This window comes from Neovison vison, chromosome 6 (assembly GCF_020171115.1).
Source record: "Neovison vison isolate M4711 chromosome 6, ASM_NN_V1, whole genome shotgun sequence".
Lineage (NCBI taxonomy): Eukaryota > Metazoa > Chordata > Mammalia > Carnivora > Mustelidae > Neogale > Neogale vison.
In genome coordinates, this window is record NC_058096.1 from 69,113,868 (window position 1) to 69,327,269 (window position 213,402).

The following is a 213,402-nucleotide window of genomic DNA, read 5'->3' on the forward strand; positions in this document are numbered from 1 at the left end:
ATCATTTTAAAGCCACAAAATAAGGCTGTGAGTTATGTAGACATACATACATAATAAAAACGTGGTTGGGAAGGATATATATCAACTCCAAGAGAGTTGTATCCCTCCCTCCACCCCGGGGAAAGAGAGAAGGGAATGAAATGATGAGGTTTCAACATATCTGTGAGGGTTTTCTTCTAATAGGATCTGAATTAATCATGACAAATGTAACATTTGTTACATCTGGGTGAATGTTACATGACTGTATCTGTATGGATATGATATCCCAACATGTTTAAAAGAATAGACTTTTTAAAGATTTATTTTATTTATTTTAGAGAGGGGGAGAGAGAAGCCCAAGCAGACTCCGAGTGGAGTCCATGCTGGGCTTGATCTGAGGACCCTGAGATCATGATCTGAGCAAAATCCAAGAGTCCCACACCCAATTGACTACGCCACCCCTAAATATACTTTTTAAAAGCTTGGATTAGATTACATATATGAAAGTGTTTATGCACTAAATAACAAATGTTAAGTATTATTTTTAGATTATATGAAGAAAGATTATAAAAATTACAATGTTATATGGAAGGCAATAACGGAATAGCATTAGAATTCTGAAAGGCAGTATAGTTAGAAACATTGGAAACAATAGAGCTTTGGGAATCCAATTTAATTCAAAAAGTTATTTTTGTGCAAGATATTTTGTTAGGTACATCTATGGCACAAATATGAGGATGATAAAGTGTCTCAGGTAACTGCAAACGGTAGATGTAGAAGGACATTGTCAGAATTCAGAAAATGAAAAGCAAAGCACAATCCAATGAATGCTATGAGAGATATAAAAAACATGCACTGGAAAAATAGTATAGGAAGAGATCAAGTATACTCTGTGGAGAGGAGGTGGAGCAGGAAGGGGCTCAGGGAGAACATAGCACCACATCTGTGATGGGATGTGAAGGAAGAGCAAGATCAAAGATTGGAGAAGGGGAATATTTTCTAATTAGAGGCAGCAGTAAGAGCAAAAGCATATGGAGGGAGAGACTGGTGGCCCCCTTCAGCTAATGTTAGGGAACATTTAGAGTAGTCCAATTGAGTTACTTGTACAAACCTCGGTAAAAAATAAGGAGGCCCTGGAAGATTTTGTATGAAGGGACAGAGCTACACTCATCTGGCAGGAGGGTGCAGAACAAAAGGAGGATAGCAGATTATTTCAAGAAATCAAACTTAAGCAGCAAATGAATAAGTGAGCAATTGTCATTCCAAGCAGACATCATCCCTCGAGGTACCCATATACTTCTCTCCCCCATCAAACTTTTTCAGTTTTTCATAAAGGCTGATTGTACTTCCTCACCTCCCACTCAAGTTTTAGACCTACATAAGCTATTCTCTCTGCCCTACCTGCCCCCTTTTATTTATTTTTTAAATTTTTAAAAGATTTTATTTATTTATTCATTTATTTATCTATCAGAGAGAGACAGCACAAGCAGGCAGAGGCAGAGAAAGAAGCAGGCTCCCTGCCAAGCAAGGGACCATTACCCCTCTTCTTAGTTGGATTATTTTTTTTAAGATTTTATTTATTTATTTGACAGAGAGAAAGATCACAAGTAGACAAAGAGGCAGGCAGAGAGAGGGGGAAGCAGGCTCCTCGCTGAGAAGAGAGCCCGATGTGGGGCTCGATCCCAGGGCCCTGAGATCATGACCTGAACCTAAGTCAGAGGCTTAACCCACTGAGCCACCCAGGCGCCCCAGTTGGATTAATTTTTTTTAGAATATTTTTATTTATTTGACAGAGGGAGAAAACACAAGCAGGGGGAGAAGTAGGAAGAGGGAAAAGGAGAAGCAAGCTCTCTGCGGAGCTGAAGGAGCTCCATGTGGGACTCAGTCCCAGGAACCTGGATGGTGACCTAAGCCGAAGGCAGTGGCTTAACCAACTGAGCCACCGAGGCCTACCCTAATTGGATTATTTTAAAGAAAATCTCCAACATCAAGTCAATTTATCTATAAATATTTCAGTTTCTATCTCTTAAAGATAAGGATTCAATTCTGCCTTGAAGTGATCAAACCAATCTACTTCCTTCCAAATCCTATTACCACTATGCTAGTTTCAGACCATCACATTTATTCCTATAGCATTCTAGTTTACCTCTTCCTTTAGGCTTTTCCTTCCAATCTGTCTATTCTCTACACTGGACCCTCCCAACTTTTTAAAACTGTTCAACAGCATCATTGAAATTTTTAAAACATATGCATCCTAATGTGTACATATTTATTAACCACATATATTTAGCACTATGTTGTAGTGCTACATAAAATTCCTGATAATGTAAATTTGGACAAAATACAACTGTTGATTGGGATCTGTATTCTTCTCACTGCCTTTTTATCATTAGGGGGAGTGGAATGTGGGGGGAGAGAGTGAGGCAGGAAGCAGAGAGGCTGAGGTAGGTGGGTCCTAGTGTCCTTGAGACCTTGGTATTTCCTAAGCCCAATGTCTCATTCAAATTGATAAGGGGGCACCAGCCTATGCCTTGTAGGATTCAGCATGCTGGTGTATAGAATTGTCCTCATTGATGATTAAATTAGGGGACAAAATGACCACCAGGTGGCACCACAACCCAAATAAGAGGAAACTGGCTTCTCCATTCTCAGATGCCGAAATTCTGGTGGCCCAGCTGGGCAAGTTCCATGATAATGCACAGATTTTATGTTTTTAACTCCACTTATGTATTTTGTCAGGATTTTATTGCATAAGTCACATCATTAAATATACACTAAAATAGTAATTTTTTTTTTTAAAGAAACATTGTCTATTTATTTGTCAGAGAGAGAAAGCGCACACAAGCAGGGGGAGCAACAGGCAGAGGGTGAAGCAGTCTCCCTGCTGAGAAAGGAGCCTGATGTGGGACTTAATCCCAGGGTTCTGGGATCATGACCTGAGCCAAAAGTAAATGCCTAACCAACTGAGACATCCAGGTATCCCTAAAATAGAAGACTTAAGGAAATGCGATAAAAATATAAATAATTTCAATTTCCTTTTTACACTGGAATGGACTTCAATATATACCTCCTTAGTACATGGTGCTCGAAAATTTGCATTTTAAATAATTTTTAATAACTTTTGTTTCGCCTAGTTTCATTGAGAAATAAATGAAATGTTCCTGTGTAAGGTTAAGGCATAGAGCATGATGGTTTCATTTACATATATTATAAAATGATTACCATAACAGGGTCAGCTAACATCCATCTTATATAGAGACAATAAAAAGAAAAGAAAGAAGAATAAAAGAAAAAAATTTCTCCTTGTAATGAGAACTCTTAGGGTTTACTCTCTTAACTTTCTTATACACCATACAGCAGTATTAGCTGTAGCCATCATGTTGTACATTTTATCTCTAGTACTTATTTATTTTGTAACTAGTAGTTTGTACTTCTTGGCCACATTGCTCCACTTCCCTCCTACTACCTCATACCTCTGATGACCACAAATCTCACCTCTTTTTCTATAAATTTGGTGGGATTTTTTGTTTGTTTTAAATTCCACATATAAGTGAGATCATATGATAGTTATCTTTCTCTGTCCTGGTTATTTCACTTAAGGTAATACCTTCAAGATCTATCCATATTGTCAGAAATGGTAGGATTCACATATATATCACAATTTCTTTATTCATTCATCCACCAGTGGATACTTATGTTACCTGTTTCCATATCTTGTCTATTGTAAATAATGCTGCTATGAACATAGGACTGCAGATATCTTTTCAAGTTGGTGTTTTTATTACCTTAGAATGTATTCCTAGAAGTGGAATTGCTGGATCATATGTGGCTCTATTTTTAACTTTTTAAGGATCCTCTATAGTCTTTTCCATAGTATCTATACTATGAATACTATACATATACTATACGTATATGTATATGTATAGTATATACATATACCATATAGTATATACTATACTATATATACTATACTATGGATACTATACTATAGATACTTTACATAGTATCTATATAGATACTATGGAATTTACAACCTCACCAACAGTGCACAGAGCTTCCCTTTTCTCCATATCCATGCCAGTATTTGTTATCTGTCATCTGTGTGATAGTAGCCATTCTAACAGGAGTGAAGTAGTGTCTCACTGTGTTTTTAATTTGCATTTCCTTAATGATTAGTGATGATGAGCATTTTTTCAGGTACCATTTGGCCTTTCATATATCTTCTTTGGAGAAATGTTTATTCAAGTCCTTTACCCAATTTTTACTTGGGTTGTTTGTTTTCTTGTTATTGAGTTGTATGAACTCTTTCTGTATTGCAGATATCAACCTCTTATCAGATATATGACTTGCAAGTACGTTCCCCAATTTGTTGACTGTCTTTTCACTTTATTGATGTTTTTTTTTTTTGCTGTGTAAAAGCTTTTTAGTTTGATTTAGTCCCACTTGTTTATTTTTTATTTTTTGCTTATGCTTTAGATGGCATATCCAAAAATCATTACTATGATCCTTTCTTCTAGGAGTTTTATGGTTTCAGGTTTTACATTTAAGTCTTTATTACATTTCAAGTAAATTTCTTAAAAAATTATTTATTTATTTGACACACAGAGAGAGAGAGAGAGCACAGATAGGCAGAGCGGCAGAGGGAGAGGGAAAAGTAGGCTCCCTGCCCAGGAGGGAGCCTGGTGCAAGGCTCTATCCCTGGGATCGTGACCTGAGCCCAAGGCAGATGTTTAGCTGACTGAGCCAATCAGGTGTCCCTCAAGTTAATTTTTATAAGTGGTATAAGATATGGGTCCAGTTTCATTCTTTTACATGTGAATATCCAATTATCCCAGCATCAGTTATTGAAGAGACTGTCTTTTCTCCATTGAGTATTCTTGGCTCCCTTTCGAATATTAGCTTTTTTTTTTTTTTTTTTTTAAGATTTTACTTATTTATTTGAGAGAGAGACAGTGAGAGAGAGCATGAGCGAGGAGAAGGTCAGAGGGAGAAGCAGACTCCCCGTGCAGCTGGGAGCCCCATGCGGGGCTCAATTCCAGGACTTCGGGATCATGACCTGAGCTGAAGGCAGTCGTCCAACCAACTGAGCCACCCAGGCGTCCCCAAATATTAGCTTTTAATCAGGAAGTGATACTGCCTGATTTGCTCTTTCTCATTTCTCATGATTTTTTTTTTTTTGGTTATTCAGGGTCTTTGGTGGTTCCATATAAGTTTTAGGAGTGTTTGTTTGTTTGTATACTTCTGTAAAAAATGCCATTAGATCTTAATAGGGATTGCATTGAATATACAGATGGCTTTTGGTAGTACTGACATTTAACAATATTAATTCTTCCAATCCATGAACACAGAATACCTTTCCATTTCTTTATGTCTTCTCAGTCTCTTTAATCAATGTTGTAATTTTCAGTATAGAGATCATTTCCTCATTAGTTAAATTTATTCCTAAATATTTTACCAGTTTTGATGCTATTGTAAATGGGATCTATTTCTTTGTTTCTTTCTCAGACATTTTATTTTTAGTGTATAGAAATGTTACTGATTTTTGAATGTTAATTTGCTATCCAGCAACTTTACTGAAATCACTGATTGGTTTTTTGGTTGAATCGGATTTTCTACATATAATATCATATCATCTGCAAATAGAGACAATTTGACTTCTTCCTTTCCAATTCTGTTACCTGTTTTTTTTTTCCCTTGCCTCAATTGCTTTACCTTAGACTTCCAGTACTATGTTGAATAGGAGTGGTGAGAGTAGGCACTTGTTCCTACTCTTGTTCCCACTCTGAGAGGAAAAGCTTTCATCCTCTCACCATTGAGTATGTTAGCTGTGGTCTTGTCATATATTAAGCTTTACTACATTGAGATATGTTTCTTCTATGCCTACTTTGTTAAGAGTTGTTATCATGAATGGATATTGAATTTTGTCAAATGCTTTTTCTGCATGAATTAATGTGATCATATGATTCTTTTATTTCAGTCTTTATTAATATGATGTAGTTCATTGATTGATATGTGTATATTGAACCATCCTTGCATCCCAAGCATAAATCCCACATGATCATTGTGAATGATTTATTTAATGTGGTGCTGAATTTGGTTTAGCAGTATTTTATTGAGAAGTTTTGCATCTATATTTATCAGGGTATTAGCTTGTAGTTTTCTTTTCTAGTAGTGTTTTTCTTGGTTTTGGTACCAGGATAATTTCAGCTTCATAAAATGAATATGACAGTGTTTCCTCCTCTTCAATTTTTCGGAAGAATGTGAGAAGTATTGATGTCAATTTTCCTTTAGATGTTTGGTGAAATTCAAGATTGAATCCATCTGGTCCTGGGCTTTTCTTTGTTGGGAGATTTTTTTAAAAATTACTGGTTTAATCTTCTAATTAGTAATTGGCCTATTCAGATTTTCCTTTTTTTTTTTTTCCTGATTCAGTCTTGGTGAGTTGTGTGTTTATAAGAATATTTCCATTTCTTCTAGGTTGTCCAGCCTGTTGGTGTTTAGTGGCCTCTTATGATTCTTTGAATTTCTGTGGTATCAATTATAATGTTATTTTCCACTTATAATTTAGTTGATTTGGGTCCTTTCTTTTTTTCCTTGGTTAATCTAGTTAAGGGTTTATCAATTTTATCGTTTCAAAGAATCAGCTCTTGTTAATCTTTTCTGTTGTTTTTCTGTTCCTAATTTTATTTATTTCTCCTCTTATCTTTATTATTTCCTTTATCCTAACAACTTTGGGCTCAGTTTGTTCTTTTTCTAGTTTGCTAAAGCATAGAGTTAGTTTGTTTATTTGGGATCTTTCTTGCTTCTGAATATAGTGTATATTGTTAACTGTTCTTACTGCATCCCAGCAGTTCTGGTATGCTGTGTTTCCATTTCTGTTAGTCTCAAGGAACTGTTTTATTTTCTCTTTAATTTCTTCTTTCATCCATTGGTTGTTCAAGAGAGTATTATTTAATTTCCACGTGTTTGTGAATTTTCCAGTTTTCTTCTTATTGATTTCTGTTTTTACGTCATTGTGGTCAGAGAAGATATTTGGTTTGACTTCAGTCTTCTTGAATTTGCAAAGATTTATTTTGTGGCCTAACATATGGTCATTCCTAGAAAATGTTCCATGTGTGCTTAGGAAGAATATGTATTCTGGTATTGTTGGATAGGATGTTTTGTTTTAAAGATTTTATTTATTTGACAGAGAAAGTGAGAGAGGGCACGAGCTGGGGTAGTGGGGAAAAGAGAAGCAGGCTCCCCGCTGAGCAGGAAGCCTGATGCAAGACTCCATCCCAGGATCCTGGGATCATGACTTGAGCTGAAGGCAGAGGCTTAACTGACTGAGCCACCCAGGCACCCTCGATAGAATGTTTTGTATGTGTGTTTGTTAGGTCTGTTTGGTCAATAGTGTTGTTCAAAGATATAGATTCCTTATTGATCCTCTGTCTGGATGATCTGTCCATTGTAGAGAGTGGGATATTAAAGTCCTCAAATATCATTGTATTACTATTTATTTGTCTCTTTAACTCTGTTAGTTTTTGTTTTATATATTTAGGTGCTCTGATATTGGGCATATAAATATTTATAATTGTTATATCTTCTTGAGATTCTAACCTCTATTATTAAATAATGACCTTCTTTTTTTCTTTTTACCATTTGTAGTGTAAAGTGGATTGTTTCTAGATATAAGCATAGCTACCCCTACTTTTTTTTGTAATGTTGTCATTAAATGGCTTTTTTTCTGTACCTTCACTCTTAGACAATGTGTGTCTTTAAGGCTAAAGTGAGTCTCTTGTAGGCATCATTTGTCAGATCTTTCTTTTTAAATCCATTCAGCCATTCTATGTCTTTCGAGAGTGGGGAATTTAATCTATTTGCTTAAATTAATTATTGATAGGTAAGGACTTACTATTGCCATTTAGTTGTTTTCTGGTTGTTTTGTAGACCCATTGGTCCTTGTTTCTTTTCATGCTTTCTTTTTCTGTGTTTTGAAGTCTTTTGGTATCAGTATGCTCTGACTTTTTCATTGTTTTCTTCTGTGTATACTACAAGATTTTCTCTTGAGGTATTGCGAGGTTTACATAAAATACATTAAACTTATAACACCTGTTTTAAAATTGGTAACAGCTTAATTTTAATAGAATTTATATACATCACACTTTTATTTCTTGTCCTCCTCACATTTTATGTTATTGCTATTACTATTTACATTTTTTAATATTGTGTAATTAAGAATAGATTATTGTATTCATGGTTATTTTTTCTAAGCCCATTTTTTTAACTTTTAGAGTTGTGAGTTATGTACCACCATTACCATGTTGTAGAATCTAACAACACTTGTATATTTACAATTACCAGTGAAATTTATGCTACTTTTTTGTGTTTTTATGATATTAATTAGCCTCCTTTTACTTCTACTCAAAGAACTTTCTTTAGCATTTCTTGGAAGGCAGGTCTGGTGGTAAATTTTTTCAGCTTTTATTTGTTTGGAGCGTCTTTATCCCTACTTCATTTCCAAAGGACAGCATTGTTAGTTAGATAATTCTTGGTTAATAGTTATTTTTTTCAACATCTTGAATATGTCATCCCATTCTCTTCCTGGCCTAAAAAGTTTCTACTAAGAAACCCACCATGATTTTATGGTGGGTTCCTTATATGTAACTCTTGCTGCTTTTTTTTTTTAAAGATTTTATTTATTTATTTGACAGAGAGAGATCACAAGCAGGCAGAGAGGCAGGCAGAGAGGCAGGCAGAGAGAGAGAGAAGGAAACAGGCTCCCGGCCGAGCAGAGAGCCCGATGCAGGGCTTGATCCCAGGACCCTGGGACCCCTTCTCTTGCTGCTTTTAAAATTCTTTCTTTGAGGTGCCTGGGTGGCTCAGTGGGTTAAGCCACTGCCTCCAGCTCAGGTCATGATCTCAGGGTCCTGGGATCAAGCCCCACATGGGGCTCTCTGCTCGGCAGGGAGCCTGCTTCCATCTCTCTCTCTCTGCCTGCCTCTCCATCTATTTGTGATCTCTCTCTATCAAATAAATAAATAAAATCTTTAAAAAAAATTCTTTCTTTGTCTTTGACTTTTGACAGTTTAATTATCATGTGTCTCATTGTTACCCTATTTAGGTTCAACATATTTGGAGTTATTTGGGCATCATGGATCTAGATGTCCCTTTCTCTTCTCAGGTTCAGGAGGTTTTCTGCCACTATTGCTTTAAATATGCTTTTTGTCCCTTTCTCTTTCTCTTCTTCTAGAAATCCCATAATGTGAATATTGTTTATTTTCATTGTACCCTAATAATTGCCATAGGCTTTCTTTACTCTTTTTCTTTTCTTCTTCTTTTTTTTTTTTTAAAGATTTTGTTTATTTATTTGACAGACAGAGGTCACAAGTAGGCAGAGAGGCAGGCAGAGAGAGAGAGGGGGGAAGCAGGCTCCCTGCTGAGCAGAAAGCCTGATGTGGGGCTCAATCCCAGCACCCTGGGATTATGACCTGAGCTGAAGGCAGAGGCTTAACCCACTGAGCCACCCAGGTCCCCTACTCTTTTTCTTTCTTTCTTCTCTTTTTCTTTTTTTTTTTTTTCCCTTTTCACTCCTCTGATGGAGGGATTTCCAATGTCCTATCCTCCAGGTCACTGATTCTTTCTTCTGGATGTTCAAGTCTATTTTTGAAACCACTGATTTTTTTCAATTAATTTATTATATTTTCCAATTCCAGGGTTTCTGTGTCTTTATTTGTTTGTTTGTTTAATTGTTCCTATTTTTTGTCAAATTTCCTGTTTTGTTCATGCTTTGTTTAGTTGTCTGTGTTTTCTTGTAGTTCATGAAACATCCTTAGGAAAATTATTCTGAATTCTTTGTCTCACAGTTCGTAAATGTCCATTTTTTAAGAGTCAGTTATTGGACCTTCATTGATTTCCTTTGGTGGTATTGTACATACCTGATTTTTTTGTGATCTTTGATTATTTATATTGGTATCTGTAAGTGTGAGAAATGGGGCTTCCCTTCCAGACTCCACAGGTGTGCTTTGGCAGAGATGGTTCTTTACCAGCTCAATTTGGATTTCTGGGTGTGTCTGCTTGTAATGTCTTTGGGCAGGTGGGCCTGCTATTATGGTTTAATTTGGGAGGAGGCAAATGTTTGAGCTCTGATGATGAGGATGGGGGAGCATGTCACCGGCTGACAGCAGCTGGGTAGGATTGCAGGCTTGGCTCCCTACCCAAGGAAGATTGAAGGATGGACTCTGCTGGTGCCTGAATTCTCTAGTCAGTCTTACTAGATGGTTGGGTATATTCACTAGTAAGTGGGGCTATGAATTTGCTTCCCTGCCCTGGCAGGGTAGCAGGCCAGAGCCCAGGGCCTCTGCACTTCATTGTTTGTGGGCCCTAATCAGACCTGACTATGCACTGATTTCAAGTGAGGAGGCCATTGGTTTTGCTCTGCAGAGGGGTATGTCACAGGTTGTGTTCTCTATTCAAATGCCACTGTATGTAGGGCTGTTAAATGGGCTATGCACCCTCCTCTGTGCTCTGGTTAAGCTTCTTGATCAGACAGATGGAAAGCTATAATCAGCAATGAGCAGGACTATGAATTAGATTTCCTGCCAGGTGCAGCTGAAGAAGCTCTGAAACTGGTAAATCTCTTTTTTGTCCAAGCTCAAGCCAACCTGTACCCCAAATTTTCTGGTTTAATAGATCCACTGGCTTTGCTCTGCAAACTGTCAGCTCTGTCTGCTTTTTCTCTGTTGAGTGCCACTGGGCCACACAGCTTTCAGCCGTTTTCACCAGCACTTCTGGTCAGATGGGGCTGGAAGTCACTCTCCAAAGTGGGTGAGGCTGTGGCTCATTTCCTTTCTTGGGCATAGACAAAGTGGGCTCTAGAGGCAGCAAAACTCCTCATCTGAGGATCCAAATCAGGCACATCTGTTGTTCACTGAGTTCCCTGGTCAGTGTGTGTCTCTGACCTGGTTCTGCAGATGAACAAAACCCCTGGTAAGGATTACTACTTGGCACAAAGCAGGTATGAACTCTGTCTGCCAAGATCCATATGCTGGTTGTTGCAAGCCCTTCCTCCTCCATCACAGTCAGATTCCCATTAGCTGGGCCCCCCAGACTCCCCTGTAATTCCTGTGGTGTAAGATTGGAGTAGGGCCTCCTCAAAAGTGATCCACAATATGGGGGAAGGCTGGTTATCCCTCCTGGGTTCTTTCTTCCCACTAGAGGAACTGAAAGCTCAGGAGAGCCCTGTCTTACTGAACTTTCCTGAGGGAGGGGCAATGCATTCAACATGTAGGGAGGGGCAATGCATTCAACATGTAGCTGCATCTCTTTTCTAATGTAGTGTGTCTTGGTCTCTGGGTGCATGGGGGTACTTCAACCTAACCCCTGTGTTCTAGGATTCTCTCAGTGGTTTCTTGTTCTTGAATAAGTGTTGTTTGTTCTTCTTGTGAGGGGAGAGCAATGTCAGGAACAACTTGTGATGTCACTCCCAAAATTTTCATTTTAAGTAATTTTTAAATTACTTATTTAATAATTCAAAATTTATTTTTATTTTTAATAATTTAAAAAATGCTCCGAAGTGATGCTGATGTTATTTGGAATTGTTCTACATGGTAGACAGAGCATCATTTTATTTATTTTTTATTAACATATAATGTATTTTTTAAAGATTTTATTTATTTATATGACAGACAGATTACAAATAGGCAGAGAGGCAGGCAGAGAGAAAGAGAGGAGGAAGCAGGCTTCCTGCTGAGCAGACAGCCCGATGAGGGGCTCGATCCCAGGACCCTGAGACCAGGACCTGAGCTGAAGGCAGAGGCTTTAACCCACTGAGCACCCAGGTGCCCCTATTAACATATAATGTATTATTAGTCCCAGGGGTAAAGGTCTGTGAATCTCCAGGTTTACACACTTCACAGCACTCACCATAGCACATACTTTCCCCAATGTCCATAACCCAACCACCTTCTCCATACCCCCTTCCCCTTCTACCCGAAGTTTGTTTTGTGAGATTAAGAGTCTCTTATCTATCTTATCTCCCAATCCTATCTTATTTCATTTTTTTCCTTCCCTACCCCCTAAACCCCACACATTGTCTCTCAAATTCCTCATATCAGGGAGATCATATGATAATTGTCTTTCTCCGATTGACTTATTTAGCTCAGCATAATACCCTCTAGTTCAATCCATGTCATTGCAAATGGCAAGGTTTCATTTCTTTTGATGGCTGCATAGTATTCCATTGTGTATATATATATATATATATATCACATTTTCTTTATCCATTCGTCTGTGATGGACATCTAGGTTCTTTCCATAGTGTGGTTATTGTGGACACTGCTTCTATAAACATTCTGGTGCATGTGCCCCTTCGGATCACTACATTTGTTTCTTTAGGGTAAATATCCAGTAGTGTGATTGCTGGGTCATAGGATAGCGCTATTTTCAACTTTTTGAGGAACTTCCATACTCTTCCTCAGAGTGGCTGCACCAGCTTACATTCCCACCAACAGTGTAGGAGGGTTCCCCTTTCTCTGCATCCTCACCAACATCTGTCATTTCCTGACTTGGCAATTTGAGCCATTCTGACAAGTATGAAGTGGTATCTCAGTGTGGTTTTGATTTGTATTTCCCTGATGCCGAGTGATGTGGAGCACTTTTTCATGTGTCTGTTGGCCATCTGGATGTCTTCTTTGCAGAAATGTCTGTTCATGCCCTCTGCCCATTTCTTGATTGAATTATTTGTTCTTTGGGTGTTGAGTTTGATATGTTCTTTATAGATTTTGACACTAGCCCTTTATCTGATATGTTGTTTACAAATATCTTCTCCCATTCTGTCAGTTGTCTTTTGGTTTTGTTGACTGTTTCCTTTGCTGTGCAAAAGCTTTTAATCTTGTTGAAGTCTCAATAGTTCGTTTTTGCCCTTGCTTCCCTTGCCTTCAGCGATTTTCTAGGAGGAAGTTGCTGTGGTTGAGATTCAAGAGGTTGCTGCCTCTGTTCTCCTCAAGGATTTTGATGGATTGCTGTCTTACACTGAAGTCTTTCATCCATTTGGAATCTATTTTTGTGTGTGGTGTAAGGAAATGGTCCAATTTCATTTTTCTACATGTGGCTGTCCAATTTTCCCAACACCATTTGTTGAAGAGACTGTCTTTTTTCCATTAGACATTCTTTCCTGCTTTGTCGAAGATTAGTTGACCATAGAGTTGAGGGTCTATTTCTGGGCTCTCTGTTCTGTTCCATTGATCTGTGTGTCTGTTTTTGTGCCAGTACCATACTGTCTTGATGATGACAGCTTTGTAATAGAGCTTTAAGTCTGGAATTGTGACGCCACCAGCTTTGGTTTTTTTTTCAACATTCCTTTGGATATTTGGGTTTTTTCCTGGTTCCATGCAAATTTTAGGATTATTTGTTGTTGATGGTATTTTGATAAGGATTGCATTGAATGTATAGATTGCTCTAGACAGCATAGACATTTTAACATATTTGTTCTTACAGTCCATGAGCTTGGAACATTTTTCCATTTCTTTGTGTCTTTCCTCCATTTCTTTCATGAGTGTTCTATAGTTTTCTGTGTACAGATCCTTTGCCTCTTTGGTTAGATTTATTCCTAGGTATCTTGTGATTTTAGGTGCAATTGTAAATGGGATCGACTCCTTAATTTCTCTTTCTTCTATCTCATTGTTGGTATATAGAAATCCAACTGATTTCTGGGCATTAACTTTATTTTTTTGAAAATAAATGGAATTTATTTATTTATTGGATTTATAAATAAATTCCATTTATTTTATTGAATTCCTGTATGAGATTTAGCAGTTTTGGGGTGGAGTCTCTTGTGTTTTCCACAGAGTATCATGTCATCTGCAAAGAGTGAGAGTTTGACTTCTTTGCTGATTCAGATGTCTTTTATTTCTTGTATGTTCTTTATTTCTTCAAGATTTTTGTTGACTGATTGCTGAGGCTAAGACTTCTAGTACTATGCTAAATAGCAGTGGTGATAGAGGACGTTGCTGCCGTGTTCCTGACCTTAGGGGAAAAGCTGCCAGTTTTTCCCCATTGAGAATGATATTTGCTGTGGGTTTTCACAGATGACTTCTATGATATTGAGGTATGTACCCTCTATCCCTATACTGTGAAGGTTTTTAATCAAGAAAGGACACTGTACTTTGTCAAATGGTTTTCTGCATCTATTGAGAGGATCATATGGTTCTTGTCCTTTCTTTTATTTATGTAGTGGATCACATTGATTGATTTGTGGATGTTGAACCAACCATGCAGCCTAGCAATAAATCCCACTTGGTCGTGGTGACCAAGTGGTCACCAGTACCAGTACTGTTGGGTTGTACTAGCTATTAGTTTGGTGAGAATTTTTGCATCCATGTTCATCAGGAATATTGGTCTGTAATTCTCCTTTTTGGTAGGGTCTTTGTCTGGTTTTGGGATCAAGATACTGCTGGCCTTATAAAAAGAGTTTTCCTTCCACTTCAATTTTTCAAAACAGCCTCAGAAGAATAGGTATTAATCCTTCTTTAAATGTTTGGTAAAATTCCCTTGGGAAGCCATCTGGCCCTGTGCTCTTTTTTTGGGAAATTTTTGATTACTTCTTCAATTTCCTTGCTGGTTATGGATCTGTTCAGGTTTTCCATTTCCTCCTGTTTCAGTGTTGATAGTTTATATCTCTAGGAATGCATCAATTTCTTCCAGATTGTCTAATTTTTGGGCATGTAGTTGCTCATACTATGTTCTTATAATTGTATTTCTTTAGTGTTGGTTGTGATTTCTCCTCTTTAATTCTTCAGTGTTAAAGTCCTCTTTAATTCTTCAGTGTTTAATTTCTTCAGTGTTGGTTGTGATTTCTCCTCTTTAATTTAATTCTCCTCTTTAATTCCTCTTTAATTTATTTGGGTCCTTTATCTTTTCTTTTTGATAAGTCTGGCCAGGGGTTTATCAATCTTATTAATTCTTTCAAAGAACCAGCTCCTAGTTTTGTTGATCTGTTCTACTATTCTTTTGGCTTCTATTTCATTGATTTCTGCTCTAATCTTTATTATTTCTCTTCTCATGTGGGGCTTAGGCTTTATTTGCTGTTCTTTCTTCATGTCCTTTAGGTGTAGGGTTAGGTTGTGTATTTGAGAGTTTTCTTATTTCTTGAGAAAGGCTTGTATTGCTATATACTTCTCTCATAGGACTACCTTTGCTGCATCCCAAAGGTTTTGAATAGTTGTGTTTTCATTTTTACTTCTTTACATGAATTTTTAAAAAAATTCTTGAATTTCCTGGTTGACCCATTTATTCTTTAGTAGGATACTCTTTAGCCTCCATGCATTTGAGTTCTTTCCAACTTTGCTCTTGTGATTCAGTTCCAGTTTCAAAGCATTATGGTTTGACAATATGCAGGGGATGATCCCAAACTTTTGGGACCTGAAACGTGACCCAGGTTGTGATCTATTCTGGAGAATGTTCCATGTGTGGTGGAGAAGAATGTGTATTCTGTTGCTTTGGGATAGAATGTTCTGAATAAATCTGTGGTGTCCATCTGGTCCAGTGTGTCATTCACAGCCCTTATTTCCTTGTTGATCTGCTTCGATGATCTGTCCATTGCAGTGAGTGGGGTGTTCCAGTCCCCTACTATTATTGTATTATTATCAAAGTGTTTCTTTGATTTTGTTATTAATTGGCTTATTGAAATTCTGCTCTTTATGATCTCCTTTTCAATATCAATAACCCTGGAAAATAAATTAATAATACAGAAGCTTCTTGGAAAATGTGAAATTAGCAAAGATTGTCTTTAAATAAAATGCACTTTTCAATTTAGTTTTTATTTGATTTTCATTTAGTTGTGTTATTTTGAGAAAAATAATTAGTATTTTGTGCTCAGTTTTCTCACCTATAAAATGAGGATTGCTTATTAAGGTTATGGATAGTCAATGAGAAAACAATGTAAAATACTTAAATAATGGCTGGTACAAATTAGGAGCAGAATAACTCTTAGCTATGTTGTTATTAATATTAATATATTACTAATATTTTATATAAACTGTAGAAGACCCAGAAAATTATCCTTATTTCAATTTATGTTGGTGATTTTATTAGTTGAAGCACATGATTAGACATAAATTCATGTGATAAATAAATATTAAAAATCAGGAGTATTATGGAAAAACTGGAATATAAGGTATTATAACTAAGATGTATGTTTTTGCTGACCAGAATACTTGTGCCCACCAAATATAGCATCTTCTTTTTGTGAATTCTTCCTACCTGATGCCATTACTTCTGTTGCTTTCAAACTATTGATCTTTTAATTATCAGTGGAACTCTTTAATAATAAAATCTCAGAGAATAATCCAATGTGGAAGTAGTGTGCTCTTGGCACTGGGGTCCTTGACCCAGAGTCCTGCTTATTTATCATCTCCATGACACCCCAGGCTCCTGGAAACATACTTTGGAAACTTTATTTCTTATTGTTAGAGATAAAATCAGTTCATCAGATAATGGTTTTCTTTATAATTATTATGCCCTGGTTGTGTATTTCTTTTTTTTTTTTTTAAGATCTTCTTGATTTTATTTTTATTTCAGAGAGAGAGAGAGCGTGAGCTGGAGGGGAATAGGAGAGGCCAATGTGACGCTTGATCTCATGGCCCTGAGATGACACCCTGAACTGAAACCAAGTGTCTGATGTTTAACCAGCTGCACCAGCCAGGTACCCTTGTACCTTTATAATGATGTGCTTTATTTTCTCTTTTCTAATTGGAGTTACTTTTGGGAAATACTTTAATCAGCAATAGCTTTACAAATGACATCTTGAGGTTGTTTATTTTTAGAGATGAGTTGTTTCAGACATTTTATGTTGATTATTTTTTTGCTTTTCTACAGAGGATGATTTCTTTCTTTTTATCTTTTTCTTTTTTTCCTTTTTCTCTTTCTTTTTTTTTTTTTTTTTTTGCCTTCCTTTCAAATCAGATTACACCATATCTAGGGTCTATGCTTCCTCATGAATTTATCTTGATCAATATTCCCACTAAGTAAAGAGCTCATAGGAATATTTAATTAATTTTTTTCTTATTTTTATTAGGAAATAATTTATGTAAAATGAATTCCATAAGTTTAAAGTATGTAGTTTAATTGTGATAGCTGTATGTCCCTGTGAAATCTCTACTACAATCAAGATAAGATTCCCATCATTTCCAAAAGATTTTTACTGCCCCTTTGCAGCTCATCCCTCCCTCCACCCCTGACTCCAGGTGATTTTTCAATTGCTTTTTGTCACTATAGGTTAGTTTGGACTTCTTATATAAATGGAATCATACATTTGTCTCTGGGCTCTTCCACTCAGCATAATAATGATTTTAGATTTATCTATGTTGAAGCCTATATGAATAATTCTTTCCTTTTGTTACTGAGTATTATTCCACTCCATAGATGTACCACATTTTGTTTATTCAGTCATCTGTTGATGAACATTTGGGTTTCTTTTGGTTTGGGGCCTATTGTGGGAAAAAAAAAAAGCTTCTATGAACATTGGTGTTAGTCTTTGTGTAAATGTATGTTTTAATTTCTCTGGGGTAATACCTATGGATGGAATGGCTAGGTTATACAGCAGAGGTGTATTTGATTTTTTAAGAAATACTTTGTGAGAATTTATGTAGTCCTTATCTGGGGTTAGATAAGGATACTAAATTCACTGATTTCTCTAGTTAGAAAGCAGGTAGAAATCCTTATTGACTTATTTACTTCTATATTTAGTTGCTTATCATTTCCTTTGGGTTCCTAAAATAATTTCAACATCCTTCTTCTTCATCTCTCTGGTCCCCCTGATACCCGGTATTGCCCTAGACACTAAGGGGGCACACAGGGTTTTGAGTTAATGAGGCAGCAAAATAGGAACTCTCCTGTTGCCTGGAGAGAGTTGAAGGGACCACAGCTGTAGATTATGCTACAGAAAAAGTATGCCCAAACTCTTTAGGATGCATTCCATTTACCTGACGCACATGCTAGAGGAAATGTCCCACCTTTGTTTGAGCGTGAGCTGTATGTATGTATTTTTAAAACAGGTGTGGACATTAAACGAAGAGGAAATGTTATGTGAAATCCTAGAAGGGGGGGTGGTGAAAGAACGTTCCTGTTTTAATATCAAATATCTTTTTTCTAGACCAGGGGTTGGCAATGTGTGGTCCCAGAACTAGTAGCATGTTTCCCCTAAGAAAGTGTTAGAAATGTAAATCCTCGGGACTCACTGTGGACAAACTGAATCTGAAAAAATTGTTGCGGGATCTGTGTTTTAACAAGCCCTCCAGCTCATTCTGATCCAGGCTCAAGTTTTAGGACCACTCAGCTAAGCTCATTCCAATTATGTAGATGGTTAGCTTTAGGTTTGGTGGAGTACGTACTGAGTAACTGAGGGTAATAGGGATAACGCTGCCGCAGCGCCCAACCACCTCTCCCAGCATCTGCAACTTGTCTTCCACTCTAGGGCGGAACTCAGGCTCCGGGGCTTGGGTCCTCTCCCCTAGGAGCCGCAGCTAAAACCTGGCAAATGGATTTAGAGTTTGCTGGCCTGGATGCCGGCCGGGCATGCGTAGTGGCGCGAGCGCAGCAGCTCGGCGGCCGCGGAGAGGTATCCGCAGAGTGGAGCTGGGAGTGCTCGGGACCCGAACGGGAGCTGCGGGCTCGACGGCTGCGGCAGGTACGCGTCGCGGCGGTGGGGTTTGAGAGGAAGGCTGGAACGGTAGTAGAAAACAAAGGTTTACTTCTTCGCTGGCGCACAGCGGCTCGAGGGGAGTCTCTCCGATTTCCCTCTTTCGAGAGGCGGCTCCCCGCGCCCGGCTGTGCAGTGCGGCGTCCTCAGCCCTCTGGGTGCGCACCTGCCTAGTCCCAGCAGCATGGAGTGCGGGCAGGTGTTAAATCATGCATTTATGCTGCTTACACAGTAAGCCTGTGAACTGAATTATGATTCCGTGCTTGAAGTTAGGCATTTTGTTAACTTTTCTATATCCCCCTGTCGCTTTTAAACTTTGGGTGGCTGCTGCCGAGGCTTTCTGATCCAGCCTGTTCCACTCGAATTCTGCTGAGTGATTTTATTTGCTTTTGGTCTTTTGGTGCATAGGATCAATAGGGCTGAAGTGAAATCGCTTTCGTGGTTTCTGGTTTTGCTGCCTTCCAGGAGGCCTCTGGATGCGGCGTAAAAAATTTCAACTTTCAGCGAATTTCAGTGCCAAACACTTTACGCGTTTCAGCAGCATTTTAAAGTAGAAACTTTTATAAAATGTAAGATTCCCCACCCCTGCCCCTTACTTTTCTACATTACGGTTATTTCAGGTTTAATTTGGTGCTATTAAAAGAAAGCGATATTTTAGATGAGCAACAAGAGTTCTCACTTTTCTGTCCTTTATTTACCCTGTCACATTTTACGGCTCATACCCAGATATTTTACCCTGGGGCTGCGGTATTGGATACACTTGTGGGAGGCTACAACTGCGTTGCACAAATTTCTTGGATAACTTGTGAGTCATAAAATTTTAGATCGGGGGCACACACTGAACTTTATTTAGGTAAAGTTAAACTTATGATGTGGGAGACATATATAGAGAATTAATGAGTTTAGGAAAAAAGAAATTTTTAGTTCAGGAAAAGAAACCTATATGAAAAAGGAACACAGAAATCTGCATTTCCCTCCAGCCTCTCCCCTTCCCATGATGAATGTTTTAATGGCAGAAATAATATACAGTTGGTTTAGTTTTGGACTGTTAGAGACCTTCGAGGTCAGCCAGTTCAGCTGCTTCAGTTTACAAATGAGAAAACCGAGACCAATGAGGTTAAATGACTTGCTGTGGCTGCTGGAGCCCCTCCTTGGCAAAGCTGGGCCTAGGGCCCAGGTTTTCTGATTTTAGGGCTCTTTTTACCATCCCCCTGATAATACTCTCTTTACAGTTTGGGTAGATTTTTAAACATTACTTTTTTCTTCTACCTTCTTTTACTCTGGTTTAATCTGAAAATTAGTCATTCCTATTACTAAGCTTGATCGAACCCCAAAAAAACCTTTCAAAAAGTGCCCTCTCACTCAAGCCCCACCTACAAATTTGCTGATTTTGAAACCTCCCTCCTTTCTAGCCTCAGTCACATTGGCCTTTGGCTTAGAATGCCTTTTTGCCTCCTTTCCTGAAGTTCTGCCCACACTGCGAGGTGTAACTCAGGTGTGATCTCTTCTTGGAGACTTCCTTAATTACTGCAGCCAGAAAGTAGCTCTCCCTCTTCCAAACCCTATAGCATGTATTACTGTTGTCTGTGCTGCTGGTGTCTGCGTCATCTTTAGTATCCCTGATTATTATATTTTAGCACGTGTCAACTTCCTGATCAGTTTGTAAGCTCTTAGAACTTAAAACCTATGACTTAGACATTCTATCCAGCACCAGGCACTAAGTATGTTCTCAGCCACTGTTCGTGGGAGGTGAAGTATGGCTCGTTTTGTAAAGGGATTTTTTAAAAAGATTTTTTTTACTTATTTTGAGATAGAGAGTGGGGTGAGGGAGACGATCTGAAGCCGACTCCACACTGAGTGCAGAGCATGATGCAGGGGTGGATCTCATGACCCCGAGATCATGACCCGAGCTAAAACCAAGAGTCGGACGCTTAACCAACTGAGCCACCCAGGCACCCCTTGTATAGGGATTTAAGGTGGATATTGTGTAATACGGGGGAGGCCACCTTAGAGGAATAGCAAGACAGTGGCCAAGTCAAACCAGCCTAATGGGGTGATTCTCATATTTTGATGAGAGCTCATGGATCTGTTTGGGGAATGCTGGTGAAGGGGTAAAATCGTAACAGAGCGGAGAGTTGCCCAAGCCTGCATTTAAGCATGTGACCCTTAAGAGCTTAGTGGAAAGCACAGATTTAAGAAATGATGTAAAGGAAAAGTAAAAAGCTTTTGGTAAAAGACTAGATGCAGAGAAGAAAAGACATATTGAAAATCAGTTTCAGACTTGGTGTGTTGATAACGGGCTTATAATGTTTTTACCTTATAAGTACTTCTGATTGTGACTTTATCTTTTAACGTTTCTTAAAGTTGATATATTCTAGATGACAAGCTTTTGGGGGGATGATCTTTAATCCCTCACAATGCTAGGCATGCAGTTCAGCAGTATTAGATTAGATACTCAATAGTTGTTGCATGAATAAATAAGTGGTTTTTTTTTTGGCATGGGGAAGGTGGGCATTTAGGATCTTAGAGCTATCAGGTAGTGCCTTATCCAGACCATCCCTTCATTATAAGAAGAGAAAGTGAGTTATGCTTAACTAAGCTAGTTAGTGTGAACAGAGGCTCTGGCTACACCATCTCTTCACTACTAGCTCATTTCATTATCTCTAACTTTTTGAGGTTATTTGCCTCAAGATTAATTTGAATTGGCAACAGGGCGCTCTAGTTAGAGCTGTACTGTGGATCGAAAACCCTCAGAGGCCAATCTAAATGGGGGAACTTGGTGGCCAATGGGAGGATGTCTGTGTTATTGGAAGCGATGAGACCCAAGGGATGACTTGTCATTTCCAGGTTGAGTATAGAGTGAGGAGGGTGAGGCTGCAGTCCTGGGCGTCTGCACGATGGAGTTGAGGAGGAGTCTGGAAAGGACGTGGTAGCCTACCTTCTCTGGAACAGAAGACATAAACATAGGGGCCCAAAGTCCTTGGACTGCGTGTGTATTTGGGAGATATATTTTACACTACCAGTAGGTGAAGAGCAATGGCTGTGGGGGTAAGGTTGAGAGAGAATTGTGATCAGACTCTCTACTTGGAAAAATAAGACAGAAGACAGTGTTTCTGAACCCAAAATAAGGTCAAGAGGTGGTTTGAGATATTTGTTTACTTGGAACAGATGTTGCAGATACCATTTTGCAAATCAAAACACAACCTTTTCATTGGGCTGTGCACAGCATTGATGGAGCTGTTGATAGTACATTTTTACACTAACATTCACAGTGTAGTTGACCACCAGCTTCAACTGGTAAGTGATGCTTATTCTTGTAAAGGAGTCAGGGAGAGAGAGTGGTCGAGAGGAGAGACAGAGCTTGAGAGATGGTTTGCCAGAGGGAGGGGAAGGGTTGGCCAGGTATAGAGGGATTACCTTTTTTTTTTTTTTTAATCGTAGTATAGTCAAAATTGGTTGGACAACCAAATGCAAAGTCAGGTAGTATGTTGAAGATAATGTCTCATACACTTAAAAAAATGCCCCAAAGATTGCATTCTAGAATAATATACCCTAGCACTATTATAAAATGACTGTATTCTGGATCTTTCTCAAAATAATAATGGTAATATTAGTAACTAGGATTATAGAATATGTTCCATGCACCAGACACTGTTCTAAACACTTTATAAGTGATATGTCATTAAATCTTTACTCCTACTTTACAGATGGAAAAACTGAGACTTAGATAAAGTTACATTTCTCAGGTCATACAATTGACAAATGTTGAGGTAAGTTTTGATCCCAGGCCTGCCTGTCTTCAGGCACGGAGAGCTCAAATAACTTAATTAAATAGCTTAACAAAATGCAAAGCTTTATCTGTGGTAACTCTAATAGATGCTGAGAATGATGACAGATTTTAGCTGTGGTGAAACTCCATATTCTGAGTCAGACTTTAATCTGAAAGCAAAACAGCAGTGGTGAATCTTCCCAGCTTTTGTTTTTATTTTATTTTAATTTTTTTTATTTTTAAAGATTTTATTTATTTATTTGACACAGAGAGAGAGATCACAAGTAGGCAGAGCAGCAGGCAGAGACAGAGGGGAAGCAGGCTCCCTGCTGAGCAGAGAGCCCCATGCGGGGCTCGATCCCAGGACCCTGAGATCATGACCTGAGCCTAAGGCAGAGGCTTCAACCCACTGAGCCACCCAGGTGCCCCTTGTTTTTATTTTAAAAATTATTCCACCTAGTCTTTATTTCCTTTTTTACCCTCAAGGCATTATAAGGTGATCAGCAACTCTTTCTCTGGATGCACCGTAAAGCTATTTCTGTTCTGCTTCTGTCCTCTTTCAGGGGGTAGAGCAGTGGTAATGAAGGTGAATTGGAGTAGAGATCCAGGAGATGCTTCTGAGTTGGGGGTGTGTGAAATTCACTTTGTGTATGAGTTTAAGGACTCTCGGGTGATCATGTTTGTAATGATTTTTTTCCCCTGGGGTGGCAGGATTTACTGCTGGCAGCTCTTGGAATAACTGTGGGTCTTGACCCTTATCCTGATTTCAGGTCTTTGAACCCTGGTCAAAAACCCCAGGGAGAATCCAGACCTGAACTCATTCTTCTGGGATCCTCAAGATCAGTAAGTTCTGAGGTCAGTGTGGACTTGTGGCAATTGGAGATGGGTGTAGAGACCTCAGGGAAGGCCCCAGGTCAGAGACAAATAATTTAGAGTCAGGACTGGCAGTCCCCAGATTTGACCAGTGAGTTGCCCTTGAGAAAGTGCCTCCCCTCAACCTTCTTGATGAACCTAATTACTCCCTCATGCGTGTCTGGAAATGGAATCCCGCTGATTCTTCTCCTCCCTGTGCTAAGTCCTGTTTCCATCGCTTGCTTCTGCTTCACCTTTTCCTGGTTCTGTGCTTTCCCAGGGCATGTGCACTAGATAGGAAAGGAAAGGCCACCGGCTTCTGGCCTCCGCCCATTTCAATTCTTCTCAACATCCAAGAACTCATTATTACCACCCAGCTCTTTCCCTGAACAAAGATCCAAATCCACGTTTTCTTCTGATGATGATGAAAATCAGGGACCAAGAGAAAGAGGCCTTTGTACTGTAGGCAGGTTTATAGGTTATAAAATGGCTGTACAAGTTTGCTGGAAATTTTGCTGACCTAAAAGATCATGAGATGTGAGGCTGTGTCAACTTTGATCGTCTTCTTTTCCGTGTTCCTGTGTCTCAAAGTACTTACTGGCTGTTTTTGGTGAGAAGTATGTAACATGTCTTCTGTAAAAGCAAGTTGCCTTTTAGTAACACTGTGGGCACAGAAAGGGTGTGTGTTAGAGTGATGACTATAGAGTTTCTTGTTTCAAACACTTGTTTTATCAGAAAGTTGTTTTTTTTTTTTTTTTTTAAGATTTTACTTATTAGAAGGAGTGTGAGCGCCTATACACAAGTTGTAGGGGGAGGGAGAGGGGCAAGCAGACTCTGTGAGCATCGAGTCCAACGTAGGTCTCCATCTCCGGACTCGGAGATCATGACCTGAGCTGAAACTGAGAGTCAGACGCTTAACTGACTGAGCCACTCAGGTGCTCCTTATCAGAGAGTATTTTATTTTTTTAGGAGAGTTTCAGGTTATTTGCTCACAAAGTCCAGTGTGAGGGGACTTAGACTTTATAAGAAATTTTTAAGAAATTCAGAACTATAAAGCTACGGGAATATTTGGGTGATAACTCACTTCACATAGACATGCCTCCTTCAAAAAATCCAAGCCAACCACAGAGGAAATATGAGAAACTGTCTTTTCCAATAGTAAGGTAGATGGATGTCTTTGTAAGGTGAAAGGTTTATGGGGGAACTTCTTCGTGATAAAAAGCAAAAGGTTTTTAGGGGAATGGTTGGCATTTACCCTATTTATTTTATTATTGAAAAACTCAAATTGTTTAAAGATCTAGGAAATGAAGCATTTTTTTAAACTCAAGAAATGATGAAATCTCCTTCAATTTGTTGGAGAACCAAGAAACAAGATTGTAATCATGCTGTCAAAATAGAATTTGGATTGAATTTGGAATCGAAACATTGGTAAATGTGTGGAAGAGGATCAGTCATGGTAATTAAGCCTTGGACCAAGGTCGTCTTGCCTAAACCTTCTTCCCTACAATGAATGCTCATGTAGGGCCCTCTGCACTCTATGAATTAAAGAGTAAACCTATCCCACAGATCACAATTGTAAAATCCAAAGTGATGCATGACAATCTGTGACCTAAAACTGATGTTTATCAAACAGTTTGAATACATTAGATAGAAAGTGCTGGCTGAATTCACACATTGTTTCCATAGCTGGTGCTCAGAACCTAGATTAAATTGTTAAAAGAAAAGCAGGTTCAGAAGAACTAACTCACTTACAGTGAATGATCAAAGGCACAAGGAAACTTTTTGTTTCATTTCACTTTGTCATCTTAAATGCCATTCTTTGTAGCTATATTTGCTTTCCTTTTTTTGTCCTTGATGATATATACTTGAAGTGTACTTACTGTTTATAGATAAAAATCAATGCAAAGTAGAATTTTGAGGTTTGATAAGTGGGTCTCTGCTTAGGTTTTAATTGCTATTTATCAATAATTTGGTGGGAATACAGTACCAAGTTAGTACATAATTGAACTTTTAGCTTAATATCAAGTTAGTATTTATAACCTCTGGGAATAAACCCAAATTTCTCAGACTCCTGAATTCTTTAATCCAAAGGCTTTCACAGCATTTTGTCCTGATGAAGTCTGCTTTTTCCTTCCTCTCTCCTCAGCTTTAGGTTCACTGGGACACTCTTTTGGTTCAGATGGTGTTTTCAAGAGTGGCCTAGTTCTGGCAGAGTTTAAGTGTTATTAGGTCAGTGTTAACAGCTGGCACTATGTTCATGGTACCAGCTGTGAAACACAGCTCACATAAATTCAATGATGCTTTTTAGCAAAGTTGTCATGCAAGTGAATTAATTTTGGAAAAACAACAATAATAGCTATTTGCTTTATCCCTTTTATTTTTTTAAGATTTTATTTATTTATTTGGCAGAGAGAGAGAGAGAGAGATCACAAGTAAGCAGAGAGGCAGGCAGAGAGAGAGAGAGAGAGAGAGAGAGAGAGAGAGGAAGAAGCAGTCTCCCTCAGAGCAGAGAGCCCGATGCGGGACTCAATCCCAGGACCCTGAGATCATGACTTGAGCCGAAGGCAGAGGCTTAACCCCCTGAGCCACCCAGGCACCCCTGCTTTATCCCTTTTCTTATCCTCATACAGCCCAAGTTAAACTCAAGATCAATGGAAAAAGGTAACTTGAGAATCTCTGACTGAGTAGTGATCAATCAACATGAGCTGGGTAATTTAAAATTTAGATATCTGAAATCCATTGGCCTATGATCAGGGGCATGGATGGGAGGTCAAAGTCTGACCCCATGAGAAGGGAGTTCTTTTCTGCAGCTGCATGTTTAATGATCACACAAGACAGAGAATGTGAAAGCAATTTGGAAACTATAAGGTAAGGAGTAAGGTATTTATTGATAGTTATAATAATTTTCTGACCTTGCTGCCTTTCACTGATAAGTAGCCAAGACTTTGAGAATGACTTGCCTGCTTGAGGTTACCTAGTTGGAAAGACAGGGATGGAACACACATCTGTGTCTTCACAGTATTTGACAAACTGTCAGGGCTCAGCATTAACAGTTTGTCATATTGTCATATTGTCATAGCCAAGACAGATACAGGATCCCTGTCCTCTTGGATCTTCAGTCTAGCTCCAAATCTGTGCTTATTTCAATCCATATTCTTTGGTCAGAGGGAATAATTTCAAATTTATATTTGGTTTGTAGCTAAGTCTTGACTATGGAGCTCTTTAAGGGATTTCTCTGTTGCCAGAGGTGCCTTCAACAACTGCCCCCTAAACTTCAGATCCCTCTTTAAAAAAAAAAAATTTAAAGATTTTATTTATTTATTTAACAGAGATCACAAGTAGGTAGAAAGGCAGTCAGAAAGAGGGGGAGGCAGGCTTCCTGCTGAGCAGAGAGCCCCATGCAGGGCTCGATCCCAGGACCCTGGGATCATGACCTGAGCTGAAGGCAGAGGCTTTAACCCACTGAGCCACCCAGCCACCCAGATCCCTCTTGATAAGATATTTATTAATCTCCATTAGGGCGAGAGGGTTTGGATGCCTCTCAACAGTCTTTTCATTGTCAGAGGCTTGCTGCAGAAGAATAATTTTCTTTACTCTGAAAAAATCCAAGGGCTGCAGCTGAATAAAAGGAGGTGAATTGGGGGCTAGGCTGTGAGTGAGACATGTCCCTACATTCATGCGTTCTCAGTCAGATGGAGCAGGCAGACACATGGACACCCTTGGACAAGAGTGATCACTGGGTGAAAGGGCAGAATGAAGCTTTGGGGGAGCCCAGGTCGAGAGCGGTTAATTTTGATCAGTGGGTTGAGGAAGGTGTCAAGATTTTTGACCCCAGCCTTGAAAACACAAGTTCAATCTACAGAGAATAGATGGAGGAAAAAGCATTCCTTAGAGAAGGTTCAGTAGGGGAGAAAACATGGAGACTAGAAAGAGCTGGCCTATTCAGGAAGCTGCAGGTACTTGAATGTGTTCTGAAACATGAGCATGCCTAAGAATCACCTCGAGAGCTTAGTGAAGAACAGATTTCTAGGTCCCAACTCCAGAGTTTCTCCTTCTTTAAGTCTGGTATGGGGCTGGAGAGTTTCATTTTGGCAAGTTCCAGGTGAGGCCAAGGCTGCTGATCTGGTAATGACACATTGAGAAACAGTGGACTAGAATGAAGGGAATGTGTGATAGATGAGCTAGAAAGAAATGGTTTTCTTTTGAAACTGTACTATCTTCACAAAATTGATGTTTCAGGTTTTGTTGTTGTTGTTTAAGCTTATTTTCTAAGTAATCTCTACACCCAACGTAGGGCTTGAACTAATGACCTCATGATCAAGATTTACATGCTCTACCAACTAAGCCAGCCAGGCACCCCATTGTTTTGTTTTTTAATTAGTCTTCTTTAAGTGGTTGCTGTTCCCTGGAAGTTCCTTATCAGTTCCATACCCCCCCCCCTTGTTCTCCAAGAAATCAGTCCTTTGCTTTTATTACATACTTTTAAATAAATAACTGCTGTTTAGCCACTATGGCCATTCCACCCATGGAAAGCTGAACAGCCAGCATCAGCTAGAGGAAGTTAGGAGTTGACCCCAAACCAAGTATGAATGACTAGTATATTCACAGAGTATATGCTTGGATTTTTATTTTTGGTAATCTGGATGTAATGTTAAACTGTGTTCAACAAATATTTTTGGAATAGTTTGTAAGCTCTGAGCTGAAAGGTAGGATGTACACAATGGCGGAAAGTTCCTTCTCTGCCCTCTGAAGTTTTATAGGAGGGTTAAGAGGAATGAGTTCCTAGCTCCAGCACAGGGCAGTTGGTGCCACATGTTGTAGGAATGATAGAAACCAAGAGAGATGGGCCTGAGGTAGAGGAAGGCTCACTTTCCATTGTAGCAATTAGGGCAAGCAAGGACAGAGATAAGGGATTGATGATTAATACTGTCTTCTGATGTTTTATGCATTTTGTAAGCCATCTGAAATAAGGGAGCATTTGTCATATAAAGCAAATAATGGGGGGAGGGGAATTTGAAGGAGGGAAGCACTGAAGGATGGCAGGTGCTCACCAGTCACTAGGGAGAGGAAGAGGAGGACGTGTTCCAGACACAGGGGGCAACTGAACCCCAGAATGGAGGTGTGGCAGGGCAGTGCAAGTGCAGCTAAGGGTGAATATTCTAGTTCATTTTGGGGGAAGTGCAGGGAGATGAGACTGGAAAGGCATTTAGGGAAGGTTGTGGAGCATTTTGAGTATGAGGTTGTGGGATTTGGGCTTTATTCTGTAGTCCATGTTGAATCATAGTCTTATCTTGGCTTACTCTGTCAGTTCCTTCCTAACCCCAAAACACAAACAGAAAAGGAGGAACCCTATTTCTTACAGTGCATTTATCTATAGTTCATACTCTTGGATAAACACGTAAAAATGCTTTTCCCTGGCTCTGATTTTAGTATGTGTATTTCAGTCAACTTTTGGATTTGTAAAAATCAATCTATCATTAAAGGCTTCTGTGTCTTTCAGAAATATGTAAAATGTAAAGAACAACTAATTTCAGTTTCTCAGAGACAAATGATAAAAATGAGACAAAAATACATTACTGGGTCGAGCAATTATACTGCTTGTTCTGGATTGTTCTGGGAAGACAAGGGAATTGAAAAGTTAAGGCTAAGGATTTAAATATGGTGTCTTAAGCAGATCTTTCAGGCTGACTCCCAAGTGCTGAAAGATTCCAAAGGTAAAGGTGAATGACAATGTGGTGTCTCCTCAGAATTGCTTCAGCTATAAATGGGGCAATGTCTACTGGTTTAGTGCTGAGGATTAAAGGGCACTAAGGCCAAGTGGTCCCTTTTGTTCAGCTCTTTGGCAGATGGCTACAAATGAGAAAGACATTTCTGTCTCATTGGGGATTTTAAGAATCTTCTGTGTATATGCCCTACAAAGTATCCTGTGCTGAGGACTAATATGGGGAGAAAAGCAAAAAACAGTGGACTTGTAAGTGGAAATTGCCACCCTGGTGCTACCATTTGCTAGCTGACTGATAAAAGAGGCAATGTACTGAGTGAGTGGGACAGAGCTGACTGACTCCCCTTTGCCCACAATCCACAGCTAAGAGGTTCAAGAGGTGGGAAAGGCATGCAGCCTATCTGAACCTAGTGGTGGTGGTTTGTATTTTGTTGTGGATTAAGTAAAATAAAATAGTTAAATTAAAAGGTACCATACACATTTTAGATTAAAATCTTCCAACAGGGGTGCCTGGCTGGCTCAGTCTAAAAAGCATGGGACACTTGATCTCTGAATCTTGAGTTTGAGCCCCATGTTGTGGTATAGAAAGTAAAGGAATAAATAAATAAGAACTTTTTTAAAAGGTAACTTAAAAAAAATTAATAACACTAAGATTTATTTGAAATTCTTGGGGCTAAGATGTGGATGGCCATGTAGAGTATGAGCTGCTGCTGCTTCTCCCCTGCTCCATACCTCCTCCTTGACATTATCCCCTGGTAAGAGCTTCTTGAGGGCAAGATTGTATCTTTCTAACTTTGTATCCCCATTGTCTGTTGCATAGTTGGAAATTGATAAGTTGTTGAATGAATATATAAAAAGGAGTTAACGAATGGATGCATCTATACCCACCCCCAACTGTCATATACCTAATATTTTCTACCTTCTACTTAACTTATAGAGACTTAAGAGCCGTGGTGCCTTATTTTACTTACGTACTTACGAGTTATGCACCCAGTGCGGGGCTCAAACTCACGAATCTAAAGTCACATGCTCTACTGACTGAGCAGGCCATGCGCCCCCTGGTGCCTTGTTTTTTTTAGACTGCTAAGCCCCCGTCTGTTTTACTGGCTGTAAATTGTTAAGAGCTAACCCAGGCTTATCCATGAGACAAAACAGCACAGCTTGAGTTCAAAGTCCAAGGATCTTTGTAGATGCACATGCGTTCTAAACTAATTCTAGAAATGACTTAAATAATATTTAATAATGTTTTACATGTGGATAATGTTGTGTGTAAAACTGATTGCACCTCTGAAGTAAACTGACACATATAAATTGAGGTTATGTGTTGTAATAAGCATTGGATATTATATAAGACAGATGAATTACAGACCTGTACCTCTGAAACAAATAATACATTATATGTTACTTAATTGAATTTAAATTAAAAAAATTGAGGTTATATTCCTCTCGAAGTGTTTTATGTTGTCTTAGGAAGAATCTGATTAGGAGTAGGAAAGTGGCTTATAGAGATGCTCAGAGAAATGAATATTAATACACTGATCGGTTAGAGGCTTAGATACCTTTTTCCCTGCAGTTAAATAAAGCAAGAACCAAAAGTAATTTTATTCTACCTTAGGTTTCATGGTTTGTCTAACGTTAGCAGTACAGTTGTGCTGTATTGAACATTGTGGAGGTTAGGGTTGCTTACCTCCTCCCCCCGTTCACCCCTGCAGTGAAAAATCCACATATAACTTCTGAATCCCCAAAAACTTTACTACTGATAGCCTAGTGTTGACCAAAAACCTTGCCAATGACATAAAAGCCTTACTGATAACACGAATAGTCAATGAACACATATTGTGGAGGTTATACGTATTATAACACTGTACTCTTACAGGAAAATAAGCTAGAGAAAGGAAAATGTTATTAAGAAAATTATAAAGAAGAGAAAATACATTGACAGTACTGTATTGAAAAAAATCTGCATATAGCGACCCACGCAGTTCAAATCTGTTGTTGAACCCTGATTCAGTTCTTGCTTCATGAAATTAGGCTGGATTAATATGGGCAAAAATTCATCTTTTTCAACTTGAATGAAATAGTTTCATTTTTTAAATATTGTATTTCTTAATATACATCTGGAATGTGTAGAATAAAAAAATTCACCTTGCTAAATTTTTACTGAGTTATATTCTACCTACGTGATATGTATTGTGCTGTGGGAGACTAAGCACTAATTGAAGTTTTCTGCAGGGTTAGTATTAAATTTCTCATAGGATTAGGACAATAAATAATGGGAGAACTGAAAGCACTGTTATTTTCTAGTAATTCAGAGGAAATGACTACATTTTGAGGAAGTGTACTAAAAACAGTACACTGTGATGCTCATTTTTGTAAGTTAATTTATTATATATCATAGGAATATTCTTTGCATCCTATTTCATATCTCAGGCACACTTTAGGAAGCCTTATATATGTTGCTTACTTAATCTAAAAAGGCTCACTCATGTGTGTGCATGTTCTTTCCATTGTGTTATGCTCTTAGGCATTATAATAAGGATATTACAAAATCAAGCACAAGACATAGGGAAATTAATGGTTTCATGGTTTCATATTAACAAGACATTGTCAAAATCTTTGTCTTGAATAGGATTAAAAAGTGTTCTGTCAGCAATCTTGGTGCACATGATGAGTTTTTTTTTTTTAATAACAGCTTTATTGAGGTATAATTCACATACCATTCAAATCACTCATGTGTGAATCCATTATTTATTTATTTATATATTTACAGATTTTATTTATTTATTTGACAGAGATCACTAGTAGGCAGAGAGGCAGAGAGAGACGGGGAAGCAGGCTCCCTGCTGAGCAGAGAGCCCAATGCGGGCCTCGATCCCAGGACCCTGGGATCATGACCTGAGCTGAAGGCAGTGGCTTTAACCCACTGAGCCACCCAGGCGTCCCTGTAAGTCCATTTTAGAATATTTTTATCATCCTGTATCCATTAACATTCCTCATTTCCTACCCACCCCCTGTGTAGGCAATGACAATTCTACTTTGTGTTACATGTTCTTGAAATTTCGTATAAATGGAATCATACAATACGTGGCTTTTTGTGTCTGGTTTATTTCACTTAGCATAATGTTTTTGAGGTTCACCCATGTTCGAGTATTAAAATTTCATCCTTTATGGCTGAATAATAGTTCACTGTTTGGATCCTGCCACATCTTATTTGTTGCTCATTTGATGAGTATTTGAGTCGTTACCACTTTTTGGCTATTAAGAATTTTGCTGCTGTTGTGAACAAGTTTTTTGGGGGACATGTGTTTTCATTTCTCAGGCATATACCTAGAGGTGGAATTGCTGGGTCACATGGTAACTTGTTTAACATTTTGAGAAATGGCCAGACTATTTTCCAATATGATTGCACTACTTTTTTATTATTTGGTGACTGCAGCATTTTTGCATTCCCACTAGCAATGTATGAAGGTTCTAGTTCCTCCACATCTTCACCAGGGGTTGCCATTTATCTTTTTGGTCATATTGGCCATTTTTGTGTGAAAGTGGCATCTCATTGTGGTTAACATTTTTTTATTAATAAGCTCTATTTTTTAGTATGGTTTTAGATTTGCAGAGAAATTAAATAGGTAGTATGGAGAGTTCCCATGTGCCCCTACACTGACACACACTAATAGTTTACCTATTAACATCTTACCTTAGTGTGGTACATTTGCTATAATTCATAAGCCAATATTGTTACACTATGATTAGCTGTAGTTTATTCATATTTCCTTAGTTTTTACGGGAAGTCCTGTTTTTGCTGCAGGATCCCATCAAGATGTCACACATTACATTTAGCTGACATTTCTCAGGCTTCTCCTGGCTCTGATAGTTTTCCTGCCTTTCCTTGTTTTTTGATAACCTTCAGAGTTGTGAGTAGTAGTCAGGTACACTGTAGGATGCCCCTCTGTTGGAATTTGTCTGATTTTTCTTTTTTTGTGATTAGGCTGCATTGACATTGGTTTTTAGTATAAAAAATATTACATGAGTGCAGTTTACTTGGAGTATAGAAATACACATTCAGAACTGGAAGTCAGCAAAAATACGGTTAATAGGAAATTCCTAGGGATTAAAAAAAATTCAGTTTCTTCTGGAGAATGAACAGACCTGTAACTCAAGATGTATTTTTTCTAGCAAGGACTTGATCACAATGGAAGACGATCAGATAAAGTAGGAGAATTTATTATTGTGACTGTCATTAAGGAGCATCTAGTCTAAGGGTAAAACCCAGACACATTTTTCACTGCTTTAAATGTACCCAAGAATGATGTTTTGCTTGTAATAAAACATAAAGTTAATAGAAATGTAGATTGACTTTAAGAATCCCATGGTTCTAGGATGCCTGGGTGGCGCAGTTAACTCTCTGCCTTCAGCTCAAGTCATGATCCCTGGGGTCCGGGGATCGAGTCCGACATTAGACTCCCTGCTCAGGGAGTGGGGAGCCTGTTTCTCTGTGTACCTGCTGCTCCCCCTGCTTGTGCTTGCTCTCTCTTTCTCTCTCTGACAAATAAATAAATGAAATTAAAAAAAAAAAAAAAGAATCCTATGGTTCTGAGGCACCAAGTTTCAACATGTAGTCAGTATTTTGACCACCATCAATTCCTGTAAGCCTGACAGATACCTTGTGAAGGGGGCAGGGAACTGGGTATTGGGGATGCTGTGCTGTGTCCTGTGGCCTGACTCAGGCAGCTGTCAGTAGTTGAGCTGAGATTTGCATCCGGGGCTGTGGAAATTTATACCTTACTGTTGTCCAGGCCAGGCTCCAGAGTTTCAAAGGTTTTAAATCAGTAATGTTTTGAAGGGCATAGGCTTGAGTCCTTATCATACTGGATATTTTTACTGCCAGCTGGTGGAGATAGCATCTGTCTCTGTTCAAGGCCCCACTGAAATCAGCCTGTCGAATTAATAGCATACTTGTGGACTGCTAACGAAGGAGAGCCAGCTTTGCCCACGTGACTATGACATCTTGTCTGGCCTGCTAACTCCACTGCCACATGTGTCTCCTGAAATGAAGCCTGAGGGTCCTAAAACAGGAAAGCAGCCATGTAGGAGAACAACATATTCAGCTAAGGTCTGTCAGTGGTTACGTTGCTTTGTGTGCATTGCTCATGGTATGTCTCGGTAAGATCTTGAATTTGTTAATAAGTGAGCAGCATGGAGGATTTGGTCTTAAGTACTTACCTTTGAAAAAGAGTGGTAATAACCTGTGAATGCATGTGAAATGAAATAATAAAGTAACACAGAAGGTCTGAGGAAGGTTTGGAAACTTCCCTGCTTGATTCAGCTAATCCTTGTAAATGGCCCAAAGTGGGTTGATCACAGACTGACACAAAGTTTCCTTCTGGTCATACTTTCTGTGTGAGTTAGGGTAGGCTATCATGCAGTAACAAATAGCCCTGAAATCTCTACCAATTTCTTGGTTTTTGTGATTTTGCTGTTTTAACCCGGGACTTCCAAATTGTCTTAGCAGGTGAAGAGGAGCTAAAGGATCACATACTAGCTCTGAATTGCTTTGGCTTAGTGTGACTCACAGCCCATTGATTAGAACTAATCATGTGATGCTGCTGGAAGGAAGGGGAAGTACGTGGCTGTTCATTGAACAGTAAATGTCTTTGCCTCACCTTCCTTACAGCAAGAGAAGTGGTTGGTTTGCCAAAACAACAACAACAACACACCCTTAACCTAAACCCAAACCCTTCCATCCCAAAAACTCCACTAGAGAGAAAAATATACTGAAATATTTAGTGATAATTACTTGATACTAAATACCAAATGAGCTTCGCCATAAACTAATAAATTTATAATAATTTAGGTATGGCTGATTCAGCAACTTGATATCCAGTCTTGGATATCAAGACTGCATCTTCTAAGGGAATAAAGACAAACTTCTAAGAAAAGGTTACCTTTTTGCATAATAACTTCTCAGGTGATGATGATGATGATCAAAGCTTAGATTTATTGAGATATTCCTTTATTTTGTAAAGATTTATTTACTTATTTTAGAGAGAGAAAGAGAACACAGCAGGGAGTGACAGAGAGAGAGGGAGAGATTCTTAAACAGACTCTGATCTGAGCGTGGAGCCCAATCCCATGACCCTGAGATCATGACCTGAGCGCAAACCAAGAGTTGGATGCTCAACCAACAGAGCCACCCAGGTGCCCCTAAAGTAGTTAAACTTCTTTTTCCTTAAAATTGTTACAGTGTAAGAAAATAGAAGTGGTGACTAAAATTTAAAAATGATTTTTCCTAAGAAGCAAGTATGTAATTGAAAAAGGAAACATTTAGGAAGTAAGTATTCTAATAGTTTTCACTGATGTAATTTTAGCTTGTTTCTGTCTGTGAGCAAAGATAATCAGCTCAGACTCCAATTTGACATAAACAGTGTGCTGAGATCTTCCTCTTTTCCCAGCTAACTGAATCATCACTGAGAATCTAGATAAGGCCAGATTTACAATAGAGTGTTTTATCATGTCCAGCTCAAAATCACAATATAGATATTTTATATTTGTATATCAAGTTTTCAAAATACTGTCCTCCCTGTGAAACATTATGTGGAAGTACTCTGTAATTCTATCCCCAAGGAATCTCATTAGTCATCACAGTGGGCCGGCCATTCCACAAATTAGCCTTAGCCATCCCTGTATTGTTCCTTCCTCTGAATCAGTGGAAAGGTTAGATCCCAAAGTCAACACAACCTGTGTAAGATTCTTGGGCTATTGAAAATTTCTGATTCACTTTGGGATCTGTTTTATGTTGAATCGGGAGGAAAAGGACTATAGAATCCAGTCTTGTTTTGAGAAATCTTTTTTTTTTTTTTTTTAAGATTTTATTTATTTATTTGACAGAGAGAGATCACAAGTAGGCAGAGAGGCAGGCAGAGAGAGAGGGAAGCAGGCCCCCTGCCACCCAGGCACCTCTTGTTCTGGGAAGTCTTAAGGAGAGAAATTGTAACACATTTTATTTTCCCACTTAAGTGCTGTCCTTGGAAGGAGAGAAGTGAGAAAGAGAAGGAAGGATTTTAAAAATCAGATATTCATGGAGCAACTGGGTGGCTCAGTGGGTTAAAGCCTCTGCCTTCAGCTCAGGTCATGATCCCAGGGTCTTGGGATCCAGCCCCACATCGGGCTCTCTGCTCTGCAGGGAGCCTGCTTTCTCCTCTCTCTCTGCCTGCCTCTCTGCTTACTCGTGATCTCTGTCAAATAAATAAATAAAATATATATTTTTTAAAAAAATCAAATATTCCCCTCGACACCAATTTACTAATCTAATCTTGTGGGCAAAGACCAGGAATTTAAAAATACCTAAACTTGTGCCACTCTGGGGCAAGTGTCTGTGACACAGCAGTCATTTGTTGGTGGCTTAGCAGGAGTTTCAACCAGTTCATTTTACATGCAGATAACAGATGATTCAAGACAAGAAGAGATCTTTGTACACTTATTGCACTATGATCATTTCCTAAGTAGGTAAATATTCTCCTTTCTCGTTGGTGTAGCTTCTTTCTTTCTTTTCTCTCTCTCTTTCTTTTTTTTTTTTTTTTAAGATTTTTATTTATTTATAGACAGAGATCACAGGTAGGCAGAGAGGCAAGGAGAGAACAGGGAGGCAGGCTCCACACTGAGAGCCCGATGCAGAGGGTCAATCCCAGGACCCTGGGATCATGACCTGAGCTAAAGGCAGAGGCTTTAACCCACTGAGCCACCCAGGTGCCCCTCCTTTTCTCTTTTTTTGGTGTAGCTTATTTCTATATGAAAAGGCCTGCCAGGTGATGGTCTTTCCAAAAACAACAAACTTTGATTTGCCTTATATATAATCTAAAATTAGATGTTCCATAAATTTCTATATTTGGTCGCTTCTGATTATGGAATTTCTGTCCTATAACAGCAAGGATTAGGCTACCTTTTCTTTCTTGAGTCCTGATCTTTTAGGGAACTAGAGACATTGGAAAGGGGATTGCCTTTTTATTTTGAGTCCCTTTACTGTCTTTCTCCTCACCCTCCATGAGTCTGGGCCACTTTGGGATAAGCACTTGTCCATTTACTTACGATTCCTACAATTATTGCTTCAGGACTGAGCATGGAAACAAGTACCAGCTGAAGAGGAAACAAAATACGTGTGTTTCTGTCTCAGCAGCACAGCACTAATAATTTGAGTTCAGGAGTAGCTCAGGAAATTAACAATAGCAGGTAGTAGAGTTCATGCTTTACTACTGTTCATTTACATATGCTCTGTGGTAAATGAGAGTAACCAGGGATTATAGGATTGTGGCAAACTGTTTATACCTATGGAAAGGGCACAGCTGTCTATGGCTTAGCCCAGTGCTACTGTGTAGAAAAAAAGGGTCTGTATTGATAGACCTCCTGATTTTATTTTATTTCATTTTTTTAAAGTCCTAAATAAAATCCAAATTGTATTTATGTTGATTATCTGAATATTGTATATAACATGGGTTGAGAAATTTTCAATATAGATAATAGGTGATTAATGGATTTTTTTCAACTGCCTTTGTCTCTAATATTGTGTTGCTGGTATTTTTCTGATAAAATATTGTGTTCAAAATGTATGACATGTAATTTTTTTCATAAAATGTTTTAGTATTTTCTTAAAGTTGCATTCTATATTTAATGCATTTGAAATTGTTAATTCCTTCCATTTACTTATCTGAAAACAAATTATGCTAAATGGAAGATATTCTCAATCCTAAAAAAAAAAAAAAAGAAGGAAAGTTTTTATATATTTCTTTGACAGAGATCGGGAGAGAGAGCAAGAGAAAGCACAAGCAGGGGGAGGAGCAGCAGAGAGAGAGGGAGGAGCAGGCTCTCCGCCCAGCAGGGAGCCTGACATAGGGCTCAGTCGTGAGCTGAAGGCAGGTGCTTAACTGACTGAGCCACCCAAGTGCTCCTAGAACTCCTAATTTTATTTTTCAAAAATATTTATTTATTTATTTATTTGACAAAGCGAGAGAGCACAAGCAGACAGAGCAGCAGAGGGAGAGGGAGAAGCAGGCTCCCCACCGAGCAGAGAGCCCAATGTGGGACTCGATCCCAGGACCCTGGGATCATGACCTGAGCTGAAGGCAGTCACTTAACCAACTGAGCCACCCAGGGGCCCCGACCTCCTGTTTTTAAAAGAGAAAATAGAAATCTGAATTTTATGTTAATCCTCTAATTTCATATGTTCACTCCAAAATTTAAAAGATACTTAACGAGCCACAGAAGACATGTGTCCAGGCAGGATGTGGCCCCTGGGTGCTATTTTGTCTGTTGGTGGCCAGGCAGGCCTCTTAGGGTGGTGAAGAAGAAGTTACAAAAGCCCGGAGATGGGTGCCCCAGGAGTGGGGAGGTTATGACCTTCAAGACCTGGCACGAGTTTCACTGTTCTTCTCTCTTTTTCTGTTTGCCGTGTGATTGCATTTTAATTTTCTGCTCTTCTTAAGGAAAGCCATTTGCTATTCCAAAGAAAGAGTGCCTGGGGATGTTGAATCCTGTTACGGACTCTGGAGTTCAGCGAGGCAGAGCAGAGATGGAGCAAAATTGGTTACACACTGGGGTTTGAAACCAGGGTGTCATTTGAGAGCTAAGACTAAGAAGTATTTGTAGGATGGGTAGGACATAGCATAGAAGCAGAGCTGCCAGACCCAAGGATGGAAAATCGGCAGAAGGGGTGGTCAAGAAGTATCCTAGCGGGCTTTGCTTAGCTGCGGGTGGGGAGGGAGCTGTTGAGCCAGCCAACCTGGTCTGGACTGTTGTTTGTGATCTACCCAAAGAAATAATCTAGGCTAAATTTCATGAAGGTTCTATATCTTCTCTCCATTTACAGCCCTTGGTGATACCTGCATAGTCTTCAAGAGCAATAACATTATTCAGTATGCACACTTGATGTCATTTGGCTTCAGCATTATGACTTAGACAAGGCAAGTCACTCTGCTTCCAAAATGAAGTTACAGCCTTTGAAATTCCTTCTCATTCCCATGGTCATATGCTGGATGCTCTTGGATCTAGGGCTGGTAATTTATTTCTCTTTGTTCTCTGAACTGATTGAGAAATAGAGGCTTCTCAGTTTAAAATACCAACTTTATTGCCAGTGAAACTGGACCATGATTACAGCCTATGACCAAATGGTCTTCCTCATGCATTTTCTCCTCAAGTTTTAAATTGTGTTCATCCCATTCCAGGCAGACTGGCTGGACACAGTTGCCTTTGGGTTGAAAGGGAGAGTTTGTGTCCTTGGACAAGCGACTGCTAAAGAGGAAAAGGGTAAGCCATGTGAGGATAATGACATCGAACACTTTAGCCCCCTTCAGTACAGCAGTGTGTTCTCAGAGCGTGGTCCTTATCATTAGCATTACCTCAAAACTTGTTAGAAATGTAGATTGGTGGTCTCTAACCCAGATGAACTGAAGCAGAGACTCTGGGGTGTGGGGCTTGAAAGTCTTATGATTCTATTGCAGTTAAAGTTTGAGAATCATTGCAGTAGAGGAATAAGTGTCAATGAACTCAAGACACTTACCTTCTCACCAATAAGATAAATCAGTGCCCCTCCCTTGGGAAGGATAAGAAAAGAATGTAGAGAAGAGGCCAAGAGTGCTGCCTTCACAACAGGCTCTCATGGAAACATAAGATAGGAGAATGGGTTTCCCCTAGCTGATAATCTTGCCCTCTTTAGAGGACTGTAGTCGGAGAAGGACCAGCAGGTAAGGCAAGAATATTTTCTTTAACTGCCTCTTTTCTCATCTGTTAACATTGCCTACCTTTTTTCTAAAGAATAAAGGAGAGACAAAAGAATGAATACAAGCAGGAAGAGGGAGAACACTAAAATATCATAGAGAGAAAAATAATGGAATAGGTATTGTATTCCTTCCAGTATTATTCTTCATAGTTTACTCTTAATGTATTTATATTAAGCTTTTAGTCTCTCATTAATTTCTCTAGTTGTGACCCCAAATGCAGGCTATTTGACTGTGACAGTATCATTTCTCATTAGCATGGACTCAGTGACGCTGGGCTCTTTTCTTCTTGTTTGTGTCTATTCTGTTTCATGTTACTGAATTGTGTATATTGCTCAGTGACATGATTATGTATGTTCTTCATATTCACCTGGACATTGAAACTATTTATCTTGCTTTGTGACCTTGAGCAGGTTGTTCAGATTTATTTTCAGAGTCTTCAAACCAGAGCAGAGGTCTCACTAGCCATTAAAATACTCAGTGATAACAAGGACTGATTTCAAACAATCTACATAACTGGCGTTTTATATTCTAAGATGAATAAAGAGATAAATTTCCAAACTGTTTATACGTGGAGAGATTTTTTTTTCTTGTACCAACCTTTTTAGAGGTTTGAAATCAAATTATACCTTGTTGGGCATATATAGCCTCAAAGAGATACAGATATTATGGTTTCTTTTATTTATTTCCCCTTACAATACAGCCTCTTTTTTTTTTTTTTTAAAGATTTTATTTATTTATTTGAGACAGAGAGAGTGTGAGAGAGAGCATGAGCGAGGAGAAGGTCAGAGAGCGAAGCAGACTCCCCATGGAGCTGGGAGCCTGATGTGGGACTCGATCCCGGGACTCCAGGATCACGCCCCGAGCCAAAGGCAGTCGTCCAACCAACTGCGCCACCCAGGCGTCCCAATACAGCCTCTTATAAACATACTCAATTCCATGCAGTCTACTGTGGAAGCTTCTTCCGTTAAATACTTAATCTTTCCAGTTACAGTTACAGGAATGAAGAATGCTAAAGAATTCAAACTACCTCTGCTTATAAGTATTTTGTTTAGACTTCATCTAAAAATGGAATTAATGGTGCTGTTAATAGACACAGCAACTGAGTAGTTACTGTGTTTCAAGAATTGTGTTAAATTTGGGTAACAGTTATATGGGTAGGTAGGACATTCATTCCCTTTATACAGATGAGGGAACAGGTTCAGGGACCTTAAGTGACTTGCCCAGAACATTCTGTCAATAAGAGCAAGAGCAGAATCAAGTCTTAGTCTGTTTATACCAAGATGTACGTCTCTTAACCACCTAGTTTGCTAGATGGGCTAGCTCCTGGGGTAACTCCTGAACTGCGCTGGGTGTAGGTCAGAAGAGGAGAGGTCCTAGGTGGTTGGTGAGAGAATGGTTGGTGGGAATACTTCAGCAGTATGAATCATTTGTTAGAGGACAAAATTTAGAAATTCTGAATTTTGATCTTTTCTACATTTCTGGTTTCTCCCCTAAAAATTCTGAGTGATAACCTTTGGGGCTGAGACCCAGGAATCTGCATTTAGCATAAGCTCCAATGGTTGAATTTATGACTGCTAATGAGAACCACTTCACCTAATTGCTGGGTGGCATTTACTATCTATTGCAATAATCTCTGGGCTCCAGTCTATTAGGTGGGGTTAAGAGTAAGGCATCCTATTCATCATTCTTGGCAGGATCTTGAATCTTTTCATTTTTGTGGTGTTTTTCTTTTTTAGCTGCTAACCTGAATATTTGACTAACTTCCAATATATGTGTATATCCAATGGAAGAGAAAATTTATTTAAGGAAAGTCAAAGCCAAACCCTTCCTTACAGACACATTATTCTTTTCCCTCTGCTTCTCTTAAATGATAGCTGTTCTCTCTTGTGGGCCATTCATGGCCAAGGTGGTAAGAACATCCTGTTCTGAATAAAACTGTGTGAGCCTGTATAATTTTCTGTTGCTTCCCTAACAAAATTTTGTGATTTGTACAACACACTGATTACCTTACAGTTCTGTAGGTCAGAAGTCTGACATGGGTCTTATCATCGGGCTAAAGGTGTTGACAGGGTTGTTCCTCTATGAAGGTCCTGGGGGGTGAATCTTGTCCATGGCTCATTCGGGTTGTTGGTAGAATCCACTTTCTTGAGATGGTAGTCTGGATATCTTCATTTTCTTACTGGATATAAACTGAAGGCCATTCCAAGCATCTAGATGTCATCTATGATGACATTGGTTCATGGCCCTTTCCTCCATCTTCAAAGCCAGCATCAGAGGGTCCAGACCTTTTCACACTCTGAATCTTTCCTCCTCCTCCATCTTTCTTACTCTGCAGGGGAAGGTTCTCTGCGCTTAAGGAATTCATGGGATTAGATTGGGTCTCTCTAGAATATCCAGGATATTTTGCCCCATCCCATGGCCCATACCCTTAGTCACATCTGCAAAGTCCCTTTTAGCCGTGTAAGGGTGACATATTCCCAGGTTCTAGGGTTTAGGGCATGGCCATATTGGGGGGGAATTATTCTGCCTGCCACTGACTCAAACATTGTCTGCCTTTGTTGACAGAAAACATAGCAGTGGTTATCACTGCCAGTGGGGTTGCAGGCATTAATGTTGATGTGTGTGAGAAAATGTGATTTAACTGGATATTTTTCTGAATTGAAATAATCTCAGGGCCAGAGTCCAAAATAAGTAGTTTTGGAAAGGATATCTCAGGAATTCTGTATAGTCAAGTAGAGCTACGGCGACACTTATGTCTGTGTGTCACAAGAGGAAGTAATTCACATTTTGCCTGCTTCTCTGGTAATTTAGATTCAGAAGAAAAGTATGACATGAAGTAGGGCCACTCATTCAAACAGGATATTTGCTTTTAGTTTCTCATTGCATGCCCATATGCTCTCAAGCTTCCACTCCTTTGTTCATGCTCTCTCACCTGCCTGGTCTGCCCTTCTGTCTTTCTTTCCATTTATCTATAATAGTACACATGAGTGACAAGTTTCGACACTCACCAGTTCAAGGAGACATTTTCCAAGGCGCTGAAAGTTATGGCATCAACTCATTTTTTCCAGTAGGTGACTTAAAAGGATAAAAGAATCTCTGTCATCTGCCAGTGTTTCATAGTACATTTCAAATTCTCTCTGATGTCTTCCTCCATAAATCTGCACAGCATTAAAGATACCCCTGCAGCATCCTGGATGTGGTAGGGACTCAGAACTACTTATTGAATTGATTTGAAATACTAAATTTAAATGATTGTGATTATATTATCGATACACCAAAATTCTGAAGGATATGTGTATTTATTATTTTATGTTGTTAACAAAAAGATGTTGCCGAGAATGTCTAATTTAAGGAATAGAACTGGGATTGTTAGAAGATTTCCAGTTCATCCTTTTTTTTTTTTTAAAGTTTTTATTTATTTATTTGACAGACAGAGCTCACAAGTAGGCAGAGAAGCAGGCAGAAAGAGAGCGGGAAGCAGTTACCCTGCTAAGCAGCGAGCCTGATGTGGGCCTCAGTCCCAGGACCCTGAGACCATGACCTGAGCCGAAGGCAGAGGCTTAACCCACTGAGCCACCAAGGCACCCCATCCAGTTCATCTTTTACTAAATATATAAATTCATATTCTGTCAGATTACCTAGCAGAGTATGATGGGAAAAAGGGAGTAGACTTTTTGGTTTTTGTCCATTTCTGAATCTTTAATTGACATACAGTACTCATTCAGACAACTGTACAAATTGAGTGTGTAATTTGATGAATTTTAACAAAATGACATTCCCATGAAGGTGGCACCTATATCAAGAAACCAGATTTATTACCAGCACCCCCAAAACCTTCCTGCTTCCTTCCAGTTGTCACTACTCTCAAGGGTAATTGCTGCCCTGAAATTTGCAAAGCTTGAGAAATGAGCTATTTTTAAGATACAAGAAAAAATTCTTATGTGGGTTTACAGAGACGTTTTAAAAATGTGGCTCCTGCCCAGAAGGTGCATTTAAATACAAAACAATAAATTCTAAATGTTCTTGCTTTATCAAATAGTTTCAGTTACAAATGCAACTTTGAGTCAGAGTATTATTTTTTAATATTTATCGATACTATATTGGTTCAAACAATACTTTTTAAAATACTTTATGTATTTAAGACAAAGCGAGAGAGAACATGAGCAGGGGGAGGGGTGGAGAAAGAAAAAGAATCAGACTCTCTGCTGAGCAGGGAGTCCAATGCAGGACTCAGTTTCAGGACCCTAGGATTATGACCTGAGCCAAAGGCAGAGACTTAACCGACTGGGCTACCCAGTTGCCTGGTTCAAACAATACTTTTACCTCCAATATTCACTATTTGTTAAAATTGCACCGTGCACTTGACCCTGAACGGTGCCTTGGCACTGCATCACTTTCTGCATAGTTTTTATTGAGATCAAATAAGCATATTTTCTCATGAATTTTGATTGAGGTTCATAGTAGGTACTCAAAAAAAGCTCTTGTCAGCAAAAGCAGCCACCATACTGCACATTTAATTGTCTACTACAGCACTTCCCAGAAGAGTGGAAAGTGAAATTGCTTGTAATAATATGGAGTGGATAAAATATTAGAGAAGTTGAATTCAGGGCTGTTCATTGTCCATTCATTTTCTGTGTTCAAGGGTACAGGAGCATTGTTTCTAAAACCTAAAACATTGGAGACCACCTTAGTTACCAAGACGAATGCTTAAAGAAATCATGGTATAGTCATAATGTGGACTGTTAATGAAGCATTGAATGCATGTTTTTAAAAAATTGCTTAATGATAGGGGACATTTCTTGCTAATATTAATTGAAACGATATATTGAAAGATCTTTGTGAAACAAATATATTCATGTACATGTGTGTAGAAGAGAGACTAGAAATTCATAACATACTGGGCGCCTGGGTGGCTCAGTGGGTTAAGCCACTGCCTTCGGCTCAGGTCATGATCTCAGGGTCCTGGGATCGAGTCCCGCGTCAGGCTCTCTGCTCAGCAGGGAGCCTGCTTCCTCCTCTCTCTCTCTGCCTGCCTCTCTGCCTACTTGTGATCTGTCTCTGTCAAATAAATAAATAAAATCTTTAAAAAAAAAAAGAAATTCATAACATACTGGTCCCCTCATTGTTTCTGAATGGTGTGCTCAAGAGCTCTTATTTTCTAAATACTTTCCACTTTACATATTACTTTTCCAAAATCAGAAAATAACCATACAGTATCCATTCTTTAAAAAGGATGCATTGGGCAATCCCTATCAAAACAATGCCAGCATTTTTCACAGAACTAGAACAAACAAATCTTAAATTTGAATGGACCCTGAAAAGACCTCAAATAGAGAAAGTAATATTGAAAAAGCAGAGCAAAGTGGGAGGCATCAGAATTCCAGATTTCAAGCTCTATTACAAAGCTGTCATCATAAAGACAGTATGGTACTGGCATAAAAACAGACACATATATCAATGGAACAGAACAGAGAGCCCAGAAATGGACCCTCAACTCTATGGTCAACTAATCTTCGACAAAGCAGAAAAGGAGGAAAAAGACAGTCTCTTCAACAAATGGTGTTGGGAAAATTGAACAGCTGCATGCAAAAGAATGAAACGGGACCACTTTCTCAGAGTGGATGAAAGAAAGACCTAAATGTAAGACAGGAATCCCTCAAATCCTAGAGGAGAACACAGGCAGCAACCTCTTTGGCCTCTGCTACGGCAACTTCTTGCTAGACACATCTCAAGGGAAACAAAAGCAAAAATGAACTATTAGGAATTCATCAAGGTAAAAAGCTTCTGCACAGCAAAGGAAACAATCAACAAAACCAAAACTGACAGAATGGGAGAAGATATTTGCAAATGACATATTGGATAAAGGGCTAGTATCCAAAATCTATGAAGAACTTATCAAACTCAACACCCAAAAAACAAATAATCTAGTTAAGAAATGAGCAGAAGACATGAATAGACACTTTTCCAAAGAAGACATCCAGATGGCCAACAGACACATGAAAAGATGCTCAGCATTATTGATCATCAGGGAAATGGAGATCAAAACCAAGATACCATCAGAATGTCAGAATGGCTAAAATTAAGGAAACAGCATTTGTTGGCAAGGATGTAGAGAAAAGGGAACACTTGTGCACTGTTGGTGGGAATAGAGACTGGTGCAGCCACTCTGGAAAACAGTATGGAAGTTCCTTAAAAGGTTAAAAATAGAACTACCCTACGACCCAGCAACTGCACTACTAGATATTTATCCAAAGGATAAAAAATGCTGATTTAGGGGCGCCTGGGTGGCTCAGTGGGTTAAGCCGCTGCCTTCGGCTCAGGTCATGATCTCGGGGTCCTGGGATCGAGTCCCGCATCGGGCTCTCTGCTCAGCAGGGAGCCTGCTTCATCCTCTCTCTCTGCCTGCCTCTCTGCCTACTTGTGATCTCTCTCTGTCAAATAAATAAATAAAATCTTTAAAAAAAAATGCTGATTTGAAGGGGCACATGGACCCTGATGTTTATAGCAGCACCATCAGCATTAGCCACATTATGGAGAGAGTCCAAATGTCCATTGAGCAACGAATGGAGAAAGATGTGGGGTACATATATATATCCATATATACATGTGTATACACACACACACACACACACACACACACTGGAATATTATTTGGTGATCAAAAAGAATGAAATCTTGCCATTTGCAACAGTGTGGATGGAACTAGAAGATATTATCCCAAGTAAAAAAAGTCAGAGAAAGATAAATAGCATGATTTCACTCATATGTGGAATTTAAGAAATAAAACAGATGAACATAGGGGAAGGGAAGGAAAGATAAAATAAGATAAAAACAGAAAGGGAGGCAAACCATAAGACTCTTAACTGTAGAGAGCAAACAGGGTTGCTGGAGGGAAGGTAGGTGGGGGATGGACTAAATGGGTGATGGGTAGAAAGGAGGGCATTTATTGGGATGAACACAGGGTGGTGTATGTGGGTGATGAGTCACTGGATTCTGCTCCTGAAACCAGTGCTGCACTGTATGTTAGCTAATTTGAAATTAATTTTTTTAAGAAGTGGGAAAGGAATTTTTGATGATTAAAAACCAGCAACAAGGCAGAAAATGAAAAGGAAAAGACACCAAACTTTAAAATTCAGAAAGCAAATAGACCTGGAAATTACTTAGCCAACCTGAAGTCTCATTAAAAACCTGTAGAAAAAGTTGAAAACCGATTTTATTGGTATCATAAAATATTTCGTACATATTCCCTCCCCTCGCACACAAAGGATGCATTGGGCAGATAACTGACTTTCCTGTGAAGTCCCTGGGGGAAATCAGACACTGCAAATCCCAGTTTTAGTCAAGAAGTTAGCAGGAGTCCACCGTCAGCAGCAGGGTCACAAACATCCATAAATGAAATAACGTACTGAAATAATGTAAATCTTGATGCAAGAATCGTTAGTGGTCATTTCATGCAACTTTCTATGTAGAAATCCCTAAAGACAACGCCGTACGCCCCAAATGTACTTTCAGCCTGAATTGGATGCCCAGTGGAGAGAATTTTAGTATTCCCAAGGGAGCCCAGGTTGGCTCTGGACCACTGGGATAGTACCTATTTCTTTATATTGTTGCAGAAATTTTCTGATATTTTGGCCTAATCCTAGTTTTGCCATCCTTTGGCCATGTAGAGCAAGAATAAGCCGCCTTCAATACAGGTGCCTTTTAAGAGTCTCATGCTCTACCGACTGAGCTAGCCGGGCAATACAGGTGCCTTTTAAATATATGTCCATGTATTTTAACAATCATTGTGGTGGAATAGTAGAGCAGATAGTTTGGTATGTTTTGATCAGATGTATGCACTACAGAATCATCGCCACAATCAAGATGTGGAATATTTTCATTTCTCCCCAGAGTTTCTTCACATCCCCTTTCAGTCTTTTGCTCCTTCTGCCCCTCTTCTAGGCAACCATTCATCGGATTTCTGTCTCCATAGATTAGTTTTCATTTTCTGGATTTGATATAGAGGGAATTATACAATATGTACTCTTTTTTTTTTAAGGCTGGTACCATACCAAGCTTTCATTTTTTTTTTCCATTTTGTGAAGCAGTTTTATAACAGTTGTTCTCTACTTTAATGGAGGCATCATAAAATGTGTTTCACACTTCCTCTTCAGAGAATTAGTCATTCAGTGAAAACAGATTATGGATTTTATAAGCGAACCTTTTCCTACCACACTTAAAAAGTAGAATTGGACAATAACCTTTGAGGCACTTCTAGCTTTAACAGTATATAATTCTATATAATGTTTCCAGTTACTATTCAAAGGTGATTTTGTACATTTCCTTAAAATTAGTTCAGTGACTCTAAAATAAATATTCAGTAGGATGTAGGGTTTGTTTTATTTTTTTGTTGTTGTTGTTGTTTTTTTATAAATTTTTTTTTTTTAAAGATTTTATTTATTTATTTATTTATTTGTCAGAGAGAGCGCGAGCGAGAGCAAGCACAGGCAGACAGAGTGGAAGGCAGAGTCAGAGGGAGAAGCAGGCTCCCCGCGGAGCAAGGAGCCCGATATGGGACTCGATCCCAAGCCGGAATCATGACCTGAGCCGAAGGCAGCTGCTTAACCAACTGAGCCACCCAGGCGTCCCTGTTTTATTTTGTTTTTAAGTTTAACACAATTTCCTAGTTATTTCCAGGAATCTCAATGTATACTTAATTGTTTAATGATTGTTCACATGGTGAAAACAAAGTTGCCATTTCAAAATTTGAAGTGGCAAATGAATATGGATAAAAATAACGTAAGATCTCATAGGACAGTTGTATTCCGAGGAAGAAAACCTGCCTGAGTGGAATCTAAAGACTAAAATGAAATTCAGGTATAGAGACACGTGGGTGGTTCAGTTGGTTGAGTGTCAGGTCATGATCCCAGGGAGTCCCACACCGGGCTCCTTGATCAATGGGAAACCTGCTTCCCTCTCTGCTTCTCTTTCCCTATGCTTGTGTTCTCTCTCTGACAAATAAATAAATATAATCTAAAAGAAAGAAAGAAAATAAATCCAGGTATAATTTAAGCCACAGTCATAAACAAGCAAATGGTGATATCATCTACATTTTTGTCTCCTGATTTTTTTATAGTTCCAAACCACGCCCATGTTGCAAATTGGCCTTTCTACCTGAGACCAAGTTCTTTTGAGATTAAAATCTTAGTAGTAGGCAGAATATTTCAGTTGGCCTTGCTTACTTGCTATTTTAAATCTTCTGAGTTGTTTCTTTGGACCTCCAAATCTCAGGTGATAAGACCAACAGAAGCAGGTATGCAATCTTTTCCCTATGTTAATAGCAATAATCAGGTCTCAGATTCTGGAACTGCCTTTTTTATGTTTGTTAAAATGAGATTAACCCCCCTCATGCTTTGTTCTGTTTTAGTGCATTCTTGCTTTGGGATTCTAGGTGGCTTTGCATAATCAAAGCAAATAGTAATCATGGTGTGAGAGTCATACTGTTCTTAGTTCTCTTTTAATTACTTTTTTTCTTAAATTTTTAAAGATTTTATTTATTTGTTAGTGAGAGAGGGGGAGAACACAAGAAGGGTGCAGAGAAAGAGGGGGACGCAAAGTCCCTGCTGAGGAAGGAGCCCAATGTGGGGCTTGATCCCAAGACCCTGGGATCATGACACGAGCCCAAGGCAGATGCTTATCTAACTGAGCCACCCGGGTGCCTCAATTTTTCAGTTTTGAAAACTATTTCTACCTTAAGTAATACTTGTTAGATAAGTAAGGGCTGTTTTTGTTTACTCAGAGTTGGATTAAAAAATTCAATTCATGGGACGCCTGGGTGGCTCAGTTGGTTGGACGACTGCCTTCGGCTCAGGGCGTGATCCTGGAGTCCCGGGATAGAGTCCCACATCAGGCTCCCAGCTCCATGGGGAGTCTGCTTCGCTCTCTGACCTTCTCCTCGCTCATGCTCTCTCTCACTGTCTCTCTCTCTCAAATAAATAAATAAAAAATCTTTAAAAAAAATTCAATTCATAATTTTTGATTTGACTAATTTTCCTTTAGAAATGTATATAAATTCTTAGAAACATGCTAATGGGCCAAGACACAGTCTGTGCTCTTCAGAATGTATATGTATAATTGCTTTGAAGCTTGATTCTTTTACTCTAATGAAACAGCTCTTCCAATCTATGGTTTTATCATGGATAAGCAAGACTTTTCTTTCTTCTAAAGGAATTTCACAGATACCTAACACAAATGGTAATAGAAGATGTTGCCAGTATTGGGACATGTTAAGAAAATACCCAACCGGGCACCTGGGTGGCTCAGTGGGTTAAAGCCTCTGCCTTCAACTCGGGTCATGATCTCGGGGTCCTGGGATCCAGTCCCGAATCAGGCTCTCTGCTCAGTGGGGAGCCTACTTCCCCCTCTCTCTGCCTGCCTCTCTATTTGTGATCTCTCTCTCTCACTGTCAAATAAATAAGTAAAATCTTAAAAAAAAAGAAAAGAAAAGAAGATACCCAACCATCTTGAGTCTGAAGAAAATACCTTAGTTGAAATTAATTCTTTATCATTATTTTTGCTCTTCTACATTTTTAAGTACCAGAAAGTACTTGGAGGTAGTGCTCTTGTTTAAAAACTCCCCTTCCCCCTAATGTTTCAGTGAATTTGGGAAGAAGCCGAGGGCTTTCAGAAAATTTCCTTATATAGAGTAAAGATAAACATGTTGCCTTTCACTGTGAACATTCTTAAAGGTTTCTGAAATTGACTGGAGAGCCATAGATCTTTCACCTACAAAGTCCTGGAAGCTGTGGCAGCCTCCTTTGAGCTCTTTTCTTAGTAAAACAGAAAATGAGCAGTTCTCAGCTCATGTAAAGCTGAGAAGGTCTTGAATGATGCATGTCGAGGAAAGTTGGATACTGATACTGCTGGCAGTTTGCACAGCTCTTACTGCCAAAGAATTAAAGACTCTGGGGTTTTCTTAAAAGGGGCCAGCTTCTGAAAACTTAAGTATTTTTCCTTTGTGCAGTGACCTGAGCTCTCAGACCTCCCTAGTAAGTTAAGACTTACCTGCTCAGCTTTGTGAAGCAGTCGACCATTTCGGGTTATTTGTATGGATCATGGAGTAGAGTACTCTGTGGCTCTTCTGAGAGAAAGAAACACATCATGACCAGTGAACTCTGGAAAGTGAGTACCATGGACAAATTTCACCTAGTTCTTAAGACACCTTTTATGGCTTTCCAAAGAGCCAGAATTCCCTTTCCTGTATTTGCCTGGAGCCCAACAAAGGCGGTGCCCCTGTGCTAGTCCTTTCATAGTGAAGCAGCCAAATGCTCAATTGTGTTCTTGCAGAGGAGGGGGATAACATTCCTTTATGATCCTTAGTTTAGATCAGCTTACCACCCAAAGCATGATATTTGATTACCCTTATTATGTTACTTTGCATAGCTACAAATGTTACTAATGGTGTGGCCTTATCTAGCCATTAAAAAAGTCCAAGTTCACACTGACTTAGCTTCAGTGCTATGAAAGGCCCTATTGCTAAGGATCATAGGAATAGGAGCCTGTGGAGAATGGAGTGGCATTTGGGGTTAGGTATGTCCTGCAGGGATGCATCCTGAACTCCTGAATATAGTCCACTGAGTGCTTGGCTGCCTGTTTTTTTCTGTTTTCTGATTTTAATCTCTAATGCTTGCTATGTCTGGGCCTGAATTGCTTTAAGAATTATTATAAACATTTATTGGCTTTTCCTGACTATACTCTTGTATTAGAACTGAGGCTTTTAGGATTCCTTCTGTTTCTTTCCTTCCAAATGTTTCCATCCTAGTTCTCAGTCTCACAGGATAGAAAAGATGCTGTCATTAACCAGAAGTAGCATATGGTGGGAAGAATTCTCCCTTTACCTATTCCAGTAGAGGCTGGACATTGAGCTCTTTGTCCTTGGAACAGTGGCCTCCAGGGTTTTTCATTGTTCTGCTCCCATCAATAAAAACATTTTGTGTATACACCAGTTCCAAGGAATATATTTGTAATAACTGATATGGTACAATATACACTCAGGGTACTGTTTGTTGCCACAGACAGTGTGAAACTATTTTATGTAGTCTTGATGATTTTGGATCATTTGTCCGATTTGTGGTCACATTCACCTCTCTTTTATTCTCTAATGTAGCTGGTGAAGACTCATTAGGAGTGAAGGTGTCTGCTCCTCCATTTTTTGTAGGTTTGTATTATTAGTGTGTTTTCAGTACCCAGTTTCTCTGTGAGCATCATTTAAAGCTACTTGCCCATTTAGTGACGATAGTCTTGCTATCAGCTAAGTTATGTCATTTGTCAGTTCATTCACTGAGGCATACATAAATTTCAGGATGTTGGAAACACTGAAGTGGTCAAAGGAGCGATGGCCCACTGTCTAGCTCCTGCTTTGTGAAATATTCACTCTTCTCTTGGGGGTCTCTTAAACTATTGTGACATGGGATCCTCCATCATAAGGACCAAGTTAGGATGCTAGAGAAAATAAGTATGTTAAATATTTGTAAATCTAATTTAATTCCTTGATACTGCTTCCTAATGTTCACTTCTTGCCCTCTGGGGGAAACCTTTATTCTTGGTATCTTTTGAGGAGCTAAGAGTATGGCCTCAGTCTTACCTATAGAGGGGTTTAGACTGGATGACTTTCTTCTTTTTTTAAAAGATTTTATTTATTTTTAGAGAGTGAGCATGAGCAGGGGGAGGAACAGAGGGCAAGGGGCAAGCTGACTCTCTGCTGAGCAGGGAGCCTGATGCGGTGCCTGATACTAGAACCCTGAGATCATGACCTGAGCCAAAGGTAGGCGCTTACCCAACTGAGTCAGTGCCTCACTGACTGAGCCACCCAGGTGCCCCAGGACTGGATGATTTCTAAGGTTTTTTTTTAAATCTGGGATTTTTATCCCATTTATTTATTTGTCTGCTTATTTTTTTGTAGATACCTATTAACTCATTCTCATAAATAACTCTCATTGCTTGGAAGTTGTTCTATAAGCAATAATTTTCAGAAATATGAATGACATATTAGGATATGCGTTTTAAGTCAAGATTTTAGAAATATATGTGATACCCAAACACAACTTTCAAAGTCTCCTTACTCTTCAAGGCCCACTCAGCTTAAACATTATCCTCTCAAGAAAATCTTTGTTAGGCCCCTGTTTTGCTTCCTCCTTATTCTTCCCATATAGCTCTGTCTGTACATGTTTATCAGTAGACGTGGGTTATGGTTGTATGTGTGCACATTTGCCTTTCATGAGGCACAGTAATTTATTGCTCAGTTTTATACCAGCAAGCCTTGCCGAATCACTTCTTTTTCACTGAAAATGTTGAAGTAAGTTGTTGAGCACATATTCTCTAAGAAATTATTCTTAAAATGTTTTCTTCCCAAGAGAACTTTTTGGGAGCATCTGGATTTGGAGTTCTTAACCTGGAGCCTGTAGACCTCTCAAAGGTCTGTGAATGGGCTTAAGGGTAGGTGGTACATCTACAGACTCTCTGAAGTCATGTGCAAAATTCAGAGCTGTGTGCATTTTTCTGGGTGCAGTGGCCATAGCTTTTGCTCAAAAAGGCTAAAAATCAAAAGACCATCTAATATAAACTATTAATATAAATTTATGTTTCCTTTCTAACCAGATTTTCATCACTTTTGCATGTTTTCAGTTCTCTGTAGCATTTTGTGACCTTACTATTATGCAAATCATATTTTTAGCAATGCTTAATATAACCATAAGCTTGAAAATGCCATGCTATATTTCCTACTAATTATGTACTCATGACATTATTTTACTTATGAGTGATAATTCTTATTGAATTTAATATGTAAGTATTTTACTTATTAGAAAAAAGGGAGAATTGGGAGTTAAGTTAGGATTAAAAAAGTAAAAAGAACCATATATAGAACTGTCCTGTAAACCTCTACATTGAGTCTTCTGATTTCAATGTCTATATAAAAGAGGCTCAGATCTCTTCCTTGAATATCATGTGGAAAGTTGATTCCTTGGTTTCCCTGACATCCTACTTCATGTCTTCATTGCTCTTAGACATTCAAGAGTCAGTGTGGTTTATTGAACTGGGACTCAAGCACACTGAAAGCAGTACCAGCTTTGACACCCAGCAGCAGATGACCTAGTCCATGTAGGTTGATTTCTTGGAGTCTGTTTACTTATTTGTAAAATGGGAGTAAAATAATATAGGGAAACAGATCATATTATTACATAGCAAATTATTATCTTTGGTTCTAATTAATGGATTAATGGGGGTCAAAAGTGATAACATATGTGAAAGTGCTTTATAAATTAGAAAGCAGGGGTATGTGGGTGGTGCAGTCAGTTAAGTATATGAATCTAGGTTTCCGCTCAGGTCATGATCTCAGAGTCGTAAGATGGAGCCCTGGGTCAGGCTCCCTACTAAGCGGGAAGTCTGCTTGAGATTCTCTCTCTCCCTCTCTCTCTGCTCCCACACTCCACATACACTCTCTCCCTCAGCAAAAAAATCTAAAAAAGAAATTAAATTAGCACTTAAATGTGAGACACTTTTTTTCCCGATAATGGCACCTACTTCTTCAATGTCATGATAGTCTTCCTTAGTCTTTGGTTTTGGCCCACCATGAAGAATCAGTTTCAAATCTATGTTTTTACAAAATTTAGGTCATGGAGCACCTGGGTGGCTCAGTGGGTTAAAGCCTCTGCCTTCGGCTTGGGTCGTGATCTCAGGGTCCTGGGATGGAGCCCTGCATCGGGCTTTTTGCTCAGTGGGGAGCCTGCTTTCTCCTCTCTCTCTGCCTGCCTCTCTGTCTACTTGTGATCTCTCTCTGTCAAATAAATAAATAAAATCTTTTAAAAAAAATTAGGTCATTATTATTAGCTAAGATGGAAATGTCTAGTGTGTTTGCACTGAGACACTTATATTAACTGAGTAAACAGACTCACATGAAAACATACAAGTAGAACAATGTTATTTTAAGGTACTGAAATTAACTAAGGTAATATTTCCAAAGATTGCAAATGTTGGGTGTTGGTCTGGCTCTGTAAGGAGATTGGTTAAATTCCCTTGTCATAGATCCCAATACTTTCCTGGGCCCAGCCTTATATGAAGTAGTGGAAACATGGACCTTGACACTGCTGTTTGGATTATATGACTCTAGTGCTTATTAGCTGAGTGGTGTTGGGTAAGTTACTTAACTTTATTGAGCTTGAGTGTCTATCAGTAAAAATAGATATAAACTTCTACTTTTGGGGGTTGTTTTAGGGATTAGAAATAATTTGGGGTACCTGGCTGCCTCAGTCAGTGGAGCATGTGACTTGATCTCAGGGCTGTGACTTTGGGTGTAGAGAATATTTTTTAAAAAAAATTAGAGATAATTTATATAAAGGACCTGGCACATAGTAGATTCTCTTCATATGGTCGATATTATGAACTTTAAAAATTATGCTATTGTAGATTTGTGTGTAACTGTGTCTGGGCTGATCTGTTTTAGACCCTATTCATCATTCAGCCTTTCATTCTAGGTGCTCTTTATTTAAGTCATAGATCAACGCCTCACACACTTCAGCTTTTGCTCTGTATTTACAAACTGAAATTTTAACTTAGGAGAGTTGCTACCTAATTTTCTTTAAAAACAGATTAGATTTTCTGCTGTATATTCTTAAAACCAGATGAAGAGGATGATTAAGTAAAATGCATGATGGAAAGTACTGCTGTATACAGTTGTAGTATAATATTATTCTGTGTAAGTTTTCTTTCATATTTTTAGTTATAAAATAGTGAAACATCCAAAAGAATACTGAGAATAATACAATATACACACATTTTCTCTACCCGGATTTAAGAAATGTCAGCAATTTTCTATTTATTTTATGTGTCAGCTCTTTGTTTTCTCTAAGGAGTAAAACATTAGACAGATGACTGAAGGCTCTTCCCCATTTTAATCCTGTACCTCACTGACAGTCCTGAAGTTGGCATTGTAATTATTTTCCCCAACCATCTGTATTTTTCCATTAGTGTTTTCCATTAATAATATACTGTTTTAAATGCTTTAAAAATTTTTTTACAAATGATAGCTGCTGTATACTTTTCCTAACTTAACATATATTTCTCATGTTAAAACCAGTATCCACTTCATTTTAACTGTTATGTAGTATTTCACTAAGTGAATATTCTGTAATTATCCAGTCACCTGATGCAGGAATTCAAGTGGTTTCCAATTTTTTGATATTATTTTTTAAAATATTTTATTTATTTATTTGTCAGAGAGAGAGAGATAACAAGAGAGAGGGAGAAGCAAGCTCCCCACTGAGCAGGGAGCCCGATGTGGGGCTTGATCTCAGGACTCTGGGATCATGACCTGAGGTAAAGGCAGACACTTAACTGGCTGAACTACCCAGATGCCCCCAATTTTTTTTTTCTTTATTTATCTGACAGAGATCACAAGTAGGCAGAGAGGCAGGCAGAGAGAGAGGAGGAAGCAGGCTCCCTGCAGAGCGGAGAGCCCAATGCGGGGCTCGATCCCAGGACCCTGGGATCATGACCTGAGCTGAAGGCAGAGGCTCAACGCACTGAGCCACCCAAGCGCCCCGATGCCCCAAATTTTTAAATACTATTAACAGTGGTGTGCTTTTACCTTTATTTTGGTATATTTGTACAAGAGTTTCTCTGGGATAAATTTCTAGAAGTGGAGTTGTATGTTAGAGAGTATGCGTATCTTCACCTCTTTCAGATATACACCACTCTGGAGAGGAGACTGTTTAAGATGTTGGGTCATTGTTTTCATTTGCCTTTCCCAATATAGTAGCTATTTAAATAGTGTTTAAAATCTATGGCATAATCCCATTTTAAAAAATCATATATATATACATATACATATATATACACACACACATACACATATATATATTTATATACCTATATATATAGTATATATATAAATATATATATATAATTTGTAAATTAAAATAGTCCAGAAGGATACCTCCCAAGTACAGCAGTTGTTATAGATTTTTATACTGAGCATGAAATATATGAGCAAAGCAAGAAAATGTGACCCATAATGATAGGGGAAAGTCTGTCAACCAAAAAATGACCCAGAACTGACACAGATATTAGAATTACCAGATAATGGCACCAAAACAGTCATTACAACTATATTCCAAATGCTTTGAAGAGTTAAGTGGAGACATTGAAAATACTTTAAAAGACTTGTACTGAACTTCTAGAGATAAAGATAGAGAAAAACGTAACATGCCAAATGAACAATACACTGGATGGTCTTAAGGACATATCAGACATTGTAGAAGAAAAGAATAGTGATTTTGAAGATATAACAATAGAAACTATCCAAAATGAAACAGAATAAAGAATTATAAAAAATTAAAAGTATCATCAGTGATCTGTGGGACTTAAGTGACCTAATATCCATGTATATAGAGTCCCTAAGGAGGGGGAACAGAAAAAAATATTTGAAGAATCATGGTTAAAATTTTTCCAAATTTGGGGCATGTGGGTGGCTCAGTAGGTTGGGCAACTGCCTTCAGCTTGGGTCATGATTTCAGAGTCCTGGGATCCAGCCCTGAATCAGGCTCCTTGCTCAGCACGGAGCCTGCTTCTCCCTCTCTGTCTGCTGCTCCCCCTGCCTGTGCTCTCCCTCTCTCTCAAATGAATAAATAAAAATCTTAAAAATTTTTTTTCTAAATTTGCTGAGAAGTATGAGCCTCTAGACCCAACAAGGTCAATTCATGTATGTATAAAGCAAAACATACATGAAGAAAACTGCATCAAAGCACATTGTAATTAAATTGCTTAAAGCCAGGATAAAGGATCTTATCTTTAGGGATAAAATCTTAAACCAGAGAGAAAAGATCACTTATATAATTACATACAGAGGAAGATGGATAAAGATAATATATATTTCTTGTTGTAAATGTGCATAATAGTGTGGAGAAACATCATCAAAATACTGAAAGGAAAACTGTCAGCCTAGAATTCTACACCCAACAAAAATATCTTTTAAAAATAAAGATGAAATAAAGACATTTCAGACATGTAAAGTGGAAAAATTTATCCTCAGCAGATCCCCACTGTAGGAAAAGTTATAGGGGGGATGCCTGGGTGGCTCAGTGGGTGAAAGCCTCTGCCTTCAGCTCAGGTCATGATCTCGGGGTCCCAGGATCGAGCCCTGCATCAGGCTGGCTCTCTGCTCAGTGGGGAGCCTGCTTCCTCCTTTCTCTCTGCCTGCTTGTGATCTCTGTCTGTCAAATAAATAATAAAATAAATTTTTAAAAATGTTATATGAAGATCTTCAGGCAGAAAGAAAATAATACCATATGGAAATACAGATCTATACAAAGGAAGAAATGGTACTGTATATTTAAGTCAACTCTAAGATCTTTTCTTATTATTTAAGTATATTTAAAAGATAATTACTTAAATGGAAAAATACAATGTAGTATGGGGTTTATAACATATGTAAAATGGATAACAAAAATAACAAAGTATTGGCGGGGATAAATGGAAGTATGCCACTGTAACATCCTTATACTCTACATGGAGTGGTGTTATATCACTTGACGAGAAGCTTCAATGAGTACAAAACACTAAAGCAACCACTAAAATAACAGAGTTGAGCAAGAAAGGAGAAAAATGGAATTATAAGAAATATTTGAGTAATACAAAAGCAGATAGAAAAAGAGGAAGAAAGGAAACAAAGAACAGGTGGAGCAAAGAGCAAAATGAGAGACTCAAACCCAACTATATTAATGATCACATTAAAAGGTTCATGGTAATAAATAAATAAATAAATAAATAGTTAATGGTCTAAACTCCCTAGTTAAAAAGCAGAAATAGTTCATATTGGGTGAAAACACAAGACCCAGCTAAATGTTGCCTTGAAGAAACTGCACTTTAAATATAAAGGCATAGGTAGGTTAAAAGTAACAGGATTGGAAAGATCACCTGGGATGGAGTCCTGCATCCAGCTCCTTGCTCCGCAGGGAGCCTGCTTCTCTCTTTTCCCTGGCCCTGCTTTCTCTCTCTCTCTCCCTCAAATAAATAAAATCTTAAAAGCTCTGGAAAATACAAACTAAACTGTAGTGACATTATTCACATTATTGGTTGCCCAGCAACAGGGAGAGATGGGAGTAAGGTATTACAGAGAGTGTGAGGAAACTTGTGGGAGTGTTATATTCACTGTCTTGACTATAGTGATGTGTGTAGTATGTCAAAACTTCAAATTTTGTACTTTAAATAGGTATACTTTAGTGTTTGTTAATTATAGCTTTTTTTTAAAAAAAAAAAAGATTTTATTTATTTGTCAGAGAGGGCACAAGCAGGGGGAGCAGCAGAAGGAGAGGGAGAAGCAGGTACCCCTGCTAAGCAAGGAGCCTGTTGTGGAGCTAGATAGATCCCAGGACTCTGGGATCATGACCTGAGCCGAAGGCAGTTGCTTAACCACTGAGCCACAGCAATTAACAGGTTCCCCTGTTAATTATATCTTAATAAAGCTGTTAAATAGAAATAAATATAATATAAATAAAGCTGTTAGTAAAGCTGTTAAAAATAAATATTTAGTTTTAAAAAGATGTTCATAAAAAGTTGTGAGATCATGGGAGAAGATGTAAAATGTGATATTTAAAAGTGGGTAAGTAGTTTTATGTTTAAGTTATGCTCCTTTACTGGCATAATATTTTCAAGGATCCTCCGAGTTGTGACTTATGTTGTACTGCATTCCTTCTTATTGCTGAATGATGTTCCATTCTATGGATAACATCCCATTTTGTTTCTTCTCTCATCAGTTGTTGGACACTTTGGTTGTCTTGTCTATTATGAATAGTGCTATATGAAAAGCTTATGAAGGCATAGCCCCCAAAATTAACTGTAGTTTTAAAGTATGTGTGTGTTTTCAGTATATGAATTAAAGAAAAGAACAAAGCAGCAAGTTAAAGGTTATCCAAAAATCCCATCACTGTGCCATTACTTTTTATCATACGTGAATATCCTTCTAGACATCTCTACATAAAATAAGGAACTGCTTTAAATGCAAACTTTATCTACCTCCATTCTTTTTCCTCTTCTCACTCTCCTGCTGTCACAGCTCCTGAAGAGGCTGGCCAGCTTCATTAGGTGTGATCAAGTACAATTAGTGTACGGGTGTGAGTGTGGGGGCCAGGAGACCTCTCTCCCACAATGTTCCTCGCTGTTGACTCACTTTGCCTGAGATTCTGAAAATTTTAAAAAAGATTTTATTTATTTATTTGACAGGGAGAAACATAGCTAGAGAGAGGGAACACAAGCAGGGGGAGTGAGAGAGGGAGAAGCAGGCATCACCCCTAGTGGGGAGCCTGATTCGGGGCTAGATCCCAGGACCCTGGGATCATGACTTGCGCCGAAGGCAGACGCCTAATGACTTAGCCACTCAAGTGCCCCTGAGATTCTGAAATTTTAAAAAAACGGAATACAGCTCTTTATTCTATAATAGTAGTTTAAAACATATAGTTTCCTGGAAGAGGCAATCAGGTGTGGCCTTTCATGTATGCTCTTCCATTTGATCCTGACAAGCTTATGAGGTGTAGGTATTATCACTTACAATATCACAAGTGAGATTCAGAGAGTTCAGCTACACAAGATTGCATAGCTGGTGAGATGGAAACCTAGCACTGCATCTTGGATTTTGTCAGGTTTCATAGCAGAGTAGAAGAGGGCACAGGGTGCTGAGAAGGAAGTCTGGGACTGCTGCCCTGTTAAGGCAGAAATGCTGGCTTGAAGGATTGGCATCTTTAACAACCCATGGCCCACTTAACTGGTCTGTGAGTATGGTCTTCAGAACATAGGGAAAATAATGATATTTCAGGGCTGGCAGAACGATACCTGCTTTAAAAAGGCTGCCTCAGGGTGCGCCTGAGTGGCTCAGTGGGTTAAAGCCTCTGCCTTTGGCTCAGGTCATGATCCCAGGGTCCTGGGATTGAGCCCTGCATTGGGCTCTCTGCTCAGCAGGAAGTCTGCTTTCTGCCCTGTCTCTGCCTGCCTTTCTGCCTACTTGGGATCTCTGTCTGTCAAATAAATAAATAAATAAATAAATAAAATCTTAAAAAAAAAAAAAAAAGACTGCCTCCGGGTGGAGTTAGTAAAAGGCGAAAGATTTATGCGCTCTGAAGAGAAACCAGAGTATTGGTGTGGAGTTAGTATTCCTGTGTTAAAATGCAGCCCTACTATCTGTGTCTTTGAGGCTCATTTTGGAATGTAATGATGTGCTACCTTATTTTAGATTTTTAAAAATTTATAAAATTTAAAGAAGTTTTTATTTTAATTCTAGGTAACATTAAGTATTGTATTCATTTCAGGTGATCAGTATAGTGATTCAACAATTCGTAAATAACCCAGTGTTCATCAAAAGTGGACACCTTAATCTGTCACCAATTTCACCTACTCTCTAATCGACCTTCCCGCAGGCAGCCATCACTTTATTCTGTATAGTTAAGTGTCTGCTTTTTAGTTCATCTCTCTTTTTTCTCATATGTTTTGTTTCTTAAATTCCACATATGGGTGAAATTATACTGTATTTATCTTTCTCTGACTTATTTTGCTTATCATTATACTCTCTAGCTCCCTCCATCTTGTTGCAAATGACAATAGCTCATTCTTTTTTAGGGGTAAATAATATTCCATTATACACAGATATGTATACACACACACCACATTCCCTTATTCATCTATCAGTGGGTACTTGGGTTACTTCCATATCTAGGCTATTGTAAATAAACCTGTAATAAATACAGAGATGCATGTATCCCTTTGAATTAGTGTTTTTGTATTTTGGGGGTAAATACCTAGTAGTGTGATTACTGGATTGCAGGGTACTTCTATTTTAACTTTTTGAGGAACCTCCGTACTGTTTTTCACAGTTGACATTCCTACAAATAGTGTGCAAGTGTTCTTTTTTCTCCACATCCTTGCTAAAGCTTGCTTTTTGTGTGTGTGTTGTGGTTTTGACTTTAGCCATTCTGACAGGTGTAATGTAGTTTTGATTTGCATTTCCTTGATGATGAGGGATGTTGAGCATCTTCTCACGTGTCTGTTGGCCATCTAATGATCTTTGGAAAAATGTCTATTCATGTCTTCTGCCCATTTTTAATTGCATTATTTGTTTTTTGGGTGGTAAGTTCTGTAAGTTCTTTATATATTTTGGATACTCACCTTCTATTAGATATGTTATTTGCAAATATCTTCTCTCATTTGGTAGGTTGCTTCTTAGTTTTGTTGACTGTTTTCCTTCTCTGTGCAGAAGCTTTTTATTTTGATGTAGTCCCAATAGTTTATTTTTGCTTTTATTTCCTTTGCCTTAAAGGACCTGTCTAGAAAATGTTGCTCTGGCCAATGTCAAAGAAGTTACTGTTGCCTGTGCTCTCTTCTAGGATTTTTATGTTTTTAGGCCTCCTGTTTAGGTCTTTAATCCATTTTGAGTTTATATTATGGTGTAAAAAAGTGGCCCATGTCCTTTGCCATGTTGCTGTCCAGTTTTCCCAACACCCTTTGTTGAAGAGACTTTTTTCCCCATGGGATATTCTTTCCTGCTTTGTCAAATAGGTTTGATTTTTATGCAAGGATCAACTCTCAGGCCTCAAAAACTGAAGTGAGTATAAAATATCTTTATTTTTCCTACATCAGCATAGTTTCTATTATTAGTAGCCATATAGTGGAAGACTGTTCTAGTCATACAGGGTAAAACAGTCATTTAAGGCTGAACTCAGTTGTCTTCTTCCCTGGGTGGTATTTAAGTTTTCAGAAATTTCATCTTATCATGGCATGGATTTGAGGGTAGGGAGTTTAGTTTAAGACTGTTATTTCTCTGATACTGCCTTCTTGTGAGACTTAGGTTCCTGTGTAGTCCTGGGTGTGGATGTCCCTCCCTGCTGATATCTGTGGAAGAGTGAATTCCCTGTTAGTCTGTAGCCCATGTGGTGTCCCTTCATTAGTATCCTCAATTCCAAAGGTTCCTTGATGTATCAGTTAGTAGAGGATGCAATCCTTGATCTTAGGATATGAGTTCAAGCTCCACCTTGGGTGTAGATGTTACTTAAAAATAAAATCTTTAAAAAAAAAAAAAGTCCCAAATCCCCTTCAAATCCAGTGGAATCCAGCAGTGGAATGGTGGAGGGTATGTGGCAGGGGGATTGTAAAACAGTGTTATTATTGAGCAGTTTTACCCTGTTTTACATGAGATCACATGTCTCTCCCCAGTTCCTGCTCCTCCATGAAACACTTTCTGGATCACTTGGGTGATACAGAAGCCTCTCTCTCCTCTGTTAATTCTTTGTGTCCAGACCACACCATCTACCCTGTAACACCTCTTATAACATCTTAAAAATGATCTTAACATCATTTTATCATCGTTTAACATTTTTTTCTGAACTTTATTGATTACACATATAATACTGACATTGCTATTTAACTTTCTATTTGTGTTTCTCACACAATCCCCCCCGCCGCCCACCACCACAACTAGTTTGTAAGCTCTTGGAATGCCTAGACCAAATATTAAATTTCTTGATGCTCTTCTCAAGTGCTTTGCATTGGGCTAAAAGCATAGGTGCTCCTCAGTATCTGTTGGCTGAATGAATTAATGAATTTAAATTTTTTGAGTACAGAAAATCTATTATCTTGTATATCTCAACATAGTGTTGAACCCTAAGTCATCATTAACTATTTACTTCATTTGATTGAATTGAAAGTCAATTTAGGTTGTTCTTTCTACATGTATTTCTGGTGTCCAAGGAAGCCTAGGGCAACCATGTCTCTTACATGCAAATGACTTAAGGTTTTGATTATAGCCAGCTGGGAGGGGGGCCTGGCTGGCTCTGTTGGTAGAGCATGGGACCCTTGATCTTGGGGTCATGAGTTTGAGCCCCAAATTGGGCATAGAGATTACTTAAAAATAAATAATAAAAAAAACAAAGCTTTAAAAAATTAAAATCAGCTGGGAGAATTTTATAGAATGGGGAAGATAAATGAGTATAATTACATGCATGGCACATCGGGGACAGTATATAAGAAAAATCAAAGACCTGGAAAGTAGTATTTGTGATGGCAATTTTACAAGAAGATGTTAGCCAACAGTAGGTAGATGACTCTAATTCACTTCTCTGAGGCTAAGGGAGAAAAACTATACTGAGCAGATGATTCCTCTAAGCTTATACTTAGAGGATTTTAATGATTTTCTGCACTTGCATTCAAATAACAAATTTTCGTTGAGTACCACCTATGGGTAAGCAATGTATTGGACACTCAATATTCAGAGATAATCTGAGAAAATGTGTTTCTTACATCCCCAAATGCATAGTCCTTGATGGAGGTAGGATGGACAAAAGACACAGTGTGCACACTGGCGTTCACCAGAGTGTTGACTGACTTTTGTTGTCATTGCTGAGGGACATAGCTGTTTGGTCTGAGGGAGTTGAGAAAGACTCCAGAGGGGAATGGTTTTTACCTGGATTTGGAATGATTACCAGGAATTTACAGGGAAAGGAAAGGCTAAAGAAATTCCAGGAAGAGGGCATGTGCAGAGGGCTGGTATTAAAGAAGAGCTAGGGTTCCAGGGTTGCTGGGGTGTTCAGTATGATTAGAACATGTGGTGTGGGCTGGGGTGGTATCTCATGATATAGGGGCATTCCATTAGATACCAGCATGGATTTGTTCTAGTAGTACATCAAAGTGTATCTCCTCCAGTTTTCAAAATTATTATTATAATTATTATTTAAAGATTTATTTATTTGAGAGAGAGCAAGCGTGAGTGGGGCCAGGGACAGAGGGAGAGAATATCCAGGCAGACTCCTGCTGAGCTTGGAGCCTGACACAGGACTTGATCCTAGGAGCCATGGGATCAGGACCTGAGCCGAAATCAAGAGTTGGATGCTGAACCGACTGAGCCACACAGGCACCCCTTCAAAATTGTTTTTAACTGTCATGTAGGAATGGTTAAATTTGAATCTTCACTTTTTTTCCTTCCTTCATTTCTTGTCTGTTATAAAAGATATATGTGATCATTGTGGAAAATAAGTATATAGAAAAAAAATTTAGATATATATAATCTCACTTCCTCACCCCCTAAACAGCTCCTGTAATAAGTTTTATGTATAGTATCTCCTGTTCATTTAAAAAATACTAATAAATGTATTTAAATATTGTGTCTTTTTTTTCCTTTATGTGAATTCCTTATTTCTGAATATTTCAGCCCTACTTATTTTAAAGTTTCTGTCATGATTTCCAGTTTAGAAGTCTTTTACTGTCTTCTATCATGATGGTTCTTAAATGATTTGTAATGTTTGTGAGCCTATCTCCAGAATCTTTTCTTTTCTTTTTTTAAAGATTTTATTTATTTATTTGACAGACAGAGATCCCAAGTAGGCAGAGAGGCAGGCAGAGAGAGAGGAGGAAGCAGGCTCCCTGCTGAGCAGAGAGCCCGATGGGGGCTTGATCGAATATTTTCTTTTCCTTAGTGGAGTTCAGTGTATGCTCTAGGTGGTGGAGTTGGGACTATGGGCGGTTTTGCTTCTACCTGCAAGATCCATATGGTTTCATAGGTTCCTGCAGTAAGGTGATGTGAAATTCAGACCTCACACCCACACGCAGGGCAGATTTGGGGTTCTGATTTCTCCTGTGTGACTTTTTTCTATATAGATTCTATGTTGAGCATCTCTCTTTACAGAGAGGATGGCCCTCCTGTTTTCCAGCTTTATGTTCCACTTCCAGGTTTCTGCTGTGTTCATAGGTTTCAACTCCTGTCCCTTGAGATGTGAATGTGGACCTGCTCTTGCTTGATTTCCCACTTCATTTCTGGTACCAGGAGATTTCTTTTGCTTGCTTGGGCTTGGATATGTATTGAAAAAATTTAAAGATATTTATTTTATCCAACTTTTTTTTTTTTTTTTTTTGAGGGAGAGAGTTGGGGAGAAGCAGAGGGAGAGGGAGAGAGGGAATCTTAAGTAGGCTCCATCCCCAGTGCAGAGCCCAGTGCAGGCCTCAGTTTCATAACCTTGACATTGTGACCTGAGCTGAACTCGAGTCAGATACTTGACCAACTGAGCCAACCAGGTTCCCCTTATCCAGCATTTCTATATGTTTGAAACAGGTGGAGGAGCTTACTTGTTGCCTCTATCATCTTGACTATCCACTCCTTACACAGATATATACTTTAAACAGAGTTGGGAATATATTACAGGTATTGATAATCCTCTTTATTTTAACCTGATAATATATTGTAAGTTTTTCCTCATATTCTTTAAGAATATTACTTTTAATGACTGCCTGACTTTTATAAGAGTATACTATATTTTATTAAGCAAATCCTCTATTTTAGAAATTTAGGTTGTTTTAGGTTTTCCATTATTATAAGTAATGATGAAATGAACATATTTATACCAATATCTCTCCGCTGATTTCAGCTTGTTTCTGTAGAATAATTACTGCAAGTGGGATTCCTTCATTAACATTTTTGAGACTTTGGTCCTGTTATTACTAAATTATCCTGCAAAAAATTTGTTTCAATTTGCATCCAGTACAGTGGGTTTGTATATTTCCCGGAACTATTGCTCCAACTGGTTCTTATTCTTTAAAAGGATGGATGCTAATTTTCTGGGCAAAAAAAATTACCATTTTTCATTATTATTTTAATTTCCATTTAGTTTCGTGGCTGTTTTATTTGTACTTTTTTTTTTTTTTTTTTTTTTTTTAGGATTTATTTACCAACTTTAGAGAGAGAGCATGAGCGGGAAGGGCAGGGGGAGAGGGAGATAGACTCTTAAGGAGATTCTGTGCTGAGCACGGAGCCCGATGCAGGCTCCATCTCTCAAGACCCTAAACTCAGGACGGAGCCAAAACCAAGAGGCAGAGGTTTAACCGGCTGCGCTACGCAAGCGCCCCTAGTGACCATTTTATTTTATTTTATTTATTTATTTTATTTTAGATTTTATTTATTTATTTGACAGAGAGAAATCACAAGTAGACGGAGAGGCAGGCAGAGAGAGAGAGAGGGAAGCAGGCTCCCCGCTGAGCAGAGAGCCCAATGCAGGACTCGATCCCAGAACCCTGAGATCATGACCTGAGCTGAAGGCAGCGGCTCAACCCACTGAGCCACCCAGGCACCCCAAGATTTTATTTATTTATTTGACAGAGAAAAATCACAAGCAGGCAGAGAGGCAGGCAGAGAGAGAGGAAGGGAAGCAGACCCCCTGCTGAGCAGAGAGCCCGATGTGGGGATGTGGGACTCGATCCCACGACCCTGAGATCATGACCTGAGCCGAAGGCAGCAGCTTAACCCACTGAGCCACCCAGGCGCCCCCCCAGTGACCATTTTAAAAGGATGTTTTCAGTAGGTCACCGATTTTTCAGTTTAGAAAATTTTCTTAGTCATAGGGGCTAGAGTGGCTACTAACTTGTCCTTTTTGTTACTTGCTATTCCCCTACTGCCTACTGGACCCTTTGGTGGAAGGTGTGTTTGGTGACAGGGTGGTGGGTGAAAGAATGCAAACTACAGAAGTTGAGCCAAGAGTTGAATTGCTCAACATAAGAAAAGTGGTTGGAGTGGAGGTTAAGGAAAGAAATACCCTGGAAAGTGGGAGGCTGAAACCTAAAGCGGGTGGTCCAGGAGTTGTGACAGGCAAGGAGGCGCTATCCCAGAGAGGAGTTTGGGAGAAAGATTGGGTGGGTTAATTAAAGGAAAATGTGCAGAATTTTGTCCAGCTGTGGGCAACGTGAACTTTCTTCTCCACGTTTCCACAAATTCTTAAGTAAAATAATTCTCATTAAATGCATTGTTAGGTTGGCTCTGTTTAAGGGTATATATGTTGAAACGGATGGACACAGAGTAAGAGCCAAGTACTGGATGGGGAGAGTCAGGGAGAGCAGAACCTGCTAAAGTAGCCCTCACAAGACACCAGAGTGCTGGACTAAGGTAGTGAGAAGTAAAGATGAGGAAGAAGGGGTATTCCAGAATTTGGAGGTAGGATTTGGTGGTAAGTTACGGTTTTTTGCAGGGAGAGGATAATGGAGTCAAGATGATTTTGAGGCTTACAGTTTGGGAGACTGCATACACAGGAGATGTCTCAGATGACTGGGACTAACCTTTGGAAGGAAGGGTCACCGTTTCTAGGCTTATAATTGGGGGTGTGTATGCTAGCGATTTTGAATGGTTGACATGGGCCCAGAAGGTGGTGGTGTCAGAAAGTGTCTTCCCCATTTTTCCTGTTCTCTTGTAAGCTCTGGAGTCCTGGTATAGCTCAGAGAATGGAGAGGGATTTATTTAACAACTAGTGTTGGTCTTCTCAAGTGATCATATTGAGTAGGTCTTTGAGGTAATTTTGATTTAATTCAGGAAAATAAGGATTATAATTTGAGAGTTACAGAAAATTTTATAGCTTTACAATTTATTATACAGATTTTCTGTATCATTGTTTGCTTTTGACTCATTAAACTATTGGCAATTAACCTCTCGCAGTCATTGTACTCTTGTTAATTTCTTTCTTTATTTCTAAAGCTATATAACCTGTGACATAGAAACATTAATGCCAGTGTGTTCTAGTTTTGGTTGTTATTTGTCTTCAGTGGTGTTTACTCTGAGTCCTTTCTTGATGTAAATACTCTTACCCAGCATTGTCAAAGGTTTGTTCTAGAACTCTGAGTACAGCATTTTATTCCTGTCTAGATGCCCGTTCTGTCATCAGTGGAGAAGTGTGGACTGGATTTTATAAATGTGATAAATCATTAAACTTCAGTCTCAGTTTCTTTGTTGGGAGACCTGTGTCTAATAAGAGGTTAAAGAGGTAAAATGGATGCTTGGAGAGTATAAAATACTCAATAAATATAGAGTGCTGTTTACTTTTTCTAATGCCAAGATTCTGATATGAGAAAATTTCCAGAGCTGGTAGTGGGCTCTGCCTCCCATTCTCCACAGCAAAAGGTTCAGATACCTCACAGTGCTTGGGCAGATATCCACTTGCACTGTGGAGGTGTCCATCTCCTGTGGGTAGGAATGGCTCTGACCTGTTATGTTCAGCTAGCAGAATCCTTCCATGGTAGCATGCTGGCTATTGAAAGAATGATAAAACCATAGTTTTGTGAATTATTATATTCCTTAAGAAATCTGTGGTGACAATGTTGATTCTTTGTAATATGGCATCCTTTGCATTTGTTGGAAAATATCATTTTTTGGCACTAATAATTTTTATCCATAATTGATAGAAATTTAGGATTTCTAAACACACACATATATGGTAATTCCTTCTTCCTTTGTCAGTTAATAAAGAGGGTCAGAGTTGGTTTCTATAGGTTGTAAAACAAAGTGCCTCAGGGTTTCAACTCCTGAAAAGTTTTAATTTATGTACAAAGTGAAACATTTCAAATTTAAACCAATGTGTGCTTTGGAGGTTAAATTTCAAACCCCAACCTGGAAACACCCTGGATAGGAATCACCAGCTTACTTGGACACAAGCTGGACAAGAATGTCTGTGTTGTGAATCATTTACATGGAAATTCTTGGGTGGAGATGGGGGGAAAGGATTATAAACTAGGAAGTAATGCCCGGATTATTCCAGAGCCCTTGGAAGTGACTCAGCTTCCTGTTCTTTGATAGCTCTTTGGCATTTGTGTTGAGGCATTTATTCTGAATGAAATATTTGGCAATATAGGCAGTTACAGTCTGGGAGTCTCCCTCATGTATAATTTCCAGTGACTAAATAATACATAGAAAGTAAGAGTAAGATACTTTTGTAGAGACAGAAAAAAAGGTAATGTAAAAGAATTCATATAATTCTCACAAAGCTCATTTAAATCCTTCCATGCATTCCCTGGATTTCTAGTAAAACAGATTGCACATAAATAAATTAAAACGGTGTTTTCAGAAGTTGAAACTCTGAGACACTTTATTTTACAACCTGCAAAAACCAACTCTGACTCTCTTTATTAACTAATCTGTCTCAGACCCTCTTTAAAACTGTCTACATTTCACGCTAACTGTATGCCGGAAAGCCAGGTTCTAGGCAGGTTCTAATAGGAAGTCGTCACTGGGTGTATAACATGAGATGTAGGGGTAGAGGGGAATGTATGGAGACCACCACTATGGAGTATAATTAGGGTCTGGACTTGGAAAACTTCTTGGTATGGATCCCAGCTCTGCCACTTATTGCGAAGCCTTGGACCTCAATTGCTTTACTGTGAAATAGGAGTTGTAATATTACCAACCTCAGGGAGTTTCTGTGTAGATTGAGACAGTCTGTGTACTACTTGGAACAGTGCTTGGCCTATGGTGAGTACCCAAGAATGTTTATTACTGTCAGAGAGATAAGGGAAGTCTCCCTTGCCTTTTTGGACTGCTGTGAGTGTTGTGTTTTGTGATTTCTTTGGATAGAGAGTTTGGCGGAGATTTATTGAGTCCTGTTTATATGACACCCAGGTGTTCTTTTTTTTTTTGAAGATTCCATTTATTTATTTGACAGAGATCACAAGTAGGCAGAGAGGTAGGCAAAGAGAGAGGAGGAAGCAGACTCCCCGCCGAGCAGAGAGCCCGATGGGGGGCTCGATTCCAGGACCCTGGGATCATGACCCCAGCCGAAGGCAGAGACTTTAACCCACTGAGCCACCCAGACGCCCCAACACCCAGGTGTTCTTAATTGGGTGGGATGAGTTCAGTTCAGGAGAAAACTATTAGAATGGCATGCTTGCATTTGCTTGGGAGACAGATTTAAACCTTGGTTTTTGCCTCTTGGAAATACAGAGATTGTGTAGAAGGCAAATGAACCCAGGCCAAAGAGATTCTTTATAGCTCTAGGTCTTCTTGGTATCCCCTGACTACAGGGTTGGGCATGTGGCCTGAGTTCTGCCCATCAGACTGATGTCCTGGGGATTAGACTGTCATCTGCAACTGGTGGTGGTTGAGGCACCTGGAGACAGCTCTAAAAGCTCTGAAAGTTTCCACTGTGGAGCTCCTTAGAACTGCCTGGCTTCTGGCCTTCCAGAGCCTGCTTGTTTAGCCCTCCCTGACTTTTTGAACCAGCATTTCCAGGGTGTTCCATTTTGGCACATTTTGCCAGAATCAGTTTTTGTGGTTTACAGTGAAAATACCTTAACTGGCACAAATACCAAGTAGGCAGATTAAATGTGTCCATTGTCAGTAGGTAAGAGGATACAGATGAAGCTATGAGTCTTGGAAATAATAGAAAATTCCTTTTTAGTGAGTATGGCTTACAGTGAGAAGATCGCTTGTTTTCTGAGGTGCATAAGGAGTGAACTGTTGACCTAGTTGAATGGAAAAAGGAAGAGTCTGTAGGCTGGCCAGCACTGGCCTGCTCCCAATAGGAGGTGTAGCATGCAGACACCTTTGGAGATGGCAGGGGTTACTTTTCATGTCAGAAGTTGAAATTCCCAGTAGGCAAAAAGATAAACTCATTTTATTTAAAGAAGATACTTTTCATTGTGCTTTATGGTTTAGTGCTAATAGCTGAGAATTTGTATTATAAGTTCAACATTAGGGCTGATTTAAAAAAAAGAAAGATATATATAAAAAGGAAAGCTATATTTGCAATAAACTGAAGAACTGTAATGCTCTTTTGTGGAAGGACTTAGAAACAGTTACTAAAGATATTAAACAGTTATTTTTTAGAAAGGCTTTCAGAGAAGTGACATCTTTTGAATAAGATTACTCACCATTATTGTCACCAAGAGGTTAAAAGTGATTTTTGAGTATTTATGTTGTATTGCATCATCTTATCACTGTAATATTTTTTTAAAGATTCTGTTTATTTGAAAGAGAATGAGAGAGAGAGAGAGAGAGAGTGATAGAGAGTATGAGATGGAGGAGCAGAGGGAGAAATACTCCCCGTTGAACAGGGAGCCCGATGTGGGACTCAATCCTGGGACTCCAGGATCATGACCTGAGCCACCCAGGCACCCTCACTGTAATATTTTTAATTACAGAAGAAATAGAAGATATTCCATTGCTCTCAAAAAACTTAAAAATTAGATAAGGTACTGTTATTCAATATTGACACTTAGACAACTCCATTCTGTCAGAGTGAGTGTTCTCTGGGGAGACCACTAAGAATTTTCTCCCTTAACTGGGATTTGCATCTTTCTCTGACTATTCATTTTTCAAGGCCCAGCTCAAACAGTACCTCCTCTGAAAGTCTTTTTGGAAGACCGGGAGCAGTTGGAAGATTCTTCCTTTCCTATTGATTTCATTCTAGCTTGCATAATAATTCTGAAGGTGACATCCTAGTTCATTTGGAGGGCTGACTCTGTAGTAGGGGCTGTATCAGGCCATGTTGGAAAACGGTTCCAGAGGCAACTCAAGGCCTTTTTGGAAAGAACTGGGATTAATAAGTGGCATTTATAATGGGTAAAGGAGTCTCATGTGTTTGCCATTACTGTCCTCTGTGGTTTATTGATTCCCTTACTAGATTATAAATTCTTTGAGAGCTGATGCTGTGTGTTAGTCATCATTAGATTGCCTCCAACACTTGGAACAACACCTAGTGCCTTAGATGTTCTCAGTAAACATGTGCTGAGACAAAATGTGGCCAATGGGGAAATTCATGGTGAAATTCGAGCTCCGTTTGGAGGGCATGTGAAGAATTAGATGTAGGAGAATAGAGTTTCTCAGGACAGGAAATGACATGAAGGAGAGTTAAGGGACAATCAGGACAACCTTGGAAGAAAGAGAACATCTTTCAAAGGGTAAAATGGGAAAGAAGAATTGTTAACAGGGAAGGATTAGAGTCTAGACAGATAGGTTTATAGCTAAAATATATTGAGGCTAAAATCTGATGAAGGAGATTAAAGTCTAGTTTAAAGGAAGAACAACAATGACAACAACAACAAAAGAAAATTTAATTATGGGGTACATTATCTTTTAGAATGTTTTCTTCCTCTTGAATTTAAAAATAGAAAATAATTAAGCAGCTTGTATAATTTTGGATAGCAATATGGTGACATCTCTTGGAAATAGTGTGAATTGGAAAGCCAAAACAATAATAGCAGCAAATAGATTTGATAAATTTGTTGTTCCTAATATTCCTACTTAAAGTCTATTTCAGGTCAATTTCTTTGAGAAGAAATTGATATCTAATCATGTATAAATCATACATGGATATCTAATCATGTATAAAAATGCTATTAAAGACTAGATCACGGGTGCCTGGCTGGTGCAGTCGGAAAAGCACGAGACTCTTGATCTCATGTGTTTGAGCCCATACTGCATGTAAAGATTACTTAAAAATAACTAACTAAATAAATATTTTTTAAAAAGACTAGATAGGGAGTTTTTGTTTGTTTGTTTGTTTGTTTGTTTTTAAGCCTCATTCATTCCTGAATTCCTGTCTGCCATACATCTTTCTTATTCCCTTTGTAATTGGAAGCACAGTATTGTTCCACGCAGCAGTAGGTCCCGTGGTAGGTCAAGCACCCCTTCGAAAATTGAACTAACTTATAGGAACTTTGATACTTGGGGAGCCCTGTTTTGTGAGCTACTGGGTGAAGCTACAAACATCTTAGGTGTCTGTTATTTTTACTGTCATGTATTAGGTACATTTCTTTCTTTCTTTTTTTTTCCTATGTGCAATGCATTAGTAATTTCCTGATTGTAACGATTTGTTGCCTTTGAGTATTTATTATTGCAGCTAGATTGCCTGCCCTCCCTCATAACAGAAAGACCTGCCATTCCTCATAATATATTACTACTCAGTTTGTCATCTTTAACAAGAAACGAGTTAGGAGAAATGGGAAGGATCTTTCTGGATATAGAGAAGGGAAAAAAGGAACAAAGAAGCCGTAAGTCCAAAGGCCTTTAGGCTAGGAATATAGTCTTCAGTGCTGTGTGAGCAACCATAAATGGACTTCTATACTTCACTGATGCACTGAATTTCTGGGATTAGGTGTGGTGGTGGTAAAATACAAATTAGGACAAAAATCAATCATATTGTTAAGCACTGTATGGTGACAGATGGTAGCTACACTTATGGTGAGCACGGCATAACATATAGAGATGTTGAGTCATGATGTAGTACATCGAAACAAATGTAACATTGTGTGTCAACCATACTCAGATTAAAAAACAAAAAACAAAAAACCTAGGGGCGCCTGGGTGGCTCAGTGGGTTAAGCCTCTGCCTTCGGCTCAGGTCATGATCTCAGGGTCCTGGGATCAAGCTCCGCATAGGGCTCTTTGCTCAGCGGGGAGCCTGCTTCCCCCTCTCTCTCCTCCTGCCTCTCTGCCTACTTGGGATCTCTCTCTCTCTCTGTCAAATAAATAAATAAAATCTTTAAAAAAAAAAAACCCAAACTAAAAATGGGGCCTGGGTGGTTCAGTAGGTTAAGCATCCAACTCTAGATTTCAGCTCATGTCATGATCTCAGAATCGTGAGATTGAGCCCTGCGTTGAATTCCGTGCTGGGTATGGAGCCTGCTTAAGATTTTCTCTTTCTCTCTGCCCCCCAAAAAACCTAAAAAAATGATGACAAAATAATACTTATTTAGATGTAAACTTAGAAAATATGATTAAATTTTTTTCCCGAATCAGAAAGTTCAAATATTTTCTATCATTTGAGGAATTGACCCCCCTTTTTATTTTCTTTTTGTAAACTATGTCTATATATCAGTTCGGACTCTGTTGCAAGCAACAGAAATCCAGTTTAACTGGCTTTAAAAAAATGTGTTTCAAGTAACTAAAATCATCAGGGTTTTTAGCACAGCGGGATTTTGCATTCAGCCCTGCCGGGTTACGTTTTCTTTTCATTCACTGGCTCTGCTTTCTGCTGTGTTGGTTTTGGCTTCATTCTTAGTCCCTAGGTCCTCCCCTCCTGGAGGCAAGATGCGCGCAGCTGCTCTGGTCTCTACTTCTTCATGAAAAACTGATCCAGGGGAGTTTGTGGACTCTCATTTCAGAAAGTGCCACAAAATCTTTCTTATGTCTAACTGGCTCCAGCTGGCTTATATGCCTGTTGCTAAACCAAATCCCTTTGGCTAGAGAGTATGATGTGCTGATTGGCTTGGAACTAGAGGTTCGCTCAAATGCTATGAATGGATTATATGGAATGAGTGGAACCCCAAAACTAAAATTGGTGCTGTTATCAGAAGAAGGGAAATAATTACTGGAAAAGAAAACAGAACATGTTCAGGAAATGATACTTGAAGTATTGATAATGTTATAAAACTATAGGATAGCAATTCGGTATATAACATAGAGAGATGTTGTGTGTGTTGATGGTGTGTTGGTTGTTGAATTTTCTGAGAGAGCCAGAGAGGTCCTAAAGTGGGGGGTGGGAGAGTGGGAGAGTAGATGGGATATAAATAATAAGTGAGAAGGAAAAGATCCTGGGATAATGGGCAGATCCAGTTACCTTAGCTAGGAATCTGTGATTAATGGTCTCCTGACCTGCTGGCTCCTCTTCTCTCAGAGGAGCCGTCACTTGGAAATATCCCTCACTGGCATCAGGGATGTGGTGAGTGGTGCTAACTCTGGTTGGGTTTTGACATGTTAAGAGACAAAATGTTTTCTTTTTTACAAGATTTTATTTATTTATTTGACAGAGAGACAGTGAGAGAGGGAACACAGGCAAAGGGAGTGGAGAAGCAGGCTCCCTGCTAAGCAGGGACCCTGATGCGGGGCTCCATCCCACGACCCTGGGATCACAATCTGAGCTGAAGGCAGATGCTCAACTGACTGTACTACCCAGGTACCCCCCCTTCTTTTTTAAAAAATATTTTATTTATTTATTTGAAACGAAACAGTGAGAGAGGGAGACAAAATGTTTTCTTTTGGCTCTTAGAATGAGCTAATTTGATGGGAGTATTTCTAGAGAAACACAGAATGTTTCCAGGTTCCCTTGAAAGGCACGGTGGATACACTAGTCACCCATCTGGGTGGAGCTGAGCAGAGTGCGAGGCAAACTTTACACACGGTCCTCCTCTGCCTAGGCCATCCCTCATCACTTTTGCACTTACCACAGCTTTGTGTGCTGGGGTTTCCGAACAGAGTTGGCACTGTTTGGGTTAGTCAGGATCAATGCAGAGAAGTCTGGAGTAAGGCCTTGTGAGAAAAGACCAGGTTTTTTCCCTACATGCTGATTAAGCATTCAGTGAGCTAACTCTAACCCTTCACATCCATTCATTCAGTTGCAAAAATCAAGTAACATTTGAACCTCTGTGCTTGGGTGACCAAATCCCATACACTGAGTAGTGAGGGTCAGTTGTGGTGCTCACAGCTTCCATTTCAATAAGTGTCTTTCCTTGAAAAAGTTATTCTTTTTAAATCCTTCTATATAATCTTTTTTTTTTTTTTTTTTTTGGTCTGAACCCATTTCTGAATTCAGAGTACTTGTTGACTCACCACATGCCTTTACATTGGTATTCTGGTGGGGATCATACTACCCTCTGACTTTACTTTGCAGAAGGTTGCTCAGGAGGAATCTGAGTTTTATCGTACCTGTGTTTAATAGCTTGCTTTGTCCGAAGAGGGGTCAGTCTGGCATGTAGAGTAGGAGTCTAATATTTAACAAAGTCAGTTGTCTCCTGGTTCATATATATTAGAGAGTCTGTAGGCATTCCAGTTAACTAGATAAAATTTGATAAAGTAACAGGTTGATATGGAATATGCAGTCAAATGCTCTTCCCCTGAACTATACCCCCTGATATGGAATATGAATGTGTTTGCTTTTTGGAAAATGAATGATGCTCCCCCTGTTTGGAAATGTGGTTGAAGAAAGAGATTGCTGAAAATACAGAAAAATGAAAGTATTCTCTAGGATTCCTTTAAACTAAAAAGAAAACCCTTTAATTAATTCCTATTTCTTAGCTATTTTTTTTTCTCCATAGTGATTTATTCCAGTTTCCTTGTGCTCAGTTTCCTTGTGATCTTTAAACTTGTAATGGGGAGCTGAGAGTAACACATAATAGGAAAAGAGGAGGCTGTGGAAGATGAGCGAACAGTTGAAGAAGGGGAGGAGGATACAGGATACCATAGAGTTACATACTCCCAGAGATACTGCAGTGCTCTGACCTTTGATCCAAGGCAGTTCTTTTTTTTTTTTTTTTTAAGTTTTTATTTATTTGTTTGACAGCACAGGTAGGCAGAGAGGCAGGCAGAGAGAGAGAGAGAGAGAGAGAGAGAGAGAGAGGAAGGGAAGCAGGCTCCCCGCTGAGCAGAGAGCCTGATGTGGGGCTTGATCCCAGGACCCTGGGATTATTACCGGAGCTGAAGGCAGAGGCTTTAACCCACTGAGCCACCCAGGTGCCCCTTATCTATGTTCTTTAAAGCAAATTTATTTTGACCATGATGCCTCATCCTGCCTGTGCAGTCAGGTTTTTCTCAGGTCCCTGGAATCTGCCCCTCAGGCTCTGTTGTCTGAGGTCTTCAACAAAGCAAAGGCTTGGAGGAAGCTTTTCTGTCCTTGGTCATTAGTCCTCAGTGTCCACCTGGGAAACGCCCATTGCTTATTCTGTGCGTCTCTTCCGCAGAGATTCTGCTGCACCTTGTCTGTCCCTATCTTGGCCACCCCTCTGGCCACAGTCTTCCTTGATGGCATCCAAAGATTTTTGTCCTTCCCCTCCAGGGTAATTTCTTTCTCTCTCTCTCTCTCTTCCTCATCTAGTGGCTTCTCAGAGATGTCCTCCTCCCGCTACCCCACTCGAAGCACACCCAGCCTAAGTAAATCCTAAGGAAGTTTGTACTTCGACCCACGGACTAAAGGAACCACAGATTCCAGGCTGGTTTTGCTTTCTGTGCTGCCAGCATTCTAAGACAAGAGGTAGTTATTGCCTTAGTTGAGGAGTGGGACTGGGAAGGCAGGGGAGGTGGAAAATAAACACAATTTGATATTTCAATGAATTATTCTGCCACAATAATATTAACTATTTGATTGTTTGGTAATGAAGTACTTAAAAAAATTTTTTTCCCCATGTCCTGAGGGGCTTTGGGAAATTTTTTCCTGTTCAAATATATTCTTGTGCTATCTTTATTATTTTATTTACATACTATTTTTTACTGAGTTTAAAAGTTAAACAATTATATTATGAAATATTTAAAACAAAAAATACCGAAAAGTACAGGAACAATTTAACCAATATTCATATACTTAATGCTCAGGTTGAACATATGTTAAACATTTTGTTGTAATTGCTTTAAATTTCTTTTAAAAAAAAGTAATAAATTGACCTACAGCCCCCAGCTGTGTCCCTTGCCTCCATCTCCATAGGACAACCAATTTTCTGAGTTAGTGTGTTATTCCCATATATTTTTAAGTTTTACCACCTATATTTGGCAACATACACAACAAATTCAGTATTTTGGGTTTTTATAATTTATAATAATTGTGACATGCACTCTATGTATCCTCTAGTACTTTGCTTTTTGCAATGACTGTTCTTAAGAAACAGATGTGGTTGATTTATTTAATGGTGTATATTCTATTGATTAAATAATAATGCATTCATCCATTATTCTAAAGAAAACAGGCATTTGCTTTAAAATAAAAATTTGCTCTAGGGACACCTGGGTGGTGCAGTTGGTTAAGGGTGGGACTCTTGGTTTTGGTTCAGGTTGTAATCTCATGATTGTGAGATCAAGGCCCCTGTCAGGCTCTGTGCTCAGCATGGAGTCTGTTTAAGACTCTTTCTCTACCCCTCTCCCTCTGCATGCACATGCACACTCTCTCCTTCTCAAATAAATAGATAAATCGTCTTTAAAAAAAAAAAAAAAGTAAGTATGCCCTTAAAATACAAATTTGATGAGCAGTGTAAGGATTTAGCAATTACTCATACTTAAGCGTGACTTAAGTTATCAATCTCTTTTTTAAAACTACCCATGATGCTTGCAGTGAGAGAATAGGGATGTTAATTTACAGGTAGAATTTAAGAGCTTGGAGGCACTAGAAACAGATTTGATTTTGAATCTCTTCTTTTGTCTGCCTTCCTTAAGTAAGTAATCTCTGCAACCCTCTAATTTACATTTAAGAGAGGATGCTGGTTCCATCAGCATAGTAAGCTTGTGTGTGAGGATGGTAGAATTGCGGGACCATTGAGAGCCCTCAGTAAACATTTGCTTTTATATTTTGTATTACTAGAGAAAGGGGAAGTAAGGGAAGAAGGGGATTTTGGAAGATAGAATAGGGGGCCAGCTGCCTCAGCTGGGTCAGCAGCTACCTCAAGAACTCTAGAATATCAGGTGATCGGGGATAGGACCAAAATGGGAGGAAAGAAAACAGAATAGCTGGGAAGCCCAAAGGTGCCCGGGTAAACAGCTTTGGTCCCTCACATTTGGAAGATTTACGGTTGATTGAAAGGCATCAGAATCTTATTGGTCTCAGGGTTGTTCCTAATGCCTTTTCTCTGAAACTGTTCTAGATCCTATAAATTGGAAATGGCTGCTTAGACTAATCCTGCTAAAGCTTTTAAAGGTTCAGGGAGGTTAGAAATTTGAGGGAGGATAAAAGATTGGATTAAATTTTATCTAAATTGAGTTCATCCTTAGAATATACTCCCTTAAGTTTCTAAATATATATTTGGTTGTGTTAGGATACGCTCGAGGATTAGGAGACAGGATAAAAAAAGGCTTTAATTGGTGAAAGAAAGTTTTTAAAATTATATGGGCTAAAAAAAAAAGCAGAAGAGGAAAGCAGTGTTGGAATTACTGAAGAAATACATGGTATGGGAAGGTATATCTATTTACAGAATTCAACATAACCTGCCCCATTGGGGGGAATCACTGGTTAAGTGATAGTTTCCTAAAATTGCAAAGTAAATTCTAATAACTTCACTCTACAGTGTTTCAGGACTGCCAAGTTATGTGCTTGATAAATATGAGTTGACTTAGCTAGAATTCTTTCCTCCAAAACTTTACAAATTTTACAGAGGCAGATTTCTTTTTAAATGTATATATTGGGGGTGCCTGGATGGCTCAGTGGGTTAAGCCTCTGCCTGCAGCTCAGGTCATGATCTCAGGGTCCTGGGATCCAGCCCCGAATCAGGCTCTCTGCTCAGTAGGGAGTCTGCTTCCCTTCCTCTCTCTCTGCCTGCCTCTCTGCCTACTTGTGATCTTTCTCTCTGTCAAATAAATAAAATCTTTAAAAAGAAAAGTATATATTGGGGCACATGGGTGGCCCAGTCCATTAAGTGTCTGCCTTTAGCTAAGATCATGATCCCAGCGTCCTTGGATCCAGTCCCACATTGGGTTCCCTGCTCAGCTGGAAGTCTGCTTCTCCCTCTGTCTCTGCTGCTCCCTCTGCTTCTCCCTCTGTCTCTGCTTCTCTCTCTGTCTCTGCTGCTCCCTCTTCTTGTTCTCTCTTTCTCTCTGTGTCAAGTAAATAAATGGAATCTTAAAAAAAAAAAAGGTATAACTTTCTTTAAAAAAAAATATACAGGACACTTCATGAATTTTTGTGTTCCTTGCACAGTAGCCATGCTAATTTTCTCTGAATTGTTCCAATTTCAGTGCTGATGAAACAAGCACTTAGGAGTGTATCTTGAAGATAGCTCTATATTTTTCTATTTCTCTCATTTAAATACCAAAGGACTTGAAGCAACTTTATTACTTATAAAAATAAAGCTTTAAAAATAAGAAACATATTGTATGGGTAATTGGTTTCCCAATAAGTTTAAGTGCTAGTTTTGTCTAATTGTGGGAAAATAACAAGAGTTTATGTAATTAACAAATCACATAAATTCAAATAATCATGAGCAAAAAGAATAGAACCCCAGGTATATTTATCCTTTCAAATGTGAGTTAAACAGAAGGACTCTTAATTTGCAAGCCTTTCTGTGGAGTGCAGTTGGGAAGGTTGGATCACTGTGGGTTTTTTTGTTTTGTTTTGTTTTAAAGATTTTACTGACTTATTTGAGAGCAAAAGTGAGAGTGAGATCCTGGGATCATGATCTGAACCTAAGGCAGTTACTTAAGCAACTGAACCACTACCCAGGTGCCCCTTGGATCACTATTTATAAAACTTGAGGCAAGGGATAGAATCCATTTTGCATATGGGAAAGGATATACAGGATGACCAAAACCACAGATTCAAAGCCGGCTGTGACAGAATTCGCATTTTGCAGAACTAGGGAATTATGCTTAAAATTTCTAAATGATCTGTTTAATTTCTTTCAGCACAAAATAAGTATGCCTATAAATAGTTTTCACTATAGTGAAACATTCTAAAAGTGAGAAGTCAATAAAATTTTATTATTTAATGCTAAGATGTAAGAAACTGCATCTGGGGAGTAAGATGAATTCCCTTTACCCCTTCATCAGCTCTGTTACTTGAGCTCTTGAGATTTTTTTAAAAACAGAGTACAATTAGATAGTGGACAGTAGTATATTTTTTCAAACTCAAAGATTTAATTAAACCAGGCCCCAGAATAACAGTAAGATTCAGAAATCTGTCATTTTGAAAGAACACCAAAAATTCCTAAGCAAGATGGTATATAGATCACAAATGTCACATGAGCCATAATACTCTTCAAGGGCTTCATACAATATGATCTTTATGACCTTTAAATGATCAGTGAAAAATTTTAATGAATAAATTATATTTCAGAAATTACATGCTTACTTTCTTCTTTTTGTGGACTTCAGTCATGTCTTAAAATTTTACTTTCTGACCACTTCCTTTACATTTATAAATGCTACACTTCTCTCAAACCTGAAATGTTTATTTTACTGAAATAGTGGGGCAAAATGTAAATGAAAATTATACAGGCTATTGAGAAACATCTATGCCCTGTATAAGCACAAGGTGTAAATGACAGGTGTTTCTTCCCCGTACTAACTCTCTTATTGTCTGGCCCACCTATTCTGGGAAACGGTGTTCCTGGGGTTCTGTTCCTTTTTGTTCTTTGTCAGCCAGACCTCTCAGGTGTTTTTTTCTAGATAGTATACTGCCTGTGTACTCTGTATCCCAGATAAAATTTTCCAAAGGGCTAATGTTCTTCTTATAACATTTCTTTTTCTAGATATAAGGACCCGAAGGTAGTCTTTTCTCCAAAGATGGAAAACAATACCACTGTCATTTCACGGGAGGAACTGGAAGAGCTACAAGAAGCATTTAATAAAATAGGTATGCTTGAGAAAAACTACTTATGACATTGCTATTCTGCTTGATATCAGACTTCCAGGAATGGAACTATACCTTTTGTTGGTTTTACTACCACTCATTTGCCTCTTTTTATTCCCCCCTCCTTTTTTTCCTATCCAGGTTTCACTGGATTCTTTCTTTCTTTCTGAAAGACAAACTAAGACTTAAATTTCTAGGAGAACTGGACTTTGAATTCTTTGATAATTTCCTGGCCTCAGGTAATCCAGGTTAATGAATGACAGCGTAACTGAATATGCCTAACATGATATCCTCATTACAGAGAGAAAATATAGAAACACTTCCTTGTTTATAAACTGAACTCTGGTCTTCATGTGTTTGTCACTACCAATAACACTTTCTTACTTCATGCAGAATATTTTAAAATCTGAATATTGTTTTTAAAGGTCATATGTCATAATTTCATTCTTTCTCATGCATAATTTTAAAAAAACCTTTGGGTTGTTTTTAAAGGCTGCATATCCTGGTTTTTCTTCTTTCACTTTTTAAAGCCATTCAGTGTTTTGTCTTTATGACATTATCATCTGACGGCTTTGTATTTTTCTTCCCAAAATATTCCCTCATACTCTGTTGGATTACAATTCTTCTGCACTTGGTTCCTAGGAAACCGGTGGCAAACAGGGATATAAATATTGTCTTTTGCTCTAGTCTGCAAAAGCATGCAAATGAAAGGTGAGCACAGTGAAAGGACATTGAAACTGTGACACCACTGCCCCTCCCACAGTAGGCTCCTTCTCTGGTGCAGAAGAGCAATCCATGAGAACAGTCAGATGGTAGACCAGAGAGGATATATAATGATCACAGTTGGTCTCCTGCCTAGATTTCTCACAAACTTAGTGAATAACTACTAAAATTCATGTAGATGAATTTTAGAGACGAATAAAAAGAGAATGATTTCAGCTTAAAAAAGAAAGCTCTTAACCAGCCCCCCCAAAAAAGTGAAAGCTGTTAAGACCTCATAACTTAACTTACAAATCTTTGCTGTGAAGTAAAGTGAGATGTACAAATCCCTGGGCTCTTCTACTTCTCTCTGCATAGCCATCTCCAGAGTAACTCAAACCTTCCAAACAGTCCACATGGTGGCTGAATTAGGCTCACAGTGAATGCCTTAATTCTGATCTTTTCTTTATTTTGAAGACGGTCTATTTGTCAGTAGAGCATGGCATGAATATGATACGATTTCTAAAAGGTTATTAATAAATTTTATAGAGTATTGTATGCAGTGCCCAGAATCTTTTCAAGACAAAAGGCAGTTTTTGGACTGGTCTGCTCATTTTGAGCATTCAAACAGAGGAGGTAATAAAAATGTATCTCCTAGTTTGCTACTGCTGTCATTTTATAGTGCAGTTTGGTAGCTTGAACAGAGGTGCTACCTAAGTCTTAGTGAAATATGGATGAATGAGTAATCTGTTTTCTTTGTTTAGCTTTACTCCTTATGACTCAATGACATATAATCCTGCAATATTTATTTAATGATATTTTGAATAAATAATTCACTGATGGAACAAATCTGACAGCCAGATAATTTGCTCTATGTGAGGGCAGTACTAACACTAGCACAATATGTACTAGCTTTTTATTGACAAGATAAATTGCTACTTATTAACTCAGTATCATGCCCATCCAACCTTACTACATGGGATATTTTTTGGGTCTCAAAGGTGAGATGACAGATTAAAATATTTGTCTTCTTTTTTTTCTTTATACATTTTGGTAAAATAGCATTATAAAACTTACTGTTTTAGTAACTTTTAAGTATACAGTTCAGTGACATTACATATATTCATGTTATTATGCAACCATACCACTATCTCTAGAACTTTTTTTATCTTCCCAAACCCATTAAATACCAACTCCTCATCTTGTACAACATTCTGTTTTATGTCTACATCACATTTGGTTGATCTATTCATCTGTCGAAGGACACCTGAGTTGTTTCTACCTTTTTGCTATTGTGAATAATGTTGCTATGAACTTGAGTCTACAAATATCTGTTCACATTTCTCCTTTCAGTTATTTTGTGTATATAGAAGTGGTATTGCTGAATAATATGGTAATTATAAGTTTAATCTTTCAAGAAACCATCATGTTGTTTTCTGTGGTGGCGTCACATCTTACAGTCCCGTCAGTAGTGCATAAGGGTTTCGATTTCTTCAAATCCTTGTCAACACTTATTATTTTCTGTTAAAAAAATTTTTTTTTTGTAATAGCCATCAAAAGTGTGAAGCACTATCTCATTGTGGTTTTAATTTACATTCCCCTAATGTTTTGTGACGTTGAGCATCTTTTCGTATGTGTATTGAACATTTGTATAACTTCTTTGGAAAAATGTCTCTTCATTCCTATTCACTGTCTATTTCTTCTGCCCACTTTTTAATCAAGTTATTTATTTTTGTTGAATTATAAGAAAGTCTTGTTTCTTTTTAAACTATGATCTTTATGATAATTTAACCTAAGCCTTGATTTCCTCATCTTTAAAATAAGAATTATATTATTAACTACCTCAAGGTTGTTACAGGATTTTGTGAGATAAGTTCTTAACAAATCACGTGGCACAGAATATGTGCTTATTAAATGGTATTTATTATTTTTTGTCACATCATACCCAAACCGCAGAGGCCATAGGGATGGAACTGGGATTTAAGCACACAGACTTACTCATCTTCAGAGCTCTAGCTCCTAGTATTCTTGTTAGTATAGCATGACAGTTAGTAAGTAAACAACTTTTCCTCAATCTTGCCTGTGAGGGTGGGGGAGATGAGCAGAGGAAGAGGGAGAGAGAAAATCTTAGGCGAGCTCCATGCCCAGCAAGGAGCCAGATGCAGGACTCAGTCTCATGACCCAGAGATCATGACCTGAGCCAAAATCAAGATTTGGACACTTAACCAACTGAGCCATCCAGACGCCCCTCAATCTTGTTTATTTTATTTATTTATTTTTTTGATCTTATTTATTTTTAAATACTCTTTGCCATAGTACTGGTAAAGAAGTAAGCCAGGTAGTTTATTTGCCTATTTCAGAATTATAGGAAACAATTCTAAACTTGTGATGTATTAAATAATGATATTTTGCTCTAAGTTCAAAGAAAATAATATTATTATTGGAATATCAAGGTTTCTGACTGACTTTTGAGGTTATAGCAATATTTTAGTTATTGGTAGATTCTAGTTGAGAAACTTTCCATTGTTCTAAACTGTTAATTCTAAAACTTGTGTACAAGAGTTTAAAAAAAAAGTTTCTGTCTTTATTTTTAAGTGAGTTATAGTGAGGATGGCTCTTTTATGGAGAGGAAAACGTGAAATAGAGGAAACAAAGCAACTATTAGCAGATGAGTCAAGAAAGCCTATATAATAAGGTGGATCCAGGCAACTAACCAAACAATCCAGAGCTCTGTTGCCAACTCTGGTCGGGAGTATTTTGTGTTGCCTTTGTTCTGTGTCAAGAAGTGATATATAATCTCCAGGGAAAACCTAGGGAAGGGCGCCTCAGTGATAACATGAAAATGCCTGGAAACCTATTTTCAAAAGTCCAAATATAGGTGTGAAATTATTTCTTCAATACTTAATGTCAAATTGACATCAAACATGATTCAGCCTACATAATGGTATCATAAATACATAATGAAGAAGCAATGAATTATTGACAAATGAAACAGAACTGCCACCAAGTGAAATGTATAGCAGAAATACCTTATTGTATTTAATACACAAACATGATGCACATAGTTTATACAGAATGTGAGACCTACAGATCCATTTTATAAGTTCTGTGAAGAAGTTAAAATTTGGGTGGGTGTTCCCTCATGACCATTGCTGCTGTTTCTTCTAGGTATCTGAGATTTGTCAATGCTTAGTTCTTTGAAATTTAGTCATATGCTAAGCCCGACTTTTTCATCTGCCAGAGCAACGTTCATGCTCTTATACTTATGCTCATGTACTTAAAATACTCACGGAGTTCTAAATCTGTGTGGATAAAGTCCATCTCAATATGAGATTTTTGATAAAGTGCATAGACTACCTTGTACAGTTTAGATACAAGAGAAAAGGTGACTGCAACTTGTGGAACAAACTGGAAAGTTTCTACCTGCCTGTGACTCTCCCACGAGGCCTGCAGGGTGTGTACCTCTGATGAAGAGTGCAAGCGATAGTTGACAGCACATAATTTATCTTTACAGATATTGACAACAGTGGATATGTTAGTGACTATGAACTTCAGGACCTGTTTAAGGAAGCGAGCCTTCCTCTGCCTGGATACAAGGTGCGCGAGATTGTGGAGAAAATTCTAGCAGTTGCTGACAACAACAAAGATGGCAAAATCAATTTTCAAGAGTTTGTGTCAGTAAGTAATCCCTTCCTCTCCTGGTTACTGATCTTTTTGCTTTGAGCAGAATTTTAATAATGTCATCACTCTCTTTCGTTAAATCTGGCTGCGGAGACCAGAAAAAAGCACTGCTTTATAATGATGATGGTGATGGTAACAACAGTGTCCACAAATAATTCATAAAAGAAAGGGAAAAATTATTCTCAAGTTGTTGGAAGTCAGGTTTTGGCAGTCATAGCTCACGTGCTAATAAAACTACAGTTGAGTTCAGTGCTTATTGACTATCTGTTACAGAATGTTTTAATGTCTCAGTACTTGGTCTTGAGAAATGGAATATTTTTTTGTGACTGACATAGCTAAGATATGTGAGCTATACTTCCTAGAAACTAATTATTTTCTTGTGATAAGTTAGACCTTCAGTTTCAGCAAATGCCACCAGGTAAATTTTGGTGCTAGCTATGATAGCATTGTTTCATTATTAAAGTACCTCAAGGCTCAGGGAACTGAACAGGATGAAAAATAAAACATGACACAACCAACAAAAGAAAAATGGGTTGTAGAACCGAATATTGAATATCATGTATTTCAGACTCACTGGCCAAGAGGGATGGATGACTTGGCCACATTGCCTTTGCCACCTGCCCACTGAGCAAGGGTTGTCACTTCTTCCAGCACCACAACCACGACTGTATGTGTCATATGGAAATAGAACTTGGTGGTGAGGCTGGAGAACCCAGGGACTCAGGGAACGTGTCCTGGGAGCTGTGAAGACTGAGCTGAGATCCGAAGAAAGATGTTAAACAGATCAAAGGGGTTGAGTGGGGGAACTGAATGATGTGCGAGGCCAGTGGAAGTGACAGCCTATTGTAGAGGCTCTGTGTGGCTTTAGGGATGGTAGATCTTCTCAAGCACTTGGAAAATGCTGAGTGTGGATAGGGCGAGATGGTTAAGTGTATGGAATGCAGCTAGGGGCGTAAGTTGGGGTCAGGTCATGCGGGGTCTTGCAGGATTTTCATTTTTATCATAAGAGCAATAGGAAGCCAATGATGTAGGAAGAAGAGAGTGTGAAGTCACATGATCAGATTCAAAATTTTAAAAATGCACTCTGGCTGCTGCTTGGAGTACTGATTAAATTCAAGTCTAGCCAATCATGAGAGTGATTGAAAGAGGGTATTTCTCCAAGCCTCTCTTATTTCCTACAATATCTGACTTACTGATTTTAAAACATATATACATTTGCAGTGCTCAGACAGGAAAATAATCCTCATTAAAGCATTAAAAATCTTTGTCACGTAGTGAGTTATTCTTTAGTTTTCAAAAGGCATGACAAAATGTGGCAAGCACAGAAGAATAATTTCAGTGTATTTAATTTAAGCTTAATTATAACAACATTTCTTCTAGTGTTTGGGGTGCAAATGTTTGTACATTTTGTATGCTGGGTAAAATGACACAAGAGCTAACCAATAAGGGTGAGAGTACCTGATTAGGATTTCTTTTGATGTCATTCCAAATAAAGAAGTCTAAATAATTATCTGTCACATTGTAAGGTTTTTTATGATTGGTCAAGGTTCAATTTTGCTTATATTCCATTCCAGCTGATACAAGAGTTAAAAAGCAAACACATCAGCAGGACATTCCGCAAAATAATTAATAAGAGAGAAGGAATTACTGCTATTGGAGGAACCTCATCTATATCCAGTGAGGGCACACAGCATTCTTACGCAGGTAACCTGCCAATCTAAATTTGACCTTTCAGTCACTGATTCATTCACTAAGTGTGATATTTCATCAAATCTAAGATGCCATTCATTTGTAATTCATACTGTTGTTTTATGTACCATTGAGGGAAAATCAGACTAAACTATAGTGTGCCATCAAATTTGAAATGCATCTCAATTTCAGAGGTGTCAGGATGAAAAATCATAGAATCAGTGAAATCAATGATTTCCTACCATGTGTCAGGCACAGCACACAAGGAGATTAGAAACAACAAAATAGAAACTGTTTCTATTTCGGCATTGAATATGTTCATTCATGAACTCTGAATGGATTTTTCATCCTGACTGGTGAGTTGGGTATATTTTTAGACCCGACCTAGGAATTTGTGGAGAGGTTTATTTCTAGGACATTTCCCTTACGTTTTCCAGGAGCTGAGATTCCTGAATCATCTTTTATCAAGCAACTAGGTGACTAGAGAGCACAGAATCTGATTTGCTAGATCTGATAGAATCATTGGAACGTTGCCCAATGGGAAATCCAGAGTCACGTCAGCTCTTAAGATGAGAGGTCTTACCATGTTAAGCTTACTTTTTACTTTTTGTGGTCAAGATGTTTGAGAAGCTTTGGTCAAGTTCATTTTGCTTATATTAAAATAAGTAGAACTTGATTTTTATTTTATTTTAAAAGATTTTATTTATTTGTTTGAGAGAGGGAGGAGAGAGAGAGAGGGAGAATAAGCGGGGTGGGGTAAAGGGAGAGAGAGAAGCAGACTCCCCACTGAGCAGGGAGCTCGAGAGGGGACTCAATCCAAGAACCCTGGAATCATGACATCCCTGAACTGTGCTTTTTAAATTATTGATTTAACTGTAACCTGTTCTCCCTTTTCCTCTGAGATCTGAATCTGTTAATTATCCTCTTGATTCTCTTCCTTTCAACTGGATTTTTCTGTAACAGTATACTCACACTTCTCCCACCCATTTTAAGTTTTTTCTACCCTTTTCCAGAAGTGTGGTAAAGGCAGTGAACTATAACTGCTACCTTCATTTTTTGAAAGGGGTTCACTCCTTAACTCCATTTCTGCCTACCCATTCTAATGAAACGTCTTCTTCAATATTTAAATCTTTTTATTGAGATATAATATGCATTTAGCAAAGTGTTATAATTCTTAACTGGACAGCTCAAGGAATTTTTACATGTGTCAACATCCTGTACCTACATCTATGTAGATGCCACCAGATCAAGAGAAAATATTTCATCACCCTCAATTGCTCCTTCATGCCTCGAACAGTAACTATTTCTTCCCAGAGGGGACCACTTTTCTGATATCTGTCATCATAGATTCTTCTTTCTTTACTGATTTGTTGGAGTATAAGATGCACACAGTAAAAACATAAAGTGTACTATTTTTAAGTGTGTGGCTTGATGACTTTTTAATACATGAATATGTAAATGTGTAAATTGTTATCCATGTAACTATTATCTAGAACGAGGTATGGAACATTTAATAGCTTTTTTTTTTTTAAGATTTTATTTATTTATTTGGCAGAGATCACAAGTAAGCAGAGAGGCAGGCAGAGAAAGAGGGAGAAGTGGGCTCCCCACGGAGCAGAGAGCCTGATGCAGGGCTCAGTCCCAGGACCCTAAGATCATGACCTGAGCAGAAGGCAGAGGCTCAACCCACTGAGCCACCCAGGTGCCCCCATTTAATAGCTTTTTAAAAAAGAGCAGCTTGATTGAGATATAATTGAGATGCCATGAAATTCACCCTTTGAAAATGTGCAGTTCAGTGGTTTTTAGTATATTCACAGAGTTGTATGGTCATCACCACCATCTAATTTTGGAATACTTTCATTATGCTAAGGAGAAACACCATGCTCATTAGCAGACCCTCCTAATTTCTCCTTTCCTGCAGCCTCTGGCAACCAGTGATCTACTTTCTATTTCTATAGATTTGCCTCTTGTGGGAATTTCCTGTAAATGAAATCATAGAGCAGTGGCCTTTCACTTGACCGGCTCCCTCACTGGCATAACATTACCTCTTGTGATATATATTGTACTGCATTCTTTTTATTGCCATACACTATTTTCTTCTATGGATAACATCACATTTTGCTTATTCTTTCATCAGCTGATAGACATTTGGGTTGTCTTGACTATTCTTAATACTGCTGTATGAGCACTTTGGTATACATTTTTGTGTGAACAGAGGTTTTAACTTATCTTAGGTATATACTTAGGAGTAGAATTGCTAGGGCTTTTCGTAACTCTGTGTTTAATATTTTTAAAAACTGCCAAACTGTTTTTCAAAGTGGTTGCACGATTTTGCATCCCCACTAGCAATGTTTGAAAGTCCAAATTCTTTATATTCTCATCAACACTTGTTATTGTCCCTTTTGTTTATTATGGCCATCCTAGCGGTTGTGAAATGTTATCTCATTCCTGGTTCCTATACCTGGAACATCTTTCCTTTTTCTCCGCATCTTAAAAATCTGTCTTCCCAAAAAAAAAAAAACAAAAAAAAAAACCAACTGTCATTCAGATTGTACCTTCTCAGGGCAGCTGGATGGCTCAGTTGGTTAAGTGTCTGCCTTCAGCTCAGGTTATGATCTCATGGTCTTGGGATTCAGCCTTGCTTGGGGCTCCCTGCTCAGTGGGGAGTCTGCTTGTCCTTCTGCTCCTCCCCTCTCTCTCAAATAAGTAAATAAAATCTTAAAAAACAATCAAACACATTGTACTTTCTCCATAAAGCCTTTTCTTGACCACCCCCCAACTGGAAGTGATTCTTTTGTTCTTTAAATTCTCTAAAACCCTGCTTATATCTCTTATGGTCTGTTTATTTCCCTTATTTTGGGTTTCTTTGTATATCTTTTTTTATCATTACACTAAGAAGTCCTTGATGGTAAGGTACAATATTCTAGTGACATTTAAATCCCTAGATTCTAAGTCTCTGAGTAGGTATGTTTGGTGAAGCAAGAAGTTAAAAAGGTAGATTATGATATGTACAAAAGATAAATATTAGTAAATGTGTCTTTTTGATATTGTATGTGTGTGTATGTGTGTGTGTGTCTGTGTGATGGCTTACATTTTGGGAGTGCCTGTCAAATATGCTCTTAGAAAATTACTTAATTCTAGGAATTGGGGCAGGTTGGCTCACTATATGCTACTCTGTGATAGAAATGGGAATTATTTTCTTTGAAGATTTGGGTTGTTAAATGATTTTTATATTTGCAGAGTAATAATAAAGCCATGGAACATTTTTCTTTTAAGTTTCTTTCTATTTTCCCAACTGCTTAGCTCAATAACTTTTTCGGTCTAAAGATCAATGTACCCACACCAGAAACCATGTACTGAGAAGTTGAGGATGCAGGTGGCTGAGAGTAGAGCTGGTATCTAGATTTGTATCAGTCTTCTTGTAGTAGAAATTCCACAGAAATGGAGGTGGTTCACTCATTCAGATAGCCCTTGACTGAAATTAGTATTTCTGTTATAAGCCCCAAAATTTTGGTGGGGGTTGTGGAATTTACTGCTGTGGAAATCTGATGCTTGTATTTTTTTTTTTAATTTTTTAAAAGATTTTTTAAAAAATTTATTTATTTAACAGACAGAGATCACAAGTAGGCAGAGAGGCAGGCAGAGAGAGAGGGGAAGAGAAGCGGGCTTCCTGCTGAACAGAGAACCCGATATGGGGCTCCATCCCAGCACCCTGGGATCATGACCTGAGCCGAAGGCAGAGTCTTTAACCCACTGAGCCACCCAGGAGCTCCTGATGCTTGTATTTTTAAATCCTGGTGTGTGTGCCTGATCTGACCACTCTTGGTTGGCTTCTGATTGATTAGCTTTCAGAAGCAATATATTTTAGTAAGGATTTTAGAATCAAATCAAATACTTACTGTGCTCGTTTAAGCTGTGTACCATACTGTCTCCTAAAACATCAGATGAAAAATGGAACGAATTCCCCTTTCTCCTTAAATCCTTATGCCCTCTTAAACCTGGTAGTATTTTAGCAGAGCTTTAATAATAACCATTTATTATCTTTGAACAGAAATTAAAAAGTATGTCTCTGTAGTGTGGTTAATTTTGTGAAATTTGGTTTGCTGATGAAGATTTTCTCTTTTCAGAGGAAGAAAAAGTAGCTTTTGTTAACTGGATCAACAAAGCCCTGGCGGATGACCCTGACTGTAAACATCTCCTACCCATGAATCCCAGTGATGGCAGCCTTTTCAGATCACTTGCAGATGGTATCCTTCTTTGGTGAGTTGAACATTAGGTTAAGGGAAATACGTTCTTCCTCTTTCCATTGATGAGCATTCAGTAAAAACTACAACTCAGGGAACGAGTAGCTATATAGGTATTGAAGAATTTATATTACACGGAAAATTAAGTACAGGGTGCTTTCCAAAATTTTTCTCCAAATGCAGTCTCTTAGATTTCTCATGCCTTTTCTATTTCCTTATTGATTTCAAGCCAGTTTTGAGTTATTCCTCTGATGTATTTAAAAATGTTCACAGGGTTTCTTTTTTCACTTCCAATAAGGAATTATTGACTGGGACAGGAACATGAGGAAATGTAAGAGAAAGATATATCTCATTTTGCTTAAATGAAATTAATGCTTAAAATCAGTCTTGTCATACCCTTAGCTCCTTGCAGTATGTTTCTGCTCATTAGCCTGTAAACTCTTTAGGAGCATTTCTTTCTCTGTGGTGTGTACTATAGTCCCAGTATACTTCTTTGTACAAAGCAGGTGTCTTTTTTTTTTTTTGATAAAAATTTAGAAAAATTACAAATAAGAATAAGTATCACAAATGTTCTTATTACCCATAATTGGCTATTATTAATGTTCTGGCATGTTTCTTTCAGTCTTTTTTTCTGTGTTTTTACTTAAAAAGAAAAAAAAGCTCCAACCTACTCACAAGTACAGGATATTAGTTTTTAAGTAACATGTAAAATATACCTTGACTTCCACCTACAGTTCTAATCTCTTTTTCTGATCTTCAGAGTAAATTCCTATTACAAATTGAATTGGTATTTTCCTATCTTTATTTTAAAATATAAAATATGTTCTAAAATTTGGAGATAAATTTTACAGCAATTTCTCTTAAAATGTTTGTGATATTGAAATCTTAGAAAGCCCATGTGTCTGACTCTTTCTGCAACAACAGTAATTTTGACACTATTGCTGCTACTTTATGGAACGTGGATTCTTGAGAGTTTGTTTTACATTTCAGACTGCTGAATGTTGATTATCATTAAATAGAGACAGGACACACATAAAGAAAATGCAAGACAGTTTAAAAATATTATGAGGGAACACTAAGATTACTATTGGAATGAGAAATATTCCATAACCTAAAACGGAATTTGTTTTAGGTTACGGAATATTTCTAAGATTTTAAAATGCAAGTCCCTGACATGAATCACAGTATATTTTAAAGAGGTGGATTGTTATAACTGTTTTGTCTACTTGCAAAAACAAACTAAAAAGTCTTAAATAATTTAGCTTAAATTATTTATCTTAAACTGGGAGTCTTAAGCTTAATTATTGCCATTTTCTCTGTAGCAAAATGATCAACTTATCTGAACCAGATACAATTGATGAAAGAGCCATTAATAAGAAAAAGCTCACCCCTTTCACTATTTCTGTAAGTATTTGCCCTTTGCTAATAATCATGTTACTGTGTTGTAAAGTGTAAGGCCTTTATTAGTGGGTTCTCAGGCCTGGGTAAAACTTTTTTTACTCCACAATTGAACTGAGAAATAATTGACATATTTCACTGTGTGAGGTTAAGGCATACAGTGTGATGGTTTGATTTGCATATATTGTGAAGTGATTATTACAATAGGTTCAGCTAACATGCATCTTCTTATTTAGGTACAATAAAAAGAAAAGAGAGAAAAAGGACAAAAATTTTCTCCTTGTGATGAGAACTCATAGGACCTACTCTCTTAACACCTTTGCTACAGACCATACAGCGGTGTTAGTCATCTTGTTGTACATGACACCTCTAGTACTTAATTATCTTAAAACTGCAAGTTTGTATCTTTTGACCACCTTCCTCCAGTTTTTCCTCCTCCCACTCTTTGCCTCTGATAACCCCAAGTCTGATCTCTTCTTCTATGAGTTTGGTAATTTTTGCTTTGTTTTGTTGTACATTTCACATATGAGTGAGGTCATATAATATTTATCTTTGTCTGTCTGACTTATTTCACTTAGCATAATGCCTTCAGGGTCCACTCATGTAGAATGTCAGATTTAACATAATTTCAGTTGCCTATAAAAACTAGGTTTTATTAAATAAAAATTCATCTGTATTTTGTACTGAATGAAATAAAGATTCAAAGTGCTTTGAATGAGGGTGCCTGGGTGGCTCTGTTGGGTAAGCATCTGATTTGATCTTAGCTCAGGTCTTAATCTTGGTGTTAATGGATTCAAGCCCCAGCGTGGAAGCCAGTTAAAACAGACAAGCAGGGGCACCTGGGTGGCTCAGTGGGTTGAGCCTCTGCCTTCGGCTCGGGTCATGATCTCAGGGTCCTGGGATCGAGTCCTGAATCAGGCTCTCTGCTCGGCGGGGAGCCTGCTTCCCTCCTCTCTCTCTCTCTCTCTCTCTGCCTGCTTGTGATCTCTCTGTCAAATAAATAAAATCTTAAAAAAAAAAAAACAGACAAGCAAACAAACATTGTTCAGAGTGCTTTGGATGAACTTTACTTAAGATACTAGTATTCAGGTTATACTATTGTAATCATTGAGTTGCTTTTAGTAGTGAGTATTTTCTTGATGCTGTTGTTCTTGGTGAAAATAAGAGCACCGTATAGTTTTACCCCATATTTTACTATTTCATAGAATTTGAACTATTCTTTTTCGCTATATTGTTCTGTAGTCAGCTTCTCCGTTCAGGTCTTGTTAAAGTGTAGGGAGTCTATAGTCACCACATTATAAAATAGTCACCCCTCAAAATCTCTAGAGCAGGCCCGGGTATCAACAGATACTAAGTACTTACTGTGGCAGTCACTGTTGTAAACAACTGCATGAATTATCTCTCTGAATTTTCCTGGCACCTTTAAAATACAGTGGATACTACAGTTTTACAGATGAGAAAACTGAGGCACTGAGAGGTTACTCGGTGGCAGAACCAGGATATGATTCCCAGTGATCCCTCCTTTCTCTTGACAAATATAATCCTTAATTTTGCTAAAGTTTTTAAGCTTCTTTTATAAGGAAGCTACAACCTTAGTGCGGTGGTACATGGTGAGTCCTGGAGTATCCAAGGGGATACTCCCATTTCCTGTATCTTTGAGAAGTATGAATTGGATGTTGGCTAACATGGCTTTCTTGTCTCCCGCTATTGCATATTCCTAGCAGAAACTACCATTCTTGAAGAAGCACATTTCTGATTGCAATTGCCATAGGTTTATTTTCTTTCACATCTTGTGTCAGGATGCTTTGCTTAATGTCTAGAATGTTGAAAATATTCATACGTCTTATTTTAGGATATATGTGTCACATAACTTTTTATGGCACTGACTCTGAAATACAGCATTTATCAGTGCTATACAAACCTATTGTCTAGTTTTACTTTTAATGTTTTAATGTTGTACATTAACTTTTAATGTTTTACTTTTACTTTTAATGGTTTTACTTTTACTTTTAATGGTTTTACTTTTTAATGTGTGAATGCAGTGCATTAAAGAAAATAAGGAAAAAATATTCTGTAGCTGCTTTGCAATAACTATAGGATGGGTCTGAGGGTGCTAAAACTTTTACAATTTTTTTTTAGAGACGACATTCTTCCAATATGAGTAGGTGGTAATAGTGTAGATCGTTAGGAGGCTTGAAAGAGTATACTAATGTAGAATGAAAAAAGATCTCTGGGAAGGAGCAAAGTGTTACTGTGGATATTAAATCTATCTTGTTTTTTTAGTAATTTTAGAGCTCTGGGAATAGATTGGCTAGAATACTACCAGTTTCCCATGAAACTTTATCCAAAAGAAGCCTCATTCATTTATAAAATGTTGTAAAGTTGTGATAATATCGTTTTGGGGTTTTTTTTTTTTTACCTCATGATGATGGGTTTATGTAGTATCATGATGTACGAAAGAAGAGAAATACGAAGGTATGAAAATGACGTACAGTAACTATGAAAGCGAGGGAATGAGATCAAGTAGTAAAGTCCTGGTTAAAGCTATGGGGTTGGTTTTTTTTTTTTTCTTTTGTAGTAGTATTTTGCTTGTATAAATACTACTTGTGTTTCAAAATCTGAATTTTCACAATCTTTTGTTTCTTATTTACCTTCGCAACTTGTCAGTAAGACTTTGGAAAGTACTTTCTCACAGGTAATTTTCTTTGTGGCACTTCAGGAAAACTTGAACCTAGCCCTGAATTCTGCCTCAGCCATTGGTTGTAGAGTGGTCAACATTGGGGCCCAGGATCTCAAAGAAGGAAAACCTCACTTGGTCTTGGGACTTCTCTGGCAGATCATTAAAGTTGGTCTTTTGGCTGATATTGAGATTTCTAGGAATGAAGGTAAGATCATCAAAAATATTTGATTATCATTAACATATACTTACTCTGGGAAGAATTTATATTTTATTGTTTTCCTTTTAGCTCTGATTACATTGCTAAATGAAGGTGAGGATCTAGAAGAGCTGATGAAGCTTTCTCCAGAGGAATTACTGCTGCGATGGGTGAACTACCATCTGACCAATGCAGGATGGCGCAACATCAAAAACTTCAGCCAAGACATTAAGGTTTATATTTTAATGTTCATAACTGTGATATAAAAGAAAGATGTAGAATGTAAAAAAAAAACAAAACATGTTCAAAATTAATTTCAAACTGAAGTTTAATGCATAAGGCCAAAGTGTAAAAAAATGAAATTTTGCATTTCTCTGTCTGAGGTGGATCTTCCGACTATAATTGCAAAATCTTTTTATTTAAAAAAGAACTGGTTTAAATGGCTGGTTACCAGAGGGAGGTGGATGGGGGATGGGTGAAATAGGTGATGGGGATTAAGCAGTGTTGAGCACCAGCTGTTGTTTGGAAGTGCTGAATCACACTGTTTTGTACACCAGAAACTAGCATTACAGTGTGTATTAGCTAACTGCAATTCAAATAAAAACTTAAAAAATATAAAAAGGACAAAATCTTCTTTTGCAATAAAGAAAAACTGGTTTACTGGTATTTAAGAAGAAATATAGCTTGGCTGTGCGGAGATACTAGCCCTAGCAGATTAAAGCATTCCTTCCCATTTTATATGCCACAAAGAGATTAAATTATAATGAGGAGGTCAGTCTATTAATTTGGACTGAGAATTCGTCTGTTCACTGGACTAGAGGTCATTGTGGGCCTGACCAGTTCAACACTCTTACTCCCACTTTGCCAATAACAAGCTAACAGGAGACCAGATGTCTGAGGGCACAGGGAATCAGTAGACAAAGGAATTCTTCAGGTATGATTCTCAACCAAAATGGCTTGAAATACTTCCCTCCCTATCAGAAGAGCTTGTCAAGGAGCCTGTGACATTCAGTGTGCCTAACAGTTCTTCCATGGTAACTCCCTAGACATGCACTGGCATACTTGGTCCCTGTGTCTCCCTCTTCTCTATGCTTTTTTCCCCACCCAGACTAATCAGCATTGGCATTTATTTGTATTTTCTCTCTAGATATATTAACCCCTTCAGTCAGACTATGCTCTTGTCATAATGGGCTTAGATGACAATCTCTTTGAAGTGACATTATATTTCTCTGCTTTCGGTTATTATATGTTCATTTAAATATATATTTTGGGGGGCTCTCTTACTTTAAAATTCACTTCATCAAATACTTATTAAACCCCTCCTATGGGGTTGTATGCCAGGTATAGGGGATGTGAAGATTTAGCTCTTAAGAAGCTGACCAGTTATACAGGGAGATAAACATCTAGGAGATGGATAATTCATTTATCTATTGCTATATAACAAGCCACTCAGAACTTAATAGCTTAAAATGACAATATCATTTCTCATGATTCTGTTGGTTAATGTGGCTTGGTTAAGTAGTTCTGTTTCAGATGCGTTTGTTTGGGATCACTAAGTCACTTACATTCAGCTGTCAGTTGGGCTGGTCTGGAGGGTGGGTGCACAAGGGCACCACTCCCATGTCTTGTGCCTCACAGAGTCTCCAGGAGGCCTTTCCATGTGGCTAGCTAGTGCTTCCTCATAGCATGATCATTTCAGATAGCTGGACTTCTCCATGGAGACTCACTTCAAGAGGGAGGAAGCAGAAGCTCCTAGGGCTTGGGCTTGGGAGCCCCAGTACCTCACTTGCCTGGCATTCTGTTGTTCAGAACAGGTCACAGGGCCAGTCTGAGTTAAATGGGGGAAGGCTTCCAGAAGTTAATACTTCACCCTCATCTTTTTTTATTAATTATTTTTATTAACATATAATGTATTATTTGCCCCAGGGGTACAGGTCTATGAATTGTCAGGCTTACACATTTCACAGAACTCACCATTTCACATACCCTCCTCAATGTCCATAATCCATCCACCCTCTAAATAACCCCCTCCCCCTGGCAACACTCAGTTTGTTTTGTGAGATTAAAAGTCTCTTATGGTTTGTCTCCCTCCCTATCCCATCTTGTTTCATTTTTTCCTTCGCTACCCCCAAAACCCTCACTCTGCCTCTCAAATTCCTCATATCAGGGAGATCATATGATAATTGTATTTCTCTGATTGACTTATTTCATTCAGCATAATACCCTCTAGTTCCATCCACGTTGTTGCAAATGGCAAGATTTCATTTCTTTTGATAGCTGCATAGTATTCCATTGTATATATATATATACACCACATCTTCTTTATCCATTTGCCTGTTGATGGACATCTAGGCTCTTTCCATAGTTTGGCTATTGTGGACATTGCTGCTATAAACATTTGGGTGCATGTGCCCCTTCGGACCACTACATTTGTTTCTTTAGGGTAAATACCCGGTAGTGCAATTTCTGGGTCATAGGGTAGTTCTATTTTCGACTTTTTGAGGAACCTCCATGCTGTTTTCTAGAGTGGCTGCACCAGCTTGCCTTCCCACCAATAGTGTAGGAGGGTTCCCCTTTCTCTGCATCCTCACCAGTATCTATCGTTTCCTGGTGTGTTAATTTTAGCCATTCTGATTGGTGTGAGGTGGTATCTCATCGTGGTTTTGATTTGTATTTCCCTGATGCTGAGTGATTTTGAGCATTTTTTCATGTGTCTGTTGGCCATCTGGATGTCTGCTTTGCAGAAATGCCTGTTCATGTCCCCTGCCCATTTCTTGATTGGATTATTTGTTCTTTGGGTGTTGAGTTTGATAAGTTCTTTATAAATTTTGGATATTAGCCCTTTATTTGATATCTTGACCCTAATCTTAATGGATGCTTCAGAGTATTGATAAATGAAAAGGTGAGGAAAGGTATTCCAGGTATAGGGAAAGGTGTTGCTAGAAGCTGTGAGGTGTGATACCAGCATAGTGCATTCAGGAGCCTGTCGGTAAGAAGTTACTAAGTTATTCCATTCTTTAAGACAAGGACAATTTCTTCAGTTTGAGTACTATTTTCCTAAATCAAATCATGATTTTATTCATTTAAAAAATTCTATTTCATGTCTTTCCTTGAAGGATTCAAGAGCCTATTTTCATCTGCTTAATCAGATTGCACCTAAAGGTGAACAGGGTGATAAATCTGCCATTGCCATTGACCTTTCAGGATTTAATGTAAGTACAGTTTTTAATTAAATATTTTTTTTATTTTTTAAAAAATAAGGTTTTTTTACATAAATTTTTAAAAAATTTTTTTACCATTTTAACCATGTTTAAGTGTACGGTTCTTTGGCATTAAGTACAATTGCAGTGTGTACAACCATTACCACTATCCATCTCTAGAACTTAAACTTAAGGAAAATTTTAAACATAATAAAAGAATTCACACACTCAGTATAATGAACTACCCTGTGCTCATCCTCCAGGTTCAACAACTATCAACTCATAATCAATCTTTAGTCATTTATCACCTATCCTTCCTCTCCTGTGTTATTTATTTTTTTTTGAAGATTTTATTTATTTATTTGACAGACAGAGATCACAAGTAGGCAGAGAGGCAGGCAGAGAGAAAGGAAGGGAATCAGGCTCCCTGCTGAGCAGAGAGCCTGATGTGATGTGGGGCTCCATCCCAGGACCCTGAGATCATGACCTGAGCTGAAGGCAGAGGCTTTAACCCACTGAGCCACCCAGGCAACCCCCTCCTGTGTTATTTTGAAGCAAATCCTAGACATCATATCACTTCATTGATAAGTATTTCAATATATATTTCTAGAAGATAAAGAAACTTTAGGGACGCCTGGGTGCCTCAGTTGGTTAAGCAGCTGCCTTCGGCTCGGGTCATGATCCCAGCGTCCTGGGATTGAGTCCCACATCAGGCTCCTTGCTCGGCGGGGGGCCTGTTTCTCCCTCTGCCTCTGCCTGCCATTCTGTCTGCCTGTGCTCGCGCTCTCTCTCCCTCTCTCTGATAAATAAATAAAATCTTTTTAAAAAAAAAAAAGAAAAGAAACTTTAAAACTATAATACTTTGGGTCGCCTGGGTGGCTCAGTGGGTTAAAGCCTCCGCCTTCAGCTCAGGTCATGATCCCAGGGTCCTGGATCGAGCCCCTTATTAGGCTTTCTGCTCAGTGGGGACCCTGCTTCCCTCTCTCTTTGCCAGCCTCTCTGCCTACTTGTGATCTCTGTCTATCAAATAAATAAATAAAAATGTTAAAAAAAAATTTAGTCAACATTGACATTTCCAATTGCTTCTTAAATATCAAATTTTCTTTCTCGTTTATTTGAATTAAGATCTGAATAAGGTCCACATATTATAAGGTCCATATATTATGTTCATGTCTACGTTAGGAACTTTATATTGTTTAATAGGATTGAACCCGTTGCTTTCTCTGATTTCATTTACATTTTTACTTTTTTGTAACTAATACACAAAATGAGACAAGTTATAATTCTTAGTCATAATATAATCTTATCATGGGTCCATGGATGTGCCTGCCTCTTTTTATTTATTTTTGTTTGTAGTTGTTTAAAAATTTTAACAAGTCTGTATGAACCATCAATCCAAAAGAAAGCTAAGAACTTGATATTAATTTGTGTTTAGCTCTCTACTTCTTCTCTACTCCATCTTTTTGCCTCACCTTAATGTGATAATCACCATCTTTAGTCTTATGTTCATTGTCCTTTTGCTTCTCTTTTTATATAGTTTTCTTTCAACCAAATATATCCCTTACAAAATTAAATTTTTTATTTTACTTTTTATTTATTTTTTGTAAAAAAAAGAGAAGTAGTTAAATTCCTAGTATTGTTTTGAACATATATGGCTAAGAGTCATTCACATTGTTCAATGTCACTGTGTAAATATGAGACAGTTTATTTGTCTCCTTTCCTGTTAACAAGCATTTAGTTTGTTTCCAGGATTTTGCACTTGTGAAAAGTCCTGTTCTTTTAATTTTAATAATTTCCTATTTGTATCCCAACTTGTTTTTCATTGAGAAAAGAGTCTATTGGAAATATTATTCAGAGTAAAATGGGTGAGATAACTAAACTTCTTAGCCAGAAGGTGTTCTGATATATGATCTTGACCAAATTATCTATAATTGACCAGTAGGAGCTGACTGATACAAAATTTGAGAGGTTGTTTTAATCTATCATTTAATATATTAACAGAAAATTGCTTGCTTTTAAATATGTATGTCAATAAAAAATTATGCCAATCAATGTTGGCAATTTAATGTTGACCATTTAAAAAAAATTTTTTTTTAAAGATTTTATTTATTTGACAGACAGGGATCACAAGTAGGCAGAGAGGCAGGCAGAGAGAGGAGAAAACAGGCTGCCCGCTGAGCAGAGAGCCCGATGCGGGACTCGATCCCAGGACGCTGGGATCATGACCTGAGCTGAAGGCAGAGGCTTAACCCACTGAGCCACCCAGGCGCCCACATTGACCATTTTTGTTCTATTTTGTTGTTTAGGAGAAAAATGACCTAAAGCGTGCTGGATTCATGCTTCAAGAAGCAGATAAACTGGGCTGCAGACAGTTTGTTACTCCTGCAGATGTGGTTTCAGGCAATCCTAAACTTAATTTAGCTTTTGTAGCTAATCTGTTTAACACATACCCATGCCTACACAAGCCTGATAATGACATCGATATGAATTTATTGGAAGGTATGTTCTTTCTGCCTTTAATTGCTTCACTGTTTGTATCTTCTTGTGGTAGTGACCTACTTTGCTGTCAGAGGTAGGGGATTGTGTGGGAGATGCAGTGTGTAGGCATGTGCATTCATTAAAAAGTTCATATTAAGAAAAGTCATTATTGGTTTTGTTGAAAGAGAATGCTGGGGTAAATCTTACTTGTCTGTCATCTCTCCATCAGTGTTTAGTAAAAACTATCATACATTTAAAGTAGTCTCTTAAATGACCACATAACATAACTCCACCACCAATATGGACAATGAATTTTCTATTGGAAAAATAATTATTTTGTAGCTTTTTTTCCTCCTTTAAAAGCTACAGTTTGACTCCAGTATTATTCTCTTTTTAATGTTTTTAAGGTACATGAAAAAATTTTAAATATTCTTTACTTGTCTTGTTGTGTGTGGGCTATTGTTATCTGTCTCATAATTTATAATACTTTCCTGTTTTGCTTTGTGAAATGCAGATTTGACCCCTCCTAATGTAGGTACTGTATTTAGTACTTTTCTATACTCTATAAATATGTTCATTCTGAACCTTCTTTTTATTAGTACCATTTATTCTTTCTATCTGGGTTGATTCTATCTGATTTATTTTTTGCATTGTTCATGCTGTGTTTTTTCTGTCTTAATATGCCTAAAGAACGACAACAAGGAAGAACACAAATGAAACTGAATTAGAACAGCACATCAAGGCTTGATTATGTAAACTCTCCACTGAATTTGCCTTCTATAATGATGGGATATTGTATATGTAAACACACCAAAAATCAGTTTTGACAATTGGATTTCATGATGTAAAGCCTATATTCCTCTCCTTTAAACAAACGCACTTATCTTTTATCACTAGTAACCTTTGGAAGGATCTGTTTAGGTTCTATTTTGTATTACTTAGCTATGTTACATTTCTTGAATGTCACTGAAGCTTACGATATATGAATTGTCATAATGACAAAAACATTCTTGTTATCTAGTTCTTTCTCCCTATCTTTGTTTCCTAGCTTGTCTTCTTTTTTGTTACCATACTCTCACACGCATACCCAAACCCACATTGGTATCAGAACTAAAGGTGAAAACTGTGGCAGCGGTCAGAGGGAGGGGCCCATCCTAAAATAGTCTCACCAGTTGCCCTGGTTTGGAGAAGGCAGTCTTCAAGTAAGGATTCTTGGTGGGGAGAATTTGATGTTGCAGTGTCCTTTCTCTCATGGAACCTGCCTTACTCCCTTCCTTCCCTGGGAGGGGGATAGAATGAGAAATAAGTTTCATGATCTTCTCTTTTGACTGCCACAACCAGAGTTCCAATATCCTTAACACTTTATAATTGCATCTTCTTGATTAATGAAAGAAGTTTCAGATTTAACAAACACGTTCTTTGAGGAATATGATTAATTCAATTCACTCTTCCTGAGGTCTAGTAAAATAAAGACTATATTCTCTACATAGATATGTAATTGAGAGGGAAGATAAAGACTATGTTCTCAAAATAAAAAAAAGACTATATTCTCCACAAAGGTATGTAATTGAGTGGGGAAATAGATAAAGGAGTAGATTTTTTGGCAGAGAAATTGAGGGTGAGGGATTAGAACTTTAAAAAAAATAAATAAAATGGAAGAGTGCTAGGTTTTTATCAGTCTGGAAAACTTCAAAATCCCTCTGTATCTTACAATAGAAGGCATTGTTTAGAGTGGCATATTAAAAATGATCTGCTTTTTATAGTCACCGAGTTCTTGCTAGATATCTTTTCCAACTTGCTCGCTCTCTTATTTGTCATGTTTGAATTCTTTTGCTAGTGTTCAGCATGCTTTTGGAATTTTTCAGTGTGAATAGGATTGCTAAACATTTCCATTAGTATTTCCTCTATTTATATAAGAAGATACTATGGGAAATATTTATCAATCATCTTTATTTAGAACATATGTATATCCTTGATACGTCTGCCAAAAATGTATTTGACTCAACTGTCAATTGAAATTTTTCCTCTCTAAATTTGTTTTTATAGATCCTTATGATAGTCGAAGCTTGACCTTATCACAACCCATATTCATATTCTCATTGCAAAGAATTTTATCTGTGTGGAATTAGAGAAAATTAAAAGCCCAACTAAATATAAAACCTTCATATTAAACTGAGCCAAATATGTGGGCTTTGTATAGAGAGGCCATCTCAGAATTCATTTGTGGTGATAGAAAATTCATAGGTCATGTTATTACACTTTGTTCAAATTATGGGTCCACCATTTAGTATCCGAATGACTTCCATGAGCTTTGTTTTTCTCATCTACAAAACAAGATTAGTAGTACTAATTTTGAAGAACTAAAGAGCAAGTTAAAATGACCTTTCATGAAGGAAAGAGTTTAGCATATAGTATTTCCTCAGTAATAGGTTAGAAAGAGGAAAACATCACTTAGCACATTTAGTGAGTGTTAAATATATGTTAGTTCTTTTTCTTTCCTCTTAGCAGTCTCCTTGTAGTATATTTGTTATTTTTTTTCTGAAACTTTTATCAATTGCAGATATCAGTTTGGCCCTAAAATTGAAATGTTTTATAGTCTTTCTATCTTTTATGTCAGCAGTGAACATTTTACTTCTAAGATTACTTTAGTTGTCTGCAATATGGACAACATTCACAATCTGGAATACATATGTTTTTGTAATGCTTTACCATGGCTCTTGCACAAATGCGTAGTGCTTTTGGCTTTGAGCATTTATTTACCAAGACAACTTGAAATGGTGTTAGATAAATAAATGCTCACTTACATAATCTATTTTACTTTCCAGGCATCAGAATTGAAACTAGTAACAATATAAGAGAACAATGGGAAGAAATATGACACCCTGAAGCTCGTAACAGTTTCAGAACTCAGTCAAAATACTAGTGTCTTTTTAAATCTTATTTGCTGTACCATCAGGTTCAGCAGAATTGGGATGTTATTTCAATTAAAAATGAGACTATTGTTACATTATTAGTGTTTGTAATTTTAAAACATAACTTGGATTTTCCCAGAAGAAAATAATGTAACATTTCCATAATTACTAGAGAAAAATCTATTACAGACTGTAATAAAGAAGCAGCTCAAAGGTAAATCCAAGTCACATGCATCAAACTGTTGATGATAGTATGGTTATATTTATGTTGCTTTGGGGAAAGTTATATATAATTTGTACTTGTTTAATAACTTCTACAAAGAGCAAGCATGATTTCTAGTAATATTTGGTTTAACTTGGTTCTTTTTTAAAGGGTTTTCAAATAGGTTATTTATCATAAAGTGATAGTGGCAGATACAGCAGACTGGTCAGTTACCTTTTATGCAGGTCCAAGGGAATGGAATTTAAATTATATGGCTACACTGTTTAATAGATCAATAATTAAAGTAGATTCTGGGAACACCATTAGGTAGTAGCATAGAAAATCAAACGAAATTATAGTGGACAGGTTATTTCCTGAACAGCGTCACAAAAACCAGAATCCTTTATATTTTACAAGGTTTGGTTTCTCTTCTGAGTGTGCAGGGTTATTTTACCTGTGGCCCTTATTATGAAGATGATTGCAGGGGAAGCTCCATAGGAATGGGTCTCTGGAGCTCAAATGGTTATAGATTTAGATGTATCCTTGTTCTGGGAATCCCACATGAGTCAAAGTCTAGAGAGTGACCTGAACTTGCCTATAGTTTAGAAGTGATGACAGGTGTAAATGTTTGTTTTCAAAGTGTTTTTCACAAGTCTGGTGATGAGGTGTAAGTTAGGACATTCCATTGCTCCCTTCATTTGCTGAAAACAGATAATACTACAGATAGTCACTTGGGATTATTTGCAGTCTAGGGGATGAACAGAAGGCAGACATGGCAAGGAGAGTATATTCACTCTCTGCTACTTTGTGGTACATGATAGCCCACGTTTTTCTTGCAGATGGTGTGAGCACTGCCGCAAAGGGAATGCTCAGGGAGGTTAGGTAATCACAGGTTAAATAATAGTGCCTGCAAGGAGTTTCTAACTGAGGTGATCTCTTAGGTCTAGGGACTTACTAGGATTAGATAGATGTCTTTCTCTTAGCACCCTGTGTGGGGGCTACATCAATCTAAAATAACTCATGAAACCTGTAAAATAGTTATATCCCTTCATTGCCTATTCTTGTATTACCTGTAATCCCCTCTTCCCTTCATTGCTGTTTGGTATAATTAAAATGTTAGTTTGTATGTCAGGAAACTTCCTTGTGTAAAATAAAAACCTGTACAAATTTAGAAACACTGCATTGGGAAAAGCACAGCTTTTCTTTTGTGTTTACTGTGCTGATATTACCCCGAATGCTAAAAGAGTTTCAATTTTTAGCCAGTCCATTTTGCATGTAATCATAACTACAGATTAAGACCATGTAAGTTTCTCTGTCACTTTTTGGACAGAGAAACTCATGACTCAGTAGTTCACAGACATCAAAGAAAGGACTCTAGATAGAGAACTTTAGAGCAAATGGAGGCCTATATAGATGGGGCGGGGAAGGGACTTTGGCAATAAGACTTACTTTCCCCCCAAAAGATGGCAGTATCACAGAAACCACTGAAAAGTACGTTTGGCTGGTTTACACCTGCCAGGATGGTTTAAAATATATTTCTTACTGCATTTTTCCCTGAATCATCAGTACAAACTTGTGTCTACTCTAGGAGAGAGCAAGGAAGAGAGAACATTTCGGAACTGGATGAATTCCTTGGGGGTCAACCCATACATTAATCATTTGTACAGGTAAATATTTTATTGTGTTTTAGTTTTATGGCCAGAGTCCAGCTTTTCTAGTTTCACACCTTAGGTACATTTACATTAGTACATTTTCTAAAAATCACAGGAATTTTAGCCAACATTTAGGATTTCAGAATCCTGGAAATTGACAATACAATGGATTTTTTAAAAAAAGGATGGTATTTCTTAAAAGGATCAGAATATGATCAGAATATGATGGTAGTTATAGTTTCTGATGATGTAAACAACCAATTTGGTAAAGATAATCCCTCTTACTCTTTTATAATTATTGATCAGAAAAGTAAAAAATTAGTAGAATAGAGTAGTAATATTTTATAAATTGTTCTTATCATTATGATCAGTATTTTATTTTTTTTAAATTTTATTTATTTATTTGACAGAGATCACAAGTAGGCAGAGAGGCAGGCAGAGAGAGAGAGGAGGAAGCAGGATCCCTGCTAAGCAGAGAGCCCGATGCGGGGCTTGATCCCAGGACCCTGGGATCGTGACCTGCGCCGAAGGCAGAGGCTTTAACCCACTGAGCCACCCAGGCGCCCCATGATCAGTATTTTAAATTATAATTCACACTTTCTATTTGTGTGTAAATTAATAATTTACACACTAAGGAAACTCCTTAATGAACAATAACTGAATTATTATTTAAATATTGAACTTAGGTCTAATGCCACAAAAGACCAATTCATTGGCTAATTGAAGATTTATGATATAGTAATTTCTGCTTCTTGGTGTATATTCAAAGTCTTGTTAAAAATCTAAAACTAGAGCACTGGGGTGGCTTAGCCGTTAAGTATCTGCCTTTGGCTCATCATGATCTCAAGGTCATGGGATCGAGCCCTGCTTCAGGCTCCCTGTTCAGTGGGAAATCTGCTTCTCCTTCTCCGTTTCCCTCTGACTTGTGCTATTCTCTCTTACATAAATAAAATATTTTTAAAAAATTAAAAATTAAAAAAAAATCTAAAACTAGGGCTCCTGGTTGGCTCAGTTGGTTAAACGACTGCCTTCGGCTCAGGTCATGATCCGGAGTCCCAGGATCAAGTCCCTAACTGGGCTCCCAGTTCCATGGGGAGTCTGCTTCTCCCTCTGACTTTCTCCCCTCTCATGCTCTTTTTCTCAAATAAATAAATAAAATATTTCCAAAAAAATCTACAACCAGTACTACCTTATGGTAACTGGCTTTGATGTGATGGACTAATATTTGATTAATTCTTTAAAAGTGTGTAAATTCCGGCTAGATGGCAGAGATAAATATCATTTAGACTAGAATTCTTATTATAGAAGGAAGGCAGTAAAGGAATCAGATACTGGGGGTACAGATAGATGATGAGGAGAGGGATAAGATCTTTATAGAATAATGTAAAAGAATGTCTATAATACATATTTGAGAGAAAAGAACATATGTCAGGGACATCTGGGTAGGACAGTCAGTGAAGCGCCTGACTCTTGCTTTCAGCTCAGGCTGTGATCTCAGAGGTTGTGATTTTGGGGTTGTGAGATCAAGCTCTGTGTGGGGCTCCACACTGAGTGGGGAGTCTGCTTAAGATTCTCTCTCCCTCTGTCACCCCCATCCCTGCACTGCCCTCTCTAAAATAAAGAAATCTTTTTTAAAAAGAAGAAGAATAGGTCTTGTATGATTCCATTTTTATTTTAAAATTGAGTGTATACAAAGCATTGCTAATATTGTTTATTTGTTTTGGAAAAGCTGGTCATTATACTCAGTGTTATGTTATTATTTATTCTGGTCTCTATTTTATTTATTTCTGATCTTTCTTTATTATTTCTTTCCTTTACTAAATTTTGGAAGAGTTTCTTTTTCTAGTTCCTTGTAGTGTAATGGTAAGTTGTTTATTTGAACTCTTCTTAATATAAGCATTTATAGCATAAAAAAATGTTGGGATTAAACTTCTTTCTTGCAGAAAAATTGAGTATACACACATTTGTATATGGAGTTTTTAAGAACTTGGAAGGGATGAATACCAAACTGTATGCACCCTGGTTAGTCGGATGGAGAATAGTGAGAAGACTTATTTTTAATCTTAGTGACTTAATATACTTGCCTTTTTTTTTTTTACACAAGCACGTAATTTTCAAAGTAAATTTCTTTTTAAATTACAAAGTAAATTTAATACTAGGGGACTAAGATTTGTTGAGTGAGACCCATGGTAACTTTCTCATAAATGTCCTGATCTCTAGAGTCCTCCTTGGTTGAGAGTGGAGGAGAGAATTGACAACATTTTTTACTCAAAGTCCTGAAGTACTAGCATAGGACTTCTAGGCACATATAATTCTATTTTGGAAAAGAGAATTCAGAAAATTCTCAAAAGTTAACATAACCCTCAAGAGAACTGTCATATACAGAAATATAGTGGCCAGAGGTCTAGTTGGCACCAGAACCATGTGTCCATGAATTTGTGTCTGGATCATAGTCCTAAACCCTAAGTTATTTTAACTCCTCTCCTGCAGTACACCAGATCTAAAGCAAACCAAAGCATTAGCATAATTTAGATTGATTTTAAATGAAAATTCTCTCCCCATACAAGTTATTTAATATATTTGAAGAACTGTTAGTTCTAGAATTTTTCTATGACTGGTTGGTTCAGAAATACATCTTGAATTCTCTGGAAATCATTTCAACTCTCTGGGCTTCAGTTTTCCTATTTGCAAAACATGAGTAATATCTCACCAAATAGAAGTAAGAGTGAATTCACTTAAAGTAAAAAAGAAAAATTCAGAGCAGATACAAATCCTTTAGTAACTTTTTTATATGAAACTCTCCATGTGCTTTTATACATAACCAAGTCACTTCTTAATTGCCTTCATAATAGATGTTATCTTTCCATCACTCAGCACAGGGTCCAGTCCCCTTCATTGCCATAGGGTGTACGTCCAGAGTTGCAAAGGAACTTTCATATGAATCTTAGCAAAACAACTTGGTGAACAAGCTGTTGAGAGAGAAAAACGACATAATACATCATAGAGCCAACAATTTTTAAAAACCAGTTGCTGTTGCTTTATGTCCTTAGCATACAGAATTGAAAACTGACTCAATGGATATACTTTGAGCATCTCAGAAGAATGTGTTTTTCTGAATCCAAAGTAGAACTATTCTTACTTCAGTAACGCCAACTTGCTCATAAATTCCTTCCTCTTAATCCTCATTATTTAACATGAACAGCTGCCTACTTTGTAGCTATTGTGATTTTGTATATTTTAAAAAGTTTTAAAAATCATCATACATAAGTAATACATGAATGTATTCTCACTGAACAAGTTTCAGGAAATATGTGACTATGTAGGATGAATTAAAACATGATAATACTTTGCTTACATCTCCCATAATCCTTTTTTTCCTGCCCAGAGGTATTGCTATTAACAGTCCATAGCACATATAGGTATTTAAATACTCTCAATTTTGAAAATGAGTTTTATATATAGTAAACTGTATGCTATGTTCTGCCACTTGCTTTTTTTTTTTTTAAATATTATTTATTTATTTATTTGACAGACAGAGATCACAAGTAGGCAGAGAGGCAGGCAGAGAGAGAGAGAGAGAGAGAGAGAGGAAAGCAGGCTCTCCGCTCAGCAGAGAGCCCAATGCGGGACTCGATCCCAGGACCCTGGGATCATGACCTGAGCCGAAGGCAGCGGCTTAACCCACTGAGCCACCCAGGCGCCCCTGCCACTTGCTTTTTATTTTTATTTTTTTTGCCACTTGCTTTTTAAAATGTAATATATCTTATAAAACTTTTCGTGTTAGTACATAGAGATAAACTTTATTTCTTACTATGGACCAGGAGTCCATGGTATGGATAGTTTATTCAGCAGCCCCCTACTTCCAGGCATTTAATTTGCTTCCAAATTAATGAATAATGTGGCAATGAATGTCTTTGTACTTATTATTTTTGTAAACATATAATAAAATTTTTGGAGAGACTCCTAGATTAGAATTCTGGGTCGACCATTGAATTCTGCTCCTGAGACCAACGTTACACTGTATGTTACCTAGCTAGAATTTAAAATTAAAAATTGAGAAAAGAACAAAAAAAGAAGTTCTGAGTCAAATGATCCATTTTGTTTTTTTAAGATTTATTAATTTTAGAGAGCAAGAGAGCAAGTGGGGGGAGGGGCAGAGGGAGAGAAGCTCAGGCAGATTCCCTGCTGAGCATGGAGCCAGACATGGGGCTTGATCTCATGACCCATGAAATTACGACCTGAGCCTAAATTACAAGTTGGCCATTTAACTAACTGAGCTACCTAGGCACCCTTGTCTTTGTCATTTTTTAAGCATTAAATGACCCTGTTGTGTTTTTGAAGATCTAAGCCTACCTTCATTGTGCTTAATAAAATTTCCTCCTCCTTTATCATCTTTTCTTCTTGTTTTAGTGACCTTGCAGATGCTTTAGTGGTCTTTCAGCTTTATGAAATGATCCGTGTGCCTGTCGACTGGAGCCAGGTCAACAAACCTCCTTACCCTGCTCTTGGAGGGAACATGAAGAAGGTGAATGAGATAATCACCAAGGATATGTTGTTATTGTTCTAATATGAAACCAAGGATTTGGAGTTTCATAAAGCTTAGTAACATGTGGCTGTTCCCATGATTCTGATTTAAACCAAAATGTGTTAAGCTTAAGAGCCCTTTTAAAGATTTTATTTATTTATTTGACAGAGAGAAAATCACAAGTAGGCAGAGGGAGAGGGGGAAGCAGACTCCCTGCTGAGCAGAGAGCCTGATGTGGGGCTCAATGCGGGACTCGATCCCAGGACCCTGAGATCATGACCTGAACTGAAGGCAGCAGCTTAACCCACTGAGCCACCCACCCAGGTGCCCCTTAAGAGCCCTTTTATAAACATGCTTTAATAAATGTTTGGAAAGATGAAGACAGTTCGCTTTATGTAACTGCTTTTGTCTTTAATAAGTTGCACTTAATTTTCTTGGAGGTGCATCATACCTCTTTCCTGAATTATAATCCCCAGAACTTGCCAAATCTTTACTGGTTATTTGTTAATATCTTTCAACAGACATTTACTGATTACCTACTATCTGTATGGTGCAATGCAGAATATAAAATAGTACAAAGCATGGAGTTGGTCCTCAAGAAGCCTAAACAAATTAGATGTGTGTACAAACAACTGTAATATAGTGCAACATATATAGAAGCAAGTATTGTGAGTTCTAAGGAAGAAAAGGCCACAATTTTCATTTATTTTGAGAGGTTCATGCAGGAGGTGGTATTGGAATAAGGGTTTTAGAAAGGAGGCTAGAGGGGAGGCTGAGGATCAGGAAAAGGGATAGTGATGGGGACATATAAAATGCATTTCTGGGAATTGGGGGGAATATGTTGGCTGTAACAGAGGATTCCAATAGGAAGAAGTAAGTATGAACCCTAAAATTTCAATTGGAGCCAGATGTTGAGAACCCTGACTGTCAGATTAAAGAGCTTGCATTTTAAACTAAAAGTAATGGGAAGCCATGAAACATTTTTGAGCAGAGCAGTGACTTGATTACAGTTGGTGGGAAACTATCTGGCAGATGAATGATGGTGATTCGAAACTGGAAGCCTGTATCTTCTACTGTCTTTAATCCATTTTATCCATTCTCTCGTCCTCCCCTCTGCAACTACCAGTTCTCTGTATTCAGGGGTCTGTTTCTGCCTCTTTTTTTTTGCTCATTTGTTTTGTTTTTTAGATTCCACATACATGTGAAATCATATGGTATTTTCCTTCTCTGGCTGACTTATTTCTCTTAGCATAATACCCTCTAGGGTATCCATATTGTCACAAATGGCAAGATCTCATTCTTTTTTATGGCTGAGTAATACTCCATTGTGTGCGTGTGTGTGTGTCTGTGTGTGTGTGTGTGTGTGTGTGTGTGTATCACATCACACATCTTCTTTATCCATTCGTCTATCAATGGACACTGGGTTGCTTCTGTATCTTGGCTATTGTAAATGTTGCAATAAACATAGGAGTGCAGGGATCTTTTTGAATTGGTGTTTCCATCTTCTTTGGGTAAATACCAGTACTGGAATTACTGGATTGTGTAGTTTTTTATTTTTAATATTTTGAAGAACTTCCATAATGTTTTCCACAGTGGCTACACCAACTTACATTCCCACCAACAGCGCACAGCATTCCTTTTTCTCCACACCCTTACCAATACTTGTTCTTGTCTTTTTCTATTTTTTGGAGTAGTTTGGGAAGAAAAGGTACTAACTCTTCCTCCCTCCCTTCCTACTTTCCCTCCTTTTTTCTTTAAATGTTTGGTAGAATTCACCTGTGAGTCCATCTGGTCCTGGACTTTTGTTTGTTGGGCTATTTAAAAAATTTTTTAAATTTAAATGCAATTTAATTAACATATACTGTATTATTAGTTTCAGAGGTACAATTTAGTGATTCACTGGTTGCATACAACACCTAGTGTTCATTACTTCAAGTGTTAGGGGATTTTTAATCATTGATTCAATTTAATTACTACTTACTGGTCTGTTCATATTTTTTCCCAATTCAGTTTTAGAATACTGTATATTTCTAGGAATTTATCCATTTTTTCTAGGTTGTCTAATTTGTTGGCATATAATTTATGTAGTAGTCTCTTACAATCCTTTGTCTTTCTGTGATGTACAGTCATTACTTCTCTTTTCATTTCTGATTTTACTTGAGTCCTCTCTCAAGGACTCTTTTTATTTGCGTCCTCTCTCAAGGACTCTCAAGGACTGTTTCTTGAGGAGTCTGGATAAAGGTTTATCAATTTTGTTTCCTTTTCAAAGACTGACTCTTGGTTTCTTTTAATCTTTTCTATTATTTTTTAAGCCTCTTATTCACTTATTTCTGCTTTGATCTTTATTATTTTCCTTCCTTCCTTCTACTAACTATGGGCTATGTTCATTTTCAAGTTCCTTTAGGAGTAAGCAGATGCAAAATGTAACCGGGAAACAAAAATTAAACTACTTATTTTATCTGGAATCTTAATTATGAGATGTCACAAGTGAATCATATGTAAAATGCTTCCTTTCAACAAATACCAGCTGCTTATAGAATGAAACATAAGGCCTGTAATAAATTCAAGGTGTTCAAAAAATGAAGCAGTACTTTCATGACAAAGTATCATGGAGGATTATTTTATGGACTTTGGGCACTCATCAGTAGACATCACTTTGCTTCATTTGTAAAGTTCATAAAGCTGCACCACTTAAATAGTCTTTCTTCATTATTTCTTCAGTATTTCTTTTCACTTGGAAGCCTGTATCCTTTCATGTAATTTTTCTCATTTTCCAAATGATTTAAACTTCACTTTTCCCAAAGCATTTGAAGTACTTGATAATCATTTCTCCCATTAACTCTATGAAACTGCATTCTCCAATTTTTTCTTACTTCCTTTGTGTTTATTCTTATCTTTATTCTTACCTAGTCCTCATTTTTTAGCCTGACAACTCTAGAATTTGCAAGGCTCAGTTCTTGGCCCACTGCTCTTAACTTTCTATATTTACATCCTCAGTGAGCAGATCCATTTTTAGAGTGTTAAGTAGTACCATAAACATGACTTATCTCTAGAACTGAGTTTCTTATTCTTTCTCTAGTTTGGTACCTCTCTAGATCTTAGAAGTTTTGCCAAATTTGGAATCAACTGTTGCCAAAAAAATAGAACACCTGGGAGGTGGGGGGATAAGGATAGGGTGCCTGGGTTATGGACATTGGGAAGGGTATGTGCTATGGTGAGTGCTGTGAAATGTGTAAGCCTGATGATTCACAGACCTGTACCCCTCATGCAAATAATACATTATATGTTAATAAAAAAACAGAACACCTCTTTTTGCTTATATGAGCATCAATTTCTAGGTACCCTTTTGTTGCTGGTCATTCCCACATCTTAGACCTCTAGTAACCCTGAGCACCCTTCTCACCATCATTCCTCTTAGGAATTCTGGTCTAACTAACTATAAAATAGACAGCCCTTCATGAAAACACATTTTGCATGAAAATGATTATTATTACATTTGGTAGGAAATTCTGCCATTGAAACAGGTGTCAGTGGAAAATATCCTGGATTTTCTCTCTTCTGTTCACATTGTTACATAACCTGAACTTTGATGCTATTTTCTATAAACTGGGTATCCATTTGGTTGTTTTTCAATTCTGTGCATTTCTATGGCATATATTTTTAATAGGCCAACTAAATCCATAATTTAATACAATTACTAGGAAAAAGAATTTTAAAATATTGTTTCCTTATATTTTGAAAAAATGTATACCTACCAAAGATTTTATTAAACTTATTGAGAGAACCAGGCAGATGCTATAGCAGGACCAAAGGATCTTTCGTGAATTTTTATTTGTAACAAACTTATCTTTGGAAATTTGGATTTTCTTTTTCAAGGAACAATACCCATTTATTTTTGCAAATTCTGTTATTGTCTGTTCCCTTTCTCACCTTTCCTAGAAATACTTTCTTAGGAAAAAAAAATGTATCTATGTATCTCATATTGAATTTTTTATAATGAAATCATAACTAACTTGGGAAAGAAAATCAGAAGAAAACAGTTACACTGTTTATACTGTTTTTCTTAATTAAATGTTTATTCCAAAAAATATTTAGTAAGCACTTTTTACTATTGGTGGTGTTATAAGATTATGAGAGCCTACAATTTCACTGGAGAAAAGGATTCTAATACCTAAGAATTTACACACAACACACACACACACACACACACACACACACACACATATAACCCCGAGATAAAAAACTGGAGATAATAAACATCTATATAGACTGAGTAGACAAAAAATTTGCTAGAGAAAGGACTTAACTGAACTTATAACCCCAGAAAGAAGTAGGTAAGTAAATAATTTGCTTGGTGGTCATTTGTAAGATTCTTACTGTAGGCAGGGCACTGTGATGGGTTCTGGTCGGAGGGTGGAGAAGAGTATGATATAGATGTACATGTTATAGGTTTTGCCCTTTAAATGGAGGCTATCTAGGGATGTTGCGTGACTCAGTTGGTTAAGCATCTGTCTGTGGCTCAGGTCATGATCCCAGGGTCCTGGGACTGAATCCCACATCTGGCTCCTTGCTCAGTGGGGGGCCTGTTTCTCTCTCTCTCTGCCTGCCACTCTCCCTACTTGTGGTTGTTCTCTCTGTCTCTCTCTGACAAATATATAAATAAAATCTTTTTTTTTTTTTTTAAAGGAGCCTGTCCTGTGGTTGACAAAAGAAAGTACATGGATTGCTAAGTAGAATGTGGTACATAAGCATTACAACATAAACATTGTTGGAAGTTCAATAAGGGATAGATTTTTATCAGCTGGTATAGTTAGGGTTAATAAGACTTTGTTGAAGAATGAGGGTTAACAGCTAAATTTTGGAAGATGAGTAGTATCTGGATGGAGAAATGGGAGATGATGTTTTAGATTCTTAATGAAACAATTTCTTTATTCCTTAATTTTAAATTTAAACAAAACTGTATTTTTTTGCCTTTCTTTTTTTTTAAATTTATTTTTTATTTATTTTCAGCATAACAGTATTCATTATTTTTTCACCACACCCAGTGCTCCATGCAGTCCGTGCCCTCTATAATACCCACCACCTGGTACCCCAACCTCTCACCCACCCCCGCCACTTCAAACCCCTCAGATTGTTTTTCAGAGTCCACAGTCTCTCATGATTCACCTCCCCTTCCAATTTCCCCCAACTCCCTTCTCTCTAACTCCCCATGTCCTCCATGCTATTTGTTATGCTCCACAAATAACTGAAACCATATGATAATTGACTCTCTCTGCTTGACTTATTTCACTCAGCATAATCTCTTCCAGTCCTGTCCATGTTGCTACAAAAGTTGGGTATTCATCTTTTCTTTTAACTCTATTAATGGAATGTAGGAAACCTCAGTTTTTAGTCACAGCTTTGTCGCAAATAAACTATGTAATCTTGGACAGTCAAGACTTTAAGAGTAAGATCTTAAAACTTTTTAGCCAGTTGTTTCTCTGTCTAGGTTAACTGTTCAGTGCTTTGATATCTTCAGCTATAAAAAGGGAATAATTAGGGGCGCCTGGGTGGCTCAGTGGGTTAAGACCTCTGCCTTCGGCTCAGGTCATGATCTCAGGGTCCTGCGATCGAACCCCGCATCGGGCTCTCTGCTCCTCAGAGAGCCTGCTTCCTCCTCTCTCTCTGCCTACTTGTAGTCTCTCTCTGTCAAATGAATGAATAAAATCTTAAAAAAAAAAAAAAAGGGAATAATTATAAATTGGGAATAATAATTATTTCCTTAATTTCAGTGTTATTATAAAATGATATTCTGTCATATAAATTGAAGGTATCCTCAGTTATTTTTCAAGTGACTGAACAGAGCTGGTGTAGTCAAGAGATATATTTTTAAAAACACGTTTTTATATCAAAATGTTTACTTATTATTTATAGATTGAAAACTGTAACTATGCAGTGGAGCTTGGGAAGAATACAGCTAAATTCTCCTTGGTTGGCATTGCTGGGCAGGACCTAAATGAAGGGAAGTCAACACTTACTCTGGCATTGGTATGGCAGCTGATGAGAAGGTAAAGGCTGATATGTTTACAACTATACTATTTCCTTCAGTAAGTCACATGAACTAAACGGTTAGCAGTTTTTGAGAATAACAAATGGAAAAATTTACAATGTAAAATGTTTGTAAATGATTTACCATTGATAATATATTTTGTTGAAAAGTGGGTCAATCTCTAGAAACAATCACTTTTATTAATACCTTTGTATTTGTAAGGTGTTGTTTTTGTAAAACACTGCTTTGTAAGGAGTTGTTTTGTAAAACACCATATATAGTTTTTGTTTTTGATTACTGAGCTTTGCAACTTTGGACTGTGACTGTGACTAAGTGCAAATACCTAACATTAGAAATATTTATTAGAGCCAAAATATTTAAATATTTACCTAAATATTGATATAAATGATGTGAGAGCAAATTTCATCCCCTTCACTCTCAAATATACATCTTTTCTGTTACAGGTACACATTGAATGTATTATCAGATCTTGGAGAGGGTGAAAAAGTAAATGATGAAATTATTATTAAATGGGTCAATCAGACTCTTAAAAGTGCAAAAAAAAATACTTCTATATCCAGCTTCAAGGTAATCAAAAGCTACTTAAAATTTTGTTTTTGTAAGAAATTAAGGTTAGGAAGGAATTTTCATTGGAAATTACACCGGTTTAGGTCCAGAGTTACATTAGCATTATATATCAGAAACACAAGTTATGAACTTAGGCTTACTAGTTATTTGGCATCTGTAAAGCAAAAATATAGTTTGAATTCTTATATTTTTGATTGGTTGTCCTATTGAGAGTCAATGCAGGTTAATAGTATCAAGACTCTGGTCATCTAATCTTAAAAAAGAAATAGAATAGAGCCAAAAAAAATTGTCAAATGAAAAAGAAAGATTAAAAAACAACAACATTGTTTATATAGGACCTATAATGTTTTGTACTCCCTAGCAGCAGACTCAGAATTGTATTGACATCATTTCCAAGGCATAACAGAGCCAGCCAAAGCGATTCAAGTGGGAATTGAGAAAACTGGTAGGAAAAAAAAAATCTTGTCATCTGGCTTCATAATAGCACTTAACACTCACTTCCAAGCATTCGTGGATGATTCATAAAGCACTAAAAAATGTAATCTGTGCATACATACCCACTAATTTTCATGCATTTCCATTGTGTTTCGCTTTTGCATGCAACGTGATGTTAACTACAAATAAGCATGTCTGCTTGTACACATTAATTCAGTGAGCCTTGTGTTTGTGATTTTATTATGATATGTGAGAAATCAGCAATTTGGTGGTTTTGTTTTTAGTGAGTAAGAGTGCGAACAAATGAAACCCTAAGCTCTCTTATGAGTTATCTATCCATCTTTAGTTTTTTCTTTTGCCTTTGTTCTATATATTTAACAACATTTTAGAGCAGGAGAAATGCCAGAAATTGATAAATTCAATCTTTAGTAAATACTGAGCCTCAAAGAAGTTTTAAGAGGACAGATGGAATATATAGCAGAGATGTTGCTTGAGTTCTAGTTCAAGTGTGTTTCTCTTTTTGCCATCTTGGAAGGAACTAATGACTTTGAGTTTTTATTGTTGCTTATAAAAAAAATGAAACAAGTTTTCAGTCCATGATTTGTTTTAGACATAAAACACAAAAACATAAAACAGAAAAGGGAACATATGAAATCCCCTAAGTGATAGTTACTCACTAAAACTGTTGTAATGATATTTTATGCATTTTACATTATTTGATGAAAAATAATAAGCATGTATATACTTAAATACAATGAGAAAATATTTAGAAACAAATATTTTTTGGGCTCTTACTATTAAGTAACATTTATAGGTAAAGGTATAGAGTATAAGAAATAATTTGGCCCTCATAGTGTCCATCATTTATTTGAAAGAACACAGTTTTCATAACTGGAATTTTCATAACAAGCTAGAAGAGGGTGCATCTTGAATAAAGGCAAGTCTGAGAAGCTTAGAAGAAGTTTGGCTAGAGAGGATAGTTCGTAAGGGTGTAGTGCTAGATATAGTCTGGGTCAAGACTGTGGAGGAATCTTGCCTTAATAAAAGTTTATTGGGGCACCTGGGTGGCTCAGTGGGTTAAGCCTCTGCCTTCAGCTCAGGTTATGATCTCAGGGTAATGGGATGGAGCCCCGCATTGGGCTCTCTGCTCAGTGGGGATCCTGCTCCCCACCCCCCCACCTGCTGCTCTGCCTACTTGTGATCTTTTTCTCTGTCAAATAAATAAATAAAATCTTTAAAAACAAGTAAAAGTTTATTGATATCAGGAGTGATGTAAAAAAAAGTTACTGTTTTAGGAACACACTTCTTTTTTTCTTCAAGATTGATTTATTTGAGAGAGAGAGAGAGAGAGAAAATGCACAGCATGCATGAATGTGGACATGTGGGGGGCGGGGGAGAGAGGGAGAGAACCAGACTTCTCACTGCCATCACTGCTTGAACCAAAATCAAGAGTCAGATGCTTAACTGGCTGAGTAACCTCAGCATTCCTAGGAGTACTTGTGTGAATGTGGTGAGCAGGATGGGTGGAGGAAAAAGGTGTAAATTCAAGGACAGTGCCTAGGAAGTTGAGGCAAAACTCAAGGTGTGAAATGATAAGGATATGAGGGGAGTTGGGGGTGGGTACTGGGAATGTTAAGAATGGATAGCTATTCCTTACACCACACACAAAAATAGACTCCAAATGGATGAAAGACTTCAATGTAAGACAGGAATCCATCAAAATCCTTGAGGAGAACACAGGCAGCAACCTCTTGAACCTCAGCCACAGCAACTTCTTCCTAGAAACATCGCCAAAGGCAAGGGAATCAAGGGCAAAAACGAACTATTGAGACTTCAACAAGATCAAAAGCTTTTGCACAGCAAAGGAAACAGTCAAAAAACCCAAAAGACAACTGACAGAATGGGAGAAGATATTTGCAAATGACATATCAGATAAAGGGCTAGTATCCAAAATATATAAAGAACTTATCAAACTCAACATCCAAAGAACAAATAACCCAATCAGAAACGGGCAGAAGACATGAACAGGCATTTCTGCAAAGAAGACATCCACATGGCCAACAGACACATGAAAAAGTGCTGAACATTACACAGCATCAGGGAAATACAAATCAAAACCACAGTGAGATGCCATGTCACACCAGTTAGAATGGCCCAAACTGATAAGTCAGGAAATGACAGGTGTTGGTGAGGATGCAGAGAAAGGGGAACACTCCTACACTGTTGGTGGGAATGCAAGCTGTGCAGCCACTCTGGAAAACAGTATGGAGTTTCCTCAAAAATTGAAATTGAAAATTGAGCTACCCTATGACCCAGCAATTGCACTACTGGGTATTTACCCCAAAGATACAAATGTAATGATCCAAAGGGGCACGTGCACCCAAATGTTTATAGTAGCAATGTCCACGATAGCCAGACTATGGAAAGAGCTTAGATGTCCATCAACAGATGAATGGATAAAGAAGATGTGGGATGGATGGATACACACACACACACACACACACACACACACATTTATATATATAAATATTATGCAGCCATCAAAAAAACTGAAATCTTGCCATTTGCAACAATGTGTATGGATCTAGAGGCTATTATGCTAAATGAAATAAGACAATCAGAGACAATTATCATATGGTCTCAACTGATTTGAGGATTTTGAGAAACAAGACAGAGGATCATAGGGGAAGGGAGGGTAAAATGAAACAAGATGAAACTAGAGAGGGAGACAAACCATAAGAGACTCTTAATCTCAGGAAACAAACTGAGGGTTCTGGGAGGGGAGAGGGGTGAGAGGTATGGGGCGGCTGGGGGATGGACAATGGGGAGGGTATATGTTATGGTGAGTGCTGTGAATTGTGTAAGACTGATGAATCACCCTGAAACAAACAATACATTATATGTTAATTAAAAAAAGAATGGGTAGCTATTTTCTATTGCAAAAGAACAGGTAGGATTTGAGTTCTTGATTTAGGGAAGCACAGGAGAGAGAGGAATTAAAACTTTATAGGCCTGGGTAATTGGAAAACAGATAACACTAACAAATGGGAATGTCAGGAGGTGCATTTGCTTTCTGGAAAAGGTGAGGAATTCAGTTTTAAGCTTGTTGGGTAATGTTCAGGAAGTGAGCTGGATGAAAGGAAATATTAAACTCGGAATACAGACTTGATCAGTTGAATAGAAGAGATAGTTGATAGTAAGAGTATACAAACTCTTTAAGGGAGAGAGCTCACAGAGAAAAGCAGACTTGAGAGTTTTACTTAGAACAGAGGTAGCAGAAACGAAATGCAGAAGTGCTTGGCATTTATTTAGTAGATGCTCAGTAATAAAATCTGTAAAGAGACTAAATTTAGAAATGTGGCAGCAAATGCTAAAAAATAATTGGGGTGAGGAGGCTTTTATTCCACCTGTAAAAGGTACAGGTGGAATAAATACAAAATTACATTTGAAGGCTATAATAAATGGTACTAGTAAGAATCTATTTATCATAATCAAGGCAGTGCTATACTGAGAAATTTTAGAAAAGACAAATTTATCCTTTTTAGTTGCAAAGTAATTTTCCCTCATCAAGAAAAGGAAGTGTATGAGCACTGAATAATATATGGAATTGTTGAATCACTATATTGAACACCTGAAACTTTGTGTTAACAACACTGAAATTAAAATAAGAGGAAAGAAATAAAGAAGTGGTATATAAGCCATAACAATAATCATAATCACCCTTTATTGAGTTCTGTGTGCTACCATGTTAAGCACTTTATGTTCCTTTAAATTCTCTCAATAAGTCTATAAGCAAAAGGAAGAGCATTAGAAAAGTTAAACAACTTGTCCACTGTCACACAACTAAGAATTGAGCCGAATAGCTGGATTTCACATCAAGATCTAACTGCAGGTTGAAAGCCAAGCTGTAATTGTATGACCCTGGATTTGACTTCAGTTTAGACACTTTATTAGCTGAGGGACATACTGCTCATTCATCTCCTACCCTATTCAAAGCCTACCCTATATCAGATGCTTTGCATCACTGCAGCTACATTATGTCCTCAGAGTGCTCACTGTTCAGGAAAGGAAGCAAATAAGAAAACAGGAACCGCTGTGTGGGGTGTCAGCATACTATAAAACCTGGCTAAGGAGAGTAGGAAGCACATGAGAAGGGTGTGTTTTATAGAAACCTTAGCAGTTTTATACTAACAACTGGACTACATCTCTTGATGAATAAAACTGAATTTACTACTGGCTCATCACATAGTATCTGTGTGACCTTGGGAAAGTTATTAATTTCTCTATGCCTCAGTTTCCCCATATTAAAAATGGAGATATTAATAGTATCTATCATCTGAGTTTGTTATCAAACTAAATAAGTTAACAAATGTAAAAAGCTCAATATGCCTGGTGTGTCTAAAGGGCTCAGTACAAGGGGCTTACTGCACTACTGGAATGGCAGTATATAAAGGACATCAAATTGGAGAGGTTCCTTTTGAACTTTTTAGAGAACTCTGGCTGCCACATCACTGTGTTTCCGCTTCTATTAAAAAAAAAAAGATTTATTTACTTATTTGACAGAGAGAGAGAGACCACAAGCAGAGGGATAGGGAAAAGCATGATCCCCACTGAGTAGGGAGCCCAATGCAGGACTCAATCCCAGGACTCTGGGATCATGACCTGAGCTGAAGGCAGCCACTTAATTGACTGAGTCACTCAGGCGTCCCTCCACTTCTGCTTTCAATAATGACAGAAAAACAATGGCATGGAATGTTCTAATAGTAATGTGTCTCAAATTAAGAGAAAGGAATGGTATAATTCATTTTCTTGAAAATCAAAAAGCCAAACTCTAGGCTAATTGTCTTTGAGAGTCTCAACATTGTTTTTCTTTAAGTAATTTCTTTATAATTAACTTAAGGAAAGTGAAAGAAAGAGGATGAAAACTAAACTGATGGTTTACATACTAAACTGATGGTTTTACTGTAAATCCTACTCCCTTGTCAAAAGAAGAATGTCTTACTGATAATATACAAATCAGGAGTTGGAAGATAGGCCTGTTTTCTTGGAAATAGTAATATAAGGGATCCAGTATAGCCCTTGAAACTTAAATCTTTCATTCAACTCAGTAAAAGTTTTTCCCAAGGTAAGTCATAAGGGAATAGGTGAAAACATCATTCTTTCCTACATCTAGGTGAAGAAATATTTAAAATATCACAAAAGGGCATAAATTTTGGGCTATAAGAACTGCGGACCTTATATATAACATGGTGATTTCAGTTAACATTATATAATTAAAATTTGCTAGAATAGAACTTAAATGCATATATATATATATATATATACACACACACACATATATATGTGTGTGTATATATGTATGTAGGTGATGGATGTGTTAATTAGATGAGAGTAATTCTTTCACAACATATATCACATATTCAAGATGTACACTGTAAATGTCTTACAGTTTAATTTGTCAATTATAATTCAATAAAGATGAAAAAACAAATGAACAAAATAATTTTCCTGAATCTTAAAAAGAACCTCACAAATATGTAAATAAGTAATCAGATTATAGCACAATTAAGCCACTTTTATGTTTTTGAATCATCATAGAAAATTGAAAAGTACATAGAAATTTTAAATTTCTAATAGAATGGCATGAATTGTGTTCTTTTTTTTAAGATTTTATTCATTTATTTGACAGAGATCACAAGTAGGCAGAGCAGCAGGTAGAGAGAGGGGGGAAGCAGGCTCCCCACTGAGCAGAGAGCCTGATGCGGGGCTCAATCCCAGGACCCCGAGATCATGACCTGAGCCGAAGGCAGAGGCCTAACCCACTGAGCTGCCCAGGGGCCCCAAGAATGCTGTTTTTTTGTTTTTTTTAAGAAAGAATAACAGTGTACATTAGAGGCATTTAGGAAGCTTATTAAAGATGTAGATTTCTGGTACTGGTCAAGATGGCAGAGAAGTAGCAGGCTAAGACTCCAGGTAGCAGGAGATCAGCTAGATAGCTTATCAATTCATTGTGAACACCTACAAATCCAACAGGAGACCAAATACAAGAAGAGCAACAATTCTAGAAACAGAAAATTGATCACTTTCTGAAAGGTAGGATGGCAGAGAAGTGAATCCAAAGCAATGGGAAGATAGACCATGGGGGGAGGGGCCAGCTCCCGGCAAGTGGCCAAGCAACAGACCAAAAAATTGGAACTTTTAGAAGTCTGCTCCACTGAGGGACATAGCTCCAGAGGCTAAACCGGGGTGAAGCCCACACGGGGTCAGCGTGGCCCTAGGTCCCACATGGTCACAGAAGGATCGGGAGTGTCTGAGTGTCACAGAGCTCACAGGTATTAGAGCAGGGAAGTCGGCTACAGAGACAGAGCCGAGGAGTGAGCTCTCAGCTCGGGGTTACCTTGAACCAGACACCAGCTGGGTGAGCTCGGAGAGTGGCCAGAGGCCAGGGAGACGGGAGTGATTGAGCGCTTTTCTCTGAGGGCACACTGAGGAGTGGGGCCCCAAGCTCTCGGCTCTTCCAGGCCAGAGACTGGGAGGCCACCTTTTTCATTCCCTTCCTTCGGAACTCTCCAGAAAGTGTTCAGGGAACAAAAGCTCCTGAAAGCGAACCTGAGCGGATTACTTAGCCCGGCCCCTGGTAAGGGCGGTGCAATTCCACCTGGGGCAAAGACACTTGAGAATCTCTACCACAGGCCCCTCCCCCAGAAGATCAACAAGAAATCTAGCCAGGACCAAGTTCACTTACCAAGGAGAACAGTGGAATTCCAGAGGAGGAGAAAGCAAAGCATGGAATTCATGGCTTTCTCCCCATGATTCTTTGTTCTTGCAGTTAATTTAAATTTTTTTAATTTAATTTTTTTTCTTCTTCTAATTTTTTTTAACTTTTACCCTCTCCTCTTTTAACATTTTTAAACTAGTTTATCCTGACAATACCTTTCATTAAAAAAAAGTAAGAATAATCTTTTTTGAACCTTCATTATTATAAAAGATTATAATAATCTTTTTGGAACCTTCATTATATTATTATTATATAGTCATATTTTATCCTTCATTGTATCTAACTTTATTTTTTGTATACACATAGGGTTTTTTCTTCTACAAAATTTGGGGTACAACTTCTAATAGATCAACATATACCCTAAATCTAGCTCTGGGCTTGTTCTACTCTCCAGCCCAAGCAAAATCTGTCCACTTTTTCTTGATTCTCCCAACCAACTTACTTTATCAACTACTTTTTTAGAAATTAAAAAAAAATTTTTTTTCATCATTATAGGCATATTCCATCTCTTTATTGTGTTTACTCTTATATATGTTTTTCATTCTTTAAGATTTTGGGAGGTAGTTTCTTCTAAGAGACCAAAATACTCCCAAAATTAAGTGGGCAACCCTGTTCTAGTCACCAATAATACATATTTTTTTCTTTTTTAATTCATTTTTTGTTTTCTTTTTTTTTTTTAAATTTTTTTTCCTGAACTTCTTTTTATACCCTTTCTCCCCCGCCCCTGCATGATTTGGGGACTCTTCTGATTTGGTTAAAGCGCATTTTCCTGGGGTCTTTGTCACCCTTTCAGTATTTTATTTGCTCCTTCATATATTCTTATCTGGACAAAATGACAAGGTGGAAAAACTCACCACAAAAAAAAGAACAAGAGGCAATACTGAAGGCTAGGGACCTAATCAATACGGACATCGGTAATATGTCAGATCTAGAGTTCAGAATGATGATTCTCAAGGTTCTAGCTGGGCTGAAAAAAGCATGGAAGATACTAGTGAAACCCTCTCTGGAGAGATAAAAGCCCTTCCTGGAGAAATAAAATAACTAAAATCTAACCAAGCTGAAATAAAAAAAAGCTATTAATGAGGTGCAATAAAAAATGGAGGCTCTTACTGCTAGAATAAATGAGGCAGAAAAAAGAATTAGTGATCTAGAAGACCAAATGACAGAGAATAAAGAAGCTGAGCAAAAGAGAGACAGACAAATACGAGACCACGAGGGGAGAATTCAAGAGATAAGTGACACCATAAGATGAAACAACATTAGAATAATTGGGATTCGAGAAGAAGAAGAAAGAGGGAAGCAGAAGGTATATTGGAGAGAATTATTGTAGAGAATTTCTCTATCATGTCAAAGGGAACAAGCATCAAAATCCGGGAGGTGCAGAGAACTCCCCTCAAAATCAGTAAGAATAGTAACCTAATAGTAAAATTTACAAGTCTTAGCGACAAAGAGAAAATCCTGAAAGCAGCGCGGGAAAGAAAATCTGTAACATACAATGGTAAAAATATTAGATTGGCAGCGGACTTATCCACAGAGACCTGGCAGGCCAGAAAGAACTGGCATGATATATTCAGAGCACTAAACGAGAATAACATGCAGCCAAGAATACTATATCCAGCTAGGCTGTCATTGAAAATAGAAAGAGAGATAAAAAGCTTCCAGGACAAACAAAAACTGAAAGAACTTGCAAACACCAAAGCAGCTCTATAGGAAACATTGAAAGGGGTCCTCTAAGCAAAGAGAGACCCTTAAAGTAGTAGATCAGAAAGGAACAGATAATATACAGTAACAGTCACCTTACAGGCAATACAATGGCACTAAACTCATATCTCTCAATAGTTACCCTGAATGTTAATGGGCTAAATGCTCCAATCAAAAGACACAGGGTATCAAAATGGATAAAAAAGCAAAACCCATCAATATGCTGCCTACAAGAAAATCATTTTAGACCTGAAGACACCTCCAGATTTAAAGTGAGGAGGTGGAAAACAATTTACCATGCTAATGGACATCAGAAGAAGGCAGGGGTGGCAATCCTTATATCAGATCAGTTAGGTTTTAAGCCAAAGACTATAATAAGAGATGAGGAAGGAAACTATATCGTACTCAAAGGGTCTGTCCAAAAAGAAGATCTAACAATTTTAAAGATCTATGCCTCTAACATAGGAGCAGCCAATTATATAAACCAATTAATAACAAAATCAAAGAAACACATCAACAATAATACAATAATAGTAGGGGACTTTAACACTCCCCTCACTGAAATGGACAGATCATCCAAGCAAAAGATCAACAAGGAAATAAAGACCTTAAATGACAAACTGGACCAGATGGACATCACAGATATATTCAGAACATTTCATCCCAAAGCAACAGAATACACATTCTTCTCTAGTGCATATGGAACATTCTCCAGAAGACATTACATCCTGGGTCACAAATCAGGTCTCAACCAGTATCAAAAGATTGGGATCATTCCCTGCATATTTTCAGACCACAATGCTCTGAAGCTAGAACTCAATCACAAGAGGAAATTTGGAAAGAACCCAAATACATGGAGACTAAACAGCATCCTTCTAAAGAATGAATGGGTCAACCAAGAAATTAAAGAAGAATTGAAAAAATTCATGGAAACAAATGAGAACACAATGGTTCAAAATCTGTGGGACACAGCAAAGACAGTCCTGAGAGGAAAATATATAGCGCTACAAGCCTTCCTCAAGAAACAAGAAAGGTCTCAAATACACAACCCTATACCTAAAGGAGCTAGAGAAAGAACAACAAAGAAAGCCTAAACCCAGCAGGAGAAGAGAAATAATAAAGATCAGAGCAGAAATCAATGCGGTAGAAACCAAGAAAACAATAGAACAAATCAACGAAACTAGGAGCTGGTTCTTTGAAAGAATTATTAAAATTGATAAACCCCTGGCCAGACTTATCAAAAAGAAAAGAGAAAGGACCCAAATAAATAAAATCATGAATGGAAGAGGAGAGATTACAACCAACACCAAAGAAATACAATTATAAGAACATATTATGAACAACTCTGTGCCAACAAATTTGACAGTCTGGAAGAAATGGATGCATTCCTAGAGACATATAAAGTACCACAACTGAACCAGGAAGAAATAGAAAACCTGAAGAGACCTATAACCAGTAAGGAGATTGAAACAGTCATTAAAAATCTCCAAACAAACAAAAGCCCAGGGCCAGATGGCTTCCCAGGGGAATTCTACCAAACATTTAAAGAAGACTTAATACCTATTCTCCTGAAACTTCCAAAAAATAGAAATGGAAGGAAAACTTCCAAACTCATTTTATGAGACCAGCATCACCTCGATCCCAAAACCAGACAAGGATCCCATCAAATAAGATAATTACAGACCAATATCCTTGATGAACACAGATGCGAATATTCTCACCAAAATACTAGCCAATAGAATCCAACAGTACATTGACAAGATTATTCACCACGACCAACTGGGATTTATTCCAGGGCTGCACAGTTGGTTCAACATCTGCAAATCAATCAATGTGATACAATACAGTAATTAAAAAAAAAAGAACAAGAACCATATGATACTCTAAATAGATGCTGAAAAAGCATTTGACAAAGTACAGCATCCCTTCCTGATTAAAACTCTTCAAAGTGCAGGGACAGAGGGCACATACCTCAATATTATTAAAGCCATCTATGAAAAACCCACTGAAAATATCATTCTCAATGGAGAAAAACTGAAAGCTTTTCCGTTAAGGTCAGGAACACGGCAGGTATGTCCATTATCACCACTACTAGAAGTCCTAGCTTCAGGAATCAGACAACAAAAAGAAACTAAAGGCATCCAAATCAGCAAAGAAGAAGTCAAACTATCACTCTTTGTAGATGATCTGATACTATATGTGGAAAATCCAAAAGGCTGCACTCCAAAACTGCTAGAACTTGTACAGGAATTCAGTAAAGTGTCAGGATGTAAAATCAATGCACAGAAATCAGTTGCATTTATCTACACCAGCAACAAGACAGAAGAAAGAGAAATTGAGGACTCAATCCCATTTACAGTTGTACCCAAAACCATAAGATACCTAGGAATAAACCTAACCAAAGAGGCAAAGAATCTATACTCAGAAAGCTATAAAGTACTCATGAAAGAAATTGAGGAAGACACAAGGAAATGGAAAAATGTTCTATGCTCCTGGATAGGAAGAATAAATATTGTGAAAATGTCTATGCTACCTAAAGCAATCTACACATTTAACGCAATCCCTATCAAAATCCCATCCATTTTTTTTCAAAGAAATGTAACAAACAATCCTACAATTTACATGGAACCAGAAAAGACCTCGAATAGCCAAAGGAATATTGAAAAAGAAAGCCAAAGTTAATGGCATCACAATTCTGGACTTTAAGCTCTATTACAAAGCTGTCATCATCAAGACAGTATAGTAGCGGCACAAAAACAGACACATAGATCAATGGAACAGAATAGAAAGCCCAGAAATAGACCCTCAACTCTATGGTCAACTAATCTTTGACAAAGCAGGAAAGAAAGTCCAATGGAAAAAAGAAAGCCTCTTCAGCAAATGGTGTTGGGAAAATTGGACAGCCACATGCAGAAAAATGAAATTGGACCATTTCCTTACACCACACATGAAAATAGACTCCAAATGGATGAAGGACTTCAATGTGAGAAAGGAATCCATCAAACCTTGAGGAAAACACAAGCAACAACCTCTTTGACCTCAGCCACAGCAACTTCTTCCTGGGAATATCGCCAAAGGTAAGGAAAGCAAGGGCAAAAATGAACTATTGGGATTTCATCAAGATCAAAAGCTTTTGCACAGCAAAGAAAACAGTTTACCAAACCAAAAGATAATTGACAGAATGGGAGAAGATATTTGCAAACGACATATCAGATAAAGGGCTAGTATCCAAAATCTATAAAGAGCTTAGGAAACTCAACACCCAAAGAACAAATAACCCAATCAAGAAATGGGCAGAGGACATGAACAGACATTTCTGCAAAGTAGACATCCCGATGGCCAATAGACACATCAAAAAGTGCTCCACATCACTCGGCATCAGAGAAATACAAATCAAAACCACAATGAGATATCACCTCACACCAGTCAGAATGGCTAAAACTAACAAGTCAGGAAATGACAGATGCTGGCGAAGATGTGGAGAAAGGGGAACCCTCCTACACTGTTGGTGGGAATGCAAGCGGATGCAACCACTCTGGAAAATAGCACAGAGGTTCCTCAAAAAGTTGAAAATTGAGCTACCCTCTGACCCAGCAATTGCACTACTGGGTATTTACCCTAAAGAAACAAACGTAGTGATCCGAAGGGGCACGTGCACCCAAATGTTTATAACAGCAATGTCCACAATAGCCAAACTATGGAAAGAACCTAGATGTCCATCAACAGATGAATGGATAAAGAAGAGGTGGTATGTATATATATATATATATATATATATATATATATATATATATATATAATGGAATACTACGCAGCCATCAAAAGAAATGAAATCTTGCCATTTACGATGATGTGGATGGAACTAGAGGGTATTATGCTTAGCGAAATAAGTCAATCAGAGAAAGACAACTATCATATAATCTCCCTGATATGAGGAAGTGGAGATGCAATGTGGAGAGTTTGGGGGGGTGGTAGGAAAAGAATAAATGAAACAAGATGGGATCGGGAGGGAGACAAACCATAAGTGACTCTTAATCTCACAAAACAAACTGAGGGTTGCTGGGGGGAGGTGTGTCGAGAGAGGGTGGTGGGGCTATGGATATTGGGGAGGGTATGTGCTATGGTGAGTGCTGTGAAGTGTGTAAACCTGGTGATTGACCTGTACCCGAGGGGATAAAAATACATTATATGTTTATAAAGAAAAAAAATAAAAAAGATGTAGATTTCTAGCCCTGTCCACATATATCCTGACTTATTAATTTATAGGGATAAATTTATGCTTTTAACAAACATGTCAGATGATTTTCATGTAGGTGATCTACAGACTATACATTGAGAAAACAAATACCAGAATTTTTCAGAAATAAGGAAGATGCCCCCCAAAAACTAGATCCAGATTAACATCATCAGGAAGACTTATGGACCCTAGTTATTTTTACTCCTCTATTTCTACTTCTCCCCAAAAATCTGTTTCATAAAATGAACATTTCTAAAAGTAAAGAATATACATTTTTGGACAGTTAATAAATGTAGTGGCTTACAGATCATGGCCCAAAAAGGTGGACTATTAATGTTCTTCACATGGCTTCAAACTGTTTTTTTCAAAATTTTATTAATTTGGCTAGGAACTGTAGTAGAGGCTTTCCCTTATACTAATATTCCCAAGAATTCTGTGACATTCTCATGGTAGTGCTTAGGAAAGGGTGCTTGCTTTTGGCTTCACGTAACAGAAACCCAATTCAAAATGAAAGGTACAAAAACTAAAATGAAAGGTACAAAATGGCAGAAATCAGAAGTAGGTTAGATTTCAGGGTTGGTTGAACCAGTAATTGAAGAATGTCATTCAGGACTGAGGTTTTTTTTTTATTATCCATCTCTGCTTTGCCATTTACAGTGTCAACTTCACCCTATAGCTGGCTTTCCTTTTAGGATAGCAGCTGGGTGGGACAAAGGTTTCATCCTCTCATTCAGATACAGGAGAATGGTTGCTGGTTTTCGATAGCTCTCCCAGAAATATAACAAGAACCTCATATTAAATTAAATTGGGCCCAAAGTAAATCACTGTCGTAATCAGATGGGATTACTCTGTTTGGTTCAGACTAGTGTTTTTGTTCATTGAAGGAGTCTTTTTAGAGGTTTTCTTCTTAAAAGCTCCTCCCTCTGAAATTTTAATACCATGGATATTACTGTATGTTTATGCACTGTAGGCTTTATACATAAAAAAGAATAAGTTCATCACTTACCCCTAGAAATTCATGGCCTAGACTAATTCAGGATCACCCCTGGAGCTGTCGATGGGGTCAGCTTTTCCTGTAGCACATGCCTATGTGAGGGAGATGTGGATACAGAGCGAAGATGTGAATTCTGTTAGGATGAAGAAAGTATTAAGGAAAGAGTAGATCCTGGGTACGCAAGCAGTAGTGGCCACTATCTAAGCTGAGAGACAGAACAAATGATTTTTTTCCCAAGTATTGGTAAGTGGTAAAACAGTTCAGACCAGGATTTCTGGCTTTAACTGCAGTGCTCTATCCACTAGAATTTGGTTGTTCATTTTTAGATCAGCTTGGAGGTGACTTCAAAAGTGGAGAGAATCTTGGGCATTATAGTCAGTTATGGGTTCAGTTGCTGGTTTTGTACTTACTGGTTGTGTGAACAAGTCACTCGAGCTCTCTGAACTTCATGTTCTTTCTCTTTGAAAGAGAGATTATAATTTCTTTCTTATGAGGTTGTTAGGAGACTTAAACAAGGTGGACATATAACGCAACAAGAATAATGCCTTAAATGTTAATTTAAGGCATTATTCTTTAATTTAATGCCTTAAATGTTAGTTCCTTTCCAGTAATATCTTCATTTATCATCCTAAAACATTTTAAGTGAAGGCTTAGGAGTCCATGGTCTAAGAAATATATTACTAGAATTTACAAAACTATTAATTAAAAGTTCATCTCCTATTCCCTTTCAAAAGTTATGTTTTACAGAATGGTTATTGCGGTTAGCATACTTTAGGAATTGTCACATCTGCAAGCCCTGTTTGGGTATGGTGACAACTCCGCACTGTAAGCTCTGTAAAGATTGAAGGAAAAGCTTATTTTAAGTGGTTTGTGATGTGTGCTGGTTGCAGAAAAGCTGAATGTTCAGTACCAAGAAAGCTTATAAGCTGCTTTCAGGTATATGGGGATGACCCAATTTGCCATTTATGAAAATTAAAAGTACGATATTTATTAATAATGTTCCTCCATTCTTTATTTTCTAGGACAAATCTATTAGCACCAGTTTACCTGTCCTAGACTTAATAGATGCCATTGCACCAAATGCAGTTCGTCAAGAAATGATCAAGAGAGAAAACTTAACTGAGGAAGACAAGTTGAACAATGCTAAGTAAGGTTTTTGTGGTTTATATTAGAACACAGTGGCTCTTTAATTTTGTAAGACCTTACAGGTAATGTTACCATGTTTTTAAGATACAACTTATATAAGGGGGAGGGGAAAAATACAATTTATATGGGGACTATGATTTAAAGACTTTCAAACTTAACTTTCTTGTAAAGCTAATCTAATAAAAATATTTCATTCTTAACATATATTAAGTGAAAACACAGCAGATAACTGATAAAATATTTTTCTTGTCTTTTCAAGATATGCCATTTCAGTTGCTCGAAAGATCGGTGCCCGGATATATGCCTTACCTGATGACCTTGTGGAAGTGAAACCAAAGATGGTTATGACTGTGTTTGCATGCTTAATGGGAAAAGGACTGAACAGAATAAAATAATAAAATATTTAGTATTATTTTCTGCCACATTAAACACACTGAATGTCTCACAGTTTACAGAATTCTGAAATGTAGTGGGTTTTTGATTATTTGTATGCTTAACTAGTTGTATAATTCATTAATGAATGCAATATCTTGTTCATACTAGTCAGAATCTGTCAACATTTTTGGATATGCAGTTTACCAGTCAATACCGATAACAACATGCTCATTATTTAAGCTGATATTTCATAATTAAATTATTTTCATTTTCTGAAAGTCTTATTAAAACAAGACTAATTCATCTTTTTCATGGTTCAAAAAAGATCAATGTAAACATTTTTTTGCATGTCCTGCTGTGCTTTGATTTGTGTGTGTGTATATGTGTTAATTTTGATTATAAATGTATTCAAAGTCATTATCCAGGTTCTTTTATTTTTTCCTCCAACTATGTGAACTTTACTTTTCTGTAAATTTCTATACTGTCTCAAGTTTTTAAGTGATAAATATTGTTCACTAACATTAAACCTTTTCATATATGAGAACTAAAAGTCTTGAATAAACACCAAAATACATTCTATTATATAAGTAGCAGGAGCTTTTTACTTAAAACTTAATTTTAACTGTACTTATATTTTATGTATGCTAGTTTGTAATAGCTTTAACTATGACATGCAGCATATATGTTGGTAGACTGTTATTAGAGAAATGTGTGTGTGTGTATATATATATATTTTTTTGCATCTGAATTACCCAGGTTTTCTTAAATGGTATGTATAACTGGTCAGTCAGGCAACCATTAAGTGTTTATTGTGGTCCCACTACATGTGTAACGACTTTTCAGTTTGTAGATATTTGGTACATGAAGATTTATTTTAGAAAATATTCCTTTTGGATGTGCCTATAGTTATTTTTCAACTGACTTCTTCCACATAATTATAACAAAGCATTGACTACAGCATCTCAAGACACGTTGACACTATACTGTTAGTTTCATATTACACATGTTAATTCTGATCCATACTGAAGCTCTAATTTAGAATATGCCCACTGAATATCTTTAGCAGAAAATAACACAAAGCTAATACTCAACATAGAATATTTTTCATATGTTTTTTCGACAGCCTCCTACAAATTGGCAGTGTTTGGCTAATGCTTGTGTAACTTGAGAGTAGCTAACCTTCAGACCTATTTTTGTGTGAATTTCTATCAATAGGCAGATTCTGCTGCTAAAAAATGAATTCAGAAATCTGTTTCCTCCATCTTCCACTGTGAGTGAGAGTGAGCAATACCGCTATGCAACAAAATGCTGTCACGTTATCTCCATGTGAATGAGTAGTTTAAACTCCCCTTCTACCATTGATTAAAACAGGTTGGTAAGAGTGAGACTACTGATGTGTTTCGAATTTTTTAAATGAAATCATCAATAGGTGGAACTTTGAAATATATTCTTCTACAAAAGTGATTTCTTTTCCTTTTATATTTTGATGATTGTTTTCTTATATGAAAATTAAGATGTTTTTGCTCTAAGTGATTAACTAATGTTTCCCCTTTTGATTTTTTTTCACCATTATACTTACTAAGCTATCCAATTTACAAGAAATTTGGCACTTGAGGGTGTTCTTTTTCTCACAAAAATATATTTAATAAAAACTCTATGTATGTACAAATGTGTCAGTGTTCATTTCATTTAAAGGATATACAGACTTGAAAATTAATCTACCATGAGTTTATTTCCAGAAAAAATAATTTTGTTCTAATTAGTAAAACAAAACAATTAGATTTGGGGGGGAGTGAAGGTGGTTCTATGGTTCTTTAATATGAAGAATTTTAGTAAAGACGAACTGCATTATTACTACGATTTAGTTTGTGCTGAAATAATTTGAGGGAATCTGCTGATTAACATAAATTTGTTGTGATTCAGGTATGATACTAGAAATATGGGGATTCAGTTGAGAAAAATATAGACAGAGGGGCACCTGGGTGGCTCAGTGGGTTAAAGCCTCTGCCTTCAGCTCGGGTCATGATCCCAGGGTCCTGGGATCGAGCCCCGCATCGGGCTCTCTGCTCAGCGGGGAGCCTGCTCCTCCTCTCTCTCTGCCTGCCTCTCTGCCTACTTGTGATCTCTGTCTGTCAAATAAATAAACAAAATCTTTAAAAAAAAAAAAAAAGAAAAATATAGACAGAGTTCTCTGACTTCATGAATGTTATATCCTAGTAGAGAGAGATAATGAGCAAATAGGAATTTGATAAAATGCAGCAGGGGAAATAAGATGGTAATTTAATAGATCTGACTTGGGAATTGGGGTGAAGATTTTAGTTTGGGTGGTCAGGAATGGTCTCTCTAAGGATGAGATATTTAGACTGAAATATGAATGATGAGGAGATAGGTGATAAACATTCAGCAGAGGGAACAAAGTCTCTGAAGCAGGAATGATCTCACATACATTTCAGTAAAAGAAACAGGCAAATGTGGCCCAAGAGTAGTGAGAGAGAGACAGAGTTTGGAGATGTAGATAGGATCTCTTCTACACTTTTTTTTTTTTTTAAACTAGGCTCTATACCCATTGTGGGACGAGAGTTACATGCTCTGTCGACTGAGCCAGCCAGACATTCCTATTCTTTCTTGGGGAGATCTGTTCTATTTTTAAGACTAGATCAGAATCTAGATTTTTCTCTTCTCTGATTGAGGTTGAAGGCTCTTTTGCACAGGTTAGTGAGTTGTTTTGAGTAATGTGCTGCTTCTGAATCTTGCACTGCCATTGTTCCTTATGATTCTATCATCTTACTGTCACAGATACACAATAAACCCATTATAGAGGGGATGCTAAAATACCCCAATTTATTCTGGATAAAACACGCACCAGACAAGGCAGGAGAGAATATGCTGCATCTGAGACGTTTCAAAAAAGCTAAAGAACAGGATGCAGTTGCAATACTGGCTTATTCTGAAATAGGGAAGGAGGTCCGCTAATTTTGCCTCCCAGAATTATTTACTAAATGAAGTAGGTTGGAATTCCCCTGAATATAAGGAATTAATTCAGCCCCCGTGGGACTCCTTAGGGATGAGAAATCATGAACTCAGAAGCTTGAAAAGACTTCAGATTAAAGTGGTTTTTATATTTGGAGCTATCTGAATTTTTACCCTTCAGTACTCTGGAACTTTTGGATGGGTCAGTATTAGAGTTGTCCTACTGAATAAAAAAATTTCTTGGACTGTAAAGAGTGTAAGTAAGCACACATACAAACCCATAAATGCACCTCTATTTTCACTGGCTACAAATTAACAATGAACAATTTTGACATTCCACCAAATATTCCAAGTTTACAAATATGCAAACTTGGAAACTATAGAATGGGGAAGACTTATGATATATTACAGATAAAAAAAGCTGAAATGACTCAATAGATAATTGACTATTGTGAAGTAAATATATGACAGTGTTTGGAAAGGTGGGCAATCTTGCCATCTACCTAAGGCCTCCTATTAGAGAAGATCTCAAGAGGGCTTTGAATGGTGAGAAAGATGTATTTGGGAAATTTGGGATTTAGTGATGGTAAGAACAGAGATGGAATATATCAACCTGAATAGTAAGTATTTCCCTCATGTGTAAGATATTCTGACATAAATTTATGTATTGCCTTTAAAAACCTAAGTACTGGGGGCACAATTTTGATTTTTGTATAGTTCTGAAAAGCAGTAAGAATTATTCAAGATAGGAGTTGCAGTTTTACCCTTAGTTTTGAAAGGTGCAAGAATCTGCTTTAAAAACAAAATCAAGAAAGTAGTATTTACTGTGCTTCAGTTAGCTTTTGCCTAACACACATCTCTTAAAATCAAATTTATAAAAGTGAAGAAACCACTGGAATGGAGGTAGTATAATGCTAAAAACGTGCTTATCCAATGGTTACATGTCGGTACACTGGAATTACATGAGAATGTATGACATCGAGAACGTTATGCCAATCTGATATCACAAACAAGCTGTTGAAAAAATAGTCTAGAAATGGGTATAGCAAGCCCAAACACACGCGCGCAAGCACGAGTCTAGCGGCGTAACCAGGGTCCTCTCCCTTCAGCTTTAGGCAGAGGACATAAACAAGAAATAGATAATTCCACATTAAGTCGTCAAAGGTTCAATAACTATACCGCTGCATATTTACATGCATCAGAAAACTGCAGGGAAATTACTTCAACAACTCAGATTTACAGAGGACGCACTGGGCTGTTCACTTAGCCCTCAGCAGTAACTCCAAGCCTTTCGAGGCTGCAGCGCGTTGACAAGGACTGGGGGCGTGGCGCGCGTATACCCCGCCCCCACAACGGCCCCGTCCACCAGCGAGCCCGCCCCTTTGTCGTCGCTATAGCAGAGCGGAAGATGACGTGAGGAGAGTTGCGAACATATCCCGGCGCAGCTGGGCCGGCGGTTCCCACAGCTCGGGAGTCCGACGTGCGCAGAATCGCTCTCGGAGCTCCATTCTCACAGATCTCTCATCCTCCTCCCGGGCCGGGCCGCCCCCAGTGCGGCCCCCGCGGCTCCTGGCACGGCCCCGCGCTCGGCTGCCGCCCTGGCGCGCGCCACTCTGTCGTCCCCGGAGGGGCGCGGACCGGCTCGACCCGGGCGCCGGCGGCTGGGGAGGGGGCGCTGGCCCCGGGGCCGCGCATGCGCCGCCACCAGTCTGGGGCTGTCAGTGGAGGGCGAGTGCTGGCTCCGAGGGGAGGCGACGCCCTTCGGGGCCAACGGGCCGCGCGCTGAGGCGGCCTTGGGAACGACTCATCCCTTTTCCAGCCCTGGGGCGGGGCTGGGGTCGGGGTCGGGGCTGGTGGGGGCCCCGCCCCCGTCTCCCGGCCTACCCCCTTCATGGGCCGAGATGATGGCGGCCCTGTACCCGAGCACGGATCTCTCGGGCGCCTCCTCCTCCTCCCTACCTTCTTCCCCATCCTCCTCTTCGTCGCCGAACGAGGTGATGGCGCTGAAGGATGTGCGGGAGGTGAAGGAGGAGAACACCCTGAATGAGAAGCTTTTCTTGCTGGCGTGCGACAAGGGTGAGAGCTAGGCCCTTTTCTCCACTTCTGGGCGCCCCTGCCCTCCACACCCTTCACCCTTTCCTCAGCCTCACCTTGGGGCACTCTTTCCTCGCGCGCGGAGCGTCCGTACCCCCCTCGCTCGCTATCTCTCCCGGGCCTCCTGGCACCGCCTCTGCCCTGTGAGTGTGGAGCTGGCGGGCGGGAGCAGCCGGGGGGCAGCCCACCGAGCACCGCATCTGGGGCGGCGGTTCTGGCCCTGGCTTCCCTTTGTGGGGTCCGGTGCTTTGGTAGCGACTTGCCGACCGGACCCCGCCTCTGCTTGAAACCCCCTGAAAGACCTGGTCTCCCTCTAGGAGCTTTCTAGTTCTTTCTTTCTGGAATTCCAGAGGGTTTGTCTAGTTCGGGACCTTCTAGTTAGAAAATTTCATGACCTTGCTTAAGGTTCCTCGTGTTTATGGGCTCACTCCTGTTTATTTTGTTTTTGTTTTTGTTTTCTTTTTTTTAAACCCGTACTCGTATTACTAGCTTCAGCCACCCATTGCCTTGGTGTTCAATGACTGTTGAATGGGATTAGGTGTGTCAGTATCCTGGGTGGAGATAAAGATAGGCCTGGAGAAATTATGCCTTAGAGCCAAACTTTTTTTTTTTTTTTTTTTTTTTTAAGTTACGGAACTTTGTTCGTGTTTTCATTGGAGAAGGCTTATTGCCCCTGAACCTTCGGGGAAATATGGTCATGCAAAAAAAATTACAGGACAAAACTGTGGGATGCATTTAGTGTGTTTTTATTTAAAAAAAAAAACAAAACCAAAAAACTAGAAATCAATTACTTTTATGGCCATAATAAAATCTTTTCACTTAAGCATGCTTTATATTGATGTGTATAATAAAAGGAATGGGAAATTGATTGCCCTAAGAGGGCGTTTCTTTCCCACATGTAAGAAAATGTAATTTTTCTTTTTCTAAATTTATTAAGTTGCCTTGCAGTGGCCATGCTCACTTAGGAATACTCTGTTTAGAATTCTGCAAACTTCCAAACATAAACCCAAAGGGAGGCTTACACTGTGAAGAGATTAACTACAGAGGATTTTTTTGTTTGTATGTGTGAGTGTGTTTTTAATAAATCACAGCCTTTCTAATCTCTCTTACTGTTTTTGAAATGGGATTTTATTTACACAGCTTTTTGAAAACACATTAACATATCAACAGAGTTCACCTATTTCTCTTGTCAGACCCTTTTATGTTCTTATGTAATAGTATTAAATTATATTATGAAAGCTTTTGTTAAAGTCCACCATGGACACAACTTTGAATAGTCTTGAAAATGTTAAGAAACATAGAGTATATGTTTATAAACTCACAAAAGTCACTGTCCATGGGTTTTCTGAGTTCTTTTCCCTCAAAAGTTCTCTGAGAGGGGAAGGGACAAGATTGAGTTGTACTAGAATGAGTGAGTGGCTGCTGCATCTACCCCAGCTTACTGAGCTGTGGTTATTTTAAAGCAAACAGAAAGTATGTCAAGAAAGGGAATTTAATATTGCTGTCAACTGAGGACAGAGGAATATCATAATGGAATGTGGTTGGAGAAATTACTTGCGTGGTATGTATATTTAGGGCTATTGCATGATAGACCTCAAATGAAGTTTTTCATCTATGGTAGTTTTGTAGCCTATCCAGTAGTGTCAGTTGAAATAGCTTCCTATTCTTCGCAGTTTCCTGTTTTATAACATTTAGATCCTTGGAGAGATTTAGCTTTGGGGAGTGGGGTTGAAGGTAAATAGGCATTTTTTTCCCCGTCTATAAATTAAACATTTTTTCAAATGAGTGAGATTAAATAGGCATTTTCTCTTTCAGGTATGTTGAAATGAATTCTTGGCTTAGATTTGGGAGAGTGGCTTAAATTACATTATTTATGGTATACATTTATATTGAAAAAGTAAATTTGAGTTATAGCAATATTTTTGTTTGCTTACATGTTTATGTTCACTAATATTGTTAAGCCTTTTTTAGTATTTCACTTTTAATCTAAAAGCGAGAAGCTTCTTGAAGTAACTGTAGCTTCCACTATTACATCGGAGCTTTCATCATACCGAATGGCAGACATTTGCTAAAACAGCCATTAGGCCATTAGGGTAGAGTGTATATGCTTTTCATAGATGATTTCATTTTATCCTGACAACCCCATGAGGCAGATCTGTCATACCTATTTTACAAATGAGGAAGATGAGGCTTAGCAAATATTACAACCACTTTGCCCAATGTTACATTAGCTAGAAAGTGGTAGAACTCAGATCTACTTGAGTTTGCACTGTCATTAGTTATGTTGTATTGATCTAGTTGTAATTGAATGAGTGAAAATAATTTGTGTAAGAAAAGACACATCCAAATTTGGATTTACTAGTTAGAGATTAAGCTTGCTCTCTATGAATGTTTTATAAACGTTGATTCTGTGGATTATATTTATCCAATAAAAGTACAAAGCTTTAATAGCACTGGAACAAATCTACAGTAGAATATTTATGTTTCTTATCCTTTTCATTTAGCATTCCTACTTTACGTTTACAAAATGTTTATAATATATTCCACTTAGGAAGAATTCCTAAAGCAAAAATTATGGAGATGAAATGGTTATGTGTATGTTAGTGGATGGGTGTGTACAAATTAAGGAGTAAAGAAAAAAAGAAAAGATTTTTTGTATAGCTGGCTTTTATGAAAAGTGAGCTCAATATGTCTAGGCAAGTGCTGATCTCCATGTAGTGGCTACTTAGTAGTGGCTATTATTTATCTTGAAAGTAGGTCAGAGTCATGTATCATTGGTTCTTTGTATAAAATTTAGAAGAAAAGTGAAAGCATCTGTATCAGTGACAATGAGTTAAGTATGTTGCCCGCCCCCACCCCCAGTAAAATTCTCAGAAAACACATTCATATTCTTTATAGAAACAGAACACTGCAACTCGGAGGTAAAAGATAATTGAAACAAGCACTAGCTATTTTATGAAATATTAAGTAGGATTCTTATCACCACCCCTTTCCTCTTTTATTGAGAGTTAATGTGATAATGAGCCACTTCTATTTGTGGGAGCCTGTGGTTTACTCAGGCCTGCTGGCTGGAGAAAGGGTTAGGACATTGGTTTAGGGAACATCTAACTAGGTATCGTTCATGTTAATTAACCTCTTTTAATGTAACTTGAGTAGCTGGCAGCTTTTAGTAAACATTCCTGAGCTAAACCTGTATTAACCCTTTAATTTGCTAATTACCAGTTCTTGTGCAGAAAAAGGAAATGATGAAAGGACTTAAGTCTGGATTAGGGTCTGGATTTAGGACCTTCCAACTCCCCATTAAGGGCATTTTCCAGAAATTCTGTTTGCAATTAATGAGTTAGGATGCCCTAGAAATTTCAGCTTGGGGGCACAGGAAAGATGGAAAGAGCTGTCCTTGGGCTCAATCTAATCTGAGGTCTTGCATTACCTTTGTAGTATGATTTGCTGCATTGTGTGGGAGGGTGCGTGGATGTCTGAATTCCCACACGAACATTGCATACCTTTGGACTAAGCATGCTTTTTATTTTTATTTTTATTTTTTGTTTTTAAGATTTTATTTATTTGACAGAGATCACAAGTAGCCAGAGAGGCTGGCAGAGGAGGGGAGGGGGCGGGAAGCAGGCTCCCTGCTGAGCAGAGAGCCCGATGTAGGGTTCAATCCCAGGACCCTGGGATCATGACCTGAGCTGAAGGCAGAGGCTTTAATCTACTGAGCCACTCAGGTGCCCGTAAGCATGCTTTTAAAATGGGGAGCATTTCTGGGAGAAGTAATACTAAGCTGCCTTTTTTTTAAGCTGCCATTTTAATAACACCTTACTTAATATATTTAGTGGGACTTTTCTGGCTCTTTGATGTAAACTAAAATTTTATACAACTTGCAACATCATTGAATTGGATCATATACCAGATCATATTACCATACACAATAGAGTCACATACCAGACTCTAATTACAAAATAAACACTGCTCCTAATTGTTTTTCTAATAGATTTATAAGAGTATACTGTTAATAATTTTTAATTTGTCAACTATCTTACTATAAAATAAGCATCACCTTCTATGCTGTAAATATTTTTCCCTACAGCAGAGTGAATCTTTGCTCCTTTGCCACATGATATTCATTATCATTAATAATCTTCATTAACAATCATAAGTGGGTAAGAACTTAGAGTAATAATTGTCTCTCTTGAAAAATATTCAAACATACCCTGTTTCAAGTATCTTTAATTTTTAAGGTTTCGGGACGCCTGGGTGGCTCAGTTGGTTGAGCAGCTGCCTTTGGCTCATGTCATGATCTCAGCATCCTGGGATCGAGTCCCACATTGGGCTCCTTGCTTGGCAGGGAACCTGCTTCTCCCTCTGCCTCTGCCTGCCACTCTGTCTGCCTGTGCGTGCTCTCTCTCCCTCTCTCTCTGATAAATAAATAAAATCTTAAAAAAAAAATTTTTTTTTAAGGTTTCACTTATAACAATATCCCAACATTGGGATTTTGAGAAATACTGGGTTTTGCATATTTGGGTAAAACTACATCTTTAAATCACCTTCACTGTAAAAGTCTTGTATTTTTTTCTTTTTAAAATTTGATTCAGACTAATTTGAAGTTTTCTATAGAGTTAACATTTTAATCAGTATTGTCACTATTTGTATTTACAGATCCAGCAACTGAATTTGATCATGTTTTTGTATTTTTTTATTTTTCTTTTTAATAATAAAATCCTTTTTTTAAATGTCTTCAGTAATAGTTTAAATAGAATGTTGTAGTTGACACACTCTAAAGGTTTGTTATAGAAACTTGGTTTGAAAAGCTTTACAGATTTTTTGACAGATAAATTCTCCTATACTTCACAACTAACTAAAAATTTGAATACTATAAAATTAAACTGATCAACTTTAATGCTCCCATTTTAGGGATACTAAAATTTACCATCATATCATATGCCAGAAAATAAAGTGAGATGCCAATAAAGAAGAGATGGTATCGCCTATTCTTAATTGATACTGTAACATTTCTTCACTGTATTTCTTAAGGGTTTATCACAGTTGGCCAGGGTGAATAGGTTGCTAAATATCCATGAGATTACCCTGGTGTTTTATATACCATTTCATTTTAAAAAATCATTGGTTAGGACTCATTACATTGATTTGTGACTCCTGATGGGTTGCAACTTGCATTTTGGAAAACATTGGTCTACAAAGATCATAGTAAATAGGAGAGTTGCACACAGTTAATAGAGAATGGTAGCAAAGCTCACGTGCCATAGGACTTAGAAAGCCACAATGAAAATTTTGGCACTTATTTCAGGTGTGATGGAAAATCTTAACAATCCTCAAGATTTTGGGGAATTGAATGATTTTAATTTAAAAAAGATCACACTGGCTGCTGGGTGGACAGTAGATTAAAAGGGTGGGACTAGAGCAGGGGCTAGAGCAAGGTGGGCAAATTGTGGCCCACGGACCAAGTCCTTACCACCTGTTTTCCTAAGGACTGTGAGCTAATAAAAATAGTTTACATTTTACATTTCAAATGGTTAGGAATAAATCAAGAGAAGAATAATATTTTATAACATTAAAGTTATATGTAATTTAAACTGTAGTGTTCACAAAGTTTTATTGGAATATTGGAATTCATTTCTGTATATGTAATCTTTGCCACTTTTGTGCTGAGAAGGCAGACTTGAATATTTGCAACTGAGATTGTATGACCTGTAACGCCTGAAATAGTTCCTGTATGGCCTTTTATAGAAAAAAAGATGTTGAGCTTTGTTTTAGAGTATTGGCAGCTATTTCAGTAAAGAGTCTATTGCAGAGTCCAGGAAAGAGAGGATAGTGGCTTTGACTGTGGGTAGCCATATACATGGATACAAGTAGATGAGTAGTGGAACTATTTTGGAGAGGGGGCTGGAAAGGCTTGCTATTAAATTGGTGTACTAGTGGAATTGATTAAAAACATTTATTTTTCCATCACTGAAAAAGAACCATTTAGCCAAAAGGTACAGATTATGTTGCATGTCCTTGTATATATTACATTTTAAAAGACAAAAGATTTAATGTAACCCTTAAAAGCAAGTTCAATGTAAAATGAAAAGCATTCATATATTTGACATAAAAAGGCATTTATTGATTTATTTATTTATTTAATTTTATTTTTTTTTTAATTTGACAGAGAGGGATCACAAGTAGGCAGAGAGGCAGGCAGAGAAAGAGAGAGAGAGAGGGAAGCAGGCCCCCCGCTGAGCAGAGAGCCCGATGTGGGACTCGATCCCAGGACCCTGAGATCATGACCTGAGCCGAAGGCAGCGGCCCAACCCACTGAGCCACCCAGGCACCCATAAAAAGGCATTTAAATTGTAACCCTTGCTCTATAATTAGCTTCTTGCTATGTATTTTAAATTTACTAACCTCTTTCTACATATACACTCATCCTACATATTAAGACTGTTCCTAAATACTAAGACTGTTCTGGGCTTAGTAATAAATAATATAACATTGTTTTAAATGGCTTGCAAATGTAAACTTAGGTAGAATACTTGGAAACCACTCTAGTTTCTTATAGGTTCTGTGACTATAGCCTGTAATTTTTCATTTTCATGAGTGTGTCAGCTGTAGCAGGGTGGAACTTTCTATTATTTTTAGGGATGAAAATTACTTACTTGGTTTGATTTTTTTTAAGTTTTTTTCTTGGATAGCCCCCTGACTGTAATAGAAATAGTCTTTGAAACCTCAAGCTAGAGTATATGACATTTGCAATACAATTACTTTTTAAATAGCAATCTGAAGTTTTAAAACATGTAGCAGTTTCTTTCCTATGCTGTACCTGAAATTTATAACATTTTGCAAGAATTGTATTTATACAATTCTTTATACTTTTCTGTTTCTGACAATTGGCTGACTAGATAATCTGAAAACCCTTCTGCTTCAAATCACCTAGAAATGCCAGCTAAAAGATAACAAACATCCATTTAAATGAACAGCTGAGCTTTCAAGAAAGTAAGGAAACACTCATGATGCAAAAATGAGGAAAAGACCGAGAAATAGAGGAGTATGTGAGCTAACATTGGCTGCTGCATGGATGGAGCAAGAGTTAGGTATTGGTCCAGGCATTACAGGGATTTGAATTTCAATGCCCATATGGAAATAGGTTACAAGGCCTTGAGTTTGTACAAAGTGGGAAATTAGTGCAACATCCATGTATAAAATCAGCATCCTTTAAGCACCGTACCTGTAGGAAAGGGGTAGATGAAGGAAAGAACCCACCCACCAGTGCTGGGAGAGTATAGAGAAGCTTAAGAATTTGTAGCTGTAATCCTGTCTCTTGTTGGCTTGGAGTTATTTTTTTATTTGAGAGAGAGTGAGAGAAAGAGCAAAGGGAGAGGAAAAGCAGACTCCCTGCCCATCAGGCAGCCTGACAAGGGGCTTGATCCTGGGACTCTAGGTTCATTACCTGAGCTGAAGACAAAGCCGCTCAACCAACTGAGCCACCCATGTGCCCCATGGCTTGCAGTTTAATACTACCTCCTTGGTGTGTAAAAACCTAAACTGAGAAATATAAAAAGGGCTGATGGGATACTAAAACCTCTGAGTTATCCAGAAGAAGCAAACAAAACATTCTTGATGTTACAAGCTTTCAAACTAGGCTGCCAGGATTCTCACAGTTAAGCTGCACGAAGATGAGTTTGCAACGCCCAGTTTAAAAATTCCGAAGACAGTCACTCATTCTCGAGAATGGGTCAGTAGACACAACAAATAGGATTAAATCCCTAAGGCCTTCAGATAATTATCATATAGAAATAATAAAATAAGTGTGTTTAAAATGACTAAAATCTTAAGGAAATGAAAACATAAAAGATTTGGAAAGGAATCCAATAAAAAGTAAAAAAATAGTCCTAAAAATGAATGGGTTAATACAAAATAATTGAATAAGGACTAAGTGGGAGAGTTGAAGTTATCAAGAATATAGGAGAGAGAGAGAAAGAGGAACAGTAAGAAATCTTTAGGGATGTAGAAGTTGGAATAAGATGATCTAACGTAATGTTTAATAGAAGTTCCAAAAGAAAAAAAGAGTAATATGGGGATGAAGCAGTATTTGAAGAGATAATGGCTGAAAATATTGCAGAATTTATGAAGGGCAAAAGTCCTTAGATTCAGAAAACCTACTGAGACCTTAAGTAAATAAAAAATTAGTCCTCACCTAGACACATCATGAAACCAAAGAAAATGTAGAGTTTTTATGGGTAGCATTCTCTTTACCACCAAGATACTGAAATAAATTCACCTGAAATAAGGTTTCAAACATTATTTTCCAGTAATAGTGCTTAATTTTCACTGGTCTATCTGTATGTTCACTATTCATTCAGCTTGTGACTAAAAGCTTCGCTTTGTGAAGTAAGTTTTTGTCATGGAACAAGTGTCTGAAAATTACTAGTGCTGTGAGGAAAATACTTCTTTTGTGACTAGTTTTCTTCTTTAGGGAACTAAGGAAATATGTCATCAAAAAAACCACTATTCAACTTCTTCCAAAAGTCATTGACTACAAATAGTAGCAAGTTAGAAGTTTTAACAAAAATCTGTTACTTTGCCTATTCACACATTTCGTTCAGTTTTAGGGTTTTTTTTCCTTCTGTATCATGAAATTATTAATTTCTTTTTCCTTGTGGTTTCTACTCTGATCTTTTCCTGTTTATTAGTCATAGACTTTGAAGGAACAACTATATTTGCAAGTCATTTAAAATGGTTTATTCATCTTATGTTTCAAAAGTTAAATCAAATAAAACAAACAAAACTCACCTTGCTTTATTTAATCAGCACTTCTCTTTGGATTCTTTGTGCCAAATTACTGCACTAGCCGGTCAACAGGTGAATATAATGGGCACTGGGTGAAAATAATAACCTCTGTACTTGTTCTCATTTTCCCCTATGGGTCACTTGTTTTGATGTAGGAAAACTGGATTTAGGCAGAAGGTAATCTGCATGTTCCTGACAGGTGAAACTTCATTTTGAAATATTCTCATTTTAGTCTTTACCAGCATTAATCCTAGTCCTGCCTTCGAGTTTTATGAGCTGAATATTTCCTGGTGATATAAACAGGTTCATTAATGAGATAAGGTGTTGTGGTGTGTGTGTGTGTGTGTGTGTGTGTGTGTTGTGAGTGTGGGAAGGAGAGGAAAGGAATTTCTGGCATCCTTCTCTTTTACTATGTGTGACCACTAGCATGTATACACACTGCTTTTCCAACTAGATTTCCCCCTGTAAAACCACTTCTTAATATCCTCTGCTTGTTACATCTATTTTTAACCATTATTATGTACCAGTAAATGTGTTTGTGTATTTGAGATGTAAAACTTAAATCCTTTATGCTTGTTATTTTTCTAGTTTACAGTCTGTACTTTTGGACGTTGTTTTATTGCTTTAAATATCTTCTAAAAGTTTCTGTCCTTATAATCAATCAGTTACGAATTTTAAACTAACAACTTCTATTTTAAGCCACACATTTAAAATTTGTTCTACTTTTTGTGTTTGCAGCTGATGTACATACTAATTTGTCAGGACAAGGTTTTCAGCAAGGAAATGATCACATCTTCTTTGCACATTTCCGTATACAAAAATGAGTTTAGGTTTCTAAGTTTTAAATCAATAGGCTAAGTTTTTATAGTCATTCTTATCTAATATGCCTTGGATATTAAATTATGTTTGTATATTGTTATTTAGGTGACTATTATATGGTTAAAAAGATTTTGGAGGAAAACAGTTCAGGTGACTTGAACATAAATTGCGTAGATGTGCTTGGGAGAAATGCTGTTACCATAACTATTGAAAACGAAAACTTGGATATACTGCAGCTTCTTTTGGACTACGGTTGTCAGGTACAAGGCTAGATAATTCTACCAGTAGCTTCTAAATACTGTTAGATATGCCATGTTTTCTTCTTTCTTTCTAGTTTCCTTTCATCCCCCTCCTTTCTTCCTTCTTTCCTTCCTTTGCTTTTTTTTTTTATTCTTATCTTTCTTTTACCCTTTGTCTTGAGCCACTAAAAGTTTTTAAAACAACAAACAAAAAGACTTTTTAAAAAAAGTGCATTTGACTTATCATTTCCCTCCAAATTTTTATGTTCCCCCCTTTATATGTTTTATAACATCTCACAGAGGTAAATTATCATGATTTATTAAAGGTGATTTTGTTTTTATTACTTATGTTATCACTATTTATGTTACATATCTAAAAATAGTGCAAGTGTTCTGACAGTGTCAGGGGAACAGGTTGTTCTGTGGTTCATGTAATTTACAAACATAAGAACAAAATGCTCCTGACTCACAATGTGCAATTTTCAACTTTACTTTTATTTTCTCCTGTTAAATTTATTAAGTTTTCCTTTTTGGTCTGAAGTTAGTGTTTATAACTAAAGAAGAACAAATCTTTTTTTAAAAACTGGAATATATAAACCTTTCTGTTTCTCTTTATATAAGTTCAGGTAGAAAAGCAGGCATTCATATAAGTCTTTTTAAAAAAATACATATATATATATATTTTAAATATTTTATTTATTTATTTGTCAGAGAGAGAGAAAGAGAGAACACAAGACAGGGAAAGACAAGCAGAGAGGGAAGCAGGCTCCCCGGCGAGCAAGGAGCCCATTGCGGGATTTAATCTCAGGACCCTGGGATCTTGACCTGAGCGGAAGGCAGACGTTTAACCCACTGAGCCATCCAGGCATCCCTTCATAAATATTTTTTTTTTCCTTCATATAAGTCTTGAAAGACAAGAGATTCTGAAGGAAATTTAATAATATTTAATTATTTAATATTATTTTCTTTTTCTTTGGGTTTGCTTATGATGGGAGCACATGAATTCTGGCACTTTTTTTTTTCTTTCAAATAGCATGATTGCTCTGTTGTAGCTTCAAATTAGTGAGGGTTTTTTTTTTTTTTTTGAGTGACATCAGGAAGCACTCACAGAAGGTTTTTTTTTTTTTTTTAAATATTTTATTTATTTGACAGAGATCACAAGCAGGCAGAGAGGCATGCAGAGAGAGGAAGGGAAGCAGGCTCCCTGCTGAGCAAAGAGCCCGATGCGGGGCTCGATCTCAGGACCCTGAGATCATGACCTGAGCTGAAGGCAGAGGCTTTAACCCACTGAGCCACTCAGGCACCCCAGAAGGTTTTAAAATATAAGTAGGTTCTATGTGCATTTTTATTGTGCGTACATATATATGCAGTACAATATACAGTATAGTATGTTTACATATTTAGAGTAGAAAAAGAAATTGCTTCCCAGAAATATTAGTTACCCAGAACACCATTGAGAATCAGAAAGTAAAAACCTCTCTGTACAGTAGCTGCCATGAAGTTTTCCATTTATGAACTTCAGTCATAGGAGTACTAGAGCCCTCCTTCAACTTTTAGCAGATGGGCAACAAAAGGGGCATGAGGGCTAGAGTGAAACAAAATGGGGCATAGTATCTCTAACTCTCTTTAATAAAGAGGTCAACAGCCTTACATATCTGATAATCTCTGAGGGAGTTGTATATTTACAACAATGGCCAGAATAAGTAAGGAAAAGTTAAATTATATTCAGTACCTATTGTTTTAGAAGTTAGAAGAATATGTATGGTATTTCTGAGAAAACGTCCATCAAAATAGTTTATATTTCAAAGTTAAACACTTAAAGGCATAAGCTTCAGTTACCTAGAAAACAAGGTTATAAAGAAAGACCCTGATGATTCTGGATAAATGAAGTATTATGGTATAATCATCATTTTTGTCTTTTTACATATATGTTCCTCTGTATATAATAATTCTGCAGTGTACATGGTTCTTTCACATGGTTCCTGATCATATTTGAACATCATAGCCAACCTATATAGGTGTTACATTTTATAGATCAGAAAACTGAGGCTCATAGACTTTAATGGATTGCCCAAAGTTCTAAAATAAGTGAGGGCAGAGCTAAGATACGAACCTGATCTTCTGACTGCAAATCCCATGCTCTTTCCAGTTCATCTTGTGTTCTGTCTCAGGTTACCTCTGTCTTGCCTGTCAATTAACAGATGTCCAAGACCTACCATTGGGTGCGATTGTGGAAATGAATAAGTAAAACATGAGTTCCATACTAAAGGACATTAAAACTAATTGGATAATGAAAGTATAGTTGATCCTTGAACAATACAGTTTTGAACTGCATGGGTCCACTTATATGTGGATTTTTTATAGTATAGGACTAAATATTTTTTAATGATTTTCTTAATATTCTTTTCTCCAGATTATTTTTTAGAATACAATATATAATACATGTAACATACAAAATATGTGTTAATTGACTATGTTATAGGTAAGGCTCTGGTCAGCAAGAGGCTATTAGTAGTTGAGTTTTGGGGGGGTTAAAAATTATGTGCAAATTTTCAGTCATGTGGGGGGTGGGCACCCCAACCTCTGCATTGTTTAAGGGTCAACTATGTACGTTCGAGTTTGAAATCAGTTAAATAATGCAGATGTGTATTTGATAAGTACTGAGTGATAGTAATACTTGACCCTTGTATATTACTTTGAGGTTATAAAGTACTTTTGTGTTATTTTATCTTAAGTTATCCTAGTGGCTCTCAACTGGATAATTTTGCTCGCCAGGGGACATTTGATAATGTCTGGAGACATTTTTGGTTTCACAGTTGGGGGATGGATTACTACTGGCATCTAGTGAGTAGAAGCTAGGGATGCTGCTGAACACCCTACAGTGCACAAGACCACATCTACAGTGAAGAATTACCTGGCCCCAAATGTCAATATTGTCACTGTTGAGAAACCATGTTTTATACTTATGCTTTTGAGCTTTGCAATAGATATTTGGAAATAGAGGAAAGAGAAGGTCCCTGTGGATTGAGGTATCAAGGTTTCACGGAAGAATGCTAGTTGAGCTCAGCCTTTAAATGTTAATAATTGCCAGTATTTTTATAGTGATACTGTATGCCAGGGACCTTAAATATATTCACTTCCTTAATCCTCACAGCAGTCCATGAGATAGGTACTATTATTATTTCCAAGTATAGAGGAAACCAAGGTACACAAAGTTTAGGTAACTTGCCCAAAGACACTCCACAAACGGCAGACCTGGAATTAGAATGCAGGTTCTGGCTCCAGAGTCCATGCTTTTATATACTACCCAAAACTACTCTCAAAAATCTGTAGATAGCTCCAGAACAGGGGATGTTGGGAAGGATGTTAACAAAGGCAGGTACAATGTATATTTTTGAGAAAGTGAATTGACTTAGCCTGTTGAACAAAATATTTGGGTTGGATAGTAGTGGGAAATATCTGGGAAAAGAGCTAAAACAAAATGAATGAAAAGGGTCAGAATGCCACGCTAAGTAATTTGGGTTTATAGATAATGGGATCATTAAATGATTTTTGAGAAAGGATGTGTTGTGTCCAGTGGTATTTTGGGAAAAGTATTCTAGTGGCTGTGTTCAGTATAGATTGAAAAATGGAAAGGGGAGAAGGCAATAGCTTGGGTGAGCAGTTTTTACAATAATGAACTAGAATAGTAGCTGTAGGAATAGGAGAAGAAATGGCAGATGTGAAAGATGCTGTGAAGGAAGAATTGATAGAACTTAATATTTAAATTTGGAGGGAAGAATTGAAAAGGAGATGAAGATGATTTGGAAATGTTTAACATAGGTGTCTGGGAGAAGGATGAAAGAAAAAGAGGAAATTAAGAAGTCAAGATCGAGGCAGAGAAATACGAATTTGGGTTTTAGCCTTGTTTATTTTGGGCATCAGGCATCTCCAATAAATAGTTACAGATAGAAATTAAATCTGTAGGGAGAGATACATGTCCACAACATGGGATGATCACCTGCGTCATGAAAGTGGATGAAATTACAGAGGAGAGAGAATGGCTGGTGCTGATTCTTTCTCAGGGAGCATCTACATTAATAAAGACAATAGAAGGAAAGTGTTCCATTAAAGGAGCTAGGATAGTGTAGCGTTGTGAAAACCAAAGGAGCGGTTTTTTCAAATTTTTTAATTTTTTTATTACAAAGGAACAGTTTTAATGTGTTGCTTAGAAATCAAAGAAATTGAAAGGGTAGGAAGGGCCATTGGATTCTGAAACTGGCATCAATAGATTTAGAGAAGGTGATATACATGATTTGAGAAGTTTGACAAAGTTAGAGGAAGAAAACTTGAATGGTAAGAGAAAGACAGGATCAGGAAAAGGTAGCAAAGAGTGAGGAAGTATCTGTATTTTGGGAGATGGAGGTTGGGACTGGTATTTCTGTATATGAAGGAACAAGTTCCTTTAGAAGACAGAAAAGCATTAAATAGAATACCAAGGGAGAAAACTTAACTTCGGAAAGGAAATCAGAAGCTTCTTACTCTGAGCCTAGAGAAAAGAGTATGGGATTTGAATGACAATGAAAATGAAAAGACATTTTCTGAGGTGGGAAGGAATATAGTAAGCAACCTCATTAATACATAGTAAGTGTACATATTGAATAAATTTAAATAAGGGATGTTCATATATTTGTGAGAAATTGGGAAGCAAAACTAAATGACATTTTGTCCTATAGATATTTTTAAAATAATTTAAAACTTTTTTTGCATTCAGAACTTCCTTTGATTTATCAAATAACATCCAGTTTGTGCAGAATAAGTTAATGGGAACTCCTTATTTACATGACTTTTTTACACAAATATTTTAAACCTGAAGCTTATCCTTTTAAGCATTGGAAGATTTAATATGAATCTTTCCTTATTCTTTGCTAAATAGTGTGTCTGAATATAGTTTAACTTTACCATCGTAAGTGGGAATCATTGAGAATATAATTGTTTTACTTTGCTTTGTGTAATCTGAAGCTATTAACATGTTTGTCCTTATGTTAAATTGCTTCTGACTGCTCTGTATTGATAGTTGTTTTGCTATACTGATACTTTATCTTTCAGTAGTTGGCTTTTAGTAATTTTTTCTTCATTTCTTCCTACTTTGTTAGTTGTAATCTGTTTCTTTATTCAATAAAGATGTGAAGAATATTTAGTGGAAAAAATATCCTGTTTTTATAGATCGCTCTTAGCGTGGTTGAGACAATTCCTTCTGGGAAATAATGCCCATGAAGTTAGTTTGTGACAACTCAGTATAGTTTGGGGTTTGTTTTTGTTTTTGTTTTTGTTTTAAATTTGCAGTTAGATCCATGGCTGTGTTGAATGGTTGGAGTTGACTGGTATTTTGACTTGGACAGTCATAGCATTACTATAGTTAGCTTTGTAAGTTAAAATTTATCATAAATGTTTAGTAGTAATGAACACGTAATTTTTTTGTTTGCTTCATCTGACCAAGTATGGTAAAAGTTGAAGAGAAATATTTGCAAAGCAGAATAATGATGCTAGATTTAAATAGGCTACAGCCCAGTGAACTTTAAAAGTTTTAAGGAATAAAAAAATTAAGTTTCTCATTGGGGTGGGGAGTTTTTCCTGTGGGAATACATAGACGGTTCCTAATAGTTGAATTTGGCCCCCAATTCTTTCTTTGGGGTGCTATTTCCCATTTTTAGGTATCCAGGTAAAGTCTGTTGTTTTTAGTCCTATTTTTGACATCTAGATAAAGTATATAGAAGCTTTATTCTTTTCGGTTCCAAGAATACTAAAGATCTGATATAGTTTCATTTTCAAGAGGAGAAAGTTGATGTAAATGGTTGTTAAAGATTTTAACAGTTTTTAAAATGTACAGATTGAAAGTAATCAGGGTACTTTCTTAGATTAAATAGTTATTTGTCCCCATGTTTCCCTTCTGCCTTTATGGTTTTCCTTAAAACAAAACAGAGTAGAACAAAACCAAAAGAAACCCAAAAACCTGGTGTCACAATTGCCAAGTATCATTACAGGGTTGGAAAGTCCCAAATGCTCAGCTTCTGTTTATTTTTTCCTCCATCAAAGTTAGAATTTCAAAATGAATGATATTTTGGGAGTAAAACTGTAAAGTCACTTCTCCCTCTTGTCTCCAAGGACATTGGTAGTCTAGTTTTTTACAGCTTTTACTTCTAAGATTGCTAATATTAATGTCAAATTTGTAACATTTCAATTAGCCATGTATATTTTAAAGTTGAGACCAGAGGGCTCCCCTATCCTCATGGTTGCCCTGATGGTCTTTTTTATTAGAATGAACATAATCCTTTATCAGTAGTAATAGTTCTTGGCAATTTCTTTAAAGATCTGGAATGTTAAGATTTTCTTTTTGGTTCAAAGTTCACAAGTAGAGGTCTTGAAAAGAAATTTCAGCTTTGAATACTTCATGGATTAGCACTGTTCCATTAATAAGCACTTTTAGCAACCATTGATTTTTTTTTTTTTTTTTTTGTGAAACCAGGACAGAAATTTGTATGTTTTATGGTACACAAAAGTACTGCTAAGGCAAGCAAATGTACTATTTGGACAGTCTAAATTTTAAAAAATTTAATATTACTGTATATACTACAGTTTAAATTTAAAGAAAGTTTTATTTAAGAATTAGTAAAAATAAATAGTTTACCTTTTTATCCTCCATTTTCATTTTTAACCTTTTTTTTTTTTAAAGTCCGCAGATGCACTTTTGGTGGCAATCGACTCTGAAGTAGTGGGAGCTGTTGATATACTACTTAATCATCGACCAAAACGATCATCAAGACCAACTATAGTAGTTAGTACTCTTAAATATTTATTAATTTGGATTTTTGAACCAAAGTAGATCTCCTGCCCCATTGCCATTTTTTTCTTCCCCTAAATTTATTTTGTTTTAAAGAAATAGATTTTTTTTTTTTTACTCTGTAAAATATTGCCTTCAAGTAAGTAGATACTTGCAGGAATAATTAATTTTGCTTTCAGGAAACCTTTTTTTTTTTTTTTAAAGATTTTATTTTTTATTTATTTGACAGAGAGAGATCACAAGTAGGCAGAGAGGCAGGCAGAGAGAGAGAGAGGAGGAAGCAGGCTCCCTGCTGAGCAGAGAGCCCGATGCGGGACTCGATCCCAGGACCCTGAGATCATGACCTGAGCCGAAGGCAGTGGCTTAACCCACTGAGCCACCCAGGCACCCTCAGGAAACCTTTTTAAAATTAGTGATATTTTCATAATTTTGTCAGTGTGGACCAATATTTTTAGTTTTGGACATTCTATAGATTAGGCTGAAAATACAGATTAGTTTCCAAATGGATTTAAGAATTGAATATAAACAGTGAAACCATAAAACTGGTAGGTGAATATTTAACTGATTATGAGTAGAAAGACTTTCTAATCATAAAAAGCAATGGCACAGCCTTTGGCTGTATAGAAGTTAAATTTCTGGAATTCAGACATCAAGCAGAATTTAGAAAGCAGATGGATAACTGGCAAAGATATTTTCAAAATATATCACAAATTCATAATCTTAATAATTGAAAAATTGATGAAAAACACCAGTATCAGAAAAGGTCACCAAAAAAAAGTGTCAGAAAAGAAAATATAAGATGTTGAAACTTACTACTAGAGAGATATGAAATACCAAATTTTGCTCATCAAATTAGCAAAGATTTACTTATTTATTTAAATTTTAGTTAACATATAGTGTAATGTTGGTTTCAGGAGTAGAATTCAGTGACTCATCACTTACATATAATACAGTGTGTATCACAGGTGCCCTCCTTAATACCTATCACCCATCTAGCCCACCACCCACCCTCACCCTCCCATCAACCCTCAGTTTTTTTTCTGTCATTAAGAGTCTCATATGGTTCATTTCCCTCCTACCTTTTTTCCTCCCTTCCCATACATTCATCTATTTTTAAATTCCATATATGAGTGAAATCATATGGTATTTGTCTTTGTCTGACTGACTCATTTCACTTAATATAATTGCTCTAGCTCCATCCATATCATTCCAAATGGCAAGTTTTCATTCTTTTCAATGGCTGGGTAATATTGCATTATATATAGCTCTTCTTTATCCATTCATCAGTCAATGGCTATTTGGGCTCTACATTGTTTGGTCATTGTTTGAATGCAAATTAGTAAAGATTTTTGAAAATAATTATCATTGATGGCAAAGGAGTAGTAGAGTCTAACACAAATTGGTGGGGAGGGTATTTTGGAAAGCAGTTTGGCAGAGTGTGTCATAAATAAGAAAGCTGTTCAGGTTCTTTAACCTAGTGCTTCCCCTTCTAGGAACTCTCAGAAATGGGGAGAAAAATGTTAATTATGATCTTACTTACAGCAATGAAAAAACCACGTGACCCAATTTAAACATCCCCAAATAAAAGATTGGAAATAGTGAAGGTCACATATATATTAAAATGATATATTTTTAAAATTTTTATTTATTTATTTGATAGACAGAGAGAGATCACAAGTAGGCAGAGAGAGAGGGGGAAGCAGGCTCCCTGCTGAGCAGAGAGCCCGATGTGGGGCTTGATCCCAGGACCCTGAGATCATGACCTGAGCTGAAGGCAGAGGCTTAAACCACTGAGCCACCCAGGCGCCCCTATTAAAATGATATTTTTAAAAGAATATTTAGGAACCTGAATAAATATGACTTAGGAAGGTGGAAAAAATGGGAATAGTAAACTGGACATATAATATGAGTCAGTGTTAAAAAGATGCACAGACAGGGAACTATATGCAAATGTAGCAAAATGTTACCCAACAGCAGTCATCTCATTGCTAAATTAAGGATATTTTTTCCTTACTCCTTTTAATTTTCCTTATTGCTTTAAGTTTTTAAGACAGTCACTAATGAACAGATAAATTCTACTCTAAAATGAGATATTTGTTATATTTCAAAATTTAAAAATTATAACATTCATTATTGGTGAGGATGTAGTAAAACAAGTAGTTTAAATAATTGCTGGTAGTGTAAACTGGCTATCCTCTGAAGAAAAACACCATTTTAAGAAAGAATTATAAATTAGTTTTGGATTATCTGCCATTGTCTGAGAACAATGAGAAGCTCTGCTAAGTTGCATACTTTATCATACATGAGCTAAAATCTTTTACTTTCATTTAGGTATTAGAAAGTATGTGTAAGGGTGCCTGGGTGGCTCAGTGGGTTAGGCCGCTGCCTTCGGCTCGGGTCATGATCTCAGGGTCCTGGGATCGAGTCCTGCATCGGGCTCTCTGCTCAGCGGGGAGCCTGATTCCTCCTCTCTCTCTGCCTGCCTCTCTGCCTACTTGTGATCTCTCTCTGTCAAATAAATAAATAAAATCTTTAAAAAAAAAAAAAAGAAAGTATGTGTAAGCATGACTTGCTCTAGATGGTAGTACCAACTAGGTTAAGTGGTGATAAGAAACCAAAAGGAACAGGAAAAAAGGCTAAGAATATAGCCCTTGTCCAAATGATCAGAAATACCTAGAATCCTATTTGATTTTCTGTCATCTGTCTTGCAGTCATTGTTATATTTTGGTATACTTATTCCACCTTGTAGCCTTTTTACCCATTTACTTTCTTGGCAGGGAGAGGGGGGTGTAGTATGCCAGGGTATTGGGGCAACTGGCTGACATTATTTCATCACCATTAGCACCACCAGTCAACTCTTGAGTCGTAAGGCTCTGGCAGTCTTCACCTACTCAGTGAAAGAACACTTTGTATTTCATCTCTAACGAAAAGCCTTTGCTTGCGTACTTTCAGCGACAGCAAGATCATATTTTAAGAGCCTTAATACTTCTTGACAGATAATGTAAAATATTTTTATATACTTTTTTTATTATTTCAGTGAATTCTGTATTCTTAGCTTATCAAAATTATTTTTTGATAAATTTTAATTTTTAAATACAGGTAGGTTTTTTGATAGTATATAGATTATTTTATGAACATCGAAATAATGAATTTTAATCTTCTAATGTTTTTCACGTAGTCAAGTGAAAAATAGGAACATTATAGGAAAAATGTGAACATTATTTAGACACAATTTTTCTTTATAACCAGTAATAAGGGGAGAAAGGGCTAAATTTTTAGATTTCATTGTTATTTTTAAATAAATTCTTTAATTTGAAGTTTCCAGGAAATAAATGGGAAGTATATAAAGAAACTATTCGTAAAAGAAGGGGAAAAAATAAGGATGTTGGAAAATACTAGAACTTAGCCAGTAATCAAAGGAAAGTAAAGTATTTTTTCACTCATAAATTGGGAATGACCATGCCTAGTGCTGGTGAGTGAACCTTGAGTGTGAAATGGGTACATTCCTATATTATTGGTAATATAAACTGTGAAAAGAACTTTAGTGATCTATATCAAAAGCTTCAAAACTGTTCATGGCCTTTAGATCTATTATTGCACTTCAGGGGTTCTGTGGTTAATGAGTTTATCCTAAATTTCAAAAAAGCTGTATTCATAAAGATGTTTGTGGTAGTAGTTATTTAAATAAGCAAAACAAAATATCTTGAACATAGGTCTATGAATTTTCTTAAATTACATGCTAGGTCTACACATGAATTTTATTTCCCAGAAATTCTGGGCTATCGTTTTATGAAATTATTAGAAGCATCCTTGAATTTCAAAATAGTAAGGACCATTGTTTTTGATCATTGATGCCAAATCACTTATGCCAAAGATGTCCTTAAAAGGAGGTATAATAGAGAAAGAACTGGAAGGAGACATTGTAAAATGTATTTTGCATAGTAGGAATATGGGAATTTTTATACTTCTTTCTGCTTTTCTCTATTTTTCAGATATTTTAAAATATGTATGTACTACTTTTATAACATTAATAAAAATTACCAAAAAACCCCTATGAACTTGATAAGCTTATGCAATGGAATCAAACACTTCTCAGGAAAAGTCATGTGAAAAAGTGAGAAGTATTGGGAAGAATATGCAATAGTCATAAATCAGTCAATCTTTTTATTTAACCCTGGTTCTTTGTTTACTTATGTTTCCTTCCTCATGTCATGCCATCAGCAGGCCCATGAGCCCATGTAGGGAAAGCAGCTCAGGCTCTGGTGTAATATGGACGTGAGTTCTGATCTGCGCTTTGCCACTCTGTTGTGTAGCTTGGGCGCGTTAACTTCTCTGAGCCTCAGTTTCTTCATGGGGATTATAATGTTCAATTTTGTAGGCATTTTGGGGATTAAATGAGATGACAAACGTAAAGTGCCTAAAGTCCCAGGACTCATGAATAGCAGTTATTATTGTTAGTGTTTTTGTGCATTTGTAATAGGAAATAGTATAGGTAGTGATTGGGAATATGTAGAGAATTACACAAAATGAAGAGTGCTTCCTATTTACTTACTTCTTTCAGGTAGCTTCATTGCTATTAATGTGACAAGGTTTCCATAAAGTTGGAATTTTTAAGTTTTTCTCATGCACTTATACTCTGCCTATTTTTAACATTTCTGTTTTTCCCTTTATATTCTTTTTCTAAGATTCTTGTTCTTTATCCTTGTCATGCATGTTTCCATAATCTTGGGAAAATGAAACACTTTTCCCTAAAGTATTTCTCTAGGTATCCTCACTTCTTCTTTGTTAGGAAAGCAGGACTCTAGTTGTATGAATGTGTCCTATTGAAGATTTTTGTCTGTCATGATTATATTGCATTTATTAATTAATATTGAGTTATAAGGTTTCAAAAAATTGAGTCCTGGTAAAATGTTTATCATATTTTTAAAAATAATTCTTATATTCTTTGTGCCTTCTGATTTTTTTATTTCATTTTCAGATAAATATATTATTTTGAAGTCACAAATAATAATTTTATACATTTATATAAATATTTTTCAGAAACTAATGGAACGAATTCAGAATCCTGAGTATTCAACAACTATGGATGTTGCACCTGTCATTTTGGCTGCTCATCGTAACAACTATGAAATTCTTACTATGCTGTTAAAACAGGATGTGTCTCTACCCAAGCCCCATGCAGTTGGCTGTGAATGCACGTTGTGTTCTGCAAAAAACAAAAAGGATAGCCTCCGACATTCCAGGTTAGAAAGTTAAGGTTTTGATAAATAGATGTGCAATTTACTAAGGTATATGTCAGTGAAATATTTGTTGTTTTTCTTTCTTTGTGGCTTTTAAGAAATGTACTGGAATGGCTTATGAAAGCTAAACTTCTAATTCCTTTGGTTAATATGAGTTTTACATTTTTTAGAAGCGTTTACTAAAAAAAAAAAAAAAAAGGAAGTGTTTACTAAATGATATGTAGTTAGGAAAAGCCTTCAAATTTGAATAAGGTTTACCTTATACTTCTGCTAGTGGGGCTTGGAGACACTATTTACTTTTTAAAAGCAGAGTTTATTAATCTAAGAGAATTTCCAAATAGTGGAAGGGGTGGAGATACCCCTCCTTATCTTATTCACAAGGAAATAAAAAGTATGTTCTATCTGACTAAATACTTAACTTGTTATACCTCTTTCTTCCCCTTTCACACAATATTTAAATCTTTTTCTCTTGCCTTTCTCCCCAGTCAAAAAAGTAAGAACAACTGAGGAGAAAATGAACAAGAAAGTATCCCAACTCAGACAGGCTGAGCAAGAGCACACACATGGGCATGTTGTATGAAGTTCTGGGCTAGACTTAAGAATCTCATTTTCAGCTTAAGTCTTCATATATATATTACCTGTGTAGTAATCAAATGTAGTTGAAATTACATCAAATATAACCTTTGCTATGGGAAATGTGGTCTGGAAGTCCTAAGCAGCCCCTTGACAAACTGTTTTTACAGTATGTGAAATTAGCCTTAAAGCTGCAAGCTATTCACCCTTACTCCTTCCTTACCTTAAGGCCAGATCTTTGGTGGATTGACAGATAGTCACAGATCCATAAATTGAGAAAGTCTTCTGGGAATCAACTTAATGTTTATTTGCAGAGGTTGAACTGGAAAGTTTTTTGGGGAGGGGGTTTAAGATCTTGTTGATAGTTAAGGCTATATCATTTAACTTTTTAGTTTTAAAATGACTAGTCTGTAAAATGACAAGCAGAAATGATCTTTAAGGCTTCTTCTAGTTTTAAAATCTTTTATCAATATTAAATATAAGTATTTCTAAATTGTATGCTTATTAAATATGTGTGTAGTTAAAGCAGCTGAGGTTGTAGGAATTGGGCCTAGAGAGAACACTAAGCCTGGTTCTGTTTCAGGTGGGGAAAAAGCTTTGTTCTGAAAGCTTTTAGAGGAGCTGGTGGCATGAGCTTGGTCTTTAGGTATGAATAAAAATAAAAAGAGAGACCCCTGGGTGGCTCAGTTGGTTAAGTCTTGGACTCTTGATTTTGGCTCAGGTCATGCTTTCAGGGTCATGAGATCGAGCCCCATGTTGGCTCTGTGCTCAGTGGGGAAATTTTCTCTTTTGCTACCTCCCTACCACACCCCTGCTCAAATAAATAAATAAGTAAATATATAAATAAATAAATCTTAAAAAAATAAAAAGGTTGTTTTATGCAGAAAGTACAGTATGTGGTTGTGGTTTATTTAGGGAACTCCAAATGGTATGGTGTATTTACAGAAAAGTTTGAGAGTTTATTGTTGATATTTGGGAAAACAGGGCAAATATCCTGGCTACAAGTCATTTCTTGGAATTGCTAAGTAGACTTCCTGAAGAAAAGAGGGTAACAACATGAGTAAAAAGAGATATGGGTGAAGGTTTTGGTGAAGTTGAAGAGCCAATATCCTGGCAATAAAGAAGTGAGGCAGTCTGTATAAAGTTACTGGTTTTTAAATTTTAGAGATGCTGAAGTTTCAGGTGATGATAAGATCGAGGGGCAGTAATTTTATTTTATTATTTATATATTTATTTTTAAAGATTTCGTGTATTTGAGAGACAGAGAGCACAAGCCAGGGGGTGGGAAGGGAGGTAGAGGAAGGCAGAGAAGCAGACTCCCCACTGAGCAGGGAGTTTTTTTTTTTTTTTATTTCAAAATCTATTTTATTGCAGCCAAAACAGTGGAATTAACTGTACATAATAAACTATTATATATATATATATATATATATACACACACACATTTTAAGTTATAGGGAATAAAGTTTATTTTGGCAGATAGTGTTAAACAAAATTAAAGTTGCATACATTAGTAACATAACTCAACATCCTTAATTTGGTATAAGTGTGACACATTTTCCTGTGTTCTACTAAATCACCATAACCTAAACTGCTTTATAAAACTGATGTGTTGAAATTTATCTTTACTGCTTTCGCTTACGCTCTGATTCCAAACAAAACTTTTCATAAGCTTCTTCTGTCTCTGGGTCCATCTCATCATCAATATCATCCAAGTATGGATCACCAGCCCCTGATAAATCTGTCCCATTTTCTTCATAATCTGGAAAAAAGTCTTCTCTTTCAAGTAACTCTTGGTATTTCTCTTGGTAATCTGGATCAGCCGTGGTGGTATCAGAGATATCAGAGGTATAAAATGTTGGTTCATTCATAAAATAGTTAGGATCATTTTCCGGTGTTGCTTCTCTGTATGTTGAGGTTGCATGAACTCTACCCCAGTTACTTGACTGGAGTTCTACAAGCTTCAAGAGCCTTTGTTTCACATCTCTGCTGCAATTTGCATCTAGGACAACATTTTCAAGACTCCAGGCTTGATCCTAGTATCCTGGGATCATGACTTGAGCCAAAGGCAGACCTTTAAGTGACTGAACCACCCAGGCATCCCTTAGGGGTGATTATTTTATCTTACTTTTTTTTATTATTGTTAAAATTTTTATATTTATTTGAGAGGGAATGAGAGAGAACACAGTGGGGTTAGGGGCAGTTGGAGAAGCAGACTCCCTGCTGACTCTGGAGTTCAAGGCAGCCGCTTAACCAACCCAGTCACTCAGACGCCCCAGGGGCCATAATTTTAAATGGGTAGGGAAGGGTTATGGACCATTGTAGTTTAGAAAAACATTTTCAGTAATTGCTGTGATTAGGTTTTAGTCTCAGTTATTCGATGTGTTGTGAAATTTCGAATAACTTTAAAGGAATATTTGAAATCTTTATTGTCTATCAAAGAAAGACAAAATTTTTAAAGAGTTGAGAAGTGCCTTGTTTAAACTGCATAGTGATTTTTATAGTTTTGAGTTTGAATGCCTGTAAGCCCAAAGTATACTCAACTTTACTCATATTATAACCTGCTTCACCCTTAAAAGCAATTGAACTTGTACAACTTGGCTAGAAAAGTAGGATTTGGCATTGAGAAAATCAGTGAACTATGAGGCTCTAGTAATACTAGTTTGAAAGCTATTTATTTATTTATTTATTTGACAGACAGAGATCACAAGCAGGTAGAGAGAGGGAGGGAAGCAGGCTCCCCGCTAAGCAGAGAGCCCAATGTGGGGCTCGATCCCAGGACTCTGGGATCGTGACCTGAGCTGAAGGCAGAGGCTTTAACCCACTGAGCCACCCAGGTGCCCCTGAAAGCTATTTATTTTAACTACACAAGTAATATGTGAATAAATCCTCAAATCTGTGTAAAAATTCTAAGTTTAATTTTGACCAATCTCAATTCTCCTCCTATCTCTGGAGCTAACCAGTATGATTAGTTTGAGGTTCTGTATTCTGCTCCTTAATGACTAGAAATCTAATTGGCTAGAAATGTGACTCTTAACTGTGGTGTTAGATTGGAAACTAGTCTACATCAATAGCCATCAATCAATGTTGAAGTTAGAAATTCCATCTCCTGATTTCTATCTATACAGAGTCCATTCAAGTTTCCTCTCCTAATTCATTAATTTTGCCTATATGTTATTAATCTTATTTCATCTACTCCAGTTTTTATGGTTGTCCAAATATTTAGGTTGAGCTATATGAAATTACTGTCTTAAAAGTATTTTGGACAATGTAGAATTTCATATTCCCATATTCTTCTTGGTGTGGATGAAACCAAAATCCCAGAAAGTTATGTAGAATATAATCACATAACTCTAAAGGCCTCAAAGAAAAAATTTTAAAGATTTATTTATTTATTTTAGAGAGAGAGAGAGAGAGAGAGCATGTGCACGTGAGTGGGGTTGGGGGGGTAGAGAGGCAGAGACAGAAGAAGAGAGAATCTTCAAGCTGACTCCCCACTGATCGTGGAGCCTGACTTGTGGCTTGATTCCAGGCCGCTGGGATGATGATCTGAGCCGAAAGCCAGAGTCGACCACTTAACTGACTGAGCCACCCAGGCATCCCCCCCGCCTTTTTCTTAAACAGAGATTGATGATTTGCAGTAAATGTACACAGGTGTAGTAAATATATACATGTGTATACTGTCACCAGAATCCAATATTCTGTCACTTCCATCACTGAAAGAAGTTCTGTATACCCATTTGTAGTCAATCCCTGCTCCCATTCCTAGCTCCAAGCAACCACATATCTTTTTCTGTCTATACCCCATAGTTTTTTCTTTTCTAGAAATTTCATATAAATAGAATCATAAAATATATTGACTTATGTCTCTAGCTTCTCTTGCTTAGCATAGTACTTTGAGGTTCTTTCATATTGCATTTATCAGTAGTTTATTCCTTTTTTTTTTTAAATGTGATGTTGCTTTTTTTTTTTTTTTTTTTAAGATTTTATTTATTTATTTGACAGACAGAGATCACAAGCAGGCAGAGAGGCAGGCAGAGAGAGAGGGGGAGGCAGGGAGCCCGATGTGGGACTCGATCCCAGGACCCTGAGATCATGACTTGAACTGAAGGCAGAGGCTTTAACCCACTGAGCCACCCAGGTGCCCCAGTTTATTCCTTTTTATTGTTGAGTAGTATATCATTGTAAGGATGAATCTTTTGTTTATACATTCACTAGTTGATGGATATTTGCGTTGTTTCTAGTTTTTGGCAGTGAACATTCACCTATAAGTCTTTTTATGGACATTTTTTTTTTTTTAATTTCTGTTAGGTAGATACCTAGGAGTGGAATTTCTGGATTGTATATTAAGTGTATGTCTAATTTTTTAAGTAACTGCTAAACTGTTTTCCAAAGTGATTGTAGCATTTTACATTCTCACTGTGATATGTGATGCTTTCAGTTCCTCCACATGGTCACCAACTTTATATTGTTATTTTTTTTGATCTTAGCCATTTTAGCAGAAGTATAGTAGTATCTCATTGTGGTTTTAATTTGCATATCCCTTATGCCTTATAATATCAAGCATCTTATCATGTGTTTATATGACATTAATCTATGTTCTTTGATGAAGTGTCTACTCAGACTCTTAACTGTAGAGAACAAACTGAGGGTTGCTAAAGGGGAGGTGGGCAGGGGGATGGGTTAAATGGGTGATGGGTATTAAGGAAGGCCCTTGTGATGAGCACTGGGTGTTTGTTTGTTTTTTTAAGATTTTTATTTATTTTTGTGCGCACGCACGAGAGAGAGATTGAGTACAAGCAGGGGGAAGGGCAGAGGGAAAAGCAGACTTCCTATGGAACAGGGAGCCCAATATGGGACTCGATGCCAGGACCCCAGGATCATGATTCAAGTGGAAGGCAGACACCCAACCAACTGAACCTCCCAGGAGCCCAGAGCATTGGGTGTTATATGTAAGCAATGAATCTCTAAATTCTACTTCTGAAACTAATAATATACCATACGTTAGCTAATTGGAATTTAAATAAACAAAATAAAATGAGGTAATGTAGGTCTTTCATCTATCATCTTTTTTTTTTTAAATTTTTTTATTTTTGCTAGGCTGTGTGCTTTACATTTCAAATAAAGTTTAGAATGAGTTATCAATTTTTACAAAAATACTTGCTTGGGTTTTTAAGAGGGGTTCCATTAAACCAATTTGGAGAGAATTGCCATTTTAATAATATTAATCTTTCAACCTATGAATATGGTGTATCTCTCTATTTTATCAGACCTTCCTAATTACTTTCAGCAATGTTTTCTAGTCTTCAGTGTATTGATCTTGTGCTTTTCTTTTTTTTTTTACAATTTATTCCTAAGTATTTTATTTGTTTTGATAATGTTGCACATGAATTGCTTTCTTAATTTCATTTGCAGATGGTTTGTTGCTAGTATATAGAAATAAAACAGATTTTTTTGTATACTGGTTTTGTATCTTGTTTTTCCTAAACTCATTTATTCTAATAGGGCTTTTTGTTTGTTTGCTTTTTAGTTTCCTAAAGATTTTTTTATATATAAGATTATATGTTCTCAAGTAGAGGAAGTTTTAGTCCTTTTCCAGTCCTTAGTCCTTCATTTTTCTTGCCTTATTGCACTGGCTAGAACCTCCAGTGTGATATTGAATGTAAGTTAGTAAGGGTGAATATCCTTGCCTTAAGATTCGTGGTTCTGGAGTTTCTATTTGGAGTTTTCTGTTTATAGTATCATAGGAAATAGGTTTACTGCCCTAAAGATCTCCTACATTACACTTAGTTAGCCCTCCTTTACCCCCAAATCCCTGGCAAACACTACATTTTTTTTTTAAACTGTCTCTGGTTTTAACTTTTCTCTGTAATGTCATATGATTGGAATAATATAGTTCATAACCTTTTTGTATTGGCTTCTTTCACTTAGGAATATGCATCTAGGTTTCCTTCATGTGTTTTCATGGATTGATATTACATTTCTTTTTAACACTGAATAATATTTCATTGTACAGTTTATCTGTTCACCTATTGAAAGACAGCTGATTGCTTCTAAGTATTGGAAGTTATAAATAAAGCTGTTATAAACATTCATGTACAGGTTTTTGTGTAGACATAAGTTTTCAACTTAATTAGATAAATATCAAGAAGTGTGATTGCTGGATCATAAGGTAAGAATATAAGAAACTTCCAAACTGTCTTGCAAAAGTACCTGCACTTCAGCATTCCCACCAACAATGAATGAAGTTCATGTCGTTCCATATCCTGATCAGCATTTGATACTGTCAGGGTTGAATTTTAGCCTTTCTAATGTGTGTGTATTGATATGGTATCTCATTGTTGCTTTAATTGCCATTCCCTAGTGATGTATGATGTACATTTCTATATGCTTACTTGCCATCTGTATATCTTCTTTTGTGAGATGTCTGTTCAGATCTCTTGCCTATTTTCTAATTGGATTGTTTTCTTATTGTTGTGTTTTAAGAGTTTTTTATGTAATTTATATGCAGGGTCCTTTCTCAGATACGTTTTTTGCAAATATTTTCTCACAGCCTGTGGCTTGTCTTTTTATTCTTTTAATTCATGGGTTATTTCAAACTGTGCTGTTGTACTTTCACATATTTTGGGATTTCCCAGATTTCTTTCTTCTGGTGATTTCTAATTTAATTTCTAAATTAATTATTTATTGGAGGATACTGTATTTTAAAAATAGCTTAATTGAGGAAAAACTGCGTGGCCCAGTCAGTTAAGTAGCTACCTTCAGCTCAGGTCATGATCCCAGCACTGATATGGAGCCCTGGATTGGGTTCCCTGCTCAGTAGGGAGTCTGCTTCTTCCTACCCCACTCTTGCATTCTTGCTCGCTCTCTCTCTCCTTCTCAAATAAATAAATAAAATCTTTAAAAAGTAACTTTATTGAGATATAATTTGAAATATAATTCATATATTTTGAAATTCACCCTTTTATAATATTCATGAAGTTATACATTGACCATCATTACCTAATTCCAGAACCTTTCATCCCATCCAGAAGAAACACTATACTCATTACCAGTTACTCTTGAAACCCCTGGAAACCACTGAATTTACTTTCTGTTCTTATGGGTTTGCCTCTTCTGAGTATTTCATATAAATTGCATCTTTAAAGTTCTTATTGATTATTTGCTTATCTTTTTGGAGAGGTCTATTCAAATCCATTTCCTAGTTTTTTAATTGGTTATCTGCTTTTTTATTTGTTGAATTATAAGAGTTGTTTGTTTGTTTTATATCCTGGATACAAATCCCTCATCAGATACATGATTTGTAATTTTTTTTTCACATTCTATCAGTTATCTTTTCACTTTTTCGATGGTGTACTTTGAAACACAGAAGTTTTAAAGAAGCTTGGGTGGCATCCAGTTGACCTCTTTTTGGTATTATAGCTAAGAAATCATTGCTTAATTTGGAGAAGGTACTTTTTATCATTTCATTCTTTAAAGAAATGTTAAGACTAGTTCTATGGCCTACCATATAATTTGACATGGACAATATTATATGTACTCTTGAAATAATACTCTTGAATATTCTGTGTACTCTTGGAGTGAGCATTCAATAAACTTCATTCAATCATATATTCTTTCATAGTATTTGAATCTTCCTTATCCCTCTGGTTTTCAATCTATTTAGTCTATCAATTTCTGGGAGAGGAATTCTCAATCTCAGAATGTATCAGAATATATAATTTATCCTTGTCAGATGGAATGTCCTGTCAGTGTCTAGTTGGTTGCTTAATTCTTTTCTTTCCTTGTTGATCTTTTGTCTAGTTCTATTCACTTTTGAAAATGGGGTGTTAGGGCGCCTGGGTGGTTCAGTGGGTTAAGCCGCTGCCTTCGGCTCAGGTCATGATCTCAGGGTCCTGGGATCGAGTCCCGCATCGGGCTCTCTGCTCAGCCGGGAGCCTGCTTCCCTCTCTCTCTCTCTCTCTGTCTGCCTCTCCGTCTACTTGTGATCTCTCTCTGCCAAATAAATAAATAAAATCTTAAAAAAAAAAAAATGGAAAATGGGGTGTTAAAAGTGTTATTGTTCAGTTGTCTATTTTTCCATTTCTATTAATTTTCTCTTCATGATTTTGGTGCTCTGTTGTTAGTTACAAATATGTTTATAAATGTTATATCTTCTTTGATTGACATTTTATCATTATAAAATGTCCCTCTTTATTGCTAGTAATATTTTTTTGGTTTATTTTAAAGTCTGATACTAGTATAGCTTTTCCAGCTTTCCTGTGGTTGCGGTTTGCATGGTATATCTTTTTCCAGACTTTTACTTTCAGTCTATTTGTATCTTTGAATCTAAAGTGTATCTCCTATAGACAACATAGAGTTAGATTATGCTTTTTTAAAATTTCGTCTGACATCATCTGCCTTTTTATTTTTTTAATTTTTTTACTTTTTAAAGATTTTATTTATTTATTCGACAGACAGATCACAAGTAGTCAGAGAGGCAGGCAGGACCCTGGGATCATGACCTGAGCGGAAGGCAGAGGCTTTAACCCACTGAGCCACCCAGGCGCTCCCAACATCTGCCTTTTAATTGGATTATTTAAACCATTTACATTTAATGTTCTTAATATAGTTGTAAATATGTCATTTTGCCTTTTGTTTTCCACATGTCTCCTCATTTGTTTCCTTTGTGTCTTACATCTTTCTTGTTCCTCTATTTCTTCATTAGTGCTTTTTTTTGCATTGAGTGTATATTTTCTAATTGGCATTTTAATATCATTAATAAATTACTTATCTTTTCCATCCTTTTAATGGTATTGTTATTATACATATTTCATCTATAAACCCAACAACATATTGTTGTTTACTTTATTGTCAACCTACATATTGTATACTTTACTGTCATCATTTCTTTAGTCTATTACAGCTGTAGTCCTGTCCCCTTATTTTGTGCTGTTACTGGTGATTACATTATACATGTATTACATTTCTCTGTGTTATTATAGGCCAAATGATACATGGTATACATATTACTTTTTTAAAGATTATTTATTTATTTAAGGGAGAGGGGGAGAGAGAATCTCAAGCAGATTCTACACTGAGCATGGAGCCTGATATGGGACTGGATTTCATGATCCTGAGATCATGACCCAAGCCGCCATTGCATGGAGCACTGGGTGTGGTACATAAACAATGAATTCTGGAATACTGAAAAGAAATAAAATAAAATAAAATGAAAAAAAAAAAAGAGTCTGATGCTTAACTGACTGAGCTACCTAGATGCCCTTATATAATTGCTTTTTAAATCAGTTAAGAGGCAAGAGAAATAGACATTTATAGTGTCTTTTATAATTACATAACTACTTTTACTTTTCTTTTTGTTCATGTGGATTTGAATTATCATCTTGGATCACTTGCTTTCAGCCTAAAGAACTTTCTTTAGTATTTCCTGTAAGGCAGGTCTGCTAGGAATGTTATTCAATCAGTCTTTATCAGGCAAAGTTCTTATTTTGCCTTTACTTTTGCATAATAGATTTGCTGGTTATAGGATTTTTGTCTGATGGTTGTTTTGGGTTTTTTTTTTTTTCCTTTGAGAGCTTTGAATATTTTATCCTATTGTTTTGACTGAGAAGTCTGCTGTTGGTCTTACTGGGATTTCCTTGTAAACACCTCATCACTTTCCTCTTGTTGCTTTCAAGATTTTTTCCCTGCCTTTGACTTTCAGCGTATTTACCATGATGTTTCTGTTTGTGAATCTCTTTGCATTTGTCCTACTTGGAATTTGTTGAGTTTCTTGGATGTGCAGGTTATTGTTTTTCAGTAAATATAGTAAGTTGTTAGCCATTATTTTTGCAAATATTTTTTCTTCTCTTCTCTCCTGGTATGTACCCATTGTGAGTATGTTCTTGTATTTAATAGTTTTACATATCTCTGTGAATTTCTGTTCATTTTTCCTCATTCTTTTTCTTCTCTTTAGTCTTTGGCTTGCATAATCTCTATCAATATATCTTCAAGTTTGGTAGTTCTTTCTCCTGCCATTTCAGATCTACTTTTGAGCCCTGCATTATTTTGCTAAGGCTATCATAATAGGATACCACTGGGTGACTTAAACAACAGAAACTTATTGTCTTACAATTCTGGAGCCTAGGAATCCAAAATCAAGGTAGGGCAGTGTTGTTTTATTCTGAGGGTTGTGAAGGAGGATTCTGTTCTGGGCCTTTTGCTGGATGATTTTAATGAAGTCTATTTTCCCCCTCTGTTGTTGCTCCTTAGTGAGGCACAGCTTGACTCTTTTTTGCACATCTAATATTTCTTTGCTTGAAATCTGGACATTCTAGTATATATTGTAGAAACTCCAAATACTGTTGTACTTTCTAAGATTTTTAAAAATTACTATTATTTTTCTGGCCTGAAAAGTCTGTCTCCCTGTGATATATAATCATAGATCTCTGTGCCTGTTTTAGTTTTTGATTCTTATTTTTTAAAAAGATCTATTTATTTTAAAGAGAGAGCATGCATGTGAGTGGAAAGGGAGAGGCAGAGGGGAGAATCTTCAAGCAGACTCCTCGCTGAGTGCAGAGCTGGTGCCGGGGCTCCATCCCACAACTCATGAGATCATGACCTGATCTGAAACCAAGAGTTGGATCTTAACTGACTGAGCCACCTAGGCACCCCTGATTATTTTTATTTTTTAGCCTTGATTCCTAAGGGTCATTTCAGGATCTATATAGGTGAGCCACTGTTTTGGGTAGAGTTTATGTTAATACACTTTGAGCCTATAAAAGAGTTCTACTGTCTCCTGATGAGTCTCTGGGTTAGTTGGGGAATGCAGACAAACAATAAACTGGGAAAATGTATTTAAAATACTTTGACTAGACAGAGGGCTAATTTCTTTGATATGTAGATCTTACAAATTGATTTTAAAAAATAAACAATTATCAGAAAAATAGGCTAATGAAAATGAACAGGAGTTTACAGAAGTAGTATAAATGGATAGTAAACAGGAAAGGATGCTTAAGCTTTTTAAGAAATTCACATAAAATTCCATTTTTCATTCATGAAAGTGGCAAAATAATGATGTAGGGGGAAATGAGCTCTCCTTAGTGTTTTAGAAGCATCTATTAGAATTTAAGATACATATGCCATTTTATGCAGCAATTCTAAGTGTGCAAAGAACATATGAACTGAAGAATATTCATTGCTGTGTTATTTATAGAAGTAAAAAATTAGAAGCAACTGAAATTTCCATTTTTGGAGATCTGATGAGCTGCTGTCAAATGGGAAACCATCCAGTTTGGGGGAAAAAAAAAATGTCATGACTCTATATGTAGTAACATAGAAAAAGTTGTTCCTTTATATAATATGTCTGATTATATTTGTGTGTGAATTGAAAATAATAAGGATATTCATAATTCTCTGTAATTTGACTATTCTTAGAGGAGTAGAGTTGGTGGAAGGAGGAGAATTGGGGACCATCATATTTCTAAATGGCTTTATTTGTTTATTTATTTACTTACTTAATTTCACAGAGAGAAGAGAGCACACACGTGAGAGCACAAGCAGGGGAAACAGTAGGCAGAGGGAGAGGTAGAGGGAGAAGCAGGCTTCCTGCTGAGCAGGGAGCCTGATACAGGGGTCAGTCTCAGGACCCAGGATCATGACTTGAGCTAAAGGCAGACACTTAACTGACTGAGCCACCCAGGCACCCCTAAAACTGCTTGCTTTTTTTTTAATAACAAGCATGTATTAAATTTATGTTTGGAAGGAAATATACATTATATAATATCTACTAAATTTATAAATTAAAAATTATATGTTTATAAATGAAAGATTTATTGCAAAAATTTTCTGGTGTGCTTCTTATTTAGGTATTGAATATGAACCATAACTAGTTTACAGAAGGTAAAGTGGTATGCTTTCCATTATCTAGAGATTATACATAAATGAATGATTTCATTCCTAAGGTTTGAAACATCTTTAAAAAACAACCTGGTTGAAAAAAATAATAACCTGGTTGAATGAGTCATGTGTTATATATATCTTGTGTATTAATGTAGTCTTATCACTGAGGAAGGAAAAATTTAATAACCATTCACATCATATTCAAAATGTATTAGCTATTAGCCTATTCCACTTAAAATAATATTGGTTCAAGAATAGAAATTTTTTAATTAAATTGGATTGAAAAATACAAAGACTTATTTTTTAAGTCTATGTAGTATATCCTATAATAACTATATTATAGTTGTTTTGTTTTCTTTTAATTTTATAGTACTTTAATTTTAAATTTATGAAAATTATAGGTTGAAAATACTAATTATATGTGTATAATCCATTTATTTTACATTATGGAATCAAAATTTATCACAGGTTTCGTCTTGATATATATCGCTGTTTGGCCAGTCCAGCTCTAATAATGTTAACGGAGGAGGATCCAATTCTGAGAGCATTTGAACTTAGTGCTGACTTAAAAGAATTAAGTCTTGTGGAGGTGGAATTCAGGTGAGAATGAGTGGAAATTGTAAATTATATCCTTTTTTCCAGAATCTCTTTAGCCTGAGTTTTTTTTTTTTCCATAAACCAAATTCATGTTTATATTTATTTACTTTTGATCCAAGATGACCAGACCTTGCTGCCACTTACCTGGGATTTTCCTTCAGTCTCAGTGGATTAGACCTTGATGTTACTTAGGTCACTCTTTCCCCACCTGCCCTTTGCCATTTGTTGAATGTTGCCAAAGGAGTTCTAAGTGAAGAGTAGGGGGAGTGGCAGCCTTAAGCAAGAGCAAATTTATAACTGTTCTCTATTCTACCTCCCCTTATTCTCAGATTCTATAGTCATCCTGAGAGCTTGGTCCTTCATAACTTTCAGAAGCATGTAGAATGCTTTCTGTGTTTCAGGAACGTTCCATACACACAGACATAGTCTGTTTTCACTGTTTGGTGAGATTTTTCTATTAGGAAACACATAACATGTAGATATAAAAATAAATACTACTGATTAAGAGGGATGAATCCCATTCTGAGTTTTTTTCTGAAATGAAGAGTTGAATGTAATTTTGACACAAAGAATCATCGTTTATCAATTTCTCTTAGAGAGTTAAGTTGGGACAATAGAAAAAGGCTTTGGAAAAAGAAGCTATTACATAAAAATGAAAAACTGCTGATTAAGAGGGATGAATCCCATTCTGAGTTTTCTTCTGAAATGAAGAGTTAAATGTAATTTTGACATAAAGAACCATTGGTATCAATTTCCCTTAGAGAGTTAAGGTGGGGGAACAAAAAAAGGCTTTGGGAAAAGTAGCCTATTAAACTACTAATTTAAACATTAAAAAAATGAAGGTCCTTAGAAAATTATATTTCTAAGACTTGAGGAAAATCTTTGAGACTTTCCCTTATTTTAAAGTATCCCTTGTGCCCTCTGAAAGAGAGATTGATCATTTCTTGATAGTTCCTGCTGGAAGGTTTCTGGGGTGCAGGTTACACCTATCTCTACCTTTCCTTTTCTGTCTAGCTGCTCTGGGAGGTGCCCCCTCTTTGCATTGCACTCCTCTAGTGACTTGACAAGATGGAAAGATTCAGACTTCTTCCTGGAAGGGTGACAAGAAGCTTGCAATTTTCTTTTGCCTTAATAACAGTTTATAGTGTGTTTTTGATAGCTGAGTTCTAGAAACTTTTTAAATAACCTGTTCATAAGTTTTTAGGTATGGAACTCCTGTATTTCAATTTGGATAAGTTAAATTTTATTTTATTTAAACTCGATTGAACACAAAGTATATACTTCAAGAAAAACATAAGACATGGTTAAAATGTAACTTGTTGGTACTTTTAACTTTATTAGCATATGAGGCTGTTATAAAGTTATTCCTTTTAATTCTAAAGAACTTATTATTATAACCTTATAATTGGAGTTCTCAGTTACCATATAAAGTAGAATTCATTCAGCTCCTTCCAAAAAGGATTTGAAGCAACTGCTATGATTATTCTGTAATCATCGGATAATAAAGTTAGATTTTGAACATAGATCATAAAATCCATTTACTTTAATTCCATTTTTAAAAAATTATTTATTTATTTGAGAGAGAGACCGAGATAATGAGAGAGAGCACACAAGTGAGGAGGAGAGGGAGAAGCAGGCTCCTTGCTGAGCAGGGAGCCCGATGTGGGGTTCGATCCCAGGACCCTGAGATCGTGACCTGAGCCGAAGGCAGACGCTTAACCAACTAAGCCACCCAGGTGCCCCCAATCCCCTTGTTTTTATAGACAGGGAAAGTGACGTATATAGGTTAGATATTTTACTGATAAGCAGCATCTAATTAGGAACAGAGTTAGCAAGAATTGTAACTAGAACATAGGACTCCTGGCTTCTAGTCCTCTATATTTCCACCTAAACTATACATAGCCACTTATTAGTCTTATAATAATTTGTTAAAGATTAAGAAAATTAGATAAATAAAATATATTAATTTACTGAATTCAGTGGTCTGTCAGTGTTTACCTAAAGATGAGACCTCTTTGTAATAATACATACTTTTGATGAATATTCTCATCTGTAATTGGATTCCTAGACTAAGAAGCAGTAATACTTCATTTGTTAAAGAAATATAATTGCTTATTTTTTTTAAGTAGTTTTGGTTATGTAGTAAATCCAAAGAATAGATAGAAAAATGTTAGCCTCTAAGGAAAAGTTTTTAATTCTTTGAGTGATAATTTTCTGTTCATGGAAAATCCCATTATATAGATGATTAACCATTGGGAAATTTTTCTGTTTTTCTCTTTCCCAGTAAGGAGCAAAAAACTGAAGGGCGCCTGGGTGGCTCAGTGGGTTAAGCCTCTGCCTTCAGCTCAGGTCATGGTCTCAGAGTCCTGGAATCGAAGCCCGCATCGAGCTCTCTGCTCAGTGGGGAGCCTGCTTCTCCCTCTCTCTCTGCCTGCCTCTCTGCCTAATTGTGATCCCCCTCTCTCTCTGTCAAATAAATAAATAAAATCTTTTAAAAAAGAGAGAAAAAAATGGAATAAAAATTATTTTCTGAATCTGACCCCAATTGACTCATATTTATACCTATCTAACTTTATTTTCGAGTTATTACACTCAGACATAATTTTAATATAACTGATGTTCTTAAAGAGAATTATCTGCTAAAACTTCTCAGTTTCTCACAAGTTTGTTGATATAGGCCTGTCTTTTTCTTCCCCCAAAGGTTTTATTTATTTATTTGATAGGGAGAGAGAGCGAGCGCACAAGCAGGGGGAGCAGCAGGCAGAGGGAAAGGGAGAAGCAGCCTCCCCAAGATGTAGGGAGCCCAACGCGAGGCTCTATCCCAGGACCCTGGGATTATGACGTCAGCCATAGGCAGTTACCCTACCAACTGAGCCACCCTGGCACCCCGATTTAGGCCCGTCTTTAATCAGCAGTTAAATCCTAAGTTTCAGGGAATAGTGGTTATGAAAGAAAATTCTTTACTAGGAATATTTCAGCGTCTTTTCTTTCCAACTTGAATTTTATTCAAACAAACACTTTAAAAGTGAATGAGAATACTATTTTAATATCAAAAGTAGCATATATCATGTTGTAGACAATTATTGAAAACAACTCTCATTAAAAATTACATATTAATATTTATTGGATAGCAGTATTATTATCTATTGTTTAGATGAGTAATGTGAAAGAAGTTTTACGTCAGACAGAGAATAATGGCAAATGAGTTAATAGCTGGTTGGAAACTATAAACAGAATTTCTAGGAATATCAGTATGTATAAGGAAATACTGTACTCTCTAAAATTATCCGTGTGAGCACAGGGAATATAATTGTGTTACAGTTTCCCCCAAAGCTGTAGAGAATTTATGCACCAGTAGCTTCTTTTGACCATCAGCACAAATGACTTCAGATTTTGAAGAGCCCTGTCAGAATTAAAATGTTACTGAGTAAGTAATTTTCTTTGAAAAGAACTTAATTAGAAGCTGGAAGTGACATTTCTAATAATAAACTGTTGCATTTTGCAGGAATGATTATGAGGAACTAGCCCGACAATGTAAAATGTTTGCTAAAGATTTGCTTGCACAAGCACGGAATTCACGAGAATTGGAAGTTATCCTAAACCATACATCTAGTGATGAGCCTCTTGACAAACGGGGATTACTAGAAGAAAGAATGAATTTAAGTCGTCTAAAACTTGCTATCAAATATAACCAAAAGGAGGTATGAGGCTATCTGTGATATATATATATTATTTCCAGGGTGCCTAGGTGGCACAGTTGGTTAAGTGTCTGACTCTTAGTTTCGGCTCAGGTCGTGATATCAGGTTCATGAGATAAAGCCAGCCTCCTTGCTCAGTGTGAAGTCTACTTGGGGTTTTTTTCTCCCTTTCCCTCTACCTTTCCTTCTACTACTCTCTCTCTCTCTCTCTCTAAAATAGATAAATAAATCTTTTAAAAAGAGAATTATTTCCTCCATAGTAGTATAGTGGTTCAGGGCAATTAATTGAGAATTAAAGATATGTACTCTACCATCACTTTTCTAAAAAGGTTATTTATTTATTCAAGAGAGAGAGCGAGAGCATGAACGGGTTGAGGGTTAGAGGGAGAGGGAGAAGCAGACTCCCTGTTGAGCCAGGGAGCCCAATGTGGGGCTCGATTTCAGGACCCTGGAGTCATGACCTGAGCTAAAGGCAGATGCTTACCTGACTGGACCATCCAGGCACCCCAAGGGTGGCATTAAGCAAATACTCAATAAATGGCAGTTGCTATTATTATTACTATTTTGGTTCAGGGACAGTTTTACTACTTTCCTTTTTTAAGAAAAAATTGAAGTATTGTTGATACAAGTTGTTTTTAACAATTAATTTTAATTATAATAATAATAATGTTAATTTAGTATTTTTGCCAAATAGTAGCTATTTAAATAAGATCTTGTGTGGTAAGTACTTTCATAATGATGGTTCTATCTTGTATTTTGTCTGTCGTAGGTTTGTTTTGTTGATTTGGTTACAAATGGCGCTTTCTATAGTACCTTTCTGTTTAAACATAAAGTATCAGATGCTGTTTCCTGGTTCTTATTTCTTAACTCACTGAAGCCCAAAGGTGGAGAGGCCCATGATGTGATAACTAAATTCAATTTGATTCTACTGGCATCATCATTTCCTATTAAGGGAAATACCTATTTCTACTCCCCACACATACACACACACACACACACACACACACACACACACACACACACGGTGCGCACACACACACACACACACACATGATACATGATTCAGGAACTTGAAGAAGGAAGGTATGCATTTTAAATTTTATTTTTTGAGATAATTTACTAAACACAGGTGTTTGTGTGTAGGTAATGATACTAGCTGATAGTATGAGGTATTGGTAAATGATACTTTTAAGGTATTTTTTTCTAAGACCCATTATTTTTTTTTTAAGATTTTTTATTTATTCATTTGACAGAGAGAGATCACAAGTAGGCAGAGAAGCAGGCAGAGAGAGAGGAAGGGAAGCAGGCTCCCTGCTGAGCAGAGAGCCCGATGTGGGACTCGATCCCAGGACCCTGAGATCATGACCTGAGCCGAAGGCAGTGGCTTAACCCACTGAGCCACCCAGGCGCCCCGACCCATTATTTTTTTTAAAAAGGTTTGATTTATTTATTTTAGTGAGAGAGAGCACGAGCACAAGCAGGGGAAAGGGCAAAAGGAGAGGGACAAAGAGACACCACAACTATCGCAGGGCTCATTCTCCCTACCCTGAGATCATGACCTGAACTGAACTCGTTGGACATTAAGCCAGCTGAGCCACCTAGATGCCCCTAAGGCCCATTATTTTTATTATTAATATAGATGTTGGAGTAAAACTTGGTTATCAGATTTGTATTAATATAAAAATGTGACCTGAGACATATAATGGTAGAAGGCAAGATACAGAACTTCTGGTGCTAGGAGCAGAATTTTTTATTATTTTGGTTGAAAATTTGAGCCTCACAATGGTTTGTGAGGAAATTGGTACAGGAATTTTAAGATGTTTATTTTAATATTACCTACATAGTATATCACCTACCCAGATTTCTGGTTTCAAATCTTATACTTTTTCTAATACTCTAAGGTTCTTGATTAAGATAAAATATCTATGGGGCACCTGGGTGGCTCAGTCATTAAGTGTCTGCCTTTGGCTCAGGTCATGGTCCCAGGGTCCTGGGATCAAGCCCCACACTAGGCTCCCTGCTTGTCAGGAGGCCTGCTTTGCCCTCTCCCACTCCCCCTGCTTGTGTTCCCTCTCTTGCTGTGTCTCTCTGTCAAATAAATAATAAAATCTTAAAAAAAAATAAAAGGAAAACATTTATAGAAAAAAATTAAACACAAGAATTTGGATCAGTGTAACATTAGATTATAAATCAACAACATACCTGTGTGCTTAAAAAGCAACTATAGCACTAATGTGTGTAAATAGAAACAATATAGAACACCTGATAAAATTGTCCTCTAATACACATTTTGACTACATCTTAGGTTAATTTATTTACTTCCGTGCTCTACGACTTAAAATAGACATGAAATACTATTAAATGATGGAATAAAGAGATAGCAAGTTACAAAATCAACTTAAGTGATTGGGAAAAGAAAGCCCAAAGAAAGGTGGAAAGACCTGAGATTATCCTGGTTAGGGAAGGCAAAACTAAGAGCCAGTTTCCTAATGATTGAGATATATCACCCTGAGGACTAACAGATGTAACCAAATGTTCCATTCTAAGGAAGATGCAAGAAAAGGAAAGAAGAATTAGTAGTAATATTTTTATTTGAAAGGAAAATACTCTGTAATTTTAAGGATGCATGAAAATGTAGTTTTTTAAGCTAGATTTCTAGATATGATCAAAGGGGAGGATAATGTCTTCCCAAAGTTGGTAGACTTTGTTTAGGTAATCTGCCCTGGATAACAATTCCTGACAATCAGTGGCATAAAACAGTATTTCATAATCATTTATAATAATTTCATAATCATTTTATTCTGCTCTTGGATTGTGTAGGCCAGGAATTAGGAAAGGGCACAGCAAGCATAGATAATTTGTCCTTGATTCACTGTGTCTAGGGTCTCAGCTGGAGGTCGCTCAGATGACTGGGGGCACAGTCATGTGGAGGCTTCTTCACTCAAATGTCTGGTGTCTGAGCCAGCAGCTGAAGACCAGCAGGGAGCTCTCCAGTGGGCTGAGTGGATGAATTGAGGGTTGGCCTCCTGAGCAGTTACTACTGGAATCATGGAAGGGCATGGTCATTATGGTGGGTTGACTGTGAGGAGATGGTCTAAGAAGCTTCCGAGGGCTGCCCAGAGTGCCTACATGTAGCCTGGGCTTCCTCACAGCATAGTAGCTTTGGGTAGTAGGATGCTTTATATGACAGATAATGGCATCAAAACCAGGTGTTAATCAAACAAGGTGGAACCTGCATAGCCTTTTAAAACCGACCCTTAGAAGGCACATGGTATCACTTCTCCCCGAATTTACTGATTAAACCAATCACAGCTTTGTTGAATTGAAGGGTATGAAACATGATAACCCACCTCTTGATGAGAGGAGTAGCAAAGAATTTGTATCATTGTTTTAAAACCAACATAGACCTAAAACATTTCTAGTTGAAATCTTGTCCTTCAAATTACATATTTAACGTGGCTATTAATTAAATCATTATTATATAGAGGGATGGCAAGGACAGCAGTCAGTCCTTTGATATTGGGGGAAAGGGAGAAACCACTAGTTTCTCCCTTAGTAGTTTGGGATGCTACTAAACTGGGTAGTTGATGGGAGGAAAAGCTATTTCTTTCTGCAGTATTTCATCTTGAGAGACAAATTAAGATCCCTTAAGAGCACTAGAATCTGAGCAGAAGAATGAAGTAAGACTTAACTGCCAAAAACAAGTATAGTATATAGGAAATTCCTTTTTTTTTTTTTTAAGATTTTATTTATTTATTTATTTAAGATTTTATTATTTATTTGAGAGAAAGAGCATGAGCAGTGGGGAGGGGCAGAGGGAGAAGGGAAGCAGACTCCATGCTGAGCAGGGAGCCTGACCTGGGGCTCAATCTCAGAACCCTAAGATCATGACCTAAGCCAAAATCAATAGTCACATGCTCACCAGATTGAGCCACCTGGGCACCCAGGATAAATAATTTTAAAACAGAAGATTGGCCAATTCGTTTTTAATATATTAATGACATTATGATCACTTTGGTCATTTCAAACCTGATCACATAATTGTACCCACAGTTACCAGAATCCTTAAGTTATACTTCACAACTTGAGCATTATATTGGGAAAATACTGCTTCTGAAATTAGTAAACTAAGAAGCTTTGTAAACTTTGGTAAATTGATTCCTATACTTGAACTAGAATTTCCCTCTTATTTGGCAATATATATTTTTTTTCTTACACAGAATTCAGTTTTAAGCAGCTTGAGAGTATAATACATTTTAAAAAATTCTCAGTGTTTTCATGGAGCATAAATGTATCTGATGTTTAGACTTGGATTGCTTTGCTATCTTAGTATCTTGGTTTCTTCTAACTGGAATCAGTAGTTCTTCTAGAAAGAAGTGTTTTCCTTTGGTTTGTGGTTGTTAACTTTGAAATTTCACAAACATTATGAGAGTCTCTATAAATTAAATTTTGCAAAATGGCTAAGTAGGCTATTAATATTAATACTTAAATACTACATGAATCAGGCACTATTCTAAGAGCTTTATATTTAATCCTTGTAACAAGTTTATGGGTCGAGACTATTATCCCCATTTTATAGATGGGAAATTTGAGGCTGAAAGATGTTTAAAGACTTGCTCAAGGTCAATTATTAAGTGGCAGAACCTGGATTTGAATCCAGGTAATCTGGCTCCAGAGTCTATGCTCTCAACCTCTACATTCTTTTATTACATATAAGAAAAACAAAAAACAAAAAATTATGTGAATTGTGTAGAATTGATTTTAAACTATTAATACTTTGATTATCAGTTAAATAATGGTATTATCAAATTGTATCTAGAGGCAATTTATTGTTAATTATTAATATAATGAATAGTTATTAATAGTTATTTATTTTTGTGTATATATGTATGTGTTCTTTTCAGTTTGTCTCACAGTCTAACTGCCAGCAGTTCCTGAACACTGTTTGGTTTGGACAGATGTCAGGTTACCGACGTAAGCCCACCTGTAAGAAGATAATGACAGTTTTGACAGTTGGCATCTTTTGGCCAGTTTTGTCACTTTGTTATTTGATAGCTCCCAAATCTCAGTTCGGCAGAATCATTCACACTCCTTTTATGAAATTTATTATTCATGGAGCATCATATTTCACGTTCCTGCTGTTACTAAACCTCTACTCTCTTGTCTACAATGAGGATAAGAAAAACACAATGGGACCAGCCCTTGAAAGAATAGACTATCTACTTATACTGTGGATTATTGGTAAGTGTCAAGTTTATTCAAAAGATTCCCCTTTTATATAGCCCTTAGTTCTCCCTTACTTGCTGGCATTACAAACATGTGTGTTCACTTTATAATTTTAAACTGTTTGCACAGCAAGAATTTGAACACTTTCATGTTCATTGAAGACTTAACTAACATTTTTGTAATGGTAAATGATCCTGAACTTGATAAGGGAGCAGATCTCTTATTTAATATTACTTAATTATTTGGAAGTGAAAAATTCTTTATTCTCAGTGTCTAAAATTGTTTATCATTAAAACAGAAAAATTGTGCTGATGAATGCTTTTTTTGGGTATAAGAGTATGAATCTTCTTAGGTACTTTGAAATGTAATATATATTATACTTTGTTGCATTTGAAGAGTTAACTATTTTTTTTTATTAAAACATTAGTTTCCCTTTTAAGAACCTATGAACTGGGGTGCCTGGGTGGCTCAGATAGTTAAGTGTCTGTCTTTGGCTCAAGTCATGATCTCCAGGTCCTGGGATGGGGCCCCATCTCAGGCTCCCAGCTCATTGGGGAGTCTGCTTCTCCCTCTCCCTCAGCCTCTCCCCCTGCTTGTGCTCTCTCTCCATCTCTGTCTCTGTATCTCTTTAAAATGAATAGTTTTAAAAATGAACCTTTGAACTTACAAGGTTATATCTTTATCTTTGTTATAGAAACATTATTTGAATTTAGATTTAAAGGATTCCCTGGTGACTCAGTATTTGAATATGAATCAGTTCTTTGTAATGATAACCAGATCATTTTAGAAATGGCCAGGTTTTTTAAATATAAGAAACTTTATTTTCTGAAAATCGTTTTTATGAGTGTTATGCTATTTGATAAATATTTTAAATGACCTCCTGCAGTTGTTACAACTCTTGCCCTTTTTTTGTGGGGAATGGAAGGGAGTTGAGATATAATCACATTGTCTATGGTCTTTTAATGACATCTCCTTTATTTCCTTCTGTATCTTCAACCTTGTTTTGTTTTTGTTTTTAAATTCAATTTAGTTAACACATAGTGTATTATTAGTTTCAGGGGTAGAATTTAGTGATAAATCAGTTGCATTTAACACCCAGTGCTCATTACGTTAAGTGACCTTCTTATGCCCATCACCCAGTTACTCCATTACCCTCCACCCACCTCCCCTCCAGCAGCCCTCAGTTTGTTTCCTATAGTTAAGAGTCTCAAATGGTGTGCCTTCTTCTCTGTTTTTATCTTATTTTATTTTTCCTTCCCTTCCTCTGTGTTCATCTCTTTTGTTTCTTAAATTCCACATGAGTAAGGGGGCCCTGGGTGGCACAGTCGGTTAAGTGACTAACTCTTGGTTTCAACTCAGGTTGTGAACTCAGGGTCATGAACTCAGAGTTGTGAGATCGAGCCCTGCATGGGGCTCTGAGCTCATCAAGAAGTCTGCTAAGTTTTCTCTTTCCATCTCCCTCCGCCCCTCTCCACACTTGCTTGCACTATCTCTCAAATAAGTAAATAAATCTTTAAAAAAAATTCTACATATGACTGAAATCATATGGTATTTGTCTTTCTCTAGCTAACTTATTTCATTTAGCATAATACCCTCTAGTTCCATTCATGTCATTGCAAATGGCAATGTTTCGTTCTTTTTGATGGCTGAGTAATATTTCATTATATATAGATTATATATATATAATCTAATAGATTATCGAGATAGCTCTATTATCTATCTATATCATATATTTCTATATATAAATATTTACATATCTATATATGGATATTATCTATATATAGGTATTATATAGCTATATAGGTATTATATATATAGCTATATATAGGTGTTATATAGCTATATAGATAATTATATAGATTATATAGATTATATATAGATTATATAGATTATATAGATTATCTATATAGCTATATAATATATATAATATCTATATATTTTATCTATATTATGTAGATAATATCTATATAACTATATATTATATATATAGATAATATCTATGATATTATCTATAATTATCTATATATCTATATATCCATATATTATCTTTATATATCATGTAATATATAAATAGATATACATATATATGTATTATATATATATAATATATATCACATCTTCTTTATCTGTTCATCGGTTGATGGATATCTGGTGTCTTTCCATATTTTGGCTATTGTGGACGTTGCTGCTATAAACATTGGGGTACATGTGCCCTTTAGAATCACTATGTTTGTATCCTTTATTTATTTATTTATTTATTTTTTAAATATTTTATTTATTTATTTGACAGAAAGAGATCACAGTAGGCAGAGAGGCAGGCAGAGAGAGGGAAGGGAAGCAGGCCCCTGCTGAGCAGAGAGCCCGATGTGGGACTCGATCCCAGGACTCTGAGATCATGACCTGAGCCGAAGGCAGCGGCTTAACCCACTGAGCCACCCAGGCGCCCTGTTTGTATCCTTTAGATAAATACCTAGTAGTGCAGTTGCTGAGTTGTAGGATAGTTCTATTTTTAACTTTTTAAGGAATCTCCATGCTGTTAATTTTAGCCATTCTGATTGGTGTGAGGTAGTACCTCACTGTGATTTTGATTTGTATTTTCCTGATGGTAAGTGATGTTGACCATTTTTTCATGTGTCTATTGGCCATTTGTATATCTTCTTTCGAGAAATGTCTGTTCATATCTTCTGCCTGTATCTTGACTAGATTTTTGGGGGGAGGCTGTTGAGTTTGTTAAGTTCTTTATAGATTTTAGATACTAGCCTTTTGTCTGTGTGATACGTCATTTGTGATTATCTTCTCCCATTCTATAGGTTGCGTTTTAGTTTTGTTTATTGTTTCCTTTTTCAGCCTTGTTTTTAAACTCAGCATTTCTCACCCATCTTTTTGCTATTTTCTATAGAGTAAAAGATACTAAAATTTAGTATTTTCTATGGTATAAAGCAGTGATCGATCAATATGTTCTTTATTGATTTAATTATTAAATAATTTGAGAAAATTACTGTATCATTTTCACTTTTAGTTTTCTTTCAGCTATAAAAATAATGTGCATGTTTTGGAATTTTAATTTTTATTTGGAAGTTAGTTCATTTTAAGCAACTGGATCAGAGTTTTACTTTTAAAAGTGTTCAAACCATTGTGTATTAACATTTAAAATTAGGTAGATAAAGTAAAAATACCACACATCTGAATTCTCGGTTAAAGGGAATTAAGTAATTTCTTCTTCTTCTTTTTTTTTTTAATTTCTTTTCAGTGTTCCAGAATTCATTGTTTATGTACCACACCCAGGTTCCATGCAATACGTGCCCTCCATAATACCCACCACCAGGCTCACCCAACCTCCCACCCCCCAAATAATTTCTTGTTAATATTTTCTTCTTCTGTATTTCTGCTATTTTTATCTAAAATTTAATATTTTAATTTAGGAAGTAATTTATACCTTATCATGTGTAATTCCAAATTGCTTTGTTATAAAGCTTTCTAATCTGAAACTTGTTTATATTGTTTTTTGAATAGGTTTAAAAAATTTTGAATGGAATCTCTAAGAAGTACTTTTTCCCTCTATTTATTTAAACTACTTCTAAAAGATTGTTATATATGTCTTAGTAATAAAGGAAATTTTATATCATTTATCTGTAACCTGTTTAAATAGTCATGAGAAAGAATCTTTTATTTGTTATGTAATTAAGATTCAGGTTTCCTGAGTCTGTATAAGGATCAAATTAACATTTATATTTCTTAGCAGTAAGTAGAAACTTACTGAACTCAAAGAGTTATACACTCTTGGGATAGTGTAAATATTACTGTTATAACGGAATTTCATAATAATGGTAAAACTACTGTTACTTCTTTTTAATCATGATGGCCCTATTTTCAAAGACATTATTGAACACTTATGCACACACAATATGATTAATTTTCATATTCTGCTTCAGTAGAAGAGCATAATGTGCATTAAGCTAGTAAAATTCCTGAAAATGTTTTACTTTGCTCAGCACAGCTTCTGCTTGAAACCAATAGATCTGAATAAACCTTGCCAAGGATGTCTTCTAAGCCTGTTAATGTAATTAGATCCCTCTGGGCTTCCTTAAATATGTAGATCTGAACTTGCTCTAAGGAAACAGGTAGGAATCATTGGCCCATTTATCTAAAGGCACGTCCTCATTCAATGTATTATTTCATGCCGTGAACACAGTGACTTTTTTTTTTTTAACACAGTGACTTTTGGCTTATGATGGCTGACTTCTGTACATTTGTTTCCTGTTCTTTTCCTTGGTTCTCCAGAAAAAGTAGGGTTAAATTATAAAAAACACATAGGTAAAATGAAAACAATGTGTCAGTGAATACACGGAATATTAGTGGTATCCTTTTACTTAATTTTTTACTGTTAGGATATAATAGAATAGCTAGTATAAAAATATAAAAATAAAGATTTTATTTATTTATTTGACAGAGAGAGATGGAGCACAAGCAGGGGGAGCAGCAGGCAGAGGGAGAGGGAGAAGCAAGCTCCCTGCTGAGCAGGGAGGCCAGTTGCAGGGCTCGATCCCAGGACCCTGGCATCATGACTTGAGCTGAAGGCAGATGCTTAACTGACTGAGCCACCCAGCTGTCCCTAAAAATACATTTTTTGAAATTTAGTATATCTACTTTGTCCAAGCACAGGCAGGAATGAGATATGGTGCAACACTTGTGGAACTTATGGCCTAATTAAGGCAAAAACTTGAGAATTGCACAGATAAATGGAAAAGCACAAATGAGTTAAGTGCTGCTAAGTAAAGGTCATGGAGCTAGGAGAGCAAGCATATTATAAGGACATCTTACCAGTCAGGAAAATTGGAAAGGCTTTCTTGATGAACTGATAAATGAGCTAGATCTAAAAAATAAAAGAGTCAGCTAAGACAATTAGGAGAGGAGTATTCTAGGCTGATATAAAAGTTACATTGAGAGGCACCATGGCAAGAAGGAGTGTGGTACAAAGAAGGTACTGAGTAAATACTGGAGCAGAGAGAACAAGAGAAGCAAAATCCAAGATGAAGCTGTAGAAATGGATGGTGCTTCAGACAGGCTTGTGGGCCATGTTAAGTAATTTTGACTTTATGCTAAGAAGAATGGAAAACCATTGAAATTTTTAAGTATTTAAGTGACGTGATCAGATTTGCCTTTTGTTTTTGTTTTTGTATTTCAGATTTGCCTTTTGAAAAGATCATTTGGGCTACAATAGAGAATGGTTAGGAGGATAGGGCTGTGGCAAGAGTGGATAGAGGGAGACCAGAAGGAGGCTATTACAGATGAAAGCTGATGGTACCTTGGAGTTAGAGTTGTTATGAAAGAAAAAGAAAGAAGGGAACAAATCTGAGAGATACTTACAAAGCAAAGTCAATAGGATATGGAAATACACAGTATATAGGAGGTGAGGAAGAGTGAATTTATTAAGCAGTATAGGTATTTTGGAAAAGTATTTGGTTTGGGGATCTGTGAGAGGGTAGACCCGGAGTATGGTTTTTGGATACATCGAAATAAAAGAGATTCAAGATATCTAAAAGACAATTAGACATCATGGTCTGGAGCTCAAGAGGAAGTCCAGGCTTGAGTTAGCAATGTGTGAATAATTTGCATATTGCTTGTATATGAAATTATGGGCATGGATGAGACACTTGAGAAAGTATAAAATGAGAATAGAGGAGGTAGAAGCAGGCCTTGAGGAATCCCCAAATGGTGGGATTATAGCTTATAAGTGTTGGTTACTAATTCTAAAAAAAAATAACAACAAAAAGACCCTAAAATACATCACATTGACTAGATTCAAAGGCATTAATTATAATAGTTTAAAATTATTTTGTTCTCTTAATTCAATTCAGAAATATCAAATATGTCAAGTGTATTATTTTCATTTTGTTGTGGGGTGTTGCACAGAAGATGGGAAACCACCTGACAGTAGTCATTGTTCTTTCACTTGTCTACCTTTTTTTTTTTTTTTTTTAATCAAAAATCTTTTCCAATTCCTTTTGTAATTGTGGTCAAGAGTTCCTTTTAGGTATAATACTGCATTTTACAGAAATAAAACACTTATTTCTGGAAGCATCTTTTTTGGTTTAATGTTTCCGTGGATAGCATTTGAGTTAAAAAAATATTTGGTTTAACATTTTTGGATAGTTTTTATGTATTCACTTTAAATAGAAGCCCATCTAAGTGGAAATTTTAAAAGTATTTTCTGTGTCAGATCTGCAAGTATTTAAAAATGGTTCTCTACATAAAATATAGGTACTGTATAATTAAGATGTTATAAACAGTTTTTCAAGAATGCTTCATGTGCTTCCTAGGGAAATTATTCTGCCTACTGGTAAGCCAGAGGATGCTTCTGACTGGCTCAATGTGATCTCCACCCATATGTTATATTGCAGCACTCTATTCTTTTATTACTACGTATTCTCCTTAAAAAGATCTTATGGGGGCGCCTGGGTGGCTCAGTGGGTTGAGCCTCTGCCTTCTGCTTCGTCATGATCCCAGGGTCCTGGGATCGAGCCCCGCATCAGGCTCTCTGCTCATGGGGAGACTGCTTCCTCCTCTCTCTCTGCCTACTTGTGGTCTCTGTCTGTCAAATAAATAAATAAAATCTTAAAAAAAAAAAAGATCTTATGAATGAATTTATCATAAAACTATCGTAGGTTATAATACTATTCTCTGATACTCCTAGGAATATATTAACTATGGAGGAATTTATGGCCAAAAAAGGGAAAGGGATTTTTGTTTGTGTGTTTGGGTTTTATTTGTGTATATTTATTCATTTAGCAAATTTTTTGAGCACCCACTATGTATTAGGAATCATCCAGGACATTTAGGACATTGGTTAATAAAAACAAAAATTCTTACTCTTGAAGAGTTTCCTCTAATGGGATGAGTAAAGTCAGCTAATAATAGACATAATAAGTACACTATACCCAATGTTCAAAGGGTTAAGTACTAAGGGAAAAGAAAGGTAGAAGCAGAGTTAAGGAGTTGGGAATGGAGGACATGGGGTTTGCAGTTTGAAATAAGATGATCAGAGTAGATGGTAAGCAAAGACACTCAATAAAGGAGTTAATCAAATGGATATCTGAGTGAGGAGCTTCCAGTCAGAGGGAAAAGCTGATGTTAGGCCCCAATGCAGGACTCTTGTGTGTTCAGAGGACAGCAAGGAAGCAAGGAGGCCAGTGTGACAAGCAGTGGAAGGAAAAACTGATAGGAGAGAATGTGAGAAGGGAGAAGTGATACATGTCCTTGTAGGTCAAGAAATTACTTTAGACTCTGAGAGACATGAGATAAAAGGGAAGGTGCGGCACCCACTCTGCACAATCAGCAGCAGTGATATTGGGTTCTTGCTGACATTCATACTCGTGGTACACAAAAGGTGAGAACCTGGCCCTGGTTTACTTACTAGCTTTGTACAAGGGACAAGACAGGGAAGTACAGCATGTCAGCATTACAGCTTCAAATATATCTTTATTGGTAGTTCTTATAAAAGTCTGGGGCTATGTCCCAGTGCTATTGTGGGCACATTCATTTGTATGGGATGAGGCCGGATGGCTGGGTGTGGGCTACTCCCAGCTAGAAAAGCCCCGATTCTAGCGGCAGCTACGGCTCATGAAGCCCAAGAGTGTAGCTCCCACTGCAAGCACACTCTTAAGAGAGACATCACACAGAGAAGCCAAGGCCTATATTTCTCAACATATCTTTTTTTTTTTAATCTATTAAGAAGACTCAAAAAAATCTTTATAGATAGAATTTTTTAAATGTCACAGAGTTGAAGTCAATAAAGAAACACACCCCGTTCGCTGATGAGTTGACATTGTAAGATTCACCATCCTGGAAACTTACTAGGTATTAGAAGCTACTATATTTGGAGTACTCCAGGAAATCATATAGACAGTTATTTTTTTTAAATAACAAAATTGGAATACTCATATTAATCATAACTCTAATGTAATAAAAAATACGTTAGGGAATGGACAAATCAGTAGTCCAATAGAATAGAGAAACCGGAATTTGATTCAGTTATATATGAGATACTATTTATTATATACTTCCATTATGAATTATTTTTTAGAATTTATTTAAATCCAATTAATTAACATATATTATTAGTTTCAGAAGTAGATTTCACTGATTCATCAGTTTCATCATTTTTTTTGTAGTTTTGGCTGTGTATACTTTCAGGGTCTGTGAATCCACTTGGAGTCCTCCCAGTCCAGATGTAGTTCCCCAGTCGTTTTTATAACAGTATTGAATACAGCTGACCTTTCATATTTTTCTTAACATAGTATGTTTCTAAGGAAACCTCTTTAAAAGACAGTAATATGAGGTGGTGTTCCCATGGAGAAAGAGCTCAGACCTGTAGTTAATCCTTTCTCCTCTAGGAGTTAGTTCAGAGTTTTGAGAAGGGAAGTTAACACTTGCTTTTTTTTTTAAAGCTTAAATCACATGGTTTATTGGATCAGTATAAAACATATACCCAGTAGCAAGAGAAGAGAGATTTGGGTATAAGTTTACACTTAGAATGGAGTGGAAGGACTACAAAACCGAATCCTGTGTTAAAGATATTTCAGTTTCTCTACCATTTTTTAAATTAACATATAATGTATTATTGTTTTCAGACGTACAGGTTTGTGATTCATCAGTCTTATATAATACCCAATGCTCATTGCAATACATGCCCTCCCCAATATCCGTCATCCAGTTACTCCATCCTCCCACCCCACTCCTCTACAGCAACCCTCAGTTTGTTTCCTATGATTAAGAGTCTCTTATGGTTTGTCTCCCTCTCTGCTTTCATCTTGCTTCCTTTTTTCCTCTCTTCCCCTATAATCCTCTATCTTGTTTCTTAAACTCCACATATCGGTGAGCTCATGTGATAATTGTTCTCTGTTTGACTTATTTCACTTAGCATAATACCCTCTAGTTCCATCCATGTCATTGCAAATGGCAAGAGTTCAGTTTTTTTGAGGGATGAGTAATATTCCATTGTATATATATATACCAAATCTTTTTACTTATTCATCTGTTGATGGACATCTGGGCTCTTTCCATAGTTTGACTATTATGGCTATTGCTGCTGTAAACATTGGGGTACAGGTGCCCCTTCAGATCACTACATTTGTATCTTTGGGTAAATACCAACTAGTGTAATTGCTGGGTCGTAAAGTAGTTCTATTTTCAACTTTCTGAGGAACCTCCATACTGTTTTCCAGAGTGGCTGCACCAGCTTGCATTCCCACCAACAGTATAGGAGAGTTCCCCTTTCTCCACATCCTCGCCAACATCTGTCATTTCCTGACTTTTTAATTTTAGCCATTCTGACTGGTGTGAGCTAGTGTTTCATTGTGGTTTTGATTTATATTTTCCCGATGCCGAGAGATGTTGAACATTTTTTCATGTGTGTATTGGCCATTTGGATGTCTTCTTTGCAGAAATGTTTGTTCATGTCTTCTGCCCATTTCTTGATTGTATTATTTGTTCTTTGGCTGTTGAGTTTGCCAGGTTCTTTACAGATTTTGGATACTAGCCCTTTATTTGATATGTCATTTGCAAACACCTTCTCCCTCTGTCAGTTGTCTTTTAGTTTTGTTGACTGTTACCTTGGCTGTGCAAAAGCTTTTTTTTTTTTTTTTTTTTTTTTTTTAAGATTTTATTTATTTATTTGACAGAGAGAGATCACAAGTAGGCAGAGAGGCAGGCAGAGAGAGAGAGGAGGAAGCAGGCTCCCTGCCGAGCAGAGAGCCCGATGTGGGACTCGATCCCAGGACCCTGAGATCATGACCTGAGCCAAAGGCAGCGGCTTAACCCACTGAGCCACCCAGGTGCCCCCATGTGCAAAAGCTTTTGATCTTGATGAAGTCCCAATAGTTAAAATGGTTGAATGACCTAAGTGTGAGAAAGGAATCCATCAAAATCCTAGAGGAAACCATAGGCAGCTACCTCTTCAGTCCCACTTGCATTTTTACAAGGATTGCTGTGGTTGCTGTGTTGCAAATACATTTTAAGGAGACCAGGATAAAAGCGGGGAGACCAGGTAGGCTATTTCAGTAATCCAGGCTAGATGGTATGGTGGCTTGAAGTTGAAGAGGTAGTGACAAGGATTAGGTTCTAAATATATTTTGAAAGCAGAGCTAACAGGATTTGTTATTGCACTGAATATGTGGATTAAAAGAAATAAGAGTCGGGACGCCTGGGTGGCTCAGTTGGTTGGACGACTGCCTTCGGCTCAGGTCATGATCCCGGAGTCCCGGGATCGAGTTCCACATCAGGCTCCCAGCTCCATGGGAAGTCTGCTTCGCTCTCTGACCTTCTCCTTGCACATGCTCTCTCTCACTGTCTATCTCTCAAATAAATAAATAAATAAAATATTTTAAAAAAAATAAAAGAAATAAGAGTCAAGGATTATTCAAGGAAGTTTGGATTAAGCCACTAGAATGATGGAGTTTCTATCAACTGAGATGCGAAGAGTTCTAAGTACAGTGAATTTGGGGCAGAAATTAAAAAGTTCAGTTTGAATATGTTAGGATATCCCATTGGGGATGTAGAACAGTCAAATACATATACAAGTTGAATTTAGGAGAGGGGTTTAGAGTTACTAATTCTATAAATACAGATTGAGTTTTTGAGAGATAAATTTGGAAATCTGCCCATAGATCGTATTTAAAGCCATTAGATTAGACTTCCAAAGTCTCTGTAGGAGTAAGCATAATAGAGAAAAGAAAAGAATCAGGAACTGAGCCTTTGTGGGGTGTGTGTGTGTGTGTGTGTGTGTGTGTTTAGCATCAATTTATTTGTTTTCTTATGCTTTTTTCACATTTATTAAAATTCCTCTCTGAGAAAGATATTATCATATAAAACTTATAGTTATTTTCTTTCAAATTTTGAGAATTTTTTACTAAAAAGTTATTTTTTCTCTAAATGAAGCTATAGCTGGTATGAGTGTTCTTTATTTAATATCCTGAGTTTTAAAGTATTTTTTCAGTTTATTATTAAGAGCATTATTTAATTTTTTTTTCCTTCCTTTTTTTAGGGATGATTTGGTCAGACATTAAAAGACTCTGGTATGAAGGGTTAGAAGACTTTTTGGAAGAATCCCGTAATCAACTCAGTTTTGTCATGAATTCACTTTATTTGGCAACTTTTGCCCTCAAAGTGGTTGCTCACAACAAGGTGACTATTAGCTATGCTAATTGCAGACACAAGTGAAGTTTGTTTAGGAAAAACCTGAGATATGTAGCTGTATAACTCAGAGTTACATTGCCCCAAATCTATATCTGATGTGTTTTCATTTTAAACCTATCCCAGTGTAAGGGAATAGTCTGCATTGTTTCCTCCCTTCCAATAGTTTGAAGGATGTTAATTACCTTTTAATGTTGGTTACCTATTATATGCCAGGCACCATGGTTGACACTTGATATACTTTATCTCATTTTATCCTCACAGGGACTCTATGAGACAGATGTCCTTATCCCCATTTTGCAAATAAGGAAAACGAAGCTCAGAGATATTAAGTAACTTATCCAAGACCACACAGTAAGAAACCAAGACTGGATTTAAATCCAGGTCTGTCTAGGCATTTTCTTTCTACCAAATGCCAATTCCTTATATCTGAGCTAGGTTCATATACCTCATTAATGTGTATATATACTTAAAATGAGAACACAAAGTTACTGAAATTAATAAGTGTTAGTTATCTTTATACCTGCTAGAAAAAAGTTTAAGAATTTATTCTGTAGTGTTTTACCTCATTCAGAATCATGATTAGTATCTTCTATAGCTTACAAGGTGATATAAATGTGATATTTTTTGATGCTTCTATTTTTAAAACTTAGCATTTGACAAAAATTTAGTTTTATACATATCTTAGAATTTTATGAAGATATAAGCTCTTCCAAGCCCAGAAAAGGTAATAGATTTTATGTTAACTATCTTTGTTTAAGCCTTGAGTTTAGAATTCTTCTAAGGCATCACAGTCAAAGAACTGAGAGATAGATTTTCTGTTTTTTTAACTACTTTATAGACTATAGAAAAAAAAGGTTATTTATATCATTTTACTTTATTTTTAAAAAAAACCTCTATTCCTTTAAATGATCAGTAGTATGGAACGTGTTTGTTAGGCATTTTCAGTGACTTGAGTTGTGAAAGTACTAAGAAAATAAAAATTGGTCATAACATAGATAAATGGTTGAGGGTCATTGGTATCTTACACTGCTCTCTTTAGTTCTAGAAGTGAGGACACTTTGAGAGTGAAAGGGGGTATTAATCATTATGCCAGGAAAACTGGAATATAATTTGGGACTAACCAGGCAACTGGAACATGTGGCCACTCTATGTCTGGGTATAATAATACACTCTCTTTCTTGGTATTTAGAAGGGAGAAGAACTTCTAGGGTTCATTCTAGAAACTAGAGTTAAAGGGCTAGGTTAATTTAATATGATAGCTAATTAACTGAGAGAAAACATACTTAAATTTTACTTAATACTTAAAGTTTATGTTGTAAAATTTAAGGAAAACCAGTAAACATTTCATTCATAAAAAGTTTGACTTTTTAAAAAGTTATTTAATTTTTAAAACTTAAGAATTCCTAAGAAAACCTCTTTATATAGAGTAAGTGATATTGCCTCACATATGTAAAAAACTTTTATTTAAAATAATGTTATTTGTATTAGAAGAAGAGGACTTTATAAAACATAAAAGAGCCCCTAAAAGATATATAATTATTAGTTTTCTTTCAATAGTCAGAATATTTACTTTTATTTTCATAAGTTGAGGGAGCTATTTACCTTTGGCTTTTTCTTCTTAACTTTAGTTTCATGATTTTGCTGATCGGAAGGATTGGGACGCATTCCATCCTACTCTGGTGGCAGAAGGGCTTTTTGCATTTGCAAACGTTCTAAGTTATCTTCGTCTCTTTTTTATGTATACAACAAGCTCCATATTGGGTCCATTACAGGTAAATAATTCATTTTTCTTAAAGAAATTTCTTAGATGTCATTATTATTATATCTTGTTGTTGGTCCACTGGAACACTGTTCTCTCATGATGTTCAAGTTAAACTTTGTTTTTTATAATAATTAACAATTGAGAGGACACTGAGTGTTCATCTGCTTTGCTTTTAGCTGAATGATAATCCTTTGCTTTCAGTTATTCAAATTTTTATTAAGCTCTGGTCCATTGACCCTCTCCCTGAGCCCATAGATGTAGATTCATTTAAAATATAGTTGTACTTCAGACGATAGAGAAACATGAAAATCTGCTTTTAACCAAAATGAATCTCATATTTAAAATTTTAAGTGATAAATATGAGGGAGGTGTTGTGTAGAAAGAATTTATTCTTAATGATGATTTTGAAAATAAACAAGCTGTATTTTTAAAATACTCTTTCACTTTAATTAGTAAATATTAAGTATAATAAATTGGTAAACAGCATATTTAGAACTAGCAAGTTTCATAGAGTTCATGTAGTCCAACTTCATACTTTATAGTAATTTATACTCAAGAAATTGGGCTTTTGAGATGGTAAGTGATTTGTTCAGAGTAGTGTGATTATTATAGTGAGAGTCCAGGACTAAATTCTAAGTCCTTTTACATTAAAGAAAGGACTTGATTGATTGGTTGACTTTATTCCACATATTGTAGTAGTGATTGTTTCTAGAAGGTGGCAATCAACTCTGCTACATGACTAGCTCTACATATAATACTAATTTTTTTCTCAATAGGTAAAAATTTACTTAGAAAGTAGATTTTTTTAAGATTTTTTTTTTTTTAATTTATTTGAGAGATTGAGACAGAGAGAGTGACAGAGACCACAAACGAGGAGGGAAGAGAGAAGCAGGCCCTGCCGAGCAGGGGGACCTGAGCCAGAGGTGGATGCTTACGTGACTGAGCCACCCAGGCTCCCGAGAATGTAGATTTTTAAAAGCATTTTTAAAGGAGGTGTTTTAAGTAGAGGGCATGATTACCTTCTCCAAATAGGGATATGAAAATAAAACTTGTAGGAAAAACTTGATCTTATTTGGTTTGTGCTGTCATCCTGCAGTGTGTTTCCTGAGGCATGATTTCCTTAACCAAGTCCTGTGAGGTGCTCTGACTGAAGTAGGCAGAAACACTGCATTCCATGTAAATCTTTTGGGAATTCACAGTGCATATGATCACATTAAAGCTCATGAGAAAGAAGTAAAGATACTTATTTAACCTTGTTCAAATGATAATTACATAAGTTCATTTAATGTCATACTCAATTTTCATTAGATATGCTCAAGTCTCTGTTTTTATCCAAAGCAATAGTATGTGAAATCCTGGTTTAGACTGTTATTTTGATTTAATTTTGCCACTAATATCCTCTATGAATGTTTTAGTCGAGATTCAAAAGTATGTTTTATATTCATTCTTTTGAGCTAAAAATTGATGATACCACCAGTTTATATACTGGAAATTTTTTAATAGATTTCTACAGAGTTAAAAAGGAAAAGTATGCTATTATTTCTTAGTGAATTATCTTTGTTTTTCTTAGAACTATTGAGTTGGGTCTTCTGACTTAGCCTCTTCCTAAAAGAACTATGGTTGTGCATACAAATACTGCATAAGTGGGTATTTGTCATTTCAGCTCTTATGTGTGTTTTTCTCCTCCAGCATGATAATTTATCATCCTAATAATTGTAGAACTACAGATAATATAGGTGAGGCCAACAAATATTTAGTATTCCTATTTTTTAAAAACTCTGCAGGTTAATCATAATACATGCTTAAATATTATGATTTAGTTCAGCAAGTGATTTTTTAAAAAAACCTATCTTTATTAAAGTATACTTTGCATACAGTAAAATACATGCATCTTAACTGTATAATTTGATGAGTTTTGAAAATCTGTAAATTTGTTTAATCACTACTATAATCAAGATAGAGAACATATGCATCACCCCACAAACTTTCTTGGTACATTTTTGCATTTACATTTGCATTCCCTTTGCCCTTTCCCCAGGCAACCATTGCTGGGATATGCTAGTCTCAGAACTGAAGGATTTGGAAATACAAATAGAACTAGGATGGTATTACAAAGCAGATCTTCCCAGACAGAAGGCTGTCTGCAGTCTTTTTAGTGTTACTGGTTCTCATGGTCACAGGCTCCCTGTTCCAAGTCATTATATCAAGTCTGTACCCTGCAGGAAGAAGGGGGAAAGGCAGAGGCCAAATGGCAGAAAGCATGGGCCAGCTGTCTCTCTTTTTATCAAGAGCATTCATTTTCCCTGGAGCCCTACCAGATGTTTCCATTTATAACTCATTGGCCAGAATTTGATGTCAGTAACCATAACCTTCGTAGCTACAAGGAAGCCTGAGGAGATCAATACTTTTAATTGAGCATATTGCCCTCTAAGAAATCAAGGTCTGATTAGTTAATAAGAGGGCAAGGAATCGATATTGAATAGCAATCTATAGATTCAGATTTTCAGGCTCTTTTTTTTTTTTTTTTAAGATTTTATTATTTATTTGACAGAAATCACAAGTAGGCGGAGAGGCAGGCAGAGAGAGAGAGAGAGAGCAGGAAGCAGGCTCCCCGATGAGCAGAGAGCCCGATACGGGGCTCGATCCCAGAACTCTGGGATCATGACCGGAGCCGAAGGCAGAGGCTTTAACCCACTGAGCCACCCAAGCGCCCCTTTCAGGCTTTTACTTAAAGAAGTTTTCAAATAAAGCCATTTGTTTTCCAGTGTAGTCTTACTAACATGACAGATTTGTATTGCATAATTCTGCCAAAATATTCTAAAACTGAAAATATTTATAATACATTTTTCCATTATGTTCATCATAAGGAACTCAATTAAAATGGAATTAGTCAGTTATGAATGTAAAACTAAAAGAAATGCAAAAAGAAAATTGACAGTAAGTTAATTACTTTAGCAAAAGTGTAACTTTTTTTCCTTTATGTATATAACTTGCTATGTCAAATAATGCTTTTATGTGATTATTGCAGTTGGTTGTTAAATTTATTTCCATATACTAACATTTTTTCCTTCCAGATTCTTGCAGATTTAGAAGTTGACTTTTATTTTGACTGGATATATAACCTGTGTTAGGGGTACAAAACTCTCCCTTGGTTAGAATAACCATATTTTATCATCCAAATAGAGACACTTGGGGGAATACTAACTTGGGAAAACAAGTGGAGACTGGGACTATCCTAGGCAAATGAAGGTCACAGGAATATCATATAGTAGAGTATATAAAATGGTTCTATATTCAGCAATGATTGTATCCTCTATTCTAGTACTTGACAATTTTATGATTGTGTTCTTTAAATTAGTAGCTTACATTGTAGGTAGACTTTGGAATGTAACTGTCTACGTCTGGCCCTGCTTGCTTAGTAGCCATCTCTCATATACTCATCTCTGTCTCTTAGTGAAATTCTTCTCCATCTGGGCCAAGACCAGTCACTGATCTCACACATGGCCCATGCTCTTCGACTTCCATGTCACTGTTTATGTTATTACCCTGTTTAGAATGCCCTAGCTGTTCCTCTGCTTGTTGAAATTCTATTTATTTATTCAACAAACATTTATTGAGTGCTGATAGGTACTGGACACTGAGAATACTAAAATGAATAAGCTCCAATAGCTCCTTAAGGAGCTCACAGTACATTGAGGGTGACAGGCAAGCATGACATTTACAGTGGTAATTGTTGTCACAGACAGCTCACAGAAAGGCAGTCACTTCAGTTTAAGGCACTTCCCAGAAGAGATGACACTAGAATTAAGTCTTGAAAGATGAGTGGGAAGGAGGTGGGATTAGGGCATCCCAGGGAGAAGGGAACATGTGCCAACTTTAGGGCTCTTGCCACTGGAAAATCCATTCCTGCACTCCTGCTCCCCTGCTAATGAATAACTCCATCCAATGAACTTGATACTTTGAACCTCTAATGAGTACTTCCTAAAGCTTGTCTTTATTGTAAGGCAGTTAGAATTTAGCTTGTCTTAATTTCTAGATGATGTTATTTCTAAGTTAAATAGTCCTTGAGGATGGAAAATATATATATATTTTTTTTGCGGGCACATTACTCACTGCATGGTCATACTAGTTACTAACTGTTTGTCAAATTGAATTGAAAAACTGGTTAGACTGGGCTTGGGTAGAAACAAGTGCTGATTGGTGCGTGAAAAGAAAAAAGCTGGTGGAGAAATAGGACAATATCCTAGCTGTCCCTTGGAGCTGCTTATGCAAAATCTGTTCAGCGACCACATTTGTTGGACATTTCATGTGCACCAGGCACTGTGCTGTTTTTCACTTATTTAATCCTCATCACAACCCTTGCTGTTTTTTATTTCCATTTTACAAATGGGGGACCTAAGGCTTAGAGAGGTTCAGTGGTTCACAGAACTAGACTGAGGTAGAGTCAAGACCTAAACCTGAGTCTGAATCCAGAGACCAACCAGCTCGTTGAAGTTAGCTCTTCTGCTTTTATGAAGGATCCCAGCTAATATGCTTCAGCAGATATGAGTCATAGTTGGGCATAAATCAGTAATGTTCTACATCTTAACAAAAAAAGACATGAAGATAGAATCTAAAAATAAAGGCGGGAATTATAATAATAGCAGTTAACATTTGAGCCCTTACTGTGGATACTATTCCAAGATCTTTATGTACATTTATTACCTCATTAAATCCTCACAATTGTTCTGAGAGGCAGACTCTTTTATTTCCATTTTGCAGAGGAAGAAACTGAGGCATAGGGACATTAAGTAACTTGCACAAGGTCACACAGCTGGCAATAGTTAAATTGGGTTTCCAGCCCAGGTGATTATGGCTCCAGGGCTAATGATCTTCACCACTCTGCTAAGTCACCCCTCTCTTTCCAGTGCTGCAGAGTAACATGATTCCCTCCTTAACTTTTATTGCATAATACTTCTTCGGGTAGGCTTTAATAATTTACAGATTTCAAAAATTCTTCTGGTTCATCCACATGTTTCAAATGAATTAAACAACCTTTAGCACTTGTAGTTGGGTCATAAGACAGAAAGGACAAGACAGGACCAACCAACTGGGTTCAAAAATCTTACTCTGTAACTTACTGTTACTTCATCTGTGTGAGTCTCAGGTTGCCTGTCATTGTCGTGAGGATTAAATGGATCAGTAAATGGATATATAAGATGCGTCTCATAGCAGAGTCCCTGACACATGATTGGTTTTACATAAATGATTAGATCCATTCTTCCATTCCCTTTTTAGTTAGTGGAATTAACTGTGGCAGACCTGAAACATAATACAGGGAAACTTGGGAAGTAAATGTAGTGTCTGACACATGAATGCATGCTTTATTCCTAGGGAATTATTTGGCTTTTTCTGGATAATTATTAGATTTGACTTACTAGTCTGTAAGACATAAATGTCATATTGTTATGCTTTGCAATGAGTTAAGTAAAGAGCGATTTCAGGTGCTTTGCATTTTAGGGTATACTGGAGATGGACATTTTTCTTTTAAGAAGCATAAATGTTGGGGTACCTGGGTGCCTCAGTTGTTAAGCGTCTGCCTTTGGCTCAGGTCATGATCCCAGAGTGCTGGGATGGAGCCCTGCATCGGGCTCCCTGCTCAGCAGGAAGCCTACTTCTCCCTCTCCCACTGCCCTGCTTGTGTTCCTTTTCTCGCTGTCCCTCTCTCTGTCAAATAAATAAATAAAATCTTTAAAAAAAAAAAAAAAGAAAGAAAGAAAGAAAAAGCATTAACTGTTATAGTTAGCTGGAAACTTAGAGGTCATGTAGTCTAGGAGCTCCCAAACTGGTGAGTCTCAGAATCACTGGGGGAGCATGTGAAACCTTCATTTCTGAGTTCTGCCCTCAGAAATACTGATTAAATAGATTGGGGTAAAGTCTGGCAAATTTTTAATAGCATGTAGGTAAGTAAGTCTGTTGTAGCATATGACCATCTATTTTATAGGTCAGGAAATTAAGGCCCAGCTCACAGTGTTAGAAAAAAAGACTTGGTGTAAAATGTTAATTAACAATTACATTTTTGGAGGATATTTATTCATGCATTAATTCAATAAGCCCTGCTGTGTGGGGGAACTGTTACATAAGAACAAGATCCTTCTTAATTGTACATAGCCCCAAATTTTTAATGGGAGAGCTAAGATAAAAACCACAAAGTGGGAGTGCCTGGGTGGCTCAGTGGGTTAAGCCTCTGCCTTCGGCTCAGGTCATGATCCCAGGATCCTGGGATCGAGACCCGCGTCGGGCTCCCTGCTCAGTGGGGAGCCTGCTTCCCCCTGTCTCTCTGCCTGCCTCTCTGCCTACTTCTGATCTCTCTCTCTCTATCAAATAAATAAATAAAATCTTTGAAAAAAGCCCAAACCACAAAGTGATGTTTCAGAAAAGCTCTTGCAAGAAGTTAGAAGAAGAGGTAGAATTGAATTTTATCTCTGTCATCTATTAGTTCTGCTACCATGAACAGTTCACTAAATCTCCCCGAGCTGCAGTTTGTTACTTGGAAAAAATAGAGATAGCCTTTCCCATCCTGCAAGGTAAATAAGAATATAGGATACCTCTTGGAAAATGGTAGAGTTGTATGAAATGTATTTATGTGTTCAACATTTTAACTAATATGCTGGGCTCTGGAGCTTACTGACATTGTTCCTGCTCATAAAGACTGCTGGAAGAGACAAACCTACATGTTGGTATAAAGTGAAAAATAGTATTTTAGAGATTACGAACAAAGTACTTCGGAGCATAACTAAGGCGGTGTCTGGAGAGAGTCAGGAAAGCTTAGAGAAGGTGACATTTGATCTGGGCCTTACAGGGATGAGAAGCTTGCCTGGTGAAGACCAGAGAGTTACATGTGTGAAAACGTGGAGTCCTGAAAGCATGGTGTGCTCGGATAAGACAGGATGTCTTTTGTGCTTGGACAGTGGATAGCCGTTGGGGAGATGAGGCTGAAAAAACAGACTGGGCTGGATTCTGAGGGCCTCTGTGCCAGGAATTTGAACAGTTTCATACATGCAAAGGAGGTTTGGAGCATGAATGCTTGATTCGATAGAACTTTTAGATAGGGAGGATGTCTGGGTGGCTCAATCGGTTAAGCATCTGACTCTTGATTTCAGCTCAGGTGGTGATCTCAGGATGGTGAGATGGAGCCTCTCACGCCTGGCTGGTGCTCAGCAAGGAATCAGCTTGGAAATCTCTGTCCCTCTGCTCCTCCTTCCCACTCCTCCAGTCCCTCTGCTCTTGCGCTCTGTCTCTTAAATAAATAATTTTTTTTTTTTTAAAGAACTTTTTGACAGGAAACTATGGATTTTTCTGGAGAAAGATTTGGAAGGAGAATGACTAGAGATTGTCATTATTATTGCTTTGTTAGCAAGTTTTATAGTTTAACGCTTGCTATGAACCCTAATGATACCAGCCTTTGCCCTATTGGGCATTTGGCTTGTTTTTGCTGTTCTACATGCTGTTCTGTATAGAAGACTTTGCCTCTTTTAAATCATTTCCTAAGGATAACTCTCCAAGAACATTAACATATCAAAAGATCTGATCCTTATAGTGCCTCAGTATTTCTGTTACTCTGCAAAACAATGTGTTAATTTTTTATCTCACAAGCAGTATAAAAAGCACACTGTTTCACCACGTTCAATAGCATTTGGTGCTAATTTATACTATCTTAGTAGTCCTCTTTCATTTCCATTTTTCTGATTACAAGGAAGGATGTATATATTTTTCTCAGTGTGTAGCAGTGTTAACTCTATGTAAAATTCAGTACTGATATTTTAATTACCTTTTTCTTTTCATTTCTTAATTTTCCTATTTCTTGAGTAAAACTGCTAAGTTTAAGCAAATATTTTCGACAGCATAATTATTATGTTTACAGATAAATAAGCCTCATAATCTGCCTCAGATTAAAATGGATTTAGTGTTTTTGAATTTTGCCTTTCACAGGCATGTTGGGCTAGCTTGCTCACTCAGTTAGTGCTAACGTCAGGGATGTCCATGGTAACTAGTACTGATTCTTCCAACTTATGTCAGAACTAATATGCTTTTAAAGAACGGTCCTTGAAGTTTGTGGATTTTTTTGTTGTTGTTGTTAAATATTGTTCATCTTGATACTGAAATTGAATTATACTTACCCTTTAAAGCTTAGTAATGTTTGGGGTGCCTGGGTGTCTCAGTTGGTTACGTGTCTGACTCTCGATTTCAGCTCAGGTCACGATCTAATAATGGTCATGGAATTGAGCCCTGTGTATGGCTCCTTGCTCAGCAGGGAGTCTGCTTAAGGATTCTCTCTTCTTCTCCCTTTGTCCCTCCCCTTGCTCGCTCTCTTTCTAAAGTAAATAAATAAATCTTCCCAAAAAACACAACTTAGTAATGTTAAATTCAGGCTTCTCTTTTGGACTCAATTTTTTAAATTAAAATTATAACATCATACACAGTCACTCTTAAGAAACCCTATTTACCTACAGTGCCCAAGTTTTCTTCAAAGGCAGTCTTTTCGTAGTTATCTAAAGCAGTTTCTGCATTCTTACTGTCCTAACTTATCAAGTTCTGTAGTGGATGGCACGGCTTTATCTAAGCACTCCCAGTCTGAATAAATTAATTCTTTTCCAAGGGGATTCAGTATAAAGCTATCATTGACTAAGAGGAAGTGTATTTCTTCTCTTTTTCACACATTTCAAACTTGTGAATCTAAAAGCTCTCTATTTCTTCTCTCAGAATTTTGCAAGGGGAGGTGAGGGAAGCACAAGACTCCTGAAAGGACCATATGGCCTCATCACATGTACACCTCAGGCGTACTGGACCTTTCCAGTGTTGCAGAGTCTGGGTCAGCAGCTTGTGGTGTGCCTAAAGAATTTTAGCACACCTCTTCTGCTTAACTAGCTGGTTCACTTTTAGTGGGTTAGAGGGGTTTGGCCTCTTGCTTGTCATTACCATTTTGTATCATTGGTAAGTGGCATGTATTATTTTGGTAGGTTTGAGGCAATGAGACATTTTATTTGAAGCTGGATTTAATTAATTCTATAAAGTTGACCAGTAAGTCTTGAAGAGGGATTACTTTTAAACATTATTTTTTGTATCATAAGAGTAATAAATGCATATAGTAAAGAAAATTCAAAGGAAAAAAGTCTGCCTTCTAATCCCTACTCCTACCTTCCATAGATAAGGACTGTTAACAGTTTCTCGTGTAAACTTACAGAACTTTCCTGTGCATATTAAATCCTGTCTATATGAAAATATATACCTGATTTATCCTTTAAAAAATTAGAAACAAGATGTTATAATACTGTTCTATAACCTGCTTTTTTGACTTAATATTTTATAGACATTTTTCTGTGCCAGCACATAGAGACATACTTCATTCTTTTTAATAATATTTAGCATGTTCTCATTTTTTTTGCTACCTCTAACAGTGTTGCAGTGAAAATCCTTGTATATACACACATCTTTGCATATTTCCTATCTATTGGCTAAATTCCAAGGGATAGAATTACTGGGTCAAAAAGGTAATGTCAAATTATTCTTCAAATTTGTATGCTAATAACAAGAATTTATGAAAAGTACCTATTTCCCAGATTTTTAAGGAGTATTGGAGGACAATGAAATTAGGCTTGAATGAAGCTTCTAGATGCACTTCACATGTGTACATTATAATATGTACCAATGTACTAGACCTACTCTCTGGCTTGCACATAGTTTTTTCTTGTAACTGACCTAAAATGAAAGAAAATTGACCACCTTGGCAAAAGAGATTAGGGCAATCCTGGAGAGAAAATGCTATCTTTTGGGAATTGGTTTAGAATTGGTCACAAAAATCAAATAAAATACTTTTATCATATGATTTTATATTTGTAAATTTTAAGAAGCTATAAATAGCTTCTTTAGGCTTGAGCAAAGAATTTTCCTTTTATTCCTTGCAAATTAGGTTTTTCTTAAATCTCATGTCTCAGCCCCTAACTTCATCACAGCAATGTCCTCTGCACACCTGGTCCAGACTCAAGAAATGTGCCATCCAGTACTCAGAGTGATAGCATGCTTAGAATGGCTTTTTGTTAGGCAACAAGACTTAAAACGTTTTAAAAGTACGACATTGGGACGCCTGGGTGGCTCAGTTGTTAAGTGGCTGCCTTCTGCTCAGGTCATGATCCCAGCATCCTGGGATCAAGTCCCACATTGGGCTCCTTGAGCCTGCTTCTCTCTCTGTCTCTGCCTGCCACTCTGTCTGCCTGCGCTCGCTCTCGTGCTCTCTCTCTCTCTGACAAATAAATAAATAAAATCTTTTTTAAAAAATAAATAAATAAAAATAAAAATTTTATAAAAGGTACGACATTATCTTAACCAGATGGCATAAAAGGAGTAGACTGTGGGTCATATGTCTGGTCTTTTATATTTAATATTTTGTTTTCCTGATAATTTTAACCAACAGCTATATAACATATTCCACAGATTTCAATGGGACAGATGTTACAAGATTTTGGAAAATTTCTTGGGATGTTCCTTCTTGTTTTGTTTTCTTTCACTATTGGACTGACACAACTGTATGATAAAGGCTATACCCCAAAAGAACAGAAGGACTGTGTAGGCATCTTCTGTGAACAGCAAAGCAATGATACCTTCCATTCGTGAGTGTCCTTTAAAATTTTTTGTAAATGTATTTCTCTCTATTGTATTATGAATGAATTAATACCTAAAGAATTAGAACTTCACATTTTCTTTAAGACATTCTTTTCTCATAAGAAATACTTATTTTTCATGAATCATTTGATGGTTATATTTATCTAAATAGAATCTTAAGTAATTAATAGGCCTAAGATACTACACTGTTTCCCCCACTGTAATCTTTTAAAGGAGGAGCTCATGGCATTTTACACACTGTTAGCATTTGGGGCAGGACAGTTTTCTGTCAGTCCTGTATATTGCAAGACATTCAACATCTCTGCCCATCTTATAGTGAATGTCAGTAGCAACTGTCCATCATTGTTACAGCCAAAACAATCTCTTGTATTTTCAGGACTTAATAGGAGGTCACTAGAATTGAGAATCATTAGAACTTCAACAATTTTTTTCCTCTGATATGCTGTATCATAAGAAATTGGACAGTCAACTGTGAGGCAGAGAAAATACCTCCCCTCAATTTAAAATAACATAATGGAGAAGGGGTGTGGAATTACTCATTTGTTGTGTTTCTGTTACGTACCAACTATTCTTTAGATATTCACATGTTATCTTATATAAGGAATAAGATTAAATGACTAATAACTATTTGTTTAACACCTTCTGTGTAACAGACACTGTTCGAAGTGCTGAGTGAATGAAGTCCTAGTAAACAAAACTACCTCATGGAGCTTATATTATATCATAGTTAGATGATATAGGCAATAAAAAGAGAAAAAAAAAAGTATAGTATATTATGCAATAAAAGGGGCTAAAGAGACAAAGCTTTGGCCAGGGAGGATATATGTGTGAGAGGGTGCAATTTTAGATGGGACACTGGGGAGTGGCCCCACAAGAGATGACATTCAAGTAAAGATACGAAGAACCAAGACCTGAAGGAGATGGCTGGAGGAAGAGCATTAGTAGATAGAGGGAATGGCAAAGGCGAATGCCCTGAGATGGGAGTGTGGCTGGCAAGTTCAGGGAAAAGCCAGAAGGCCAGTGTGGATGGATGGAGGGAAGCTGAGGGAAAGTTGTAGGAGATGTAGGACTTTTTTTGATACTTGTAAGGATTTTGGGCTAATGAGAGCGAGAGCCATTTGAAGTTTTTGAGCAGAGGAGTGGCAACACTGAATTAGGCATTACCAATATCTTAGTGGCTGCTTTGTTGAAAAGCAGTAAGAGGTCAAACAAAAATAATTTATCCTCCTTTTGAGTCTGTTTCTTTGTTTAAGGTAAGGCATATCTGTACAGTTGGGTTCAACCTCATTCATTTTATAAAGTATTATTCTTAGATTATCAGTGTTCTGTGGAATGTTGGTATAAACAAATTCTTCATTTTTGCTAATTAATTTCTTTAATTTCCTTTTAAACAGAAATGTAATTGTCTTTACAGGTTCATTGGCACTTGCTTTGCTTTGTTCTGGTATATTTTCTCTTTAGCACATGTGGCAATCTTTGTCACAAGATTTAGTTATGGAGAGGAATTGCAGTCCTTTGTTGGAGCAGTTATTGTTGGGACATACAATGTTGTGGTTGTGATTGTGCTCACCAAGCTGCTGGTGGCAATGCTTCATAAGAGCTTCCAGCTGATAGCAGTAAGTGTCCATTCTTCTAGAAACTTCATATTCTTTCAGGTCATACCAAATGTATGCAATAGATAAAGCAACCAAAGATGATAAGAATCAAGAATTAGTACTATTTTTAAATTAAATATAGATTTTTAAAATGTAAGTAATGTATATTAACTAAAAATCTTGAACCAAATTTTTACATACAAAGTATGAAAACATTGGGACAGTTTAAAATGATCTCTCTTTCTCTCTCTGCCCCCCCATTCCCACTCTGCCTCTTTCCCTTGCTCCTTCTGACCTCCCCTCCCCCGTGTGTGTGTGTGTTCATGTTCTGTATTACTTTTTCATTTTCCTCTTACAGAATCATGAGGACAAAGAATGGAAGTTTGCTCGAGCAAAGTTATGGCTTAGCTACTTTGATGACAAATGTACATTACCCCCACCTTTCAACATCATTCCTTCACCAAAGACTATTTGCTATATGATTAGTAGCCTCAGTAAGTGGATTTGCTCTCATACATCAAAAGGCAAGGTTAAACGTCAAAACAGTTTAAAGGTAAGAAATTAAAATTGCAACTTGGAAGTTTTAACAGTTCCTAATATCAGATGTTTACTAAAATGTAAATATGTCCTAGGCCTCTTTAAGGCCTAGGACTGTCTACTTTTTTTCACTCATATATCCCTAATGCATGGCATATGCATGGCATATTATCCTACGTAAAGTAAGGATTCAATATGTGAGAGAGAGAGCTATACTTTTTTTTTTTTTCATGAAGTCTTATCTCACAGTTTTAAAATATGGAAAATACTTAGAATACCTATTCTGTCAGCATAGATAAAGATTGACTACTAGAGCCATCTCATATTTTTCCAGTTCTTCTTGAAAGTTACTCATTACATAAATAATTCAATACATGTTGCTATAAACCAGAGATTGGCAAACCTTTCCTGTAAAGGGCCAGATAATAAATATTTTGGGCTTTGCAGACTGAGACAAAATCAAAAATGTTATATGAATATAACAAGTAATATAACAAGAAAGAACACAAACATCCATAAAATTTTTATTGGTGAAATTGACAATTTAATATTAATTAATAACTTTTTGTAATACAGATATAAAGAATGGAATTCCACTTTGGGGAATAAATAACATTTTGTTTAATTGGGGTTCAAAATTAGTGTTCCCTATCATCAAACTAATTACAAATATTCATCTGTAAAACCCATTCTTAGCTTATACAGACCATAAAAAAATAGTAAGTGGGCTATGTTCGGCCTGTGGGTTGTGGTTTGTTAATCCTTCCTATAAACCGAAGATTCCTAAGACTATTGTTAAATCAAGTAAAGCATCCAGATGAATGAATAAAACAAATGTTCAGGCTGTATTTGTTTTAAATAAGTGTTGGATATTACTTTGTAACACTTAAAGCCAAAAATACAGTCTAATAAAGCATGTGTTTGTGAATATTTTTTAAAGACCCACCTCATAAAAACAAACAAACAAAAACCTCATTTAGGGACTCCTGGGTGGCTCAGTCGGTTAAACATCTGTCTTTGGCTCAGGTCGTGTAATCCCAGGGTTCTGGGACTGAGTCCTGCATTGGGGTCCCTGCATGGCAGGGTGTCTGCTTCTCCCTCTGCCTACCACTCCCCCTCCATGTGCTCACTCTCTCTCTGACAAATAAATAAATAAAATCTTAAAAAAAAAACTCACCTCACTTAAATATGGTTTATGTCCATTGTTCATACCATGCAATTGTTTGTTTTGAAGGAATGGAGAAATCTGAAACAAAAGAGGGATGAGAACTACCAAAAAGTGATGTGCTGCTTGGTACATCGTTACCTGACGTCCATGAGGCAGAAGATGCAAAGTACAGATCAGGCAACCGTGGAAAATCTAAATGAACTACGCCAGGATCTGTCAAAATTCCGAAATGAAATAAGGGATTTACTTGGCTTTCGGACTTCTAAATATGCTATGTTTTATCCAAGAAATTAACCATTTTCTAAACCACGGAGAGAATAATTTTCAGTAATAAATCTGAAAGACTGCATTTGCATAATTTGTGATTAAATCAATAAGATATCTATTGAAATTAAAATGAAGAATTATGTAAAAGCCATTCTTTAAAATATTTATAGCAAAATATATTATGTAAAATATGTATATAGAATTAGTTTTTTAAAATCTCTGTTAGTAGCTTTTTGTAGGAGCAAAACAGATTAAGTAGATAGGTTTTGTTAGCATGCTGCTTGGTTTTCTTACTTGAACAGTGCTTTAAATTTTTTTCTTCTTATGTTTAAGAAGGGCAGTTATAATTGTACACATTGCCAGAGGTTTTGTAAAATGAAGATCAGCAGATGTGGGCTGATCTCAATCCATAGGACACACCTGAAATGTAGTAAGTCATGGTTTTTAAAATCTCTGTTTTAGGAGTTCACATGCAGTTCAGTATTTATTGTTCAGGAATATAGTTTTATCTAGAATAATGGTCTATTTTTTTTATTTTGTTATAATCTTACATAACAAGGAAAAACCCCTAATGGATGTTTGAATCTATTTATGTCTCTAGAAATTTAAATTCACTTCAGTTTTTGTTATTATAATATATTTACTTTTACATGGTTGTAATCACTTTATATTTTTTGTTTTTTTCACTTAATAGTATTTTATATATACATTTTTGTGTATTGTTATAGTCCACATATTTAAATTTTTATAGGATTATATATAGTTTTTGAAAAATATAGTTAGTAGACTTTTCATTTTAGAGCAATCAAGGCATTTGAGTATGTTTATAGGTTTGCACAGGCACTCCACTAAGGTTAGGCATTTGGTGGCTTTTAATTTTTCTTTATCATAATAGTGCTATAATTTTTTTCAGGTTGGAGTGACTGTTCATAATTATAAAGCTAACCCAAAATAAGGATTTAGAAGATGCTTTACCTTATGTGGTCATAGCCTGTTTTGTTTTGGTAAACACTGGAAGATCCTATAAGGCAAGAATTTATTTCATATTTGGACCAAGGTTCTTGAACTAATCTCCCAAAGTATTTTCCACAGAATTTAACATAGTTTCTATAAAAGTGACTTCTTGCTTATTTACGGATCATTCTTGCTGCTTAAGATGAAAAACCTTGATTTTTTTAAAATTGGAAAATAAAATAAGAGTGTAAATTTTTTTCCTGGTTTCATGTAAGGGGTGTAGTTTAAAAAGTTTCACAGACTTTTGCTTTTATTTTCTTGCAGTATTTCCAGTTAAGAGGTTATTAGGTATATGCTAATTTCAGATGGTCTTAAGGCCACGGGGTGCAGGTAACCCTTGGTCTGTGAACACCACTGATCCAGGGATCATTGGCTAAATATGTTAGTATTGTGCTTCATTTTGCTTTTTACTCTTTATTTTTTAATTTCCAAATTGTAAGTGTTCCCTCTTTGGGGAAAATTCTTATAAAAATGTTTATTGTAAAGTTATATATTTTGTCTACAATGGGATTATGCACTGCCCAATTGGGATTTTACATCAGGATTTTTAGTCATTCTAAAAATACCTAATTATTAAATCAAAATATTTATAGAGTGCCTACTGTATGCATGAGTTACTTATGAGGTATATTTTGAATGACAGCATATTGTAAGAAAAAAGGTAAATAAAACTTGATATTACATTATATGTTGGCAGAGTTTGTTTATTATATTATCATGTACTTTTATACTTTTCTATTGAGCTATAATTCACCTAGCATAAAATTTACTTTTTTAAAGTGTACAATTCAGTGTTTTTGTTTTTTATAAATCATGGTAAGGGTCTCAAACGTAAAACATCAACATCAGACCCCTTTGTTCTTTTTTTCACCTCCAATGGCAGTCATATTGAACTCTTTTAGCTATTTCTTATATTTATAAATACCATTTATATTTATAAATATATTTCTTATATTTATAAATACCTTATATTTCTTATATTCTGTTTTTTTTAGTTTTTTTTTTAATTTATTTTTTATTTTCAGCATAACAGTATTCATTATTTTTGCATCACACCCAGTGCTCCATGCAATCCATGCCCTCTATAATACCCACCACTAGGTACCCCGACCTCCCACCCCCTGTCCCTTCAAAACCCTCAGATTGTTTTTCAGAGTCCATAGTCTCTCATGGTTCACCTCCCCTTCCAATTTCCCCCAACTCCCTGCTCCTCTCTATCTCCCCATGTCCTCCATGCTATTATTATAAATACCATGTTTTGAAGTAATATGTTCACAGAAAGACCTGTGTGTGACCATTTTTAGCAGCTTTATGGATTCATGATCCCAAACTGGATCACTGAGAACTACCGAATGTCCATCAACTGGTGAATGGATAAACAAGCCGTACATCCATACAGTGGGTGTTTATTTACTCAGTAATGCAAAATTGTGTCGGACTTCAGTTAGAGAAGCAGAACTACTGGATATTCGTGGGCATCTCTGAATGTTTATATAGCGATTTGTATACAGGGACTTGCTGTTACACAGCTGGGTTCTTTAAGCAGTCTCCGCGAAGCTGTTGTTTCCGCACCTAAGAGCCTGAAGTTCACAGGATAGGCAGTTAGAAAGGGACAATAGGTGGAAAGTGGAAGACAGAAAGACACAGCTGGAATCCATGAGGACTGACTCCATGTCACTCCCCATGTCACTTCTCACTGTCTCCAGCTTTGATAATATGAGTATCCTGGGAGAAAAGTTGCCTTTTGCCAGGTTGCTGGACATATACTTGACCCAGGAGGCAAAGAAGCTGAAGGAGAATGCAAGGAAGGGTAGAACCATGTAGGCCCAACTGCTGCCCTGCCCTGAAAGGTGAGCCAGCAGGTAAGTCATACCATGTGGGAACTACAAAATGCCTACATAAAAAATAAGATGGCTGCTGCTTTACTTCTGCCCTCCAAATTTCACATGAGAATGGGTCTTGTGGCTCACCCTATCTGGTAGTATACACGGAAGAAAATTTTGGGAAACATAAAACAGCCTATTCAGGTTAGCACAGGAACAGACTACCCACCTATGCTATAACATAGGTGAGTCTTAAAAGTATCCTTTTAAAGTATTTTAAAAGTATCCTTTTAAAGGAAACTCATCACATAAGGCTACATACTATGTGATTCCATTTACAATGACATTCTAGAAAAGATAGAACATGGAAACTGAAATCAAGTTATTGGTCACTAAGATCTGGTGGAAGGAGAAGAAGGATTGTACAATTAAACTATATACTCAAAAAGGGTGAATTTTAATGAATGGAGATTATGCTTCATTAACCTGACAAAAATACCTAAGGCTACAACTTACTAAATAAGAAAATAAGAGTAGATTCTTAAAATTCGTTATCACTCCAAAAGAAAACAATGCTTGAATATGCATGTTAGTAATCCATCATTAACACAAGACAGTGGGGTGAAGTATGGTAATAAATACCAAGGTAAATTATTTTGCACTATTTATCAAAATAATTTTGGCTGTTTTAGCTTCTTTCTTCTTCATATAAATTTTGAAACATGCCTATCAATTTCTACAAAAAGGCTTAGTTGGGATTTTTATTGGAATT

The 213,402-nt window shown here is 36.9% G+C and overlaps 2 protein-coding genes, 1 long non-coding RNA gene and 1 pseudogene across 10 annotated transcripts; 2 read left to right on the top strand and 2 right to left on the bottom strand.

The window, feature by feature from the left end:
- The first annotated feature begins 18,548 nt into the window (after positions 1-18,548).
- On the top strand, positions 18,549-135,337 carry PLS1 (plastin 1). Of its 5 annotated transcripts, XM_044251540.1 has the most exons (17): positions 18,549-18,643; positions 50,767-50,924; positions 81,734-81,837; positions 86,048-86,211; positions 87,789-87,918; positions 92,031-92,163; positions 93,470-93,551; positions 96,265-96,430; positions 96,512-96,654; positions 99,538-99,633; positions 101,928-102,120; positions 106,802-106,880; positions 111,276-111,390; positions 117,304-117,437; positions 117,883-118,006; positions 133,174-133,298; positions 133,557-135,337. In XM_044251540.1, exons 3-17 carry the CDS (start codon positions 81,768-81,770, stop codon positions 133,690-133,692), a joined length of 1,890 nt encoding a protein of 629 aa, XP_044107475.1. In that variant the 5' UTR covers positions 18,549-18,643; positions 50,767-50,924; positions 81,734-81,767; the 3' UTR covers positions 133,693-135,337. The 5 variants fall into 5 exon arrangements, with proteins under 5 accessions (XP_044107475.1, XP_044107474.1, XP_044107476.1 ...); XM_044251539.1 differs by lacking the exon at positions 50,767-50,924; XM_044251541.1 differs by lacking the exons at positions 18,549-18,643; positions 50,767-50,924 and adding an exon at positions 75,437-75,471.
- LOC122911030 lies at positions 80,142-80,238 on the bottom strand (annotated as a pseudogene).
- LOC122908567 lies at positions 109,719-138,871 on the bottom strand. Its single transcript, XR_006384982.1, has 3 exons — positions 138,793-138,871; positions 132,164-132,243; positions 109,719-109,834 (listed from the first exon to the last, which is right to left on the bottom strand). It is a non-coding gene; the product is annotated as an uncharacterized LOC122908567 (long non-coding RNA).
- TRPC1 (transient receptor potential cation channel subfamily C member 1) lies at positions 138,312-211,493 on the top strand. 4 transcript variants are annotated; one of them, XM_044251535.1, is made up of 13 exons: positions 138,312-138,718; positions 148,445-148,599; positions 155,291-155,392; positions 160,439-160,641; positions 173,560-173,691; positions 177,194-177,389; positions 182,291-182,627; positions 193,654-193,793; positions 195,434-195,577; positions 206,038-206,213; positions 207,641-207,842; positions 208,180-208,374; positions 209,593-211,493. In XM_044251535.1, the coding sequence occupies exons 1-13, from the start codon at positions 138,544-138,546 to the stop codon at positions 209,818-209,820; spliced, it is 2,385 nt and encodes a 794-aa protein (XP_044107470.1). In that variant the 5' UTR covers positions 138,312-138,543; the 3' UTR covers positions 209,821-211,493. The 4 variants fall into 4 exon arrangements, with proteins under 4 accessions (XP_044107470.1, XP_044107472.1, XP_044107469.1 ...); XM_044251537.1 differs by lacking the exon at positions 155,291-155,392 and having other exon boundaries at positions 138,314-138,718; XM_044251534.1 differs by lacking the exon at positions 148,445-148,599 and having other exon boundaries at positions 138,604-138,718.
- Positions 211,494-213,402: the final 1,909 nt, after the last annotated feature.

Excerpts from the sequence above, each read along its gene's own strand:
- PLS1 (XM_044251540.1), top strand. The coding sequence starts at position 81,768 with ATGGAAAACAATACCACTGTCATTTCACGGGAGGAACTGGAAGAGCTA. Across the intron at positions 87,919-92,030 it reads CACACAGCATTCTTACGCAG|AGGAAGAAAAAGTAGCTTTT; the intron begins GTAACCTGCCAA and ends TTCTCTTTTCAG. Across the intron at positions 118,007-133,173 it reads CTTCTATATCCAGCTTCAAG|GACAAATCTATTAGCACCAG; the intron begins GTAATCAAAAGC and ends TTTATTTTCTAG.
- TRPC1 (XM_044251535.1), top strand. The coding sequence starts at position 138,544 with ATGATGGCGGCCCTGTACCCGAGCACGGATCTCTCGGGCGCCTCCTCC. Across the intron at positions 177,390-182,290 it reads TCAAATATAACCAAAAGGAG|TTTGTCTCACAGTCTAACTG; the intron begins GTATGAGGCTAT and ends TGTTCTTTTCAG. Across the intron at positions 207,843-208,179 it reads AGAGCTTCCAGCTGATAGCA|AATCATGAGGACAAAGAATG; the intron begins GTAAGTGTCCAT and ends TTCCTCTTACAG.